General features: G+C 38.8%; 5 protein-coding genes, 2 long non-coding RNA genes and 2 pseudogenes across 8 annotated transcripts; 5 read left to right on the forward strand and 4 right to left on the reverse strand.

Annotated features, from left to right (window-relative positions):
* Window positions 1-4,686: 4,686 nt before the first annotated feature.
* On the forward strand, window positions 4,687-35,885 carry LOC127441858 (E3 ubiquitin-protein ligase TRIM39-like; annotated as a pseudogene).
* Window positions 35,886-37,549: 1,664 nt separating this feature from the next.
* Window positions 37,550-48,479, forward strand: LOC127441685 (E3 ubiquitin-protein ligase TRIM7-like). The gene is made up of 7 exons (XM_051699345.1): window positions 37,550-37,603; window positions 39,340-39,989; window positions 40,440-40,535; window positions 42,072-42,305; window positions 45,134-45,281; window positions 45,871-45,897; window positions 46,027-48,479. The coding sequence occupies exons 2-7, from the start codon at window positions 39,342-39,344 to the stop codon at window positions 46,578-46,580; spliced, it is 1,707 nt and encodes a 568-aa protein (XP_051555305.1). The 5' UTR covers window positions 37,550-37,603; window positions 39,340-39,341; the 3' UTR covers window positions 46,581-48,479.
* A 13,938-nt stretch (window positions 48,480-62,417) lies between these two features.
* Window positions 62,418-76,427, reverse strand: LOC127441811 (E3 ubiquitin-protein ligase TRIM39-like). Its single transcript, XM_051699366.1, has 7 exons — window positions 74,434-76,427; window positions 71,822-72,399; window positions 71,150-71,245; window positions 65,407-65,640; window positions 65,091-65,232; window positions 64,914-64,940; window positions 62,418-64,699 (listed from the first exon to the last, which is right to left on the reverse strand). The coding sequence occupies exons 2-7, from the start codon at window positions 72,374-72,376 to the stop codon at window positions 64,143-64,145; spliced, it is 1,611 nt and encodes a 536-aa protein (XP_051555326.1). The 5' UTR covers window positions 72,377-72,399; window positions 74,434-76,427; the 3' UTR covers window positions 62,418-64,142.
* A 274-nt stretch (window positions 76,428-76,701) lies between these two features.
* On the forward strand, window positions 76,702-99,640 carry LOC127442594 (uncharacterized). The gene is made up of 3 exons (XR_007897499.1): window positions 76,702-82,849; window positions 88,151-88,283; window positions 95,880-99,640. It is a non-coding gene; the product is annotated as an uncharacterized LOC127442594 (long non-coding RNA).
* An 11,471-nt stretch (window positions 99,641-111,111) lies between these two features.
* On the reverse strand, window positions 111,112-124,783 carry LOC127442121 (endonuclease domain-containing 1 protein-like). Its single transcript, XM_051699928.1, has 2 exons — window positions 122,781-124,783; window positions 111,112-112,293 (listed from the first exon to the last, which is right to left on the reverse strand). Exons 1-2 carry the CDS (start codon window positions 123,078-123,080, stop codon window positions 111,811-111,813), a joined length of 783 nt encoding a protein of 260 aa, XP_051555888.1. The 5' UTR covers window positions 123,081-124,783; the 3' UTR covers window positions 111,112-111,810.
* LOC127442607 (uncharacterized) lies at window positions 117,661-118,584 on the forward strand. The gene is made up of 4 exons (XR_007897503.1): window positions 117,661-117,788; window positions 117,891-117,935; window positions 118,279-118,419; window positions 118,521-118,584. It is a non-coding gene; the product is annotated as an uncharacterized LOC127442607 (long non-coding RNA).
* Window positions 124,784-131,105: 6,322 nt separating the features above from the next.
* LOC127443182 (nuclease-like) lies at window positions 131,106-134,239 on the reverse strand (annotated as a pseudogene).
* LOC127441949 (calsequestrin-1-like) lies at window positions 132,198-167,511 on the reverse strand. Of its 2 annotated transcripts, XM_051699549.1 has the most exons (12): window positions 167,096-167,511; window positions 150,113-150,145; window positions 146,070-146,163; window positions 143,727-143,827; window positions 143,536-143,647; window positions 143,354-143,427; window positions 142,815-142,945; window positions 141,448-141,493; window positions 140,033-140,087; window positions 139,840-139,940; window positions 137,777-137,851; window positions 132,198-134,617 (listed from the first exon to the last, which is right to left on the reverse strand). In XM_051699549.1, exons 1-12 carry the CDS (start codon window positions 167,330-167,332, stop codon window positions 134,405-134,407), a joined length of 1,272 nt encoding a protein of 423 aa, XP_051555509.1. In that variant the 5' UTR covers window positions 167,333-167,511; the 3' UTR covers window positions 132,198-134,404. The 2 variants fall into 2 exon arrangements, with proteins under 2 accessions (XP_051555509.1, XP_051555519.1); XM_051699559.1 differs by lacking the exon at window positions 150,113-150,145 and having other exon boundaries at window positions 132,200-134,617; window positions 167,096-167,508.
* Window positions 167,512-188,417: 20,906 nt separating this feature from the next.
* Window positions 188,418-234,287, forward strand: LOC127442336 (astrocytic phosphoprotein PEA-15-like). Its single transcript, XM_051700296.1, has 4 exons — window positions 188,418-188,579; window positions 231,489-231,663; window positions 232,522-232,677; window positions 234,092-234,287. The coding sequence occupies exons 2-4, from the start codon at window positions 231,492-231,494 to the stop codon at window positions 234,154-234,156; spliced, it is 393 nt and encodes a 130-aa protein (XP_051556256.1). The 5' UTR covers window positions 188,418-188,579; window positions 231,489-231,491; the 3' UTR covers window positions 234,157-234,287.
* Window positions 234,288-256,971: the final 22,684 nt, after the last annotated feature.

The raw sequence follows: 256,971 nt of genomic DNA on the forward strand, positions 1-256,971 counted from the left end.
GTGAACCTCAGGTAAACCTTTGGCAAAAATGGACAATTTGCGGCAAGCTCATTTGCATGTGAAAATTATCTGTGGTGAATTTGCGGAACGTTTGCGGCAAATTTGCAGTGAACTCTCGGGAAGGGTGAGTAAATAATGAGAGAATTATTATTTTTGAGTAAACTGTTCGTTTAACCCTGACCCTTTGGGTGCAGTAGATCAATGCCAGTTTTTAAAACAATGGACCGATCTGATGAATCTAGGGGTGGAATAAGCATATTTATATATGGACAAGATTATTGTGTTATTAGCAACAGTGTACCATACGGGAGTTAAAACACTTAAAAATGTGCCTTCAGGTTTATTCTGTAGCTGTTTTTAATGCTTGAACAACATCCTGTGAACGACCCTTTAGTTTACATGTCAGTGACTATCTTCTAGTGGAAGGATGGCACTTAATAAAATGTCATAACAAAATGATGAAAATGTGTGTCCTTAATTTTTATTGTAACCATTTTATAAAAGCAATAAGAAAGTGTTATATTGACAATAAGAGATTGGAGGAAGGACGTGCACCTTATTGCTAAGTTATAAAACTGTAGACTCCCCTTTTCTCTTTATCAATTATCTTCACTTGCAGGATTTCTGTACAGTTTGGAGCAGATGTGTGACTCAACATGATATCATGACAGATCTCGACTGTATGTTCTTTTCTGAGCAGATAGTGGGTGTAAGTGAAAACGAGAAAGAGAGATCGAGGGGAGAAATGAGGTGACATAATGGGTTGTGTGTGTAAGTGTACACCTAAGGAATACGTTGCACAGGATGTGAGGGGAAGAGAATGTGTGTGCGTTCGCAACAGCAGCGTAAAGTGCTGTAACATGGGGGTGGAGAGACAGAGGGAGAAAATAAAGAGAGAGAGAGAGATTGAGAGAGAGGAAGAGAACAGGGCTTCTATTAATAACTCTGAGAGGGAACACAATGATTGAGGTACACACTGTGAGAAGAGACTGAGAGAAACCAGAGTATGAAAGGCACACTGGCGTGAATAGCCAGAGAGAAAGACTTAATATTTAAAGCATATGGGGGAATAGTCATGACCAAAGGGGTGAAAACAGAGTTTGATGCGGAATGCTGTGTTTGAAACATCTAAAAAAGTTAATTTCTGACACTTATCCGCAATAATCAGTTTTCGTTTGTTTTCAGTTACCTAACATCATCCTTTTCCAAACTATGCGGTAATGGAGAGAGTTTTTGAAGCACTCTGTTTTTAGGTCAAGGATTGTGTGGATGAGAGGCATTAATGTAGCGAAACTAATGCGTTTTTAAATGAAAATGTATTAGTGTATGTGGACGTGGCCTTAGTTGTCTGTCATGTCACACGCAAACTGATCTCACTCTGAATTTGGCGACAGGAGATCGAAATTTCTGCCGCTCATATCAGTCTGTGCTGACTGAAATTTAAACCACTGCCCCCAGTGGCCGAAGCTGGAACTGTTGCTGACCAGTATTCAGGTGAAATGTCCACAGGGTGGCACCAAAAACGAGTTGTTTTTTTTAGTGGTATATGATGTAATTCAGTCAACAGCAATGAATATTTTATTAACTCTGCCTCCAAACCCCAACCCTAAACCTAACCGCAAGTGTAGTAAAAATGTCATTTTAGAGGAAAAATGCAACCTCCAAATCAATGCTCACCATTGTTTAAGTGAACATGATTATTTCCTGGTTCCCACGGCACCATAACCCATGTCTCAGAGCACCGCAGGGGAATGTAAACATGTTTGAATTGATGCAAAGATGTCTGATCGGGGATGGCACAATTTCAGAGTACATTAACAACTGAAAGCAACACACCCATACCCCATGTGATCATGTTGTCACACAAAAGACTGCCCTGCATACACACTTCTGCATACGCATTTTTGATGATGAGACTTTCTGGTATTATGGAAACTGATATTTACATAGTTATTGTCGCTATGGTTACACAAGCATAATCCATGGCTACCATTTGAATAGAAAAGCCTAACTTTGGTTATTTGTTCATGGGTCAAAGACATGATGACACAATTATTTTTTTTTGAAGTAATTAAGTTATATATATATATAAAAAATGTCCCGAACATCACGAGTGTTAAATAAGCTAGATGGAAAATGTTCAAGGGACAAAGATGTCACTTCTTTAAACTGAGGAATAGTCCTTGAAATGATCTATACCAGTGTTTTGTTTTTGTTTTTTATTTGTTTTTCCAACAGCATGTCCATGCCCCAGGGCCATAGCAAGATATTCTGGACCTCCTGAATGTATATTGCTCTGGGCCCTTTTCCTATTAAAAAATACAGTTTAGTTTTTGTTGTTGGGCCCCGCTGGAGCTGTGGGCCCCTAGAATAGGTACCACCTTTCGCCCCATTAGCTACGGCCTTGCCATGCTCACCTGTACAGTGTATGTGTGTTGATTAATACAGAAAAAAAAGATCTCAAGCAAATTCCAATGACTCAAGTCACGTTTGAAGTGGAATCGGGAGTAATCACGGACTCTCTGAATGTGAATGTCAGGGCAGTAATACATTCACAGGACTGCGGCAATACTGAGACAGGAAGGAAGATGGCCAAGTGCTGCCCTCCCGTGGTGTGATGAAGGAAAAATCACCCTCCTCTCCCTCTATAGATACCTGTCTGAACCACTAACATGATGATGGGTCATACTATTGACATTGACTAAGCAGATCATGTCAGCTACTATGTACTGTATGTGGAAAACTGAGTGAACAGATTAAAACGGAAGTACCTAGAAAAGAAACCTCTCTCGAAATTGTTTCACATGAATACATCTGCCTGCCACACGGTTAAATGGTAAAGTTTAACTTGAGTGTTGTTGAACTGAATATACTGTATGAAACTACTCTGTTAAAATCAGTTTCAATTGCCATTGAGTAGAGCTGCAGTTTTTAATGGTAAATAATACAAATAACAAAGTAACCACAAAAGTTAGAACACTTAAGGGGCTGTTTACAGGACAACGTTTTCAACTGAAAACTTTTTATGCGTTTTGGCTGTTCATTTACACGACAATGGCGTTTTGGGGCCTGAAAACGCAAACTTTTGAAAATGGGTTTCAAAGTACAAGTTTTGGAAAACGATGCCATTATCATCTCCATGTAAACATACAAAAGCTAATTTGTGTAAACAATGATGTCATGTGCACGCGTATTATGTGTATTATGTGCATGCTATAGGCATGCGCGTGAGTACTTTAAAAGAACGCGTAAGACATTCAAAACTACAATGGCGGACTACAGACTGTGTTTGTGCTGCTCAAGATTTTGAGTTTATTGACACTTCTCCAGCAAAGTAATTGTAGTAAAGCAACCTCATCGTCCGTCCAGACAAAATTACTCGATGCTTTCTCCATCTTCATTGTTTGTATTCACCGCTCTGTGGAAGAATGCCTATGTGCACAGGCACGTAGTGTTTCTTTACAAAGTGACATCGCCAGCTACTGGCCTGGCATGCATAATACAGCATTTTAGTCGTTTTCGCATATCCGTGTACACAAATCTTTTCAAAAACGCAAAGGAAAAACTTTTCCGTTTTTAGTACATTGTTGTCGTGTAAATGTACCCTCAGTCAGACAAGTTTGTGGATGTGTGAGATAGGCTAAACCTCCACAAAACCCATAGAAATCCCTGTAATAATTTTAAATATTTCAAATATTGGCGACACCGGGGCTTGTTGTCACACTTGTTTAACTCCAGTGAATATTTCTCAGGGTAGGTTTATTTTTGAAAGTCAATTTCTGATAGACACATACCAAGTCTAAGAAAAAAAGAAAGAAAGAAAGAAAAAAAATAATCCAAGGAAACAGTTACAACAGTATTTCCCAGGAAAAAACAGAGATGTATTTTTACACACATGACCTTGTGTGACTACATGGTGCAAGTTGTCACACAAGATACAAATGTGCTAAATTAAATCTTGACATATTATATGGGGTCAGTTGCTACTAGTCCGTAAAAGTAAACAGTAAAACAATGATAAAACACAAAATAATTCATGAAACTGTGAAAATGAACAAAGTAACATACAAATGATCAAATATTGTTTTTGCCAACAGAAAACAAATTAAATTAATGAAGTGTTTAAAATATATATGACAATCTGGAAGACTTCCTGAGTCTTTTTCCACCGCATTTTTATTTTATTCTGCTGTGTGTAACACATTTTTTTTTTTTTTTTAAATGCCAATTTATTTTTTCTGCATCATTTTCCATCAACAATGGGATTCCTGCCCAATCTGCACAACTGACCCCCTTTAACCATTGTGTAATACACACCCAGCATGAATCTCAACCTATTACAATAATAATAATAATAATAATAATAAAATCAATTTATTTCAAGAATCAAAATATAGGCTTAAAGTGATTTACGTAAACTGTTCTGTTCATCATGATTCAGGCTGATTACAGAACTAATGAGCTCTTTTCTCCTGTTTAAAAAATTTAAATTCAAACTATTTTAGAGTCATTTCAAGGTTCATTGTGGATTCTGCAAAACTCAGTTAATCTCCTATCTCAGGTGCATTAAAGACACGCTCACAGAGAGAGAGAGAGAGGACGGACAGGCTTTGTTCAGGTTTTATTCTCGCATACCCATCACAAACTAGGAAAGCATTAAAAGAAAGTACGACAGCATGCTTCATCATGCAGTGTAAGTCACAATCTCTGCTTATTCAACTTAAAAAAACTAGATTTTCTTATTGGTTTCTCTTTCTATAATACTGTAAAGAGAGAAATAAGATCGATATTTTACGAGGAATATTTACTCACTATAGAAGAACTTTAACCCAAGTAAATCGTTGTTATTCTGCTTTTGTTTTTACTTTGTTGAAGCCACATGCTCAGAACTATTTCTAAGTCTTTTAATGAAATTTATATTTTTTATATTTATTATTATTATTATTATTATTATTATTATTATTTACACATTTAAAGCTCAAAACTTGCATTAACAGTAAAAAATTAAATAAATAGGAATATAAAAAGAATGCACTGAACTTAAAGTTTAGGTTTGTGGATGGTGATTTGGACAAAAGTGTTTATAAAGTTTAGGTTGTTTGGATTTGAATGAGTAGCAGGTGTTGAAGAAAATCCTGTTTTATTACATTCCTGGGATAACACATTGATGTCTGCCTGGCTTTATATTTACACATCCTTCACATGTCTGATAAGAAACTGTGCTCAATTTGGGCTTAAATAAGCAGAAAACTCCCTTATCATTTGTTGCTGGTAGTGTACATGACTGTCGTGTTTAGATTTAAACAAACACGTATTAATTTTTATAAATAGTTTTGAAGGCGCATCTAATCAAAAGTGAACTTTAGCACACCAAATCAAGCGTAGACTTCGAGAATCCACCAGAAAACTGAATCCATTCAATATTGGCATACTATTTTCGATATACTATGATTTGTGACGCACTAATATTTGAAAAGTACCTTTATGGCAAGTTAGTTCACTCAGCATCCATCTTGGCAATGCATCCAGACAACTGCTCTCTATCAAGGCAAACGTTATGGAAACACAGTTCCTATCTACTTAAATGGAGTCAAAAACAAAATCACCACAAATGTTTGTCAAGATTAAATCTCAGTAACATATTTCAAATCTGCCATAAAATTCATAAACAACATCATAAATTTGGCTTCTTTAGCAATTTTTTTTTCTTTAGGCTTGTCTAGCTAATGCACATACTGTATGTGTTTTAGAATAATAAAATGGATGATGTGTCTATCAAAAAGTCTATTGACTCTTTTAACTATTCCTACTGCCACCATAATGAGCATGGCATTTTCTTCCATTAATTTTCTTTGAGTGGTTCGTTTGATCCTCCTTATTCTATCTCTGATATCACAGACTATTTTAGATGAATTGTAGGATGAATTGGGACACACAACCTGTGTTTACCCCAACTTTTCCCATCTTTGGTGTTTCCATGTCCCCCTTTTTTTTTCATATTCTATTTCCTATTACATACTATACAGCCAGAGGGGAACGTCTCGGTTACTATCGTAACCTCCGTTCCCTGATGGAGGGAACGAGACATTGTGTCGATGTAGTGACACTAGGGATCGCTCTTGAGAGCCCCGATCACCTCAGATCTTTAAGAAAAGGCCAATGAGAATTGGAAAGTGGAATTTGCATGCCACTCCCCCAGACATATGGTTATTAAAGGGAGCTGGAATGCAGGATTCATTCAGGTTTTGTGCTGAGGAGCCGAGACATGGTCCTGGCCATTTCAGCGGCCAGTACAGCGTTGTGGCAAGAGGGACACAACGTCTCATTCCCTCCATCAGGGAATGGAGTTTACAGCAGTAACCGAGATGTTCTCCTTCTGTCACTCACTCGACGTTGTGTCGATGTAGTGACACTAGGGGTCCCTATGGAAAAACGGCACAACAGCTGAACCGTGTTACGTGAACTGCCGATGCAGGTGCAAGCAAGCAGCTGCATGCATAATAGCAGGCGCATCAGACTGCGTCCGCTGTGGTGTTGAGGCTGCCCGGGATATGAGTGGCCCGCAGAGACCTCAGCCGCTGCTGACTCCAGAGGAGGAGATGGTGGGCGAGTTGCGACATGCGACAAGAGTGTATGCCGCCTTGGCGATTTATGTATGCTACTGTCACTGTGTTGTCGGACCGGACCAACACATGCTTGCCCTGGATCAACGGCAATAGCCTCCACAGGGCAAGTAGTACAGCCAGCAACTCTAGGCAGTAGATGTGCCAACCCAGTCACGGTCCTGACCAGGAACCAGTGACCGTGTGCTCGTTGCACACGGCGCCCCAGCCCAGTTTGGAGGCGTCTGTGGTGACCATGACACGTCTGGACACTTTCTTTAGGGGAACTCCTGCCTGTAGAAATGCAAGGTCTGTCCAAGGGCTGAATAAGTGGCAGCAGAGCGGCGTGATATCTACGCGATGTGTGCCGTGGCGCCATGCCCATCTCGGGACTCGAGTCTGAAGCCAGTGCTGACACGGTCTCATATGCATCAACCCGAGTGGTGTGACTGCCGCTGAGGAAGCCATATGCCCCAGGAGCCTCTGAAAGTGTTTCAGTGAAACCACTGTCCTCCACCTGAATGACTTCAGGCAGTTCAGCACCGACTGTGCATGCTTGCTTTTGAGGCGTGCTATCATTGAGACTGAGTCTAACTCCATTCCGAGAAAAGAGATGCTCTGAACCGGGGAGAACTTGCTCTTTTCCCAGTTGACCCGAAGCCCTAGATGGCTGAGGTGCCTGAGGTGTGCATGCACAGCATCTCTCGAGAGTGTGCTAGAATCAGCCAGTCATCGAGGTAGTTGAGTATGCAGACGCCCACTGCCTCTGCGGCTTTCGTGAAGATGCGAGGGGACAGGGACAGGCCGAAGGGGAGGAACTTGTACTGATATGCCTGGCCATCGAAAGAAAACCATAGGAAGAGTCTGTGTCGAGGTAGAACCGAGACATGAAAGTACGCATCCTTCAGGTCTACCGCCATGAAACAATCTTGATGCCGGACACAAGACAGAATGTGTTTCTGCGTAAGCATCTTGAATGGGAGTTTGTGTAAGGCCAGGTTCAGAACGCGCTGGTCCATGATTGGCCGCAACCCACCGCCTTTCTTTGGTACGATGAAGTAAGGGCTGTAGAACCCTTTCCCCATCTTGGCTGGAGGGACAGGCTCTATTGCGCCCTTGCGTAGAAGGGTCGCGATCTCCGCACACAGGGTGGCAGCATTCTCGCCCTGCACTGAAGTGAAGCGGATGCTGCTGAACCGGGCCGGGCGCCTGGCAAACTGAATCACGTAGCAGAGTTGGATGGTCCTGGCCAGCCACCACGAGGGGTTGGAAAGCGTTTGCCACGCGTCCAAGCTCCAGGCGAGGGGCACTAAGGGGACGATCGCGTCTGACGTACCTGGTGGTGGGGCCTCGTGGCTGGGGGAGCAGGCAACGCCACGTCGAGGAGCGTTGCTTTGACCCGAGGCGGCTGCGCTGAGGGGGACTTCAAAGCACTTACATTTCTCTGTGTACCCGGCATAGGGTGGGTTAGTGACTGAGGAGGAGGGCCTCTTGGGCCATCCTCAAGACTCGTCACAACCGGCTGGCCGTAGGTGTTGCGGCCATGACAACGGTGTCTGTGAACACCAATTATGTGACCAAAGGAGTGAGGAAACCGCTCTTTTTTTGACAATTTGTGTAGGGGTGCGACGAAAAAAAAAGGAAACAAAGGATTTACCTCCCGGGCCTCCAGCAGTGGATGGAGTGGTCTGGATACAAGCTCCGTAGCAGACGTCTCGCTCCCTGGGTCGTCCATCTCAGGGGCACTTAGGAGTCTTCCAGATACTCGTGCCGGCCCGAGAGACGGGGGCGTCAGCTTCCTGCGGGGGGCTCTACGCTGGGGCCGAGAGCTAGGCTCAGGCTGAGGCGGAGCCGCCTGGGCTTTCACCGCCACAGGGGGACACCCTTGGTGAGCAGGCGGGGTGCGGGATCTTGAGCCGCGCCGGGGCAAGAGGTGCTGGATGACCTCCGTCTGCTTCTTCACCACCAAGAACTGCTGGGCAAAGTATTCAACGGTGTTGCCGAAAAGTCCAATCTGGGAGATGGCCGCATTGAGAATGCATGCTTTGTCTGCGTCCCTCATCTCGATCAGATTCAGCCACAGGTGGTGCTCCTGGACCACCAAGATGGACATTGCCTGCCCGACTGCTCGCGCCGTGACCTTCATCGCACAGAGGGCGAGGTCGGTCACCAAACGCAGCTCCTGCAGCACATCGGGATCAGGACTACCCACGTGCAGTTCTTTTAGTGCCTTGGCCTGGTGTACCTGCAGGAGGGCCATGGCATGCAGGGCGGAGGCGGCCTGTTCAGCGGCACTGTTGGCTTTGGCCGCCAGAGATGACATAGTCCTACAGGCTCTGGAGGGGAGCGCCGGACGATCCCGCCAGGTGGCGGCGTTTTGTGGGCACAGGTGCATCGCAACCGCCTGATCCACCTGAGGGACCTCCGTGTACCCGTGGACCGCCCCACCGTCGAGGGTACTGAGAGCGGACGAACCTGGAAGTCTGTTTCGGGCAGCGAAAGGTGCCCTCCACAACCTCGTGAGTTCATCATGCACCTCTGGGAAGAAAGGAACGGGGGGGGGGGCGCGTGGCTGTTAGCGGTGCCCCGAACCCAGGAACCAATCATCAAGCCACGAGCTCTCAGGGGAGGCTGGAGGTTCCAGTCCAACCCGATACTCGCTGCAGCCCGGGCAAGCATGGTGGTCAACTCTGCATCGGCCTCAGACTGGGCAGGCAGACCCGAAGGTGGCAGCCCAGTCGAGTCCTCGGCATCCAACATCGGCAGTGCACTCTCCGATGCAGCAATCGAAGACTCATCCTGCTCACGGGCCCCGAAAGAGACGTCAAGCCGGCCATGAGGCAGGCTGGTCTCATTTCGGAACCGGATGGGAGCAAACGAGCGTGCTGGGGAATGGGAGGTCCACGGGGAATTACCCGGCGAGACCGTGCCCATTGAACTCCCCACCGGCCTCACACCCGTGGGTAGAAGGCACAGTGCGGGGTGCAGCTAGAGTGGTTTTCCCTCGGAAGAAGGAAAGCCGCGACCGCAACGTTGCCATGGTCATATCCTCGCAATAAGAACATGAACCATCCACAAACGCTGCCTCAGTGTGATCACTGCCCAGACACGTGAGGCAGCGCCCGTGGTCATCGGAGGCAGAGAGATAACGACCGCATCCAGGAATCACACAAAGACGGAAAGGCATCTTTAAAAAGACGCGTCTTTAAAAAGACATTCAACGTCAATGTGTGTGCTCTAATAGAGAAAATATACTCTTTAGCAGGAATATACATTCTTCTAGCGCTGTCGAAGCACCCAGGGGCAAAATCTGCACTCGTCGTGCAGAAGGAGAGAAAGCCACTGGAAATGCGCCGTATATCCAACAGCATACGCTTCTTAAGAGGTGAATGGAACAGCAGTAGTATTCAGCTCGCTGATAGTACAACCGCTCGGCTCCGAAGTAAAAATCTGAATGAATCTTGCATTCTAGCTCCCTTTTATACCCATATGTCCGGGGGAGTGACATGCAAATTCCACCTGCCAATTCTCATTGGCCTTTTCTCAAAGATCTGAGGTGATCGGGGCTCTCCAGAGTGACCCCTAGTGTCACTACATTGACACAATGTCGAGTGAGTGACAGAAGGGCATTTAAGGCATTAGAGACACTACAGTATGATTTTCTGCAAAGCTGCTTTGAAACAATGTGTGTTGTGAAAAGCGCTATCCAAATAAAAATTACTTCACTCTTTCTGTTTATTGTATTCCATCTAATTCCATCTCCTTCTCGCTCAACCTTTCACAGGCCCACAATCTCCAGGGCATATTCTGTCAGAGGAGCAGTTCTCCTGTTCCATCTGTCTAGAGGTATTCATGGAGCCTGTCTCCACTCTGTGTGGCCACACCTTCTGTAAGGCATGTCTTCAGGGCTTCTGGAACCATATCAAGAAGTTCCTTTGCCCCATGTGCAAGAAAACTTTCTCCAGAAAACCAGAGCTCAGCGTCAACTGTGTGCTAGCCGAAATCGCTGAACAGTTCCAGGGTCTGACAACTCTGTCTTTGGCTGGAGGTGATACGGTCAACACTGGGTTTGCAATCTCACCAGGGGCACTTCAGGAAGTCGATTTGGGAGAATTTGCTAAAGCAGGAGACATCCCTTGTGACGCCTGTATTAGGAGAAAGATGAAGGCCATGAAGTCGTGTTTGAACTGCCCAGGTTCTTTCTGTGTAACCCATCTGAGGCACCATAAGAAGGGGAAGACAATGAGCTTGCACAAGCTGGTGGACCCCATACCCCACCTGGAGGTTCATTTCGCCTACTGCCGAAATGAACATGTGCGTGTGCAAGGAATGTGCGAAGACAACACACAAAACACACAATGTTGTTTCCACCGAACAAGAGTGGAAGAAGATATCGGTATATTTTATGACTGAAACAATTTGGGTCGAATTCACTAAACAGTTGCACCACTTTGTGCATATTTTTGCACAAAAACATTAGTCTAATTCAATCTAGTTTAGGCACGCACAATCTAAACTGAAATAGCGTTGCATCTTGAGTATTTAAATGAAGACATTGTGATTCTATTCTGTGCAAACATGCCTCCTGTTATGTAAATTTAAGCTCATTATAGATTGCACTTCATTCACAAAAATCTGTGCTATTTATCCAGTCCAATAAACATTGCACTATTACTGCCCGAGGAAAACAGGCAGTAAAGTAAATTTTATTTAAAAGAGATGTTTGTTTACATTTTCTAACAATCATGGTTTTTGTAATTCATCAAATAATGATCAAATGATGCTGAAGAGTGTTATAACCTGCATTTATCCAGATGTAGTCAAGTGTAGTCAAGCGCACTTTTGGCATGTTAAAGAGAAGATTCAGATGTCTGGATCACAGTCCCGGCAGAGTGTGTCAGATCGTGGTGGATTGGTGTATCCTTTAAAAAGTGTGTGTGAAAATGAATGTAAAAAGCTGCTTGAAATATGATAGGACTGTTTAGACTGAGACACATTCCAAAAAAATTGCAGTTTAATCAGATTTCAAACCATATATGGATGTTTGAAAAAAAAAAAAAAAAAAATAAAAAAAATTATATATATATATATATATATATATATGTATATATATATATATATTTAATTTATTTATTTATTTATTTTTTTGCTTTTTGCTATTCAGTCTACAAACAGCTAAGCAGATATGAATCAGATACACCAAAAAAGACTGCTCTTGTTCTCTAATTTTCAGGGTCAGCTGGGCAAGAAAATGTCAGAACTGAAACATCTGATCAAGGAGTATGCCAAGAAACTTGAGGAGATCAAGCAGTCCATCAAAGTCATCAAAGTGAGTCCAGTTTCATGATGTCATCTACAGGAGTCCACTGAAAGCATACAGTACACTATATGGCCAAAAGTATGTAGATACCTAAACACCACATCCATATGTTCTTGGCACGAATAGTGAGTTGGTCCTCCTGAACAGCTTACACTCTTCTGAGAAGGTTTTCCACTGTATTGTTTGTAGTAACATGGCTGCAGGGATTTGCTCTTATTCAGACAAGAGCATCACTGAGGTCAGACACTGATGTTGTGCAATTGAAGTGGCTCATAGTTGGTGTACATTCACTCAAAAGATGTTCAGTGGGGTTAAGGTCTGGGCATTGTACAGGCCAATCAAGTTCTTCCACACCAGACACAGTAAACCATTTATTTATGGACCTTGATTGGTGCACAGGGGCATTGTCATGCTGGATCAGAAAAGGGCTATCCCCAAAATTGTGTTGGAAGCACACAGTTATCTAGAATGTCACTGAATGATACAGAATTAAGTTCTCTCTTCTCTGGAAATAATGAAATAGCCAAATCTGTTACTATAATTAGAAGGGGGTGTCCACATTATTTTGGCCATATTGTGTATTTCATGATGTTTCCTCATGAAAGGTTGATTGATTTAAGGCGTCTGTGATTTATCCTGAATTCCTCAAGAAGGACATTCCAGGGCAGTCTCACAATGAAGACGTCATTGTAGCGACTGTTTTCCTACATCATAAAAAATGTCCTTGTCATGCAGTTCTCACCTCAATTCAGTAGATATTGTCATAGGCTCAGTAAACTTTGGTGTGTTTAAATGCAATATGTTTTATTATACTTATAAATACATTTCAGCCATGACAACTCTCAGAAAGATTTAGCATGTTAATGTAGGTGTGACATATTGATAAGATTTCGGTCTCGGCGGACTGGATTTGCTATGCTGCTACTGCTGCAGGGCAAGTACTGAGACTTGCTACTGCTAGAACATACACAGACATGCTGAGTTAAGCATGTGGACATGGTGCTGCTGCAGCATAATTAGAAGAAACACAATACATGCAGTATTGAGCATGTAAGACATGCTGCTGCACAAATAGACATACAAACAATCACCATGTAGCAGATCTAGATAGGTGAAGCTGGGCTGGAGGTGGGTTTCACAGAAAAGTTCTTGCAGTGTGCTGCAGTGAGACTGGCTTATCTGCAAATCTGAGCAATTAAAATGTTAGACAAAGAGACGCAAGTTGATTGGCTACCCCATTACATGACCAACTAGCTGATTGGCTTAACATGTCACATGTGAACGAGCCAATTGGCTAACACAAAACAAGTTCAAAGAACCTAACACCACGCAGAGTTTCATGCCTGAACTTTGGTCATTTGTTTAGTTACATTCTGCTATCGCATCAAGATTTTAGATCTAGATTGTAGAATAATTTTATGATCATTTTATAATGCTTTTCTCATTTTGAAATGCAACTCGGACATTCTGAAAACTCCAATTTAAACAATTAAATTATAAAGCAGTAATTAAATAATGACTGAATCTTCAATTTATTCCTGTTTAAAATGCACGGTAGCCTTGGGTAAAGTGCTGGAATTACTGAGTACTGAGTTGAACACTGCATTGGAATGACATTTAAAAATACAGACCAAGGGCGACGTTTTGTGTGTGCAGGCAAAAGTCGCTGTAATGACATATCGTTATGAGATTGTGCTGGACACTCATACACAGTGGCCCCGAAAATATGTGGACACTTGTGTCATACTTAAAATCATTTGAATGCAGTAGTGTAGTCTAGGGCATAAGCAGGCATATGCCGTATGCCCACCTATCTTTCTTAGGATTTTGCGTACCTAAAACAAGTGATTATACGTATGGCCGCCAGAACAACGAGTAGGCTTTTGACTTGGAACATTTTCAGTCAAATAACATGATGCCACAGCACCTTTGTGTGAATTGTGTGTTAATTATTATTATTATTTTAAAAAGTGTACAGAGTTTCTCTCTGAACATGATGGAGCAGCTGAAGGCAGGAGCGCAACTGATGGCACAGGCAAGACAGACAGTCCAAAGTTGATCCACCAATAAGGACATTAATTTCAGACGCAACTGGATATTTGTTAACTAATCATACATACAGTATATATATATATATATATATATATATATATATATATATATATATATATATATATATATATCATATGTACAGTGTATATGCATACTGTATATAACAATTTTAATTTAACTTATGCAATTAAACTTTGTGAAAATACTGCATGTTATTGCACGCATGCTAGTTTTTTATGTTTTTGAAGGTGCTAGTTTATATATATAAAAAATATGATCGTGCCTGGTAAAATGTACATGTAAAATGGCTAGAAATAGCATTTTAGCTTAGCGTAAAACTGACAATTTACACAAGGTTTATTTATATTTCTTGTGCTCCAAACTTACTTTGTCTGCTCGTATGAATGTAACACATCATAAGAAAGTGTTTCACCGCTGTTCAAATGCACTTTGGATCGCATCATTTATATGTATAAATGTTTTCCATCTGAAAGGACTAAATATTAAATGAAAGAAATTACAATAAAATGCAAAGTAACCTCTTCAGTAATCAAAATAATTTTTTTAATGAAACTGTATTCTAATTACCAACGATTTAAGTTAAGTTAGTGGAATACAGTTACTTGTATTTTAAATACGTAATCCCGTTACATATATTCCGTTACTCCCCAACCCTGTATATATATATATATATATATATATATATATATATATACTGTATACAGCTCTGGAAAAAATTAAGAGACCACTGCAAAACTATCAGTTTTTATTTATAGGTATGTGTTTGAATAAAATAAAAAATGTTGTTTTATTCAATAAAGTACTGACAACATTTCTCCCAAATTCAAAATAAAAATATTGTAATTGAGAGATTTTATTTGCAGAAAATTACAATTAGTCAAAATGATGCAGTGTTTTCAGACCTCAAATAATGTAAAGAAAACAAGTTCATATTCATTTTTAAACAACACAATAATAATGATTTAACTTAGGAAGAGTTCAGAAATCAATATTTGGTGGAATAACCCTGATTTTAAATCAGAGCTTTCATGCGTCTTGGCATACAGGTGCATCTCAATAAATTAGAATGTCGTGGAAAAGTTCATTTATTTCAGTAATACAACTCAAATTGTGAAACTCGTGTATTAAATAAATTCAATGCACACAGACTGAAGTAGTTTAAGTCTTTGGTTCTTTTAATTGTGATGATTTTGGCTCACATTTAACAAAAACCCACCAATTCACTATCTCAAAAAATTAGAATATGGTGACATGCCAATCAGCTAATCAACTCAAAACACCTGCAAAGATTTCCTGAGCCTTCAAAATGGTCTCTCAGTTTGGTTCACTCTGCTGATCTGACAGTTGTCCAGAAGACAATCATTGACACCCTTCACAAGGAGGGAAAGCCACAAACATTAATTGCCAAAGAAGCTGGCTGTTTACAGAGTGCTGTATCCAAGCATGTTAACAGAAAGTTGAGTGGAAGGAAAAGGTGTGGAAGAAAAAGATGCACAACCAACCGAGAGAACCGCAGCCTTATGAGGATTGTCAAGCAAAATTGATTCAAGAATTTGGGTGAATTTCACAAGGAATGGACTGAGGCTGGGGTCAAGGCATCAAGAGCCACCACACACAGACGTGTCAAGGAATTTGGCTACAGTTGTCGTATTCCTCTTGTTAAGCCACTCCTGAACCACAGACAACGTCAGAGGCGTCTTACCTGGGCTAAGGAGAAGAAGAACTGGACTGTTGCCCAGTGGTCCAAAGTCCTCTTTTCAGATGAGAGCAAGTTTTGTATTTCATTTGGAAACCAAGGTCCTAGAGTCTGGAGGAAGATTGGAGAAGCTCATAGCCCATGTTGCTTGAAGTCCAGTGTTAAGTTTCCACAGTTTGTGATGATTTGGGGTGCAATGTCATCTGCTGGTGTTGGTCCATTGTGTTTTTTGAAAACCAAAGTCACTGCACCCATTTACCAAGAAATTCTGGAGCACTTCATGCTTCCTTCTGCTGACCAGCTTTTTAAAGATGCTGATTTCATTTTCCAGCAGGATTTGGCACCTGCCCACACTGCCAAAAGCGCCAAAAGTTGGTTAAATGACCATGGTGTTGGTGTGCTTGACTGGCCAGCAAACTCACCAGACCTGAACCCCATAGAGAATCTATGGGGTATTGTCAAGAGGAAAATGAGAAACGAGAGACCAAAAAATGCAGATGAGCTGAAGGCCACTGTCAAAGAAACCTGGGCTTCCATACCACCTCAGCAGTGCCACAAACTGATCACCTCCATGCCACACCAAATTGAGGCAGTAATTAAAGCAAAAGGAGCCCCTACCAAGTATTGAGTACATATACAGTAAATGAACATACTTTCCAAAAGGCCAACAATTCACTAAAAATGTTTTTTTATTGGTCTTATGATGTATTCTAATTTGTTGAGATAGTGAATTGGTGGGTTTTTGTTAAATGTGAGCCAAAATCATCACAATTAAAAGAACCAAAGACTTAAACTACTTCAGTCTGTGTGCATTGAATTTATTTAATACACGAGTTTCACAATTTGAGTTGAATTACTGAAATAAATGAACTTTTCCACGACATTCTAATTTATTGAGATGCACCTGTATTCTCTACCAGTGTTTCACATTGCTGTTGGGTGACTTTATGCCACTCCTGGTGCAAAAATTCAAGCAGCTTGGGTTTGTTTGATGGCTTGTGGTATCCGTCTTCCTCTTGATCACTTTCCAGAGGTTTCCAATCAGGTTCAGATCTGGAGATTGGGCTGGCCACGACAGGGTCTTGAGCCGGTGGTCCTCCATCCACACCTTGATTGACCTGGCTGTGTGGCATGGAGCATTGTCCTGCTGGAAAAAACAATCCTCAGAGTTGGGGAACATTGTCTGAGCAGAAGGAAGCAAGTTTTCGTCCAGGATATCCTTGTACGTGGCTTGATTCATGTGTCTTTCACAAAGACGAATCTGCTCGATTCCAGCCTTGCTGAAGCACCCCCAGATCATCGCCGATCCTCCACCAAATCTCACAGTGGGTGCGAGACACTGTGGCTTGAAGACCTCTCCAGGTCTCCGTCTAACCATTAAACAACCAGGTGGCGGATCGGTGATGATCTGGGGGTGCTTCAGAACACCTGGACTGATATCTGGCAGGAAGAACCCCAACCGATCAAGTTCATGGTCCAAGCTGTGTATGATGTCCTACCTAGCCCAGCAAATCTCCACGTCTGTGGCAAGAGTGATTCTCCAGCATGTCCTCTGTGCCCCAGAAAAGGTTCACTCGAGCACGTCCTCAGCAGCTGCCCAACAGCCTTGGGGGAGGGCCGCTACCGCTGGCAACATGACCAGGTGCTGAAGACAGTTGAAGAGGCCATCTCCAAAGCCGTAGCTAACAACAAGCATGTCTGCGGCCAGAGGAACATCACCTTTGTCAGGGGTGGTGCACAGCCCCAGATCAGTAGCCAGTCTGCTCACCTCTGTGTCGGACTGGGTGCTGCTAGTCGACTTGTGGAGGCAGCTCAAGTTCCTGGACTACGTTATGGCAACTTCGTTGAGGCCAGACAGTGTGCTATCATCAGCCTCTTCAAAGCAGGTGCTCCTGATAGAGCTGACAGTTCCCTGGGAGGACCGTATGGAAGAGGCAGATGAGCGGAAATGGTTCAAGTACCAGGAGCTGGTGGATCAGTGCCGGAAGAGAGGCTGGAAAGCGAGATGTGAGCCCATTGAAGTGGGGTGTAGAGGCTTTGCTGGCCTCTCACTGTGCAAGGTCTACACTCTAATTGGCATCACTGGAGCTGCAAAAAGGAAAGCCACAAAGTCTACCATGGAGGCTGTGGAGAGGGCCTCCAGATGGCTTTGGATCAGTGAGTGATCACGGAGTGATCCGTGAGCCAATACTGCTGGGACACAAGCCAGGGTCTGATCAAGCCTGGCTGGGTCACCTGAGAGGGTGTATGATGTTGAAAGACCCAAAACACCCGATGACCCTTCATAAATTCACAGTATCCCACCTCTTCAGACAATACTACATGAATCAATGACAATTTGACAATAAATCATATTAAATTATTGATATGGCCAAGTGTGATCATTAAACAACAGATGGATGTCATTTAATTAAACACACACATAGCACATGATGTGCATAATGTGGTGTGTTTAGTGAAAGTCTTTTTAGTCTCTGGTTTAGAGTATTAGCAGCTGTGAACACTTACACAAACTCCTCCAGTGCTGTTCTAAGATCTCAGCTCACAAGTATTTCTGCATTTCCGTCAAATGCAAGTGTACTGAAAATAAGCACTCTGTGATTCAGCAGTAGAAGCCTAGTGCCAGAGGTAATCAGATTTTTTCATTAATGTTTTCATTTACAGTATACTGTGACACTCTTTTGTGCTGCATTTTATTTCATAAAACAAATTGCTATTTTATGTTGAAAATTAATTACTATATTTTACTTGATTAAAGCTGTATATATTCATTTGATTAAACACTGTTTTGATGATAACATTTAATTAAAACTTAAAACATGGAATACAGAAAAATACAAATGGAAAATGCAGAATTTGCAACTGCAGGACTGCAAGAATTTGCAACTGCAAGACAACTGCAGTTTTTTTAATCAAGTCCTTTTCTGTGCGATTTCAACAGTAATTTGAAGCTATTTATTTGTTGCCGAAGTATCGATTTAGTATTGGTACCGAGGTACCAGGGCTGGTATCACACTGATGCCAAAAACCCCTATGTGCTCATGCTTTCATTCTTTTTTTTTTTCTTTTGGAAAGATATTGAAAACATAATAGTGGGCTTTTGCTGTAGGAGCAAATGGAAGTGCAATAAATAAATCAATAAATTATTCAAATAAAATATCTGTGATCTCCCATTTACCATTATGGAAGTTTAGGTTGTTGCCTCTCTAGATCTAGAGGTTCATGATGAGGCAGATTTTCAACAGTAAAACATCAGGGAAGTTTAAAATTGTGATTTTCAGGCCAAGGAAAATAATGGAAATTAACACATCTGAAAAAGTCATAAAAAATTATAACATGAATTTTTTTTGTTATGCTTAGCTCTAAAAATGTTTTATTTGCAACAGTTTTCTCTTTTTGAGTGCAGTCTCTCTAAATTGAAGTTTAAAAATCCTAAGCAATCACAAACAAGGCAAAATCATTGAAAGGACCTGGAAATTCTGCCTCTACCCTACACTGTATTGTTGAGAATATCTGTTTACCATCCATTTGATGTAACACAACAGGTAAGAGCACTGCAAATATTTGCCCATGTTGTCACACCCCATTTTAACTCAGGAAAGTTCCCATCAAATGCTGCGTACCAAACAACAAAAGCACTCCAGTTTATAGAGAAACACAAAAGGTGGGAAATAATGAATTGTTCATATTAATACATGATCAGTTACAGTAAGTGCTTTTGCCTTACAATGGAAATAGGACCATGTTTAGTAAGCTGAAGTCTGTGACTGTGTTGGGGTGTGGCTAAGTGCCGGTTTGAAACAGCAAAAATGAAATTCATTACTTTCTTGACCTGAGAGCAAAACTCCACACATTGGGGCAACTATCACAGGACAATTTGCTACAGGCTCAAGAATGTTAGATCCGGCTGTACAACAGGGGAGCTCGGCTATGGGATTTTACACAGGGATATAAAGTGCTTGTATTACTACCCACATCAAGCTCTAAATTGCTCACAAAGTGGCAAGGGCCCTTTAAGGTCACACGGCGAGTTGGGGAAGTTTAATATGAGTTTAAATGCACGGATTAGGGCAGAGCATGTCTGATTTACCACATCAACCTCTTAAAACCGTGGAGGGATGTGGACCCCGTGGCTTTGGCGATGGTGGTACTGAAGAGGGAGGAGCTCGGGCCACAGGTGAACTTAAAAGCCAATCGCGGCACAACTTGCCTCACCACCTCTCACAGTCGCAAATCACGGACGTGGCCCGGTTGCAAATAGAATTCTCTGACATATTCTCACCCCTTCCTGGTCATATGAACCTCATAAAACACCATATCGAAACAACCTTGGGGTAGTGCTACGCAGTCATCCTTACTGATTACCCAAGCACAAAAAAAAAGTGGTTTGAGAAGAACTAAAGGCCATGCTAGATATGGGGGTTATAGAAGAATCTTACAGTGACTGGACCAGCCCAGTGGTGCTGGTTCCGAAGAGTGACGGCTCAGTGCGGTTCTGTGTGGATTATAGAAAGGTCAATGCAGTGTCTAAATTTGATCCGTACCCAATGCCTCGTATTGACGAACTGCTCGATCAGTTGGGTGTGGCTCGCTTTTATTCGCCACTGGATTTAACGAAGGGTTACTGGCAGATCCCCTTAACGCCAATGTCCCGTGAGAAAACGGCCTTCTCCACACCATTTGGCTTACACCAATTTGTGACCCTTCCATTCGGTTTGTTTGGGGCCCCGGCTATGTTTCAGCACCTTATGGACCGAGTCCTCAGACCGCACTCTGCGTACACCGCTGCCTATCTGGATGACATCATTATATACAGTAATGAGGTCGCTGTGACAGGTGGGACTTATGGCAATCCCCAAGAAGTGTGCAATTGGACTGGTGGAGGTACGGTATCTGGGGTTCCACTTGGGTCACGGGCAGGTGCGCCCCCAAATTGATAAGACCGCAGCAGTTGAGGCCTGCCCGAGACCTAAGACCAAATTGGAAGTGAGACAGTTCATGGGGCTGGCTGGCTATTGTAGGATGTTTGTGCCTAATTATTCGGACGTCACCAGCCTGCTGACTGATCTCACTAAAAAGGGATTCCCAGACCCAGTCCAGTGATCACAGCCATGCCAACAAGCTTTTATGCAAATGAAAGCTGCGCTTTGTGGTGGGCCGTTGTTACATGCTCCTGATTGTTCTCTTCTTTTTGTTGTACAGACTGAGGCATTGGACAGGGGGTTGGGAGCAGTGTTGTCCCAGGTGGTGGAGGGGGAGGAGCACCCGGTATTGTACATTAGCTGGACGTTTTTGGCGAGAGAGTCGAGGTACAGCACCGTGGAGAAGGAGTGTCTGACAATCAAGTGGGCAGTTCTCATCCTTCGTTACTACCTCTTGGGACGGGCTTTCACCCTCTGTTCAGACCACGCCCTGCTCCAGTGGCTCCACTGCATGAAGGATACCAATGCGCAGATCACCCACTGGTATCTGGCTCATCAGCCTTTTAAGTTCGAGGTGGTCCACAGCCCGGGGGCGCAGATGGCTGTTGCGGACTTTCTCTCCAGAAATGGGGGGGGAGGGGAGTACTGGGCAGGCCAGATGGCTCCCCGGCCTGAGTTGGGCAATGGGGGTATGTGGTGGTGGGGGCGTGGTTGAGTGCCGGTTTGTGAATGGAGAGCAAGATCAGGAGATGAGAACGGTAAGGATCATCACCTGGCAATGATTTGTGGAGTGGAGCCGGGCTTTTAAAGCGAGCCAGACGCCAGTCCTGGGAGAGAGCTGAGCTTACAGCGTGTTTGAAACAGAAACATTGAGTGTGCTAAATACTGAAAAGTATAAAAAATAAAAGTACCTTTTGAGTTGGATTTCGCCATCTCCCGCTTTCTCCTTGCCCCATCCTAAGAACTTTGTTACAGTGACAAATATGATATTGCTTTGGTAGGTCACTCAAAAAAGATGACTATTTCTGTCAGTGAAATTCTATACCTGCTCTGAAAATGGAGGCAGTTTGGTGTCAAATGCATGCCGTAACAGTGCAAGGTTAATGTGGTAGTTTTATGCTCGATTAATAACTGAAAATAGAGCACAGGGGCAGTGTTAGTTGCTTTTAAAAATACAAAGAGGATTGAATTACACAGGGGGCAGGAAGAGAGAGAATACAGTATCTGCACACTGAAATAACCCATCTTAACCTGTTGATGCTCATTGATCCCACCCATGGGTTTGACATTACTTTGCTTAAATGAGTTCACATTTACTATATCAGAATCAGAATCAGCTTTATTGCCAAGTATGCTTACGCATACAAGGAATTTGTCTTGGTGAGTGGCGCTTCCAGTGTACAACAATACAAAAAAAAAAAAAAAAAAATACAAAAACAGCAGCAAGACACAGATAATAATAAAAAAATACAAAATAGTTATACACATACGTACATACACACACACAGACACACACATACATACATACACACACACATACGTAGTGCAATCTAATACAAATCTGTTATCTGTTATGTACAGTGCAAATACAAATCTGTTATGTACAGTGGAATTTTTTTTTTTTTTTTTTTTTTTTTCAGAGAATGAAATGGCAGAAGAGGTTGGATGTGTTGGATAAATATAAAAAAGACTAAGCTGTGTATTGCACATAGTTATTGCTCAATGGGGCAATTTAAGTGTTCATGAGATGGATAGCCTGAGGGAAAATGTTCCTGTGCCTGACGGTTCTGGTGCTCAGAGCTCTGAAGCGTCGGCCAGAAGGCAACAGTTCAAAAAGGTAGTGGGCAGGGTGAGTGGTGTCCAGAGTGATTTTTCCAGCCTTTTTCCTCAATCTGGAAGTGTATAGTTCTTGAAGGGAGGGCAGGGGGCAACCAATAATCCTCTCAGCAGTCTGAAATGTCCTTTGTAGTCTTCTGATGTCTGATTTCGTAGCTGAACCAAACCAGACTGTTATTGAAGTGCAGAGGACAGACTCCATGACTGCTGAGTAGAACTATATCAACTCAATTGGTGAGGGAAGTACAACCTCTGCTGTATATAGTGTGCTGTTCAAAATTGTTCATAATGTTGACAAATTATACATCTTTATATTATGCTAACATTATTAACTATTTTTGACTAGACTATATAGTATATGTGAACTAATTTAAGCAAAGTGACATCAGTTCTGTCGGGGGGGTGGGGGAGGGGGGGGGCATGCATATCAACAGGTTAACCTCATTTATTCTTATGAAAGCTTTAATGATTATGGTAACGACTTTAGACAGATATAAAGATGTCCAGTCAGGTATTAGAGACAGCATGATGGCGGATGAGTTGAACTGCCTCTGATGCAAGGGCATAGCCAGGAAATTACTTTTTGGTGGGCCTCAGTAAAAATGGATGGTCCACCCCAGCCCTCCCTTGGCTGCACCACTGCTCTGAAGTATCAAATTTAAAGGAGTATGTTGACGATGCAATTCAACTGGTCTGTCCAAAACAATGATGGTTTGCATTACATAGTAAACTGTAAAAAATCATTTATTTTAAAGGAAGATAGTACAAGCACACTTTTGTAGGGCTTTACTGGTTGTTTAGATCAGTGTTACTATTAGAAATAATTAATAATTATTTCTTTAGTTATTAATTAATATTTAAATTAATTAATTGAATCTAACTCATTAAAACCTCATATGGGGCTCCAGTAAATGTAGTGCGCTACGTTTAGGAGCGGGTTTGGTCATTAGCAATAATTAATAATTATCAAAGATAATTATTAATTATTAAAATTAATAGAACATTGATGAGAATCAATGTTAGCTTTTTTAATCCTTTAAATCAACAATTATCAAAGATAATCATTAATTGTTAACATCGATGAAACATTAATTAAAATTAACACTAGCTTAATGATCCTTCAAATTGCCTGCTTTTGTCTTCTATCTGAATACATGAGGCCCAACACTTTTCAAACAAAACATTTAACTAAAAGAAGTTTGTTAGGCTTAAATGATATACTAAAAGTTTATAGAGAGTTCAATCATCAAAGATAATTATCAATTATCAAAAATCAATAGAATATTAATAAGGATTAATATTGCCGGGGCACCACCCTGGAATCAGGGACTAATAACCAGATAGTATAACAGTCTCAATATTAGATTGTTTTCTTAGGAAAATCGACATCCGAAGAATATCGATTTTCGGAAAAAAAAAAATGAATCAAGTCTTGAATCCGAGCACTGACATCCCGTCGCATGACACAGGTGTATGCAAAACAAACCAAAACACTTCTCTTTGAAATATAACAAAGTTTATTTATGCAGTAATATCAATTAATAATTAATACAGTGCAGTCAATAAACTTCCGACTTACAACTACAAACTAAACAGTGATATGATTAGATATGGAAACCAAAATAATCCTATAACACATGAGGGTGTGTATGTGTGAGAGAGAGTGTGTGTGTGTGTGTGTGTAAGGAGGGACGCGCATAAAATGGCAGACGTGACTCTCGTGGAGAGTATGTCACGCGAGACTTCCGGCCAAAGGATATGGCCGCGAATATGGGCGGAGAGAAACCAGTCAATGGCGTCTACCAGTTTACCTTGTGTATCCACTTGTATGATAGCTTAGGGACAAAGCTGAGCTTTATCACGAAGCTATCTACTAGCCAAAAATGTGTGCGAGAATGTTTGTGAGGGGTCACGCGCATGTGTGTGTGTGGTTAGTACGAAAGAGAGAGAGAGAGAATTAAGTGACGGCCCCAAAGCCAGTTTAGCGATCGTGGGAGAGAAAGCAGCTGTTAGTTTATCACTCAGAGACGCAGTGGACGGCTCGTAAACCATCCCGTGGTCTTTGGTTCTTTAATGGATAAACCCAGTGTGCCAGTCTCACCCGCGATGGCGGAAATGCACAACAGTCCAATGTGGTTGGACTACAATACAGCAGATCTCATTCGTGATAATTAATACCTTGAGTATTAGCCGCAATGAGCAGACTCGGTGGTCCGTAAAATGTACAAGCAATAACCTTGATACACAAGAATAACACACTATAATATTCTATCTCTGCCAAGACGTAAACCTCTTACTTGAATCGCATGAGGATGCAGAATGTGTGTTCATCCGTCTTTTAACTCTGACTCGGTTCCTCGAGGCTCGGGTGATGACGGGAGGCCATTTCCTCGCTCTGTCGGCGGGCGGTACGGCTGCTGATTCTCGGCGGGCTGGTGGAGAAATCAGCGACGTCGACTTGATTGAAGATGGAAGATAAATCTTTTCTCTCTTCACTTCTGCAGGCAAACGGATGAAGATGCGGATTGCTCAGCGGTCTCCTTCGGATCCGTTAGAGTGTTCAGTGGAACACAGAGTAATCTCAACTCGTCCAGCGAGATGGAGATTGTATGGCCACAGTTTCAAGTCGTACGTTACTGCCTTGTGCCATGAGGATACACCTGAGAGCAGTGATGAGTTGCTGGAAGCAAATCCCGGAAACATCTCAGAGTTATTTCTACTCCCGATGACGTCATGGTTGAGGACCGTTCTGTTGTATGCCTCATCCAATAGGAGTAGAGATTTCGATCCTTTAGTGAGCAAAGCTTCATGGGATTTGTAGTCTGTTTTGGACTCCCTTTGTTTGATTTTGGTGCGGTTTTTATCAGTAAGATTTATGATTGTGGACTTCAGTCAAGTTTTGCGACTGTTAGGCCTGCCTTTGTCTTCTATCTGAATACATGAGGCCCAACACTTTTCAAACAAAACATTTAAGTAAAAGAAGTTTGTTAGGCTTAAATGATATACTAAAAGTTTATAGAGAGTTACTTAGTGTAACTTTTTCAACACAAAATGGCCAGTGGTATTTCTACAAATTTCCTGATAGAAATACTACTGCTTGCAAGACAGAACAAGTTTAAGTTTAGATTTTATGCTTTTTGTGTAAATTAAAAGCTGCATCAGATCCCCATTTGCCATTGTAATGACACTCAACACACATCTTGTTTTGTGTCAGTTACACACACGAAGCAACACATACAGTAATTTTAAAAATAAATATGGCTAAATGGTAACATAAAAGCAAAAAAGACAAGACCAATCACCATTTAGAATATAAATAAATGGAAGAAGGAAGATCAGTCGGAATTCCATATGCAAATATTGTGATGACATCATTGTTGTTGGTTCCTTTTTGAATGCTGAGACTATCAATGCCAATGGATTGCAACACTTTTTCAGCCATCTTGGTTCGAGAAGTAATTTTACCAATCATTATATCCATAGGGATTTCATAAAACCCTAAGAGATGAAACAAACCAACCAGCTCCGAGTTGAATCACAACATTACAAAGTTTGATTCGAAGCAAAAACGTACTTGAAAATCAGGCAAAAAGACAAAGTTACAAGACTGTGTTCTTACCATGTTTCATGAAGGAATGAACTACAATGGCATGAAAACTGGGAATGATGCAATCAAGGGCCAGCAAACTCAGAGGCCAGAAGTCACACCGAAAATTCCTTAAAGTCATAAATTAAAGACTCTTCTCTGCTGGTGCCAAGGAGTCTAGCTAAAACCCGCATCTGGCTAACCTTAACCATCTTGAGAACAAAGGCTATGTTCACACTGCAAGCCTTAATGCTCAATTCCGATTTATTGATCAGATCCGATTTTTTGGGGGGCTGTTCACATTATTTTTTAAATGTGGCCAATATCAGATTCCAGTGTGAACTGGTCGCGGTCCTGAACTGACCCGCATGCGCAAAAGAACAATAACAAAGATGCCACACGCAGCACACTGTCATATCGAAGGAAACATGGAGGTCAGTGAAATCAGCGTTTACGCGTTTTTTTTATAAGGTCATGTTCTGCGGAATCCAGCGAATACGTGAGCAGGTAATACGGAGGATGATGAGGAGAAAGAGAACAAAATGTTTAATTATGGCTTTTTGTGGAGCAATGGCTGCTAGTTCTATACAGAGGTGTGTGTAGATGTGGAGTCGGAGCCAGAAGTGGTGGCATCGTGATGTGAATGGCTTCACTGAAACCGAATTCATCCAAAATTTCAGGATGCCAAGAGCTACTTTTATTTACATCTGTGAGCGCCTCTCCACAACACTCTCGTGGCAAAACACTCAGCTCAGACAACCCATCTCCCTGAGAAAGAGCGTAGGAGTTGGGTTGTATTAGCTGGCAACAGGGGTGGGTTACTGCACGTTGTCTAACTTGTTTGGCATTGCAAAGTCCCTCGTTTGCCACGATTTTTGCATGGCCGTGAGCCATGTCCTCATGCCTGACTACATTAAGCTACCTCAAGGAGATAACCTCCGGGAGGTCCTACAAGGCTTCCGAACAAGGTGGGTTTCCCACAGTGTGCTGGAGCAATCAGCGGGAGTCATATTCCCGTCATTGCCCCTGAAGACAATCACACTGACTACTTAAACTGCAAAGGATGGCATTCGGTTCTTCTGCAGGGGCTTGTAGATCATCAGTTCTGGTAAGCCTATTATGAAATAAACTCACTTCTATACCTTTTCTTTAGCCTACTAGTGCTACCCATCATTATTTGAGTAATAAGTGTGATCTAGAGTGACGTACATGAATTCCGATTTGACTGTTCAGACTGAGGTCGCATTGCAAAAAATCAGACCTGTATCTGATTTAGGACCACATATGGAAGTGGCACAGATCAGATTTGAAAATGTCAGATTCAATACGCTTTGGGCCATTCACACTGTCATCCAAGTAACAGACCTGTGTCACATGTGAGAGAAAAAATCAGATTTGGGCCACATTCAGCTGCAGTTTGAAAGTAGCCAAAGAGAGTTCTGTGGTTGCACCATGATTCCTTCTTGTCCAGAACAGCACATACCAGAAAACCCTCATGTAATAATCATTCACATGACTTAAAGGCCATCTTCTGAAGAAACCCCCATGGAGAGCTAAGACTCTCTTTTATCCTTTAATTTAACCAATTTGACACACTTAATGTGAGACATTTCCTGTGTCATATGCTAAAACTCTGTACGAGACGAGAGAGCTTGAAAACTGTCTTATTGTCTTTGGAAGGATCCCTAGTGATTGTTATCACTAAACACCTGTGTCTTATTTCAGTGAAGATGGAGACAGGCTTTAAAAGGCCACCGAAGTGACAGATGGGGAGAGAGAATCAGGGACAAAGAGACCTGAAATGTGAAGCTAAAGTGTATATTCTGTTGTGAAGTTAAAGTGTATATTCTGTTGTGAAGCTGAAAAGCCAATGCTCTCTTGTGAAGCTGAAAAGCCAAAGACTGTGTTTGTTAGACTGAAAAACCATTAAAACTTGACTTACCTTGACTGCCACCCTGCTTCCCACTCCCTTCCTTATTCCTGGAACCTTTTACAGTAGGACATCTCATCTTAAATCCAGGTACTTTGACACAATCGCAATACCAAGTTTTCTTGGGTTTTAGCAATGCATATACATATATTATGAGCTATAACACTATCGAAAGACTCCATTTGTCTCATAATTCTACACTTCTGAATGCACATAACCTAATTTTAATATGCTAAGTTCCTCACATGATGCCTGTCTATGGTTAGAATCATAGAATGCATTATGCAGACCTTGTGCATACATGATGCTCAATTATACAATGTATAATAATGTATATTCAAATGTTAATGTGTAATGCAGTAACCATAAAGGGAAAATATGTCATGTTTCATATGTAAATGCTTGCCCATTTATGTAGAGAATGTTGATATTAACAGATGTCATGTCTCTTACACCGATTTCATTATATAAATGAAAAGTAGTAGTATTTACTTTTTCGAGCGGGAAATGGGAGTCTTCACAGACAAAGACTCATCAATCACCTTCATAATGAGGGACAGAGATATGATCACATGGTATCAGAAAAGACACTGCTGATTGTCTCAAGACACCTTTGAGGTACAGCCAACCTCAACAGTACAAAGCCTCCCCACCTCGGACAAACCCTCTTTCTTCTTCTGCTGCTTCTTCAGCACTCTTCATCCTCCATGCTCTTGCCCTCATGGCTCTTAGCCTTCTCCAGTGCCCCTCTGTCTTTGCATGATGTAGAGTCCAGGAAAGCTTGGAACGCAAAGTTCCGAGGAAGCTTTTCTCTCTTTCTGCTCTTCGACTCACGCACGTGATGGGAGTAGCGAGTCTTCCTTGCGGAAGGCCTCGCTTCAAATCTGCCTCATCATCCCAGCAACAAACTATCCACGATCTTAACAGAGGCCCAAAACATCGACGGAACAACCAGAACTTTCTACAAAGAGCCAAAGAACCAAAGCAATGCAAGGAAACGCAAGTACATTTCCAGACTTTTGCTGAAAGTGCTGGTGTCTCTTTAATATAATTTGAGTTACCCGATTGCAAATCGAGTTAGACTAAAATAAGTATCGAATGGTTGTCAAGGCATTGTCTATAGACTTTATGAAGTTCAGTTTTCTCTGTACTGATCATTTCCATTCACCTTCTGTTACAACTCACTTACCAACATGTTGTCATGTTTATGTATGTATGTTTGTTTATGTAAGTTAGTTTTATGTTAGATTAGCAATAAAGCCGTGTTTGTATTCAAAGCTAATTTTGACTGTGGTATATTTTGATTAATAATCTCGTCACATGATTTTTCAAAGATCTGCACTCTGAAGCTCGAACCATATCTAAACATACTTGTGATATTATTTTCAATAAGCTATGAGAATAGTATTACTCCAATAAGTGAATTAATCAGATTTCCCTTATTAAAGCTAATTCCTTACATAGAAATTGTGAGTGGATACAACAGGTCGTTGTATTACATTTTAATGATAGAGAATTTATTCAGATTTCTAATATGATCATTTGTCATTTATCCTACATACACTATATTGCCAAAAGTATTCGCTCATCTGCCTTTAGATGCATATGAACTTAAGTGACATCCCATTCTTAATCCATAGGGTTTAATATGACGTCGGCCCACCCTTTGCAGCTATAACAGCTTCAACGCTTCTGGGAAGGCTTTCCACAAGGTTTAGGAGTGTGTTTATGGGAATTTTTGACCATTCTTCCAGAAGCGCATTTGTGAGGTCAGACACTGATGTTGGACGAGAAGGCCTGGCTCGCAGTCTTCGCTCTAATTCATCCCAAAGGTGCTCTATCGGGTTGAGGTCAGGACTCTGTGCAGGCCAGTCAAGTTCTTCCACACCAAACTCGCTCATCCATGTCTTTATGGACCTTGCTTTGTGCACTGGTGTGCAGTCATGTTGGAACAGGAAGGGGCCATCCCCAAACTGTTCCCACAAAGTTGGGAGCATGGAATTGTCCAAAATCTCTTGGTATGCTGAAGCATTCAGAGTTCCTTTCACTGGACCTAAGGGGCCAAGCCCAGCTCCTGAAAAACAACCCCACACCATAATCCCTCCTCCACCAAACTTCACAGTTGGAACAATGCAGTCAGACAAGTACCGTTCTCCTGGCAACCGCCAAACCCAGACTCATCCATCAGATTGCCAGATGGAGAAGTGTGATTCGTCACTCCAGAGAACACGTCTCCACTGCTCTAGAGTCCAGTGGCAGCGTGCTTTACACCACTGTATCCGACGCTTTGCATTGCACTTGGTGATGTATGGCTTGGATGCAGCTGCTCGGCCATGGAAACCCATTCCATGAAGCTCTCTACGCACTGTTCTTGAGCTAATCTGAAGGCCACATGAACTTTGGAGGTCTGTAGCGATTGACTCTGCAGAAAGTTGGCAACCTCTGCGCACTATGCGCCTCAGCATCCGCTGACCCCGCTCTGTCATTTTACGTGGCCTACCACTTCGTGGCTGAGTTGCTGTCATTCCCAATCGCTTCCACTTTGTTATAATACCACTGACAGTTGACTGTGGAATATTTAGTAGCGAGGAAATTTCATGACTGGACTTGTTGCACAGGTGGCATCCTATCACAGTACCACGCTGGAATTCACTTAGCTCCTGAGAGTGGCCCATTCTTTCACAAATGTTTGTAGAAGCAGTCTGCATGCCTAGGTACTTCATTTTATACACCTGTGGCAATGGAAGTGATTGGAACACCTGAATTCAATTATTTGGATGGGTGAGCGAATACTTTTGGCAATATAGTGTATTATGGTGGAGGTACATGGGCACTTTAATCCATACTGTGTGCATTTATACTACCAAAATTCCTACATGGTACTCGGACTACTTATTTTCATGTCTGTAATTGGCGTAACATGGCGTAATTGTTAAGATAATATGTCCATAACCCCTAATCATTGCAAGCTTAAGTTATTCTGTCGTTCATTCATTCACTCAATAAGGAATGTTCTTGTGCAGTTGGCAAGGTGTTCTAGAAAAGTGAGTGCAGCTACCGGTGTCTGCCTATGTAGTCTATTCAAAAACACATCATTAGTTATTCATTTTCATTATCAACAATAAATCCATTCATTGACCGCATTTACTGTAAATCCACACCATTCTTCAACCAGTGTCCATATTCTTGCTAAACCTTAATTTCAAAAAGAGGTTTACATGCTCTTTTACATATAATGAAACTTGCATAGTCTACATGGAAATCATGTTCTGTATTCTACATGCGCACTCTTTTCCTGCTATTCTCTTGCCATTACGCTGCATTATAGTCTCGTGTCCTCAACAACAGGATGCAGACAAGAGGCTGAGAGATGAATTGATAAAAAATATAGGCGAGTTTTAAATATTAGACTGTTGTTGTGCTTTGTAACCATCTGAATATTGATTTAGCCATATTTAACTATAATCTCTCCTCCTCGCTCCAAAAATGTGCTTGACATATTTCATACCTACAGTATACAGTATTGCACCTGCCTCTTAATTTGTAGGTCGCAAATTTAATTTCAAATGTAAATGTGCAGACAGGGCTATAAATAAATATTCTGTTAAAGAGGATATCCAAAAATAAAACATTTATATCATACTTATTCTAAATAAGACCACTTCTGACTTATATCGGAATATTTTTGTACATAATATTTTTCGCTCATTTATTAACAAATTCAGTCAGTCACTGACCATTTGCATCACAAAAAAAAAAAAAAAAAAAAAGAGGTCTGCGCGCACTGGCACACTGACGCGTAAACACAAAAAGCGGTTGTACGCACGCTTGTCAGTTAATTTACGCAAAATAACTTTTTCATGTCCGTTTCTGACTTTATAAATCTTAATTTGTTCCTCACTTTTGACTTAGGATCAAATCCATGTAATTTAGAATCAAAACTGATCATACAGCATGATTGTTTTATTAATGTGGCCCCAGGTCCAGTATTTCACGAACATCCACAGGAGCTGAGATGGAGGGAGATATTTGATGAGCATGAAGAGGGGGAATGTGGTATATTAACAGAAGCCACATGGTCACTGCTAGAGATCCTACCCGTCTTCTTTATGGTCAGTAAAAACCTATGCATTGCACAAAATATTTCTTATTACCGTTCTTGCTCGTGTGACATCTCTGACTCACTTGTTGCAGCAGCCGCTCCTTGAGTGTGACATTGCTTTTGGCCAGTGACAAAAAAAGAAAAATACTACAAATTTCTGGTGCTTTTTTTGGTTGGTTGGGGCGGTCTACAGCCCACCCTCAATGTTTGCAACACACAGCCCGCCCCCAAATTGCTTTTAACCAATACACAAATCGTAAAAAAAAAAAACAAAAAAAAAACATTATTTCATACTGTGTTTGCCAAATGTTTGATTGGGTGGGCAATCAGCCCACCCCTGCCCATGCCTACATCAAGCCCTGATGTGTAAGTAGTTTGAGAGTGTAAGGAGAGCAACCTGACTGCATCATTCACAGAGCATCACAGGAGTGGGCGGTCGCTGCAGAGCTCTTTTGGCGTGCTTTTTTTTTGCATCGACTCTCTGATTGGTGAATCGTTTCTCTTCAGGATTATGGGTCATGTAGTGTAATGTATGTGTAACTAAACATGTGTTCAGGAGAACAGTCAGAAGGAGACGGAGGAAAGCTGGGTGATGTATGCGGAGCTGCAGAAGTTGTTGGAGCAGTCGCAGGCGGAGCTGCTGGAGCTCATTGCAGCGCAACAGAAACAGGCGGAGCAGCATGCCAGAGAACTCGCCAGCAACCTGGAGCAAGAGCTCAACACACTGAGGAAGAGAAGCAGTGAGCTTGACACACTGGCTCAGACACAGGACAAAGTGCTGCTCTTACAGGTCACTATACTCATATACAACGCATATACAGGTCTGAGTGTGCAGTGCATACAAACCAATACTCTTTTGGGTCACATAAGATGAATAGATAGCAAATAATTCACCCAAAAATAAACATTCTGTCATAATTTTCTCTCAATTACTTCCTTAGAATGTTTTTAATATCATTTTAATTTAAATAATAATTTGTTTTTCATTAATAACAAACCTGAAACCCAAATTTACACTTGAAAAACTGACCCAAACTCAGGGTTGTGTTGGGGAGAAGTACGCCTGTCAAGCTCCAAAAAAAAAAAAAAAAAGAATCCACCATAACAGTAGTCCATTCGACTTGCGTGCTATGTTCCAAGTCTTCTCAAGCTATATGATAAATCCGCCATAAGCTCTGAAATCCTATTCAGGTTTGCATTCAGTTTCAATAATGCTGTGCCAGGTTTGACATAATTGATTCCAAACGTAATTTGTTCTTGTGTGTGTCGCAACTAAATGTGGTGGGCAAGTTTACTTATCAGTTGAAGAATATATTTCAAGGTCTACAGTGTGTTTGTGTGTGTGTGTGTGTGTGTGTGTGTGTATGTGTGTGTTCAGATCAATGGGTCATATGTGCATTTGTGTGTATCTCGGCTAAATTAACTTTGAATTAATATGAAAAATATTTCATCTCTTGAAGTTCCTTCCGACTCTTTCTCCTGTGCTGGAGCCGTCTGATTGGTCAGCAGTGTCTGTGAACACAGATCTATATGTCAGCACCATCAGGAAGTCTGTTTGCTCTCTGATGGACAAATTCCAACACGAAGTCAAGCGGCTTTATGAGAAAGATAAATAATTATCAAACCCAAGTCAAACCCTTTCCAGCACTGTCAAATTAAAAGCTGTCCTAAATCATCATACCAGCATATTTCATAGAAGCAGCTGTACAAACATTTCACATTTTTACACTTACTTTGTTTACATGATGTTTGTGATCATTTAAAATGTTTTTTTTTTTTTTCCTTGCAGAACTCAGAAAGATGCAGAACTATTCCAGTAAGTGCTATTTCTATTGAACAGAATCTAGAGATCATTTGATTACTTTAATTATAGGGATGGAATTATCAAACCTTGAGTGATGTATGCTTTATCTAATTGATAAGTAGATCGATATGAGAGGCAAAAGTGTTCATCATACTTGATGTCCACATTCTCTTAAGACTTTAGTATAGCCGCCGTGTCCACACAAGTGAAGAAGTGTGCATGTTTTCATAATGCTCACTAGAGGGCATGCTTGAGCTCACTAACACTGCATTATTCACATGTTTTATGAAAGTGGCAGCACTATTTAGTAGGTGCGTAAAGTGCCCGATTAATTGCATGCCATTTCACATCTACTTTACTCAAGCTATTGGTTATAATTAAGAGGTATTTGAAATTATGCAAATGTAATTGGCCTAAGGTCATTTCACTTTATGAAGAGTCTTGGATGTAGCTAATGCATCTGAATTATAACTATTGTTGAAGACTCCAATATAAGTCTGTGTCAGTGTGAACTACACTACCCATCATTTTGAAGAGAGATCCACCAATCAGGGGTGTGTTTCCCAAAAGTATTGTTAGCCAACTATGGCCACAAGTTCCAATGTTACCAAAATAGATCAACGATTTGGTGCTTCCTGAAACCGTAGTTCCAACGAACATTCGCAAACAGCGTTGCACAGTTGTGTGGTTGGAACTACAGCTCTTTACCTGTGATAAGAAGCATAGTTCCTTGTTAGTTTGCTGTGTGGACATAATTTCACTTCACTGAGGCTTCTGTCTTTCATTCCATATATATCTTTCATTCTGTCAACACTTTGATCACATTTACATGCATTTAAGTGCAGTTCTGAAATGTCATGTAAACACAAATGCAGCCATTTAAGGGATTAAAGGCTGTTAAGAGAAAGTGCTTTCTCACACAAGTTTTCTCTCAGAGAACACAGATTTTATGTTTTTATGTTAACACAAAAGTGGTGTTTATATGTTTTTGAAGAGTACGCATGTGCGTATGTGCTCAAGTACATCAGCGGATCACCGAAGTCTGATGTAGAGGGAAACGGCACTATTGCAGCATATGTATTGTATCTGTTGCATTACACAGTGCATGCACCTTTCCTGTCTTCAGCAGCTTTTTCGCATTAAATGGCTGTCTGGTGTACATGTAAATGAGCATATATAATTTAATATTCGCTGAAGTTATTACTCCACCCCTTGTGTAACGTCATTAACGACAGCTCTATGTTGTTGAACCAACAAGTTCGAATGATTGATTTTCAACATAGTTATTAGGGTTTCAGGAAACAGTCATGACTAGCTAGTCAATTTCTCCAATGATGCACAGTACTTCGGTGTTTAAGCAGTGTTACATCGTTGTACGGGAACACACCCCAGAGTAGGTGCTGGTAGCATGGAAATGCAAAATAGGCCACAAGAGCACAAGTGTAAAGTGCTTCCTCTCTTTTCTTTAGGTGAAGTGATCTTGGATCCTGTGACAGCGCAGCGTGATCTGTGTCTTTCTGAGGATGGACGGCAGGTGCGCTATGAGTTGCAGCACAAGAGCTCAACGAATTCAGACACACCACGGCACTTCAGCCCTGCGCTGTTCGTCTTGGCTCGTGAGGGCCTCTCCTCCGGCAGACACTATTGGGAAGTGGAGGTGGGACACAAGTCTGCCTGGACCCTGGGAGTGGCCCGAGGCTCAGTTCAATGCAAAGGAGAGGTGCGTCTTAGTCCAGAGGGTGGTTTCTGGTGTTTGTGGCTGAAGAACGGAGACGTGAAAGCCCTTACCGACAACAGGTTTCCTCTGCATCTTGCAGCAATGCCTCAGAAGGTGGGTATCCACCTGGACTATGAAGCTGGCCAGGTGTCCTTCTATGATGTGAAGGGGCACTCTCATCTCTACACCTTTACTGATGCTTTTACTGAGAGTATCTACCCCATCTTCAGCCCCTGCGTCAACCAGGACACGAAGAACCCTGGAGCTCTGATCATCACCGCTGTCAAACACAGCTGAGACTGAAAAAACACTCATCGATCTTTCCTCTGGGTTTCTGGGGTGTCTCTATTGTTTTCTGGATCATTGGAAGATTGTTGCATTACAAAAACTTTAGTTACAAGACTTTCCCTAATGGATTCTGGACAAATTTAACAAGCCTGATCTTGTGAAAATTGCATGAATGTGGTGACATTTTTGCTAAATGAAAAACGTGGTTCATTACATGTATTGCGGCAATGTCTACTGTGAGATGCTAAAAGCAAGTTCAATTTTCTACTAAACAGATTAGGTTGCTAGTTTTTTTACCACATAATTTTGTGGTGCTTCTACAACACTTTCGGCTCACGTGCTCTTCAGGACTCGTACCACAGTCCTTTGCATCACAAGTGCAACGCTCTTCAGTTGAGCTACCATGCAATTTGATCACATTTGAACAAGCTTGTAAATGTAGTTGAACTGATAATATGCCATGATTTGTGTGAAAGTGAATCAAAGTCATTGTTGTTGTAGTGCCTCTAGTGTCTCTCTAAACTGCTACATTATGTGGAACGGGCCACATAAAAATTATTTTGCAAAAATGTAGGTATAGTAACATGATTCTGTAAGACCAGGCTTAATATACATTTTTTTTTTTTAAAGTTGTGAGTTCACTCTATAACTAAATGGCAAGGAGTGCCATCTTAAAACAGGACAGGAACACGTATGTATTTACAGTAGGGTGAAAAAGACAAAAGTTACTTTAAAAGATCCAGAGAGTTGGATCAGCGTGACATCCTGTACTGTAATGGAATATTGTGAGAGTTTTTCAGACTTTTGTGTATAGTTGTTAGCTATAATAACTTTCAAATATCCACACTATTTTGTTTTATATTATTAAATGACAATATGCATAAGCTAAATGGAGAATATATCATCTGTACACAGTGGGGTTCAAAGTCTGTGACCACTAGTGACAATTTCAACCTGATCTCATATAAAGTCGTAATTATAGTATGAGATGGGGAAATCATGTGATATCGTAAAAGTTGTCTTGTACAAAATCACATGACTTTTACTCCCATAGAGAAAAATATACAAACCAACAAATTATGTTTGACCGTTAACCCAAAACTAACCCTGACCATAAATTGTAACCCCTTACCCAAACCCTAATCCTAACCATGATTTTAATAGGAAAATAGCTTTTGTGTACTCCTAGTGGAAAGATAAAAATCTGTGAATATGACCACTAACCTTTACTATAATAGAGTTAACATGGTCAATGTCCCAAATTTGCTGATTCTCAGACGTTTGCACCCCACTGTATATCAGATCAATTGTATATTTGATGTGTTGATTAGGATAATATTTTTGCTCAGGGTGTCATAATATGTTTTCTAAAGGTTTTCTATGAACTTGTTGTAACTTTAATAAAATGAATTAATAATATAAGACATAGAATGAAAAGACAGACGGACGGACGGACGGACGGACGGACGGACGGACAGACAGACAGACAGACAGACAGATAGATCACAAAACAAAAGAGGAAATAGGGCCAGTGAATGGTTTACATTTCCTCTGAGGCTGGAACAGTTCCTACATATGTTGTCTGAGGTGTAAAACTGAAACTGGACTAGGGGAGGGTGAGGGGAGATATTTCAGGGTAACGGCGGTGTCAGCTGTGCCGCATGTCACTGCTATCCAGTGCAGAGCGGTCACTGTGTTCAGTGACATTCAGCTACAGCACACTGCTGGTGAGTCTGCATTTAAAAACACTCTTTAATAACACTGTGAAAAACAGTAAAAAATGCTTGGCTGAATGAAAAAACTGCATATTAAGCAAGTAATTTCAGCAAATGTTAATGTAAGCATGTCCAAAAGCATGTCTTCAAGACTTTCTTTACTAAATAACAAAAACAACAATTGCTAACTCTGCACTTGCTAATGTGTTTACTAATCACCCAGAAACTTTGGATTAAAATGGTGATATGGATCAAAACATTTCATGCATGTGTTGTTTATGAAGCTGGAGTCTGGGTAGCCTAGTATTTTTGGAGAGATGATAATCTTGGTTTCTATGAATAGCCAGGCTTTACATACTCCTCAAGTCTCTCTCTGTCTGAAAAGCCACTGCACATTGCTAAGAATACATGCCAACAGCAGGATTGCTAATCAAATTCAAATGACGCTCTGTATATTTAGCACACAGCATGTCTGACAATAATGCCACCAGGTTTGTTCAAAAAATGGTTGGTTTGAGAGATTACTTCAGGTGTTCGAAGAATAGAGTTTCAGCTATAATGTGTTTCACGAGTTCGCCTGCCCATATAATCTTTGAGTAATGTAGGTAAACGTATGTGGCTTGCTGTCCGCATAGGAGGGCCTCGAGGGTGAGGCTCAGCTCGAATACTAATTTACCCCCTCCTTGGGACTTGTGAAAGGATTAGGATAGCTACAAGGCAGGATCTCTTAGAAAAGGGGAGGAGATGGGGAGGTGTATGGACGCCGGAATGTTTGTTGCCAGGGAAAGGTATGCAGCAGCTAATATATTCTATAGTTAATCGGTTGATTAGATGGGCAGGTTCCTCCTGAACCTTTCTTTGTTAACTCCATTTAGTGAGGTTTGCTCATAAAACTTGATAAAACATAGTTTGCTCTGGGCATAATTAGCACAAATCACTTGTTTGCCCAACGTTATCACATGGGAAGTCGACATGTTGCACCAAATGTTCCAGTACCCGCAAATCGACCCCATTCTGACGAGTTACTAATGAGTGCCATCTCCCATTAGACATTTCTGCATCAATTCAGATGTGTTTATCTTTGGTGCTACTAATAGAGTGTTGCATGAGCAGTCTCAGAGACATGGTTCTGATCCTACATGGAAACCAGGAAGTAATCATGTTCACATAATCAATAATGAAAGTGATTCAGAGGTTGCATTTTCCCTCAAAGATTATATTTACTCCACTGACGGTTAGGTTTAGTGTTCAGTTTTGGGATGGGATGTATGGTTAGTAAAATCTGCTTTCCTGTTAACTGTAGGACTACTACAGTACTACCTACTATATTGGGTTTGTTTTCTTGTTGTTTGGATATATTAGAGATTTTTAATGTAAAATAAGGCAAAAATACTCAGTAAGCAAGTGATTTGTTTTTTGCAGTGTACTCTTTAAGTTGCAAGGGAAGTCACTGGGATAGTACTCTGTACATCTCATTAAAATTTACAACTCTTTTGGGTACATAATTGTACCCTAAGGACCTATTGTGACTTATTGATAAAGGTACATTACATGTTCCTCTGAGAGCAATATATATATATATAATTTTGGCTAGTTAAGGGTACACATATGTACCTAAAACAAGGGTACCACCAGTCTCTTAAACATTTTATTTTTTCTGAGAGAGTAGATTTTAAAATATAAATTTCTCCAAAGTTGGAAGTTCACAGCTGTTTGGAGGATACATGGTTCTTATTCTGTTCGTATAGGAATGGCAACTCCCACCAGCATGTTAGCAGAAGAGCAGGTGCACTGCTCCATCTGTCTGGATGTGTTTACCAACCCTGTCTCCATCCCCTGTGGACACAATTTCTGCATGGCCTGCATTGGCAGTTACTGGAAGTCCAGCGCCCTCTTCATGTGCCCCATGTGCAAAAAGTCCTTCTTAAAGCAGCCTGATATCAGCATCAACACAGTTCTGAGGGAGATCGCTGAGAAGGTCAAGGAGATTAAAGCCATCCCAGTCAAGAGCCTTCAGAAGACAATGCAAATGGACCCAGTACAGAGCCCTGAGGAACTCCCAGCAGAAATGCCTGAACAGATTCCTCCCAGCGGCCCATGGGCCCAGGAAGTGTCCTGTGACGTGTGCACTGGCACTCGCCAACAGGCTGTGAAGTCTTGCTTGGTTTGCTTGACCTCTTACTGTGAGGAGCACCTGAAGTCCCACACCGCTCGCTTCACCAAACACAAGCTGATCAAGCCTGTGCAGAACCTGGAGGACCGGATGTGTAAGAAGCATGAGAGGCTGCTGGAACTGTTCTGTAAGAAGGATCAGACCATTGTGTGTGTGCTGTGTACAGAGATGGACCACAGGGCACATTACACTGTACCCGTTGAACGAGAGTGGACTGAGAAAAAGGTGAACTGGTTAATAAAGACTGATTAAAGACAGCAGAGAACTGACTTACTCAATCAGTAGAAAAAAAAACAGACCAGTGATACCAGGTTTTAAATTTAGTGATACCGTATTACTATCATTACAGTATCAGTCATTATTACTAATTATTAACATCATTTGCAATACTATATGGTAATTACAAGTTTATTAATTCAATCAGTATTGTACCTTTGTCCCTTTTTCCAATTTTTTAAATCGTTGTTGATTTAAATGAAAAGATGTCCACTGTTGTGTTCTATTTGGTGACCATTTTGAAATTGTGCAGCTTTGAATTACACTTGCTTAGCATACTGGTAACAGAACTTTTGTACATTTGAAGAAACAAGGTGTAAAATGAGAACATTCAGAAGTTGCTAAGCAGAGTATATTTCTGGTGTCTCATTGCTGAAGACAACACATTGTGATTGACAGGCTTTGCTGAGGAAAACTGAAGCTGAAGTTCAGCAGATGATTCAGGAGCGACTGAAGAAAGTTGATGATATCAAACACTCCATAGATCTACACAAAGTAAGTTTCAGATGTGTTATGTCTGTTTACAGGCTAATGGTGTCACATTTGCAGTGAACTGCTTCAGGTGAGTTGACATGGACTGATGCTTGACTTTGGCTGAGTTCAGAATTGCATACTACTATACTACTCTTACTATTTCAGCCACAGAGAGATATGGCAGACATAGTATGAGTAATATGGGTAGTATGCAATTCCAAACTACTGAATTAACCTAGGGAGGCTCTATTATAAGTTTTGTGCTCGTCACCCAAAGGTTTGGCCGGGTTTAAAGCCCCACCTTTAAACTTGGCCATGCCTTGCACAGGGGAAATTGTCCTTGTAAAAATATACTTTAGAAAAGAATGTGCCGGCTAGGGCTTAAACGGCAGCTCATCGTTACAATTCAACTATTCATCCAGAAATGTGGTCAACTAGTTGTTGGGTTTACCTTATGAAAATGGTTGACCATATGCCATACAGCATCAGTCATCTTTGCACTTTCTGTGAGAAAACATGCATATCTCAATCAACAGATTCATGCAGCTTGCATGGTCATAAAAGGTGCATTAACTATGTCCCAATCACTTACAGTTTCTGTTAGCCTTTTGGCAACACATGATTAGTTTAAGGGTGCTTTGCAAGAATTGTGGCTTTTATGTGAACACTCCAAATAAACACAGACCATATTCACTTTATCTTCACTTTCAAGCCCAGAACTGTAATGACTAGTGCATACTTTTTATGTCTAGCTAAAACAGAACAAATAAGATGAATAAACAACTGACAATAAACAATGAGGTGTCATTGCCCAGTCCTTTAAATAAGACTTTAAAGCAACAACTTTTCTCAAAGGACATCAAACGTTTACCTGAAGTGACTTATCCAGATATGTACCATTATCATGTATATTACTGTATATTCGATCGCTCCTTATAATCAAAGGAGCTGTTAACACTGCAAGCGTTGGACTTGCCCAGCTTCATATTATAATTGGAGCGATCTATAAGGTCACCTTTAGAGCCCGCAAAGAAATATTTTGACTTAACCAATCTACTGTAGTCCAAATTTTAATGTTTACATTTTATGATGATCCTGGTAATGTTACCGCTACAAATGAAGCAGCTCCCGCTGTTGTTTTGAATGTGTTTGACAACTATCCATTTATATTCTAGCAACGTCACTTCCTTTGAAATGGCCTATTATTGCATAATAATATATTCTTATTATTATTCAACACAAACCACACACGTCGACTAGTTGCAGAACTAGATCGAACACAAGTCGATGTTTGTGGAGTCTAGTGTCTGATAAATGAAGTTAAAGCTAGATTCATTTAATTAATTATTCATTATTATTATAATTATTAGTTATTAATTAAATATTATGATTATTATTTTGAAAAAACAAACAAACAAAAAAACAAACAAAAAAACAAAGAGGTTAAGAACCCATAGCACAGCAATCACTGTCATACACATGCTAAACCTTTAACAAGAAACCACATACAGTAGGTTTTTTTGACACTGATTAGTGTGCATCTCTTCCTGAATACAGATCAGTGCTCAGAGAGAGATTGAGGACAGCATGCAGGTGTTCTCCGATTTGATCCGAGCCATTCAAAAGGCTCAGGCTGAGCTGGTGATGGACATTGAGGAAAAACAGAGGAAGACGGAGACCTGGGCCAGCGGACAAATAGAAGAACTGCAGCGGGAGATTGATATGCTGAAAATGAGGAACACAGAGTTAGAGTATCTCTCACACACTGAAGATCACATCCACTTCCTGCAGGTCCACAGCATTATGACATCATAGATGCTTTTCATGTGAAGCTTGAGCATGATGATTCCATGATGGTCTACAGCACTTTAGATCTTATATTTAGATATTAGCTACATGCATATGGGTAGATGACATGACAAAAAAATGATTCACCAGTTAATTTACATCATCACGAAATGACGTCACTGTACATAATGCTAATTCGCCGGCGTCATAGAATACATGCTCAAACACATTCAATAAAGCCATATGTAAGCGCATATTGCCGATTATTACACTTAATTTAATTAAGTTATAATAATAAGGATGTTTATTGTCATCAGTGTTTCATTCAGTGATCTTACAATACATCCAACACTAAAGTTCTGCATCTAAAGCACCCAATACTGACACTGATATACAAATGTGGATGTTCTACATTTCTAAAGCATATAAAGTGGTTAAAATAGTCTTAATCAACTCACCCTTTTTCCTAGAAACCATGATCCAGCTCATAACAACTTCAGATATAATCTGCATGCACAATACTCAATAGTAAAATTCATTTACATCTCTCGAATGAAACGTTTCGTCCCCTCATTCAAGTCCTCGGTTCACGCATGCTCATCAGCAGCTCAGTGATCAGCCGTTCTCAGTTCAATGTACTGGTGACTCGCGAACTGCTGTGATCGACTCGACGTACTGTTGACTCGAGAACTATTGTGATGTCCCCGGATCAGTGTACTGTTGACTCGAGAACTGTACGGATCATCTTCATACGTTGATATAATGGTAATACAATCAAGTCATAAACATATTTCCGGTATGTTTTATTTTTTATACTTTGTGCTGTTCAGCAAAATACACCAGAAACAAACATTTTTCCTCTTAATCACAGACATGCTCAGTGTCAGCAGCTCATCCGTTCTCAGTATATCGGACACCTCCGAAAGAGACGATTCTCAGTTCAGTGTACCGTTGACTCGAGAACTGTTACGAGCGACTCATTGTACTGTTGAATTGAGAACTGTTGCGACCAGATCATCATCATACGTTGATAAAATGGTTATACAATCAAGTCATAAACATATTTCCAGTATGTTTTATTTGTTATACTTTCTGCTGTTCAGCAAAATACACATGAAACATAAATTTTGCCCCTTAATCACATGCATGCTCAATGTCAGCAACTCATCGGTTCTCAGTATGTTGGACACCTCCGAAAGAGGCGATTCTCAGTTCAGTGTACCGTTGACTCGAGAACTGTTAGAAGTGGAACATTTAGTCCAGTTTGTGAACTAGTTTGAGTGGTTCATTGCAAAGACAATTTAGGAAAAACAGACATCACCAGTTCTAGGATCATATTACTCCCGGTTATCGGCTAATTTAGAGTTGGAGTGTCATGCACATCTGAGAGACAGGTTAAGACAGAGTAACTTGTGGATCCGTGTTGACTTGAGACGCAAACTGTTTCAAACGATTCAGTCTGATCTGGTGAACTGGTTCAACTCGTTCACTAAAAAGAACAAGTTCAAAAGAAGGATTCGTTCACGAACTGGACATCACTAATTTTAACATGTTAAACTTTGTTGATTTTACTTCATTCAGGTTTTCTCTAGTTGAAATATTTAAGTTGAAATTACATGGTAATTTTAATTTAATAAAACTAATTGAATCAAGTTCAGCCAAAGTATTTTTTTTTTGAGGGACGTCAACTACCCATATGCCTATCAGCACATTAAATGCAGTTTTTAAACCTTGTGATTTGCCTTTTTTTTAAAGCTTTTTTATGCTTCAAGCTTATTTTCTGGTAAAACTATCTAAACATCCTTGAAACAAGAAAAAATTAATTGAGAAGTAAAATGGCATGATATATTAAGTCTTGTTTTCAGAGAAATCTAACAAAATGTATTGAGTATTTTTGCTTAAAACGAGACTATCTGCCAGTGGGTACGAACTTGTTGTCCTTTGAATTAAGTTAACTTTTCTCACCCTATTGGCAAATAGTTTTGTCTTGTTTTAAGCGTAAACCCCACAAAGTGTTGATGGATTTCTCAGAAAACAAACTTAAAGGGACAGTTCACCCAAAAATGAAAATTCGAATTATTTATTCACCCTCATGATATTCAAGGTGTGTATGACTTTCTTTCTTCATTAGAAAGAAAGTCATACACATCTGGGATGGCATGAGGGTGAGTAAATAATGAGAGAATTTTCATTTTTGTGTGAACTATCCCTTTAAAGCCATTTTTCTTTTGAAGTAAATGTATTGAAGGTCGATGCTATAGTAAACACTGTCTACAATTTGCCATTGTAATTTCTGCTAACTAGACATGGCAGTGTAAATCTACTGGTCATATACTGTGTTGTTTAATGGAAATGTCAAAAAAGCAAAATTTTAGGGAATTCAGACAAAAAGCAAGCAGTTCAGCAGTAGAGATAGGAAGGACTATAATGAGCCTGGTTCTGAATCTGTTTCCACTTAACAATTTCGGTACCTTAATGATTCTATTAACAAATATTTTAGTACTTTTGAGGAAACAGCTCATTTTTAAGTTGGACAAGACAAAAGTAATGATGATTCAGTAAGTCAAGAACCTCTCTGACTGATTCAATGAGTGAGTACTCACTAGTGTTGACATTAAAAAGAACTAGCTCATAAGAGTCATTTTTCATGACTACACTTAGGACTGCACTGGTGCAACCTCCAAGCATAATGCAACAGAAGGTGTATTGCATATTTAATGTCTTTGTTTTAGTGATGCTCAGTCTCTCTCATTGCATCCAATTCAGACTGAGTGATGACAGAATTTTCAGTTTTGGGTAACTTTTCCATTAACATCTATCATCTTCTCCAGAACTTTGCATCGTTAATGTCTCATCCACACACTAAGGACTGGTCTGAGACCTGTGTGCATGCAGATCAGTGTGTGGGCACCATCAGAAGATCTGTACTTAAACTAGAGGAGACGCTTACAGAAGAAATGGAGAAACTGGCAGAAATGGGTAAGAACCCATGTAATCAATATCACCTTAAGTGCACTTTGTATGTTCTTCTGTTGTAAATCTCGCATTAGCTGTTCTAAGTTTTTAGATTCAGCACAACTAGTGATACAGTTGTGATCAGGGTCCAAAATGTACATTTTGCCACACTTGCCAATGACTTGTGAATTGAGAAATGTATCATACTGTAAATACTATTTGTTTCAGTCTCTTAGTGAAACGGCACCTGACATAAAAACACGAAGACACATTGTGATTTTGTTTCTAGCTCTGCTTTAAGCATCCTAGATAAACTTACATTATGAAAATGGCAAACTTTCTTGCGTTGCTTGCATCAGCAAGGGTCCATCAATCATTCTTACAATTAGATTTAAACCATGTTTTATGTTTAGGTTTTATATAAAGTTACCAGCCATTTGGCAAATACTGTAACTCAAGTATTGTAACTCTAAGCCAATTTGTATTCCATTTATGCGCTTGACGAGTGTCGATTTTGGACCATTATTGTAACATCAATGGACAATCAGTGTTAATATCTTTTTGCTGTTTTAATTGTTTTCATTATTTATTTATTTTTGTTTGTTTTAAACAGAGCTAAGAAGGGTTCAAAAATACTCAGGTAATGTTTCATTGTTCATGATGAGAAATTTCACCATTATTTGTACATTGTGCATTTAACAAACATCTATACAGTATCTCTTCTTGGTCTACTTGGTTTTCAATGTATGTCTCTTTCTACCCTTCAAAGTGGACATAACTTTTGACCCGGACACAGCGAACCCCTGGCTGCAGCTATCTGAGGACGGGCATCAGTTACGTCACCTTGGGACATGGCAGGACCTGCCTGACACACCTGAGCGTTTTGATACTGTGGTCATCTCACTCGGGCGTGAGGGGTTTACCTCTGGGCGCCGATACTGGGAGGTGCAGGTGGGCGAGAAGGACGACTGGTACCTGGGTGTGGCCCGCACATCTGTCAACAGAAAGGGGCGGATTTCAGTGAGCACGGCTCATGGTTACTGGGCCCTAGCGATGAAGAAAGGCCAGGAGTATCGGGTGTCTTCCTCTCCACCCCTCCTGATTTCTGTCGAGCCCAAGCTGAAGAGGGTGGGTGTGTTTGTAGATTATGAAGAAGGACAGGTGTCATTCTACGACGTCCAAAGCAAAGGTCACATCTACACGTTTATGGACTCATTTAAAGATAAGCTCTTCCCATTTTTCTACCTGTACTGCTCTGATAAGGCCTCTGACACCATGATGATCTGTCCCGTACAGGAGCAATCTCTTGTTAAACAGTGCTGAATCATGAGTTACACAATGACGCTGTGTGACTTCATTTCAGATACTGCTTTCAGTTTCCATGCACCCATGTCGTGCTTTACAATCATAAACTACCTGTTAAATCCAGTTAAGTGGGAGTTCCCTATCTGTCACTCACTCGACGTTGGTGTCGATGTAGTGACACTAGGGGTCACTCTTGGGAGCCCGAGACACCTCTGGTCTTTGATAAAAGGCCAATGAAAATTGGCGAGTGGTATTTGCATGCCACTCCCCCGGACATACGGGTATAAAAGGAGCTGGTATGCAACCACTCATTCAGATTTTCTCTTCGGAGCTGAACGGTCATGCTCATTGAGCTGAATACTACTGTTCATTCACCTCTGCTGGATCTGACGGCGCATTTCAGCGGCTCCTCCCTCCTCTGCACTGGTGCATTGCAGAAAATGCCCCTGGGCGCTTCGGCAGAAAAACTAGAGAGTATATTTTCTGAAAGAGCATTTTTCCCCTCTAAAAGAGTATATATTTCTCTAAAAGAGAGCACACACGGAACGTCTTTTTAAAGACGCGTCTTTTTAAAGATGCTTTTCCGATTGTGTGTTATTCCTGGTTGTGCTCGTTATCTCTCGCCTTCTAACGGTCACGATCACTGTCTTTCGTGTTTGGGCACTGCTCACGCGGAGACAGCGTTCGTGGATGGTCATGTTCTCATTGCGAGAATATGTCCATGGCAACGTTGCGGTCGCGGCTCGCCTTTGTAAGAAAGTGAGCCACCCCAGAGGCTCCCACCTCGGTCCTTTTACCCACGGGTTTGAGGCCAGCGCGGCTAGCACTGGGGGTGATTTGGGGACCCCAATGGGACCGCCTCCGCCGGGTATCCCCCCGCGGACCTCCCATTCCCCAGCACGCTCGTCTGCCCCGAGCGGGCTTCCGGGTGAGTCCGCCGGCTCGTCTCACGGCGAGTTCGACCTCTTATTTGGAGCCCGCGAAAGTGATGAGCTCTCGAGCGCAGCATCGGAGAGCGGGCTCGTCCAGTCGGAAGCCTCAGCTGGGCTCCTCCCTTCGGGGTTGATCGCCCAGTCACAGGCTGACGCGGAGATGACGACATGCTTTCCCGGACAGCCGCGAGCGTCGGTTAGAGTGGATTTCACCGCTCTTCCCTGAACCCTCGCAGCTCGGTGATTGGTTCCTGGGCTCGCGGCGCCGCTCAAAGCCCCGCCCCGTTCCTTTCTTCCCGGAAGTGCATGAAGAGCTGACAAGGTCGCGGGAGGCACTTTTTACTGCCCGGTCCCGATCTTTTCAGCTTTCCCACTCTCACTACCCTCGATGGTGGGGCGGCCAAGGGTTATTCGGCAATCCCCCGGTGGATAAAGGCGCTCGCGGTGCACCTATGCCCGCAGAGCGCCGCCACCTGGCGCGGGTGCCCAAAGCCCCCGTCCAAGGCCTGTAGGTTTACGTCATCTCTGACAGTCGAAGCCTACGGTGCCGCTGGACAAGCCGTCTCCACCCTGCACGCCATGGCTCTCCTGCAAGTCCGCCAAGGCGCTAAAGGAACTGCACGAGGGTAGTTCCACCCCGGGATTGATGCAGGAACTGCGCTCGGTGACCGACCTCGCTCTCCGAGCGACGGAGGTCACGGCGCGGTCTCTCGGGCAGACGATGGCCACACTAGTGGTCCAGGAGCGCCACCTTTGGCTCAACCTGGTCGAGATGGGTGAGGCCGACAGGACACGATTCCTTGCTGCCCCCATATCCCAGGCGGGCCTATTCGGCGACACTGTCGAGGACTTTGCCCAGCAGTTCTCGATGGTAGAGCAGTAGATGGATGCTAGCCGGCTTATCCTGCCCCAGCACGTCTCAAGATCCTGCACCCCATCTACTCATCGCCGAGGGCGTCCCCCTGCGGTGACTGCACCGGCTCCGCCGCAGCCCGCCCCTCCGGCCCGGCCCCGGCGTGGAGCCCACCGCAGGAAGCCGACGCCACCCGTCTCACAGCCGGCACCGAAGAACCCACAGAGGTCTTCGAAGCGCCCCTGAGACGGGCGACCCAGGGACAACGAAACCCACTGCTCTGGAGCTGGTAAGCAGATCTTCGTCTTTTTGTTACCTTTTGCATTTAATTGCGCTGCATGCCCAAGTGGCTGCAGTACTCAAGAGCTCAGCAAGAGTGGTTTCCTTGTTCCCTGGGTCACATATCCGGTGTGTACGGCTGGCATCACGACCACCGTCCACCACTCCATTTGGCAGGTTGGTGCTCCAGCAGCGGTCTCCCGCCCTGAGCGCCCAGCTGTGGCACAAATCCGCCCCCGATGTGACAGTCTCCACGGGTCACGAGGACAGGCCTCTTCCTCCCCCGTCCCAGGCTGTTCCGGGGGTGGTCACAAGGAGCCTGGTAAGTGCTTCGATATCCTCGGACTCAGCACGGCCACGATGTGGTGTGGCACCTCGAGCTCCACCCCGCCGCGAGGCCCCACCTGCCTGTACATCCGATGACGTTGTCCCTTTGGTCCCCCTTGCGCGGAACTTGGACGCATGGCTTGCGCTTTCCAGTCAGTCACGAGGGCTGGTCCAGACCGTCCGACTCGGCTGCGCGATTCACTTCGCCGGGCATCCGCCCAGGTCCAGCGGTGTCCACTTCACCTTGGTGAAAGACGGAAATGCTGCAACCTTGCGCGGAGATCGCTACCCTCCTACGGAAGGACGCGATAGATCCTGTCCCTCCAGCCGAGATGAAGAAGGGGTTTTACAGCCCCTACTTCATTGTACCGGAAAAAGGCGGTGGGTTGCGGCCAATCTTGGACCTGCGAGTACTGAACCGGGCCTTACACAGACTCCCGTTCAAGATGCTGATGCAAAGACGCATTCTAGCGAGCGTCCAGCATCAAGATTGGTTTGCGGCGGTAGACCCGAAGGATGCGTACTTTCACGTCTCGATCCTTCCTCGACACAGACCCTTCCTGCGGTTCGCGTTCGAGGGTCAGGCGTATCAGTACAAAGTCCTCCCTTTCGGCCTGTCCCTGTCTCCTTGCGTCTTTACGAAGATCGCAGAGGCTGCCCTTGCCCCGTTAAGGGAGGTGGGCATTCGCATTCTCAACTATCTCGACGACTGGCTAATCTTAGCTCAGTCTCAAGACGGGTTATGCGCACACAGGGACCTGGTGCTCTCACACCTCAGCCGACTAGGGCTTTGGGTCAGCTGGGGAAAGAGCAAGCTCCTCCCGGTTCAGAGCATCTCTTTTCTTGGTTTGGAGTTGGACTCAGTCTCCTTGACGGCGCACCTTACGAACGAGCGCGCCCAGTCGGTGCTGGCCTGTTTGAAGGCATTCAATTAGAAAACAGCGGTTCCACTGAAACTTTTTCAGAGGATCCTGGGGCATATGGCATCCTCGGTGGTGGCCACCCCGCTCAGTTTGATGCATATGAGGCCGCTTCAGCACTGGCTCCAGACTCGAGTCCCGAGACGGGTATGGCACCACGGGACACACCGCGTGGCCATTACGTCGGTCTGTCACCGTCTTTTCAGCCCTTGGACCGACCTCTCGTTTCCACGAGCAGGTGTTCCACTAGAACTGGTCTCCAGGCGCGTCGTGGTCATGACAGACGCCTCCAAAACATGCTGGGGCGATGTTGGCAATGGGCACGCAGCCGCCGGCCTCTAGACGGGTCCGTGGCTGCGTTGGCACATCAACTGCCTCGAGTTACTGGCAATTCTGCTCGCCCTGCGGAGGTTCCGGCCGTTGATCCAGGGCAAGCACGTGCTAGTTCGGACAGACAGCATGGCAGCGGTAGCATATGTCAACCGCCAAGGCGGTCTGCGCTCCCGCTGTATGTTATAACTCGCCCGCCGTCTCTTCCAACGGAGTTAGCAGCACCAAGTCGCTGCAAGCCACTCACATCCCGGGCAACCTCAACACTTCGGCGGACGCGCCGTAACAACAGGTTACCCTCAAAGGAGAGTGGAGACTCCACCTTCAGGTGGTCCAGCTGATTTGGAGTCGATTCGGTCAGGCACAGGTGCACCTGTTCGCCTCCCAAGAATCCTCCCACTGCCCGCTCTGGTATGCCTTCACCGAGGCCTTCCTCGGCATAGACGCACTGGCACACAGCTGGTCCCCTGGCATTCGCAAATATGCGTTTCCCCCAGTGAGCCTGCTCGCACAGACCCTGTGCAAGGTCAGGGAGGACGAGGAGAAGGTCGTCCTGGTAAGCACCCTACTGGCCTGCCCAGATGTGGTGCTCGGACCTCACGCTCCTCGTGACAGCTCCCCCCGGGCAAATTCCCCTGAGGAAGGCCCTTCTTTCTCAGGGAAGGGGCACCATCCGGCACCCGCACCCAGACCTCTGGAATCTCCATGTCTGGCCCCTGGACGGGACGCGTTCACTCAGGCTAGGGCTCCCTCTATGAGGCACCTGTATGCCTTGAAGTGGCGTCTGTTCGCTAAGTGGTGTTTTTCCCATCAGGAAGACCCCCAGAGGTGTGCAGTCAGATCAGTGCTTTCCTTCCTGCAAGAGAGGTTGGAAGGGAGGCTGTCCCCTTCCACCTTGAAGGTGTACGTTGCTGTCATAGCAGCACACCATGACGCAGTCGACGGTAAGTCCTTAGGGAAGCATGATCTGATCATCAGGTTCCTAAGAGGCGCCAGGAGGCTGAATCCCTCCATGCCGCGCCTCGTTCCCTCATCGGACATCTGTAGTTTTTCAGGGTCTACAGAGAGCCCCCTTTGAGCTTTGCAGTCAGCCGGGCTTAAGGCACTCTCCTTGAAGACTGCCCTCCTGACTGCGCTCACTTCCATCAAGAGGGTAGGTGACCTGCAAGCGTTCTCTGTCTGAAAACGTGCCTGGAGTTCGGTCCGGGCTATTCTCACGTGATCCTGAGACCCCCGACCGGGCTATGTGCCCAAGGTTCCCACCACTCCTTTTAGGGACCAGGTGGTGAACCAGCAAGCGCTGCCCCAGGAGGAGGCAGACCCAGCCCTGTCGTTGCTGTGTCCGGTGCGCGCTTTACGCATCTATTTGGATTGCATGCAGAGCTTTAGAATCTCTGAGCAGCTCTTTGTCTGCTTTGGTGCACAGCGGAATGGAAGCGCTGTCTCCAAGCAGAGGATCGCCCACTGGCTCATTGACGCCATAACTATGGCATATCTCGCCCAAAACATGCTGCCCCCGGTAGGGCTACGAGCCCATTCTACCCGTGGTGTAGCGGCTTCTTGGGCCCTGGCCAGAGGTGCCTCTCTAACAGACATTTGCAGAGCAGCGGGCTGGGCAACACCCAACACCTTTGCAAGGTTCTACAACCTCCGGGTGGAACCGGTTTCATCCCAGGTAGTGGCACGCAACACAAGCGGATAAGCCCGGGATAGCTGGCCGGGTGTATCGCTTGCACATAGCGCCTTCCACCTCCTTTTGAGCTGAAGACGTGCGCTGTTAATTCCCAGTAGTGTTCACAAAAGTTGTTCACTGGTTGACTTCCTCCGAGCCCTGTGGCAGTCGAGTTTTCGGAGAGACTCGCTGCCAGCCCAGTACACACGCTAACTAAGAGCCCGGTTCTGGGGTAGGTGCTCTGCATGTGGCGGTTCCCTGTAAGGCTAACCCCATGCGATCTATATCTTCCGCTAGTTCGTTTCCCTGCTGGCAAACTGCGTCTTCCTTGGGCAGAGCCCCTCTGCCCCAGTCTTCATGTTGTAGTAACTCCTCCCCCATTGGGCAGGATCTACCTTGAAGGCTCTCCACATGGTTGGAAAGACCATGTGATGTAATTCTTCCACTTAAATATCCCCCCCCCCCTCTTGGGGCGAGGTGTGGTCTCCACGGTGTCCTCCCCTTGGGAGGGACACCCCCCGACTAGACCTGGCGGCCCAGTCGGATAATCCCCCTTCTTATTTAGGGAGTGGAAAAAGAGAAGGGGAAAGAGGCCACGACTGGGTTAAGCCTGTCTCTATCGCTGGGTAGTCGACTTGTCCCCAAAAAGGGCCGTTCGACACTCATAACTATGTTGGGGGAGGTTACGTGTCGACCTGGTGCGCTGGCTATGAGGCACACAGCAAGTCTGCCCACCACACACCGCCAGTTCACGTAACACAGTTCAGCCTTGTGGCGTTTTGTATAGGGACCCCTAGTGTCACTACATCGACACCAACGTCGAGTGAGTGACAGATAGGGAACGTCATGGTTACTGGTGTAACCTCCGTTCCCTGATGGAGGGAACGAGACGTTGGTCCCTCCTGCCACAACGCTGAACTACTCGCTGAAATGGCCGGACCTTATATCGGCTCCTCAGCGTAAAACCTGAATGAGTGGTTGCATACCAGCTCCTTTTATACCCGTATGTTCAGGGGAGTGGCATGCAAATACCACTCGCCAATTTTCATTGGCCTTTTATCAAAGACCAGAGGTGTCTCGGGCTCCCAAGAGTGACCCCTAGTGTCACTACATCGACACCAACGTCTCGTTCCCTCCATCAGGGAACGGAGGTTACACCAGTAACCATGACGTTTTCTGTTCTTTGTGTTTCGTCCCCCCAGTATATTGTACAAATATTTCTACAACAAAAATTAATCAATTTTAATGCATGGCTGAAAAGGAGTATTTATGAGAAACAACCTAAGCAAACAAAACAAATTTGTAAGAGATTTTATACAGTCAGCTGGTCAGTATCTCAAAAAAAGGGTGATTAGGACCCAGACATGAAGCAAACTGTACATTATCCCACCTATTACATGGCTTTTTACCTTACATCTAAATAAATGGACATGAAATATAGATTTGAAATATTGATAAGAAAAAAGTAAGAAAGTGTGGTGTGTTATGGGCAGTTTTGGGTAAATTGCTCAAAAAAGTAATCCATTACAATTTACTTCTCTAAATTTGTAATCCAATTACTTTACTGATTACTTCAGCAAAAATGTATAAATAATTACTGTAATTTAAATTAATTTCTAAAACTCTTTAGATAGAAACAAGTTAAAAAATGTTTTATGTATATTTCCTGCTCGTCCATTGCCACTCCCTTCAGCTGTCACAGAAACACAAACAGATGTATATGAACATAATTCATATTTAAATGTATTACACATAACTAATATATTTTAGAACTTATTGAGTCAGTAACTGTAATCTGACTGCAAAAATTTAAAATGTCATGCATCACACTACTTTTAACTAAAAGTAATTCGATTACAGTAATTACTTTGTAATCATAGATTACACCAAACACTGGTAATGAGAGCCATGAAACTAGCACAACTATGTTGGAAATAGGTTGCCTGGGACAACAGTCAATTCTACAGTTCCATTTTCGTCTTCTTCTGGCTGCTCCCGTTAGGGGTTCCCACAGACCATCCGTGATCCGCATATTTGACTTTTGCACAGGTTTTACGCCTTCCTGACACAACCCCCAGTGGCTGGGGGAGTCTCACTCACACCTACGGGGCAATTTAGAGTCTCCAATTCACTTAACCTGCATGTTTTTGGACTTGTGGGGGAAACCGGAGCACCTGGAGTAAACCAATGTGAACATGGGGAGAACATGCAATATCCATACAGAAAGGCCCAATTGAGCTGGGACTCAAACCTGGGACATTTTAATTGTGAGGCGACAGTACTAACCACTGAGCCACCACTAGTAAATTCTACAGTTTAGATAATAAGTTCAATAATAAAGCGTCTATTTGACCGCAAATTACATCGACTAATCAGAATCAAGTATTTCAGAAAGCCATGTGATAAATTTGTATAATGACCACTTACCCATTTGTGTAGGTGTATATCCTTAAAGATTGAAATAAATATGTAAATCAGTGTGTGAATTTATTTAGACTTCTCCAGAAATAAACTTTTTAATGACAAATTGCAAATTACGGTAAAGGGTTTGGAAATCAGTAGCACACAGACTGAGGCTGTAACGAGGCAGACGTGGAATGAGGATCTAAATGCAGCTTTTAATGGAAACCAAAAAAGTAGCTCAGAATAGAATAAAACAAAAACACGTGAAACCATGCACAGAACGTAACAACACGTGAAGACTGACAAAGAAACTAGGGGAAACAAGGGCTTGAATACACATGGGCAAACAAGGAAGCGAGGAACACCAGGGGAAAACCAATCATAAAATGAACTACAAAAGGACTACAAACTAACAGGAAACAGGAACTAAACAAGAATTTCAACATAAAAGTCAACACAAAAACAGGGAATATGTGACAGAGGCAGACAGGAGTAAAGACTCCTAACAGAATTTACATGTCTTTTTCATTACATTAAATGGGTCATGCCATGAGGAATCAAATTTTCCTCGATATTTTGACATATAAGAGGTCTTTCTACTATAAAAACCTACTGTAAATTTCAGAACTCAAAACTTAATCCCCAATGCAATAAAAGCATTTACTGAAACCAAGCTTCCAAAACACCTCATTCTCTACTTCTGAAATATTGTGATGTCACAAAGGGTACCCATTAATTCATGACCACCTCTACAGTAACAACATCAACACCTACTTTACATCATCGCACCCTTGGCCCCGCCCACTGGCCCTGGGGCTCAGTTCATAAACACAAAGAGAGAGAGAGAAAGGCAAACAGTGTGGCCTAGTGTGGTCTAACTATTCCTGAACACCAAATGGGACCCATCTGGACTATTTTGAATTATTTTTGTGTTTAAAACTTGACTAGACAGACGTCTTTGACTGTTGTCACGTCTCTGGTGCTGCTTTTAAAAGATGCAGTGTCAAATTACAACCAGAGCATGTGAGCAGAGCAGAGTGGTGATAATTCCACCTGAGCAGAGAGCGTGTTTTTGAAGATTCCACTCTGCTCGCTCAACCCAGAATGTGCTTCATGATATGCTGGTTTGGGAACCTGCTAAAAAAGCAATAGGCCTGAAGGAGTTCAAACATTGTTTTAGTGAAGTTGCAAACCTTATAGCCTACATAAATGCAAAGCATTAATCAAAGTTAAGAACGAGGAAATTGGAGTGTGGAGAGACCGTGAGAATTAGCAAATATTCCTTTTGGAATGCGTGACATTGACAGAAAGCACGAGGATGTGCTACGCGAACATGGTAGTGCAGTAAAAGGTGAGCTAGTAGGCTACACTACCATTTGATATTAAATTAATAGATAAGTAGATAGTAAGGTATCTTGTTGTTTTGCAATCATGTCAGTGCAGCTGCCAGCTAGATGCAGGCCCGGTTCTGCGGGTTGCGAACGTTAGAGCACCCTCAATTGAATATGTAAGCTTGATAATACTGTATATTGGCAAAGCACATTTCCTTGAGTCCTGGCGAACACACAAAAAATCCCTGCATCAAAATGAATAAACATGGATGATCTTGAAGATCAGTGTGTCTTAATTTGCAGGCGGAGCATTCTGCTTTCATGCCTTCATTGTAAAATTGAGCATTTGATTTGGTAAAGATTTCTGCTCTTGCATAGAGAATTTCATAGCGGAATTATCTCACTTAATCGACCGCCTGTTGCTTTTGATTTCTGCTTTGGGATAAAGTGGCACATAACTGCTGGTCAGTTTCCCAAAGCCAAATCCACACCTTAACAATAACTGAAACATAAAAAAACTGACTCTAGATTAGTGGTTGCGGATAACATCTTCGGCATCGCTTGCTGCATTCATGCGCAGAAAAAAAAATCTATAAATGTCTGTACATTAGAAAAGAGGTTTTCTTAAATGAAGGCAGTATAATTCGTGAATTAAATAATTTTTATTTGTTTTGAGATCATTAAACATGATTTCATCTAATATATACAGTATTGGACAAAATCTCACTTTATGCAGGAAGAATATTTTTTTATTTATTAAATCCATGGTTAAACTCTACTGTACATATAAAGAGTGCATGCACATCACATGATCGTTTGATGCATATAAAGTCCAGATTCATCTTTATAATACTTTAAATATATCAAGGAAAAACAAAGGGGGCACATGGTATCTACTAATATAATAATTATTATATAATTAACCACAGTTAATGTGGTTAGATTGCATATGATTCCTACATATAAAATTGTAGGGAATATTAATAAAGCAACAACACTGAAAAAGAGAAAAAACATTCACTGCTGAACTGAACACAAAATTAGGATGAGAAATTGTTCATTTTAATTTACAGACCCAAAGTCTGATCGCATTAAATCAGAAACATATTAATGTATCAAATCTATAGTATAATCATTCCATGGAGACAATTGAAAAACAATTATGAATTTCACTTTTACATGTAATATTTACCAGAAATAATGAAAACAAAAATGTACCAGTCCATGTTTTCATTATTACCATAAATGATTCGAACAAACTTTAAAGTTGAAAAGATTGTGTTTTTTTGGGTCGGTTGTGTCACTCAAATCCAGTTTAAACTGAAAAGCAAGAATTTGCGAGTATGCGAGTTTCCACGCCAATGCACAGAGAGTCACTTGTAGAGGCATGTTTGATGACTTCTTTAAAGTAAATAAAGGTCATTTAGAACTGAATTTTGTTTTTAAAACATTATTTGAAGATGTTCAATGACATATGTGCTAACAGAGAAATATTTGACTGATTTCAGATGATAATGAAGGTCTGGTAGACCTGATTATCTATCAGCCGTTGTAAAACATTACAAAATAAACACAACAATACAATCACATAATTTCAGATGTGTACGTTACTAAGTGTCTGATAATTTAATAAATGTCTGCATATAGCTTATAGTCTATATTTCTCCCAGAGGGGCACCTCAGCCCATGTGGGCAAAGGGGCAGTTGCTCTGGCCAATGTAGCTACCCCCTGTGTACGTGCCCGTAAACAAGTATACTACAGAGACATTTCGTGTTGGTGCGGGAATTAAGTTAACTTTTTTTACCAGTGAGTGTGAGCGGTTCTTGAGTGAAGTGTTCGCTTGGGCTGTGAGCGGTTGAGCAGAGCGCATGTAGCGGGTTATTGAGCGGAGTGTCACAACGCTCCGCTTCGCTCACATGCTCTGATTACAGCTTAGTTTTAAGCCATTCGGTTACATTCAGCTGCTGCCACTTGCTGTTGTGTGCACAAACTGCTCAACACACTGTTCTTTCGCCCATCTGCGCTATTTTTAATTGCTAGTGTATTTAAACACACACTAAATGGACGTCTTTAACCATTTTGATGCATTTCTGACGGTGTGCACTTCAGGACAGGATGATACTGGAAACTGGATGTGTGCATCTTCATTGTGCTTTTGACTATCAATGTGCGTCATGTGAATGTGTCTTCAGTGTATTACAGCTAGGATTGCTTGTGAACCAGTCATAAAACGATTCAAGCAAAGGAATTGTCATTGTAGGATGAGGCAGTTAAAAACACTACTGGACCTGATCAAAAACATAAGTAAACAGTTCCATTCATGAATGTTTTATACGTAATGACTGTTTGAAAGTTCTTGGTGCTGACACCTTGTCTACACCGGATGCGTCCGTTGACACGATGCAACACAATGACTCAAGGCTGTCTACACCGGGCGCGTCAACACAAACTTTCTAAACCATTTATTTGTGTTGTTATTGGCAGTAGTAGTGCTAGCGCGAGCAGTGCAGAATGGAATGGGAGATCTGTTTACTGTTTACTGCTACGGATGCTTCCACGGTAGACAGCATCATTGATTATAATGCGTTCCATTCCTTTTGATGCGACGCGCCTCCCGCTTTCAGTGTAGACAGGATGTGAGTGTTAATAGTTATGCATGAGATGAACAGTTTAAATATTCGGATGCAATTTGTTGGATGTGTGCTATGTGTAAACCGTGAAATGTTGTTTTATAATATTGTGGGTTTATTCATTCTCTGCCAACTGAATTTCTAATATGGCTGTATCTGAGGGGCTGCACAATGTTAGCAAATCAGAACAGTGGGCATTTACGTTTACGTTAAAGGAGGAGCTAAGGCCAAAACCAAGCATTTAGACAGAGGGCCAGAAACAGGGTGGAAAATTATCATATATCAGTAAATTATGACGTTGGTGAAAAAAAAATCACTAACATTATCAGTGGACCACAGGGAAGATAATAAACTGTATAAAAAAATAAAAAAGGGAGCATTTCATGACCCATTTAAAGAAAACATGTACAGGAGGGAGGAAATGAAAAACAAGAGACAGAGAAGAGAAAATTTGTATAATTTTTAATGTGAACTTCATCAAGACAAACAATCGTCCTGGTGAAAACAGACAAAAACTTCAGTAAGAAGCTTGTGCAGATGCATTTCTCTTGTTTTATGCTGCAAGTTATCATATTTTGCTCACTCAAATCAACAGTTGCTTAATGTGATTACCGCAATTCATGCAAGTCTGCAAATGCTTCTTGTGCAACTGTAGGCTAAATGAAAATACATTTAACCCTCCGTTACTGTTGGGGTCATTTTTGACTTTTCTTTTACAATTTAAATTTTTTTCCCTTCACCTTCATTGGAGCAGAGCAGTACAAGGCTTCGTAACTTCCTCCACTTGCCTTCTGAATGCACACACACACACACACACACACACACACACACACACACACACACACACACACACACACACACACATACATATACATACATACACATACACACACACAAAAACAATGGACTTGATCTGATGAGTAAAAAAAAAGAAAAAAAAAGTGACATTCTTACTGTTCAGGGTTAAATTTGATCCCCATATGAAATGAATGGGTGAGACTATAACACACAGTATTATTATAATTTTTTTATTTATTTATCAAATAAAATCAATCAATCAGCATCAATGTGGAACATACCCACACAGAAATGATGGGGTGAGACACTAGCACATCGACAACGCAATAAACACATGCACACTCAAACAGACATTATTTTTGTCAAAATAAATTAGCCACAATGCAGCACACACACACACACACATCGAATCAAAGTCTGACCCCACATTATTGCTGTTCACATCACTGATTTAAATTTTAATGTTTGCAAAAATAAATAAATAAATAATTGCACGTTTGCATTGCAAAAATCTTCCATTTGTTCACAAATTGTATTATCGCTGTTCATCTGTTTACTGATGTTTGTTTCATTGACATGTTATTTATTTACTCTATTACATTTTGATGTTTGATGTCTGAAATAAATAATAGGTTTTATGTCTTTGTCTTCTCTTCATAATATCTCTGATTTGACTATAAGCATAATATAGCATTATTGCAAGAACTGACACATCAAAACAAGTGTTTTTTTTTTAAAGCTAAAATGTACAAATAACAGTCTTTGATAATGTCTAAGTATATTTCCAAATTCAGAACTTGTGAAATATATCTTGAAACTAAATTTGTTTCCATATTGGATTACAGAGACTAGCCCCATCTGAATCAGTGGATCACTATACCTATTAATGTGTCAGATTAATAAAGTTGATGTTTTTACAGAAGTGAAGTAAATATCAAATTCTTATTAAAAAATGTAGAATTAAATGTTTTTAAAAAAACGAATTAAGTCTAAATACCATCAAATTCCAGAGTTTAATGTAATGAATTGATTGACTTTCCTTTTTAAAAAATAAATTCAATCTATGATTACAGGTCGGAGTCAAATCGACATGTTGCTTCCGAATGTTCATGTACACTGAAATCAACTCCATTCTGCTCAGTCTCTAACAAGGGCCATCCCCCATCAGACATATCAGTTCAAACATGATCAGTGCTCCCTTTAGTACTAATGGTAGTGTGTTGCGCAAGCACCCTCGGAGACACGGGTTCTGATCCTGTGGGAACCAGGGAGTAATTGTGTTGAAATAGACAATGGTGAGTGCAATTATGAAGTTGCATTTTCAGTCTAAAATGACATTTTACTCCACTGATTGCTAGGTTTATGGTTGGGGTTTGGGTTAGGAGGCAGAGTTAATAAAATATGTATTCCTGTTGACTGAATTACATCATTTACAACTAAAAATGTTACTTGCTTTTGGCACCATCCTGTGGACATTACACCTCAACAACACTACCAGCTTCAGCCACTTGGGGCAGTGGTTTGAATTTTGGTAAGCACAGACTGATTTCAGCAGCAGAACTTTCGACCTCCATTTGAAAACACATACATTGTCATGGTGCTGCACAGCTTCTATACTGGCGAACACTAGGTGAGTGGATCCACACCATCTTGTGTGGATGCCAAAAAAATCCCACAATACTGTATGTCTGTTAGGATTGTCAAGGAATCCCAATAGTCTTCAGAGTGTCTTTAGTAGCTCTCGAACACAAATTCTATAATTTTAAATACCTGTATGAGCTGCTGTTTTGATTTTCTGCTCAGCTGAGCAGCTGGGGTACGAGTCCTGAAAAGCATGCGAGTCAACATGTGAGCCGAAAGTGTGTGACATGGTTGTTTTTTTCATCTTACATTCACTTTTTATGACACTATCGGTTAGGTTTAAAGTTTAGGGTAGGGAGGTCAGTTTTGTTGATTTAAAATTTGATAGAGCATTAACCTTAATAATCTTATCTGTCTGAAAGACCAATTAACTCGCTTTTATTAGCACACAGCGGATATTTCACCTCTGAACTGCCGAGATACGTGTAATGAACCACGTTCGATTATTTTGCAAAAATTGTCACAGCAGTCACACAATTTTCATGAAATCAGGATGACATAAAGTAATGGCACAAACATGGACAGAAAAAAAAAAAAAATCTGCTGAATGTAACTTGCACAGTACAATTCCTCATCTTGCAGGTTGGTTATAAATGTTGTGGTGTGGATGATGTAGCTATCATGATCAATAACTACCACAATACTTTACTAGGATTGTACAGTATAGCTCCACCAGCAATACAGACATCTGAATCTGCTCTTTAAGTGCAGAAAAACTGCACTACTCACTTGAGTACACTGCATGTCTGAACATATGCCCAGTTCTTCATCATATGATGAGTTACTGCAGCCATGGCCGCCTGCTTTCCATGACACAACATGAATTGTGCCAAAATGACTTTTGTGAATAAAGTGAATCAATAATTAGATTAGATTAAAAACCTTATTTGCATAGAAATAAGCTTGTTTGGAGAAGGTTTGCTCTTACAAGAATGACAAAGATTTATTTTAAATATGTGTGGTGCTACACTTTACCCACGCAAGTGGTACTGGGTTAAACTGGATTGCAGGTGGTTTCGATGAAGTACTGTGCGCTAAAGTTGCACAAATGTGTAGTGAACTGTGAGTTCTCCCCTGTGACACACCTTCTGTCTCCATCTTATCTGTTTACGTTTGGTTTCTCATGACTTGGACACCTGCGCATTTGCACCAGCTCTGATCTCCCACGTACATGTTTTTCATTGAAAACAAAAAGTGTGTGAAACATATGAACGTGATGTGCTGGAATACATCTCTGATTATTATTAATCATGAACTGTGTTAAAATAGAGAAAGATGAGTAAGCGTTAATTGTTGGTACTAATTAATAATGGACAGAGATTGCTGATCTGAGAGTTTATAAGCTCCAGAAATTTATAAACTCTGCATGGAACAAAAGCTATATAAGCAGTTGCAGATTAGATCTGTCTGAATCCATACAGAATAATAATAATAATAATAATAATAATAATAATAATAATACAAGTTTCTGGAGGTTGATTATGCGAAACAATAATTTCAAGTCCAGGAGCATCAAATGGAATAATAATAAAAAAAGGTGTTTAACTGTTTCACATTTCAGGACATCCTTGATCAAGTGCATGAGTGTCTAGCTACACCTCTGATGTGGCTTTATTTTTCACATTTTTTATTTTATTAAAATCTTTGAATTGTAGATATCAGTAATTCTCTAGGACATACTTAGACATCCATAGACAATTGAGTTGGTTAGGCAAGTCGAGAATATTTCAGTTATCCATGCAGTGCAATAAATAAATAAATAAATAAATAAAGTCTAAATAAATAAACTGTGCAGGTATATAAGAAAATCCATGTGTATATGTTTGATGAATAAAGTAATTCTGATATTACTGATGTTGATGTAACAACATGTTGAACCCAGTGTTTTATTCCATTCAGAGTAAAAAGTACAAATATTGACTATAAACTAGAGTGCAATTTAATTATTTTGTTTCTCAATATATTAGATAACTTTTCTCTCACCGCGACTCATAATAAAATCTGGAAAAGTGATGATGAAGATTTTCTTTTTTGTCTATTTGTCTCCAGCCTCCCAGTAAAGGTAAATTTTAGGAATTTAAATTGACATTTAATTTAATTTCTTCAGCTCATTATTGTTAAAACATTATTAGTATATTGTACACACACACACACACACACACATAAATACTGCATATATGACATGTATGATTGAGTGATTCTCTGATTTAATCAGCATTTCTATAAAGAAAAGTAGGTCATTCAGTGTTCACATCCCTACCCCACTTAAATATATTAATATGTAAATAATACAAAAAATATAAGCAGAACACATTATATTCAATATGGTTGTTATAAAAAATAAATCTTTCTATAAAGATTTAGTAGACTAAAAATGTAAAGTGTTTTAGTAGAGATGAGGAAAGGGTACTCCATATAAAAATAGATTATGTGTAACTATATACTTTATGAGTGATACAATATTGTGTGAATACAATAAGGAGAGTACTCTTATCATTAAAATACAACATTAATTAATGCAAAAAGTGCTCATGGTACAGTGATGATATCAGATTGCAATACCACAGAATTTTGATGCCATGGTACTGCATAATAACCATATTCATGAACTATGGTATTTACCGTGAATGGTACTCCAAGGTACTTTTTTGGTACTTTAAGTGTGTTCCGTTAAAGAAAAAAAAAAAGAAAGGAAAGGAAAAATAAAATCAACGAAGCTGCCTTGGTTCCAGAAGTATTCTTCTCATTAATTTTTTTTCCATAGGGATTTAATAAAATTCTTCATTAAAGAGCTCCCGAACCAAACCAACCAGCTGAGAGATGAATCACAACATTACAAACTTTGATTTGAAGGAAAAAAAATAAAAATATTTGAAAATCTGACAAAAAGACAAAGGTACAAGTCTTTGTACATAACATCTTTCATGAGGGAATAAATTACTATCCCATGAAGCATTGCAAATGATGTAATCTAATTAAAAACGATAGAAAAATATAGAACTATTGATTTAAACTTGTTGTTTATAAGTATAGAAACAGTATATTTAAATTGTATTGCAAAATATTCAGATATACAGTATACAAACATATAAGTAGATTGAGAGTGTAAGGAGAGCGACTCGATTGGATCATTCACAATGCTTCATGGGAGTGGGTGGAGCTGCAGAGCTCTTTTGGTGCGCTTTGTTGGCTGCGATTCTCTGATTGGTGGATCTCTCTTTAGGATTATGGGTATTGTAGTTCTTCACCAGGAATTCTGCCACTAAATATGATTTTTTTTAAATGAAGTTGAAATAATACAGACTGATGGCTTCAACCAGAAGCATATACCCTCAATGAACCACCACAAAGCTCACAGTAGGTCTGTCTTTAAAGGTTTACAAGTTAACATTAAAATGAATTGGCCTATGGAAAAAATGGGATGAATATCATAAAATTAGCCCTTCTCTTTAGACCAAACCCCTCACATACATATGTCAGCTTGATTGACAGAGCAAATGACCATTGGAGCTGAATTATTCCCTTTGTTGTTGGGATGAGGGTTAAAATATGGACGGACCGCTTCATTAAAGCTGCACTTAGTGAACGTGTAAATATGTGCCAAAGCATCCATATCGTAGAAGGAGACCAGAGCCTCCTCACAGTCCACAAACACTCCAACCTTTTGGGGTTTGCTGGAAAGCTGCAGCTGCACTGGAGGATCTTCAAAAGCTCCATACATGCCTTCACCACAGAGCACGATGGCCCAGTAACCCTCGCTGGGTTTGTAGGAGATTTTACCCTTCCGTTTAGCACCTTCTCTCACCACGCCCAGTTCCCAGCCTGCCTTCTGCCCCACCTCCACGATCCAGAATGCTCTTCCAGACATGATCTGAGGAGTTCCCAGGATCCCCCCGACCAGATTAAACTGCTTGGGGCTTCCCGGGCTCTCCTGAGTTTTTCCAGAATCCCTCACGGTTTTGCCGTCTGGAGACACCTCTAAGCATGGATGTGCCGTTTCTGCATCCAGAAGCACGTCAACTGAGAAAAAAGAAGCATATCAGTTATGAGATGTTTGGGAACTTCAGAAACCATAAATAGAAATTAATATGTAGGCACAATTTATTTTTATCTGCATAACTAATTCCAAGAATTTAAGCATTAGCCTTTAGATCAAAATATTAAGATCATGAGGAACATCAATTCTGTCCAAACATTTGACTTTTGGTAGTGTATATGTTCTTCCTAAACTTACCTGAAAACTTCTGGATTCTTTGAATTTCTGTAAAGAAACAAATAGAAATTCATAAACAAATCATGGTGATAGTCCTTTACAATTTTAATTATGGTAATACCATGGTATTTCTCGTAAGAGTGGTCGATAAACGATTAAATACATCACAACTCGGAGACATCAAATATGATCTCTCACCAACAGAGCAAAGTTTCTCCAGCCTCGACTCAATCTGAGCCAACACAGCTGCCTTTAAATTTCTCATTGTGCCGAAGTTTAGCTCAGTGTCCATGGAAACTGTCCAGTCATCTTTGAATTCTGCTAGCACACACGGGTAAGACTGAGAGAGGAACAAAAGCATAGCAATGTTACATTTAAATGAATTCTTCAGAGGAATTTTCATTCCTTTAAAATGTCAAGATTTGGTTGTATAATTGTTTGTTACTTCTCACATTAATGATATAATATGTAACAACCCTAAATACTGTATTGCATTTATACTTTGTTTGCTGACCTGGAGGTAGAGGATGTCATCTTCCTCATTCTTAGTGTCATTAAAAAAAACGATGGCCTCTTTATACTTGAGGATCTCTTTTTTTATCTGCTGTGTCTTCTCCTCCATCTCCTTCTCCAAACACCTCCTTCCATCCTCCAGAGGAGCCAGCAACACCTCCTCTGCTCTCCTCACAGCTTCCGTCACTGCAGCAAACACCTCCTTTATCTCCTGCTGCTCTCTCTCTATCAGAGCCTGATGAAGGGATGATTTTCTGTTTATGTACAGTATGTCTTTTTGTATAACCTTGTCTCTTAACCAGGGCAGGATTTATGGGGGTTCCTAGGCTGGACTCATTGTTGGGGCCTTTACCGACACCATCAAATATTGTGCTACCATTTCAGTTTTTTTTTTTACTCTGCACCTTGCTATTTAATATGCATGCATACATCCATAAGATAATAGCATACCTCTATATAATTATTAGGGGGGAAAAGCAACTGTATTTTGAGTTGTGACATTGTCACTCAATCAACTGCCATTATGATGAATGTAACTCCTTGGGTCAGGGGTGGATCTATCAATGAGGCATAGGGTGGCAAATGCCACCCTAGAAAAAGCACTGCCACCCCATCATAAGTATCCAAATGTATTAAATATAAATATATTATAGTTGATGTTGACATTGTGTATGGGTTTATTCATGTCAAACCACCTAAACTCTCACCGAATGCACAAATGACTAGTAATTGACCAATCCTGTAATTGTTGACAGCAGCTGCAGCGGCCAATCGCCTACCTAGTATTGCAGCACGTTTACAGTGTTTGGGATCTCGCAGGTTGATGAGCTTATTTCCTCAACAACAATGACCACATGGACAAATATATGGAAAAAAGAGGTAAAAGAAGAATTTCTCAGTTATTTCCAAGTATTCACTGAATGATTATTAGCTACATCGCTGACAGTTATGGGTTGAGATGAGTGAGACATGTCCTCACCACTTTTTGAAATAGCTTTCGTCAGGTATGTGTATAATCCAGATGAAACATCTCCAGTTCTTGACTAGGAGTTTCTATTTCATCTGTGTGTGTTTTGACTGGCGATCCGGCACTGGAATTAGTTATTTAGAATGTTATAAAAAGTGTTCGTTGCGGCTGTTCAATTTTGTTTAGTGTCAGTAGTTTTTCTGCAGCTCGTGCTCTTTCTGTGCCCCCCACTGTGATGACCTTCTTGGCTGTATTGTTTGTATGTATGTGGAGAATGTGTGTGTGTTGTCTTTTTCTCTTTATCTCCCTCTCTCTTAATTGCTCTCAGGTGTGCGGTAACCAGGCGAGCTGATTGCTGATGGGATTCACCGGTGCGCCGTGTGTTTCCTCCCTATATAAACTCAGTATTTTATGGCTGGGTTGTGTGATGGGAAATGGTTGTTTGTGAGCTGTGTAATCTCGTTCATGGGCGCTGAGATGCATAATGAATTTTTTTCCGGGTTCCTGCTGCTGATGCGGAGAGTTTGTGGTTGTCGCTGTCTGAATTTTGGAGTTCGCTGTTTTTTCATATACATAACTGTCAATAAATGTGTCTGTGTTTCCACTACACTCGTCCCCCCGCATCTTTTATTGCATTTTATTTTTAAAGTGTGACACCCATCCACTGACGTACAGATGCAATCTAGTTTTAGTAAAATAAAAAGTTATATTTGGGCGAATTAGTATCCAAAACCTCTAAAAACAAAAGGCAAAAATGTACTACTAGATCAGTCAATCATGTTCTTAATCAAAGTGCTGATCTATGTGCTCATCTACTAACTAACAAAACCCCAAGACTGATAGTTGCAGATGTAGAGATGAAATTACCATATTATGTGAAATATTTGGGTGCTTGAATCGATCATTAAGAATGACTGTTTATCAAAATTGGTGATTTAAAATAATCTTTTATTGTGCACAGCATAATTAATAGTTATGAATTTTGCAGCACTGCCCCCCACAGTACAATTTTCTGTACAGTTTATTTTTATTTAGACCTAACTTTGTGTTAATCTTCACTTTCAAATAACTTATTCCAGCTGTTACAAAGGTGATAGGCCTACAGGACTTTATTAGCAGAATAACATGTGATATGCATGCATTTTCCATCCATGTGTACACTTAACAAAATAAAAAAAATTTGGTCTGCATAAAGTGGTGACGTTTAGTCCAGATTGCCGGTTCTATATGTGAAGCTTAGTAACATTTAGAATTTGTAGATGTGTTTAATAGACAATGTCTTGGTGCTCTGGAGATATACATTTTGTTACATATTTTTTATTATGCAAAAAGTTATTATATATATTTTTTAATGTTGCAAAATGGTTACTATGTGGTTCCTGTGGAAATACAGTTGTAAAGCAAATTCATGGACATTTATAATATGATAGTGACTCCAATTAATGAACTAGTACTTGTTGCAATGAATCTTGGTACCTTAATCCATAAGAACTACGCATGGGCACTTGCTTTGGTTTTGCCACCCCTCATAATCTGCATGCCACCCCATAAACAAATGTCTAGATCTGCCCCTGCCTTGGGTTAGTATCTAGGTGTGTCCTGTTTATTCATAAGTATAGTATTGTAAAATATTTACTCTGCTGTGTTTGCATCCTGTCTTTGCCTAGTGTTGTTTGCTGTATGCCACTGTACTATGTGAAAGTCAAACTTGTTATTGTTTGTATTATGAATATTAAATAATGGAAATATTAATCTGGATTATTAGACTTTGAAAACTATATTAAATGGGCACTTGTGTTCTCTTTATCCACTCACTTTACAAGCCTTTGTCTATTATGTTTGGAATGAAATAGAGCACAACAATGCCGGTTCACTTTTTTAGCCGTCTTAGTTCTGGTATACAACATTACAAACTTTGATTTAAAACAAAAAAGTTTTGGAAAATCTGACAAAAGACAAAGGTACAAGACTGTGTACTTAACGTCTTTCAAGAGGGAATTATCTACAATCACATTAAGGACTGTGAATGACGTAATCGAATTAAAAACAATGTAAAAATATAAAACTATTCATTTGAAGTTGTTGATTAGTTAATTAAGTTTATTATTAAGTATTAAGTTGAATGCAAACTACTCAGATACAAATATAAGTAGTTTGAGAGTGTAGGGAGAGCGACTCGGTTGCATCATTCACAGTGCTTCATGGGAGTGGGCGGAGCTGCAGAGCTCTGAACATGCCTTACGTCACACGCGACTGGAGTCTTATGGATAACTTTCATGCTGCTTTTATTTTTATTTTTGGACCTTAAGATTAGGGATGTGCCCAAAGCCGAATACCTTATATGGAAAGGCACGAATAATGACTTCAAAATAAATAACGGATTTGTCCGAATAATAAAAAAAAAAGTATTTGTATGACTGATTATCCAAAAAGCACAAGGATAAAGCAACATTTTAAATAAACATATACAAAATTACAACAAATGTATGTATCTGTGCAGCCAAAATTTCGAAAGCGTAAACCTTATGAATGAAAATGCGTACGGTGTGATTTCAGATCGGATGGGCGCGGTCTCGACTCTGTTTGCGGTCTCGGTTAATTGTGCGCTTCTGGAGCTTGTCAAGTGTAACATTAAGATACAACATTATGTACACTTTAACTTCTTGAAATGTCTATTTTAATGTTTCACATGATTCACACATGATTTCCATTTATTTATAGCCTAAACCTGAGTGCGAAGAGTATTGTAAGAGTATTACTTAAAAATGGGTGTTTCATACTCCTGTATTCCCTGTACACACATGACTGTGTGGCAACACACAGTTCCAATGGCATCATGAAGTTTGCTGATGATACGACGGTGGTAGGTCTGATCACTGACAATAATGAAACAGCCTACAGAGAGGAGATGCACACTCAGGAGCACAACATCTCCCTCAACGTCAGCAAGACAAAGGAGCTTGTGGTGGACTTCAGGAGAAAAGACAGAGAACACAATCCCATCACCATCAATGGAGCACCAGTGGAGAGAATACAAACAAGGCTTTATTGCTAATCTAAACATAAAAAACGTATCTAACACATACAAACATGAAACAGGTTTGTGAGTAAAGTGAACAGAAAGTTCAGAGAAAATTAACTTTATGGAGTCCATAGACAATGCTTTGAGAACCACTGATACTTAATTCAGTCTAACTCGGGTCCTCTCTAGAAGATTAGTCCTCCAGTCATGTGAACAATTTATTAACATGAGTGTTTTCAAGTATGTGCTATCTGGACAAGTCTCTATTGTTCATTTTATTGGCCAGATATGGTTCATCTCATTTAGCTGGGCCATGCCAGACTTTAGGGAGCCATTTTGTCAGCTTTTAGTTTTATGGCTCTGAGGAATTTCTGGTGTTCTAGGCAATCTTGGTGAAATTCTGTTTTAATTCTTCTTAATTTCCTTCTGCTGGGCTCCTCCGTACCTACACGTATTACTTACTATATTCTGCGCAGTGCAATATAAATGATTATTGTGCATTTTTAGTCTGATTTTGTGTAAAAAGTAGGTCTGTGAATCGATGAAAAAAATTAAATTAATCAATCACACAGTTTTCTGAAATTAATCGTGAATAGTTGCGATAAATCATGGTACAGGATACATTACTACAAACATAAAAAAAAATCATCATTAACATATTTAATTTATATATTGCTTTAAAAAAACTAGCAAGAAATTAGCTAGTCATCATTTATTTTAATTATTTAAATGTACATGTATAATTACAGTTTTGTTGTTGTTGTTTCGTTTTTTTGTTTTGTGGATAGAGTTAATTAGACACGTTTTTACAGGTATACATCTTTGATACAAGTATATACAGTATATACATATACATGCCATAAAATCCATAGACATGCTGTAATAAAATGTTGTGAAAATCTTCTGGCATTTTCCAGTGGACTTTTTTTAATAATACACGAATGCTTGGTCTCACTCGCACGGTTTTGCTTTTAAAACTGGTTCAGAGGAAAGTGAGTGAGCGTATGCGGGCGATGCAAAGAGATACAGCAGCTTGCCTGTATCTCTCGTCCACTTGCAGGTGAAGTCTTCATTCTCCATAGAGTAAATCTGTTCCCGTCTTTATTATGCCCAGGACATGCGATGTGTGTAATGAATAAGTGTGCACTGCTCCACAAAATTAATTTCTGTGCTAGGATGTGCAATTGAGTGGAGCGTGTACCTACTGATAATTTATGCCAATTTTAGCCACAGGAAGTGGGGAAAAAACATTAGTGAAAATTCGCCCATTGTACAAAGGTGCCTGGGTTTGTTTCTGATAGGCAGCAGAAGCCCTAACCTCGCTCCCACCCTAATCATACCCTAATTTAAGGCTGAATAGCCTGCCAGGAACAACTTGAGACAACTTTCTCCCATCGCATGAAGTTTCAGGAAGTTAAAAATGATGGATACTGCATTAACTGCATTATTTTATTTTTTTTACACGTTAAACAAAAACTATTAATTGCAGAAATTAACACGTTAAATTTCCCAGCCCTAGTAAAAAAATAATGTTTGGCATTCTAATCAAATAATGAGTCAAAACAAACTGTTAAAAACAAACATTGGTGTGATGAATGACATTTCCTCCGGTTCATTCATCACACTGTAAATAGAAGGTTAAATCAAACACTAATATATAATGCAGCAACACTAGAGCAGTATAGTAGTATGCTACTCTGAACATAGTTTATAATAAACAAACTTGCTTATATCTGAAAAAAAAAAAAGATGTACCTGACAGTTTGTGGCTGTTTCCTGAAGTTCCCCAAGTTTGTCTTGCCTGAGAATGATCATTTTTTCCAATTGTTCAATGGTATTTTGCTGTACTGCCTGTACAAACACACAAACACACAAACACACACATACAGTACACAATTACAAACACACATCATGAGAACAATGAATTCAAAACAATATCTAAACATCCTCCTCATGTCTCAAAACCTTTTGTTTTGGTAAAGTGTACAGTATATAAAAGGACTATGTGTTTTACATAGTTAGAAATGTCCTTATAAAGGTAAAAATGTCCCTCAAAATCCAATAATTCCAAGAATCACATACACTCAAAAAAAATAAAAAATAAAAAATAGATTTTAGCCTAATTTTCTGATTTATGCATTTCAATTTCATAACAAAATTCCATAAAAATCTAGATCTGTGTAATTTATAACAAAATTAAATTAATAAAACTTTGATATTTCATTTTTGGTTTTTTTTGGTTAAAGATTACTCAATCCAAATAGATGGAATTCTGTTATGAAGTTGAAATGCGTAAATCCTAAAATAATTTTTTGGAGTGTATAAACAATAAAAATAGTATGATAAAAGAGTTACTCTCTGACACTGCTGTGGCTCAGGTGAGTTGTTACATCTGTTTTATTCTGTCTGAAATCTTTCTGTTCGCACCTGTCTCCTCTCTCTCTCGGTCTCCACTGATGTCACGTCTCCGGCCTTCTTCACACATAAAGCACAGATGCAGCGCTCATCCTGTCGGGAGTAGAGCTCCAGCGGTCTGCCATGCACACTGCACGCCCGCTGATCCAGCTTCTTCAACGGACACACCAGTTTATGGCCCTTGAGTCTCGCTGTGGACTGGTGCTGCTTCAGATGGTGCTCGCAGTACGACATCAGACAGATCAAGCAGGACTTGACTGCTACGAACGTCAGTTGTTCGTCGCAGATGTCGCACGGAATCTCATCTCTTTCTCCGGTGAAGAGGCTCAGGTCAGATAACTGAGTCTGGTGAAACTCCCGCAGAAGCGCTTCGAGCATGGCATTCACGCTGGGTTTGGTGGACAGGGGCTCCTGGCACAGAGCGCACTGTGGGTCGGACATGCTGATGTACTGGTCCAGACAGCGCTTGCAGAAGGTGTGTCCACAGCTGGTCGAGACAGGTTCGGCTAACAGGTTTTTACAGATGGGGCAGTGCAGGTGGCGAGAGATATCTACGGCTGTAGCCATTGTGATTGTGTCAGCTGTTAAACCTGAGGGTAGACAGAACAACAATAATAATAATAATAGACATAATTAAATAAAATATAGACCATTGGCCTACATCTTTTTTAACCCATAGAAGCACATGAAGGCATAATAAAAGTAATACATACGACTCCAGTGTCTAAATCCATGTCTTCAGAAGTGATATGAAAAGTGTGGGTGAGAAACAGATCAATATTTCAGTCCCTTTTTACTATAAACCACTTTCACTTTTACATTCTTCTTTTGTTTTTGGTGAATCGCATTCTTCGTGCATATCGTCACCAACTGGGCAGGGAGAATTTATAGTAAAAAAAATATTTAAATATTGGAGTGTCCTTTTGCACCCTGGTGTAAATAGCATCTGCCACACAGTGTAGCTATTTGCACCTCAACAGTCTGGTGAAACCACTCACCCACACCTGTCATATTAGTTCTGAAGACATGGATTTAACCACTGCAGTCTTATGGTAGAGGTCATGCTCGTTGTTCCAGAATTACGTTGTTATACATGCACAGACTTAAACGAAAATTCTGTTCTAGTTTTCTAACCTAACCCTTTACGAGGAGAAACCACAGTTAACAACATATTCCACAGTTATGTATACTACATATTCAGCTTCATCTGGTAAGAAAAAAAATAAATATATAAAATATTAATTTAATAAAAAAATAATAAAAATAATAATTATTATTAGGCTGTTATTATTAATAGGCATATAACAGGTATATTTTATTATATAAACTATAAATGCAATAGAGTAACATTTAAAAATGGGCGTTTCATTTAGTTTTGATAGACTTCTGGTTTAAGCCCTGCCCACATCAGGTTTTATCCGAATACAAATACAGATATTTTTGCAATATATACAGATAGGGATTAATTTTTCGGAGCCACTCCCACAAAGAAATCAAAAAACCAAAATCATATTTTGTCCCGATGAGAGAATTTTCATCTTTGGGTGAACTATTCCTTTAAAGTGCTTTCCTGTGATGTGAAGGACAGTGTTTTCCTACACTGAAATCTGACCGTTTCACAACACTTTCAATTACCGCATACTTAGAAAACGATGATGGTAGGAAACTGAAACAGGAGTTTTAAAACTGAAACGCTATTGCAGTGTGGATAAGAGGTGTACAAATAATCTAAACTAGACACAAACAGTGCAAAAATGCAAATCAGTGGTGAATCTGTGGCAAGTTTGCAGCAAATGTACAGTGAACTCTCAATTTTTGTAAGGGCGCAGTAAAATCAATGCACTTTCCAATGAAAAACAAATTAGGCCACGTCCACACCAATGCATTTTCTTTTAAAAATTGAGGCAGCTGAGATTCATCCTCCGCCACCCGGATTGAGGGGCGTCACTACGCCACCACGAGGACTTAGAGCGCATTGGGAACTGGGCATTCCAAATTGGGGAGAAAAAACAAAAAAAACAACAACAAAAAAAAAATGCATACATTTTGCTACATTACTCATATGCACTACAGTGATGTGAATAAGTGGGTCATATTTATGAGAAAAATATTGAAAAGGGGATCCCTGCAAATACTGAGTAACTTATAAAAACCCTGGAATCAACTCAGCATCTTTATCTAAAAGTAACAAGGCAGCATTGTGAGGCGACAATGTTCCTGTGTAAATGTTCATATCGTTTACATAGGAAATACAAACTGGAAAGCAATATTTAATGAAATGGTATTATTTGAGTCCTAATGTGTTAGAAAATATTTTATGGCCCTGCCCTTTAAACGGCAAGATATGGTTCGGATCCCGCCAATGTAAATTTATGGGATTATTGTGCTTGTTTTATCGTCAACTTATTAAAATTACAAGTCGGGTAGCTTAGTAAAGTAATAGCACACCTCTCGTTCACAAGTAGCACGATTTGATGTATAATTCATGTCTGTAGCACAAACAGTGCAGAACAAATTAAAAACTGCAGTTTAATATGTACAGTAGGGTAAGGTGTTTGTTCAAATCCTTAATACTAAGTATAAGCAATAGTAAAAAATCTGAAATATGCAGAAATCAGTCTTACCTTGTCAAAGGCGTAAATATTTCTGTCTCTGTGATCTGTCTCTCTCTCCTTCTTTCCCCTTTACGATTCATTTAAGTTTCATTTCCTCGCAGTTACCCTCCCTCTTCTGTGTGAATAACTTTCATTTCCAATGAAAGAAGCCTTGACCTCTTTTAAACAAGTTTGCATTTACATACATTTGCAAACAGTTGCTCTGTTGTGTGCCATACAACAGCAGCACACTCTCTGACAGCTTTTGATACTCAGGTATGTAATACTGTACATCAAAGGCAACTGCACCTGGGATAACCAACATGTACGTCAATGACATTCTCTCACTTCACATTATTTTTCCATGACAGTATTGTATCATTAAATTACATTTTAAATGAAGTTTTCCATCACAAATATTAAACAAATGGAAAAGTAATGAAACTGAAAATGGTCTGTGTCTGTCAAACTCCAAAAAAAGAAAAAGAAAAGCACAATAAACATATCATAAACGTGGTCCATCTGGCTTGTGCGCTATATTGTAAGTCTTCTTCATGAGTCAGGTTTTACATCAGTGATGACTGGTCATGTTGCATTGATGTCAAACCTGATGCGACACATTTAAGGTGCCATATTTCAATGGATGTGAACAGTAGAGTGGAGGATTGTTCAACAACGCTTTGGTCTGTTCCTCACACAAAACTATTTGAAGGCTTCAGAAGACTTTGAAAATAGCGCACGAGTTGTCTGAACGTTTTTTTTTTATTCTTTCATGGTGTGTTTGGAATGACTACAATGTCAACAGTTTATATTTCCGTACTTCATATCTGCATCTTTTCATGAATTTGTTATACAGTGATAATCTGCCTGTGGAGTCAAAGTGAACATGTTGCATAACTCTTATTGAATAAAATTGAAACTGAAACCAAATGTGAATGTTATCATGAACGAGTAAGTGTTACTTTTCACTGAAGGTGAAATGAAACTTAAAGCAGTATGTGGATGAGACAGTACATGAAATCTTCAGATTCCCACAGAACTGGAGCATCTATCATTAATATAGTTTTAGACGTGCCCCAGCCCCTTGTATGCTTGTTTATTACATGTTTTGCCTACTTTGATTATGTGTTCAGCTAACAAAAAGTGTTCTCTCAGCTCTGTTTAACACATTTTATCCTTTTAAAATCCAATCCACAGAATTGAGCAGATTTTCCCCCAATTGCAAAGAAATTCTATAGATTGTGTCTAGGCCTGTTTATGAGGAAAACAGAAGAGAGAAAGAACACAAAGGTTGATCAAGGCTTCTGTCTTTTGGACTGTACATTTCTAAAGTGTTATTAGTAGTAAAAGCATGCATGTTAAAAACACTGAACCAAGAACCAACAATGCACCGAAAACAATCTCTTCCTTTAGTGACTGTATTAAGGATTTCTGAATGAAAAGCGAGACGAATGAAGATTAATGTCTCTCTTGATTTGTTGCCTTTTCTTGATCTCTGTCGTCAATATTAACCAAAATGTCAGGATCTGATGTCTTCCAATTACGCCAGCAGATGGAGACAGAGAGAGACAGAGTTTTTTTTTTTTTTTTTTTTTTTTTTTACATTTCAAACATACAAAGCAATTCCGACTTTTAAAGGTGGAGTAAAGCTGCCTTTTCAATGCATCCGACAGACGATAGATCGGAAGTCATTCATTTCCAATGGAGATTGCGACCCTATGGGAAAGAATCGGACTTCCAAACACTAGTCAGAGTCGCATTGGAGTGACGTCACCTCCCTTCGTCGAATGATTGGCTAGAGGAGGAGCTGTCGATCAAGAACTAGTGGACCAATTGGGACGCAAAACGCCCCCTCAGTTACGTGAAACTCTACTCACAAGTTTTGGAAAATCCAGCACAGAACTTGGAAACAAAAGCGAAGAAAAATACAGCGTAAGCTTACAAAAAAATGCAAATATAAGCAAAATTATCAGAGCCAAGCTAGCCAAATTACGTGACTATTACGTAACGGCAACGTAATCTCATTAGGAAACTTTCGTGGTGGCAACGTAAGTTTTTTTTTTTTTTTTTTTTTTTTTTTATTTTATAACTGATTGTGGAACGTCTAATGCAAGAGCTGTATAAACTAAGCGCGATAACCCTTCAGTTTTAGATAATAATATTCTACCTTTCAATGATAGATCTCTCATTAGCCATGAATTTAATTTTTGTTTAATTTTCCCAATAATTGGTGTAAAATTCAAATTATTTCTCTCCTTCTGATCTTTACAGATCTTGATACCCAAATAATCTACCACCTCCTTCACTGGTATACCATGTATGTTATCAAGGTTACAAGTTCTCAAAGGAAACAAAACACATTTTTTGATGTTTAAAAATAAACCAGATACAGATGAGAAAGTATGAAGACAATCAATAGCTTTTTTTTATTTCAATTTCATTTTGCAAAAAAAGGGTGGTATCGTCCGCTAATTGGGAGCATTTTATTTCTTTCTTCAAAAGTGTAATACCGCAAAATGTATCTCTTTTAATATGTATTGCCATAGTTTGTGTTACAAGTAAAAAAAGAAAGGGTGAGATTGGGCAGCCCTGTCGTATGCCTCTATTGATTTTAAACCTTGATGTTGTTCCATATGTCAACTTAATTGAACTGTTACAGTCATTATATAATGTTCAAATAGCTCGTTTAAAGAATTCTCCAAAACCAAAAAAATGTAAGGTCTCCAACATGAAATTATGATCAATAGTATCAAATGCTTTAAAAAATTAACAAACAAAATAAAACTATTATCTGTAATAAAATCGTTGTAATCAATTAAATCCAAAACGAGCCTTATATTATTACAAATGTGTCGACCTTTCATAAATCCGACTGACATTCATCAATAATGGGATCAATACAATCCTTTAGTCTTTCAGCAAATATACTTGCGAAAAACGTAAGTGGTTACGTAAGTGAAATTCATGGATTCATCGCCACAACGTAATTTTGTGACATGCCTTTTTTTTTTTTTTTTTTTTTTTTGAAAAGAATAACAAATTTACAGACAAAATAGGCATTAACAAACAATGTTAACCATTTACAGTTCTCAAAGGGCAGACATAGTTACAAATTATAATACGTAACGGCAATAAGTTTAAATTAAATATAAAAAAGCTATGGGGTACTTAATTCGTTGAAAAAATTGGCCACTGTAATAGCTTTTTCATTTGAAAGGGTACCAAGAGATGTGGCAACTGCTTTAAGTTCATTAACAAAGTAAGGAAAGGAAGGAGGGGTTTTCAAAAATCTGCATTTGTGAATAAAGTATTTAGCAAGTTCAAAAAGGTTATTCATCAAATAGTGTTGTGAACAGTCTTTCTTAAGTACACCAAACTTAATTTAATTTGTTTGTATTCAAGAGGATTTACACATGTAATAATACATGACATTTTACTATACAATTGGGACCAAAATCACTTTGAGTGGTTACAGTCAAAAAAGATATGCTTAGTGGTTTCAGTATCAGTTTCACAAAATTGACAAGTGTTTTCTCCAATATCAAACTTTGATTTAAGGAATTCGTTAGATGGGTATATGTCATTCATTATTTTGAAATGAAGTTCTTTCACTTTAGGAAGACATGGAAAAGTAAGAAAATTCAGTCTCATTTCCTTCATCTCTTTCGGGTTAATATCTTTGAAAATATAGTGACGTTTAATTCGATTTGGATTAAATCTACCAATGAAAATACTTCTAATGTATTTGTTGTTACACTTATGATCTCTAATAGACAAATTACCCAGACAAAGAGATGGGAGAGAGAATGTGACAGAATAGTGTGAAAGAATCCCTTTTATCAGTGGTATCATGTTTTTTGGTATGGCATTCATAACTGTATAAAATTCTTTAGGGTGACATAAAAATCCATGTTTTAAACAAAAATCATTGTAATTGAACACATTACCATAATTGTCCATCATATCCAATAGGAAATAAATATTATATTGAACCCAGTTTTCATAAAACAAAGACTTGTTATGGTGTACAATAAAACGATTGTTCCAAATACAAGTTTTATGTGGACTGAAGTTGTGAGAAAAAGCTAATTTCCAATACAGGAGAACCTGCTGATGGAATGCAGATAATTTAAGAAGCAATTTGGACAACTCAAAGTCACATTTAATCAAAAATTCCAAGCCACCTACTTTCCCAAATATTGAAGAGGAGACCGTAAACCATAGGCTGTTTGTATTACAAAGAAATGATCTTAACCATTGAGTTTTTAAACACTATTCATTATCTCTAAGTCAATAACATTTAATCCCTCTTCTTCGTAACTTCGTAAATCATTTTTGTTGATATAGTGATGCTTATTTTTCCAAATAAAGTTAAATATTGCAGCGTTACATTCTTTTACTAAGTGAGGTGGAATAGCTGAGGAGGAGGCTGGATAAACAAACCTAGAAAGTAATTCCATTTTAGTTAACAAGATTCTTCCATAAATTGAGATCTCTCTTTGTATCCAAAAATTAAGAATATTTTTTGCTTTTAAAAGATTGTTTGCAAAATTTTCTTGGATGTTTTGATTGCTATCTCTAGTAATAGTTATCCCCAAATATTTTACAGATTTCTTTATTGGTATATTACATAAAGAGTCTAATTCACTATCATGAATTGCAATTAACTCACATTTATTTATGTTTAAATATAGACCTGATGCCTTGGAGAATAGATTAATTAATTGGATAACTTTTTCAATATGATGTTGGTCCCTTAAAAAAAATCACCGTATCATCAGCTAATTGGCTAATACCAATCTGTCTTCCAAATACATTCAATTTATCAAAGTTGCTGTTTTTATCTATCAAGATAGCGAGCATTTCTAACGCTAAGATAAATAGGAGAGGGGAAATGGGACATCCTTGTCTTATTCCTTGAGAAATATTAAATCTTTGGGACGTCCCAAATGAAAGTGAGATAGAACTATTGATATCTTTATATAACATTTTTATAAAAGAAATACATTTACTGCCAAAGCCGAATTTTTCAAGAGTGTAAAATATGAAATTATGTTCAATTGTATCAAATGCTTTTCTAAAATCTAAAAAAAGAATATAGCCGTCATCCTCAATCCATTCATGGTAGTCTAAAATATCTAGAATTAATCTGATGTTATTATGTATTGATCTGCCTTTTAGGAAACCAGACTGCGATTCACTAATTACCTGGTTTAATTTATTCTTGAGTCTATCGGAAAATATATGAGCTAGAATTTTATAGTCACAGTTAAGTAGAGTGATGGGGCGAAGGTTATCTATATGACGTGCGTCTTTACCTGGTTTAGGGATAAGAATAATTAAACCTTGTTTCATAGTTGAAGATAGTGAATTATTTTGGATACACTCAGAAAAGGCTTTAAATAATAGTTCTCTCAAATCTTCCCTAAAGAATTTATAGAATTCGGAAGTGAGGGCATCGCGGCCTGGAGATTTCCCTGAATGTAATTTATTTATTGCTTTATCTACTTCCTCTATTTTGATATCAGCCTCACATAAGACTCTAGTTTCCTGGTCTAACTGTGGTATGCTAGTGTGTATACTGTCAAAGAAAATATTACAGTCTGATCCAGAGAAGGATGAGCTATATAAAGAACTATAGAATTGAGGAAATCATTTTAGGGCTGGTACTTATAACTCCATTTACGTAAAGAGAATTTATAGCATATTTTTCTTGTCGCTTCTTTTCAAGCCTACAAAAATAATTATTACTTTTTTCCCCTTTCTCTATCCATCTTGCTCTTGATCTCACATACGCTCCTTTAGCTTTTTGAGTATATAATTCATCAATTTTGGATTGTAAAGATAGAATTTGTAACTTAAGTTTCATTGTCCATTTCACTTTTATTACATAAAAAATGTAATTCTCTTGTTAATTCTAACTCCAATTTTGCTCTGGCCTTATTTAAATTTTTACTAAATTGTATAGAAAACTCTCGAATCTTGTGTTTTAAATATTCCCATTTACTTTTGAATGACATAAGGTCCTTACACGGTGCCACATTTTTAATTAGGGATTTAATTTGCAAGCAAAAGTCTTTATGTTTTAATAAATTAGCATTGAATTTCCAGTAACCCTTGTTACGTGATTCTCTTTTGCCCGAGTAGAATGATACAGAGATACAACAGTGATCTGTTAAAGGTGCTGCTGATATTGAGATATCTTCAATAAAATCAATTAGGTTAGATGAGGTTAACCAATAATCAATTCTTGATTTAGAAGAACCATTATGTTTGAACCAGGAAAATTGTTTAAGATTTGGATTCCTAGCCCTCCAAGCATCAACTACATTATTTTTCAAACAAAAGTTAAGAAGGTTAAGATTGGGGTGAGAGGCATCAAATTTAGGTGGAAAGCGATCTATCGCTTCATCCATAACCATGTTGAAATCTCCTCCTATGATAATATTATCAGTTGGATATACAAGTTTCAATTCAAATAGAGAGTCAGAAATTTCAGAAAGTCATTTGTTGTTTAGGGGAACATTATTGTAACCATACACACTGAACAAAATAAACAAAACATCATTAATGTTTAGAACAACTGAAGCCCAGTGTCTTTACCTTTCTAACTTTGCCAGGTAAGTTGTTAAACAGTATTGCCACTCCTGCAGAATGTGTAGAAGCATGACTGAAAATGATTTTGTCTCCCCATTGACTCGTCCAGAACTTCATATCATCAGGGTTGGAGTGTGTTTCTTGCAAAAATATACAATGTGAGTTTTTACCTTTGCAAAAAAGAAAGAAAGCTTTTCTTTTGATAGAGTTACTGAGACACCTTGCATTTAAAGAAATACATGAAAAAGATGATTTCACTGAAAACATTTAACAAGTAAGAGCAACAACAATAAAATAAAATAAATAAATGAATAAAAGTAAAATGTGAAACAAGAAAGGACGAACAGTCAAATTCGTTAAATGTAACTGTGCTCTATAGAACACAAAATAACGTTTCTCTCAAACAGAGCACTGTAACGAGATCTCGCTCAACAGCAAAAACATGGCAAGAAATCCCATTTACACCTCTTGACAACAAAGAAGGCAAAAGTGAACGGTTGTTGAAATCATCCGTTCTTGACAATCCGGGCGCCCTCTATGTAGCCATAGGGACCACGGTAGTATGCTTTCTTCCCTGCAGCTCTAGCTTCACTGATCCTCGGCCATAGTGCAGCACGGGCTTCTCTGTCTCCCTTAGATAAATCTTCGGTGAACCTTCCTCCCCTGAGTTTACAGACATCCGAAGCTTTGGTGGAGTGCCAGAACTCATCTCTGTGTTTCCGCATGCAGAACTGAATGATCACCTGCCTGGATTTATCCTTCGTTTTGGGACCAACGCGGTGGATTGTATCCACGATGTCTTCAAGCTTGTGCTGCAGGTGAGGAGCAATTTCCGCTAACAGTGAGACGACTTCTCTTCACCTGCTGTTTCCTTCATTCCGATTACTCTGAGGTTCCATCTTCTTTTATAGCGTTTGAGCTCCGACGTGCGGCTTATCAGATCTGCGTGTGTTGCGAGTTGTTTGTCGAACAAGTTTATTTTTGTTTTACAGTCCTTTATTTCCGTCGCGTTAAATTCCACAGATCTTGTCAGGTTAATGATCATTAAACTGTTCTCATTGATCTTGCGCTCAATGCTGCTTAATTTCCCATCTAGTAGATCAAATCTGGCAACTAAAGTTTCCAGGAGAGCTGCATTGGAAATCCCGGAGCTCTCGTCACCTTTCTGCTTCTTAGCTATGGTTTTGGTTGGGGTATTCTGCGAGGAAGAAGATTCTTTGCGTTTCTCTTTGTGGTCATTGTAGTCGATTTCCATGGCATATCAATGCTTGGCAAGAGTACCCGAAGTTTTTGTAGCCACCACTTTGTGTCCTGGAATAACTATTTTCGGATGATTAGAAGCTTTTTTTGCTGACGTTGTCCATATACTCACTGATACGCGATAAATGGGATTATAAAAGGCTAAATATTAAGATAAACTTAAAGGTTTGCTGGAGAGCTGAGAAAACTACAAGTGTTTAGCCCGCCATCTTGTTGCCTCTCATTTTTTTGTGACATGCCTGTTTGTCGTCGCAACGTCATGGATCAGTAGTTGTGTGTCGGTAACCAGTTGGTAATTTTAATTTTAATTTAATATTCTATGGGCAGACATGCAGCACCAATCTAATTTCTGTCCTCATTTGCCCAAAACTATTTTAGAGGCTTTTCAACAGCATATGGATGATACAGACTCAGAATTTGGTTCAGTTTATTTACTATGAATAAAAAACAATATAGTGCTCAAAACAGTATTACACAAACAGGTAAACATTCAAATAAACAATGAAGCTTAAACGTGGAATTGTGCAGTTGAAGCTACTCCTCCATATCTTCATTTAGTCGGCCCTGTTAACAAAATGAAAAGGAACAGGTGAGTGTTTTTCATTTTAACCTTTAAATGCACATTATTTAGCACTTCAGTGAAACAATTTATTATAATTGTTACATAGATTATAAATGTTACAGAGGCAAGTCGAATTACATGTGCTTTTTTAGAAAGTGGCGTGCATGTTGCCTAGTTTGTGTTCTTGTGTAATTGTTCGTAGTTGTATACATCTTTTGAAGCAAGTAAATTGTGTTTTCTTCTCAATTATATTTGTACATACACGAGAATGCCGTAAATGCACCTTGAGTGATGACCATTTGTGTACATTTTATACGCCATATAATCGATAGTTGTTTATTCTTTGTCTCTGCTTGTTTTAAAAATTGGCGTTGAATTAGAGAACATTCTAGTCATATTTTGCATCTACCATACCTGAACACTTTTTTTCAGTTGGGCAGGCACATGTTTGTCTTTCCAATGAAACATTCTACGTCCTTCTCTCCAAGACCAGTTTTACATTTTATGACAGCATCTGGAATTAAACAGAAGTCACAACAGTTACAGTATATAAGTACCGTTTATTTAATTATTCATGTTTATTTTATCAGTGCACTTGTCATACTCATAAGTTCAATTGTAAATTGTTAAAGATAGCGTATTCGTTAATAAAATGGTGTCACAATAATGACTTTTTGTCTCATAATAATGATTTAGTATCTCATAATACTGAGAAACTTTAGTATATTTTAACTTATAACAGTAACAGGACACCAAATCTGTTTCCTGAATGTGCTCTAGGACTATGTGAACCCGACCAAGTGAATGTATTGTATGCATGTGCAATACGCAGTGGCGGTTCTAGCTTGTATGGCGCCCTGGGCGAAATTTCTGAGAGCTCCCTTTCATGTATAAATATCAGCAGCTCAAGCAGGGTTATGGTCTTTGATAGCAAGTCAGGCAAGTTCTTCAGTTCTTGTGCAAGCTCTCTGCCATTCAAGTCTGAGTGTTCTTTATAGTGCAGTGTCATACTAAGGGCCTCACATTGTTCTGTCAGCTCCTCATTTGAGCGACTTTGGAAGGTTGACAGCACTCCAAACTTCTCTCCCACATTTTCCAATGTGGAAAATCTTTCCTGAAGGGCTGAGGTTGCAGCATCACCAAGACATTGAAAAATGTCACCTCCAGCTTCTTCAGGGCATCACTCAAAGGCTTATCAAATGATTTGTATGAAGAGTGCCGCTTTGTGGACCTTAGCCTTTTTTGTTGTAGAATGTCCTCTATATTCATACCCTCGCAAATATCCTTGGCTGATGTTTGTGCAGTCATAAAGCCTGTTGCCCTGTAGTTGCTGAGACCTCTCTCTGTCTGTCTGAGAAGACTGACTGCAACATCCACATGCATACTGGGAGACTGCATCATTGCTCACATGTTGAATCTGGCTCAAGATGTCATACCACACCACTGTACAGATGCTGAAGCGGTATGATCCCACCTCCTTTGACAAGGACTGGGCCACAATCTTTATCACAGGGTCTTTGGTTTGATCCCTCACCTCAATCAGTGCTTCTCTCACCACTGCTGCCTGATACCTCACTGGCTCGACACTCTTAACTTTACTCTCCCACCTTGTCTCAGTCCACATCTTCAAAGTGATGTCCACATGTTTTTTCAGGATGGCCTATCGCTGTGTGGAGGCTGAGAACAAGGTGTACAGTTTGTGTAAGATGCCAAAGTAACCTGTGGCATCGACAGAACTTTTAGCAGCATCAGCAACAACAAGGTTCAATGTGTGAGCCCCACATGGCACAAATAGAGCTCTTGGATTCATTTCCAGGAGTCTGGCTTGGACATCTTTGTTTTTGCCTCTCATGTTGGCCCCATTATCATAAGACTGTCCTCTGCAGTCCTCAAAAGTAATTTTTAGCTCCTCTAATCTTTTGAGAATCAGGGAAGCCAAATGTTGGCCCATGGACTCCTCTGCCTCCAAAAACCCCATAAAATGTTCCTTTATGTTGGGCTCCTCCTTCAGTGACACAATTCTAATCACAACTGACAACTGTTCAGGGTGGCTGACATCTGAGGTGCAATCTAGAATGATAGAGAAGAATTTTGCCAGCTTGATGTCACTCACCATTATTGAAATGACCTTGCTGCTCATCAAATCAATGAGTTAATTCTGTATTTGGTGGCCAAGGTAGCTGGTGGAGTGACTCAAGGTCCCTTTTTGGACACGGTTAAGGTGCTCTTTCATGACTGGATCAAATTGTGCCATCAGTTCAACCTCTTTGAGGAAATTTCCATTTGATGGAGAGTACAGTGTTTCTGTGTGTCCCCTCAGTGCCAGATTTCTAATGGCCAAAGACTGCACAATAGCAGTCAGACGTGTCAACACCTCTCTCCATCTTATCCTCTCAGCCTCCATAAGTGCCATCTCATGCTTTTCAATTGTTTCCCCTTTTTTGATACTCATTGCCAGTTCTTTCTATGTTTTCATGCAGTTTTGGTGTTCTGGACTGCTGTCGAGTGAAGTCAGCAAAGAACTTGCATGTTTCCAGTCTGTCAGTCCTGAGTTTGCTAAATTAATTTTCTTCTTAGAAAAGAGTTTGCAGCAGAAGAGGCTGTTGTTTCTTTCAGAATACACCAACCAACTTCTAGGGATTTTTTCACCACTCACCAAGGTCATCCTGAAATACTGGTGGTGGCAACTTCTTCCATCACGCTCAGTCCTTGGGAAAACAAAGTTAGGTGGTACCTCACTTGGTCCTCTGCAAACTAGTTGTGTCCGAATTCTGTCAGTCAGAACTGAATGCCAGTCAGCAGGGTCTGTAGACGGTGGTTCATCCTCAGCAGCAGGATTTGGTGGGGATGCTGCTACAGGCATTTCTAATGGAGAGCACATGGGCATTAGTTTACACACGTTATTCACAGCATTTATAGTGGTGGAACATCCCACATACATACCCAGTAATAATAAAATCATCATTGTTACCTACAATATGTAAACTTAAAACTGATTTATTTTATGTTATGCAAGGATGCACACAAACACGTGCTTGTACCCACACACACACACACACACACGTGCGTGTGCACACAAACACACCTGGAGAATCCTGCTGGGGAGAAGTGGAAGCAGATGGGTTGTCATCCTCATCCTCAGGCTCAGACAACATTTATGAAGACAGCTTTGTGGCTGAGGAGGTTGATGGCTTCTCATCCTGAGGCTCCGAGATAATTTCTGAAGAGGCCTTTGTGGCTGAGGAGGTAGATGGCTCCTTATGCTAGCCAGTGCCCCTGAATTTGCATTGAAATACAGTACATGAGTATGAAACCCTAAATACATTTGTTGCACAATTAAATATACATGTCATTATGCACAATTTATCAAACTTTCAGAAAAGGAACCAAATGAACCTTACAACCTCCTTGGCTAATTCTAGGCATAAGACACCCCGAAAGACTCAATATATCACAAAAGATACAAAATATCAGCATAATATAGATGTCTTAAGTTAGCCTACAGCATTGGAAATTCCTTACTGAGCTCAGGACCTAGTCAATACAATCACAGAAAATCTTTATGATGTCACCTCAATGAAAGTTAACCAAATCAATAATGTGCTAGTTAGGTTGTAATCATTTTGCTGCAAGCTACACACATTATCATGATGAAACTGTGTGAAATTATATCCAGTGTTATGTAAGCTAGTTGGACAGAAAACGGAATATTGTCGCTCTATGTGTAATAGCATAGCAAGCAACATAGCAACATAGGCTAACAAACATAAGTGTTATACTAGCCTATTTCATTACATGCATAATATTATACTCATAAAGGGATGACATAGCTGCATACCTTTATCTTTTGCACGTTTCTCCTCTTCTTCTTTCCTCTTTTTCCTAAACTGTGCACCTGATGGCTAAGACCTTTTCTTATCCATTTGTGTTGATTTGGCACTCGAGCATCAATAACCACTCTCAACCAATCAAGACTAAACCAATTCACCTTGGTGGTCTGCAGACTGGTTTTATATTATTCTTAATGATTTCGCACAAACCAGAAAAAATTGCAACAATATGTCTGTGAAACTACAGTTGTGCTCAAAAGTTTGCATACCCTTGGAGAGCCAAACAACTATGTGATAATAAATGGCTTCATATGATCACTATCCTTAAATAAAAGAATTTTTTTTTTTTGCATGATCAAACATATTTTCAAAATCAATGCCAAAATTTCAAAATTTCTGCCAGGGTATGCAAACTTTTGAGCACAACTGTATATATTCACAGTATTATGAATTAATTGTGGTTTATTTTGTAGCATTTCGTAGTGTGACTGATTTGCATTAGTACTGTAAAAAGTTAGATGTGTGCTATTTGATAGATTCCCCCACTCCCCCTACCTAGGGCTTCCAGTGGTTAGACCTGAGGTCAACCTACCCCGCCCCCCTCCCCATCTCATACTTCTGAGTGGGAGACCTTCCCAGGCAGTAGCCTGCCTAGCTCACAAACAAACTAGAATCAGGGCGCCCACTCCGATAAGGTTAACTTACCCACAGTCCCACACGGTGAACTGATATCATTGACGTGACGTGCAAATGAGCGATTGAAAACTGATCACACAATGTCACCATTCCGAATTTTTTTTGTGTGGGTGCCCCATGCCACCCCCAGCATTGCTGGCAAGATGCTGCCCTGGTCGCCTATACCTAAATCCGCTAGTGGCAATACGCCTACAGAATGTGACTTGAGGGGTTATTGACAGCTGTCATAGGTGGAGGTTTTCCCTTGAAGGGTGAGTTCAGTATAGACTAAAGACACAACCACATGTCAAGTCATATTTATTTTAGCACTTTTCACAATACACAATTTCAAAGCAGCTTTACAGAAAGTTATATGATTTTAGAAATATCTTAAAGGAATAGTTCACCCAAAAATGAAAATTGTCATCATTTAATCACCCTTATGTCGTTTTAATCCTCTATGACATTCTTTCTTTTGTAGAACACGAGAAGATATTTGGAAGAATTTTTTTGTTTTGTTTTGTCTATGCAATGAAAGTAAATGCGGTCCAAAATAACATGCTGTTTTGGACCCCACTGGCTTTCATTGTATGGACAAAATAAATTTGTCTAAATATAGTCTTTTGTTTTCCGCAGAAGAGGGAAAGTCATACAGGTTTAAAATGACATTAGGGCAGGTAAATGATGACTTAAAGCTAGCTATTTATTATTTCCACTGTTCAGTTTATCTGTTTATCTATACTGTTTAATTTGTCTATCTATCACTGTCTATCTCTTTTTCATAAACCGAAAACTGACTCACGTTTGATAATTTTGCACACAGTTGTTCCAATCAGAGGCAACTTTTCCCGCTTCCCCAGTAGGCTGTAATGGCTCCAGACAATATTGGTTGCTACAGCCCACATGACCCTCCTTACACACTCTCCTGGATTGGCCCCACCAATAAGGCTGAGATGGTGAGTCTGAGGAAATACCACAAGTTATGGCATGAAGGTAACCACAGTTAACAGTATCATTAAGCCATTTTAACATAATTTGGCTATAAAATATTTGCCTGCAATTTCATTATATGAAACATATTTGGTCAATTGCTAATTGAATTTTGGTTTTATGCTTTGCAGTGTTGCATTACTACTTTTATAAGCAAATTTACATTTTACCTTTGCACATTACACATTCAGTTCCCTATCTGTCACTCACTCGACGTTGTGTCGATATAGTGACACTAGGGGTCACTCTTGGGAGCCCGAGACACCTCTGGTCTTTGATAAAATTGGCGAGTGGTATTTGCATGCCACTCCCCCGGACATACGGGTATAAAAGGAGCTGGTATGCAACCACTCATTCAGATTTTCTCTTCAGAGCTGAACGGTCTTGCTCACTGAGCTGAATTCCCACGACTGTTCATTCACCTCTGTGGATCTGATGGCGCATTTCAGCAGCTTCTCCCTCCTCTGCACTGGTGCACTGCAGAGAATGCCCCTGGGTGCTTCGGCAGAAATAAGAGTATATTTCTCTAAAAGAGTATATTTCTCTAAAAGAGCGGCACACACGGAATGTTTTTTTAAAGACGCGTCTTTTTAAAGATGCCTTTCCTTTGTGTGTTATTCCTGGTTGCACTTGTTATCTCTCGCCTTCTGATGGCCATGATCACTGTCTTTCGTGTCTAGGCACTGCTCACGCGGAGACAGCGTTCGCAGATGGTTCATGTACTCATTGCGAGGACATGTCCATGGCAACAATGAGGTCGCGGCTTGCCTTCGTAAGAAAGCAAGCCACCCGCCTCGGTCCTTTTACCCATGGGTATGAGGCCAGTGCGGCTAGCACTGGGGGCGATTTGGGGACCCCAATGGGGCCGCCTCAGCTGGGAATCCCCCCGCGGACCTCCCATTCCCCAGCATGCTCGTCTGCCCCGATCGGGCTTCCAGATGAATCCGCCGGCTCGTCTCAAAGCGAGTTCGACATCTTATTCAGAGCCCGCAAAAGTGATGAGCTCTCGAGCGCAGCATCGGAGAGTGGGCTCGTTCAGTCGGACGTGGAAGCCTCAGCTGGGCTCCTCCCTTCGGGTGCCGTCGCCCGGTCACAGGCTGATGCGGAGATGACGACATGCTTTCCCGGGCAGCCGCAAGCATCAGGCTAGAGTGGAACCCTCCGCTCTTCCCTGAACCCTCGCGGCTCGATGATTGGTTCCTGGGCTCGTCCCCGTTCCTTTCTTCCCAGAAGTGCATGAAGAGCTGACAAGGTCGTGGGAGGCACTTTTTACTGCCCAGTCCAGATCTTTTCAGCTTCCCTGCCCTCACTACCCTCAATGGTGGGGCGGTCAAGGGCTATTCGTCAATCCCCCGGTGGATAAAGGCGCTCGCGGTGCACCTATGCCCGCAGAGTGGTGCCACCTGGCGCGGGTGCCCAAAGCCCCCATCCAAGGCCTGTGGGCTTATGCCGGCTCTGAAGGCCATCCTACGATGCCGCTGGACAAGCCGCCTCTGCCCTGCATGCCATGGCTCTCCTGCAAGTCCGCCAAGGTGCTAAATTAACTGCACGAGGGTAGTTCCGCCCCGGGATTGATGCAGGAACTGCGCTTGGTGACCGCCTCGCTCTCCGATCAATGAAGGTCACAGCGCGGTCTCTCGGGTGGACGATGTCCACATTAGTAGTCCAGGTGCGCCACCTTTGACTCAACCTGGTCGAGATGGGTGAGGCCGACAGGACACGGTTCCTTGCTGCCCCCATCTCCCAGGCTGGCCTATTCGGCGACACCATCAAGGACTTTGCCCAGCAGTTCTCGACGGTGGAGCAGCAGACAGAGGCTATCCGGCATATCCTGCCCCGGCGTGGCTCAAGATCCTGCACCCCATCTGCTCGTCGCCAAGGGTGTCCCCCTGCGGTGACTGCACCGGCTCTGCCGCAGCCCGCCCCTTCGGCCCGGCCCCAGTGTAGAGCCCACCGCAGGAAGCAGATGCCACCCATCTTGCGGCCGCCAAGAACCCGTGAAAGGCTTCAAAGCGCCCCTGAGATGGGCAACCTAGGGACGACGAAACCCGCTGCTCTGGAGCTGGTAAGCAGACCACTCCATCCCCCGGTCGAAGGCTGGGAGGAGAATCTTTTTGTTACCTTTGCATTTAATTGCGCTGCATGCCCAAGTGGCTGCATTACCCAAGAGTTCAGCAAGAGCGGTTACCTTGTTCCCTGGGTCACGTATCTGGTGTGCACGGCCATCATCATGACCACCGTCCACCACTCTATTTGGCAGGTTTGTCGCTCCAGCGGTGGTCTTCTGCCCCTGAGCACCCAGCTGTGGCACAAATCCGCCCCCAATGTGACAGTCTCCATGGGTCACGAGGACAGGCCTCTTCCTCCCCCATCCCAGGCTGTTCCAGGGGTGGTCACAAGGAGCCAGGTAAGTACCTCGATGTCCCTGAACTCAGCACGGCCACGACATGGTGTGGCACCTCGAGCTCCTCCCCACCGCGAGGCACCACCCACTGGTACGTCCAACGAGATTGTCCCTTTCGTCCCCCTTGCGTGGTTTATCCAGGGCAAGCACGTGTTAGTTCGGACAGACAACACGGCAACGGTAGCATATGTCAACCGCCAAGTGGTCTGCGCTCTCGCTGTATGTCACAACTCGCCTGCCGTCTCCTCCTCTGGAGTCAGCAGCACTTCAAGCCACTGCGAGCCACTCACATCCCGGGCAACCTCAACACTACAGTGGACGTGCTGTCACGGCAGTTTACCCTGAGGAGAGAGTGGAGACTCCACCCTCAGGTGGTCCAGCTGATTTGGAGTCGATTCGGACAGGAACAGGTGGACAGGTTCAGCCAGTTGTGGCGTTATGTATATAGGGACCACTAGTGTCACTACATCGATATAACGTCGAGTGAGTGACAGATAGGAAACGTCATGGTTACTTGTGTAACCTCCGTTCCCTGATGGAGGGAACGAGACATTGTGTCCCTCCTGCCACAACGCTGACCTACCCGCTGAAATGGCCGGACCTTGTCTCGGCTCCTCAGCATAAAATCTGAATGAGTGGTTGCATACCAGCTCCTTTTATACCCATATGTCCGGGGGAGTGGCATGCAAATACCACTCGACAATTTTCACTGGCCTTTTATCAAAGACCAGAGGTGTCTCGGGCTCCCAAGAGTGACCCCTAGTGTCACTACATCGACACAACATCTCGTTCCCTCCATCAGGGAATGGAGGTTACACAAGTAACCATGACGTTACTTCTCACAGTTGGCTGGCTGAGGCCCTCTCTCCGCAGCAACATGCATTTTCTGTTCCTGATTGTTAAGTGGTGCTATAACCATAGACGTTGTAGGAGGAAAGTCTCTTCAAGAGGCTTATTTTACTATTGATCTAGTTGAAATACTTCAAAGTTTTCCAAATGTGAGGTAAAGTGTAGTCCTCCGATTACCGTCAGCCTGTCACATGCTTTACGATCGCCAGCACACTCTGTTGCAAGTAGACCTGGCTGCAACCTGCAGAACAGGGCGGACTTGCATCTGGGGCGGAGCTACACGTGTCACTCCTCCCCTTAAAGACTCTCGTTGGCTTGGTCGTCTTCATAGGCATACATGATAGGAAATGTGTTCGTAGTTGGTGTAAAACAGAATACATGGACTATGTCTATCAATCAAATTTATGAACTGGAAAAGCTGTGCAGTTTCACAAAGCCTTTATAATGCACGGAAGGAAAAAAACATTAGCCTGCATCTCGCAATGGCCCTAAAAGTATTGTTTTGCTAAATTAAGATGATCTTTAACCTAACGCACAAACGGCCCCACAACATTTAAACAAGCAGGATTGAGGGTCAAATCTTAAGGTAGAGAAATTATGAATTACGAATTAAATGATGTATGAAATGTTGTTTCCTTCATATCACCATAGTATAAGAAGGGAAATGAAAAGGCGAATCAGTATCGTTTTAATATAAATATCGTGGTAATACACATTTATAGTTACAGAAGGTGTTATTGGTTTTTATAAGCCACATGTCGGGTGCAGTTGTATGAGTTGTATCAACTAAATGATGCTGCAATGTGTCTTGCCAGGTTATTTTCATTTTGGGAAACATTTAGCATACTTTTTCTTCACTACATTCCAAAAGAACAGCATCTGACATACCCCACTTAATTTCAGGAAAACATGCTGTTCGTTATTTTCAAGTCAAGAAATCAAGATCTTCTCCGAGACCCGATAGCGATGTCCGTTTCCTAAACAAATCATTCTTTTGAGACGATTCTTTTGAACTGGTTCATAAATCACATTGATTCATTTGTGAATTCTACTGATCCAGCAGATTCAACTTGTTGATTCAACTTGTAGCAGTTAACAACTCAGTGATTCAATGATATGGACGGAGTGAGTCAAGTTAACAATAAACAACTGAATTGATCTTGTCCGTCTCAAATGAGCCATAATCCAGGAGTAATATGATCCACAGCTCGAGTGTGCACCTAATAATTAATAATTATTGACCTATTTTAGCTCTGTCTGTGTGGAATTTGACCCCTCCCTTTTACTGGAGTAGTATTTTATTAAGGTATCTGTTCTTTAATTTAATTAAATACAGGATTTGTGTACTCCATTCACATTCCATTCAAAACATTTTATAATTAGTTTCTCTCGCCATTGTGAGATGTTTTCTCCATGCGTTATAATGAACACTTTGTGAAACCACAGTTTTTATAGTTCACAGATTTGAACAACATGAGTAACAATTCATTTGCTTATTAATCCATGCACTACTCAGTCCTCCACCAACTACAAAGTACAAACACATTTCCTATCATGTATGCCTATGAAAGACGACCGAGCCAATGAGAGTCTTTAAGGGGCAGAGCGACATGTGTAGCCCCACACCAGATGCAGCCGTGCACCGTTCTGCAGACTGCAGTCAGGACCATCTCCTCTGTTGTGCTGTGATAGTGCTAAGTAGCGCAGCAAAAATAGACTTGGCACCGAAACAAACGTGTCACTGCTGCCCACTCCCATGAAGCACTGCTAATGACGTAATAGAGCAATAGAGTTTCCCTACTCGCTCAAATTACTTAAATATATTTTTAAAATCCATATGGGAAAAATAAATGGGAAAAATACTTCTAGAATCAGGGCAGCTGGAAAAGTGGGTGGGCACTTTTGCACTCATAATATATCATAATTGGATTGTGTTTGAACTGTGCACGAGAGAAAGAGAAACTGGAATCTTAAACCTTTCTATGATAATTAGTCAAGATTAAATGTTATAATACTATATTTTTAATATTACCGGTAATTTATTTAATTATTAAATCTCCATTTACAAATGAAAACGTCACAATTCCAGCCTTATTGTGCAAAGGTGCAAATTGTCCCTTTGTGCTACCTGGCGGTGATTTCACGAACAAGTTTCACATATGACTGGTTTGTATTTACCGCTGCGGCTTTGGTTAAGTTGGTTTAAGCTGTTATTATTTACCTTTATAGTACATTGAACTCTTATTTTGAAAGATCAAGGAAATGACATGACCCTTTAAATATTAACACGGCACCCACCACTTTGCAGGAACTTATGCTTTGAGGTCAAATATGAATGCAAAAACCCTTTTCATAGGTAGTTTCTAGGGATGCTCCAAATGATTCGCCACTGATTGAAATAGGCTGATAATGACTTCCTATTATTCAATACGTGTCACTGCACTATTAGAAGCATTTGACGGATAGAAATGTGCGGAGGGTGTGGAGGGTGTGGATTCAAGCTTTCATTAAGCAAGTTGGATCACTAAAGACACAACTGGACCGTCTCTCTAAGATATCATTGATCAACGGATGCCAACCTCAGAGTGCATTGCAGCAAAAGTTGGAATGTTCCATTTTTGGTGGCACGGCGTAGCGCCACTTTCACAAACCTTCGCATTGTCCCTCTAAATCCTTCAGACGCACCATCCCCATTGAAATCAGTGTTCTCTGACGCAGCATAAACTCTGCTGTGTAGGCGCCCTAAAGATAATCCATATGACTCCAGTGGTTTAATCCATGTCTTCTGAGGCAATATGATCAATTTTGGGTGAGAACCGACAAAAATGTAACTACTTATTCACTGTATATCTTGCCATTGTAGTCTCATTAAGAATTATCATAATTTCAATTACACTTTCTAGCACTTTGTACATGCGTCACATGGAATTATGACCGTGCTTAGAGGCTGCAATGGCAAGATTTAGGAGTTACATTTTGGTATGTTTCTCACCCAAAATTGACCATATTGCCTCAGAAGACATGGATTAAACCACTGGAGACCTGTGGATTACCATTATGGTGCCTTTCTGTACTTTTCTGGAGCTTGAAAGTTTGGTCACCATTCACTTGCATTATAAAGATATATTCACATCATATCTCCAAAATATTAAAACATAAAATTTGTGTTCTGGGGGTAGAAAGAAAGTCATAAGTTTGAGACAACATTTAGGATGAGTTAATGATAAGAATGATAATTTTTGGGTGAACTATTTCTTTAACCTAAGGATAAGAGGTAAATACAGTGATGTACTTATTTTTGATTGCATTTCGATGAATTTGGTCTCTTGTTGTGTCTTTTACCTTTAAGCTCTTTTGGCATTGAGGCATCCCTGGAAGACCTTGCCCATTGTTCTGTTGTACAAGTAGATAGACTTAACTACATTTGAGTTTTTACAGTATATTTTCATATTACAACAACCTCAAAACCAGTAAAAAAGAGGGAGAAAGTTTTCTGTTTAAAGAAGATAATATGACCTTTTGAACATTAGAATGCAACACTGTTAATTTGTTGCATTGCAACACACCATTTGTGCTGGGACTAATATTTGCAGTTTTCTAAACTTGTAGGAGATAATCAGTTTCTTATCTTGGGAGTACACACACAAAAACAGCAGCTAGTTGGATGAGCCAAAAACAACACCCTTGGTCTAAGTATAACTTGAGTTATTTGAATTTAAAGTTGTGTGTGTATTATAGTAGCAAGCCTGTTTGTCTCATATCTGTAGTATACAAATAACTTGTAATACATAGGCCAAGGGTGTTTTTGTGTGTGTATGCTCAATTCAATAAACTTATTGATTGTCTCCTACGAGTTCGGTAAACTGCATTTATTTTTATTTTTTACCATTTGTGTCCTCTGTTGCTTCCATTGAGGAAGATCTGGGAGGTTCATCAACATCTGCAAGCAAGATGAATACACAGTTGTTAACTTTAACAGTTGAAGGCATCATACAGTACTATTCAGTTACATCATTGACTCAATTCTAGCTTCAGGCAAAAGGGAGAAATGATAGGTCACAGGATGAATGCGGTGAAGATTCTGTGAAGACTTTGGCTATTTGAGTTGTATTTGTTTATAAAAAAAAATACTTTGTTGCAGTTGGGGTGGAGTTAGAAGTTTTGCTTCAATTACTGTTAAACAATAAAGTGAACTGGTTTCAGTGGATGAAACTGAACATCAGCAATTCTTTATAATGACATTTTCCATAATAGTGGTGATTATTGAAAAACAATACTATCATACCTTTGTCTGGCTTTTTTCTTTCAGTGCCAACTGTTGCCTTGAGGCGAGGAAAGGATCCATCTAAATGAAATGCACAATATTAAATGATTAATACTTAAGCTGAATTTAGTAGTAAGTAGTAGGGAATTTACTGGTATACCTTGACGCTTTCTCTTTGTTGCAGGTGGAACCCACAGTGTGTTCTCATCTAAACAAAATAAGTCAGTATATCAACTTCCAACAGAGAATACCTTGTTACCTGAAAATGAATGTCTAAACTGTTTCATTTTCAGATGTTTCAAAAGGGCTCATAAGGTTAATACAGTATATCTCAGACCATCACTGCTGTCTTCAAATCTGCTGGGTTTGTTTGTTGGCCTCTTTAAGTTTTTACCAACATCGCTCTCTACAGCAGAAGTATATTCTGCTGTTTTGCTCCACTTGCGGGCCCTCTCAAAATCACCTAGTGATGAAATGTTAATAGAAATAGAAAATCAAAATTTAATCACATAATCTAGTTCAATCAGATGCTTAATCAATCCTGCCATAGATTGAACCTTACCAGTTCTGGCAAAAACACGTATTTTTCTTGAAATCCATTTTTCCTCATCAGGAAGTGATTGTTTTGCCCGTTTTGTCTGATTGGTAGGTGGCCAGTAACTGTATTGTTGCTAAAATGTGTACAAAAAAAAAAAGAAAAAAAAAAGTCAGAGGCTAATTGTATTAATTTAATAAAAATTTGTAAAAAGTAAATTTAAACTATTTTGAAGATTATATTGTTGGTGTGGGTTGGACTTGTGGATGGTTATACCCCTTCATCTTCATAGACCCAACACTGGGCTACAATGCCAACTGATGACGACTCTGTAAATTCCACAACATAGTACATGCTAAGGAAAAGAAAAGCAAAGCAATGTTATTGTTATTAAAATATCACATATTTTTCCTCCCAGAATATATGTATGTATACTGAATTAAACATTCTTATTCTTACATGAAACAATGTCATGAAAAATTCACTGTTGATATAAGATTGCCATGAACGTTACTGTGTCTCCATGATTAATCTTGATGGCTATCTTTTCAATTTGTTCTCTAGGGATCCATCTCATTGATGTTAGTTTTTTCCTGTAATTGTATACTCCCACAAGAAATGAGTGGCATGGCTCCATGAACAGTGGTGCAGGGTTATGATAAACCCTGCAAAGGACCTTTCCGTCTTTCTCCATTTCGTCTGTAATCTCACAGCCGTTCTCATCATGCAGCAAGAATGCTTTGTCCTTGGCACTCATTGTTTCTCTCTTTGTATTTTTTAAGAGGAGAAGACTGTCTTTCCTCTATTCTCTTGGCAATCTGCCTAAGAGGGTGTGTTCCACTTCGTGCCATCCTCTTCATGGTGTACAGGTATGCTTCAAATTTGAATGCACTGTAGTTGTCTAGGCCATTAAATTGTACAGCATCGTCAGTGATGTGGAGCATAGAGTGGATGTTGTACACCATAAACTCTCTCCCATAGAGCTCTCGCCCTCTACTGACAAAGTAGTGGAGCAGGTTTCTTGCATACTCTGAATGCCTCTTGACTAGTGTTGGGGATACTAACAAGCACATGGCCACGCTGAAGGTCAGGAAATGATGATACAGGTCATCCCCAAGGATTCCTTTCAGCACCAGCTTGCCCGTATAGAGCATGACTTGGCGGAATTCTGTTGCCTTCCTCCTCTCCAGCTCACCCAGGCTTCGAGGCATGCAAGTGAAGATGGATGGGATTTCACTTAGTAGTTGAAGAAGCCTATTGCTTACCTCTTGTTTTTGGGTGGTGGAAAGCCTGACTCCTCTTGCTCCACTGGTCCAACTAAGAAGAAGCCTTTTCATCACCCCCAGGCATGCCTGATGCATATAATCATTTGAGAAGCTTTTGATCATATCAATGGATAGCTGGACCAACGGTGTACTGATGTTTTGATGCTCGGGCTGAACCTGGCTTCCGAATGATGTATATGTGGGAAGAGTAAGGATTTCGGTGTCCTTATAGGTGACTTCATTAAACCATTCGCATTTTTGGTCACATTTATCGCAGCCATACTATCCAGAGCACAGCTTTGTGCCGTGGACAATGGCTTTTGCTAGAACATTTACGCTGCATTTTTTTTCTCCTTTGCATTGAATGCCACTAGACAGGAGGTTTTTGAGGTCTGCTACAACATCGTCCAAGAAATGCAGATCATTTGGCCGCTTGTTTCCACAAGTTAATGTTGTAGGGAAAACAAAAATGGGATTCAGGTGGATGGCACAGAGGACAGGCCACATAACTTTCCCTGAGCTCTTAAATAATGGTAGGCCATCAATGTTGAATGACAGATTAATTGTGTCATGGTCCTGTAGCTCTTCAACAGGGTACTTTTCCAGGCAATCCAGTAACTTTTGATGCAGTGGGTAGTGTAAATATTCCATTCCAGATTTCTGTATTGTCGCTACATGCCTAGGTGTTTTCAGCAGAGTACGAGCAGAGGATGGAAGATCTGTGTGGCCATGTTGCTGAAGAATCTTCAGCAACTGGTCAACAGCATTGCTTTTCACTTGGAATTGGGATACCCAGGTTGCTAGATCTGTTGCCAGTGATATTTTGTTTTCCTGGTCAGTGATGTCATTATTTTCCCTTAAGTCCATTGCTTCCACAAAGTCACCCTCCCAGTCACTATCTTCCCATGTGCATGATGCTTCAGTGGACAAGTGGTCCTCCATAGAACTTAAGGCATCATCAGAGTCACTCTGACACCCTGTGACTAGTTCTGTGTGATCACTCAGACTATCTAATTCTGTGTTACTTTTTGTTATAGTTTCAAGAACATGTTTGGCTGCTCTCCAGGATCTCAGATATTGGGCATGCGGCAAATCAAAGAAAAGGCAAAGGATTCTCCTCCTGGCCCTCCATCGGGGGATGGAGTGGTCTGCTTACCATCTCTAGGCCTGCAGCAGGTCTCCACATGCCTGGGTCGCCCGTCTCGGGGGCACTTCGAAGCCTTCCTCAGGTTCTTGGCGGCCGGCCGTGAGATGGGTGGTGTCTGCTTCCTGCGGGTGGCTCCATGCTGGGGCCGGGGCGCGGGTGCAGGCTGTGGCAGAGCCAGTGTTGTTGCGGCAGGAGGATGCCCTTGGCGATGAGCAGACGAGGTGCGAGGTCTTGAACCGCGCCGATGCAGGATGTGCTGAATAGCCTCCGTCTGCTGTTTCACTGCCGAGAACTGCTGGGCAAAGTCCTCGACGGTGTCACCAAACAGGCTGACCTGGGAGACGGGGGCGCCAAGGAACTGTACCTTGAGAGCTTCGCACATCTCGACCAAGTTGAGCCATAGGTGGTGCTCCTGGACCACCAGGGTGGACATCACCTGCAGAGAGTCCACGCCGTGACCTTCGTCACCCGGAGAGCGAAGTCGGTTGCCGAGCGCAGCTTCTGCATCAATCCTGGGTCAGAACTACCTTTGTGCAGTTCTCTTAGCACCTTGGCTTGGTGCACTTTCAGGAGATCCATGGCATGCAGGGTGGAGGCGGCCTGCCCAGCGGCACCTTAGGCCTTAGTCGCCAGAAACGACATAACCCTACAGGAGCTGGACGGGGGTCTCAGGCGGCCCCGCCAGGTGGCGGCATTTTGTGGGCACAGGTGAACCGCAACCGCCTTATCCACCTGGGGAATCGCCGAGTACCCCCTGGCAGCCCCACCATCGAGGGTAGTGAGAGCGGAGGAGCTCAGAGACCGGGTCCAGGCAGTGAAAGGTGCCCGCCACGACCTCGGGAGCTCCTCGTGCACCTCCGGGAAGAAAGGGGGCGGGGCGCGGCCGTGAGTGGCACTCCGAGCCCAGGAACCAATTGTCAGGCTGCGAGGGTTCGGGGGGGGGGGGTGGGGGTGGAGGGTTCCACTCCAGCCCGACACACACAGCCGCCCAGGCAAGCATGGCTGCCAGCTGTGACTGGGTGACCACACCCAAAGGTGGGAGCCCAGTTGAGTCCTCAGCGTCAGACTGGACAGCCCGCTCTCCAATGCTGCAATCGAAAGCTCATCCACTGAGAGCTCATCCACTTTGTGAGCGCCAAAATGAGATCGCAAACTCACCCTGAGACGAGCCGGTGGTCTCATCCCAGTGGGGCAAACGAGCGTACTGGGGAATGGGAGGTCCATGAGGAGTTATCCGGCGGAGTGGCTCCCATTGGGGACCTCAAATCGCCCCCAGTGCTAACCGACACGGCCTCAAACCCGTAGGTAGAAGGACCGAGGCGGGGAGCCACTCGGGTGGTCATTCCCTCTAACAAAGGAAAAACCGCGACCGCGACGTTGCCATGGTCACGCTCTCACAGTGAGAACATGACCCGTCCACGAATGCTGTCTCCGTGTGGGCAGCACCCAAGCACGTAAGACCGCGATTGTGGCCATCGGAAGTGGAGAGGTAACGACCGCAACCAGGAAATACACACAAACAGAGAGGCGTCTTTTAAAAAGGCACTCTCTTTTAATGCCACTCTTTTAGAAGGGAAAATATACTCTTTTAGTAGGAAGAATATACTCTTAGCTGCTGAAGCGCCAGGGGCGTTCTCTGCACTTCACCAGTGCAAGAGAGGGAGAAGCCGCTGTAATGCGCCGTAAATCCAACAGCTTTTCGAGGTGAATGGATCGGCAGAGTAATTCAGCTCGCTGAACAGAACCGCTCGGCTCCAAAGAGAAAATCTGAATGAGTGGTTGTGAGCCAGCTCCTTTTATACCCGTATGTCCAGGGTAGTGGCATGCAAATTCCACTTGCCAATTCCCATTGGCCTTTTTTCAAAATCAGAGGGTGTTTGGGGCTCCCAAGAGTGACCCCTAGTGTCACTACATCGACACAACATCGAGTGAGTGACAGATAGGGAACTATCAGCGCGAAGTGAGAAATATCAATTGATTTTGTCCTTTTTTCTAAATGCCTGCTACTTCTGTCTTTTGGACAGTTAATAATGTAGAAGTTAGAAATTAAGTTGCAAATATCACAAAAAGCTTTTGGAATTACAGTAAGTGTGTGATTTAAATGTGTCATTTATTTCTGCATGCAAACCCTACATATTTAAAATCAAAACTATGAATTTCTGATTCATATTTGCTGAATTAGGTTTGTTGTTGCTGTTGATTATCATAATATTAACAATAAAAACAGTAATAATGATAAATTATACTATTAATAATACTGAATGTCAGGTGTATTCTGTTGATTCATGTCTTTTATTTTGAAATTCTAGTTCCTGTTTCATGTCATGTGTTCCTGTTTCCCTAGTCATGTGATTTCTGTTTTCCCTCCATGTTCATGTGTCTTGTTTTCATTGGTTTATTGTTTAATTATCTTGTTATCAGTTTTGTTTGTTCATTGGTTTATGTTCTCCCATGTCTTGTATTTAAGCCCTCATGTTTGCATTGTCTATGGGTGGAGTATTGTATGTGATGGTATGTCCATGTTAGAGCACGTTTATGGTTAGGGTTTTTGGAGTTCACTTATAAAATAAACTGCACTTGGGTTCTTCATCTTCATCTTCATCTTCACGTCATCGGCATCATTGTCAGCAGTTCCAGCATATGTTACACTGAGTGAATATTAATCCTGAATTTTATTGGATTCATTCATCTGCTCAACAAAATCACACACAGTAATGTCGGTCCAATCCACTTTGTTTATTTTCCCATTTACAGAGCCAGGGCTGTGTACAAACACCGGAATTTTTATTCATTTATTTTCTCGAATAGGGTTTATAATTTATTTTTCTGGCTTTCTTAACTCAAAATAAATGTCAAGGGCTGTTTGGAAATGAGCAAAATTGGGTTTTAAATCACTCCACTTATTCTGATGAATATAGTATTTTCCTTATTTCGAAAACAAATCAATAACAAAAATGTTTCTTTTTGAAATGTCATTCATTTGAGTGAAGTAAAACTGTTGAGATATTTAAAACTAAAATAATTTTAATTTTCAAACTCGGGGACAAAAAAATAAATGGACAATGGTTTCTTTATCACCATTACCGTATATATATATATATATTATACATTCAGAAAAGGAGGACAAAACCTGTCATAATTACTAAAAAAGTTGATAAAAAGATCTAATGCAATATATTGTGATAATATATACAATATGAGAGATTTATAAACTATCTTAGTGGGCCGGTCATTTTTGACCGGGATCTCAAAATGTGTTATCACAAAACGAATACAACACAAGGGTTAAAAGTGTTATTCAGCGTTGTGAAATCCAAAACATTCAAACCACCCTGATCATGGGGATTGCATATAATATTTGTATTTATGTAATGAGGCTGACTTTTCCACACAAAATCAAATAATAATGTGTCAAACACTTTAGTACGAATAGAGCCTTGGACAGACCTCAACAAACCTTCAGATTTAGACAGTAAAACCCGACCATAAATGGATAAACCTCTCTGCATCGAATAATTAAACTTTTTTTTTGTGACCATCAAAATGGGGATCAAAATTGAGATGCACAAGATTTATCATCTTTACAAAGTTTTATGCCAAGGTATGTAACAACCTCCTTAACAGGGATCCCTTCAATTTCATTAAAGATAACAGGAGAGGAAACAACTCACACTTGCTAATATTTAGTTTGAGACCAGATACTTTGGAGAAATTATTTATGGTACAAATTGCTTTACTAACCTCTGCAACATTTATAAGGAACAATGTGGTTTCATCGGCCAACTGACACATTTTAAGTTTATTCCCAAAAATGTTAATGCCCTGGAAGAAATTAATATGTACATAACAAGAAAGAACCAGTGTGACGAGCAGAAAATTAAATGGTGAAATTGGACAGCCCTGTACAAACAAATATCTTGTGGGTTTTTTTTAATCAAAAATAAGTTCAAGCCACCTTTGTCTGGACCGGATGAAAGCGCCTTTTGCCTTTTCCTTGTAAAGTTTATTTAATTCCCCTTGTAATTTCAATAAAGTCTGAGCTTCTTCCATTGTTATCACTAAGCACACCAGTTTCTTGGATGATGGCTTCCTCTTTGGCTGTTTATTTTTGGCCATCACTTGACTCATTTTAATGGCCAAACTCCTAACTTTATATTTCATGAGTTCCCAATGCAGCCCATAGTGGTTAGTAAATGAACCCTGTATAAAGTATTTTTTAATTATCTCAAAAACTTCACTCTTAAAATCATCATTAACTAACAACAAATTGTTTAAAATCCAGTATCCATTTCTACTCATTTCTATTGTCATTAGTGTTAAAAGAAATGTGAATAGTCTTATGGTCTGTAAGAACTGCAGGATCAATACTAACACTTTCTACAAAGGGAACCATATCCTCTGATATCAACCACAAATCTATACGAGACTACACTGACAAGTCACCATTTTGCCATGTATACATGAGTTTTTGAGGGCTGAAGTTTCTCCAGACATCCACATGTCCTAAGTCATTGCATAACGCAGAAACCACCTTGTTACACACATCATCTTTCACTATTTTAGGAGACCATCAATCTCAGTTTCATCTGGTGCCATATTAAAATGACCCCCAAGAATAATTTAGGCATTCATATATTTAGTCGATAGGTAAACAACCCTTTTTTTTCTAATTCATCAAAAGTAACACGTTTGTGGATCTGCAATCTGCACCATAAATATTAGCTACAATATGTTGGTTATGTGAATCGTCTACGGCAAGTATTTGCCACTTTCTGTCATTATTACTCTCACTTTAAACAATTTTTCCCCCTGAAGTTTCCCTCCTTGAGAAAACCCCTAAAAGAACTAGAACTCTGTGTTTCTTGCAGTAAGTAAAAATCAGACCTTTTTTCTTTCAAAAACAAAAAATAGCCTTTCTTTTGCTTATATTACAGATGTCCCTAACATTAGGAGAAAGTAATGAAAAAGTCAGGATTAGAAAACTCTGTAAAACAACTATATGCCGTACCTTGGCTTACTTATACTGTATAATTAGACCATCAACCCCTGGCCAACCCTCCCAAAACATATAATCAGAAACATATTTTAAAACAAATCATACTAAACAGGTGGAAATAATCAGTTCATATGAAACGGATCCAAAACACCTTCACTTCAATGTAGCGCGCTGACTTTCCTGCTCTCCTGATGCGTCAATCTCTTAAAACAGCAACTTCATCAATGCTCTATTCTGTCTTCTTTCTATCAAATCTGGACTCCGTCCACAAATGCCTTTGCTCCAACATAGTACGCTGTCTTTTCCGCTCTCCTGGCATGCTCCACGTCTGGCCACAACTGCTATCGTTGCTCTGTCAGTAAGCGTCAGATCCTCCTTGAATTGCAACTTGTTAGTCTTCAGGTACTCGCTGTTTTTTGCCACCCTCCAAAGAATATCATTCTCAGAACGTGAAATGAACTGAATGATGACAGGTCTGGCTCGCTGGTTGTCAGTGTTGATCCTGCCCAGTCGATGAACCACATCAACAATGCCTGTGCTGAGTGTTGGGACGACAGCATGACACTCCTCAATAACTCTGGTCTTGACATCCTCTCTCTGGTTCTCTGACAGCCCATAAAGCTGCAAATTCTACCTCCTTCCGTAACGCTCTGCATCGGACAACCTCTCTTCCAAATTTGCAATTTTTTGCTCCCAGATTGTATTGTATTGATTTCATTAACTTGAAGTCCAGAGAGAGAGAGAGAGAGAGAGAGGCCCAGGGGAATATGATGTTATGTTGGGACCTAAATGCAAGGACAGGCTCAGAATCGGACATTATAGATACCCATGCAGTGCTCAATTTTTTTCTACTGGGCCAGTTGCTTCAGATTTTTACTGGCCCCACCAAAATTTTCACTGGCCCCAACACAAAAATGACAAATAGCTGTTTTTACCATCATGGCTTTAAAAAATATGTCCGAAGATAAATATTTTTTACATATCTTATGTTTTTAATACAATGTGCCCCAGGGGCCTGGGTAGCTTAGCGAGTAAAGATGCTGACTACCACCCCTGGAGTCGCGAGTTCGAATCCAGGGTGTGCTGAGTGACTCCAGCCAGGTCTCCTAAGCAACCAAATTGGCCCGGTTGCTAGGGAGGGGAGAGTCACATGGGGTAACCTCCTCGTGGTCGCTATAATGTGGTTCTTGCTCTCTGTGGGGCATGTGGTGAGTTGTGAGTGGATGCCGTGGATAATAACATGAAGCCTCCACACGCGCTACGTCTCCGCAGTAACGCACTCAAAAAGCCATGTGATAACATGCGCGGATTGATGGTCTCAGACGCGGAGGCAACTTAGATTCGTCCTCCACCACCCAGATTGAGGCGAGACACTACGCCACCACGAGGACTTAGAGCGCATTGGGAATTGGGCATTCCAAATTGGGGAGAAAAAGAGGAGAAAAAAAATCAAAAATACAATGTCCCCAAAATTGAATCACATTTATAATTTGCAAGATATGATTTATTCCTTATGGAATCCCATATAAACGGTTTACAGATATAAATTAATAAATACATCATATTAACCTCAGCTGTCCTGCCATTTACACATGAGTTTTTAAGCGAAGAGTTCGGTGGAGGAGATGATGGGTTTTCGGTCACCCGTTTAGTCATGCTGTCATTCAACTTTTGCCCATATGTAGTGTTTTTACAAGAAGGATCAAAGATTATACACAGAGTTAAAGATCTGATTATTGGCTGAGAGAATAGACTTGCTACTAAATCAGTTGTGATGTGTAATGTACAGTAGGTAGATATTAGGCCTAATCTGTGAATTAACAATGTGTATATAACATGAAATCAGACATCCCAAACAAGACCAACACTGACTGATATACAAAGAACAAAAACAAAAATACCTGTATGGTCCAGAAATGAGACATGTAACAGGTGTTTTATGAGGATGATATGAAGTAGACTGTTTCAAATATTCATCTTCAACCTGCAGCTGAACAGCTCTGATAATAATAGCTTAATACCCATAGTGATCTTGCTTCTTTTCATATCAAACGCCATTATAATGTCGAATTAATGTTTACGTTTTGAAACATTACCTAATTAAATGTATTCTAAGCAGCTTGTGATTTCCAGATACGTGTATAACTGGGGTTTAACAAAGTTTATTACGTCTCATTCGGCGCTTCATCTCTAAAGGTGAATTAATGAGAGAAAATGTGTTAGTTTTTTACAGTGGGAATAAAACTAGCGCTCTGTCCCTTTACGAGAGCACATGCATGTTAAACAGTCTACGCTGCACAGAGAGAGATGATGATGAGACATCGATTTTCAGTCCTATAGAAAGAAACTTTCTTGTGTTGCAATGTGTGGATTACTGCTTTTCATCAACATGTAAAAACAAAAAATTTGGGGATTTTGTGCACTGTGAACACTGAATGTGTGGGGATACTTAAAGTATTGCACAAGACATTAAATCCCACTATGAAATTCATTAAGTGGGTTTTTTTTTCCTGCTATTTTCTACACATTGGTAATAGCTGCTGCTAAGACACTTGGAAAAGAGCGAGGACAGTGCTAGGAGAGTGCGCTCGGTGTCTGCACGATCTTGTGCGTGCACACGACTGTGCCTTGGTGCGTCCAGTATATTATGCATTTGCGTGTCTTTGCGAGATAAATATATTCGCGCTCACTCCTCGGTTAGAATACTTTGTTCGCTCTGTGTAATTTTTGTGCTCTCTCGCTTGTTGTTTGCTTGCACTAATGTTATAAATGCAGCACTGGCCCGATCAGGCAAGTGACAGTTCTAGCAACTGGCCCGAATCTTTCTCACACTGGCCCCGGGCCATTGGGCAGTCCTTATTGTCGAGCCCTGCCATGGGAATAACCACATACTGAAAGCTAACACTCATCTAACCCCCACCACTACAACACAGAACAATCTGGACAGTACAGTCAACAAAAACGGTAAGGAGTTGGTGTGTCTCTGTCGAGGCCTGGGTCTGTATATGCTTAATGGTAGGATCCGAGGGGACTCTAGGTCGATTCACATGCTGCTCAGCTCTTGGGGCTAGTGTAGTCGACTATGCCATTACAGACATGGACCCCTTCTACATACGTGCATTCACTGTCAGACCACAGTCTTCCTTATCAGACCACTGTCAAATTAATGTGTTCCTAAAGAAAATCCAACACCATAGAACAGACCTAGGGCCCAGCAACCAGTTCAAACTAAACCCACCATACAAATGGTCCCCAAAACATGAGTCCGAATTCCTTAATGCAATTAGCTCCAAAGAAATGTCCAACCTAATCAATAGATTTCAAATAACACAGTTTAACAAGATTGACGTAAATTCCACAGTACAACAAATAAATGACATTTATCTAAGGTGCTCAAAGCAAACCTACTCTGTACAATCAAGAAAACTAAACTAAAAACTGGGGATGAAATTTGTTTTGATAAAGAATGTAAAATTAAAAGGAAACTACTCAGACAGCTCTCCAACCAAAAACACTGAGAGCCACACAAAGCTGAAACCAGACAAAATTATTGTGAAGCACTCAGGGACTATAAAAATACAATACGCCACACAAAGCAACAACACCTAAACCACACTCTTAATGAAACTGAAGACTCAATAATAATCAGTTCTGGGAAAAATGGTCTGTATATACAACACAGCATACAAATATAAACATAGCCATACAAAACGGAGAATTATGGAAAGGCTATTTTAAAAACTTATTCAAAGAAATTTCTCCAGAAAAAAATCTCACACCTGACCAGAAAAACATGCAAAATAAGATGTCAATTGGAATCTACAATAATAAAAAAAAAAAATAACCAAAACCCTTTAGCCTATCAGATTAGCAGAGAAGAACTGACAGATGCATCCAGAAAGTATTCACAGCGCTTCACTTTTTCCACATTTTGTTATGTTACAGCCTTATTCCAAAATGGATTAAATTCATTATTTTCCTCAAAATCCTACAAACAATACCCCATAATGACAACATGAAAGAAGTTTGTTTGAAATCTTTGCAAATTTATAAAAAAAAAACAAAACCAAAAAAAACACGTGTACATAAGTATTCACAGCCTTTGCTCAATACTTTGTTGAAGCACCTTTTGCACCAATTACAGCCTCAAGTCTTTGAGTATTGCCATTCAGGCCAAAGAGTTCAATCTTTGTTTCTCATGGTCTGAGAGTCCTTCAGGTGCCTTTTGGCAAACTCCAGGTGGGCTGTCATGTGCCTTTTACTGAGGAGTGGTTTCCGTCTGGCCACTCTACCATACAGGCCTGATTGGTGGAATGCTGCAGAGATGGTTGTTCTTCTGGAAGGTTCTCCTCTTTCCACAGAGAAATGCTGGAGCTCTGTCAGAGTGACCATCGGGTTCTTGGTCACCTCCCTAACTAAGGCCCTTCTCCCCCGATCGCTCAGTTTGGCCAGGTGGCCAGCTCTAGGAAGAGTCCTGGTGGTTCCAAACTTCTTCCATTTACGGATGATGGAAGCCACTGTGCTCATTGGGACCTTCAATGCTGCATAAATTTTTCTGTACCCTTCCCGAGATCTGTGCCTCGATACAATCCTGTCTCGGAGGTCTACAGACAATTCCTTGGACTTCATGGCTTGGTTTGTGCTCTGACATGCACTGTTAACTGTGGGACCTTATATAGACAGGTGTGTGCCTTTCCAAATCACGTCCAATCAACTGAATTTACCACAGGTGGACTCCAATCAAGTTGTAGAAACATCTCAAGGATGATCAGTGGAAACAGGATGCACCTGAGCTCAATTTTGAGTGTCATGGCAAAGGCTGTGAATACTTATGTACATGTGATTTTTTTCCGTTTTTTATTTTTAATAGATTTGTAAAGATTTCAAACAAACTTCTTTCATGTTGTCATTATGGGGTATTGTTTGTAGAATTTTGAGGAAAATAATGAATTTAATCCATTTTGGAATAAGGCTGTAACAGAAAAAGTGATGTGCTGTGAATACTTTCCAGATGCACTGTAAGAAACTAAAACCCAGAAAGGCATGTGGTTTAGACAACATTAGAACAGAAATGCTGAAGCACAGCCCTGCAGTAATGCAGGAGGCCTTGTTAAAACTTTTCAGTCTGGTTCTGCAAACTGGCTACTTCCCTGATACCTGGAGTATGGGCTTAATACACCCATTATATAAGAGTGGAGACAAATTCGACCCCAAGAACTACCAAGGCATTTGTGTGAACAGTAATCTGGGGAAGACTTTCTGTTGTATCCTGAATGCCTAGATACAGGCCTTCCTTACCAAGCACAATGTCTTGAGTATGAGTCAGATTGGATTCCTACCAAACCACCACACCACCGACCACATTCACACACTACACACAATAGTTAACCAGCACGTTCATCAAAAAAGCAAAGGCAAAATTTACGCATGTTTTGTTTATTTAAAAAAAGCATTTGATTCCATTTGGCATGATGGTCTATATTATAAAATTCTACAATCCGGCATTGGGGGTAAAATGTACGACACTATCAAATCTATGTATTCGCACAACAGGTGCAGAGTTAAAATTGGCAATAAAAGAACAGAATTCTTCACTCATGGGCGTGGAGTGAGACAGGGCTGCAGTTTGAGTCCAACTCCATTCAACTTTTACATTAATAAGTAGCAGTGCTACTGGAACAATCTGCAACACCCTGTCTTACTCTAAATAATTCAGAAGTTTCTTCTCTATGCAGATGATCTGGTGCTAAAGTCAGCTACTGCACAAGGGCTACAGCAGCACCTGCACCTGCTGGAGAACAACTGTCAGAACTGAGCCCTGACAGTTCATTAAAAAAAAAAATGATGATCTTCCAGAAAAAACCCAGATTACAGGAAACCAGATACACATTCACTCTGGGAAACACTGCAATAGAACACACCCTACACTACGATTACATCGGTCTTAAAATCAGTGCTTCAGGGGGTTTTGGTCTGGCAGTGAATGCACTAGAAGAGAAAGCTAGAAGAGCATTCAATGCTATTAAGGGCAAATTTATCCAAACAGACATTCCTGTAACAATCTGGAGTAAAATCTTTGATAGTATTATTATGCATATTGCTCTGTATGGATGTGAGGTTTGGGGTCCACTCTGTCTGGCAGATTACTCTAGATGGGACAAACACCCCATAGAATCCCTGCATGCAGAATTCTGTAGAAACATTCGAAGTGTTCAGAGAAGAACACCTACTAATGCATGCTGGGCCGAACTATGCAGATACCCCCTAATTATACATATTGCAAAACGACCCCTCAAATTTTGGACACACCTAAATTCAAGTTCCCCTAACATACTGCAACATGAAGCCCTTAAAACCCAAGAGTTGAAGCCTAAAACCAGTCCCCTTTGTCAGCAGGCTCTGAAACTCACAAACCCACTAACAACTAACAAACACCAGTTTCAGACCAGCACTGCTGAACAAAACCAAATCACAATAAACCAAATCATAAAAGAAAGCAAAAATTCATATTTGGACCATTGGGAAAATGAAAGTAAAAACCAAAGCAAATTGGAATGTTATCAGACCCTAAACAGAATGTATAATTTAGCAGAATATCTCCACACGGTAAGAGATCCAAAACAGAGACGGATCCTCACCAAATACAGACTCAGTGATCACAGTCTGGCCATAGAAAAACGCAGACACAGACAAACATGGTTTCCAAAGGAAGAACGAGTCTGTGCTCACTGTGACACTGGTGAGGTCGAGACAGAGACACACTTTCTCCTTCACTGTGAGAAATTGGTGAGAGAGAAATACTTTGACAAACTCTCAAACCTCATGCCACAGTTTTCCAGTTCAGCAGAAACAGATCAAATGCAGGTGTTACAGGGGGAGGACAATCATGCATCAGTTGCAGCTAAATTCATTTTTGAGCTGCACACCCTCAGAAACCAATCACTACCTTAATGTACTTCAGTCACAGTATTTTTATTTTCTTATGTTCATAATGTCTTGTTAAATGCTTATTTTATTTTATATTGTATAGTGTATATTGTTATTATAGTATTTATTTTATTTTATTCATTACCTGGCACCTTATTTTCATTCTATTTTTATTGTTATTTGTTACAGTTTTATTATGATTATTTGTCTTGTCATTATCTGTTTTGTGTTTTAATGCTTTGGCAATATTGTATGTATACACATTCATGCCAATAAAGTACTTTAAAATTGAATTGAAATTGAGAGAGAGAGAGAGAGCAGAGAGAGAGAAAAACACACTAAACATTTTAGACAATGCATTTATTTAGCAAATGCTTTTACTCAACTTGAATCACAAATCAGGAAAAATACAAAAGTGATTTATCTTAATGGAGCCAACAATGAAAGCAGTGCCACAATACCAAATATCAAGCGTAGATCTAAATATAGAACAGAAAGAGAAGAAAAACAAAAACCCCCATGTGAATTTCCAGCAAACTGCTTGAATAAAGATCTCACAGTAATGGAAATATAAAATTTGACAACACAATTGTGTAATTTGCATATTAAAATTGAAGTGATGCATTTACTTTATTGTTACGTAAAATTAACCACATAGGCAACTACTATTAAAACACTTAAATTTAAAAAATATGTCGGTCAATTATATTGCTTGCTTGTAGGATTATTCATTTATTCAGATTCCTTGTTATTTCTCATTTAATGATAATACTAATGTCAGCTCATGCATTATGTTACATGCAAAATCTCATTATTGTCACAATGTGTAATTCACAGTTGCTTCTGTTTTTATCAAAATGAAAGCAATACATAGTTTTGGTATATAAACTCAAAACTAATAATTTCAAAACATCTGATTTACATTTAATTTGTATCCCTAATTACACACGTCTTTCAGTTTAATTTTAACAGTGTGAAAGTATTCATTCATTACAGTATTATTAAATTACTCTGGTGAAATTTAATTTTTTATGTAAATGACTGTATTCTCATCAGGCGGAGAATTTGTAAGGCAAGCCAAAAATGCAACAAGCTGAATTTAATAATCAACATCTCCCACCAAATACTTGAAAATTATACTGATAGAGATCAGAGAGCTCATCCTCCAGGTCAAGCACAGTCATCTCCCTTGGTGTGATATTGCCAATATTCGCAACAATAAAACCCCTAGAAAGCTGTGCATTGTCTCGGTTATCAATACAACAGTAAGCACTCCATATGTGGGTTGGTATATTTAAATTATTTATGTCATCATTTTGATTGTTGTCTGGAACTGCTCCTACAACAACATATGCTCTGTAACCCCTGTTCAAACAGTAATTAGTTATAATGACGGAAAGACGACCTTCCAGAACATTCCACTGGCCTCTGTTGAGTCCTCGGTCCTGTGGTATTGCATTAGTGAGAGCAAATGTAGCATTACAATCTACTTGAGTAGCTGTGTGTTGAACAGGATACAGATGACCTCGGTCCCAATCTTCTCCTAATCGATTGTAATCTGCATAAGAAGCTTGATGGTCATGGTTGAGCTGTTGGATATGGATGGTAGAATGGAGTAAGGACATTTGTTCTTTTGTATTTTTCAGGCTCACAGGTGTGTGAGAGCTAATAAAACAGAAAACTAATTTTCTTCTTGGTTCATGTGTACCAAAAAATACATAAATAAATAAATAAATAAATAGCTACTGTATGTTTTAAACAGTGATGTAAGCTTGAAGTTTGACATTAGTGTGAAGTTTACAAAATGAGAGTGAGAGAGAGAGAGAGTTTAAAGTTTTAAAAGCTTTAAACAGATTAAAACAGCTTTGTTATCTTGACGTTATTGTGAAGTTTAAGGACAGACACACAGACAGACAGAGAGATAGATAGATAAGACAGAAAAGACAGACAGATAGATAGACAGTTGCTATGGTATTCTGGGTGGTCACCAGGGGTGTTGATAGGTGGCTGCTAGGGCATTCCATCTGGTTGCTAGGGAATGGATGCTTTAGCACTTAGCTAGGTGTTGCTAGCATGTTTTAGCACTTAGCTAGGTGTTGCTAGCATATGTGAGCATGTTACTAGCATGTTGCTTTACAGCATAAGTCAGAACAGCCTGAAGGTATGTGATGAATCTGGTGGATGTAGCTTGAATCATCTATAGGAGTTATTACAGGAAAAGTTTTCAGTCTTGAATGGAAGTCAATGGAAATTTAGGCCTACAGACATTTTGTACAGACATCATTCTTTCCATATGGTTCCAAAGTAATTAGCAAAATATAAATTATTCTACAGGAACATTCCTGTCAAAATGTTCTTTTAAAATTACTTTTACATAATATATATATTAACTTATTCACTAGATTAGGAAATATCTAATATTCTGGGCCTGTATACACAGATCTTTATTTTACCAGTAGGAGTTCTCCAAAGAGTTCCTAGCAAAGAGTTTCTGCTTAAAACCTATTTACAAAACTGCTAAGAGCAAGTTTTACTATGGAAATCCAGCACCAAAGAGAAGACAACAGAAAGCAAACTGGACGCAAAAGCAACTGAGCACATTTACATGCACGTTTTTACATTGATAATGCTGAATAAGCCGACAACACGTGTGGTCATGTAAATGCGATAAACGGTTTTCATTTACCGGTGTAAGGTCATAAACGGGATAAAAATAAACCAGTCGACATGGGTAGATTTTTGCCCATTATGCTGATTTTGCGTTGCAAGTAAACACCTTGACCATCGTTCTTACCGACTTATCCAATGTGCGCGTGTGTGCGCATGCCTCTTCAGGGTTTGATGTCAAAAGCAGAGAATAACTAGATTATTTCCAATATCATGTAGTAAACACAGATTTCTTGATTTATCAGATTTTTTGAATAAGCTGATTTTTGAGCGTAATCAGCGTATTGGTAAGGATGTAAACGCGCTCAGTGCTTCTTGCTGAACTTGTACACACAATTAAAGGGAAAATTGGTGATGGCATCACCATTAAGGTAACAAAGATACTGGATACTGGTTTGATCATTTGCAGCATGCATCAGCCTAGAGTCATCACACTGGTTTGATGATTTGTGTCAAAGGACTGAAAGATCATTCTGATAAAAAAAAAATAAAAAAAATCACTTTATGTAAATTTCCATTGTGATCTTGTTTAAAAAACACTTTCAATTCTGGGCCTGTATTCACAAAGATTATTTATCTTACCACTAGTAGTTCTTCAAAGTGTTCCTAGACAAGAGTTTTTGCTTAAAAGCTATTCACATATCTGTTAAGAGCAAGTTTCACTAAGGAAAAATTCAAAATTCTAAGAATGACATCATTTTAGACTAATTATTTTTAGACTTAAGATTAAGTGTGATTCATAAAGGTTCATTAGTGTTAAGATTTGCTCTCAGCGGGGGACCTGTGTAGCTCAACGAGTATTGATGCTGACTACCACCCCTGGAGTCGTGAGTTCAAATCCAGGGTGTGCTGAGTGACTCCAGCCAGGTCTCCTAAGCAACCAAATCGGCCCGGTTGCTAGGGAGTGCAGAGTCACATGGGGTAACCTCCTTACGGTCGCGATTAGTGGTTCTTGCTCTCAATAGGGTGCGTGGTAAGTTGTGCATGGCTCACGAAGAGTAGCATGAGCCTCCACATGCTGTGAGTCTCTGCGGTGTAAGATGTGCGGATTGATTGTCTCAGAAGCGGAGGCAACTGAGTCCTCCAAATTGGGGAGAAAAGGGGATAAAAAAAAAGTGGTATGGTGAAACCATGAACTTTAAAACAAGGACAGAGTGTGTTAGGCTTACATATAATTTTGGCAAATGTGATTAGACGTAGTCAAATCAGTCAACATAATTTTTAAATTGCATCATATTTTTTTATTTTTTTAATGAATATATTGAAAATCATTATTGTGGATGTACAAAAGATTTGACTAAATGGGCCGGCTAAATGTATAAGCTTTCAGAGGGCTGTAAGAACTAATAAATCAAATCAAAATATAAAAATGTAAAAAATCAACGATGAAAATGATCAACAACGAATTCTATTATGATTAGATGGATATCATCGCTGTAGTACAGATAACCTCCATCAGTGATGTCACTTTACAGTAGTGTGGAAAAGCACTTTATATAAAATGTTTGATAGAAGATCATAGTTTTGTGTGGGGTGTCAGCTTTGACAGATTTCTTCTGCTGATAAATTTTGATTAAAATATTGATTTTGATGAAATATTTCTGAAATGTTAAACATTAAATCTTTACCTCTAAATTGAACCGTGGTTAATTGAAACCTTACAGTACATATAATGCAAGTGGCCTAATAAAAATCCATGTTGATGCAATGAAAGGGTTTAGATAAAACCATATACTTTAGGCTAAATGTACTCTAAATGCTAACAGCAGGCTAACTGTAATGGTCCATAACAAAGAGTTTGTTTTAGTAGGATTTAGTGATTTAAATGGTCCTTCTGTATTACAGCTGTGGACAATATTTGTTTTTTTGTTTTTTGATAATGTGAAAGCATATTTTTGCACACAATGCATAGTGTACACTTACCTACTCTATAGACTGTATAGTATGCAAGTACTATACTTGAAACATTTTTGTAGCCTTCAATTTGCACATTCTTTGGAGGGGAATATCAGGCAAGATGTTGGGATAATGTTTTAAAATACCGGAAATTAAAACTGGCTTCCTTAATTGATTAATAAATAAATGTTCACACTTCACAGAGATGTACGGGAGCGAACATTTGTAGTTAAAAAGTATACAAGTATTGTTTTGTTTCTAAAAATAATCAATCATTTGGGTTCAGAAGGACTTTATTTGTCAACTGGAGTCGTGTGGATTATTTTGATGCACCCTAAATATGCATTTTGGACCATCAAAAAATGGAGTACATCCACTTGCATTGTTTAGAGGAGGAGGCCTGAAATGAAATCCTAAAAATCTTAAATTCTGTTTTGATGAAGAAAGAAAATCAGATACATCTTGGATGGCCTGAGGATGAGTAAATTATCAGCAAATTTTCATTTTTGGGTGAACTATTCCTTTAAATGTCCCCTCAGTCAGCACCTAAGAATCAGTCTAAGACTTTGCTGAAAGTTGCTTTTAGCATCTTTATAAGAAGCTCCTACTCTTAAACAAGTCCTACTTTTTGCTAAGAATTTTTTGATACTTAAGTGAACACTTAAGACTATTCTTAAGAGCATTTCTAAGACGTTTTATGCATACGGCCCCAGGCCGTATTCGGCTTGGACTGATTTTTATTAGGCTGCATTATGCTTTATGAACATCATATACCTCAATGTAGGATCATTTGTAAACCACACGCTTAATGTCGTGAATTCATAAAACATGAAATATGCCTATTTTATCAAACATATAAATAAATACTACAGTATGGGAAATTCTCAAATATCATAAATAGTAAGACGGACATGGCTATGTGACTGCACGAGGGTAATGCATTCTTTTCAGCAATTTGCTTTGTAAAAGCGCACTTTGTAAAATGTGTTTCATTATGTGCATTAATGTACATAAGAGTTTCATTCACAGCAGTGGGAGGAGTCTCATTGTACCAGTGATAGTTGGGGGGATGTGCAGCATGTTTGTGCTGTTTGGACAAGCAAAACAATGGATTATTTACGAAGTTTTATAAAAATTGACTAATTTAGAAGAAAACAGCTTGGGTAAGTATCCATGTGCATTTACATTTGGTGTATTTATTTAGCAGATTCTCTTTAAAGGACAAAGGGCGCTTTAACTTCACGTGCGAGACTGCCACGACCGATTAGCTTTGCTTAGTGACGAGTTTCTGTACTACTGTACCTACAACCAATAAACAATACATTTTTCATAGAATGAAAAGAAATTATGTCCAAGAGTGCATCTGGTACTCAAACAATGCCACAGGTGCTTTGGAAAGGGAGCTAGTTACATGAAAAAAAAATGGTGGAAACATAAATCCACATCCAGGTTTAATTTTAATATTAAAAGCCTTTATTATAGGGGCTACATCTTAAAAAAGCACCAATGCGGGGGACCTGGGTAGCTCGGCAAGTAAAGACGCTGACTACCACACTTGGAGTCGCAAGTTTGAATCCAGGGCATGCTGAGTGACTCCAATCAGGCTTCCTAAGCAACCAGTTGGCCCGGTTTCTAGGGTGGGTAGAGTCACGCTGGGTTAACCTCCTCGTGGTCTCTATAATGTGGTTCTTGCTCTCGGTAGGGCACGTGGTGGGTTGTGCGTGGATGCCGCGGAGATTAGCGTGAGCCTCCACACACGCTAGGTCTCCGCGGTAACACGCTCAACAAGCCACGTGATAAGATGCGTGGATTGACTGTCTCAGACGCGGAGGCAACTGAGATTCGTCCTCCGCCACCTGATTGAGGTGAGTCACTACACCACCACGAGGACTTAGAGCGCATTGGGAATGCCAAATTGGAGAGAAAATCAACAACAACAAAAAAAAGCACCAAATGCATATCGGCCCAAACAGGCCTTCATCAGGGTGTCACAAAATGGAGAAACAGGAAGTGACTTAATAGTCTCACCATAATGTTCTACTAAAGGTGCTAGCCATTAGATGCATGAAATTACTGTATTTAACACCAATAATCAAAAACCAATTAAACACTTAGACATGCTAACATTGCAATATAAAGAAAACAGTATACAAAGAGTGTAATGTATGTTCAAATATATAAGTATTTTTTGAACATACATCTCTTTGTATACTGTTTAATCTATGCATTGTTGAAAGTGGTGTGTTTTGAGCACTCTACACTGCACTGAAACTAACTTTGATGAGGAACATGTCGAAGAGGAGGATGAAGTCGATGGTGCAGAGTATCAGAAAAAACCCCATCAGGTTTGTTTATATTTACATATTTTTGTTTCTACAGTCTGTACCACAGTCATTCTTCTCATTTCATCAAGGCTTTTGTATATTGTTTTTAAAATAACCTCAAATTCTCTAACAGAACTCCAAAAAAGAAGCATCCAGTCAAATGAACAAGTTGGCAAGTTGTAAATGTGTATGTAAATGTAAGTTAAAAGCAGTAAATATTAGCATGTCTTAATCATGTGATACCATATTTTAAACCATGTATTTTTTACACCATGGTTTTTTTGTTTGTTTTTTTTTAGGCAATAAAAGGCCAGTGAGACAGAAGATGATTTGTCTTTGTACTGGTAAGTATTAGAAAAGAGTATTATATATATATATAGAACCTCAAATGTAACTAATTAAATGCTTTTTTCAATAGTTCCAGTATATTCTTATAAAAAATTATATCCATCAAATTAGTTTGTATCAGTACAGGAGTAATCCTTTACAATAGCTCTGATCTGCTTAAAAGAAGTGTAACTGACTCAGCCACAACACAAACAGTATCACATTTTGTCACTCTATTCTGTTGCTTTTCACTCTACGTGTAGAACACATACATTACTGCTACTATTTCTCTTAACATGCCACAAACTGATAAAGACTATATGCTCATGGCTGATGTTGTGTGCTTTTTATTTTCAATAGTCAAGAAATCATCGCTGAAGACCCTGAAGAAATGACAGATGTTAATCTTCAGACACCTGTGAAAACCAAACACTGCTTTTCTCCAAACCCTGAAGTAATAAGACTGAACTTCATCCTCCATCAATGACATTGACTGAACTAGTAAGTTGTGAACGTGTATGTAAATGTAACTTAGAGGTAGTACACGTCAGCATGACTTTCCCAGGTTGATACCATGTTTTATACTATGTTTTTGTTTCAAGAAGTATAATACAGTATAACCGGGGGAATCTCAACAGAGGAGGCTGTTTAGCGGATCATGGGAGGCTTTTGCAGCTCCTTGGCTAAAGACGAACTGGCCTGAAGGATTTTTGTACTCTGTAAGTTAATGCACTATATATTTACATGTTTGTGTAGTATATGAGACAGCAGTTAGTGTAATGCTAGTTTACTTACATTTTAACATTTACATTTATTCATTTAGCAGATGTTTTTATCCAAAGTGACTTACAAATGAGGAATACAGCGACAACAATTTGTCTTAAGGCAATAACATGAGCTGCAATACAAAGTTTCAAATTGCTCAGAGAAGTACAAGTAGAGATGAAGTTGAGAGACAGTGGTGAAAGAATGGACTGAGAATGGATAAATGTTTACTTGGATATTTGTTGAATGTGTATTTTTGCTGCTAAAACAAGCCTTGTTTTATTGTTTTGGTAACACTTTACGATAAGGTTCCATTTGTTAACATTAGTTAACATCATTAGTTAACATGAACTAACAATTAACAATGTAATGTTTACAGCATTTATTCATCTTTGTTAATGTTAGTTAATAAAAATACAATTGTTCAGTGTTAGTTCATAGTACATTAACTAATGTTTACAAATGTATTAGTGTATATTTTAATTTGCATTAACTAGTATTAATAAATGCTGTAAAAGTATTGCTCATTGTTTGTTCATGTTAACTAATGTTGTTAAGTAATGTTAACAAATGGAACCTTAGTGTAAAGTATTACTATAGTTTCACTGTTATTGTTTCTGAACCATGATGAGGGGGGAAAAGTGTATATACTAGTGTGGTTGTAGGGGCATTGTTGAGGGCCGGTTTGTGAATGGAGAGCAAGATCAGGAGATGAGAACGGTAAGAATCACACCTGGCAATGATTGTCTCTAACAGTTGTTTGTCATTGCAGTGAGAGTGGAGATGGGCTTTAAGAGCGAGCCAGATGCCAGTGAGGGGAGAGAGAGTTACAAGACACAAGCCGAAAGAGACTGTGTTGATTTGTGTCCGCTGAAAAGCGTGTTTTGGAGTATGTCAGCTGAAAAGCGTGAATTTTGAGATTAAAAATAAACAGACCATTTGAGTTGGATTCGCCGTCTCCCGCTTCCTCCTTTTCCCTAACGTGAAAATTGTTACACTGGTGCTGAAACCCAGGATTAAGAGTGGAAGAATGCTGCCATGGATCCTTCACTTCTGGAGGACATGGTCAAGACCCTCGCCAGCATCCACAAGACACAACATCAGGCCCTCCTTGAGCTGCGCTCCGAACAGGAGCAGTGATTCATTGTGCTCCTCCAGGCCCAAGCGGAGGACCAGCAGATGTTGTGTGTGCTACCGCTTCAACCCCGGACCCCGTGACCGCCCCGCCCCAGGTTCCGCTTGTCAAGATGGGCCCCCTAGACTATCCAGAGGCCTTCTTGGAGCTCTTTGAGCAGATGGCGGGGGCATGCGGATGGCCGAGCACCCAGTGGGTGGTCTGGTTAATTCCACTGCTGTCCGGGAAACCTCCTGGTGTACACTGACTTGAGAAAAGCCATCCTGCAACGGGTTAGCTGGACACTCAAGCATCAGTGCCAGCGCTTCTGCTCCATGACCACTGGTGAGCACGGCCGCCCGTTCGCCTTCTCCCAACAGCTCTGGGATGCCTGCTGAAGGTGGTTGCTGGCTGAGAAACGCGATGTCGGAGCTGTCATCGATCTGGTGGTACTGGAGCAGTTTATTGCTCGATTTCCGAGAGGGATGGAGAGTGGGTCCAGTGTCACCACCCTGTGTCGCTCCAAACGACCATCCAGCTGGCAGAGGACCACATGGTGGCGTATTCGGGAGCCGTCGAGCCCTGAGATCCTTCACTCTCTCTCTCATTCTCTTGTCTCCCCTCCTCCCCCTGCTTTCCGTCCTGTTCCTCCTCCCCAGAAATGGGGAGGAGCCCCTCCCATACGGCTCCTCGTCTCTGGGGATTGCACTACCCGACAGTTTCCCCTGCCCCCCTCCGCTCTCACTCCCAGGGTGGTGGACCCGCTGTCACGGGACCAATGCCCGGTGATGGAGGTGGGGACATTGGTTCGGGTCCCCGACACGCTGCAGGCCGCCCCCAATCGAGCTGGGATGTACCGCATACCTGTGAGTATTAAGGGGGTACATACCAGGCCTTGGTGGATTCAGGTTGCAAGGTGAAGGAAAGGTGTGTGCATGGTGATATCCACGATTATCCTGTAGTGACCGTGACGATTCAGTTTCGGGAACAAAAGCATAGTGTCAAGGCTGCGGTTAGTTCGCGCTAATTTCCACATTATTAAGGGAAATTTGTGCGGATGGGTCCTGTAACAGACATTTCTGTGTGGGATTTGTGATGCGCTGGCTGGGGAGGCGGAGCTGGGGCCATCTACGTCAGTTCCACATCATAACGTAAGGGAGGGGGAAGTCTCTGCTTCCCCAGCCCTTAGAGGATTTCCCACTGGGGACTTCCCTCTGGAGCAGATGCAAGATGAGACTCTTAGGCACGCCTTCGACCAAGTGAGAGTGATTGATGGTCACCGTCTTCAGCCAGACAGTGCACTTGCCTATCCATACTTTTCTATTATAAATGACCGGTTGTATCGAGTGACGCAGGATGCTCAGGCAAGGAAGATATGACCCAGTTATTGATACCGAAGAACCATCAGGAAATGTTATTCTAGATGGCTCATTATAATCTGGTGGCGTGTCACTTAGGGCAGGAAAAGAAGCATCTAATGGCCCTTTTCTATTGGCCGGGCATTCACGGAAATGTTCGCAGATGGTGTGAGGCATGCCGTGAATGTCAGCTGGTGAATCCGCCAGCCACCCCAAGTGCGCCTTTGCACCTGCTTCCAGCAGCCATCACTTCAACACCTTATTCTTGAGTAATCATGCTAAATTGCTAATTTGGAACTAGAAAATCACTTGGCATTATATCAAACACAGTTGAAAGCTATTTGGTTCATTAAATGAAGCTTATCATTGTCTTTGTGTTTGTTTTTGAGTTACCACATTATGCAATAGACTGGCATGTCTTAAGGTCAATATTAGGTCAAAAATGGCAAAAAAGAAACAGCTTTCTCTAGAGGCTCGTCAGTCAATCATTGTTTTGAGGCTATAATGCTTGAAATTGCCAAAAAATTGAAGATTTCATTCAAAGGTGTACACTATAGTCTTCAAAGACAAAGGACAACTGGATCTAACAAGGACAGAAAGAGATGTGGAAGGCCAGATCTACAACTTAACAAGAGGATAAGTACATCAGAGCCTCTAGTTTGAGAAATAGACGCCTCACATGTCCTCAGCTGACAGCTTCATTGAATTCTACCCACTCAACACCAGTTTCATGTACAACAGTAAAGAGAAGACTCAGGGGTGCAGGCCTTATTGGACAAATTGCAAAAAAAAAAAAAAAAAAAAAGGCCACTTTTGAAACAGAAAAAACAAAAAGAAAAGGTTAGAATGGGCAAAGAAACACCGACACTGGACAACAGATAATTGGAAAAGAGTGTTATGGATCTTAACCCCATTGAGCTTTTGTGGGATCAGCTAGACTGTAAGGTGTGTGAGAAGTGCCTGACAAGACAGCCACATCTCTGGCAAGTTCTACAGGAAGTGTGGGGTGAAATGTCACCTGAGTATCTGGACAAACTGACAGCTAGAATGCCAAGGATCTGCAAAGCTGTCATTGCTGCACGTGGGGGATTTTTAGATGAGAACTCTTTGAAGTAGTTTAATTTTTTTTCCAAATTGTAATAGTAATTTTTTACATAATTAATGTCCTGACTATACATTGTGATCAGTTGAATGTCACTTTGGTGAATAAAAGTAACAATTTCTTTCCATAAGAGCAAAATCTGAACATTATTCTAAACTTTTGGCTGCCAGTGTATGTCATAATAATATTCGAATATATTGTTTTTAATGTGGATTGACGACAGTAGGCATGCTTTGGATCATTTGTGAGTAACTCTTAGGGGTTAACAAGTCCTCACGAGGATTTTTAATCTGTCGTTTGTTTAGGAGCTACTTTTAGTGTTATAATGCTTCATGAATTACTCTTAGATGAAAGTCCTAAAATTATGAGTGACATGCCCCTAATTTTTAAGAGTTGCTTCTAAATTTCCATGTTAGGAGCTACTTTTAGCCTTAAGATGTTTTGTGAATATGGGCTCTGATAAACATTCAGACAATAAGCAACACAAGAAAGAACAAAAACACTGATTGATACTGAATCTCACCTCAGGTTCAATTCTCCATGGAATTCCAGCTCTATTGACTTCACCAGTTTCTCTGAATCTGTACGCTGACCAAACAGGAATATGCCAGTTGGTATCATAATATGTCGCAAATCTATCATCTCCCCTATAATCCTGGCAGATTCTTTTATAATTTTCCCCTGGCAGGTTAGTGGGTGTAACCCGACCATTTGGCATCTCCAGAAAGAATTCAGGACAATTTCCTAAAAGGTTCTGCACCAGCCTGCATGAAGCCAGCAGACTGAAGAACAGCAGGACGAGCAGAGACCACAGGAGTTTCATTGTAAACTGCACCAGACGACGATGAGAATGATAATAATGAAGTTTATAAATCTCTCTAAAAGATTATATAAATGTCAGTGAAGAATGAAGCTGATAGGTGACGACTGCACGAGTTACTGTACAGTAAAGGCATCAGAGCTGTAGGTTGGGTTTTAGAAGTGGCACGTGTTTCACATGTTTTAGGGTTTGGCCAACAGGGATTGAACAGGTTTAGCACATTCCACAAATAGTTTTGTGTGTCTGTGTGTGTGTGTGTGTGTGTGCGTGTGTGTGTGTGAGAGAGAGATGTAAGGTAAGGTAGGTAAGCTTTTATCTAGCATAACGTGAACCTAGCATGACAGTTGGTATGTTTTAAAGACATTACACGGCTGCATGATTTCCTCCTTACATGTGAAGACTTTAGGGTTTAGTACATTAGGGTTAGTAAATGGTGAAATAATGTGAGTGGCTCGCAGCGACTTGAAGTGCTGCTGACTCCAGAGGAGGAGACGGCGGGCGAGTTGTGACATACAACGAGAGCGCAGACCGCCTTGGTGGTTGACATATGCTACCGTTGCCGTGTTGTCTTTCCGAACTAACACGTGCTTGCCCTGGATCAACGGCCGAAACCTCCGCAGGGCGAGCAGAATTGCCAACAACTCGAGGCAGTTGATGTGCCAATGCAGTCGCAGGCCAGTCCACAAGCCGGCGGCTGCATGCCCGTTGCAAACAGCGCCCCAGCCCATTTTGGAGGCGTCTGTCGTGACCACGATGCACCTGGAGACCTGCTCTAGGGGAACACCTGCCCATAGAAACGAGAGATCGGTCTAAGGGCTGTAAAGACGGTGACAGACCGGCGTGATGACCATGCGATGTGTCCCGCGGCGCCATGCCCATCTCGGGACTCGAGTCTGAAGCCAGTGCTGAAGCGGTCTCATATGCATCAACCCAAGCGGGGTGGCCACCGCTGAGGATGCCATATGCCCCAGGAGCCTCTGAAAGAGTTTCAGTGGAACTGCTGTTTTCTGTTTGAACGCCTTCAAACAGGCCAGCACCGACTCTGTGCACTCGTTCGTGAGGCACGCTGTCAAAGAGACTGAGTCCAACTCCAAACCGAGGAAAGAGATGCTTTGAACTGGGAGGAGCTTATTCATCTTGGCCGGAGGGACAGGTTTTATCGCACCCTTCTGTAGGAGGGTAGCGATCTCCGCGTGCAAGGTATCAGCGTTTTCGTCCTTCACCTAGGTGAAGTGGATACCGCTGAACCTGGGCGGATGCCTGGTGAACTGAATCGCGTAGCCGAGTCCGACGGTCCGGACCAGCCATCGCGATGGATTGGAAAGTGCAAGCCACGCATCCAAGTTCCGTGCATGAGGGACCAAAGGGACAACCTTGTCGGATGTACCGGCAGGTGGGGCCTCATGGCGGGGCGGAGCTCGAGGTGCCACACCATGTCGTGGCCGTGCTGAGTCTAGGGACATCGAAGCACTTACCTGGCTCCTTGTGACCACCCCCGGAACAGCCTGGGACGGGGGAGGAAGAGGCCGGTCCTCGTAACCCATGGAGACTGTCACATCGGGGGCGGATGTGTGCCACAGCTGGGCGCGCAGGGGCGGGAAGACCGCCGCTGGAGCGCCAATCCTGCAAGGAAAAACCTGTGGACAGTGGTCGTGACGACGACCGTGCACACTGGGTATGTTACCCAGGGAAGGAGGAAACCACTCTTTTGCTGAACTGTTGGGTGCCGCAGCCACTTGAGCATGCGGTGAAATTAAACAAAAAGGCAACAAAAGTTTCTCCACCCGGCCTTCCACCGGGGGATGGAGTGGTCTTCCTACCAGCTCCAGTTGAGTGGGTTTCTCCAACCCTGGGTCGCCCGTCTCAGGGGCGCTTTGATGACCTTTGTGGGTTCTTAGCGGCTGACTGTGAGATGGGTGGCATCTGCTTCCTGTGGTGGGCTCCACGCCGGGGCCGGGCCGAAGGGGCGGGCTGCAGTGGAGCCAGTGCAGTCACCGCAGGGGGACGCCCTTGGTGACGAGCAGACGGGGTGCGGGATCTTGAGCCGTGCCGGTTCAGGATATGCCGGATAGCCTCTGTCTGCTGCTTCACCGTTGAGAACTGCTGGGCAAATCCTCGACGGTGTCGCCAAATAGGCCAGCCTGGGAGATGGGGCAGCTAGGAACCGTGTCTTGTCGGTCTCACCCATCTAGACCAGTTTGTGTCAAAGGTGGCACTCCTGGACCACTAATGTGGACATCGTCCGCCCGAGAGACTGCACCGTGACCTTTGTCACTCGGAGCGTGAGGTCGGTCGCCGAGCGCAGTTCCTGCATCAGATCTGGGGCGGAACTACCCTCATGCAGTTCTTTTAGCGCCTTGGCTTGGTGGACCTGCAGGAGAGCCATGGCGTGCAGGGCAGAGGCGGCTTGTCCAGCACCGCAGTAGGCCTTTGCCATCAGGGACGACGTGAACCTACAGGGCTTGGACGGGAGCTTTGGGCTTCCGCGCCAGGTGGTGGTGCTCTGCGGGCATAGGTGCACCGTGAGCGCCTTATCCATCTGGGGAATCACCGTATAGCTCCTGGCCGCCCCGCCATCGAGGGTAGTGAGGGTGGGGGAACTGAGGAATCGAGACTGGGCAGTAAAAGGTGCCTCCCACGATTTCATCAGCTCCTCGTGCACTTCCAGGAAGAAAGGCACTGGAGCAGGGCGTGGTTGCTTTGAGTGGCACCGCAAGCCCAGGAACCAATCATCAAGCCGCAAGGGTTCAGGGGAGAGCGCAGGGTTCCACTCTAGCCCGATGCTCGCGGCCACCTGGGAAAGCATGTCCGTCATCTCTGCATCAGCCTGTGACTGGGCAATCGTCCCCGAAGGGGGGAGCCCAGCTAAGGCTTCTGCGTCCGACTGGACAAGCCCGCTCTCCGATGCTGCGCTCGAGAGCTCATCAGCTTCGTGGGCTCCGAACAAGAGGCCAAACTCGCCGTGAGACGAGCCGGCGGACTCATCCGGAAGCCCGATCGGGGCAGACAAGAGTGCTGGGGAATGGGAGGTCTGCGGAGGGATACCAGGCAGAGACGATCCCATTGGGGTCCCCAAATCGCCCCCAATGCTAGCTGTGCTGGCCTCAAACCCGTAGGTAGAAGGACTGAGGTGGGGACCGAGGCTTTTCTTACGAAAGCAAGCCGCGACTGCAACGTTGCCATGGTCATGTTCTCGCAGTGAGAACATGAACCATCCACGAACGCTGCCTCCATGTGGGTCGCTCCCAGACACGAAAGACAGTGATCATGACCGTCTGAAGTTGAGAGGTAACGACCGCAACCAGGAATAACACACAATCGGAAAGGCATCTTTAAAAAGACACGTCTTTAAAAAGATGTTCCGTCTGTGCCGCTCTTTTAGAGAAATATACTCTTTCAGAAAATATACTCTCTTTTTTCTGCCAAAGCGCCCAGGGGTGTTCTCTGCAGTGCACCAGTGCAGAGGAGGGAGAAACCGCTGAAATGCACCGTCAGATCCAGCAGAGGTGAATGAACATTGAGAATTCAGCTTAATGAGCATGACCATTCAGCTCCGAAGAGAAAATCTGAATGAGTGGTTGAATACCAGCTCCTTTTATACCCGTATGTCCAGGGGGTTGGCATGCAAACACCACTCGCCAATTTTCATTGGCCTTTTATCAAAGACCAGAGGTGTCTCTGGCTCCCAAGAGTGGCTCCAAAGACATCGACACAACGTCGAGTGGGTGACAGATAGGGAACCTAAAGACACAGCTCTTTCATGAGCACTTGACCCTACCCTAATAATGCACAATCTGCTTCAAAAAAAAAAAAAAAAATAATAATAATAATTTTATATATATATATGTATATATTTTCCATGGCCATTCAAAATAACAGTAATAGTAAATGAAGGTACACTAATGGCATCAAATATTTTATTTTAGTACATGGACATTCAAAAGAATGTTGGAAATGTTTATTTATTTATATATATAAAGAACCAGTCTGGCCACTCTCTGTTGACCTCTCTAATCAACAAGGCATTTCTGTCCACAGAACTGTAGCTCACTGGATGTTTTTAGTTTTTGGCACCATTCTGAGTAAATTCTAGAGACTGTTGTGTGTGAAAATCCCAGGAGATCAGCAGTTACAGAAATATTCGAACCAGCCCATCTGGCACCAACAATCATGCCACGCTCCAAATCACTGAGATCACATTTATTCCCCATTCTGAAGGTTGATGTGAACATTAACTGAAGCTCCTGACACATATTTGCATAATTTTATGCACTGCACTGCTGCCACATGATTGGCTGATTAGATAATCATTTGGATGATTGCTGGTGCCAAATGGGCTGGTTTGAGTATATCTGTAACTGCTGATCTCATGGGATTTTCATGATCTTTCTAGAATTACAGTTGCGATGCACAGTGCAAGCAATTCTTTGCAAAAAATTGGATCTGGGATGTGACATCAAAAGCACAGCAATATCTGTGTGACTATGTTGAACTAACAGTGTTCATGCTGTCTTCATGTAATTTCCTTCAAGATGTTAGTTTTCTACCAATATACTGTATATTATTGACCATGACCCACAAGTGAAAACTAAAACACTTTTTGTAGCAACTCTGGATAAGACTGTCAGCCAAAAGCCTTACATGTAAAAGCAATAATAATAATAATGAATCTTGTCTGTCTGGTCCCTCTCTTTCTTTCCTCCTCTTTGATTCCTTTAGGTTTCATTTCTTTGTTAAAGGAATATTCCGGGTTCAGTACAAGTTCAGCTCAATCGACAGCATTTGTCGCTTAATACTGATTACCACAAAAATTTATTTTGACTTGCCACTCCTTTTCTTTAAAAAAGCAAAAATCGAGGTTATAGTGAGACACTTACAATGGAAGTCAATGGGGTCAATCTGTAAACATAAAATACTGTTTCAAAAGTATAGCCACAAGATATAAACAATATGTGTGTTAACATGATTTTAATGTGATAAAATCAATTACTAACCACATCTGTGTAAAGTTATAACCAATTTTACAACTCTGTTGCCATAACAACATAATGCAGTAAACTCTAAAACAAACAAAACCTTGGAAATTATGATTTAAACAAATTTAATGCTCAAATAATACATGTGTTTTAACTGAAGAATTAATGTAAGTGCTTTTATTAAATTATAAGCTTCACATTTCTGCCTTTAAACCCTCCAAAGATTGACCCCATTCACTTCCATTGTTACTGCCTCATTGTAACACAGATTTTTCCTTTTCTTTTTAAGAAAAGGAGGAATGAGTCGAAATGTATTTTTGTGGTAATCAATATTATATCACAAATGCTGTCAATTGAGCTTAGCTTGTTTTGAACCCAGGACATTCCTTTAACTTTCATTCCCAGAAAAGAAGCCACGCCCCCCTGATTAGCCACAATAATCTGCATTTAAATATACAGTACATGCAATCAATAGCCCTGGGTGTGTTTTTGTCACGTATATATATGAATTCAAAAGCAAAAGTACTTGATTAAAACCTTATCAAGGTATTACTTGATTGAAACTGAAATTTGGTTATATTCTCTGTCATTCCTGAACTCATCAGCTGTTAACTTGAGAACTGTTGCAACCAGATCACTGAGTCGATTTCAGTCAGACTAAAGCATTTATATGAGATTTTAAAAAGACAATGTATTGTTTTAGGCTGACTGAAATCGATCTTTAGACTCATGATGCACACTGTAAACAAAGAGACATCTCTGATGCAGTAAAAATGAGGACGGGTGTGCTGATCCCTGTAAGATAAACATTTAATAGACCTGCTGTCAGTGCGCAGAGTTACTGAAAACAGTAAGGAATTGGTATCTCTTTAAATGACATCTTAAAACTCACATAAATAAGAGGAGGATTGTTGTTTTTCTCTAAATGAAGAAATTAACCATTTTTGCTAAATAAAAACCTTGATGCAATGCAAAGGTTTGGAGGTAGTAATAATGAGAAATAATGGAAAATGTGCCTTTGTGTTTGTGTTATTGTTCTGAAGTGAGTTGGTCTAATGTCTCCTTTGACTTCCTTCTCATTACTGAACCCGAGACTACCTGAAGGAGGTGGTCTGAGTTCGGTTGCACTGGGACTGTGGCGTGCTTTGCATGAGTGAGAAAGCAACCTGTACTCGGGTCCGCTCTTGTTCAGGAAGTAAAATGACTTTTGCTGATTTAAGCATGATGACATCATCAGTTGCACAAAAACAAACACACGCACATGCATTATGAGTGGCAGGGAAACGCTGCGGGACACAGAAAAGGTGAGTTGCCTTTTATATATGTGAGTGAGTGTGCAACCAGCTGTGTCCTCAAAAAAAAGGTTTGTGAGCATCAGATATAGTCTCCTCCCCTGGACATGTACAACTGCTGAATTACAGCATGCGCAGCACAGAGGTGTGCATAATGACACAAAATGAATAACAAACACAAAAATATAGTTACCATGTTTTCTAGGTGTAAAGAAGACAAATAAATTAACCAGTCACCGGTGTTGCTGGTCAATCCACAATACAGATTTTAGTGAATAAAGTTTGAAATTACCAACCTCCTGGTGGAGAAGATTGTCGACAGGAAGAGACAGTTTCTCGTCTTCTTTTTGCTTGTGAATAAACATATAAATCGCATAAGACATTGAACTAGGACAATAAAGCATAAAATGAATAAAAGTACATAACAATTTATTACATTTATTTATTTCATATTAATTTATTTCTCGCACTTACCGGGGTAATGTTGTTCTCTCAGACTTTCAGCTTAACCGACTAGCCGTTGAAACAAAGTGCTTGACAGTTCAAATTTAAAATGGACGCTCGATAAGACGAAAATAACCAGTGTTTACATGCTCAAGTTGTTATGATAAACACAGTCTTATGCATCTGTTGTTGAATTATGAGTCAAGATTAGACTGTACCGTAGACTGTACTGATACAGTATTGATATCTTCAAGAGGAAGGACATAGGGTGCTTTTCTAATCAAAATCAAAATTAAATGTGAATTTTCCTGCCGTATGAAATATAAGTGCAACAGTACTGTAGCTTTCAAAACTACTTGAAAAAACTTTGAATAATCTATATACATAATGCAATTTTTCTTTGCAAAACAGAACCTTTTTGGAATAAAGTGTTCTTTGGAATTAAGTAACCAACTCTAGGTTTCTAACTAGAACTCCAATGAACCCTTTTCTTTCTAAAAGTATGAAAACATACACTACAGTAAATTGACATATTTGGTACATGTCAAAATATTGACATTCTGGACAGGAACGTGATAATAAACTGCATCAATACTCAAGCATTATATCAACACGAAGATCAATGTATCAGTTTCTGACCCGGTTTTCCACGCATCACTGTTTTACTATATCCATGTAAGTTGTTACAGAAACATGATATAGAACAGTGACAACAACAGTGAAAACAACAACTCCGTCTTTCCTGCACTCGTCTCCATGACGCGAGCTTCACTGTCTTTTTCTCATTGGCTGTCGCTGCGCGATATCACTCTGCATTTGCATAAAGTTAAACTAATCTCAACTTTGTCGCCTCTCTTAACACGGCCACATCCTGTCGTCAGTGGTAGCTTTCACTCTTGTCGCTGGAAGTCAGCAGCGTTCATTGAAAATCAATGGTCTCCTGTCGCATCCAGTGACAAAATCGCTGACGATGTGAACGGGGCTTAATTCACACAGACGGTGATATTTATCCGTTCTGTCAGAGATACAAACAGCACTGTGGGAATAATTCATCAGATATGTTTTCATGGATGAATAAGGGAAGAAAAGGAGCTGAAAAGCTATGAGAAAATAGTTTTAAGGCATTAGAGGCAGATGCTGTGAGATGCTTTAAATTAAAGAGAAGTTGTAGAATGGAAGGTTGTAAAATAATGGGTAACTAAGACTACAGCCAGTGACAGTGTGGCTGGACCCAGCAGCAGAGTCAGTGATGCTGCTGATGACTGACATCCTTCCTCATCCTTATTTGAGCTTAGTAAGAAGGTTGGCAATGAAACTCAACTGGCAAACTTATGTGAAATCAGCATTAACCTTAGCCATTGTTCATCTCGAAGTGGTATGATTGGAAATATCGTAATGGGTACATCATAAAAATATTTGAGCATTTTCTGAAGTTCTCAGATTGTTAATTCCTGCACTTTGATGTTGTTGTCAGGTCCATAGTAGCCTTTCCCTATACATATTTTATGAACATATTTTTCTTTTGACTGCAGGTGGCTCTCCAGTAATACTTTGACACAGTAACTATATTTTTAATCAGTTGAGTTGTGTCAGGAACTACACCGGTCACCACATAAGCCTCTTTACAGGATTCCATATCTTTAATAGCAGCTTTCTCGTGTTCCAGCCATGTATTCTGATTGAACTGTGATTCTGAGGAGCAACGCTGGTCAGAGTGGAGGTGGCCAACATAGAGACATGATTATCAATGTGGCTTACTGGATACAGGTGACCTTTGTTATAGCCAGAATTCTCATAGTCCCTATAAACAGCCTGATTTGTACCACTATTATTACTACTGTCACCTTTAGTTTGCATACATGGCTCAGAATCTCCATCCAGCTAAAAGGTGTGAGAAAATAGTAAAATACATTTATTGATATAATTATTTCAAATGCATTTAATAGTGAAGTATGTGATTTTTTTTTGCCTATTAATATATTACTATCTGCCGATTAATCGGCTATAGACCTTTCCCTCCACCTTAGTTATTGGTATCAGCAAAATCCACTATTCTTAAAAGTACAAATAAACTAGTCTCTCAATTACTATGAGGTCATAAAGACTGCATGCACAGTACAATAATTACACAAGAATTATTAATATATGGTTTAAAATAGAGGTCAGCTGATAGTGGATTTTGCCGATACCAATAACTAAGGTGGTAGGAAAGGCCGATAATCGATTATTCAGCCGATAGTTTTTAAAATCATTTTATATTTTGCCAATCCCAATAACTAAGGTTGTGGGAAAGGCTGATAACTGATTAATTGGGCGATAGTTTTTAAAATCGATTTATAGAATGTAAAAAAAAAAAAAAAAAACATATTCTTTCCTTGCTATGATGGTCACAGACAAAGAGTCCTAAATGAATAAACCCAGATGCAGTTTATTGTTCAACCAAAATCCTCAAAATAACCCCCAAAAAATTATTTGGTGCATAACGTGGGACTTCTAAGGATAAACAAGCCCAAAAACACTGGGGACTCTTATTTTGAAATGACGAAATGATGAAAAAACTATTGTCAACTATTGCCATTCATTTATGATTATAACGATAGTTCCAAAAAGCAACTATCGGATATATCGGTCTACCTCTAATATGTACTGTAAGTGAACTGCTTAAAGTTAAAAGGTGATTCAAAATGTGAAAAAATAAAAAGAGAAGGTGACTATTCACAGCTTAAAATATACATTTTTAAATGTAAGATTAAACAACATTAACATATTGCATTCACTCAAATTGCATCTTAACATAAGTTACCAAAGGAAACACTATTAAATGACATCCTCAGTAGTAAACAAAGAAAAACTGTATTTGTTTCTAATTCTGCTCTTTTAAAGCATTTGTAAGACCCAATAATGTTGTAATTTGGTTTAGTGATGTTACTGAAGTGTTTTTTCAATGTCATTTGGCTAAACACATGGAAACCACCAATATAAAGCACTACTCGCATACCAAAATGAAAAGCAGTTATGTGTTGTGTGTGTGTTTAGCAGGATTTGAACTGGATTTGGGAACAGGTTTTGGTATGTCATGTTTCATGTAGAAACAGTAGGTAAATGAAATACAGACAAAATAAACATAAATAAAATTGCAAATATTTAATGTGAAAACAAAGAGGGCATATAACTTCCTCTAGCTACTGTTGTTTGTCAGATGTGCCACGTATGTCCTGTGACCGTGGAGGATGTTGCACCCTATCGGGGAGACTGGGGCTAGTCGTCACATGCGGAAGGGCTGTATCTCAGTAATGGTAAGTTTGGTAAGACTTTACAATAAGGTTCCAGTTGTTAACATTAGTTAACTATATTAGTTGACACGAACTAACAATGAGCAATAATTTTACAGTACTAATTAATCTTGGTTAATGTTAATTTCAACATACTAATACATTTTTAAAATCCAAAGTTGCATTACTTAACATAAGTTAATGCACTAATGTATCTTTATTAACTAACATTAATAAAGATTTATAAATGCTGTAAACAATATATTGTTAAAATTGTTAGTTCATGATACCTAATACTTTAACTAATGTTAACGAATGGAACTTTATTGTAAAGTGTTCCCATAAGTGTTTGAGCCAAAAGTCCAATTGCACAAATGCTTGTTTTCTCTAGCAGTGGTTATTAATTTTGGTTTCAAACACCTGGTTCAAAACTGTTGTACATCTGAACAGTATTTATGCTCCCAACTATCCTTGCCAGTAGTAATCCTACGTCAGCTTTACTGTTTGTATCACTCTGCTTGACATTCTAAACCTGAGTACTGAGCGAGAATTTGATTCATACCTGTGAAATTACACATTTATGAAATCACTGTCTTTTGTGTTATGAGTGAGTTTCTGGTGAGAGAGAGTATGCTTTGTCAGTGAGCCTATTTACTCAGTCAGAACATTGCAATTAGCCACTTTCTTGTGTCCATGTAAATGTAGTCTGTATTGGAGTCTGTGGAGCTTATACAAAGCCAGTGAATGCATTATTTTGCTACTGAGAAAATCCTGAAACTGTAATAACACATTCTGTCACACTGCACATGCAGTCTTCAGTAATCCCAAACTCACAAAAAAGATGACTCATTGACAATTTGTTTCTCTGTCTTTTCTCGTTGTATTTTTTCCTTTACATTTTTCTTTAGACATTCCAGAGGGTGGAAGGTTAAGACTTTCCAGTGAGCATCATTTACTCTGCTCTCATAAATGCAAATAATAAAAATAAAAACTATTAACAAAACAGGTTATTGTAACAAGGTTGTATTGTTTAGCAAGCCCCTGCTTCTTTTGCTCACACACACACATTTATCACAATCAAGTAGTCCAAGTATAAGGACAGAAAAGTACAGTGTCTATCCCCGATATGATGTTTTGTTCCTGACGTATGAGTTGGCATACTGGTGTCCAATGACCATGCCGGTAAGTTAAATAATGAGACACTGTGTCAGACGAGTCAATGAGAGTTCAGTTCGTGATGATGACATGAAGAGATCGACGTGTTCTAAACGAAACTGACGCTGATGAATGTCGTGGATGTGTGCACATAACGATGAAGTAATGTCTGAGACTGAGACAAGAATTTACTCATCTTCATTGTCATCATTGTTGTCATCATCATCATCGTCGTCATCATCATCGTCGTCATCATCATCATTATTGTCTTCATCGTCATCATCATCATCATCATCATCAGGATCGATTTTTCCTTCTATTACATCTTCGATCCAGGTGTCGAGCTCTTCAGCAGTGGGCATATCCTCCTCATCATCCATCTCCATCCACACACTGTCAGCCTAAGATACGCACACATAACATGAATGAGAAACACACTTCTCTCGAATTCCAAGCATCAATTTTAGGGCTGTTGATTTAACGTGACAAATTATATTAAAACAAAAAAGGCTGTGGTGGTTGTGTATATAGACATAAAAAGAAGTAAAGCACAAATTCTCCAATTCAAAATTCTGCTATAATACACTATAACGCTATAAAACCACTATAAAAACATATCAGTCAAATATACAAATTTTAACCAATAATTTATACATTTCAAAAAATGTATAAACATTTATTGAAACATTTCTATAAACAGATTTAGATTTATGATCATAAAATACATATATGAAAGCTGTCCTTGTAAAGAAATTACTGCGCTCCTGAAATAATAACATACAAAAAGCTAGTAACGGGTGGATCTACCATCTACCACCCCAGTATAAGTATACAAATGTATACAATATAAATGTAAGATGTTGACATAGTGTAGGGGTTTATTCGTGTCGAACTGCCTCAACTCTCACCGGACACACAAATAACCACATAGACTGATCGTGTGATTGATTACAGTGGCAGCTAATCATGTGAAAGTATATCAGTGATCAATTGCTTGATAGGTCAAAGAAGCGGCCAGTAGCGTGATGGGTTACAGCAGCAGCCAATCGCGTACTTGCTGCTGCAGTGCATGTGCAGTGTTTACTTACTCGTGAGCTTACGTTTTTTTTTCTCCCTTTTTCTGCCCAATTTGGAATGCCCAATTCCCAATGCGCTCTAAGTCCTCACAGTGGCATGGTGACTCACCTCAATCCGCGCAATCTTATCACGTGGCTTGTTGAGCGCGTTTCCGCTGACACATACCGCAGCATTCACACACAGCTCACCACGTGCCCCACCAAGAGTGAACCACATTATAGTGACCACAAGGAGGTTACCCCATGGACTCTACCCTCCCTAGCAACTGGGCCAATTTGATTGCTTAGGAGACCTGGCTGGAGTCGCTCAGCACGCCCTGGATTCGAACTCATGACTCCAGGGGTGGTAGTCAGCGTCTTTACTCGCTGAGCTACCCAGACCCCCCCAAAGACTTATGTTTTTTGAGCTTATATCCTCAACCACAACAACAATATGACAATATGGACAAATACATGGAGAAAAAAGAGGTAAGAGTTTAATTTCTCAGTTTTTTTCAAGTCTTCACTGAATGATTATTTGATATATTGCCGTCAATTGAGACATGTCCTGAGCACTTTCTGAAATAGCTTTCGTCAGGTATATGTATAATCCAGATGAAACATCTCCAGTTCTTGAGTAGGAGTTTCTATTTCATCTGATCTGTGTATGTTTTGATTGGCGATCCAGTGCTGGAATGTGTTATTTTGAATTTTATAATAAATGTTTGTTGTGGCTGTTATCAGTGTCGTTTGGTGTCAGCAGTTTTTTCAACAGCTTGAGTTTTGTCTTTATCTCCCTCTCTCTTAATCACTCTCAGGATCTCGTCACGAGACTAATTTGCATAAACGCATGCGATTGGATAGGACGCAGCCCCGGGCTGGTGTTTCTTCACCACAGCTAGAGACAGAGACTGGCTGCGCTACACTAGGTAAATGGCGCCCAGTCGACCATGTTTGAAAACTGTCTGAAATTAATTTACTGACTTCGATATCGTTAAGTTTGGTGGTGTTCCGTCCGTATTGACCCTTTGCTGGGTCCAGACACGGACTACGGTCCGCCAATTGAGTATGACTGCACTAGACCAATCAGTCATGTTCTTGATTAAATTGCTGATCTATGTGCTCATACTGACTAAAAAAATCCCAAGAGATGAAGAGATGGCAGATGTAGAGATGAAATTACCATATTATGTGAAATATCTATTTGAGTGCTTGAATCGGTCATTAAGAATGACTGTTCATCAAAATAGGTGATTTAAAAGAATCTTTTGTTGTGCATAAAATAATTAATATTCATGAGTTTCATGAATATCGTCAGTAGCAAATCAGTAGCACAATGGTTACTGCTGTATGTGTGATTCCTGTGGAAATGCAGTTGTATTGCAAATTCATGGATATTTATAATTTGATAGTGAGTCCAGTTATGAACTTGTACTTGGTGCAATGAAGCTTGGTACCTTAATCCATAAGATGAAAAATTTTAGATCCGCTCCTGGCTAGTATTAGTATTATCTTTTAGTAGTTATGCTGTTGTTAATCGTTTTAGGGACTGTTATTCATTTTCCGTATTTTAGACAGGTGATCAGTGATCAGCTCAGTTCACACAGCTCAAGCGGGGAAATCCCCAAAATCCCTGAGTTATTTAATACATTCTTTCTTGATTATTCTTTTTGAAAACATTGTTAGTGCACTGTTAATTTCTTACAGTATTATTTTTTTTCTCACATTTTTGTAAAAAGTGTTTCAATTAAAATCATTTCATTATCATCATAATCTTTTTCTTGTCATCTTCATTATTGTTAATGAAATATAAATACCCCTAAAATGTTCAGCATTTTTTTGGATAACCATATAAACAAAGAACATGATGGTTTTAAAATAACATTCATGAATTGTCATTAATTTTTCATGCATGCACTATTTTGACAGCACTTCACAGGGTGGAGTGGTATGCAGACAGGGGGTGCTGCAGCACCCTCAGCACCCCTACTTCCCACGGTTATGAACGCAAGAGCAGGGCATATTTTTTCTGCACCCTTTTTTAAAGGTTAGAGTATTCACACTGGGCACGTCAACAGTGAAACAAGAGTTTCCGCTCCTCGGTTTCTGAGTCTTTTTTTGCCACGCGTAATGAGCTGAACTTTGCATTACAAACCACATTATCTTTTGCAATACAGGCTTTTATGAAGCATTGTGAAATACTGGAGTGAACTTCTCACACCTTGTGCGAAACAAGACATCTTTTGGGCTTGATGCAATTTCCACACGCAGTGACAAGTACACAAACACACATTCTGCTCAGTAAAACTGAATGAATGATTTAAGTTTGTGTTCCCTTTTGTTAAATTAATCACCATTTGCATGTAATGTGATACCTCTACTTGTGTAAATTAAATTTAACATCATGCTTGTATGTACGCACTGCAGGCAAAGCACTTGCATGATAACTGTACATGTTTACTGGCACTGGAGACATGAAATATAATTCAACAAAATGATGCTCACATCCTCCACATCCACTACGCCGATCTGAGGAGACGAGAGGTCAATGCCGAAGGTCTTCTCCCAGTATGGCACCAGCTGCAGGGGACACACAGCGGTCAAAGGTCAGCATGGTTCATGTATAACAAGTGATTCCTGACAAAGTCATATGGCATAGTTCACTGTGAAATGTTGTATTTGCAAACAGATGTTCAATATCAACTCTAACCAGTGGTGTTGCACTGATCAGAAGATACTGTGAAAGCTCTTTAATATTCACAGCATAAATGCTGCTTTTGAATAATAAGGAATAGGTACAAATAGTTTTATAGACATTTAATTAATAATAAATAAAAAAGCTATATAGGAGAGTAACCTATAATTACACACTTTTTGGAACTCATCAAACTAGTTAGTGGCTGCAAGTGTCCTGAAGAGAGCAGCAGAGGGCTGAATCGTGTGTTGAAGCACCTGCTCTCTGTGTCATCTTCAAGAGCTCAGTAGCTCCAGTAGAGCATTTTATGAGTAACTTTCTGCATTTACTGTGAGATATTCTATTAGTATGAATCTTTAACAGGAACTTTTAACATTTAGGTTTATTTTCCTGACAGATGCTCTCATCAAAGAACTTTTGAAAAGTGTATAATGTGTTGTTTACTCTTCATCAGGTTCAATTCATCTGTGAAGATGCATCATTTCTATTTAACACAGAAAGTACTCACTGTGTGCTACTCTAATAACCTTGTGCGACCCCGCGTCCACATGTGTGGATGTTGTATTTTGGCTTCGCTATACGCAACACATCATTTAAATGAATTAAAACCGACTGAATACTGTTCGCAAGACTCTACACTGTCATTTAAGAGTAAAACTTCTGGTGCATCGAGTCACGTGACACAACATCATGACATTGATTTCCGTGAAGTGCTTCTATGGGTGCAGCGCCAACAAAAGTGCCTCTGGCAAGAAACCTCTCTATGTTTTTTGATTGAAACCTGTTTGGTTGTAAAGGGTAGCATCTCTAGTTTCATTTGATATGCAGCTTTAAAAAATCTGTTCATTTTTTGCCCGTTAGTGCGCTAATAAACATGATGTCCACATATGTGGGTTTTGGGACATTATTTCCTCAAAAGTTGAAAAAGCATGTTGGTTATTTTGAATAACTTTCAACATTAACACATCTGTGGGTCATTTCACTTCATTTGAATATACATTTTGTTATATTTTATTTTGTTATCACTGCACAATATGATTCTATTCATTAACAGTAGTAAATGTATTTCTATATATTCACTGTGCATATTCACATTGAGAATCAGTGGGTTTATCCAAAAGCTAAAAAATGTTGCTTTCAGAGTCTTTATATGGAGTTAGGATGAAAATAAGGTGCATTCCGAACTGTTCTGAGACCAGTGCAGACAGACAGCACACTGGAGGTTAAGTCATTCACTAAATAGGGAGCAAGGGAGCATCCTATAGTTCTCTATGCAGTTAAGTGCATTCACACCTAAAATCTGATCAAAAGTTCAGTTTCAGGCTGCAGATGATGTTTGGATCACTCAACATGTGTGGCAGACATGGGACAATGATAATCAGTACATAGATTCAGAATTTATAATGTAACATTTTATTTTAACATGGTTGACAGTGATTTGACAATGCTGGACATTACTTTGAATAAGAATTGTCAGATTTATAGAAAATCAGCTGTGATATCTGTAACGTCTCAAAAACATGAATAACCAACACTCCTGGAAACATAATAAAAAAATTTTTTCATCAAATATCTGACTTTGTATAGCTTAGTGTTATTTAAAATTTCACAACTTTTTAGGAAAACTATTTGCTCTAGAAGTTTATTTATTTTATTTTGTTTTATGCTTGTTTATTAGGTGCTACTAGTTACAAATCAAATAGGATAAGTGGAAAGTGCACACAGCAGACACACTCGGGTCTCAGGAGGATAAAGTAGTAATAATCAAATGCATATCAAATTAAAAATATAGAGTGCACCTTTTTCAAGACTGTATTTTTAACATAGAAAAGTTACTACATATGGCGTTACAGTGATCTGTTGAGCGTCATACCAGTGGGAAGTCGTCGGGATCAATCCAGATGATGCTCAGGTTTGGGTTCTCAGTGTTTTCTTGAGCCACTTCCTTCAGAATCTCCAGGAACTCATAACCGTCTGCACAAAAATTAGAGGTCAATCACAAATATGTCTGACTTACAGCGTAACTATATCAAATCCATCACAGATAGGCTGTAGGCTGTATTTACCAGGGTCGGACTCCTCTGCAAAGGCAACAATGTGTTGTCCTTTAATATCATCTTCCTAAAAGGGACAGCAATCACTGAGCTAGTAACAGTCATGATAAGGATGATAATTACACAGAAGAAATGCCATAAGATATACCTGTAGCACTTTATTTTACAGTACTGTACTACATGTATGTAAAAAAGTAAAACTATAAATTATTTTTTATAATGAAAGTACACGTTATGTAAAATAAAGTGCAACCAATATACCTGTATGGGTCACAGCACATCAGGGTTGAACAGAAAGTGCAGGGACAAAGACAAATTATGAAGTAAAAAAAAAACAAAACAAAAAAAACACAGACTATAAAAACATGATATTTTAATTTCAGTAAAAGGAAAAAAAATAGAACCCACTTTTTTTTTTTTTTTTTAATTTACATAACACATTAAAAAGTTATATAAATTGGCTTATATTCAGATGAACAACAAAAATGTAAACGTCTAATTTATACACAGTACTGTGCAAAAGTCTTAGGCATATGTTTCACACAAACATTTGTCTTAAGATGGTTATTTATATCTTCAGCTTAAAGTGTGTCAATAGGAAAAACACATTTTAGACTCCCAAACATTACTTTTGCAAATTGAATAGAATAGAATAGAAGAACAGGGAGCCCTGCAACAGATGGCATTGCACCCACAGTGCCCCCCACTGAACAGCGTGTCAGTCTGAGATTACATGAAGAGACAGAAGCAATTGAGACAGCCGAAATAGATAGAAGAACTGTAGCAAATTCTCCAAGAAGCTTAGAAACTCCTATCTGCCAACAACCAAGAAAAACTGTATCCAGGTGTACCTAGGAGAATTGGTGCTGTTTTAAAGGCAAAGGTGGTCACACCGAATATTGATTTAGCTTTTTTTATGTTTACTGGACTTTGTATGATGTTAATTGATTAATGGGAACTATTTATGTCATTATTTTTGAAGACATCCTCTCTATGCAACATTTTCACAAGTGCATAAAACCTTTGCACAGTACTGTATATTTTTTACATTTTATATTTCTTGAAAAATTACACACTCAAAACAGTCAAATCTATCAAATAAGTGACACATGCTACACACAGATGGCACTGTGTCCTGAGAATGACCTTTATACCAACAACAAAATAAGATAAAAGCTTACAAAACACATTTTTCATAATTTCTTATCATTTATGTAGTTCTAATATATTTCATATACATGAATCGTTAGCACACCAGATACTGTGCACAACTATATACTGTATGTAATGCAACATATTTCTACAGAATTATGTTCCATGATTGCATAAAATAAACTCTCTTCAAACGGTCATAATATTTGAAATGCACTCACAGCAGCATTTACAGATTGGTTGATAATGGATTGAGTTTATAAAGGAAATCTTACCCAGATCTCATACATGCTGTGGGGCTCCATTTTCCTCAGAGTAGGTCTGAAACAAGTAAAGGAAATCAGCAACAATGGCCATTTTCAACTGCTGCTTCAAAGTAGATTTTATCCAAAAATCCTACTGAAAGGACTTATGTGAAAAAGTCATTTTATCATGTAGGCATGACAATGCCGAAATACTGCTATTCTACAAATGTATTTTTTATTTTTTTTTAATTATTTTTTTTATCCCTAATCTGAGACTAATATGTCTGATTCTAACTCCTCATAGAGCTTTAAGGTATATCCACCAAACTCGGCACAGACCTTCAGGCATTTCTGACTAAGGTTGGTATGTCTTTTCTAACTAATTGGACGTACTATTTTCCTATATCTGATCATCAAATAACCCAATGGGCTATGCCATTACTCAATTCAATTAAGGGAATGAGTTTATTCAGTCAAGTGAGTAAAGTCAGCTTAAGCAATATAAGTAACTACACATTGCATGTATGATGGTAGTTTTTATTTTTATATGCAACATTTCTCAGGCTTTAGAATTGTGTTAAACGTGTGAGGATGTGTGTTCATCAACCTGTTATATGTCCCACATAGTCATACTGTATCAAGTTAAAACTGGTTTTGTTGATAGTTCAGAAATAACCTACATACATTTGTCATGTTTGTGTTTTGTTTTTGTTTTCATGTCTTTTATTTTCAAGTTTAGTTCCTGTTCCTTTCATGTCTTGTGATTTCCTGTTCCCTCATGTGATCTTGTCATGTGTTTCCCCTGTTCATGTGTCTTGTTTTCATTGGTTCATTGTTTGATTACTTTATTAGTCTTGTCTTTTCATTGGTTTAAGTTCATTTAGTCTTGTTATCTTGTTTATAGTTTAGTCTTGTGATTGGTTGTCTTGTTTACCCATTACCCATGTCCTTGTATTTAGCCCTCATGTTTGCCATTGTCTGTTGTCATGTATTGTGAAGGTAACTTTGTTTTGCCCAGCCCAGCCCAGCCCAGCCCCAGCCCCAGCCCAGCCCAAGTTCCTAGTCTAGTCTAGTCTAGTCTAGTCAGATCACGTTTGTAAAATAAATGCACTTGGTTTCGTCACTTCACCATCTTCATCATTGTCTTTGCCAGCATTGTTACAATATTACATTATATAATGCTTAAAAGATTATTAAAACTGCAGTGCTGCTCATATCCACCATTGAAATATGTTGCTTACTGTAAAAGAACCCGGAAGCTGTTGACGGCATTGTGACACAATCATTAATCAATATACACTGACAGAATGTTAAAATTTTGGCTTGGAATGTTCATGAATTCAAACACCAGCTTCAAATGTAAACATATACAAGCCAGCCATCCATCTATCAATCACCTGTTGTGTTCCTCGATGTAGTTTATGAGGTCGTCTTCAGTGTAGGGTTTGCCGGGGATGGTGACTGGTTCACTCATGAAGGGCTCGTAGAAATCCACCTCATTCAACTTTAGGTTTAATTTCTTAGCAATCTAAACACAGTGAGAGATAATACCACAAATAATGAATGAATGAAAGGCTCTTAAACACCTCTAGTCTGCTTTTAAAGGTTTTTTCTTTTTCTACTATATACAAATGTTAATTTGTTTGTGCATTGTAAGCAAAGAATTGAATATTTGAAAGTGATTAAACAGTACATCTGTGGTGGTAACATTATTACTCCAACAATTCGAAAAGAACATGGTGAAATTATATGAAATTTAATGTGGTCAACAACACCTTAAAATGTTTGTCAGTGAATCAGAATGAAGAATTCAACAGTGTGGTGTATTAACTGTATATCTTCTGTATTTACTTGACAATTAATATATGAAATCTGCAGATACGCAGGCATCATAGTCACATATTCATTTCCCTATTTAAGTGAATGAATGAGGTACCTTTGGTTCAAATGTGGCAAAGAACTTGATGAAGGGGTGGAATTCCTCAGCTGCATCATCATACTCAATGAAGTCTTAGGTAACAACAAAAATATACAAGATAAAGTTGTTAAATCTGTTAAAACTGAATTTTGAAAATATCGTAATGATTGCGTATGGTACAAGTATAATGGCATACTAACGTGGAGATTTCTCGCTTTTGAAAAACCCCATCAGTTTAATATCCTCCTCGATGTTATGAAAGCCTTTGAGCTCTCTCTCATTATTGATGATCTCCACAGGTTCCTCAATCACCTGAGAGAAGACCTCAGTCAATAATCAATAAACTGTAAGTGTGTGATTTACAGTATAATCATGATTCATGATCACTCACGTCATAGAGAAATTCCACCAGTGTGTCAGCCGCCAGCTCTCCATCATACTCAATGATCTCGTTATCAGCAAAGATGTAGATGCTGTCCACCTCATTCAGACCTGCCCAAAAACAATGTCTACCTTTAGAAAAGTTCTGCTTCAATGTCTGGACATGTTGTTGGTTGTGTCATTCAACAGATCTTAGACTGGATACTATATAAAACATTTTCACAATGTGATTTACCCAAGTAGAACATTTCCTAGATTCATATCCTTTATTGTTCCTTGAACTATATTTCTTTTAACCAGTCATAGCCCAAACCTTATCCCAAAGCCAAGTCTTGTGTAGCCAGACCTTTGAATAAAATATATGGTCCACATTACACCTTATTCTGGTCAAGAACCCCCACTCATTCAGGAACGGCCATATATTTGGCATATAAAGTTTTGTTTATTTATGTGCCACTTAGTGGTAGTTTCATATAAAATAATTTATACCACAATAAAAAAATAATAAAAATTTAAAAAAACAAAATTTAAATAATGATGTGGCAGTTACTGTGAACAATTGTACAGAAAACACACATAAAATGTGTAGAGATTCTAAGTACAGTGCAGAGCAGAAAATAAATATAGACTATTTCACAGAGATAACTTTCTGTAGGCATTCCGTCTACCAGAGTTTTTGGAAAAATCTATTTTTTCAAAATGGGACCGTTGGTCCGATTCGCACAAATGTTTTTCATGTATCATTTAGAGACCCTTAAGACAAAAAGATTTTGATCTGTCAAATCATTTAGAAGATTACTTTTTTGGCCATGGCCCAATTCACTTATCAACCTATATCTATTTGACCATTCAAAATTCTTTTGACAACTTTTTGACATGAGGGTCTCTAGATAATACATGCAAAATTTCAGGAGAATTGGTGTAATGGTTTATGAGGAGTTGAAAAAGTATGTATTTCAGAAATGCCGAACTCAAAATGCCGGACCTTTATAGGTATTCTGTAAGATATTTTACATTTTTAGAAAAATCTACTTTTTCAAACTCTTTCTAGACCATTTGTCTGAAAAACATAACATGTTGCATATATATCAAAATAACTTACTTTTACCAATTAAGTTTTTGGCCATGGCCCAATTCACTTACCAACCTATATCTTTTGAATAATTTAACAAATCATAATTATTTTCATTACTTTTTGTTATAAGCGTCTCTAGAAAACAGATGCAAATTTTCAGGAAAATTGGACTTACGTTTTAAGAGGAATTTGAAAAAGTATGTTTTTGGGAAACTCAAAATGGCAGACCCTTGTAGGGATTCCATACACCATTTTATGTTTTCAGAAAAATCTACTTTTTGAACTCTTTCTAGACCATTTGTCTTATATACACACAATTTTGCATGTATCATATGGAGACCCTAATGACATAAGTTTATCAAAATAATTTTGGTTTGTCAATTAATTTATAAAAAACAAAAAGCCAATAACTTTTTTGGCCGTGGCCCAATTCACTTACCAACCATATCTTCTGAATGATTTGACAAATCAAAATTATTTTGATAACTTTTTAACATAAGGGTCTCTAGATCATACTTGCAAAATTTCACGAAAATTGGACTTATAGTTAAGGAGGAATTTAAAAAAATATATGTATTTTTTTAAACTCAAAATGGCGGACATTTGTAGGGATTACGTCCGCCATTTTAAGGTTTCAAAAAATTTACTTTCAAACTCCTAGACCGGGGTCGGCAAACTTTTTGACAAGGAGTGCCATTTTTTATTTCCCTGGTCAATGCACTCGCGCCATTAACCGAAAGGGGATTTTGGACCACTCTGCCAAATTTGATGTCTCCAGTACCTATGGTTTTTGCTGCTTTGTAGAGCAGAAAAAGAACAAAAAAGCATCAGCCACTCAGATAAGAGTTTACCAAATCGAGAAAGTGTTTCCACTTTTGTTTGCAATATCCAGGATGTTGTCCTACTTGTGTTCAAATCACATTAAGCACAAGCAAGCTTTTACATATTTTAAGTCCAAAACCACATTCACCTTAAGGAGTCTGTGTATGTACAGAATGTGTGAAGGAAACTGTCCTCTATGAAGTGATATCAGAGTGCAGGCTTTTGAAATACAATACTTTATGAAGCTTTGGCATGAAGACGAAGTTTGCTTGACTATAACATTATTATCTTTATCCAAAAGAACAATTTCTGTGATATGAAACATTTATTTTGATTTGTTGTTCAGAATAGTGGCCATTGGAAGCTGAAGAAGGGAATTGTTTTACACTAATATGATTGAAAATGAAAGATTATGGATTTTATATCCAGTTATCAGGTTATAGGGTAAGAGATTACCCAGATTCTTAGCAACAGCAATGTCTTTCTTTGAATCCACCAGGCCGAATCCAATGTCCTCATCCTCAAGATCATCCAGCACCTGAGCGGCGAGCTGCAGAAACAGGAAAGAGTTAATTTTACTTTGTCAGGGAGCGCTTAAACCAGAGTTAAACACAGACTAAAAACATCTTAATGCAGAATGTTCAATCCTTCAGAAAAAAAAAAAAAAAAAAAAAGGAAAATTAGTTCACGCAAAAATAACATTTACTTACCCTCCTGTTGTTCCATACCCATAACTTTCTTAATTCCGTAGTAAGACACAACATTTTATTTTTTGAAGACTATCACTCTTTTTTAAATAAGTGAATGAGGACTGGGGCTGTCAAGTTAAAAAAAAAAAAAAAAAAGCACCTAAAATGTAGCATAGAAGTTGTCAATTTCTTCTGAAGTCATATGAAAGCTTTGTGTGCAGAACAGATCAGAACTGAACTCATTATTAACAGTGTTGAGTATAACTTAGAGTTCTTAGAGACTTTAGATAGAAGGTAAAAAAGTAGTGTAATATGTTATTTTAAAACTCTTGTAATCAGATTACAGTCTTTCAATGAAAGTAACTACTTTTAAGTACATTACTTCTGTTAAGCATATTTCTAAAATAATATTATGTATATTACATTTAAAATATAAATGTGTTCATTTGTACATCTATTTGTGTTTCTTTGACAACTGAAGTGTGTGTGACAATGAACAAGGAGGAAATATATTGTAGACATTATTTTTAATTTGTTGAGTGGAAAAAAAAATTTTTTCCATGAAAAGTTTTTTTTTAATTCATTTAAAAGTAATTATAGTACTGTGATCACGTTTTCAATTAAGTAATCAGTAAAGCAATCTGATTACAATTTTAGAGAAGTAATTGGTCATTTGTAATGGATTACTTATTTTGACTAACTTACCCAACACTATTGGATGTTAATTGAATGTAAGAACCAAATCAGTCTAATTTGAGAACAAATCCATCAAGTTTTGTGAACTAAATCAACTTTTTCAACAGCATGATTTGTTTACGAATTGGACATCGCTACTTCTCTCATGTACTCAGAACATGCTGAAAGAGAGCTAGATCAAATGTCAAGATTTTCAGTGAATAACAAGTTCAATTTCTGACTGTTCCTCACATAGTTGCAACTATTTTGATTCAGAAGACTTGGAACATAGTGCACGAGTCATATATACCACTTTTAGGATACTTTTATGATGTCTTTTTTGTTTTGGAGCTTGCCAGCCCCAGTCCCCATTGACTTTTATTATATGGATAAGAGTGGCCAGGACATTCTTCAGTGTGTTTCTCCTATTGTGTTCCAAAGAAGAAATAAAGGTGTAAAAGTTTGGAAAACATGAGGGTGAGTAAACAATGACAGAATTTTCATTTTGGGGTGAACAATCCCTTTAATAATCATGCTGTCCCTTAAGAATAGGACATTCTATGCTGCAGCCGTTAAACACAGTGACCCACTGAAGTGTGTGTTTGTGTGTGTGTGTGTGTGTGTGTGTGTGTGTGTGTGTGCGTGCGTGCGTTTGTGTGTGCTCACAGCCCAAACAACAAGACTCAAGGTTTTTAAAAGCAAAAAGCCAGCAGCACTGCCCTGCAATTTCTACTTCTGTAAAAAACAAAATACACCTGAAGATGGACAGCTTATTTGACCAATGGGAGGCCAAGATCAGGGCAGGGGGTGTGTCAAAGGTTGGAGACAGGGTAACAGGTGCAAATGTACAGCATACATAAACATACACACATTGACACGCCAATACACGCTACGACACACTATCAACAGAAATGATGCACATTCCACACTGTCCTCCATATAACTGCATATGTTCAGTTTCACATGTATACAAACACATGCCTGAAATGACCACGAACAAAAACATCACATCTACTTATATACCTTCAGCTCAGCTTTAGCTTCAATCCATTTTACAATTTAGTTTCTCAGTCTGTCCGAGGTAGACTTGGGCCGTACATGATGCGTTCTTGCGTTCCGTCTGTACAAACGCATAAGAGAATGCTTTTGGAGCGTCTCACTGTGATTTCGTCATGTTTCACTGCTTTTCAGCGTCTCTAGCCATTAACACTGTGTTTTTAGGATGCTGTGTCAAGTTAAATGTAGTTTGAAATATAAAAAAAACACATCTCGAGACATCTGCACTCTGCTCCGACCAGCAGTTGGTTTGTTGTGTGTACAGCTGTGCATTGCCTGTACAGCTGGAGTTGCGCTTACTGCCCCCTGCTGACTGAGACTTGCAAAAACATGAAGGTGACACCTCCGCTCGTTGGAAAATTCTTTATTACAGAATTGACATAAGGTCACAGGGTATGATTAATTGCATTACTTTTTACTTATTTTTATATAATTAATTGAATTAATGCACTTTATCTACAGCATTTCTTCTAACCACAAGAAATGAGGCAAGTTTGACAATGCACAAGCGTGAATCAGATTTGACAAGCATGGTGGAAGGGGAGATTATCAGTGATTAAAGACTTAAATTTTGGTTTGTTCCTCACAGTAAGCTACCGTCTAACTTCAGGAACCTTGGAATATAGTGCCCTAATCATATGGACTATTTATATCAACCTGGTCTCATAGAATCAAGTTACTATACCTACATTTTGCAAAATAATTTTTACGTGGCTCGTTTTACGTATCGTGGTAGTTTCCTGGTGAAATGAACACAAGAGGCGCTACAACAAATCGCAAGTAAAATGGCAGATTATCAGTTCATTTCACTTACTTTTCACCGTGTTCCTCACACTATGCTATCTCATGACATCTAAACACTTACTATAGCGCATGACTCGTACAGCAAAACAGTTTAACGTTTGCATTACATAACCAACTACTGTACATTTACAAGCTTGTTCAAGTGCAAACAACCTGTACAGTAGCTCAACTGATAGAGCACTGTACTTGTGATGTAAAGGACTGGGATACGAGTCCTGAAGAGCACGCAAGTCGACACATGAGCCATAGAAGTGTCATAGAAGCACCACAAAATGACGTGGTTGCTTCAGCGAATTGCGTTTCTTATCTCACATTTACTTTTAATGACACTATGTGTTAGGTTTAAGGTTTAGGGTAGGGAGGGTTTTGTTGATTTGAAACTCAATAGGGCATTAACCTTAAAAACCTCATCTGTTTGGGAGAACGTTTCACTCGCTTTTAGCGCCACTCAGTGGACATTTCACCTCAGAACTGCAGTGATAATTCTAATGAACCGCATAATGTCATTTAAAAAAAAAATGTTGCCACAGTCACATAATTTTCGTGAGATCAGGCTCACTTTTATTATCATTTCTTGTCATTTTTGGAGCTTGACAGCCCTAGTCCCCATTAAATTGCATTGTATGGAAAATAACAGCCTGATGATGAGTACTTAATGAGTAAATAGTTCATTTTCAGGTGAACTATTCCTTTAACATCCCTGATTGCAATAAACCAGAACACAAATGCACAAAACACAGCAAGTTTATTTAAAGCCACATCAGTCACAACGAGTCATCTCAGCTTTAATCCCTCAATTCATCAGAGCTTGTCCCCGTCTTCCCGAATGACAGCAAAATGTCAGCATTTAATGCAACCTGCTCTTGTTGAAGACAGTAGGACAAGCTCTGCTCCTCTCGAGGGAAGGCAATGCGTTCATGAACAGATGAATAAGTGGACAGATTTGTTAATTGCAGTAGCCGGTCACTTGTATTTGGTCTACATCACAGGAAGCACTGTCCAGTAAAACTCACTGCGACAGCTCTCACCGGCCACATCCAACACGCCTGAAGGAGCATCATTCATTCTCTCCATGGATCTTACAAAGCGTTCATACTGTATGTTATAAAGGACTTAAGTATGGACAGTGAGCAGCCCTAGAGAAGGAGGAAGGATGCCGTTCAGATATTTTGGATGAAGCTTTAGTGAAAAGCCAGACTTGAAAAAAACAGAGAAAGAGAAAAAATCTAAAAACAAGAAAACAAAACCAAAAGTAATTTGAGGGCCTGAACATACCTGATAGGTCAGGGCGGCAGGGCTTGTTAGCAACTGTAGAGAGAGGTCAGGTGACTCTTTAGATTTCAGCCCAGAATTATTCATAAGTACTCTTAGTCATAATTAAATAATAGAAAGAGAGACGAGACATCCAACAGACGCTCCATTTAATCTGAAACACCTTTGAAGAAATATGTTTCTCTGCTTCTAGACTGGGTTCTCAAATCCATCAAAAGTAGGAATGTCCTGATACTATTTATTTATTTTTTAGAACAAGTACAAGTTTCGTTTATTTTTTTCTCTCTGAATTCCAAATAGTTTATTTCAATTTTATCATCAAAATAGTGTTTAAATAGATGATTTAATCAAATGAAAATAGAACAATTAATTTTTAATATAATATTGTATTATTTCTATACAGAACCTCACCGCACAATCCAAAATCAAACATTGGAGTTCTTTTTTATCAAATAAAGTGCTTTATAACAGAGCTTCACAGATGTGAGATATTGCTTAAATATAATACAATTACTATTTATTTATAATAATAGTTATTATTAGTTGTAGTAGTATTACAGTGAATTTTACATAACTATACAGTAGTGATATATTTCTGTCTGACTTTTTTTCCATTTAAATTGAGCTTTTATTTTGACAGAAGCTCTTATTTTGAAGCCCTTTCCATTTCGTGTTTTGACGTTAGCTTCTCACTTCCTGTAAAGCAGGTTACTGTGACACAATGTTGTTTATTAAACCACAAAAGGCTGCTATTTAATTAAATAAATATGTAGTCTGTATGTGCCTCACGCTACAAAGTGAATCAGCGCTCTGCTCACAGTCATCTGCTACAAACAGAGCGTGCAATGCTCATGATGGTGTTTTACATCTATGAGTCAAGGATCTCTAAAAGGTTTGAGCACTTTGTGTCTTTTTGTCTGCACAGCACCGGCTCCACACGTTCACAAACATTCCCATTTGAACCGAGCAGCAAATGCAAACTATATATTTATTATTCATTAAATCGCAGCCTTTGTGCTTAAATAACCTCACTAGGACATAATGTGATTTAAATTTGTCTGCTGAACCTTTATCTAATGACATTCGTACATCAGATGGTATGTGTTAGTTTTTTGAGCATTTTTACAATATATAAGCACATAAGTACATAAGCGTGGTATCGGAACCAATTCTGATACCAGTATTGGTATCCAGATGTCCCTAATTAAAAGTCTCCATGAAATCAAGTTAGTTTTGTGGCTTTTATCCATGTCTATTAGCTTTAAGACCAAAAATAAGACCAATTTTTTGTTTTGCATGATGAGGTGTGGATCTTTACTAAAGCACTTCAACTGATCAAAAAAAAAAAAACAACAACAACAACAAAAAAAAAAATATATATATATATATATATATTATGGTATGTTGAAAAGTAATTGTTCTATTTTCCTCTAATCAAAGTTTTATTCATTCATTTGCTTAAACACTATTTTGATGATGAAATTGATTAAACTTTTAAACAGAATAGAAATATATATATATATATATATATAATTTTTTTTTTTTTTTTTTTTTTTTTTTTTTTTGTGCTATCGAAATTGGTATGAAGAATCGTGACAACCCTGCTCTCTAGAATGACAATGCCACATGAAACCAGGGGTCCAAGTATTGGGTGGTCCAGTTAGCCCCTGCCGTAAGATGCCACCAGCTGGTTCTAAATAAATTTTTCTCCATTGACAGGCATTTAAAGAATCTGTGTATTTAGATGAAATAACTATATTTATTTCTATTATATTAAATGTGGTAGATATTAAGTGCTCAGTTTTTTTGAATAGCTTTTAAAAGTGAAAACGTTTTGTTACCCTGTCTGATACCTGTCACTAGTGAAGTGTGCATAAGCTAATCTGCTTTATAAAATGAATGTTGCTTTACAGATAGTTGATTTGCAGTGTGTTTAGCTGTGAAAAGATGACAGCTGAAATGACTCAGCTATGATTAATAATGGAGAGCATGTGTTCAGAAAGACAGACGCTTACAAACTCTCTGAAAAACATTTCGGTGAACTCATTTAACACCAAGAACACTTGGAACATTTTGACACAATCATAAAAGTTTTGTGTGAAAGGAGCGCAGAGATCAGCGAGAGGTCGAAATCAAGCGATATTATTTTATATGGTGATTTATATGTGAATAAGAGTCATCCCCGAGTCTAATTTTCCCATCAAGAATGTTCCCTTGTTTGTAAAATTGAACACAACTGCAGAGGTCTGACCTTCACTTCAAAAGCGAATGGGTTCGGGAAATCACAGAACTGTAAGGAATAATAGCTGATTTCCATTTCTAAGCTTCCACCGAAAAATGTCAATTAAATCTGTGACCTTTTGGTTCAGAGCTCAAATGATTTAATTATAGTTACACTAACAAAAAACACTAAAACGTGCCATGGTACTACCCAGAGGTTAAACCTGTTAGTGACATACAGTGACATCAAACAATAAAATCACTGCTGGTGTGAACGAAGCTTAAAGTCAACAGCTACCGTCTGACATATCTTCTGTTTTGAGTATGATAGACCATTTCTGCCACATTAAAAATATATAATCAAAAATTGTCAGAATTTGGAGATAGAAATTCATAATTTTGAAATAAAAGTCATTTTTTGACAACAAAGTCATAATAAATAAATAAAATAGATAATTTTGAGATAATAAGTCAAAGTTTTGAGGAAAAATGTCAAAATTATGAGATTAAATCAAAATTATGAGATGCTAAATCAAAGAACTTTTATCTCATAATTTAAAAAAAAAAAAAATTCTCTCATAAATTCCCCTTTTTAATCTCATAATTATGGGTTTTTAATCTCAAAATAATGCAATTTTTCTCTCATAATTATAACTTTTTATCTCACAATTCTGACTTTTATATCTCAATAACGACTTTTTTCTGAAAATTATTAATTTGTATATCAATTTTATTACTTTTTGATCTCATAATTTTGATTTATGTAATCTCATAATTATAACTTTTTTAATCTAAAAATAATGCAATTTTTATCCCATAATTTTTGACTTTTTATCTCATAATTATGACTTTGTTATCTAACAAATTGACCTTTTAATCTAATAATTATATTAATGATATATTTATCTCATAATGCAATTTTTATCTCATAATTTTGACTTTTATATCTCAAAATAATGAATTTGTATCTCATAGTTATTACTTTTTATCTCAAAAATGTGAATTTATATCTCATATTTATGACTTACCATAGCACTTTTTCATGTGTCGGAAATGGTCTTCCATAGGGGAGTTACTTCCTCCCTGCGTGTCTGGTGACCCTGCTTGTGTTTCAGTTTTTATCAGTCTGCTTGTTTGAGTTCTGATGACTCATGTACAGCAGCACCTCACTTCACATGTGACTCATTGCCACTGCACTCACAGGTGCTCTCGTTGCTCCAAACAGCAGCGCACATAAATTGATCCAGGCAAAGGACGGTGTGTTCCACCCTTCAAATGCTGCACAAACCGCAATGAGATATTACGACTGGAGTTTGCTATGTAATATCAATAAAATAAAAATCGAACCAAATAAAAGTTGAGTTATGGTGTAGATAGAAGCAAAAGGGCCATTCAAAAAGAAGGATGCTTTTAATTTCACGGTCACAAAATTTAGCATCAAAATTTCAGTAAGACGTAATGCACAATCCTGCCATTTGAACACAGTGTTGAACATCTAAACGTTCTAGGGTAATATGTAACAATTATTATTACGGAGCATGAATTACAGATTAAACTCATAAAAATAATCCTGAAAGCACTGCATCATTGCTGGGCTTCAGCATATGTTGTGTGGGTCGCTGGTGTGTTGGTACATCAGTTATATTTTGCACAAACGCAGCATGCCAATGATGAGTTTAATCTGTAATTCACTGTAACGGGGTAAGAGATGGGCAAGGAGGCAGGAACCGGCTGAACAGTCAATGTAAAGTTTAATGATATAAATTAACTTAAAACAACATAAAACATAAAGACACACAGACACACACAACACGGCCGCGTGTCTCTCTCTCTCTCTTGAACTGGCACCTCTGGCTCGTCTTTATCCCCCTCCCGACTGATTAGCCTAATTCTGGGACGGCTGTGTATCCTCACGGCCCAGCCCCGCCCTCTTCCTCATCACATTCATGCTCTGTATACTAATTGTTGTTGTTTTTTTTTTTTTTTTTTCAAAATCCCTAAACCAACACCAAAATTACTAACACTAACTCAAGCTACATTCATCAAACACAGTCAGCCTGTTCTGGAAATGTCTTTTCTAACTGACCTGACTTACGGTTTTTGCGACATCTTCTTGACTGAATTTACCACCAACAAGGAAAGGTTGCAGCTGTCCTGACATGAAATCTCTAAACCACTAAAGAGTCAAAAACCAAAGTGCAGATACGCAGTATGGCCAATTTCACTGACGTACAGTATGTCATTTCAAAACCTGTGATAAATGGTCCATTTCTAAGTATGACAAATACTAAACAATACTAATCTGGATAGCCGAGCACTGGTAGAGTAAATCTGTGTCACTTCCATGCATTATAACATATTCTATAACTGTCAGAAAAGTATCCTCAGTGAGTGGTTGCTCATGCAACATTTCTCTTCCTGTCTAAGCGGGCGGATCTTGGTCAGAATAAGTTGCTTTGTGGACCAGATTTTATGGTGATAGTCTAAATACTAACTGAGGACTGGCAGTAGATTGTAGACTTTCTGTGAGACCCCAAGCGTCTTTCCGCCCCAGATCCCAGCTGAGCTGTAGTGCAGTCTGTATGGTTATGAGATGCACGTGCTCTTAATGGTTTGATTCAGCTCAAAACTCAGAGTCCCTGCTGCTCATTTAACTGTTTCCGGCAGCAACAAGAGGCAGAAACAGAGAGAAAAAGCACATGAGGCTGTGTTTGTAGAGTCTGCCTGGAAGTGATTGCTCATTCAGAAAACCTCTATGGAGTCTGGATGCATCCAATTCATTCTGATTTGTAACTAAATTTTGGATGAAATGTGTGAATATGGTAATAATACAGTTTGATTACAAATTCAAATTATGAAGAGTCTTTCACTAGACAACCTAGATACTGTAGGCTATGACATGCAATACAGGAGCAATATGAACAGAAAATTAATTGCCTCCCTTTAAATTCTTTAATTCACAGGGTGTTGAATTTGAATTTGAATATGAGAGACAGGTAGAGAAAAAAAAAAAGAAAGGGAGACAGGTAGAGGAATTTACTGAATTGCAATTCAATTGCTAGTGTGTATGTATTCCCTGATGTGTAGAATACATTTATTCCTCATCTGATTAGGAATTCTTCTTTAAACTAAGTTCAATACTGTTAAAACAATGTAAAAATCCTGTTAATTTATTCATAGGCAAATTAATAAATAACAATAAATTATAAACCTAGATTAAATAAAATAGATAAAATAGATATGCTATATTAATATGCACATGTGCACACTGAATATGCAAGAGCAGTGTACCTGCATTATGATGTCTGTTTAAAAGGGTAAGCATCACATTCTAATCAACATCTGCTAAACATTTTGACCCTTGTGTTTTGTTTGTTTTGTGCTAACACATGTTGTGTTCCCCGTCAAAAATGACTGGCTCACTAAGACTGTTTATAAATCTTTCATATTGCATACAGTTGTGCTCAAAAGTTTGCATACTCTGGCAGAAATTGTGAAATTTTGCCATTGATTTTGAAAATATGACTGATCATGCATAGTTTTTTGGCTCCTTTTTAAATCATAATGATAACAGAAATCACCCAAATGGCTCTGATCAAAAGTTTACATACCCTTGAATGTTTGGCCTTGTTACAGACACACAAGGTGACACACAGGTTTAAATGGCAATTAAAGTTTAATTTCCCACACCTGTGGCTTTTTAAATTGCAGTTAGTGTCTGTGTATAAATAGTCAATGAGTTTGTTAGCTCTCATGTGGATGCACTGAGCAGGCTAGATACTGAGCCATGGGGAAATTAACCTTTAATTGCCATTTTAACCTGTGTGTGTCACCTTGTGTGTCTCTAACAAGGCCAAATATTCAAGGGTATGTAAACTTTTGATCAGGGCCATTTGGGTGATTTCTGTTATTATTATGATTTAAAAAGGAGCCAAACAACTATGTGATAATAAATGGCTTCATATGATCACTATCCTTAAATAAAAGACAGTTTTTTTGCATGATCAGTCATATTTTCAAAATGAATGCCAAAATTTCACAATTTCTGCCAGGGTATGCAAACTTTTGAGCACAACTGTATATTATCACAAGATATTTCATTAGATCTTTTTATTTTTTTTTTTTTTTTTTTTTTTTGATAGAAGGATTAATTGAACTGAGCTTATACTGGGCCAGTGGGGGACTCTCCCTTTGTTTTTTATACAATAATTTTGTAATAAATTAATAATCACTTTCTTGATCTGAAAAAAATAGGTGCCATTTTAAAACTTAGAATCTGGACTTTACAATGCATATAGCTGATCCCAAACTGCACTGACACACATACATATAATAAACAGGAGTGCCTTTTTGTCACGTTTTTCCTTATTACTTCCTGAAACATACATAACATAGACAATGACATATCATAACTTACAGCAGACTATCCTGATTCAAACGAGCCCAAACACAACATAATAAGATAAGTAGATCTTGAAATATTCTTCAAAGAGTGTACATGGAAAGTTGATGCACAAGAGGGCGCTCAACACACAATGTGTGTGTGTGTGTGTGTGTGTGTGTGTGTGTGTGTGTGTGTGTATGTGTGTGTGTGTGTATGTGTGTGTTATGTGTGTGCACATGTCCGAGAACTTTGTGTGTGCAAACACATCCACATATGCGCTCATCTAAAGGATTGGGAAGCTCCTGAACACTTAATATTCCTGTATTTTGTTGTCTAATCCATTCATTTCCAATGGCTGGTCATTTTTGGCTGGGAACACAAGTGTAACAAAGTGTAATAAAACCACATAAATGTAAAGTAAATTGCCAATTTTTTGTGTGTGTTTTCAGATATCATATGTGAGCAAAGTTAAGGAATTTTATTCCAATTGGATTAAGTAAAAAAAAAATAAAATAAAATAAATAAATAAATAAATAAAAGTGTAATAAAAAAAGTCATTCAGGTCAAAATGACCTGGGTTAAACATAAGGGTTAAAAAGATCAAATTTACAAACATTCTAATACATAAACTTCAGAAAGATATCTGCTGAATGACATCTGAGAGGAAACATCTGACATCTGAGAGGAAACATCTTATGCCACGTCCACACTAATATATTTTCATTTGAAAACACATATTTTTCTCTATATTTTGGCCATCCGTTCACACTGAGACTGCGTTTTTGTCAGCGAAAAAGGAGCTTTTCAAAAACGCTCTCCCAAGTAGATAAATCTGAAAACGCTGCCTTCACGTTGTAGTGTAGACAGGGAAAGCAGATATATCTGATGTCATGTGATGCAGTCATGTGATCCATTCAACCAAAACAATCAATATGGCGGCCCATGTTATAGCGGCGCTGTTGTGTCTGATATTCACTTGATACCATTGTTAAAGGTAAATGTTACTTTGTACATCCTTAACATTGCATTCCTTCAAAGGTGACTGAAGTTTACTTGGAATTACTGTCTAGTGACAGAACATGAAGACAATTGCTTTTCAGACCATACATGGAATGACGATTATTTGCATACGCAGTAACGGGATTTAAGCATTTTCATATGTTTCAGTGTGGATGAGCAGCTCATGGAAAACACTTAAAAAGCAATCAATGTAAAAAATACGTCTTCCAGATGTAAACACACACATCACATAGACCTCTGGGTGATGTACGCATGCTATCAGGGATCTTGGCAATGGTTTGGGATAGAAAGATAAACTATTACCTCAAAATGTGATTCTGGGTCAATGTGGCTTAAAATAATGGAGCAGTTCACAAATGTTTAGATTTTTCAATGGTTTTTCACATGATTACGTAATTATAATGATTATATAATATATTGAACTATAACCACACAAGTATTATAATACATTTGTGAATTCCATTTTTCCATTCCATTCCCGTTTTTTGTACTGCTGAGTGAATTTTTAAAACTGCACTTACAACACTTATAAATTTGAATTTCATTCAAGTATGTCCTCAAAGTATGCACCCTGTTTGCTACACAAATTCAAATTTCAAAAAACACTGAACTGGAATTTAAAAGGCATTCTCAATTCAATTCTGAATGGCGCTCTACCCTTGTTTTTGAAAGGAAATATATGACATAATTATCAGGGGAATTATGTAACAGTACTGATTGCAGCATCCACCTAATTTGCCAAAAAACATACTCTGAAAGATCCAAAGCATTGTGTATTGCACATCTACTGTATAATTCAAATACAAATATATTTAGCACCTCAATTATCTTCATATATCTGCAGAAAGGGTGACATGTGAGATTGGCTTGTTTTTCCCCATAAAACCTCTTGTGTCAACACCTCAACAAATGAGAGATGAAATTGTCATGATGGTCTGATCTTTGATATAGCTGTAAAAAGGCTCCATTTGTGTCTGTAAAAAACAGCCTGCGGTGTGAGACTGTAGGTCCAGCATTAATAAGAGATGTTTGCCTCAGTGCACACAAAGATTATGTAAGACTGCACTGAGTGAGCATGAAAAATTCAGACAGCGGGTCTTGAACTGCAAAACAACAACACAGCGATCTGAGACAATGACTGTTTACATGCATCCTTAAAATGCATTTAAGGCAGGACTGTAATTAAGGCTGAGCTCATGTAACAAAAGACCAAATTATCAAAACTGCTATACACATCATTAGATTAGTTGCTCTATACTTTTACTGTATGTAATTATTGTCTCATTTTTATTTCTCCTTATGAACTTTAGGAGCTTTGTTCCATATATCTTGCCATTTATCTTCTGTACATCCCGCTAATACACAACAGCACGATTGCACATGTGACATTGCTTTAACTGTAGTGATAGAACAGATCAACAATCAAGTAAATAATATTGATTTGTATTTCAGACAAAAATTGGCCAGTTCATTTGTACATTTCTTCTCTGCCAGTGAAAATAGTTCCAAAAGTAGTCAAAGCATCAAGCAAAACTTGCTGTCTGAACTGCACTCATTCTATGGTTTCCAACTAGTGGTGTTTTGTTTGTCACAAATCTGTGTTTTTGAACAAATTGTTCTCAATTACTGCCATTGTTTCAGTCGTGAGCAACTCTTGTTTTGTTTTTTTTAAAGAAGGAGTCAATGACACACTCATAACTTAAAAGACACAAATTTGTCGCCACCCACTGGAGTAAATATGCGATGTGCAGAAATGGTCACTGAACGAATCAAAATCCCTACCACTAAGGGCGTAGATTTGGCTTGATCATTGGGGGGGTAGCAGTGTGAAACATTTACATGTTTCCATTGATCAAGGTATAATGTATAAGTACTTGCTTGTTTTGATTATTGGGGGTTTACCTCCCCCCATCCCCCCTGGAATCTACACCCCTGCCTACCATTATTTGGAAATCTTTAACACAGATAGTCCTGTCATGATTAACTAATAACCGTCTGATCGTGGTTATTTGATCCATCCGTGGTTAAGATAACCGCGATTATTTGGCATTCTAATTCCAATCCCATTTTAATGCCCAAAAAGGGGAATTTTAATCGAATATACTGTATAAATGTCATGATCGGCATGTTTGTGTGTCATTCAGTTGAACACCGAGTCCGAGCATTACTGTGCCGCACCGCGGACATCAACCAGCTCCTCTCCAGAAGAGTGAAGAATGCTCTGATGTGCGCGCTGTCAGTAGAGGCTCCAAACTCCCGCGAAAATATAAACGATCAAGTATAAACTTAGATAGTAAATGCAAAGCACTTCGGTTTCACTTTTGATGATCGTGTAATGGCAAAAGTTCCTGGTTCATACACCCAGTGTTAATGACACGCAGTGACACAGAGGAGGAGACGCACGCTTATTCTGTGTCTGTGGAGTGATGAAATGATGAAAGGAAATCTCAAAGTTTGGTTCATGACAAATAAGGGCTCATGGGCTTAATTAAAGAGCATTGAAATAACATGTGAAAGTGAAGAAATTAGGGCAGAAATATTTTACTATTGCATAATAGTAATATTATATAAATATAATGAAATATATATAAAAATTATATTTTATCTTTTATAAAAATATATAATTCAGTAAAAAAAAACAAAAAAACAAATGTAAATGTAAAATTGACCAAAACTGAAGTTGACCAAAAAGAGAGACATATTTTTAGTTTAGAAATATTTTTATATTTAAAACATTATTTTTCATTTCATCCATAAGTTTTTAAAGCCTTAAAAGGAAACCATATATCCCTATTTTATCATTTGATTTATATATTTTAAGTTAAATAAAAATAACTTCTTAAGGTGTATGAAGCACACATGCAGAAATAAGCACACCTTTAAAAATCTGTGCATTTTTTGCCATTGCCTTCAGCTTCTTTTGCTACCGTTCAGCGCCATGTGTTGCTTGGTCGCCCAGGTCTACGACTGCCTTGGGGGTTCAATCAAGTGCAGTTCTGGCGATGTCTTTTAAAGGCCAACGGAGTGCATGACTAGTCTTGATTTCAATAGCCATTGCATTTTTACAGGTGAGCTAAACCAGATCTTGGTTTGAGATGCGGTTGGGCCAGAAGATATGTAGGGTATGCTGAAGGCATTTATTGACAAACACTTGCAAACGTTTGATGTTCTGCTGTGTGATAACCCACGTTTCACAGCCTTACAGGAGCACGCTCTCTACGCAAGAACCAAAAATGCAAAGCTTCAGGTTGTTGGATATGGTAGATGACCTCCACAGCTTGCTCAGCGTGAAATAGGCTTGGCGAGCTCTGTTGATGTGATTGCCAATGTCAACATCAGTTCCACCGTTTTTGGTCACTTTGCAGCTGAGATAAAAGAATTCCTCAACGTCTTCGATGACTACCCCATCTAGAAGCAACGGCTGGGTGTCAGTTGTGGCTATTCGCAACAGTTTGGTCTTCCAGATGTTAAACTTCAGTCCAACTTTGTAACTGTGTAACTTCTATGACAATTTATATAACAATTAATCGTGAAAACACTTAAAGAGACAATTAATCGTCACACCCTTAAAACTGACAATTAATCGCCATAATCGCAATTATTTGTTTGACAAATTTCATAATCGTGACAGCCCTAAACACAGGGAAGTGAAATGTTACAAATAGTGAAGTGTCCTAGTGCTGTTGGACTGTATATCAGCACTCTTGAAACACCGATCGCCCAGTCAGACTCAAGTGTTGGAACTAAATGTTGCATAATTCCAGGACTTAAAACCAGCATATTCAATATTCACAAATGTTGGGTGGAACTTGATTGTATCCATTGGGAAGTGATTGGATGCTTCTTTGCTTTATGTTCATCTCCAGTTATGAAGAGCACAACCAAAAGGTTAAAATGGAAAACTAATCACTCCTAAGGCAGTTCTAAAATATGGAATTAAATTTATTTAGCTGGGAATGTGTGTTTGACTGCACTCTTTAATAGCACATTGCATTCAAACTGCTGAAAGCTTGTAAGGAAATAATGCCAAAAAGGTACAAGTCCACATCTTTTTATTTTAGGTGAATATGCATCATCGCAGTGAGTTACCGGTAACCTTTAATACTTATGCTGAGTCATGGCTGAATTGACAATGAATGTAAGATGCATTAAGATGTCTAAAATGGCGAGTCCATCCCACACATGTAATCAGTGTAATGACTCAGATTTAGACTTTTTGTTTTGTCTGAACCCTCATACACCATCTCTCTGTGCTAATTCACTGATCCAGACCACCCATCTTTTGAATATTTCAGAAGGCACTTTGCTTTGCTAAACTTAAAAGTAATTTTCTTACATGAATAAGAGATATGACTATATCCCTCCATTACGCAGAGAGCAGATTAGTCATTAATAAAATTAGACTGGGGAAGATTGGGTTCTGTTGAACACTACAGTTCTCATTCAAAACCTCACATAAATCCAGTGCCTTACTGAACACAGTACAGTCTTAGACCACCGTTAACAGATGTTTGTGACGGGATCACTCAAACTAGTATCGTAATGATTATAATCACAAGGAAAGCTTTGTATTTTACAGTAAGGTTTATCGTGATAGGCTAGTTCTACTGTTAATGCATCTATTATGATAATTCAATGCCCATCAGATCCACTAGAGGGTGTACTTTTAACATGAACACAAACGCAGTTGTGCTAAAATTATTAGCATGAAGAACGATAATTAAAAGAAAGAAAAAATCTTTGGAAGTGAGGATAAGAGGGAAGAGACGAAACTTTCAAGGACAGAGTGAACCACAGAAGTGAGGGCAGCGTGGCTGAATGTCAGAAGGAAGTGAGTACATTGGTCATACTAGGCTAAAATTACTTACTAGCAGTCAGTCCCAAAGATAGCAGCAGCTATTCTGGCAGTGAATTTAGCTGGTTCGGACATTGCTGACACACAGCAGTTCTTATAACATAGGGGGGTTGTAATTGTCATGGAGGAAAGATATTGATATCTAAAGTTATAAAAAAGAAATCTCACTGCATTTTAGAATATTATCATTTAAATGCATCATCATGCACAAACATTTTCCAGTTTTACATAGAAACTATTTCTGAATGAATTAGTTATTTACAAGAATAGCTCACCCAAAACTGAAAATGATGCCATCATTTATTCATCCTCATGTCATTCCAAACTCATATCTTTCTTTCATCAGCAGAGCACAAAAGAAAATATGTCTCTAAGAATGTCACGATCACTGATTTCACACTATAGAAATTGATTGACTCACTTTAAAGCTTAAAAAAGCACCCAGTAAAAGTAGTCCATGCAACTTGTGCGTCATTTTCCAAGATTTCTGAAGACATATGATCACTTTGTATGATCAGCAGTCTGAAATGTAAGTTATTATTCACTCTTAAATCAAACCAAATCATTGAATAAATCATATAGATAAATATGTTGACACGTCAATAACATCAATCCTAGCTGGTTCTTGGGTGTGTTGTGACCAAATGTCATGGCATAAAAACCAATGAGGTGTGTCCCAGCAAACAGAATGTTCGCCTAACGTTAGTGAATGGTTCCCATTGGGTTATTTTTATTTATTTTCTTTTTTCTTTTTTAGAAACCAGCTCCTAATGTTCTAGGAACTTTCTTTTTTTTTTTAGGTTTTATTTATTTATAACAATAAATGTCTTATATATCAATCATGATTGCACAAGGAGACTGCAGATGTCAAGAGTAACATTTTGGTCTGTTTTCACCAGAAAACCAATCGTATTGCTTCAGAAGACATGGGGTAAACCACTCAAGTTTTATGGATTACCTTTATTCTGCCTTTATGACCTTTTTAGTGCTTGAAAGTTTGTGTCCTGCAGAAGAAAGAAAGTCATTTGAGTTTGAGACAGCATGAGCGCGAGCAAATGATGAGAGAATTATAATTTTGGGGTGAACTATTCCTTTAACTACATTTATCAGTAAAATTATCAGTACAATTATTATAGAAACCATAGCGTGGATAGCAGAATAGTGTGGGCCTCCACATGCACTACGTCTCCGCGGTAACGCGTTCAACAAGCCACGTTATAAGATTCGCAGATTGACGGTCTCAGACGCGGAGGCAACTGAGATTCGTCCACCGCCACCCAGATTGAGGCGAGTCACTACACCACCACAAGGACTTAGAGTGCATTGGGAATTGAGCATGCCAAATTAGGGAGAAAAGCTGTAACCATAACTGAGATACTCACTGTTTTTGTGCCATTTAAGTAGGCTACTGCTACATATGGAAAATGCTAATTTGCATAGTTCTATATTTAAAAAGCCATTACCCTTTCGATTAGCTTCTATCTAGTTATACTTATTGTTAGTAGCTTGTATTGTAGCTACTACTACAGTAGCTAACTCATTTTTCAGAATGGAAGCGTTACTGAAGTTTTAACTACTTTAAATTTAGAGTTGCTTGTAGCTTGGCTATCTACAGTGTGAATGTAGATTCCATCACACTGGACACACATGTTCCTACAGCCACAACACTGGAAAGAGCTTTATTTACCATGACATCTGTGGGCTATCCATTTTAAAGTTACATAATAGTGAGACAGCTGCTTGCGGTCAAAACATACTGAGAATCGATTTGAGACTCTCTAGGAACTTTAGTGTTGGAATTGATTTAGAACAGGACGGAAAGTCTCTTGCTTTTGTTTCAAAACCCTAGTGTGCATGACTGGTTTAAATTTGTTTGCGCAGTCAGATTTGGAAAGCACTTGCCCTGCTATGTGTATTACCCTGCTGTCTCATAGCGTGCCAGCTTATAAGAAAAATCCAGAAATCACGACACTAATGCCATTTCAGTTATTGCCTTATTAGCAGGGAGTTTCTATGGGGGTCTCTGATGACATTCTGGTAACCATGACAGAGCTGTGATAGCTTAAGGGTTTGACTGTGCAGTATTTTCAGATGTCACAGGCTGATGAAGAGGCAAATCAGGCAGAATAGACAATGATGCTTTCTGTCTCGCTGTTGAAGCCATGCCGAAGACAGGAGACACATTTAGCTGGCAGAAAAGGAACATGGGAGACTGTACATGAGTGCTCTTACACTGTTTCTTAAGGCTTTAACTATAGTGATGGGAAGTCTGATTCTTTTCTGTGAAGCGACTCGTCAATTGTGAAAATTAGCCGTAATCTGGGACCTTGATAGAACATATTGCACACAGACTTCCATCCCTCAAAGCCTTGTTTTCTTTCTTTTTCAGTTTAGAGACATACAAACTCTCATGAATCCTTTGACAGCTGGTCAGAAAACAAGTTCCCTGAACCTTTACAAGTATACCACTGTAGGTTATCAACTTCTATATTCAGACACAATCCCATAGTGGGACTTTCATTCATCAATGAATGAATAAGAAACTTTTTCAGAGAAAGACCTTTTTAATTAATGACCAAAGTGTAGGCATGAAAATCCTACTTGGCACAAGCTGATAGGTTCCTTGATCTTGTTATCTGTTAGCCAATCGGCTCGCTCACATGTGATCTGTTAAACCAATGGGCTCACATGGTGCAAGCTGATAGGTTCTTTGACTTGTAACCTGTTAGCCAATCAACTTGCATCACTCTTTAACATTGAAATTGCTCAGTTTTGCAGATAAGCCATTTTTACCCCTTTAAAACCCTCCACCTCTACGTCTAGATCTGGATGTTTTTAGCAGTAGCAAGTCTTCATACTTGATCTAGTCTGCCAAGACCAATATCCCTATCAATATGTCATACCCAAATTAACATGTTAAATCATTCCGAGAGTTGTCATGACTGAAATTTTATTTATGCATAAAATAACATCCAAATAAATTGTACTAATAAAAGTATAATTTCCCCTCTTTGTAAGGCCAAATTCATTTATCATCAAAGCCCAACAAGTATGACATATAAGTGAAACACAGTTTCACAGGATTCATGAACATTTGTACAGTTCTAACGCTGTTAAAATGTAAAAGGTAGATATAGTTTTTGTGTCTATGCAAATGTACAAATTTGAATGTTTGACAGAACAACACTGCATACAAATACCCATAAATAATAAAAAGATCAAAGGTAGAGTCTACCTACATAGTCAATATGTATATGTTTTACCACATATGAAGAGACATTTGTGCAAATTTTTTTGCAACACCATTTAGTATGCATTGGCCATTTCTTCATGTAATTTGCTCTCAGAAGGATCCATAGCTAGTTTTATTAAGCCCATCTTTATTTAAAAACTTGCACAACCATCAATGACAAGTATACAAGTAGTTTAACAAATCTCTAATTAGGAGCTCTATATACTAACTTCCAGGTGTGTTTGCTGAGGAGTTCTGGTTGTATTGCTAAGATTGTTGAGCTATACCCTATGACTCCCCCATGCCACCCCTGGACACCTTTTATTTTGCTGAGTGTCCTACAGCCCCACGAATAACTAACAGCAGCTCAGCTGTTCTGTAAGAAGACACTGCAATGCTCTGAAACATCAACACCTACAATGGCAGGGACGAGGAAGCTTGCTAGCTGACCTCCCGTTAACATTTTCACTTCTATTCCAAACTGTAGGAAAGAATACTTGTTAACATATGGCTACATGTCTAAACTGCTGTTTTTAAGAGATGTAGTTGGGTATTAGTCTGTCGGCTAACCCTAGCCTAACTCTAACCTTTTGACTAAACTTTTGTTGTTTTCACACTTGGCTTGACTGCTTGGTCCGAATTCAAGATTTATTTTACCCACTACCATGCTCCAGCTGGTGTCTTTTCAGATTGTACTTTTTAAACTGATCTGCGGTACAAATCATCAACATGTGTACCCCCTTGGGTACCAGCGGAAGCTGTTTACTAGTGTAGACCCGACTCTTATGTCAAATGGACTCAAGTCTGCAACAAATTTTTTAGTGTGAAAGCAACCTTATATTTTTCTTACCATAAGACTGTCACTCAAGGGTACAATGGTCATTGGGGATCTCAGTACCTCTCCAGTTCATGGGCCAACTTGTCTGGGATTTGTAACTATGGCATTTGTTGTAAAACATGCAAGTGAGCACGGTTGTCCCACATAGGAACTCACTGATCTTTTTCGGGGCATCTGTGACCCATGACTAAACTGGCATTTTGCCTCATGGTTCATTTGGCAAGTCAGAATTTAAGTACTCTTCTTTGACAATAGTCCACATCAGAGGAATATCAGATATACGGGGGTGCCTCCATCATTCCAAGACTGTGGTGTTGGACAGAGATCCGAACCCTACCTGCCTCCTTGGGATTCATCTCCCCGGACACCCAATCAATCCACACACACACACCCACTTGGATCTTTCCCAATTCCCATTTCATTCATTTCACACGTACCTCCAAAGCAAGTTTCTCCACCTCAAACTGCTTCCTGGATATGCGGTCCTCGCCAACAGGTTTGTGGAAGTAGATCACCATGACATCGTATTTCTTCATCACAGACTTGTAGTTCTTGTTGGTCATTTGATGGACACGGTCTTGCCCATCATATTCAGGGACCTCCAGGCCCTTCTCTCCCCAACACAGAGAACCAAGCGTCAGCAGAACCCCCATGAGCACCAAACACCAACTCATTTCACCTTGATGTCCCACTTGATAAAGTTAAAATATTTCTTGATTTTACTTTGTTCCCAACTAAGGTCAAACTATTAGGAACAAGGTCCAATTCATGTGCCCGCCACCCAGAGAAGAGCAAGACTTGCTCTTCACTCTCCCTTTTAAAAACACACATGCACAAGCTGACTAGCTGATGCCCTTGGGGGTGGGGTGTGAGGTGCAGAGTGGATATAACTTTGGACATGGCTATGCTATGGGTACAGTTAGGCATAATCAAGGCAATGGAGACAGTGTGATTGGCCACCTCTAGGGAGTGATGGAAATTCTTAAATTGGGTGGATTCAAAGATGACAAGTTATCACCTGCTGGAGGCGACAAACTCAAATTTAGTGAACCAAAAGTTAAAAATAAACAAAACTAAACAAAACAAAAAGAAACCTCACAAATCCATCTGAAAGTAAGTGAAAAGAAACAATTCTGGAAGAAACTATGACATTTAAACAAAACTACAGTAAATAAAACCAACAAATGTAAACAAAACTAAACTAACCTGAACCAAACCAAACAAGATGAAACTAAACAAAAGCAAACACAACTAGATAAAGCTAAGCAAAACCAAAATAAAGTAAACAAAACAAAGCTAAGCGAAATTAAATAAATTCAAACAAAGCTAAACGAAACTAGACAGACTAAACGGAACCAAGCAAAATTAAGCTAAATAGAATAGCAATCTCTTAACAGAGTGACACGTCTTCCTTTCAGTGACAGAGAGAGGCAGGTATTATGGAACCAGAAAGGGAGGGCAACAGAATTCCACTGCCATATTAAGTTTTGCTGAGGGCTTTGACCCTTACTAAAAATAAGGACTTGTTTGGATAGTGGCAACAAGATGGCTGCCCTGATGTATGTGTGCTTCATGGCAGAGCTGTAGTGAAGTGTCCAGTGTCACCCTGATTTAGTTGGCTAAGGCAAACACCAACAAAGTCTTGTACTGTACATGGTGGGATGACTCCATAGAGGGAAGTGAGAAGTACAGCCCAATGATACAAACAAATAATTCCCCAATTATGATAAGTTTGGCATAACGTGTATTCCAAAATACAGTTATTACACAGTTCTCAGGAATACTCTATTCTGATTGGTCAATTACGCTATCTAGCAGTCTAATATTTCAAAATAACAATCAAACATCTGTGGATTAAGTGATATTAGACAGGTTATCTGGGTATTGTGAGTCATATTTTCCTTCTTCTTGTACCACTCTGCAAAATCTATTAGTGAGCTAATAAAATAATTTCAACTCAAATATATATTTAATGGCCATTCATTTATTCATTTGGTAAGTAACCATGTTATAAGCGGGATGATGTACAGTCATCTGGTCCTTATCGCAAAAAAACAAAAAGGTCAGATTGCCTTGCTAACTAAAGCACACATGATGCTCTTTGGAACATAGAGACATAAATGTTCTATGTGTGTGTGTGTGTGTGTATATATATAAATATATATATATATATATATACAGGTGCATCTCAATAAATTAGAATGTCGTGGAAAAGTTCATTTATTTCAGTAATTCAACTCAAATTGTGAAACTCGTGTATTAAATAAATTCAATGCACACAGACTGAAGTAGTTTAAGTCTTTGGTTCTTTTAATTGTGATGATTTTGGCTCACATTTAACAAAAACCCACCAATTCACTATCTCAAAAAATTAGAATACATCATAAGACCAATAAAAAAAACATTTTTAGTGAATTGTTGGCCTTCTGGAAAGTATGTTCATTTACTGTATATGTACTCAATACTTGGTAGGGGCTCCTTTTGCTTTAATTACTGCCTCAATTCGGCGTGGCATGGAGGTGATCAGTTTGTGGCACTGCTGAGGTGGTATGGAAGCCCAGGTTTCTTTGACAGTGGCCTTCAGCTCATCTGCATTTTTTGGTCTCTTGTTTCTCATTTTCCTCTTGACAATACCCCATAGATTCTCTATGGGGTTCAGGTCTGGTGAGTTTGCTGGCCAGTCAAGCACACCAACACCATGGTCATTTAACCAACTTTTGGTGCTTTTGGCAGTGTGGGCAGGTGCCAAATCCTGCTGGAAAATGAAATCAGCATCTTTAAAAAGCTGGTCAGCAGAAGGAAGCCTGAAGTGCTCCAAAATTTCTTGGTAAACGTGTGCAGTGACTTTGGTTTTCAAAAAACACTATGGACCAACACCAGCAGATGACATTGCACCCCAAATCATCACAGACTGTGGAAACTTAACACTGGACTTCAAGCAACTTGGGCTATGAGCATCTCCACCCTTCCTCCAGACTCTAGGACCTTGGTTTCCAAATGAAATACAAAACTTGCTCTCATCTGAAAAGAGGACTTTGGAACACTGGGCAACAGTCCAGTAGTTCTTCTCCTTAGCCCAGGTAAGACACCTCTGATGTTGTCTGTGGTTCAGGAGTGGCTTAACAAGAGGAATACGACAACTGTAGCCAAATTCCTTGACATGTCTGTGTGTGGTGGCTCTTGATGCCTTGACCCCAGCCTCAGTCCATTCCTTGTGAAGTTCACCCAAATTCTTGAATCGATTTTGCTTGACAATCATAAGGCTGCGGTTCTCTCGGTTGGTTGTGCATCTTTTTCTTCCACACTTTTTCCTTCCACTCAACTTTCTGTTAACATGCTTGGATAGAGCACTCTGTGAACAGCCAGCTTCTTTGGCAATGAATGTTTGTGGCTTACCCTCCTTGTGAAGGGTGTCAATGAATGTCTTCTGGACAACTGTCAGATCAGCAGTCTTCCCCATGATTGTGTAGCCTAGTGAACCAAACTGATAGACCATTTTGAAGGCTCATGAAACTTTTGCAGGTGTTTTGAGTTGATTAGCTGATTGGCATGTCACCATATTCTAATTTTTTGAGATAGTGAATTGGTGGGTTTTTGTTAAATGTGAGCCAAAATCATCACAATTAAAAGAACCAAAGACTTAAACTACTTCAGTCTGTGTGCATTGAATTTATTTAATACACGAGTTTCACAATTTGAGTTGAATTACTGAAATAAATGAACTTTTCCACGACATTCTAATTTATTGAGATGCACCTGTATATATATGAGTAGGGGTGTAACGCTGGTCTCCTGGCCAAATCCCCCCCCCCCCCATGGTCCTTATCGATCATGGCCTCCTAATAATCCCCATCCATTAATTGGCTCTATAACTCTACTCTCTCCTCTCCACCAATAGCTGGAGTGTGATGAGCGTACTGGTGCACTATGGCTGCCGTCGCATCATCCAGGTGAATGCTGCACACTGGTGGAGGTTGAGGAGAGTCCCCTGTTTACCATGTAAAGCGCTTGGAGTGTAGTGTCAGAAAAGTGCTATATAAGTGTAACATATATATATATGCAGTATGTGAGAGTGTGTGTGTGTGTGTGTGTGTGTGTGTGTGTGTGTATCTATGCATATTGCTACATAACTTTTAACTTTCATGAACAAAGATTCAAAGCCAGAGGATGATGAGGATGATGAGGCAGTGAGACAGTACATGTCAAAGTGAGTTGGGATATTAATAAAGTTCGACACCTGATCTCTGCTCTTCTATTTCATGTGCTGCCAGCTAAAACTGTTTGTGGTATTTGTGGGGGCTCCTGTGTGGGCAGTTGAAGAGGAGTGTGAAAGGACTGTGACGTTTCTGCTTTTGGTTCATTCTCCCTTTTACTCTTGATTAGCAAAATTCCTTTTTACTTATCAGGAGTGATTTATTTGGATAGCAGCACAATTACAGTGCTTTCAATTTCACCATAGTATTGAAATTCCTTGTATTTATTTTTCTTTTCTGGAATGCAGACTTTGTTTTTTTTTTTGGATTTTGTTTAATACACTATGTTCAATTCAAAGAAGTTTGAAAATCTCCCACTGAATGATAGAATGTTCAGCATTCAAAATGTAACTGTCATTGATGATTTCATAATGGCCAGCCATCTGAAGATGTCAGCAGGGTCTCCTCTTGATCTCTAATTTCTCTAATGCTTTTTTTTTTCTGAATCATTTCAATTCAATACTTAAACAGTACTTCTTTTTTTAACTAGCAATCACTAATATTGCAAATAAAGATGATATACACAGCATGCCCTTTAGCTCCAAAACTTGTGAGAGTGCCCTCTTGTGGCAGTGTGTCTAATTCTGTTTTTTTTTTGTTTTTGTTTTTTTTCTAATTTATGCCCATATTATTATGTTGTTTTTTTCACAGTCTGACTGACCTGTAAAAATTCTCTAAATTTTTTAAAATGTATTATCAAAAATACGTCATCATACAAGTGAAGTGAACTCTGCAATCTCCTTTTTTTGAACAAGGAGTTGAACAAACCTTTTTAGGTGTGTTCGACTTGAACTGCATCTAGATTTACCATTCAGCGTGATTTGCGGATTGGAAAATAGAGCCGTCCAGCCGTACACTTTTGTGCTTCCCGTCTTGTGCTGAACCTACATCTGTCACGGCTAGGGGCGTAGATTCCAGGGGGGATGGGGGGAGGTAACCCCCCCAATAATCAAAACAAGCAAGTACAATCCCCCCAATATTTATACAATGATCAATGGAAATATGTAAATTCTTCACACTGTAACCCCCCCAATGTTCGAGCCAAATCTACGCCCTTGGTCACGGCAGATCACGTTGGTTTTCTTTATTGCAGACCAAGTGAAATTCAGATAGATAGGTTTGAATTTTACATATAACAAACAGAAACATTATTAATTTGAAAGGTTTATATGCTGCTTAATACAGTGCCTGCTGCATACAAGAAGAAAGTCCAATAAAATCCTTTCATTATTTTAATACCAATAAAGGTGTCAGGATTTTTTGATCTTTTTTTATGAATAAACATGATATTGCTATGATTAAAATAATATAACATGATATAAACATGATGTACTGTTATAAGAAGATTTTTGAATTTTTATTTTTTTTTTCTACGATCAGCGTAGGCTTACGATGCTTTTGGAAAACATAGCCATGCACTGCTTCAAGTCTGCATGAAGTCGACAAACCACCTTTTATCTTATACTGACAAAGTCAGTTCTGATACCATCATTTTGTATATTAAACCAAATTATAGAAAAGGGGTTATCAAGATTTAAGTTACCATTCATAATAATGTTTAAGGAAAAGTGTACATTTTAGGGGCAATAACTAACCACAGTTTCTTTCTTTGGCACTGTCAAATTTTTGTCGCAATACCGTGTACATACTAAGAGATACAAAAGGCCTGTAATGCCTCCATTCCTATTTGGTCAAAAATCTCTTTTGTGGCAAATCTTGTTGCTTGGCAACTACAAACCTGACAGACTGTTCACAGGAGTTGGTGTGTGAGCTGTTGCTGATTATTGGTTTGAATCTCTTTGAGTGTTTGTGCTTTCACATTTTTATTTATTCCTGCAAATCTGGATGCTAAGAGTTTAATAAAAGCCAAATATCATGAACCTCATTTCAACAATTCTTCAGGTATCTTTCCTTTATTTGTCTTGTCTCCAAAGTCCAGATTGTACAAATGAGAACCACTGGTGTAACCCTTTGCACTGTTATAAGCCATTTATAGGTCCAAATATTCCAGAATCCTTGTAAAATACTATGATTATCAATTTTTCATGGTTTAGCATACACCTTTCCGCCATTTTGAGCGTGTTTTCTGTTTTCTTGCTATTTCTCCTACACAATTTGTCCAATTTTTACCAAAATTGGCACATATCATCACAAGACCAAGCCTCACAATCATTACTATTTTTTTTTATATTTTTTTTTTTTATGTTTTTCGAAATCGTTTCATTGTAACATGGCAACCGATTTGATGGTGAGGATGCTAATTAGGCAGTGAGGCAGTATCTCGGCAACACTTTGGCGTACTGAAACTAAACTTGGCAATTTTCGGCACAACCATGACCTTAGGGTATGTGCAAAGTTTCAAGCTTCATGTTATTAGCAATAATATGTCTGCTTCTTAACTTTTAACCAATTGTCTTCAAAACATTGACTGCCAAGGAGTGCCATTACTACAAATCTTTGCAGCCCTACAAGGTATATCGCACAAACTGACAGGGCATATTGCACCAATGAGCTTGGCCCCATCATTGCTGTTTGCAGCTATATAATTTATTTTATATTTGCTCATTTGCTTTGAATGTTGTTACGCTGCATAGAAGTTGCATTATAGTGTCACATACACCATGATCACATGGGAATTCGGCATGCTTTTTCCGATACTTCCAGCTAGGATTGGCCACATTATGCCAACTCATGACAAACATTGACAAAGTTTGCATCAGCTCCAGTGTGTTTACCTTCCCTTGTGGCACGACCAGAAGACCCGGTTCAGCTCCCGCACTGAAACCAGGAAGTAATCGCACTTACATAATCAGTGACGAGCGTGATTCGGACATTGCATTTTCTCTCTAACATTAAATTTTTACTCCACTGATGGTTAGGTTTAGGTTTGGGGTTTGGGGTTGGCGGGTTCAGTTTATAAAACATGCATTCCTCTTTACTGTATTGCAGCATGTACAACTGAAAACAACTCGCTTCACAACACACTTTTGGCACCCCCCCGTGGACATTTCACCTGGAAAATAGAGCTTACACATGCCCATACATCCAACAACACTTGCCGTTTTACCCACTGGGGGCAGTGTTTTTAATTTCGGTAAGCACAGGCCTATTTATCTAAAAAAAAAAAAAAAAAAGTCAACCTACTATTTCTGATTTCACTGTGAGATCAATCTGGCAAATATGACATACAACTGTACAACTTAAAAACATAATTTTGAATCTGAATGGATGACAAATTATTTGACATTAGCAGCTATTTTGTCATGATGTTTCTGAGTGGCTGATGAGGTGATGGAGTTAACCTGTGTCACGGCTCTCAGCCTAATTAGGTGGCTTATTATGGTTTGACAAAGCTCAGAGCATAAGTAATTAACCACAGTCTGATAAATGGCATTGATAAGTATATTGGAAATTATGCATCCTTCAATTCATGTTGGAATGATTGTATTTATGAGATAAGAAAAAGTTAATGCCCCCTTGATCATTTCACAGACGGCCAGTCCATCTTTGCTTATAGCAGTTGTCTCTGCATAATACGTTTTTTTAAGTATTTTAACAAAAAAAAAAAAAAAAAAATTGATACACATTAAATGATCATTTAGACAGATAACGCACAACATTTGCTCTTCATTTGTTGTACTAGGGGCTAAAAATATTCCCTATTTTACCTTTGTCGGAAAGTAGAAGAAGAAATTGCCTGAAACACACACAAACACACCAGAAGAATATTTTTGCGGATGTTAGATAAGAGAATTCAACTCACATGTTTTTCACTGAGGACTACATGTAGAGAGATCAGGGTCAGAAATGGCCTTTTCCATTAAAGGGCATGTAACACTACTTAGTGGAAAGGAGGAGGCGAGAAGCAGATTTCCTGGTTCAGGTAGGAGTTTTAATCATGCACTCTGACGCTTACAGTTCCACACTCGTCGGTTTTACAGGCAAACATTTACTCAAACACTTCCAGTTCAATACACTAATAATACAACAGAATGCAGCGTCGTGGCCTTTCTTGCGCCAGTCTCTCTTTCACCGCGTCTACTGGCGGTGTGGCTCTTATATGCCGCTCTCCCCATGCTTACTGAAATTAGAGACAGAGATTAGACATAATTTAGCTCAGGTGTAAGCGCCCTTACCGCTTTCTCTCTCTCCGGAGAGTTGCTTGACCACGCCCCTGCTGCCACATATCCCCACCGCCCGACTCAGGCCGGGGCGGCATCCGGCCTGCCTACCACTCCCCCCCCATTCCTGGAGAGGAAGTCGGCAACAGCCATCTGCACTCCCGGTCTGTGGACCACCTTGAACTTAAACGGCTGAAGAGCTAGATACCAACGGGTGATCCACGCGTTTATATCTTTCATGCGGTGGAGCCACTGGAGCGGGGTGTGATCAGAACAGAGGGTGAAGGCCCACCCCAACAGGTAGTATCGGAGAGTGAGGACCGCCCACTTGATGGCGAGACACTCCTTTTCCACGGTGCTGTACTTAGTTTACCTCAACGAGAGCTTATGGCTAATGTACAGCACCGGGCACTCCTCCCCCTCCACCACCTGCGAGAGCATGGCCCCCAGCCCTCTTTCTGAAGCATCTGTCTGTAAAACAAAAGGGTGAGAGAAGTCAGGTGAATGTAAAAGCGGCCCCCCGCAAAGTGCGGCTTTAACTTGCGTGAACGCCTGCTGACACTGCTCCGTCCACTGGACCGGGTCTGGAGCTCCCTTTTTAGTGAGACCAGTCAGCGGGCTGGTGATAATCCGAATAATTAGGCACGAATCTTCTATAATAGCCAGCCAGCCCCAGGAACTGTCTCACCCCCTTTTTGGTCTTGGGCCTCGGGCAGGTCGCAATCGCCGCTGTCCCGTGGCCGTGGTTTGCTGTGAGTCCCGCTCGGCGCAGCGATCTCAGAACCGCCCTCAGATATTGCATGTGCCAATCATTGCTGTAAATGATGATGTCATCTAAATAGGCAGCGGCGAAAGCTGAATGCGGTCTGAGGATTCGGTCCATGAGACGCTGAAACGTAGCCGGGGCTCCAAACAAACCAAACGGAAGTGTCACAAACTGGTATAAACCAAACGGTGTGGAGAAGGCAGTTTTTTCACGGGAAATTGGTGTCAAGGGGATCTGCCAATAACCCTTCATCAAATCCAATGTCGAATAAATCGAGCGGTGCCCAACCGATCGAGCAACTCATCAACGCGAGGCATTGGATACGTATCAAATTTAAACACCGCGTTGACTTTCCTATAATCCACACAGAACCGTACAGACCCATCGCTCTTAGGCACTAGAACAACTGGGCTGGACCAATCGCTGTGGGATTCTTCTATTACCCCCATATCGAGCATTGCATCCAATTCTTCCCGAACGATTTTCTTCTTGTGTCCGGGTAATCGGTAGGGGCGGCTACGTACCACGACCCCCGGCTCGATCTTGATGTGGTGGTGAATGAGGTTTGTACGCCCCAGTAGAGGGGAAAACACATCCGCAAACTCCTGTTGCAACCTAGCAACCTCTGCGAGTTGACTCGGTGAGAGGTGGTCTCCGCAAGTGACCGGGGTGAACTGTTTATGTTTTGAACTCACCTCCGGTCCGAGCTCTGCCTTCTCTGGAACTACCGTAGCCAACGTCACAGGGACCGCCTCCCTCCACAATTTCAGGAGATTGAGGTGGTATATTTGATGTGCGCCCCATCTATCGGTTTGTTTAACCTCATAATCGAGATCTCCCACTCGTTGTGTGACCTCAAAGGGTCCTTGCCACTTGGCGAGTAATTTAGAGCTCGATGTGGGAAGCAATACAAGCACTTTATCTCCCGGTGCAAATTCCCTTAGCTGAGTTCCCCTGTCATACAGTCGGCGCTGTCGTTCTTGAGCTTGGAGCAAATTCTCCTGTGTTAGTTGCCCCAAAGTGTGGAGTTTTGCTCTAAGATCAAGAGCGTATTGAATTTCATTCTTACTATTTGAAGGTCCCTCCTCCCAGGCCTCTCGCAATACATCAAGCACACCACGTGGGCATCGCCTATACAGCAACTCGAATGGCGAGAAGCCAGTGGAGGCTTGCGGGACCTCTCGTACTGCAAATAACAGGGGGTCGAGCCATTTAGCCCAATTTCTAGCATTGTCGTGCACGAACTTACAAATCATGTTTTTGAGAGTTTTATTAAATCGTTTCACCAGGCCATCCGTTTGAGGATGGTACATGCTGGTGCGAATTGATTTAATTTTCAACAATTCGTACAGCTCGCGTAGTGTCCGTGACATAAACGTTGTGCCCTGATTGGTGAGGATTTCTTTCGGAATCCCCACCCGGGAGATTATTTTGAAGAGTGCCTCCACAACACTGCGTGCTGAGATGTTGCGAAGAGGCACTGCTTCCGGATATCGCGTTGCATAGTCCACTAGGACCAATACAAAGCGATGTCTGCATGCTGACCATTCTAATGGCCCGACGAGGTCCATTCCAATTCTCTCAAAGGGGACCTCGATCAACGGAAGAGGGCGCAATGGCGCTTTTGGGGTGGCCGGTGGGTTAACCAGCTGGCATTCGCGGCATGCCGCACACCACCTGCGGACATCGCCACCAATGCCCAGGCAACAGAAGTGGGCTATTAGACGGTTCAGTGTTTTCCTTTCTCCTAAGTGACCCACCATGAGATTATAATGAGCTGCCTGGAATACCATTTCCCGATGGCTCCGTGGTATCAAAAGTTGGATTGTATCTTCTTTAGTCTGAGCGTCCTGTGTCACTCTATACAACCGCTCATTTATAATCGCAAAATAGGGGTAAGAAAGGGCGATGTCAGGCTGGAGTCGTTGACCATCGATGACTCTCACTTGGTCGAAGGCATGTTTGAGGGTCTCATCTCGCGACTGCTCCAAAGAGAAATCCCCCTCAGGGAATTCCCTGAGAAGGGGACGAGCTGCAGCATCTCCCCCTCTCTCGTCATTATGACGTTGAGCTGTCGAGGACGGCCCCGGCTCCGCCTCCCCTAGCAGAGCATCGCACATTGCACATCTCCCTAATTTCATACAGGACCCATCCGCATGAATTCCCTTTAATAAAACTCTAAAGTCAGGCCAATCAGTCCCCAAAATCAGCGGATGGGTGAGGCTGGAACTAACCGCGGCCTCCACTCTATGCTTTTTCCCCCGGAATTTAATTGTCAGGGTCACCACCGGATACTTGTGAATATCCCCGTGCACACATTTCACCCTCACCGTTTTAGTTGTGCCCAAAGCCTCGGGTTGAACCAAGCGTTCGTGGATAGTGGTTTGATTACACCCGGTGTCCACCAACGCTTGGTGAGTACCCCCCTTGACACTTACCAGTATCCGGCACGCTCTGGCCCAGTCGGGGGCAGCCTGCGGGAGGTCAGAGACCTGCACCACCATCCCCAACTCCATCAGAGGGCACTGATCCCGGAAGTGGTCCGGGTCCCTGCACCTCCAGCTGGCTGGCCCAGGCGCTACGCCCGCACTTGCATCGGCGGGTGCCCCCCCCAACGGGGAGAGCAGCGGGGCATCAGGGTAGGGGAAGGTGTCGCCTCCCACGCCCAGGGAACTGGTCTCGGTGTCTGAAGTCCTCCTCGTCTGCGTGGGGCAGGAATGGGCCCTGGGGAGAAAGCAACGGTCCCTTTCGGCAGTCGATGTATTAATTGCTCCATTACCACCTGGTCGATGATCCCGTCGACGCCGCGGTCCCCCGCTACCAACCATCTTCGGCAGGCGTCGCAGAGCCATTGGGTGAAGCCAAACGGGCGGTCGGAGCTCTCCAGCTTCAGGTTCCAGAAGAGTTGACAACTTTCTTCTGGACTCTGATCAACCCGTTGCAGGATGGCTTTCTTTAAGTCTCCGTAAGCCAGGAGGCTTGTCGCCGGCAGTTGTTGAGCCGCGAGCTGGGCTTCCCCGGACAATAGCGGAATGAGTCGGGCCGCCCACTGGCTGAGCGGCCAGCCCCAGATCTCGGTGGTGTGTTCAAACAGGTCCAGGAATGCCTCGGGGTCGTCCGCCATCCCCATCTTCTGTAACGCAGGCGGGGGTAACGGCATGTGGGTGTCCGGGGTCGCGGCTGGGGATGCCTCCTGGCTGAGGAGGCTCCGGATCGCCTGTTGGTCCTCTGCTTGAGCGTGCGTGAGCTCCACAAACTGGCGGTCTTGATCCTGCCGGAGCTCAAGCAGGGTTTGCTGGTGGTTCCGATGTAAGCCAGCGAGGGCTTGGAGGATTTCAGCCAACTGGGAGGACTCTAAGTGGCGACTTCCGTCCATCTTCAAACCTTTTCCCGGGTTTCGGCACCAGTGTAACACTACTTAAGTAGTGTTACACTAGGAAGGAGGAGGCGAGAAGCAGATTTCCTGGTTCAGGTAGGAGTTTTAATCATGCACTCTGACGCTTACAGTTCCACACTCATCGGTTTTACAGGCAAACATTTACTCAAACACTTCCAGCTCAATACACTAATAATACAACAGAATGCAGCGTCGTGGCCTTTCTTGCGCCAGTCTCTCACCACGTCTACTGGCGGTGTGGCTCTTTTATGCCGCTCTCCCCGTGCTTACTGAAATTAGAGACAGGTGTTTGACATAATTTAGCTTAGGTGTAATTGCCCTTACTGCTTTCTCTCTCTCCGGAGAGATGCTTGACCACACCCCCGCTGCCACAGGGCAATATTTGCATTCATCAAGCACAAGGAAGTGTAAAGTGTAACCACCCAGCAACACCCCGGGAACCACCCAGAACACCCTAGCAACTGCCTAGCCACCACCTAGCAATGCCCTTGTAACCACACAAAACACCCTGTCAACCACCTAACAACGCCTTAGTGACCACCCAGAACACCCTAGCAACCGCCTGTAACCACCTAGCAACCACCCAGAACACCCTAGTAACTGCAGAGCTATCACCTAGCAATGCCCTAGCAACCACCCAGAACACACTAGCAACCGCCTAGCCACCATGGTCTTTTGCACTGTCTAAAATAATTCTGTATGCTCAAATTTTAGTGTGACCACCCTTTAAATCTGTTATATCTGTGCGTCTGTGGCTTTTGTTTGTTTAGAAAAGTCTAATCTGATAAATGATTCAGCACTTCTCAGACCACAGTTTGAGCTGCTTCTGTTTTATTGACAATGTTTTACTTAGAAACAAGAGAAAGGAGAGAGAGAGAGAGAGAGAGAGAGAGAGAGAGAGAGAGAGAGAGGAAGGGTGTAAAATGACTTTGCATTTTCTTTGTTTCACTCTGTTGACTCACTCACCCTTTCAGCGACATCACAGAATGAGTCCAGCAGAACAGAGCTTTCCAGAAACGTCACACATGTGCCAGAATGAGTAACAATGATTCAACTGCAGGGTTGCACATTTAGCCCAAATTAAGTTCAAAGCAGGTTGCTAGTTTGGGACCAAATGTTGCTTTAAAGTTATCAATAAATGAATTTTTCCCATAAATTAAAATAAAAATCATTTCTTTCAGTCATTATTCTTACATTAACTTAGCTACTGGGTTGAATGCATCCAATATGAGTATAGTTTTAATTTGTCTTGTAATAAATCAAGAAATAGATATCCTGTGATATTAAACTTATATAGATATGAAAACAGTCATAAAAATATGATTTATAGAAGCACAGATACATTGTGTATGTATGTATATATATATATATATATATATATATATATATATATATATATATATATATATATATATATATATATATACTGCATATTTTTAGTAACTAAATTAAGTAACTGTTATTACATTTGAAATCAAATCAACAGAGTTTGTCAACCACAACAAAGTGGATTAATAGTTTTCTAACATATCTACTAATTCACACACACACACACACACACACACACACACACACGAGACACACACACACACACACAGATACACACACACACACACACACACACACGTTGGTGCAGCTATCATTATGAGGACTCTCCATAGACATAATGATTTTTATACTGTACGAACTATAGATTCTATCCCTTAACCCCAACCCTACCCCTAAACCTAACCCTCACAAAAAGCTTTCTGCATTTTTACATTTTTAATAAAACATAATTTAGTATATTTTTTAAGTGATTTGAATTATGGGGACAATAGAAATGTCCTCATAAACCACATTTATAGCATAATACCCTTGTAATTACCAGTTTATAACCTAAAAAAGTCCACGTAAACTTGCCCACACACACACACACACACACACACACACACACACACACACACACACACTCACACAAACACACACTCACACAAACACACACTCACACACACACACACACACACAAAAGGATTTGTGACTAATGCTTTAAAAAAGTAATGGGACATGCTGAGACACAAAGGATACCCTCTTTCTGTGTGGAAAGTGCTTAATAACAAATCAACAAACTTCATGAACCCTCTCTTTCTCTCTTGTTCTTGTCCTGTTGCTCACTCACTCTCCCTCCTGCTCTAGTTTCTCTTTGTCAGTTTGTTTCCTCAGGATGTTTTTAGAAGTTCTTATGTGAGTCTCTTTCTTCTCTGTTCCCTCTGCGAGCCGGTCTTGTGACAGGGAGAGAAAACTTCCCCATTAGAGCGTTTACACACACACACACACACTCTCTCTCTCTCTCTCTCTCTCTCTCTCTCTCTCTCTCTCTCTCTCTCTCTCTCTCTCTCTCTCTCTCTCTCTCTCTCTCTCTCTCTCTCTCTCTCTCTCTGATATCAGGTTTATGAATGCATGTATGGGTGGATCTCACGAAAACATATTCAGGTCACATTTTACCCCAAATCAAAATAACCAAAAGTGAAAAGAGTTAAGATGTGAGTTAGAGTTTTTATTGTATTTATTAATTTATTTAAATTCACAGTTTTCTCAGTGGGGATTCTCGTTAAATTCTCATTACTGCAATGTATTACATTTTTAATACAATTATTTTTTATTTTATTTAAATTACCATTAATTAAAGACCAAATATTGTGTAATATTATAAGAATAAAAGTAATATATTTTAATTTACATAGTTCTTGTTGACATTGTGACATTACTTTATATTTTCATGACACATAGCAACCCCAATTCTAAATACCTTAAAGGGATAGATCACTCAAAAATGAAAATTCTCTCATCATTTACTCACCCTCATGCCATCCCAGATGTGTATGACTTTCTTTCATCTGCAGAACACAAATGAAGATTTTTAGATTAATATTTCAGCTCTGTTGGTCCATACAATTCAAGTCAACAGGGTTCAAATCTTTGGAGCTCCAAAAAGCACATAAAGGCATCATAAAAGTAATCCATATGACTCCAGTGGTTTAATCCATGTCTTCAGAAGTGATATGATAGGTGTGGGTGAGAAAAAGATCAATATTTAAGTCCTTTTTACTATAAATCTACTTTGAAACTGCACTCCTATGAATGTTCACGAGAGTTCTTCTTCTGTGTTTTGCCGATTCACATTCTGCGTGCATATCACCACCTACTGGGCTGTTGTGTAGATATGATTTATTTATTATTTTCCTTTGCTTTATGCTTCCCTTTTTTCTTTCTCCTCCCTGCCCAGTAGATGGCGATATGCACGGAGAATGTGAAATGGCAAAAACAAAAGAAAAAGAATGTGAAATTGAACATGGAGATTGATAGTAAAAAAGGACTTAAATATTGATCTGTTTCTCACCCACACCTATCATATGACTTCTGAAGACATGGATTATACCACTGGAATCTTATGGATTACTTTTATGATGCCTTTATGTGCTTTTTGGAGCTCCAAAGTTTTGGACCCTGTTGACTTGCATTGTATGGACCAAAAGAGCTGAACAATTTGTCTAAAAATCTTCATTTGTGTTCTGCAGATGAAAGAAAGTCATACACATCCTGGATGGCATGAGAGAACTTATCACATTTCACAGTGAACTATACCTTTAATATTGTCAAATTGTTTTTTATTTATTTTTTTGTAATCCCATTATTCTCAATGGTGATTCTTATTAGATTCTCATTACTGTAATTTATAACTTTTTTCATGTATTACTGTAAAATTACTGTAATACAATGATTTTTTGTACATTGTGACATTATTTTAAAAATGTCCTTACACAAGCACCCACCAGTTGTCATTATCATAATATATTAATTCCCGTTATTCTCAATGGTGATTCTCATTACAGTAATAGAGTGCTTTTTGCTTTATTACAAACACAATAATTGTTATTTTTTTCATTTAAATGCTGTATGAATAAATGACTAACAATACAACAAATCCTATCATGTATATTATCAAAATAATAATAAAAAATTTAAAATTTGTTTTACATTTTGACATTATTTCCATAATTTTATAACAAATAACATCCCCAATTTTCATTACCATTATATATTCTGATGTATTTGTTTTTGTAATTCTCATTATAATCAATTATGATTCTCATTAAATTATTACTCCTGTAATATATGACTGTAATACAATAATATTTTATATTTAAATTAGCATAAATTACAGACAGCACAACAAATGGTAATATCAAAAGAATAAAATAAATGTTGTTTTATATTTTTAATGTATTATATTCAAATAACATTCTGTGGTACTATAATACAATAATAAAAAATCTTTCTAAATCAGCATGCAGTATATTAAAGGAAGAACAACAATACTATACTGTCCTATACTGTATTTAAATACTTTGCAATTGAAATAATGTAGAATTGCTTTTTGTCTACATGTCACTAATGAAAAGAAGTTTCGTTTTTTTGCATCATATGGCAATTAGACTTTGGGGAAGGGAAATGCCCTTAATTGTCATGAAAATGATCATAATATAATTTCTTATTTCTTATTTGTTTATTATTATTTTGGGGTGAAATATGACAGTTTTGTGAGATTCTTGACATGCATACATGTTTTTTTTGTTTCTAAGTGCTTGCATATATTTTTGTGCATGAACAGCCTGAGGCAAAAGCAAACATACCACACACAAACTAAAAATAGGCAAAAAGACACAGTAAATAAATAATGTACGTCACAACTGCACATGATAAACACATGACAACAACAGCTACTGTCTGCGTCCTGATGATATGATACAGAAATCTCATCTGTGCATCAGCTGCAGGCGAGATCGCTGGCTTTCCATTTTCAGCCGCACACGCGTGATGTGAGTCGACGCAAACTGGGTCACGGCAGCATGGCAGAGCAATAAATCCTCCATTCCACTTATAAATCCCTTCCAAAGAGCAAATTAAAAGCTAACTTTGTTGAAGCAAGTGTGTTAATACTACAGTAATACTAATGAACTTTAGTCTCTGCAACAGTGAGAATTTGCATTTCCAAGCAGAGCCAATGAAATTTCCATAAACCAGCCATACTGCTGAAATATATTCAGATATGCAAATATCACAGTCCTGGTGCACTGTACTGTGTTTAACTGTGTTTCTCTCTCTCTCTCTCTCTTTCAATTAAGGCCTGACATCCTTTTCTGTTTTAAACTTCTTAATGCTCAGACACGCTTTGGATTTTCAGTGTATTAAACTTTCATGACTTTGCAGTCAATATAAGGATGTGTATTTAGTGGTAGATCAAGAGTCTCAAGAGAGCTGTGAGATTTAATGATGACCATAAAACATCACCAGCATTTCAAGGTTTACTGTGTTTGTATGTCTGATGCCAACAGAGCAATACTGATTCAATGGAAAACAGATCAGACAGAAGAATGAATGAATGAATGAATGAATGAATACTGCAACCCCCCCAACACACATGCGCACTCTTCAAACCTACAAGAATGAAGCTTTTGCATGGAGCAGAGTTAAATAAAAACTGATGACATCACTGCAAACTAATAAAAAACTATAGCTGCTTTCCACCATCGGGCAGAACAGTTCTGAGCACATTGAGGAATGGTTCCAGTTGCATTTCCAGTTGAGCACAATTCAGCACAGCATGATTACAGATCATTCTCAGTCATTCTCAGCATGGTTAGCTAACAGTGCTTAACCGTGCTCAAACATGCTGTCACGTTATTTAACCAATCATGTCAGAGTAAACTGGTCAACGGAAACCTCAACTGATTGGTTACAAGAAGCAGGTAGACCCGCCTTTCTTCCTCACGCTTGCAAAACTCTTTTGAGAAAGAGTCGTGCCAAAAGTGTGAGCACAACAAAAGGGAAGATGGAACAATGTATATCGAATTATTTCTGGAAAATATTTTTTCCACAAAAACAAGACATTTACACTTTTGCAATAGTTTATTTTTACACAAACAGGGCTCTATTTTCATGAGCACAAAGCGCTGCACTATGCGCAATGACCAATGTGCATCGTCTTGTGGGCATGGTTGGGAGTGTTTGCACTATTGTGGGTGTACAGTATGTGCACAAACTGTGTGAGTATTGTATGTTAATGAAGTGGAGTAAAGCGCAATTTGCTATTTTCCTGAGAAATAGGTCATTCAAACGTCTTAGCGCAATGACCTGTTTCTCAGGAAAATAGCAAATTGCGCTTTGCTCCACTTCATTGATGTTTAAACACAGTTCCTACATTTGCAGTTTGGAGATTCCACCAGCAGGTGGTAATAAAGTTCATGTCCAAACTCTGAAAATATAGTGGAGCATGAAATGATGGCTGTGTCTCGTTTGGAAGGCTGCATGCTAGGTAGGACGCATCCTTTGAAGGCTGCAGTATACCGAGTGTCCTCCCTTAAACAAATCTCGTTTAAACAAGACGGTCTTCGTAGGACAAACAGAAACGGAATGTAACATGGTTGCTATGACAGCACGCCACTCTTTAACAAGCACGAGCGCTTCGAGTGAGAAGGGAACAAAGTCCCTTTGGAAGAGAATGTATGAGGTACATTTTAGGAGAGTTATAATGATGTAAAGAGAAAAGAAAATAGATTTTACAGTTGTACTTTTAGTCAAACTTTATTTTTAATTATATATTAATATAATTATACATATTATATACTCTGCGCCCATCTACGGAGGTACTTCAATTTGGGAATTAACATTCCTTGCGTTTGAACGTCATATTTACGGGCAAATTGGCATCATTTTTTTAGACATTTCCATTGAAGCAAAGAATTGTGGGTTGTGAATGCCCACGAAGAATACACCTCATGCATCCTCCGAATTCCCGTGAAAGAAAGTCGCATTCGAAGGCTGCATTCGAAGTGTCCTACTCACTTTTCTGAAACGAGACAGCCTCGATGACATATGCGGCCGACAAATGCGACCTCCAGAGAACGCATCCTTCCAAATGAGACACAGCCTTCGAGTTGTAGCTGTTTGTTATGAAACAAAGATTTATGAGATTTGTGTTTAACTATCTATGTCATGGTTTATTTTTAAATTATTATTATTATGTTTACATTTACAATTGTTTTTATGGTCTAATTTTTTGTCTAAACAAAGGTATTTTTCCACCTGTTGTCGTAGGGTGATTTTTAAGTCTGGTGGAAGAAGTTGGAGAGAGTAAAATGTTTTTGAATTGGTATGACCACTTTATTATTTGGACTATATTTTCATTTCGTTTAAAGTGTTATTTCAATTTAGAAATATTTTTGGTTGAATTTTTACGTGTTTTAATTAATGAATACAATTTTTCAAAATCAAAACCGACCAGTAGAAGTGAAGTGCGTGCCGATTCAATCACTGTTAATACTAGCCATGATTTGTGTGTCATTAGATGAAAATTATTAATAATATTTACATTCTCTGTAATTTAATGGAACGTAAATTCAAATTCTGACGAGAATCACATTTTCCATGCATACAATATAAAAGAAGCGTGTCACTGTCATAGAAATATGCCCAACAATAATCAAGGAAGCAGTTTATGCACAAAAGAATGTCATTTTCAATTCTTCGTATTCATTGCATACAGTCCATTTACACTACCAACTTCTTGTGAATGTGCTGTCTTGGTTTGTATCACTGGTGCTTGAGGGAATGGACTATATAATAGGACACAGATGCTGCAATAACCCAAACTCAGAATTAAATTGCACTTGATCCAGCCCATTAGCACTTTGCATGTACGGTTTCGCCAAACCTACTTGTGCCTAGACTTAGCACATGCTTGCATGAAAATACCAAAACTTCATGGCCATGCCCACTGACTTTGCACTTACAACTTATGGCATTTCCCTGTGCTTAACGCAAGAGCTCTTCAAATATGTCCCACTGACTGATTCTACGCGGTCAATCCATTTAGCTGTATGAACCACTCTCTTTGCTTACATATCGCTGATTGCAGGTTTGCAATGTTTTTGGCCGTGTTTAGGCGCAAAAGCAGTGCCAAAAATGTTAGTGCGAAAAAAAGGAAGTCAGAAGAATACAGATCAAATTTACTTTGTGTTGATATGAAGTTACAGGTTCACAACACATGAATTACACTTACATATACAAAGCATTAAAATACTGCAAATATTTTTTTCTTACGTTTGCAACTTGATTGAAACCTTTACAAAACATTCTGTGTGCATGCAAATAATTTAGGCACTATTTTATCTTTATGAAGCACTTCTCAGCCAGTAAAACAGTACGTTCTTTTAGGTATGCATGCAAGTAGTATGAATGGATTCCAGACATATTTCATCCGAGGATGTGGGCATTGTCCCGTGAATATATGGAATAACTACTGCAAAAATAATCGCCTCAGCTCCCGAGGGATTATGGAACTGTTATGTGTCCAGTCAATCCGCACTTCAGAATCTCGCTGGAAACAGTAGGTCATCCTGGTATTTCTCGCATACTGCTTCATGAATACTGAGGATTGGAACATTCTACTCCATTGGGTATCCTGTTTTTTGTCATACATTTTAAGTAGGGAAGTACAGATATTCGGACGCAGTTAGAGATTTACTTAAGGCGGGGTTTGGTGGTGGTATTTCAATGAAAAGTGCTTGATTTTCAATAGTCCTTATTGGGTGAAATATAAACTGGATTCGTGATATTTTCCATAACACTGTGCTATGTCATTCCTCCCCAACAGAAGAAGTTAGTCTACTGCCCCTGTGGACAAATGAGGTACTGCAGGACACACATTCCGTTGCCCTCACGAATCTCAACCGCTGGCCTGGATTCCACATCATACTGTTTAATGCGCATGTTTTATTGTCATTGCATTATTAAAAAAAGAATGAAGATAGGTAAGGTCGCTCAGTTCAGCTCTGCCAGCTGCAAATGTGATTTAAAGCAACGAGTGAGAGAGAGAGAGAGATAGAGAGATAGATATACGAGGATGAGGAGGATGTGGGATTGTGTGAAATAGAAAGAGGAGGGATTATCTGACCGGATAGCAAAGTGACATCAGGCCCGAAAAATGTGTGTGTGTGTGTGTGTGTGGCTGCAGATTCAGACAGTGTGACTGGGAAAAGAGAGAGAGAGAGAGAGAGAGAGAGAGAGAGAGAGAGAGAGAGAGAGAGAGAGAGAGAGAGAGAGGAAAGGAGGGGGTTATAGGGAGGAAAAGGCGTTTCCATTCTCAAACCGGCGAGACAGTCAGTAACGCGCGGTCACGAGAGAGAGAAAGGACGCACAAAGTTTCCGAACACACACTACATTTGATGGTTTGCTGATGTTTTGACTCTGTGCTGAAGTGGACTTTGTGTTTGGACGACTGAAGCACGAAGCGGATCACAGTCATCACCACACCGGGAGCATCACCATCCCACATCATCACCAGTAAGTCACGGATCGAGCTAACAAAAATGCACCATGACATATATCGCTATTAAAGACTGGTTTCATTGTGTTGTACATAATTCATGTACTTACAGTTATTGTGCTTCCTTTTCGTTTTGATTTTTCCTTTAAATCGTGGCACCCAATCTCTCCAAGCTCGCGTTGGGTTCACGGAATCGGGGCTCTGTGTCCTGCGCACTGCTGTCAAGGGTTCGAGCTCCTGTTCGGAATGTGCGCGCGTAATCCTTTTTTATTCGAGCCGCGGCCCGCGCCACAACTATGGCGAAATCGAGCTTCTATTGTTTGACGTCATAGATCAGTCGTTTTTAGAATGTTTACACAGGGTTGAGTTGAATAAAGGAGGTGGAATTTTAATTCCTGACTGAAATCTGTTAACGTGAACAAGAAGTGAACTTTTACATTAATGGGTATTTATTATTATTATTATTATTATTATTATTATTATTTTTAATTTTGCCCCTGGATTTGATTTTTGAGGAGCATTTTTAAAACTGTATGTTTTTTGTAATTTTAATTAATTTATTTATTTATTGCCCCTGGATTTGATTTTTGAGGAGCATTTTTAAAAATGTATGTTTTTTTTTTTTTTTTTACCATTTAAAAATAAACTGTCATATATGTTTATGTCAAATACGTTAATTCGGTCAATTTATTAATGCAAATTCTCTAGATTAATAATCGACTTCATTTTACCCTAAGAATTAAATCAACGTCAACTCATATTTTATGCCATAACATGTCTAAGACTGTAATAGAATATTAAGAACTATATTAGTTTTTACAAAAACAAAAAACAGAATCATTTATTACAAAGGCATATTTAGGCATCACATTTTTGGTGACTTAATTTCCTTTAATTTCTGGCACCGACTGAAACATTGCGTTGTTTTTCGGGTCTCTGTCAGACTTTTTATTTACACTTTCATTCTGCTTGCATACACGTTTCAGAATGCAACCAAATGTTCAAGATAAGGTGGCACCAAATGTAAATGTTTAGTATGGACCCTTGACAGTGACAGTAAATTTACCATCTTCTCTCTTTTGACAGTCGTAATGCAAACATTATATTTGCCATGGTCTCCCATTCATTCCCATTCACTGTTGTTAAAGTTTACCCTGCAATAGTTGACTACTGCGTTCCAAAACCTGGGAGTGTGAAAAGGGTCCATTGAATATTAAGAACTGTATTAGATGTCACAAATAAAAATCAGAATAATTCATAGGAGGGGATTTTTGGTGGCATTTTTGCCCCAGGCCCCTCTTAATTTCTGACGCTGACTGACTGTCAGACTTACTTTTATATTCAGATTTAATCCCGCTTGCATATGTTCAAGAATGTAGCCAAATATTCAAGATTACATGGCACCAAATATATATGTTTCAGAATAACCAGAAAAAGCCATGCTGATTGGCCACTACAGTGTATTCTGAATATTAGGTGGGACACGTGCCCTGGTGGTTACGGCCCATATAGTGCGAATCAAAACCGTTGTCTGGGGAAGATCTGGGCATAGACGTGTGTAACTTTCTTTGAAATTCCTCTACACTAATGAAGTCTGTTTTCAGCTTTAGTTTCACAAACAAAATGTGACAGTAATCCAGCAGTCTTTGTTTTATTAGCTAAATGAGTTTGGGCCTGGACTAACTCATTATAATGGCTCATCCTATTGGACTCTAGTGCTTCCCTGTTCCTCTCACGACACATGTTCTTCTCCCTTGAAGGATGTTAAACCAATCAGATCTGGAGTGTGTATGTGGAAAATGCAGAGGCATTATTTGGCAGTCACACATGTGCGTGTTAGTTTCTTGCACCTGGTGCACGGTTTCTCTGCCCTCCTGTCTTACATACTGATTTGTATTTTGCCTGTGGTGAAGAAAGGGGGCAGCTCAGCAGAAATACACTTCCCTCATGCCCTTTTCCTCTGTGTGTGAGTGTGTGGAGTGTTTCAGGAATTGTTTGCTGGCAGAAAGTAAAGTAGTTGCTGGAATCCTTGTTTAGCAGAAACTTTAGACCAACAACAAGTCAAACCTCCAGCCACTGTTTTCCAGTGAGGTCCTAGAGATCTTCATTCTGCTGTTTCTGGGTTTGTTCGAGAAAGTTTACTGTGAATTCTTGGATATCTGACAGGAGTGACTGAGGCGCTTGTATGTTCTTCACCTCTCTTTTAGGTTATTACACTGCAGTTTTTAAAAAAGGCCATTGCTGTTGTTTGTCATATCGTGTTATTTACAGTGGGCCCAAAAAGTATTTGGATACTTAAGTCACACTTAAAAATGTATGAATGTCATTGCATTAGATAACACATATCAAATCAAGTGTTTTTTTAAGCAAAATAGGTAACACTTTAAATTAATGTTCTATTTAGTGGTTCATCAATGACTAATAATTCATTTATAAATTACTGATATGCTGTAATAAAAACATGAATAAAAGGGGAGACTTTCATACAGCACTAGCCAAACAGTGGGCCATTTTATCTCATATATGTTATAAATGCTTAATAACTTAGTAACTGATATTGTTATAATAATGTTATTCAACGTTAGTAACCTGTGAAAATGTACCTTAATGTAAAGTGGAGAAATGTGAAGCATATATTAAGGAGATTTCAATATTAGAAACCTACAGTATGTACATAAAGTTCAGTGTTGTTTAATGGTCATCAGGTTTATTATATGATATAAGCAGTGAATGACAATGAAGATCTGAAAAGTGATTTTGCAGAGGACTTTAGGTAACTAGGACTAGATAAAACTGTTCTTTTGACATCAGCATGACAAGGAAAGCGACAACAGAAGTTAGTCAAGACATTTCAGTCACAAATTTAAACATAAAGTGGCATAATCCCTCCTTTTAAGCTACTACAATAGTCTATAAGTGTATTTATTAAGCATTTATAACATGTTAGAGGTAGACATACATCGATTTTACAGATTAATCTGTGCCGATAATTGCTGATAGTTTATCTTTTTTGTCATTTCAAAATAAGAGTCCCTGTGAAGTGCAGTGAAGTCACTTTTCAGCCCAGTGAAAATGTGTTGCATGATGAAACTCGTTTGAAAAATGATGGAGACAAATTGAAGCGGAAAAAAATGTGACCCAAAATGTCCAGCGCACGAGAACACTTTATAAACACTTCAAAGAAGATCATAATAAGCATAGAGTTTAATGTGGAGCAGTTGCTGCATCAGGTGTGTTGAAAGAGGGCGTGTGCTGTTTGATGTGCTTAAGAGTTGTTTCTCTCCAGCACACAACTTACATTTTACTGCTATTTTCTCTGTTTTATATACATGTTATGAATTCAAAATCAGGCGCGCATTTCCAGGTATTTCGCAAAACTGTTTGTTTTTACCACTTGCGAGTCTCCGTTAAACTTCACTGAGCAAACAAGCATGTGCATCAGTCTCAATCAAACCGATCTCAATGGAGAAAGGGAGCGTGATCATTAAACTCGTGCAACATCATACCGCGCTTTCAGTTTCAAAACCTGAATGATGTCATGGTCATGTGTGCCGGTTTTTGGGTGCTGAAGGGGGGGTGCCCATGTCGCCCATGCCTAAATCCGCCACTGGTCAGTGAGAACACTGAGGCAAAAAGGCATATCATATCACAACTTAACGTGCTAGTGGACGTGTGTCATATATATGGCATATATGGACACTTCGCACAGCCTTATAATAGAAAACTGATAAATACACAACAAATACAAAGGTATCTAATAAGAGATGCTTCAATATGCAGAATGATGCACTTTAACGTAACCAGAGTGCTTGGAGTCGCAGGGTGATACTCGCTGCGCTTTCATGACATCCAACTGTTTTTTTGTTTTGTTTGTTTTTTCTTTTCTGCAACAATTTATTAAAGCAATCTGTTGACTATCAGACACCTCACCATAAAGAATCGACAAAAGACTCCATAAAAATCTTTAATCTATTCACAACACCTCAAAATTTTACCTGTGGACTATGAATAATAACGGGAACATTGCTCACAGCAGGCAGTATAAATGGTCATGAAACAGCCCTCTTTCAGCTCAAGTCCACCTCACAACCATTTTGAATGCAATCCAGCTGGGCGTGGACAGCTGTGAGAACAAGGGCCCCTCCCTCCCCTAGTGGGAGGGGTGGGGTGGGGCAGGGGCAAATAAAGTAGACACTGTTTTGTAAGCTTACAATACAGTACACAGAATCACACTGGTCATTTTATATCTGTAATTTAACACGCAAATAAATGCCAAGCCATGTACTCTGTATTGAAAATACAGTAGGGGAAATAAGTATTGAACATGTCAACATTTTTCTCAGTAAATATATTTTTAATGAGACTATTCACATTACATTTTCACCAGACATCAGTATTAACTCAAGAAATCTGCAAATGTAAAGAATTCACAACATTAAAGTCCATAAATAAAGTTATGTGTAATAAAGTGGAATGTCACAGGAAAAAAAGCATTGAACATGCTAACTGAAATTTATTTAATACTTAGTGGAGAAGCCCTTGTTTGTAATGACAGCTTCAAGACGCTTCCTGTATGAAGAAATTAATCGACCGCAGTATTCAGGTGTGATTTTGGCCCATTCTTCTAAACATATTGTCTTTAAATCTTGAAGATTCCGGGGGGCCCACTTGTGAACCTTGATCTTTAGCTCTTTCCACAAATGTTCAATTGGATTCAAATCAGGTGATTGACTGGACCGTTCTAACACCTTGATTTTTTTCTCTGAAACCAACTGAGAGTTTCCTTTGCTGTATGCTTTGGATCGTTGTCCTGCTGGAAGGTCCACCCACATCTCATCTTCATCATCCTGGTGGATGGCAGCAGATTCTTCTCAAGAATCTCCCGGTAAAGGGCTCCATTCACCGTTCCTTCAATTATATGAAGTCTGCCAGCGATGAAAAACAGCCCCACACCATGATGCTTCCACCTCCAAACTTCGCTGTTAGTTTAGTGGTTTTAGGGTGATGTGCAGTGCCATTTCTTCACCAAACATGGTGCGTAGTTTGACAGCCAAAAAGTTCAATTTTGCTCTCATCTGACCAGACTACACAGACTACAGTCTTGCAAGTCTTGCAAGGTGAGCATACATAGAGGCCATGGCGGTGGAGTGCATTACCTATTGTTTTCTCTGTGACGATGGTACCTGCTGCCTCCAAGTGTTTCTGGAGCTCTTTCCGAGTGGTCCTTGGCTCTTGGGCTACTCTCTGACTAGTCTTCTGACTCCTCTTGCGAGGAGCTCCTTTGCGTGGCCGGTTGATGACGGATTGATGTTGCTTCCACTTGCAGATAATGGCCCCAATGGTGCTTACTGGAAGCTTCAGAAGTTTTGAAATACGTCTGTATCCGATTCCATCAATATGTTTCGCAACAATAAGGTTGCGAAGGTCTTGGGAGAGCTCTTTGCTTTTACCCATCATGAGATGTTTCTTGTGTGACACCTTGGTAACGAAAAGCCTTTTTATAGACCATCAATTTACTAACCCAGCTGATATTAATTTGCACAGATAGGAGGTATAATTACTTTCTAACTACTTACGGATTTCAGCTGGTTCCTTGCCTTACCTTGCCTTGGAGAACTGCTTTTTCTTAGCGTATTCAATACTTTTTTCCTGTGTCATTCCACTTTATTACACATAACTTTATTTATGGATTATAATATTGTAAATTCTTTACATTTATGGATTTCTTGAGTTAATACTGATGTCTGGTGAAAATTTCATGTGAATAGCCTCATTAAAAATATATTTACTGAATTTTTTTTTGATGCATTCAATACTTATTTCCCCCACTGTATGTGAATGGTTTTTACACTTTAAGAACTTTTGAGACTTATTCCAAATATAAGTGCTTAGATCGGGGAACACACTTACATTAAGGATGGATGGATGGATCGACAGGGTTTGTGTCTGGGACAGTCAATGTAAACCGTGTCTCAGTCAGAGACAGTCCACCTCACGCATATCTCAAAATACTCACGTTAATAAATACATGCTGCACGAACATTTAAAAGGTTTTGGCAATGATTGAAAGACTATCCTGTCCCTCTGTCAGCAGTGCACGGTGGGGGGACTCGCATTGGGACTATCAACTCTCGCATTGGGACTATCAACTCTCTCAACTGACACTGAGGTGTTTATGAGTTTGAAGCGCTGGTCATGTTGTTTAATGAATAATCATGAGATAGCCTGTTCTCATTGGATAAGGCCAAGCAGTCTCATTAATATTTATGAGACACTGATGACACGACAATGCACTATAGTACAGGGATACATCACATCGTGTGATGTTGACTCAACATTGATTTTAAACCCGGAAGATGAAAATAGAGCAACTCTCCCCAAATATACCACTTTTGTCTAAAATTATAATTAATGGATACTTTGTCTTCTATCATGTGTAACACATAATCTTGTGGTATCTTACAGATATAATCTTACAGATATCTTGTGGGCAGAACAAGATAACTGCTAACATCTCAGAAAATGTAGTTTAGTGTTTCATAACCCTTTAAAGTCCGATAATGAGTAAGATTGAAATTTATTGTTGAATGCTGTGAATTTGTACGCAAACACTGTTTTTAATAATGAGCATTATTTAAGACACAACCTCTCAAAGTTTACTACGCTGATAGTAACTACACGCAAATGCACCTGTAACGATGCTGGCAGTGCTGGCAATGATGATGACGAAGTGTAGAGAACCCAAGTGCAGTTTATTTACAAGTGCAGTAATCCAATCGTGATGACTAAACAAAACAAACATAAACGACTTGACTAGACTTGACTTAACTTGACTAAACTTGACTTGACTACGTAGCACAAAACACATCCACATACATTCACATTCAATACTTGACAAAAGACAATGGTGAACATGAGGGCTTAAATACAAGACATGGGAGAACATAAACCAATGAACAAACAGAACTGATAACAAGCTAATTAAACAATCAACCAATGAAAAGACAAGACACATGAACATGGAGGGAAAACATGAAATCACATGACAAGGGAACAGGAACTAAACTTTTCAAAATAAAAGACATGAATCAACAAAATACACATAACAGCACCATGCGCTGTCAGCTTTAACATTACAAAGCGTTGCATCTCTCAATTCATCCTTTTAAAAACACCACAGCTAAAAATATTACACTCACCAGTTGGTTGTTGGATGAATACTAGAGGAACCAGAGGTAGACTGATATATCAGTTTTACCGATTAATCGGTGCCGATAGTTGCTTTTTGGAACTATCGGTTATCTGCACAAATCTATGCTGATAGTTGCCAGTAGCTTTAATCTAGTGAATGTAGGCTATAAAGAGCTTAATTTGGTAAATCCTTAAATATATAGGATTGTAATGGAGCCAAGTCTCCATCATTTCAAAATAAGTGAGTGTATTCCAGGGTCTTCTTTATAGTTAAAAGTCCCATGTTATGCACCAAATCTTCATTTTTATGGTTATTATTGCACAGTAAACTGCATCTGGGATTTTATTCATTCTGGACTCTTGTAGCCTCTATGTCTGTGCCTATCATAGTAAGGAAAGACTTAGAATTGTTTTAACATTCTATACATTCTATAAATCCATTTTAAAAACTATCGGCCGATTAATCGGTTATTGGCCTTTCCATCTACCTTAGTTACCGGTATCGGCAAAATCCACTATCGGTCAAGTGGAACATCCTGTCCTCTGTGTAGGATGTGTACCTTTATATGACTGCTGTCTGCATGTTTTACATCTGTCGTTTTCAGTAACTCTCGGTAATTCAAATGCTCCCAAACAGTTCATTGAAGTCTTTTTTTTGTTTTGTTGGTGTGGATATGAGTAAATTAAACATTTTAAGTTTTTTACCCATAGATTCAAAATTCTTATGGTTAAATTAACCGTGACATTTCTCATCGTGGTTAATAGTGAAACTGTATAAGTGCGACATCACTAGCTAGGACACCTGTGTGAACTTGAGGTGAACTCACTTCACACATCCATTAAAAATCACCAGTTTATTCAAAGTCATTTAGAAAAGCTCTAGAATCATTTGTTTTCAGATGCCCCTTGATTTAATATTTTGTTTAATGCAATGAAATTCACATTTTTAGGAGTGATTTAAGTGTCCAAACACTTGTTCAGTGTGAGGTCACTGTACTGTATATTTTGGTGTAACATGGCGTAACACTGCATGAAAGTGGATGGCAAACCAAAGCTGGAGTTCCTTCTTTTTTTTCTCTCCCCTTTTCTCCCCAATTTGGAATGCTCAATTCCCAATGTGCTCTAAGTCCTCGTGGTGGTGTAGTGACTCGCCTCAATCTGGGTGGCGGAGGACGAATCTCAGTTGCCTCTGCGTCTGAGACCGTCAATCCGCGCATCTTATCACGTGGCTTGTTGAGCGCATTACCGCGGAGACCTAGTGCGTGTAGAGGCTTCACGCTATTCTCCACGGCATCCACACACAACTCACCACGCACCCCACTGAGAGCGAGAACCATACAGGAGGTTAACCCAACGTGATTCTACCCACCCTAGCAACCGGGCCAATTGGTTGCTTAGGAAGCCTGACTGGAGTCACTCAGCATGCCCTGGATTCAAACTTGTGACTCTGGGTGTGGTAGTCAGTGTCTTTACTTGCTGAGCTACCCAGGCTCCCACTGGAGTCCCTTCTTGAGTGCTGTTACATAAGATCCATTTGGGGTTTCAGGTTTGCTGTGAATATATGCTCTGCACAATCTAATTCGTGCTGTTCTGTGATCCCCTGAATGACATAATGACCATGCAATTTGAAGTCTGGTTCAGTTTCACAAACAAGGTCGAGCTCAATCTATCTTCTGTCCTCTGCTATGTCTCTGTCCTACAGCTCTGTTTCTAACAGAACAACATTCACTGAAGATCTGACCACATTGTAGCACGTCACTATAAATGATCTTTAGTGGAATGACATCAACACTGACCCTTGTATTTCATCAAAAATTTAAGGGTTAAAAGAGACATTATTCAATGACAAATGGATTGCGTGGATCTCGTCTTTGGAATGAGTCAAACCAAACTTTTACTCCCAACACGCAGTGAAAGGATCTCGGTGCAGAGATTCAAGAACAAGCTTTCATGAGACGGCCCTTAGAATTATTTGCAGTGATGTCAGTCATTGTGTGTTTTAACACATGCACAATGTTGAATATCTTTAGGATGATGTTTGCTGCAAACAAAGGATTATGAACGAGATTTTTGGTGTAAAAGCTTTTGAGTGGCCAAGCAATCTGACCTCTGGGATCCCCCTCACACTCACACTGTAAGCATACACTCAGATACACACTCACAAACACATCCACACAGGACCCGTCATAATTCACCTGCTCTTCAGCCAAATGAAATGTCTCGCTGGGAGTAATTGAATTTGATAAGACCTAATTCAGTTCAGACTTCTGCACTCAAACTGTTTTGTTACTGAGAGCATCAGCCAAGGACTGCAGCACAGTGTGTGGATGTGTGTGTGTGTGTGTGTAAAGGTGGGTGTTGAAGTGGGAGTTGTTAAGTAAAGACAGCATAATGCAACTCCTTCTGTTTAATTTGGAAACAAATAAATATCTTTATCTTTACTGTGAGCTGATCTTTCAGTTAGATTACAGCAGTGCTACTCAACAAGTGGGCCATCTTTTGTGGCCTGCATTATCAAATATATCATCAAATATATCAATTGTCTATCAAATTCATATAAATTGAGCTGTGCATTCTCAAGAGGATTCACAGTAGTTCTCTGTTTTGCTGCGAATGAAATAAACAACAAAGGGTATCTGAGTATAGCTGATGTTACATGAGAGCAGAGGTCAGTCTGAGCATTCGTTCATAGAAACAGTATCTGCTCAACGGAGATAAATTCTCGTCATGATATCAGTCATATCAGGAAAAAATAATAGTTTATCCTGCAATAACAGTGCTGAGACACCTTCAATTGCTTATTAGTGATCTGCGGATAATCCACGGCTAAGTGTGCCTTAAACAATTTTAAATGCACAAGGTGGAGGCAAAGAACCACCCGATGCGAAGTGCATTTAAAATCGTTTAACGCACACCTAGCCGTGGATTATCCTGCTTATACCATGGTCACTTGCCAGAACTGATTAGTTACAGCTGTCATCGATTTTTTGCAGGGTAAATTTTGACTGGAATAACAAAAAATAATGGAGAGATCTGCAGCTCCGCCTGTTCCGACATAGAGACAAAGTAGTGTGACCACACACTTGGTCAAAACTGTGAATTTAATTGCACGGCACTTCAGCACAGCAACGTAATATACACACACATTACAGTTTTAAATAGCATTGCTCTGCCGGACAGCGAAAGACGCATTTAATAGGTCCTGATTTCAATCTCTCACCCTCCTGAATGCAACTAATTCAAGCTGAATTCCATTATATTAGCTATGTTGATGAAAGTGGTTAGGAAAGGTTTTCAATTGCTTTAGCTCACTCTGCTTTCTCTGTAATGTTATGTTGCTATGGTTACATACAGCTCATTAATATCGAATGGTGATTTAAACTGACTGGAACTACTGCACTTGTTATTCTGCACTAGTTGTTCTGGGATTGATTTGCACTTTTTGCACCAAACTACGTTCATCTCTAGGAGACAGAATGCGTCTCCTTCCTGAGCGGTATGATGGCTGCGTGGTCCCATGGTGTTTAAATTTGCGTACTATTGTTTGTACAGATGAACGTGGTACCCTCAGGCATTTGGAAATTGCTCCCAAGGATGAACCAGACTTGTGGAGGTCCACAATTGTTTTTTTTGTTGTTGTTTTTTCTGAGGTCTTGGCTGATTTCTTTTGATTTTCTCATGATGTCAAGCATAGAGGCACTGAGTTTGAAGGTAGGCCTTAAAATACATCTACAGGTACACCTCCAATTGACTCCACTTAGCCAATTAGTCTGTCAGAAGCTAACTGGCTAATTGCTTAAAGGCTTGAGATAATTTTCTGAAAATGTCCAAGCTGCTTAAAGGCACAGTTAACTTAGTGTATGTAAATTCTGACCCACTGGAATTGTGATGTAGTCAATAAAAAGTTAAATAATCTGTCTATAAACAATTGTTGGAAAAATTACTCATGTCATGCACAACGTAGATGTCCTAAACAACTTGCCAAAACTATAGTTTGCTAATATTAAATCTGTGGAGTTGTTAAAATATTAGTTTTAATGACTTCAACCTAAGTGTATGTAAACTTTTGACTTATATATATATATATGTATATATATACACAGGGTTGGGGAGTAACAGAATACATGTAACGGGATTACGTATTTAAAATACAAAATATAAGTAACTGTATTCCACTACAGTTACAATTTAAATCGTTGGTAATTAGAATACAGTTACATTCAAAAAGTATTTTGATTACTGAAGAGATTACTTTGCATTTTATTGTCATTTGTTTCATTTAATATTTAGTCCTTTCAGATGGAAAACATTTATACATATAAATGATGCAAAGAGCATTTGAACAGCGGTGAAACACTTTCTTATGATGTGTTACATTCATACAAGCAGACAGAGAAGTAAGTTTGAAGTAAGTTTGGAGCAGAAGAAATAGGAATAAACCTTGTGTAAATTGTCAGCTTTTTGCTAAGTTAAAATGCTATTTCTATCCATTTTACATGCACACATAACCAGGTACGATCATATTTGTTTATCAAGAAAATTCACGTTGGATCATAATTTCTTTTTTCTAGTAAGACCTTTGATATTAGGGCAAAAATCGTATTCTTGATGATAATTTTTGTACTGTTTTCCTGTAAAAATATATACATTTAAAAAAAAAAACAACAAAAAAAAACAAGATTAATTTGATTTATCTTGTTTTAGAAACAACACTGTATAAGATATTTAGGTTTTTCAGAGAATGTATTTTTAACATGTGTATTTTGTCTTACTGTACTGACAGAGTATTTATAGTCAAAACAAGTGAAAAAATCTACCAGTGCTGAAGTTATCCAAAGTATTTAGAATACGTTACTGACCTTGAGTAATCTAACGGAATACATTACAAATGACATTTACAGCATGTATTCTGTAATCTGCAGTGGAATACATTTCAAAAGTAACCCTCCCAACACTGTGTATATATATATATAATGTTTGATTGAATGATGATTTTTGCCTTATTTTACAGGAATACTGTGAGCTGATCTTTCTTTCTGTTAGTTTACAGAATACTGTGAGCTGATCTTTCTGTTAGTTTACATAATACTGTGAGCTGATCTTTCAGTTTGTTAGTTTACATAATACTGTGAGCTGATCTTTCAGTTTGTTAGTTTACAGAATACTGTGAGCTGATCTTTCTTTCTGTTAGTTTACAGAATACTGTGAGCTGATCTTTCAGTTTGTTAGTTTACATAATACTGTGAGCTGATCTTTCAGTTTGTTAGTTTACAGAATACTGTGAGCTGATCTTTCAGTTTGTTAGTTTACATAATACTGTGAGCTGATCTTTCTGCCTGTTAGTTTACAGAATACTGTGAGCTGATCTTTCTGTCTGTTAGTTTACAGAATACTGTGAGCTGATCTTTCTGTCTGTTAGTTTACAGAATACTGTGAGCTGATCTTTCTGTCTGTTAGTTTACAGAATACTGTGAGCTGATCTTTCTGTTTGTTAGGTTAAAGGATACTGTGAGCTGATCTTTCTGTTTGTTAGGTTAAAGGATACTGTGAGCTGATCTTTCTGTTTGTTAGGTTAAAGGATACTGTGAGCTGATCTTTCTGTTTGTTAGGTTAAAGGATACTGTGAGCTGATCTTTCTGTTTGTTAGGTTAAAGGATACTGTGAGCTGATCTTTTTGTCTGGTATTTTACAGGAATACTGCAAGCAGATCTATCTGTATGTTATTTACAGAATAACAGAATACAGCTGATCATTCTGTCTTTTATAGAATGCTGTGAGCTGATCTTTATATTGATTAGTTCATAAGAATAATATGAGCTGGTTTTGTGTTGTTGTTTGTGTACAGAATACTGTGAGCTGATCTTTTTTGTTAGTTTACAGAATACTGTGAGATGATCTTTCTGTTTGTTAGTTTACAGGATACTAAAATGATAGTTCTGTCTGTTTGTTTACAGAATACTGTATGTTGATCTTTCTGATTGATAGTTCACAGTGTACTTTATGTTGTTTTTTTCTGTAAATTCTGTTATTGATTTATCTCCCAATTTAGATAAGAGTAACATCAAAGAGTCAGAAGTTCAGAGGTCATTCTCTGTTCTCAAATCCAACAGCGGGTTCTCGGGAATGTTAAGGTAAAATGAGGAATAAATAAATGTATAAAGGAACAGGTTTATGGTGGTCTGGATATTTCTGATGAACAATTCACTCTGAGCAACAGAAGAAGATGAATTTTTAACCTTGGCCAAATGATGAAGTGTAATCTGTTTCTGGTCTCATGCTATAGATCAGAGGCGTTAACTGAACTCATGGCAGTTATAAAGCTTTCATTTTCACACCCGGCTGCGTTCAGCTAAAGTGGATGGTAGTTGTCATGGTAACAGCTTCCCTATACCCTCAATGATGTCATGTTCTGATGATGTGTACATGATTTGATCTTTAGTCTGAAGGAATAGCATCTCTCTTAAAGGGACAGAACCTCAATAATGCTATAACTGATGCAAAAGGTACTATTCTGGCACAGCTGATGTATTCCTATCTTCTGTTTTTGTTTTCCTTTTGTCATTATATGATCATACCAAAAGGATTGAAACTAGAGGTGTAAAAATGCATTGTCTTCAGCATATTTTTTAAAGTAACAGTGTACTAACCAGACACACTGAAATGAGATTCGTGTCTCCACACTGAACGTGAAACTGCTGAATAAAGTGGCACAATCACAGCCAATCAGAAGATGTATAGTTATAAAGAGCGTGAGTATGGACTAATGAGATTTCACAGTGGGCGGGGCTACCCGGTGCAATGCGCAGAAATACAAACAAAGCGATGAGAAAATGTCCTGTCGCTTGTTGTTTTTCACAGTCACAGCTGGTCAGGTGACAAGAAAACAGCTATCTTTAATCGCTTGTTGCATTTTGATGTGTTGCATTTGGTTAGGACAAGGTGCTCAATCATGCTGGGCTAGCCTATAAGTTGAATATTCACAATATATTCACAGTGGCATTTATGGAAAAATAAACTGGCATTTTTCATACATGAAAGTGTTTTAGTCAAAAATGTAGGTAAAAATGGCTGTTTATTGCTGTATATTATATTGGTGTAGAAAATGAAAATGATTTAATATTGTTTATTAGTGTTCATTTAATGAAAAACAGTGTGTAAAAGATTACTTAATTATTTTAGCTAGATTTTTACAGCATTTTAGTTCCTATATAAACATACAATGGCAGTTTGGTTGAAATGATGGCTCCTCTGACTGACAAAAAAATCAAACATTTTAAAGGGATAGTTCACCCAAAAATGAAAATTCTCTCATTATTTACCCACCCTCATGATATCCCATATTTGAAGAAAAATATCTCTACTTAGTAGGTCCTTAAAATGCAAGTGAATGGAGATTTCTCTTTTGAAACTCCAAAAAAAAATCACAAACAGTCAGCATAAATTTTATCCATACAACTCCAGCAGTTAAATTAAAGTCTTCTAAAGCGACATGATCACTTTTGGAGCAAAAAATATCAATATTTAAATACTTTTTAACTATAAATCATCGCTTCCTGTCAGCAGCAATATGCACATGTGACGTAATTGCGTTGGCGTGTTTACACGAGAACTGAGGCATGTGCGTCACAGCTGGAAGAGCAGCGCTGTTTACAAGTGAGAAGGAGGAACGCTGTACAGTAGCTTGGTTGATTTTGGTTTAGATTTTTTATTTTTATCTGTTTCTTTACTCACAATGGTGCATTTGTGTGCTTATCCTGGATGTCTCAACTGAGAGAAAAACAAGAGATTACATCCGTAAATGCCAAGGCAAATAAGTCACACAAGAGACCGCGTTAAGTCAGCGCTCTTGTGAAGCTTACAGGAAGTGATGGATTATAATTAAAAAAGTACTTAAACATTGATCATTTTTTCACACCAAAAGTGATCGTATCGCTTTAGAAGACATTAATTTAACTGCTGGATCTTCAAAAGTCCGATCACCATCCACTTGAATTTTAAGGACCTACTGAGCTAAGATATTTTTCTAATTTTCTTCAAATGTATTCTGGTGAAGAAAGAAAGTCATACACACCTGGGATATCATGAGGGTGAATAAATGATGAGACAATTTTTATTTTCCAGTGAACTATCCCTTTAAGCCACTGAAAGCAAATACATAAATATTGATATATTTTGAGTATTATGAATATTGTCAAAAGGCTGAGAAATAGCAAGATATGTTTTAGCTATAATGCCCAGCCATAGATTTGTACCAAACCAAATTGTTACCAAAAATAAAAAGTTGTAATCAAATCAAATCTTATCTTATAGAAAATAGTTATATCCCTAATTGAAAGGAAACTTTGACTGAGGTACGCTGACTATCCCACATTCACCATAAAGACTCTGATATCTCACTGACAACCCTCCTGTGAACTCTGAGGTGTGTGAAACCACCAGCCTACAAACCATCTGACCGAACACCACACAAACGATATAACCCACAATCCCTGTGTGTGGAGCTGACTCAGAGGAGACCATCAGGACCAACAGTTGTATCCTCTAGAGGATCTGATCTGACCTGAACTAATTCATATTTTACACTTCAATTTGGCAGAATTACTATTAAATACTATTAATAGTTCATCCAAAAATACAAATTTTGTCATTATTTACTCAGGTGGCAAACATGTGATTTTTCCCTCCTCTTTTTTCCGGTCTGTTTCTCTCACAAAGTCATCATATGACTTCAGAAAACTTGAAATATAAAGCATGAGTCATTTGGACTACTTTTACGATACTTTTATGGGGTTTCTGTGTCATTTTGTAACATTTGCTGAATGCATACATGCAGTAGTAGTAGTCCATTCCAAACATAGCAAGACTGAATGCACATTAGTAGTGGTCGACCGATATATCGCAGAGGCCAATAAATCTTAAAAAAAAAGATTTGTAAAAGTTAAAAGTTACAGGGAACTGCTGAGGATAGGCTGATAGAATACAGAGGTAAATAAATGAGAACTCCACAGGATGCTGAATTTGTGTGAGGTTGGTTTATTACACCTGTTTAAACGAGATATGTGCATATTTTCAGACGGTATATGATATTAGTTTTATTTATTTATTTATTTCCGTTTGAGCTCTTAATGTTAAAGTGCTCACATGTTTCATTCTTCCTCTCTCTACTCAACAGTTCCCTGTAACTTTTAACTGTCTTGTCTGATGATAAAAAGGCAAATATCAATAAAACTAATATCATATATCTCGTTTCACCCTCTGGGGTCTGAGGGTGTTTTGGGTCCTGGAGAAGTTTTGACATGTCTTGACATTTGTGCTTTTTTCAGTTGCTTAAAAACATATTAATGGCTAAAGTCTGATAACACTGTATTCAGCACAAACTGGGCTACAATAATATGTGAACAACATGTATATACATGTTTGTATTTTTGAGAAAATAACATTTATATGTGGTTTTTGAAAAAATTAAAATTTTAAGTCACTGAAATAAGGCCATATAACACATACTAAACATTTGTTCACGAGACTTTTGAGAACTGGATCTTGTAGCCTAGAGTTTTTGCTACAAAAATGATGTGAAAACCATCCTGATCACTCATTCATACAAAACAATATAGTCATTTAACTTTTGTAAGACACTTTTAGTGTTAGAAAGGCCACATGCGAGGAGGCGTGGATGATCATGAATATTGATGTGATTCACACCTGAGGAGACAAAGACCCCAACCCTGAGAGAGAATGAATTAATGATTGAATGTATTGTTTGTAGTTGAAGTTAAAAGAAGTAATCTGACTATACATTTTCTTTACATAAATATTTACTTAAAAACTTTAGACCTACACTACCGTTTAAATGTTTTAGATCTGTACGATTGTTTTATGTTTTTAAAAGAAGTCTCTTCTGCTCACCAAAGGCTGAATTTATTTGATCCAAAATACAGCAAAAACAGTGATATTGTGAAATATTTTACAAATTTAAAATAACTGTTTTCTATTTGAATATATTGTAAAATGCAATTTATTCCTGCGATCAAAGCTGAATTTTCAGCATCATTACTGCAGTCTTGAGTGTCACATGATCCTTCAGAATCATTCTAATATGCTGATTTTCTAATATGGGCATATTTACAGCACATCTGACACATTTACACCTGAACAGATATTTGCAAGCACAAGCTTCATTGATGATAATGAGGCAGCATAAACACTAGTTAAAATATAATCTAAACATTCATATTATTTTTATATCATATTACATATCATATTTATATCATACAGCATTCAATTTAAATACCTGCTTTAGCCGAAACAACATTTAAATGTAACTAAAACTTGCCTATTAGGACATATTTCAAATTTCAATACTCTGAATCCTGACTGGCAAGTCCGGAAATAGTCCAACTAGTAAAATATGTCCATGTTTATATAAAAGAGCATGTCAACTAATATAAGTAAAACTAAATGACTCACTCATCCGAAATTGTATCCTCGGCTGGATCAAGTCGCTCTTCAAAATGTAAACGTTCCTCGTCGGATTTCCGCTCTTCTTCTGAGGAAAATGTGAACTCTTCGTCACTATCCTGGACCATCTGTAGAGCTTCCTCACCAGTGTAGCGTGCCATCTTCCAAACGTTCGTTAAATTGAATGAACTTGATGCTTTTTAAGGCACTGTTGGGGGTGTTTACCATTTGCATTGATCGCCTCAGCACACTGCTGTATGAATAGCGTTCTCTGCTGGTGGGTGTGATCACATTAGCGATAATTAGCTGAGCCAGGAGAAACTGCACATCTCTTTAGTTTCATACAGATTACGTTGCAGGAGAATATTTGTTTTAAATTTGAATTGTTTTATTTAAAAGTAGACATTTTAAGCTTTCTTTAGACATATGTTTCATGTTTGTGTGATAAGTATTCACGGAGTTTCACTTCGTTTTTGTGACGTGTTTCAGAAAGATGCTCGTGGAGACAGAGACGGCTGAAAGCGCACCCTGTTTATTTTCTTTATTTTACAAAAGCACAAGGTTTTGTTGTTATTGTGAGTGTACACAAATAAAAGTAGACCCTTTATAGTCTCTAATGATGTCTTACACTTATCTGTATGCCCAAAAATGACAGAGTATTTTAAGTTGTTTCCGCTGTTATGAGGAAAAAATCCAGCAGGATGCGCCGGCACGTCCGTCAACCCCAGAGGGTTAAACAGATGTAATACACAAACCTTACAAAACTTGAGCTGATCTTCCAGCATCTTGGGGAGCACTCATTTATTTACCTCTAAATCACGTATTCTATCAGCCTCTCCTCAGCAGTTCCCTGTAAATTTTAACTTTATTTTCTAATGATAAAAGGCAAATATCAATAAAACTAATATCATATACTGTCAGCAAATATGCGCATATCTTGTTTAAACAGGAGTAATAAACCAACCTCACACAACTTCAGCATCCTGTGGAACGCTCATTTATTTACCTCTAAAGCATGTATTCTATCAGCCTCTCCTCAGCAGTTCCCTGTAACTTTTAACTTTCTTTTCTAATGATAAAAGGTAAATATCAATAAAACTTCTATTATATACCATTCGCAAATATGCAGATATCTCGTTTAAACAGATGTAATTCACGAACCTCACAAAAATCCAGCCATTTCCTTCTGTCGAGTGCTCATCTAATATCTTCCTCTGAAGTGCGTATTCTATTCAGATCATGACGGTCACTCCATGGCTGCATCTGAAAACGTAGGTGACTTGCTACCTTGCTGCCTAATCAGTTAATGGCTTAACTGACTGCTGTTTTGAATTAATGGAACTCTTAAGGAAACTGATCTCCAAACAGTTTGAAAAGCACCTTATTTTCATCCTGCCTCCATATGCAGCCTCCATAAGCAGCATTTTCCTGGTTTCGAACGCAGCCCATGACAATCCAAGCAGGCGATCCAGGTTGTTTATACTGTCAGGAGATTGCTGCTTGTGCTGGATCCGCACGAGCGCATGAGTGCAATTTCAAAGTAAAAGCGATTCATGTGCACTATAAGTAAATGTCTTATTCACTATGCACTGCATGTACAATTGGTTTGATTCTGTTATTTCCTTCTTCCTAATATATTAACAATTACTAAAATTTTATGACTAAACTTAGAAAAATCTGAATCAAAAAAATCTCCCATTTAAAATACAATATTCTTTTTTACAAGGTTAAAGTTTAGTGTAATGGAGTAAATATAGTGCTAAATAAACGTTTATTCATTTTTTTTTTTTTTTTTTTTAATGTTATTTTTTACATTATTTTTATGTTATTTACTACATTAAATTGTGTGATATATCAGCATTGTATCGGCCTATCGGCCACCCTGCTCTCTGGATATCGTCATCGGCCATTAAAAAACCCATATCAGTGGACCACTACACATAATGAGGTAAAATCAATCAAAAAACTGACTTCTGGTTGTGTGTGGGTGTTTGTGGGAGTGGGAAACTCTGAAACACAGCCTGTACAATATCTGCTGCCAGTGTGGAGGAGGAACTGAGAGGGAAAGGGAGAAATGTAGAGGAGATGAGAAACATGTGAGACAAGGAAAAAACAGGGAAGTTTGGCTTTGAAGTTTCAAACATTATGACTGTGTTTGGAATGGAATACTTGCATACTCCATTCAGTTTTAGAAACAGTATGTGAAACAGTTAGGCTTGCCGCCTGTCCAGGATTTTCCAGGATCGTTCTGGTGAGAAATGTGCCCCGAAATGTTCCTATTAGGCTACTCAGCCTTTAAGGAACATTTAAAGGCACCTTTGTATCATGGACACATTTGCACGTCGCGTTCAGAGTCAGACATATGAACCCTTGTTTATTAGCACACTATGCAAGGAGGAGAATCAAACACATTCTTAAGAAAGTCTGATTCATTTTAGTGAACCGGTTTGTTCGGGTTTGAACAATCTTTTCAACTTTTCCCTACTTGCTATAATGCTTTAATGTTCTGGAAAACATGTCCAAAAGACAAATTTGCTTCCTTTTACTGTAGGAATTCTTAAGTTAATGGCCAACACTTAAAAAATAAAATACAATAAAATAAATAAATAAATAAGAAGTACACTTTCCATTTTCATAACACATTTTGGAATTGAATTGTGTGATCTTTAACAAAATTTAATTAGTAAAGCTTAAAATATAAAAAAAATAAAAAATACATTTTTAATAAAGATTACTCAATTAATTTTAATGTCAATCTGAATAGTACTCTTAAACCAAAGCAAATCAAATAAATGTACATAGCAATTTACTAAAAATATATTTTCAACATTAATTTATGCGTTCAATTTCATAACAAAAATTCAACCAAAATGAGTAATCTTTAACAAAATAAAATAAATGTTTGAAGTTTTATTATTTTAATTTTGTAAAAAATTACAGTTCATTTTAATGGAATTGTGCTGTGAAATTTAAATGTGTATCTTAAAAATAGGCTAATATATATATATATATATTGAACCTATATGTATATCTATTTTATTTTTTTATGTTAATGTTTGATTGAATTATTTGCTATATGTATGCAATCATTTCCATATCAAACAAGGAGTAATCAATCATAAATAATATGTTTTATTGCTTATACGATTGCCAGCAATATGTTTTTCGGTCATTGATCAGGTGTCCAGTAATTTTCCAGTGCCAAGGTGGAAACCGTAACAGGACGCAGTATGCAGTAATACATGTTTCAAGCAGAACGCTACATTGCTGTCATGTGATGACTTCACTATGTTGAATTTAGAGAGTGGCTTCCGGTTATCATATTGCAAATATATATATTTTTTATTATTATTATTTATTTTCAATCCAATTTTATGTAAAAATGCCTCCTAAAAATGTCTGTCACTACTAGCGCCATCAAACAGAGTTGCAATAATACACGGAGATTCTAGAAAACACCCTCTATCTTCCACTGGTTATACAAACACATAGTCACGGCCCCAAACTCATGCTATTGTTTGAGCCAGTGTTGCTGTGTCAGGCTTGGCAGGTTGCTCGAACAAGGAATGTTCTTATAATGCCACAGTTATACACCCCATGTCTGAATATGCATACTTCCCTACTACTGTATATAGTAGGGATGGGCACAGGTACTCAAGTGCTCGGGTTCTCGGACGTGGCAACAATGATCGATCATGAAAACGATGATCGATAGTGATCACGCATGATGTGACTTTTTACTTAATTCGAAATCCAGTGACAATTACCTGACAACTAAACACAAACGTGTCAATGAGGGAGCATATTTTTAATTTTGAGACTGATTACGTTGTGATTTTGAGGGGTACATTGATTGTCAGAGATGTCTCATAGCAACCAAACTGATATATGACGCTGCAATGCTATCATTACGTGAATCAAAAGAGAGTGTAATTAAACGTGCTAAACACGTTTTATTATAATTTTATGTAACAACTTTGACTCGTTAATGGATGTTATTTAATAAAAGTGAATGTTTGTTACTGACTGTAAACCCTCCTGCCCTGCGTGATGTAACACACCTGCATCTCGACGAAACGAATGAAGATTTCCACACGAGTTTCCAAGTTAGATGTCCGACATAAAGTGTCATTCCGTTGCACTTTCCCTAGTTGAAAGGTTGACATTCTGACTCTCCGGGTTGAATGGAATGCTTCATGAATCACAGCAACAACAATACAGAGCATCGCGGCTTTCCTCACAAGAGCCAACATTTGGACACACACACACACACACCAGGGGTGTGTGACAGTGGACTCAAGCATATACAGCAGGTGAATGTTTCAAACAGCTAGACAGAGCGCAGCTAAATGGAACAGAATGCAGCATCTTCAAAACTGAACTTCAACTTAACAGGCATATGGTTATGGCATCTCCTGTTATTTGAAAATAGATGGTTCAGACAGTCACTAAAAAAACTGGTGCGCACTTACTACGGTAACCTGATGGAAGAACAGACAGACGTGCGTTGTGCCCAATCTTTCATTGAGATGGGCAGCAAATCTTCACATAATGAAGTATAAGGTCAGGTGCTTCCACCAAAATGTCTTCCACATAGGATGCTCCACTGCATATGATACATTATATTTTAATTATGCAATCTTTTGTACATTTTGTTACAGATTATTTTATAACAGCCTATAAAAATGAATAGAGGAAACACTGGAACAACAAGAGCCAAAGACGTTTGTCAGACATGTTATTATATATACAGTTATGTACATGTCATTACCCCTCGAGTACTCGATTAGACAAAATGACCAAAATGCCCATCACTAGAATATGGTATGCCAAAAACAGTATGCCAATGGAGTAGAATGTCCGAATCCTCTGTGTTCGTAAAATTATCAAATAATGAGTGATGGAGGAAACATATTGACGGCAGTTTGTGATTGGTGGATTTTCCTGGTGCCCCCGGGAAACTCCCAATCTAATTAATGACAAGAACTTGCCCAACCTAAAGAACAAAATGTTAAGCTTTAAACCAAGTGAGTCACTATCATCAGTGAGATGGAAAAGTGCTGTCTGTTGGCAGGAAACAGGAAGACAGATTCCATGAGGCTCTGAGAGAGACGGCTGAGGTGTCTAATTAGTGTACACACACACACACACACACATTGACCACACTCTTGTTTATTTCTTTGTCTTTTGATCTCTCTCTCTCTCTCATGTCTGTCTCGTTCTCCCTAAGGCTCTGTGATATTTTCGGCACTAATGAAGTCAAAGCTTTCTCTGAAAATACAACACATATCTCTGTGTCATCCAGACCGAAATGGCTTGATGAATTCAAACGTTAATACTCTGCAAAATATCATAAGACATCAGAGATGACATTCATAAAACAACTGCAGATGGGGATGATACCGTAAACTTACTTCATTCAGCTTTATGAAGCCAGCAAAAAGTGGCGAACCGAGTGTCTGTCTCACTGACTCATCACAATCAGAGCTTTGAATGAACCGTGAGTGTGTTTGGACAGAGAATGACAGCATGCAGTGACATTTTGATTGTGGAAAAAGTTTAAAATGTTTGAATTTGATCAATATTTCTCTATTACGTCTTAGAACTGCACAGTTAATTAAACAGATACTCGAAATACTGCCACAAGTACAGTAAAAACTAAAAATGATTTGTTTTTTGCAGCGGTTGAGCATTGTAATCAATCACAGACTTGTCTGTTGCCTGCATTCTGTGTGTACTTTATTCAAAATGTGAATATTGTTTCATGTTAAGAGGGCCAGTGTGAGTTCGCTGTTTAGTCTATAGCTTAATGATTTTTTAAAAAAAAAAAATATATATATAATTTTTGTTTCTTTATTTTTTCTTTAATCTTTAGAATCCAAAACCATTCTTAATGCATCTCAATTTATTTCCTTTAAATATAGTTCTTGATGCCATGCATGTTTTCTGAATTCTCTTTTTGCAGTGGGGGAACCACTTTATTTTTATTTATTTGGTTCATTAAAATGTATTTATAGTGTAATATTAAATTTTTCTAATGTAAATTCAGTATTTATTACAAAAGGGTAGCTTTGTTTGTATCTTGATCTACACATTGTCATATGCACAACCAGTAAGTTTGAAATTGATTTGTGTTGCATAATCCTTAAGTACACAAAGCATCTCTTACCTCATTATGAATCAAACGTGACTAAAAGACTCAGTGAGTCGGATGTTAAAGGAATATTCCGGGTTCAGTACAAGTTAAGCTCAATCGACAGTATTTGTGGTATAATATTGATTACCACAAAAATTCATTTCGACTTGTCCCTCCTTTTTAAAAAAAGAAATAAATAAAAACATCTGAGTTACAGTGAGACACTTACAATGGAAGTGAATGGGCCCAATCATCACTTTCAATTCAGGGTCAAACATTTATTTTGCCGTGGAGATTCAGAATTTGAAATTGTAATGAGATCTTGTAAATCAGAAGTGGATCAAATTGGGAAAACTGTTTGAATACCCAGTCGTACATATGACACAAAGGGAGTTATGTTTGCATAACACTAAATTACAAATAATAAATTTGAATTAATAAAAAAGTATTTACACTATACTGTACATTGAGAAATGCGTAACATTACATCATGTAATTACTATTCATGAGCAGAGTTTATAAGGTTTATAATGCTGCCATTTTTGTTTTTACTAGACGGAGACAGATATATCGGTTTTACCGATTAATCGGTGCCGATAGTTGCTTTTTGGAACTATCGTTATTGGCAAAAAATCTGTGGTGATAGTTTTATCATCATTTCGTCATTTCTAAATAAGAGTCCCCGGTGTGTTTTGGGCTTGTTTATACTTAAAAGTTTTGCGTTATGCACCAAATCTTAATTTTTATGGTTATTTTTGGGATTTTGGTAGAACAATAAACTGCATCTGGGACTCTGTCTATGCCCATCAAAGCAAGGAAAGAATGAGAATAATTTTTTTGTCATTCTATAAATTGATTTGATAAACTATCGTCTAATTAATCAGTTATGTGCGTTTCCCACCACCTCGGTATTGGCGAAATCCACTATCGGTTGACCCCTAGTTTTTACATGACGTCACCGGGGTCAAGTTTAAAAAGGAGCTTTCATAAAAATAAGTTTCAACCTTTAATTACGAGTTCTTGATGTGAAGGTTTTTTTAGTCGGACAGTCATAATTTCTGACATGATGTGAACACAGCATGTTTCTAACCTTATAAAACCTGCAAGTAATTGTTTGCTTTTTGTCTCTCTCTCTCTCTCTCTCACACACACACACACACACATTTATACTGTATATATATATATATACTGTATATGCTCGCTGTCTATCCTCTTATAAGAGCCTGTCACGGCCATCTCTCTCTCACACATAGGCCTGCTTTTGTCTGCTGTTCATTATTGTGTCTGTGTGTGAAACAGAGGCTGTCTATGTGAGAAGTGTCAGGAGTCTGGGCAGTTTCTGCACATTTCTTGTGATCGTGTGTGTGTGTGTGTGTGTGTGTGTGTGTGTGTGTGTGTGCGCGTGTGTGTGTGTGTGTGTGTGCTCATCTGCCCGTGACTAAACTCTTAACACCCCTCCCCCTAATGCAGTGGCTCAGGGCCCACCATACACAAACACACACACACACACACACACACACACATTTATCTATTTAGATGGAAACATAACATAGACTTGTATTGTTTTTTTGTTTGTTTGTTTTTTTGTATGTATAAAAAAGAATAATAATAAAAAAAAAATTAAAAAAAACATTATTTATTTATAAATCATTTTACTTATTGAGGACACACTCATATGTCACTAAAGGGAGGTTTAGTCAGATTTAGCTCACTTCTAGAGATATTTTAAATAATTAAATTAAATTATAATATATTATATTTTATTATATTGTATTATAATGTAATATATAACATTCTATTCTATAATATTGTAATATATTATATTTTGTTTTATTTTTTAAGCAATATCACTCTTGCAATCTTGTGATTGTGATCAACCAACCATTCTCATTGACTTCCATTGTTTCGAGTTTTTTTAAACAAACTAATTTAGTCAGTGATTGAATGACTCACTAATGACATAAAACAAACGCTCATTTGTCGCCACCTGCTGGAGTAAATATGCAATCTCCAGAAATGATCACTGAACAAATCTGTGAATGAAATCAAAATGAAAGTTTATGCAAAATCCCCACCACTATTTGGAAAGTCACAAACACATAGAAGCTGAGTGATACAAATAGTGAAGTGCTCTTGGGACACAGTTCGTCCAATCAGATTCAAGGACTAGAACTTCTGTTTTATATTATATTATATTATATTAGACCTGTCCTATAGCACTAAACCTGACTCTCTCTCTCACACACACATGACTTTGCTGAGCTATTCATTCTTAAAACAACAACGGAGGCTTCTGTCTGCTCACTAGCATCCCTCATGCACCCTGTCTGTCCTTATCAAGCACTTTCATTCATGTATGTGTGTGTGTGTGTGTGTGTGTGTGTGTGTGTATGTCAAACACGGCCTCATTCCCTGCCATCCAAACTTCATTCAGCCTTCACATGGCTGATGTCACCATAACAACCAGTCATGCTTGCCTTTCAGCCTGGAGACTGTAACCCAGCAACAGGCAGGAGTGTTACCCCCCAACCCCTGCCCCGTGCCCCCTAACACCCCAATCCTCACCAACACCCACTTTGGGAACACAAGCTCATAGTGTGAATGAGACGCTGAGAAAAGAGAAAGCTAGAGATGAGAACTGAAAATAAGATTGAGATTGGACTACACAAACTCGCATATTACAGTAAGTCATAGGAATAGAAAAAGGAATAGTTCTGTTATCTTAAATTCTGCAGGCTGATATCATGAAAAGTTTGTGAATGTGGTGACATTTTTGCTAAATGACATTACGTGGTTCATTACACGCATCACGGCACATCTGACGTGAAATGTCCACCGGGTGGCGTTAAAAGTGAGTTAAATATTCTCCCAAACAGATGAGGTTTTAAAGTTAATGCCCTACCCTAAACCTTAAATCTAACCCATAGTGTCATGAAATTTAAATGTGAGATAAAACAACACAACTGCTGAAGCAACCATGTCCTTTTGTGACACTTTGGGCTCACATGTCAGCTCGCATGCTCTTCAGGACAAGTGCAACGCTCTATCAGTTGAGCCACCACACAAGTTGTTTGCACTCAAACAAGCTTGTAAATGTAGTTGAAAGTGGACTAGAATGATTCGTTCACCTAAGAGATTCGCTCAAAAACACTGGTGTGTTTAGTGATCATTTCTGGAGATTGCATATTTACACCAGTAGATGGCGACAAATGCCGTTAATTTTCAGACGAAATATAATTGGCCATTTTTTGGTGCCATTTCGTCACACCCGAACAAGCTTATAAATGTAGTTGGTTATGAAATGCAAACGTTACAATGTAGTCACAAACCACGGATCACTTGTGATTTGTGTGAAAGTGAACAAATGTTGTTGTTGTAATATAATTGGATGATAACATTAAATGGAACATTAATTCATACTTGTCATACACTAACAAAGTAGAAAGCACCCTATTTTATCAAACTGAATGGAAATATAGTGGTAAACAACAGGAATTCACTAATCATTTCACTTCGAAAAAGAAAAAGTCAGTTTATGGCTACTTGTGGCTAAAGTTAATCAGTGAATCATTTTCAGAAAGAATCGATTTACATGAATGATTCAGTTTTCCCAGGACTACATGAGAGAGAGAGTCAGCAGTTCAGTAGTTTGGAACTGGATAAGCTACACTATTGTGAGCATAACTAAACTACTCTCACAAGCTACTTGAAAAACATAGTTAAGTTAGTAGTGTTGCTACTTTTTTGTTAACTACTCCCTAAAACTGTTGAGTCTTTTAAGCAAATGAATCATTCTAATTCACTTCCATTGTTTCGGTCGTGAAAGACTCTGTGTTTCACAACGAATCAGTTATGTCAACGACTCAAAATTGTAGAGACTCACGCATAATATGAAAGATGCACATTTGTCAACACCTACTGGCGTAAAGATGTAATCTGCAGAAATGATCACTTAACTAATCAGTGTAAGGAATCAAAATGAACGATGAATCAGAATCACCGCCACTATTTGGGAAGCCACGGACACTGAGAAGCTTCCTTATAGTTGTCTCTCTGTATTAAACATACAAACAAATACAAAGCACATTAAGGCAGGATTCATTCCAACCTGACATTGTAAATCATCAGCAGTGTAATGGTGATAATAACACAAAGCTCCTGATGTGTAATAACAGAACTGGTTTGTGGATGAAGCCAAAATGGAGTTAGAAGGTGACCATAGCAACCCTGTGACCATGGTAACCTAGTGACTGAGTATCTGTGATGTAATGTATAATGCACAGTTACACACATGCAGTATACTCAGTTACATTTCTCAAGTTTAGACAGCCAACACACATTCATAAGCCCCCCCACCCATCCCCCGAAAGGTAAACAGATCACTTCCTGTTAGCATCAACCTAAACGCTCCATTAGACAATAACCAGACAAAATATGTCCAAACACAAACACACATACACGTAACACAAATCCCTGCTAGAGTGCTCCAGAGCGCTATACTATAAATACACACGCCAGAGCTCATTAGTGTACATTTGTTCATCTGTATGTGAGTTTTGCCTGCAGAGAAACTACAGTTAGACTGTATGTGTGAGATACAGGACCTGTGTTTGTGTAATGTTTTGAGAGTGTCCAATTTTTCATTTTTTTTTTAAGTGTGAAATCGACTTTCCGGAAGTATTTTCCCCATTCATCTCTTCCTTAGGGATTTCATGAAATCCTTCATAAATAGTTGCAAGCCATGAACAAAACCAACCAGCTCCGAGGCATTACAAACATTGTTTTGAAGTGAAAAATCATTTGAAAATTGACAAAAAGACAAAAGGTACAAAACTGTGTACTTACCGTCTTTAATGAGGGAATGAACTACAATCCCATGAAGCATTGCGAATTATGTAATCTAATTAAAAACAATGGAAAAACATAAAACTATTGATTTAAACTTGTTGATATATACAACATAAATTTGTTTGAGTGTAGGGAGTGCGACTCGATTGCATCATTCACAGTTCGTCATGCAGCGGGCAGTCGCTGCAGAGCTCTTTTGCCGCACTTTGTAAGCTGCGATTCTCTGATTGGTGGATCTCTCTTCAGGATTATGGGTACTGTAGTTCTACCCCAGGATTTCTTCTCAGGGTAGGTCTGTCTTTAAAGGTTAATAAGTTAGCGTTAAAAATCTACTCGTCAAAGGAAAATTGAATGGGATTTTTACTTCTGGAACCCGGCTGTTGCGCTCTGTTAGTCACATGGCAATTACGGCTCAAGTAATTAGCTTACAAAAGTTCTGTACGCAAAGATGACAGCATGGGCCATCCAAGCAACTGCCATTGAAATGAATGGGAATGCTAACGGATAGCTCTCTCCAGGTATTATAGACCTCCCTGATATCTTGCACATGTTATTTTCCATTTGATATCTATGTTGTATTTTGATTTACAACGCCACACCCATTGTGTTTGTATTCGCTCACCTTGCAACAGCTTTTGTTTCATACTGTTTTTAATCAAAGATCCTGAGTCATGATTCAAACACACACTCACATCCACGTAGCTCATTTCTCCTTGCATTTCTGCAGCACGCTGAGGAATGTTTGTGTGTGCATTGCACATCTGGCATCCACTGCATTCCTCTGCATCAGCACAAGGCCAGAAACACACACACACACACACACACACGGACAAAGACAAACTGCAGGAAGAAACACAGTCCAAATTTATTCACTCTAGGTTGCGTCCAAACACAATCAGATGCACATCTTTGGCACTGTTTTTACATACAGCAGAATGCATTACACAAGGAGGTCAAAGGTCAAACGACAGTGCAGACGAGTGTGTTTTTTGATGAGCCCTGCAGATACACACGCTGCTGCTTGAAAAGAAGCCCGCACATCTTCCCGTCCCTCGCCTTGCTGGCTTTTTCCTTCTGTGTTCGTTTATTCACTTAAACTGGAGGAAAGTGTGGTTGCCATGGACACCCAGCTGTGAGTGGTCGGCCTCACTTCCTGCTGTTACTGTGGTTTCACTTCCTGGCTTGGCTCAAAAGGCGATGGAAAAAAACAAACAGCTGCTGGACACACCAGCAAGACATAGTTTGATTCTTACCTTTACCAACAATTGCTACAGTAGGAAACATCTGATATAAAATACAGAGCCAGTAAAAAGCACGCACTGTACATCATTGGAGTGTCAATCTTGTCAATGAAATTACTAATGAAATTAGTTAATGAAGGTTTTTTTGAATTTTTTTTAATGTATTTTGACTAGAACAAAAATGTGAAACATTTTAATTAAAAAAGAAAAATGAAATTGCAAGATATTCACTTACACTGTTTTATATTTATTTATTTTTTAAATAAAGAAAAATCTAGAAAGAATTGATGTAAATAATCCAGTCAAAGTTTGTTGAGTATTTCCCCACTGAACACCTGTACAATGAACTTCACTAACGGGTTAATTACCTCACTCAGACTCAGTGACATTAATCACTATGTCCACAACATAAACGTAATATTACAAATTAGTCTGTGCAGACAATGAACCAAATGAACCGGTGAACTTGAACTAAGTGATGCATTAGTCAGAATGCGTAACTTGCGTCTTGAATACGACGTTTCCTGTAAAACGTGTACATGTAACCCAATATCCTAAACTGTCTAAACATGAGGAATTCAAAACAGTCACTTGTAAAAAGTAGCTAATACTTCAGTACATTATAAATGCATTTATTTCAGGAGAGTTTTCTCATGTTGTTTAATCTTACATATTAAACATTATTTTACACATACATTTTTTATATGTTTGATAAATGTAATTTTACATATTAAACATTGATTTTTACATTGACACATTAGTTTTAAATATAAATACAAATATTAAAAATAATTTTTAATATGTTTCATAAATGTTTAAATCATTGTAACAAGATTTGAGAACTACAGCAGATTTGTTTTGGGGTGTGAACCATTCCTTTAAGATAGATATGTATGTATGTTGTGTATATTTGGTAGTATTTGTCTGTCTTACTCGTGATCATTATTGAATCGTGTTTGTGTTGAAATTTTTGCACATTTTCCTCTCTGTAAATGGCAAATGGCTTCCATCAGCCTCAGGAACACAGCAGATGGCTAGACTGTGTGTGTGTGAGAGAGAGAGATAGAGAGAATTTTATGTAAAATGATGTTAACATTGGAAAGAGGCAGAGTGCTCGCTAGTTAACTTTCTTCTCCATGTCTTTTATTTTCTCTTGTCCTCCTTTTCCTCCTCTCCATTTCTCTGTCAGTTTAACTCATCCTCTTGAGCTTGATGGAGCTATTTCTGGGGAAACATCACATTCACTTTAAACACGTCGATAAACACACACACACACAAACAAATCTGATTGGTCACCTCTTGAGTCGTCTCTGGAGCTGGGTGATATAGCTATAAAATATATCTTAGTATTCAGAAAATAGTTAAGTAAATTTAAATGTTTCCCACATTATTTTTCACTAAATGAATACCAGGAAGAACAATATTTAAGCAGTCTTAATTATATGCACCAATATAAAAACATAAATAGAAATGTTCATTTATGTAAACTGTATGTTGCACCAAAATAATGTGAGGCAGAGATTTACGTGAACATTTTTGCTGCCTGATCTCATGAAAAATGTGTTACCGTGGCAACTTTTTTGCAACAAAAAAAAATGGTGCTTCTTTATAGATTTGGCTGCAGTTTCCCAGTGAAATGTCCAACGGGGGGCGCCAAAAGCGAGTGCAATGTTGTTGTAATCAGACGAGGTTTTAAAGGTGATTGTTGGATGGATGTTTTAATGAGTAAAATGTTCCTCCCTAACCTAAAACTTTAGCCGAAACCTAACCAATAGTGTCCTAAAGCAAATAAGAGATTAACAAAACAGACATCCTTTTCCTAAACCAATACATAAACCTAACTAACCGATAGTGTCCTAAAAGCAAATGAGACATAAAAAGCACATTTTCTGAAGCAACCACATCATTTCATGTTGCTTCTATGACACTTTCATCTCATGTGTCAGATTGCGTGTTTGACTGGGCTTGAACCATGGTCTGTTGAATTTGAAGTCAGGTGAGCTACCACGCAAGCTAATCACTAATAAGTAAATGTAGGTGAGTCTGTAATACAAGCGTTAAAATGTATCATTTTTGAAATGATGCATTACAGTAAAAGTGTTCTGATATCATAACAAGCAGTGTGTGAGTATTAGTGTGGAAAAATTGTTTATAAACTCGTAATCAGCCGTTGTAGTCATGATTTGTGTGAAAGTGAATAAAACGCACAGTTGTTATAGCGCCTCTAGTGTTCATTTCACCAGGAAACTGCGGCAAAACGCAGAACGTGGCACTTAAAAATCAGTTTGCAAAAATGTTGTTATAGTAACGTTCATTCTATGAGACTATGTTGCATTTTTGAGTTATGTCACAAATGAATCTTTTCATCAGAGTTTTGAATTGATTCACTGAAACAGACACTTTGAACTGATTCACGGATATTAATCAAACTAACCAACTCTGACGCCATTTTTAATGCTGTTAAAATATCTCAACACTCCTAGTGGACTGACTTGCCTTAAAGGGACATATCATATCTTATAAAAATAATCACTATATTCATGATAAAGTGTCATTTTATATCGCTAGCAAATATATTGTGAATATTCGATATATCACACAGCCCTAGTTATTCCGCCGCATGAATTTTCTTTATACCCTGTACACGCACACACACAGAGCTCTCTCTTACGCATGGTTAGAAGGGAAACGTTTCACTGGCACAGAACTAACACCATAAGATGAGGAGAAAAACACTTACGGCTGAATTCTCACACACACACACACACACACACACACACACACATCTGACCAAACAACACTCTACCTCCTGACTGCATACGGTATATCCTGCCAAACGATTTATAACAGCAAATAAACAGTACTGTTTCTGTGTGAACAAGATATGTAACGAGGTCATATTAATGAGTTCCCGTGTTAGTTGGATTTGTGAGTGATGGATGCCAGAAGAATTGTCGGATATTAGCGGCTATAGCAGCAGCTGTTTATGTAGCCATAAGCCCCGTTCATGCACACAGCGACTGTATTGCTCGAAGTTGCTAGTGGGCGTTCCTACTGCTGTCGCTATAACATTACTGGTAGACTGCACGTCTGGCCATGTCTTCTGAAAATCTGATCACCGATGAGACATATTGCCGGTAAAACTAAGATATTGTTATAATTTGTTGAGATTTGTGCAGTTAAACATAGTTTTATTCTGAACCCTTGCGTAAAACTTTCAGCAAATGATTCCCTCCTTCCCTGAAAGAACGAATTAAGAAAAGTTAACATGACTCAACAGCTATCTTATGTAATAATCGATGGGCATGAGCATCACATTGTGCTGCATCAAAAATAAATCACTCATATCATAATCAATAATGTTGTCTACACATTACAGAGCGTGATTGTTTGTTTGTTTTTTGATGTGCTGCAGATCTACCCCAGCCAATTTATTATATTATTATAGAGTGTTTTTTGACATGAATTTTATTTGTTATATATTTCAATATATTAACTTTGGAGTATCACATCAAAGAAAGCTAGTGATGTTTCTGAGCTTTGATCGAATTATAATCTATTTTGTTGCTAATCACATGTGTATACAGTTTAGCAATAATAACACTATAATAATAATAATAATAATAAAGTAAACATTTTATACTAAGGGATTTTCCTTGAAATTCAAGTGTGATACACATTTGACCTGACCTCATGAAAATCACATGACTGTGGCGACATTTTTTATTTAATGACATTACGTATCGCAGCAGTTTCGAGGTAAAATGTCCACTGGGTGGCGCTAAATGCGAGTTCTCCCAAACAGATGAGGTTTTTAAGGTTAATGTCCTATCCAGTTTTAAATCAACAAAACTGACCTCCCTACCATAAACCTTAAACCTAAACCTAACACATAGTGTCAGAAATAGCAAACGTGAAATGAAAAACACAATTAAAATAAAGTGTTCTCCAGGACTCGCACCCCAGTCCTTTGCATCACAAGTTCAACGCTTTATCAGTTGAGCTACCACACAATGTGACTGCACTCGAACAAGCTTGGAATGTAAAATGTAGTTGGTTATGTAATGCAAACTTTAAAATGTATCACCTTACAATTCATGCACTATAGTAAGTGTTTAGATGTCATAAGATAGCATTGTATGAGGACCAGAGTGAAAAGTAACTGTTTATGAACTGATAATCTTCCGTGTCACTCGTGATTTATGTGAAAGTGAATAAAAGTCATTGTTATTATAGCACCTCTAGTGTTCATTTCACCAGGAAACTGCTGCAGTACGCTCTGCCGTGACAGTAGTTGACCTGAAAGAGACAAGTTCTTTCAAGAAGAGATAGAGAATGAAGATGAGCTATTAGTACTCTTAGAGTGCTCACCTGGAAAATATCCTCTATTAACAGTGTGCTACGACACCATTGAAAGCAATTACTGGCTCTCAGCATGGAGGAACACAGTGTTTTCACTGCATTAGAATCAGCTATCACTACGCATTACCCTCCAAACCTTTAGTGCAATACAGATGAACTTCTAAACTGCTAATGACAGCTAAAGACCGAACAAAACTGAGGGTGTCCAAACTTCAAACAAAGAAAATGTTTTGACAATGTATAATTTATGATAAAGATTTTAATGAATTGCTAGTTGAAGTGTTTTTGATTTCTGTTTTGTGATTGCTTTAACTGAAAGGTGCCAATATTACAGAAACTGGAAATGCCACAAAACGCTTTTATGTCTGATTTATGTAAGACTTTAGTAAAAGTTACAGGATTTCTTTTTTTTTTTTTTTTTTTTTAAATAACTTCAATAACATTTTTAATATTTGGACAACGATTAGCTTCACTCTCTCAAGAAATTTGAATGTTTGTGGTATGATTCAATCCAATCTGGTCAACAGTCTCCAAGGCAACTAGAAAGTACTTAATTTCTTGTAGTGTTAAATAATTACACAGTAAGCCAAGAATAAGCCACGGGAGCAAATGCATAAATACGAATCACAAAATAAAACATGTTTTGTACAGCAGTGGTTCAGTGTTATTTTGGCCATACTTCACTGTTAGTCACTTTCAATCATTTACAATGTCCAATCACAAAGTGGTTCAATCACATTTATGGGTGTTTCTTGAACTTTGGGCAATTTCATGTCCCAGGGGTGGTTTTTTATTCAAATAAACAGATTTTAAATAGTTTCTTTTTGTTATATGTCACATTAAAACTCACTTGGAAACCTTTTATCAGACCATCACCATTATTTAATAATAATATTTTTGTTACTTTTTAAAAATGCCTTTATGAACAGATTTGACAGTTTTACGCTTGTCCCAGACTTTCAATATTAAACTTTGAAAATCCATAATGAAAAATACAAATTATAACATGTTTAAAGCTATGTCAATCTAAACAAAGAGTAAAACAAACATAAATTGTTTCAATATTTAATGTGTGAGAAGGATTTCTATCATTTATTTATTGTCAAAAATGACGACTGTTCCACATTTGTGGTGTCATTTCCACTACACAAAACAATTTTTCCTTAAAAAAGTTTTCAAAAGTTAGTGAACTTGTTAACCAAGTGGACAAAAGTGTCAGTGAAGATCGTGCTTGAGATGAATTATGAAACAAAACAGAAAAATCAAGGGAAATATCACTTGTTAGCAGAAGATTTTTATGGGGCGTAATTTCCAAATTATGCAAAAAGTGTGAAAATACTATTTAATTGTGTGTATTTAGGATACATAAAATGTTAGCTATGAAATTAACATTATCAAGACAAAGAAGTTGGCCATTTTATTTGAAAAACATTAAAAATGTCATTTCCATCAGCATCATTTCCAGCATAGAATTCTATTAAACACAATACAAAATTTGATATGTGCTGGAAATGACACTGTGGTGGGAAAATGTGACAAAAATGACATAAATCTCCTGTGATTCATGTACACACACTGTTGGACATTGTTAGTAGAGAAATGTACTAACACTAACATTGTTAGTGAAAATTTTACTTTCTAGAAATCCACAGTGAAAAAAGTGCCCGAAGTTGAAGAAACGCCCATATGCGCATGGCCAATTAAAACAGATATGAGGGAGACAGGATGTTTTCTGCAAGTAAGGCTGTGCATATACAAACATATATTGCTATATATGTTCTCACAATATTGCATCAATACTTAAGATCATTGTCTATGATATAAAATGTAATTGTATTTTTTTGTTTTATTTATATATGCAATTATATATTTATTTTTTTATAGATTAATTGTCATCTGAATAAGTGGAAATTATTATCTTTTATCATTTTTATCGATTATTTTTTGCATGTCTACCTAAAACTTTATAATTATGTTGCTTGCAAGTACTGCTATTTCCTTCACATGTTTAGACAAACACTTGTGGCTGTTTTACATGAGAAGTGTCATAAGTGTCACTTTCATTGCTTCATTTTCCATACAATAAAAGTCAATATTATTGATATATATTGGTATTCAGAATTGTTATTTTTGGGTGAACTGTCCCTTTAACGTTTTCTTGTCTCCCCCTGCTGGTGGTTTTGTGTAACTGCAGCGCTTGTATTTAGGTCAGCAACAGATCAGTGCGATTTACAGACGCTATGATTGACAGACAGTAACAGATAAACAGCAGCATGTCAACAGTCTTTGTGCGGATGTGAAATCTGTATGAGTATATGTGTGTATGTGTATGAGGGATGATACAGTGGACACATTATCATATAATCTGCCACTGTGTGAATGTAGAATATTTGCACTGTTAGAGCGCCTGCTACTCTGCACAAACAATACATTGTAAAATAACAGAGGCGTTCATCTTGGCTCTAAATCCAGCACAGTTTCCTTTGACCTCTGTCCTTTGCGTGGGCTGCTAACTGCAAAAGCGTTCAGATTCATTTGTTTGCCATCACAGCAAATGTGTCACTGTAGACAGGCTGTTTAGAGCTAGCGTTATATCGTACCATGTCTTTGTATTTTGACAACAGGATGGTATGGACAATACCAAAACAAAGCCACCATAGACCTCTGAAGATGTGCTAAGATCCCACTTGAGCTAGTTGTGATGGCCAAGAGCTCCACTAGAGGGAGATAGAGAGTATATTTTGACCCACAATTCTCAATGTATCTTGAGATTGTATGTTTTCCCATTTTCTTTTACTTTTTTAACCTTTCTTTGAGCTTTAGTTTATATGTTTACACTAAAGGTACCATGATACAAACATTCTCAATGCCAATTTCGATATTACAGGAAAAATAATTATTTATATAAATATTAATACCAAATAGACTTAAAACAATGGCATGCAGTTTTCAAGTGTTCTCACTCAAGTAAACATTGCCTTTGTATTTCAATATAACATTGTTTTTCACTGTGTTTGGGAGCAGCTAGTAAAAGTAGCTACACTACTAGCTTAAAGGGATAGTTCAGTCACCCTCATGCCATCCCAGATGTGTGTGACTTTCTTTCTTCTGCGGAACACAAATGAAGATTTTTAGAAGAATATTTCAGCTCTGTGGGTCCATATAATGCAAAACTTTGAAGCTTCAATGAAGGCAGCATAAAATTAAACCATAAGACTCTGGTGGTTATGTTAATGCAAACGGCATACATTTTGCAAAAGGTGTGTTTTTTGGAGGGGAATTTTTATATTTCAACCTCAGTTCCTATAATACATCTATAATACACTGTGCACACAAAATAGTTAACTGAAAAATGTTCCAGTTGAAACCAATTAAAACGGCAATATTTGATCCCAGTGCCATTAAAGCATAAAATCATGAATTATATGATATTATGCTTTCATTCTGGAGCCCTGGCTTAAAAATGTAAATGATTTTTTTCCCCACCAGATGGCGCCATTTTTCTCATGTTTAGCCTATGGAGCAAATGCATGCTTTTTTCCTATTTTCTGTTTGCTGTATTATAGAGCACTGCAGGCCAATTGAATAAATGATGCAGCTAAAATTGTGTGGTTGAGTTGCATGGATGTCAGAGTGTGTTTTGTATGTGTGTGTGTGTAAAAAACAACAGTGGCATTATGTAAACAAACTGGCATTTAAAGGGTTAAAATCCTGAAAATGAATGAATATTCGGTAGTTATAATCAGAACTAATGTTGGGTAAAAAAATTAACTCACTGAAAGTGGAAAATAATATTCATATATTATATTATTATGGCAGTTTTTTGACGCTGACATTTCTGTCCTCTAAGGACCTCTGAGTAACTTTTTGTTTTTAAATTGACACAATTTAAACTAAGGGTTAAGTCATTTTTACTATACATCTCCACTTTCAATTTTACATTCTTCTTTTGTTTTAGGCAATTTTGCATTCTTTGTGAATATCACCACATACTGGGCAGGGAGGAGAATTTATAGTAAAATGGATATAAATATTGATCTGTTTCTCACCCACACCTATCATATCTTCTGAAGACATGGATTAAACCTTTAAATCTTAATATGGATTACTTTTATGCTGACATTATGTGCTTTTTGGAGCTTCAAAGTTTTAAACCATGCACACCGGTGATCCAATTAGGGTCAGTAAATAAAAAGAAAATGTTAAGTAATATTTTCAGCAGCCTGTCAGTAGTTTAGTCATGTTCACAATAGTGTAGCATTTCCAGTAACAAACTACATTTTCCAATGAGTATCACCGTTACGTCACAAAACTCTTCATTTGTCACATTGTGTTGTAAGCGCAAAAATGGAGCCGAGTGAATCAAACACACTCACCTGAACCATCGACTCTCTCTCACATAGTCCTGAAAAAACTGAATCATTCATGCGAATCTATTCTTCCGGACAGTTCATGTAAATGAACTCGTTGAAATAAACCCTTCCATTTTATTTAGCATTGGGAATGATTTAAGTGAGCTAATACTTTTGGACGGTTCATGTAAATAAACTTGTTCACATAAAAGATTCACTGATTCACTGTAGATCTGCACTGCTTTAAAGTGACTTTACCTTCATTTTTGAAGCAAAATATTTAGTGTATTGCTGCTGTTTATCACTATATTTCCATTCAGTTACATAGAATAGAGTGTTTTTGTAGTTTGGGTATATTTGTAATGAATGCAGGAAGAAGTCAAGAGAGCAGGACCTAAGTGCAGCTTTGATTTAATAAGAAAATGAGTCCAGATATAAAACTTGGAAAACACAGGAACAAAACAAAACTAAAACTCAGGAACAGGACAAATGTCACAAGGACATTAAATACATTGGGGCAAACAAGGTAAACGAGAAACAGCTGGGAATAATCAGGGCAGGAACCAGGAACAGAGACACAAGAAGGTAAACAAAACTTCAAACTAAAAGTCTCTTAAACACCTAGCGACATCTGGTGGCCACTAGGGCAAAAGTCTCAGGTTTGACAATATTAAGTGTACATTTATTTTCGATGTAATGTTGTCACCCTATTTGTTTAACACTTATGAAAATGATGGTTTTACTATAGTAATATTTAAGGAATTATGACCGTAGTAACCATGTTTTACTACAGATTTATTGTAGTAAAATCATGGTTAATTTTCATAAGGGAATTTCAATCCTGTCAGATTGTATTATTTAATTAATTACATTTTTAGAACTGATTGCAGAATTAAATAACATCTGACTGTAATATCTCAAATATTTTCTTCTTTAAATAGCTTCAATGTAGTTACAACTTTTTCAGCAAATTGATTTATTTAAAGAACACCTTGACTTTAGTTTAATTACTTACGAGTAGCTTGTAGCTTGTTTTTAAAATAATTATTCAAGGCAACATTATAAACATTATTTATAATAATTATTGTAAACATTAAGGGTATTTAAATACCCTTACAAAAATCGAGAGTGCAAATAAGCTTCATGGAAACAATTTTAACGAGTTTGCAGCTATTTTACCAGAACACAAGATTTTTTGTAAGGGTAAAGAACAGAGAAACAAATTAATAACAATAGATGAAATGAGAAGCATGAACTATGTGTTCAAAAAAATAAATAGAAATAAAAATGTGACATGCATTTATTTGGTTATCATCATCTATACTGTAAACCCTATGTTATCATCACTGGAAAAATCAAGTTCTCTTAAACAGTACTTGTAATGTTAAGTGTTAATAACTTGCACTTGAATCATTTAATTATGTTTCCTTGGTCAAAGGGAACCTATGGGGCATTTAAATAGTTGTAATTAAGAATTCATAGAGGTTTTAGCTCTTTTGTGGTAGTATTCATGTTGTTTTGTTGCTAATAGTTTTTTCATGTGGTGTCACTGTTAGGGCGATCTGTGTCACCTTTGGTCAAGTTGGACCCTTTAATTTTATCAATATCATTTCTCCTTGTGCATGTGCAACTGAAGTACAGGTGTCTATGCATTGAAGTGGAGAATTAAGTTTGTTTAATGACTTGTAATTGGTTATAATCTTCATTATTTCCGCTGTGTTATTATATGACCTAAATTTAAGTCTGTTCAATTAAAATTATTAAGAAGAAACAACAACATTTAATAGCAAAGTTGAGTGAAGTCTACTTGCATCAGCTACCTTAACTTAAATCGATCACTGAGTTGAGTGAACCTAATTGCACAAGTTTTGGAGACGCATTTACTCAATTATTTAACTGAGGGAACGAGCAGCGGTGTAGCAGTCTTTTTAAAAGTGGTGGGACACAGCTGTCAGTAGGTGGCTCGCACAGACCCAACACTTACAGTGCAGTATTTATATATTGCAGTATATATTAATATATAAGTATAAGTATTATATTTGTAGTATTTGAAAGATTCAAGTATTGTAAATTAAGTGCAAAATTTTGCTAATTTAGTTGGAAAAAATAAAGGTCATCTTGTGGAGCTCTTGCTTCTGTTTCACACATGACAATAAAAGAGTGAGCTCAAATATGTCCTGAATAAATTATTTTATCAATTACAATAATGCACATTTTTATTTTATACTCTGTGCTTGTGCATTGTGAGATTTACGTTTATCCAAGTGGCTTGAGTGTTTTGAACTCATTCACCAAAATGAGTTCAGATCAATTGATGATGAACTAATGTAATGTTCAGATCCAATGATTCGTTCATTGACCATTTCTGGTGATGTCTTGTGTGAAATGAGTTAGTCACTGAATCAACGATCAAAATAACATTTTATTCCTTTAAAATTTTTATGTCTACAGACCTGCAAAGAGACTTCAGTAGAAAACAGGAGCTGATATTTAAAATAGCTTTACATATTTAACACAGATCTAGTAATCTGCTTAAATTGGCAAAAACAACCGATCAAACTATTACCTCACAAACATAATGTAAAAAGCATAACTTCATGAAGACTCATGCGCTGATATAACTCCACTTACAATGTGTGCTTAAATGGATTGTCCTTTTTTTATAATGCTGCCAATCAAGAACGGTATGCCGATAAATAACTCTTGTTTGTGTGTTCCTCATCTCAAGATTATTCATTTAGATCAACAGCAATGCCGATAAAAACATGGATAAATGAGCACTGTTGAAGGCAACTTTGTAGAAATGAACAGAGCCTTGTTGATTAGACTGTCTGACAGATGGCCTATTACGTAAGGGTTGTTTCCCTCATGAAACTCACATGTGATTGGCTGGATGGTCGCTCAGTCAGCCCAAAGTTAAAAACAAACACAAAGAATACTATATACAAATTAGGGTGGGGCGGTTTTTCTGATTCAATTGAATTTGCGTTGACACAATTATTATTATTTATTTTAATCTAGAAATCGTGATTTTTGCACACAAAAAAAATATTGCAAACGCTATAGTTAGATACGTTGTAAATCCACCAAAGGATGAATAAAGAAGAGAAAAAGAATTCACAGCGCTCGTCTTAATGCCGCTCCCGATCTGATCAGCTTCACGTGTGTTCCAAATGAACGTGACAGGTTAACAACACGGAGACTGATATAAAAGTACGATTGTACACTGTGTGATTGTAGCTCAGCTTCGTCCTTCATGCATTTATACATCGGCATAAGACCATAACTGGCCTCAGCGTGCGCATGTTGATGAACGCTCTCCTTTCTTTTCTTTTTACCCATAAAAAAGCGTTAGTTACGTGACAGTTATGGGCACTTCATTTCAAATCCGCTCATTTTGCCATGATGATTGAGAGAGATCGCTAATTAATGCTTTGTTCTGTTACGTATTTCAAGTGTACTGCATCTATAGCCGACATCTGGCAAGCGATCATTTTGTCAAACTTTGCTAGTTGAATTGAAATGATAAATTATTTCATACTGCTGCGCTGCTCAGCATGAACCACTAGAGGGCGCGTCTCTATCTGCAGGGGTTTATGAATATACACACAAATTGTCTAATATACAATGAGAACTTTCTAGATAGACTTGGTTTAGATTAAATGAATACCTAAACTGGCTAAGAATTATTTATCAGTTTTCTTCTTCTATTATTTCTGAACATCTGGGTTTATTAGATTTTCATTTATTTTACATTTACACTCTGTTGACAACTTCCCCCTGTGGTGCATTTGTACATTTTTCTTGCTTCCTTTTTTTCCTATAATGAAAAGAACTTGGATTTCTCCAACCAGATTGCCTTGCATTCTAATAAAGAACATACAGTTTGAATTATGTTGGAGTACATTTAAAAGTTGATATAATTGAATCGTGAATCGTCCATAAGTTTGATGAAAATTGAGATTACATTTTTTTTGCCATATCGCCAAGCCCGAATCCAAATGTACCATTTGGACTCAGTATGTCCCCCATGTCCCCCCTGGCTTCTGTGCCCTTGGGAATGAGTTTACTCAAACAACTGAGTAAAGTCAACTTATTAGGTTTTTCATTGTACCATAGTCAACATTTACGACCATTGAAAAGCCTAGCGATGTCATTTGCCCGTGACTGTTGTTGTTCAAAATATACTGGTTATGCACAACTAATTAACAACGTGTGTGGGAACTTGGCACCAATGTAACCATACTTTCAACATCCCTACCTCACACAATGCTAATATAGTATGAGGCATAGTTTCCATATATATGTTTGAACTCACCGTTTGTATTTGTTTCTCAGATTATGTCGGAATTCAGCTTACTGTTGAGTGATCTGTCTGAGAACATCACTAATGAAGACCTGGAGCAGCTGAAATCAGCCTGTAAGGAGGACATCCCTGAAGAGCAGAGTAACTCCATCACCTCCTCCAAAGACTGGTTCAGCTACCTGGAGAAGAATGACAAACTGGCACCAGGTGGGAGAGAGAGAGCTTCATGTGTGTTTGAAGAACACGTCAATCACCCAAAAATGAAAATTCTGTCCACATTTACTCACTCTTATGTCGTTCAAGCTCTATGACTTTCTATGACTATGACAGGGGCTGTCAAGCTCCTAAAATGGCAAAAAAAGCACTATAAAATATTTTAAAAGGATGATAATAGTGGTTCATGTGACTCATGCACTTAAAGTTATTTGAAGCCATACGATAGCTTTGTGTGAGAAACAGACCAAAATTTAAGTAAATAAACATTCAAAACATGCAAACACATTGTGTCCCAATATCGGTCATTATCAGTGTCAGAAATTAACTTTTACATTAAGGGGCCACTGGATCTGATTTTCAGGGGCATTTTTTTATCTTAAAAAGGGCAAATGTATTTTTTCGAACAATTTACACATACACATACATCAGTCAATTTATTAATACAAAGTTTCAAGAATAAGAAATTATTACCTCTCACCCTAAGAATGAAATCAACATTACTATATATTCAATTTTAAGAACTGTATTAGATGTTATAAGTAAAAAAATAAAACAATAATTTCGGGAACATTTTTGGTGGCAGTTTTTGCCTACGCCACCCTTAATTTCTGCTCACTATACATGCGAGAATCTCAATTCTCGAGAAACATCAAACCTGGCGTGACACATCTTGAGGTGATCCACAAGCACTCCCAGAAAAAGAGAAAATCAAACTGGGCTGTAACAACATGAGTAACTGATGACAGAATTATAATTTTTGGGTTTCATTTATAGTACTGTCATGTTTTCGAGCTAAAACAAGTTTGGTCTGTTCTATCTGACGTTTCTCTGATTGTCTCTTTCGTTCAGATAACCTCTACTACATAGAGCACATCTTTGAGATCTCGCGGCGGCCTGACCTCTTGACCCGGGTCATCGAGTACCGCACAACCGTGCTAAAGATCTCCGAAGACGATGAGATAGACACCAAACTCACACGCATCCCCTCTGCGAAGAAATACAAGGGTACAAATCTCTCACCTTTAACATTCTCAACAGTGCTTTCGAACAGCATTTCTCAACTGGTGTTTCTTCACATTGGACATCAATTGGTGACCCAACGCAATACAAAAAAAATTTTAACGTGCAAAAAATAAACAAAAATGTCTTTAAAATGAAACATTGAATTTTACTAATATTACTATGAAGCGCATAGGCAGTATGCTAAATTATTTACATGACACTATAGGTGGAATAGGACAGCTGACAGTAATATTAACGGACATACAGTAAAAATCTATACATAAGACGAATTTGAAAAGTACCAAAAATATATGATGAAGGCCTGTTGAAAAGTTTCCAAGTCAGTTTTAATGAGACCTTCATATGAGCTTGACCGATAGTGGATTTTGCCGATACTGATAACTAAGGTGGTGGGAAAGACCAATAACCAATTAATCGGCCGATAGTTTTTAAAATCGATTTCGATTTTACAGATACCGATAAATAAGGTGGTGGGGAAAGGCCGATAACCTATTAATCGGCCGATAGTTATTAAAACAATGATCAGTTTATTTTATTAAACACGGCAAGGCTGGTAAAGCTTTGAGAAAGGAACCCAGCACCGACTGCAGTGTGGAGAAGGACGGTGTGTTCGTAGGCTTGTGTGAGTAGTGGTCGTGTGCAGAGCAGTTCAAGTGCAGAGAGGTATTGCTGAGAAGAATCTCAGAAGCATCAATGTACAGAACACGATACAGAATATACTAGGGCAGAGGGAGAGAGTGGTAAGCAACAGGACTCAAACAATCAAGCAATGAACATGAAACAGAGGGAGGTAGATATAGCCAGGGAACTAATGGCGATCAGGTGCCGCTCGTTCGCAGCAAGCTGGCATGATCAGAGTTGCCATGGAAACAATCAAGGCTTCCTTGGCAATGCTGATTATGCAAGTCAGCGACACCTGAACCCAACAGAGAGAACGTGATGACAAACAAGATCAAACCAGCTGACTCACCGAGACCGTGACAGATACCGATAACTAAGGTGGTGAGAAAGGCCGATAACTGATTAATTGGCCAATTGCTTTTAAAATCAATTAAAAATTTTCCAAAAATTATAACTAAGGTGATGGGAAAGACTGATAACCAATTAATCAGCCAATAGTTATTCAAATCGATTTATATTTTGCGGATACTGATAGCAAAGGTGGTGGAAAGACCGATAACCGATTAATCAGCTGATATTTTTTCTATAAAACTGTTTCTTAATATTCTATAAAATGTTTCTTATATAATTTAGTTTTTTCTTATTTTTTTCCTTAGTATAAAGGGCAAACAAAGAGTCCAAACTGAATAAAATCCAATCCTGAAACCTAAAATTTCCTGAAACACCACCACCCCGCCCAATATATTTTCATAACTGTCTCTCCTCTGCATTTCAGATATCATTCGTCAGCCATCAGAAGATGAGATCATCAAACTCGCTCCTCCACCGAAAAAAGCATGAGGTCAAAGTTCATGACCTCTGCTTCTCATCCCTGGCACTTCATCTTGCCCACCATCTTCACCAAACCATGCCCACTGCCCCTCCAACTGAACCGAAGCCATGCAGCCAGTCAGATCACCAAGATGCTCTTCAGCCACGCCAACGCCACGGAGGCACAGAATGTATGGAAAATAAGAACGAAACGGACAAAAAGACTTAAACGGGGTATTGGTAAAGTTGTGTGTTGGAATGAAAAGCAATCATTCTGTGTTTGTTGATGCTTGTGCGGTATTGTGTGTGTATGTGAGAAAGAGAGAACGTTTATTTGGATGCTGATCATATTTAGCGACATTGCCAGAAACCTAATGGGTAGTTTCTAGTTTCTCTATGTGCCACTGGGCTAACTAGTGTGAAACTACTTGTGAAATCAAGTTCAGCCACTGGATAGCTGTTCCTTTGGTCACATTTATTCCATAGTTTGTAATGTGGGTAGACTTGAGGTCGGTACATTTCCTTTAAACAGAAAGAAAAAAAAAGACTCTATAACACAGTATATTAATTTGTATGATTGCCACTTAGAACGCCAATATTTGCCTTCTTTAGAAATATAATGCATTATTCCAGGGTATGCAATGACCTAAGTAGGGAATTGTTATTGCTTTTTTTTTTTATATTTCTGTATATCGTAATTCTAGGAATGATAGTTTATTACGTTATCAGTTATATAATCATCATTTCTTATCCAACAACAACAACAACAACAGTCTTATAGTAAAATATATATAATAAAATAGTCTATAATGAGTTTATAATACAATAGTATATAATAGTATATATATATATATATATATATATATATATATATATATATATATATATATATATATATATATATATATATATAATACAATAAAATAGTGTTCTAGTACATATGGGAGGCAAAATTAAAAGTTTACCTTTTTCTACATTATAAACACAGTCTACGAAAGAGCCAATCACAAAATTAGAACATGATAGAATGCAAAATCGAATGCTTCTTAACAGTTCCATTCTACAGTATTTGCGTTAGAAAATAGAAGGCATATATTTTTCTTAAAACTTAAAATTGTTACATTTGACTACTTCTACTGTGAATTATTTATTCGAATGCCTCAGTATACCGTTACGTTAATGTTAAAATTATATTGCGACAAAAATAGGAATATTTATTTAATGGTAAAGTAGAAAATACATACACTTAAAAAAATATTTTAGCCTATTTTTGAGATTTACACATTTCAATTTCATAACAAAGTTCCATCAAAATGAATTGAGTAATCTTTATTCAAATTAAATTAAAACATATATATATATATATATATATATATATATATATATATATATACAGTGGCCTCCACTAATATCGGCAACCTTGGTAAATATGAAGCAAAGAAGGCTGTAAAAAATATGTCTTTATTTTTTTGATCTTTCATTCAAAATATTAACAAAAATATATCCTCTAATGGATATCAAACTATTGCAAACACAACACCAGTTTATTAAAAAATATTGATATTTTTGTCAAATATATGTGTGGCACAATTATTGGAACCCTTTTATTCAATACTTTGTGCAACCTCCCTTTGCCAAAATTACAACTGTGAGGTTGGAGAACACATGGCAAGGGATCTGAGACCATTCCTCCATATACAATCTTTCCAGATCCTTCAAATTCCGAGGTCCACATGGTGGACTCTCCTCTTCAGTTCACCCCACAGGTTTTCTATGGGGTTCAGGTCAGGGGACTGGGATGGCCATGGCAGGACCTTGATTTTGTGGTCAGTGAACCATTTATGTGTTGATTTTGATGTTTGTTTTGGATCATTGTCCTGCTGGAAGATCCAGCCAGGGCCCATTATAAGCTTTCTGGCAGAGGCAGTCAGGTTTAGATTTTTTTTATCTGTTGGTATATGATAGAGTCCATGATGCCATATATCCGAACAAGATGTCCAGGACCTCTGACATAAAAACAACCCCACTACGTTAAAGATCCACCACCATATTAAACCGTGGGCATGGGGTACTTTTCCTTATGGCTACCTCTCTGTGTGCTCCAAACCCATCTCTGGTGTTTGCTGCCAAAAAGCTCTATTTTTGTTTTATCTGACCATAGAACCCAGTCCCATTTGAAGTTCCATTAGTGCCTGACAAACTGACAATGCTTGAGTTTGTTGTTGGATGAGAGCAGAGGCTTTTTTTTTTTCTTGAAACCCTCCCAAAATACTTGTGGTGATGTAGGTAATGTCTGATAGATACATACATATATATATATATATATATATATATATATATATATATATATATATATATATATATATATATATAATTAGATATTCCCTTCCTTTCAATTATTTTACTTCAATTAAAGGATAGATTTTTGTGAATATTTTGAATGAAAGATCATAAGGATAAACAATAAAGACATATTTTTTTACAGCCTTCTTTGATCATGTTTACCAAGGGTGCCAATATTAGTGGAGGCCACTGTATATATATGGTGTGTGGCCAAAAATCTGTATGGATTTCTGATCATAAACTTGTATCAGTCATTATTGATAGTATACAGTTACTATCAGCAGTATACTATTACTTTGCATTTATTTCATAATAGTATGTTTTGATAAGCAAGTAATGACATTTCCCACCCATTCTAACACAGCATACTCTACCAGTCAAAAGTCTGGACAGTTTACTCATTCTTTATTGTCACTATTTTTATATATTAACTATTTTAGATTTTTCTTCACTATCCATTCCAAAAATTATTATTATTATTATATATTAGTTTGTTTGTTTTTATTTTTATTAAAATTGTAGTTTTCTTATTTAGGCTCAATTGTCTACAAAACTAATTAATTAATTTAAGCATAAGCCTTTAGATCAAAATGTTTTTAGAAACATAAATGCAGTCAGAAGCGTCCAGAGTTTTGACTGGTAGAGTTTGTGACAAGATTATGCTGCGTTTATCATGATATTCTTTCAGATTTCACCTTTTTATTCGCACCATCTGCTGAAAGACTGTTTCAACATGACTTTGAATTCGCTTGATCACTGTGTGTAATTCTCTCAGCACACTGTTGTTTTGGTTTCATAAAGACGCAGCGGGTATTGAGGACTTGCCACATGTGTTTTCATGCATCTGCATGTCCACCCACGCATGAGGGCCGCATGCATCTTTAACTACAGGATGTTTCAGTGATTACGTTATTATGTTGTGTGATTTCGTTAAATCTGCGCAAACAAGCTCCAACACCTCGGCAAACCTTCAATAAAATCTGGAGACTCTATTTCTTTATAAAAGTCTGTAATGTTTTGTAAACAATGGTCTCACTTGGTTACTGAATTACTTAAGAGGTTTCAGATCGGTAAAATCAATTAAATAGCAAACTGTACTTCTATCGCCGTTATCTTAAAGGAAAAGTTTAAGTAATTGTAACAAGTATAGAACAGTAAAATGAAAATTCTGCTATCATTTACTCACTCTCATGCTGTTCCAAACCCATGACTTTGTTTTTATCTCACATTTGCTTTTTCTGACACTATCCATTATGTTTAGGTTTAGGGTATGGCGGTCAGTTTTGTTTATTTAAAACTCAATATTGCATTCATCTTAAAAAACCTCATCTGTTTGGTAGAAAATTTAGCTTGCTTTTAGCACCACCCAGTGGACATTTCACCTTGGAACTGCGTGATTCGTGTTATGAAGCATGTAAAATCATTTTGCAAAAATGTCAGCATAGTCACACTTTTTTTTTCTCATGATATCGGGCTCTGTATGAACTAATGTTACAGTACTTTCTTGTCATTTTTGGAGCTTAAAAGATCTGGTCACCATCCACCTATATTGTATGAAAAAGTGCAGCTTGAACAGTCTGCAAAGCTTCTCCTTTTGTGTTCCACATAAGAAAGAAAGGTAAATGAGTTTGGAACAACATGATAACACACTTTTAATTCATTTTTTGATGAACGATTCCATTAACAAATACACTTATTGTAACAGATGAAACATTGCATTTTTCAAAAATTATAGTGTTTAAATCCATGAATCCAGATGTATACAAGGAGTCAAAAATGATCCCTCCACTACACAGATATACATTATATTTATTGGATTTTTTTTATTATTTTATATATATATATATATATATATATCTTGTTGTTGTATTGATGTTTCTCAATTGTGTACAAATATCATCTTGTGAATTTTGCTGTGTGACATTGTGACTGTGGTGATGTTCCCTAACTAGTGTCACATACGCCAAACACATTCAAATCAGTCTCATCAAACAATCAGTCTTCTTTATTTATTTTTCCTCTCTGTGGGTTTGGTTTGTTTGTTCAGTGGCATTGGCGTTGGTTATGTTTATTTTCTGACAATACATGGACTGAATTCTCTGTGATATCTGATTGTTGTTGCCAATGCTAGTTTTACCAACCAAACCTGGCATTGTCCAAACGTGAAACACGGTGGTTTTCAAAACACTTCTATCTGGTTTAATGTGGTACTGTTGCTCACGTGTTATGTGCATGTCTACCAGCACCTGTCCGGTTATTTGAGCAGGTGCTGATTGCTAGATTTGTCTATATCAAGGGCCTCATTTTGCTCTTTTTTTTTTTGCAATCTAATACCACGTGTCTTTCTCTAGTTGAACGGCACTTTCTTTCCTCTATGCAGAGAATATTCGGCACTGTGCACGCTTGTGTCGCCTCTTGCACTCGGAGACACATTTTCATCATTGTTAATAACCACAACATGCAGTTCTCTGGCATCTATTCTGTGTTTGGCCAAATGTGCGAAACTCTACGAGAACTACCAGACCACTGAAGCCAAAGGCACATAGTCCGTCATTTGATCGTCAAATTGGATGTCACAGTATTCAAAACATATCAGCCTTGACAATGCTGTAAACACAAGCAAACACAAGGCGTTTGATCCTACGTTTAGTTCTAGTGTCACAAATCACTTCTTACAAGAATCACACTGAAATTTACTAAATAATGTATTTTTGGTTGAATCTCACGAAAAGTAAACAAACAAACAAAAAAAGTGTATGGGTCATGTTTTACCCCAAAATAAAAAAAAATTAAAAAAAATACAAAATAAAATAAAAACATTATATTTTGCATACTTTTAGCTTACTTTTAGAATCATTATTTTTTTATTTATTTTTTTGCATTGTGACATTATATTCATTACATTTAAGCACATTTAAACTTGTCGATTCTCATTACTGTAACTTTTGCCATAAAATGTTGTAACACCATGTATTTTTGTGCTTTTAATTTATTTAGCATAATAACAATAAAGCCTATTTTTAGAATCGTTAGGATTTTTTTTATTGTGAAATTAAATTCAGCACATTAAAACCAATTAATTCGCATTACCGTAATATGTGTCGTAAAATATTGTATTGCTGTGTATTTGTTTTACTTTTAAATGATGATTTGTATGTGTGTGTCCAGACAGGATGATTTTCTTTATTGTATTACTGAAAATTAAATTTTTTTTTTTTTTTTTTTTTTTTTTTGTTGTTGTTGTTTTTTCTCAAGTATTTAAGTAGGTAATGAGAATTTAAAGGGGAAATGTGCATCAAGACAGGATGAATTTTATTATTGTATTGCTGAAGAGATCTTTTTTATTATTGTTATTATTTTATTTATTTTTGTCTTTCTTTTTATTATTATTATTTTTTTTATTTTTTTTATCACAGTAATGGATTTTTCTTTTCTTTTTTTTTCTTTTTTAAATATCATTTTTCTTTTCTTTTTTTGATTGGGGTAATGATAATTTGGGAGGTATATTTTTGTTATTGAATTACTGAAATAAGAATGATTTTGTTGGTTTTTTTTTTTTTTTTTTCATTATGATAATAAGAATTTAGAGGGTAATAAAATGTGCAGTCTGAAGTCTCATGGAAATATTGTCACAATGTAAAAACAAGTTTTGCTTTTTTTGTTTTTTTTTTCTGTTGGGGTCAAGTATGACTTGGATATTTCTTCCTAAGATACACCCAACAGTTAAAACATAAACAGATTTTTCTTTTTTTTCTTTTTTATTCTTACTGATATTTTGTCCTTAAGTTGTACATATACAATATATTGTGGATTTATGTAAGTGTGTTTGATTATTAATTAATTTATTTAATGTAATTGGATCTTCTTTTGGTGTACTGAAGTATGTTTACTAACTGGAAAAATGGTGGATGTTTATTAATAATTGTAACTGTAAGTGTGATGGTCTGATGAGATGAGTTGGGCAGAGGGCGCAAGATCCTTTTTTTTTTCTTTTTTTTTTTTTTACGATATTCTGTTTTGATAACTTTACACCATAATTGACATCAATTTGTCATTTTATTCTTTCTTTATTCTGTATTCTTTTTGTAGTGTTGCTTCAAATGCTTGTTCTTTCTTAGTACTGCTTGTACTGTTTCATGTTGTGAAATGTTTGTATCAGAGGCCACTGGCTGTAAATGCAAGGAAACCTTTAAGAACCACTATTTTACACATGTGTTAAATTCCCTGTCAGATTGTGAGGCTGAACTCTTGAGAAGTGTAGAATCGGTTTGCAAGATAGTGCAACATTGGTTGATGTAGTGTGATGCTGTTACTAAGATAGCACAAAGATTGTAAGAGTGATTTTGATGGTGTTGAAGTATGGGCAGGTATGAAGGAGGAATGGATTGTAATACATTAGTAAATACATCGTACACGGATCACAGAGGTGAAACAGTGAGATAATCTCAAAAGGGGATGCGAGCCATATTTCACCCCAAAATCTATATATCTAATATATATATATATATATATATATATATATATATATATATATATATATATATATATATATATATATATAATTTTTTTGCAGCCTTTTTTTTTTCCGTTATTTTCACGACTAAGCACATTATCTCCCCAAATTTGTGTTATCTTATTACCTCATTTAAATCAACAATGACTAAGTTTATTCATGAAAGCCTAAATGGCCCAAACTGATAGGTTCTCAACGTGTGATCTGTTAGCCAATCAACTTGCATACTCTCTTTTTTGCTGATAAACAAATGTACACATTTTTTTTTTTTTTCAAAACATTCCTCCTCCCAAGCACCACTTGTCTAGAGCTGCGCAAAGTGATTGCAGATTCTAGCAGTAGCAAGTCTTCAACTTTGTCCCAAATGAGACACTATACACTTGCATTCAACCATCTAGTGTATACATTTTCAAAGTGTATTATCATCCAAAACGGGACACTGAAGTTTTTTTTACTAGCATTCGCTGTATTTCAGCTGACGAAAGTGACGTTTCAAACGCATGCGATGTGTTGCCGCTAGCTTTAGCACATAAGCCAAACTCAGTCCAACACTTATATCTCAAATAACGTACATATTCACTCAGTGTGGGGTGATGCTGAAGCATTCAACTCACATTTGAAAGTTGCTGCCTTCACAGACATTTCAGAAGTTGCCACATTCACCATTAGTTACGATCGTTTTGTCAGGCCAGGTAACTCCGCCCCTTTGATTTTGGCATGAAATATGGCCCAGACATTTCTTGATAGTTTACTTGTAAAAGGGATGCAGATTGATATGCCATTGAAGTGCAACTTTCTTTTTTCACATTCCTAGGATTATCTGGTGGAAAAGTACTTGAATGTTTGATTTGAGGAAATATAGAGGGAAAACCGACAATAAATTTGACATGTCAGGTTGATGTTCCTGCATAAATGGGAATGAGAATTACGATATGTAGAGAGTCATTAGAGACACGTATCATATAATGATAGTTTAATGCATATTTGTAGCAAGAAAATATGTTGGAGTCAAAAATATAGAGCATATACAACATTATTGTGCCCATCAAAGCTGTTAGAGTTATTAAAGTTTACAGTAAGGACTACAGCATGCTCTCATGCCATGACAAAGTGCCAAGCTAAAAAGCAGCTTTAATAATCAGCATTATTTATGATTCCAGTGGCATACAACTGTTGCCTTTAGCTGAACTGAAGTTTTGCAGTGTGTGTGCTGTTGTGCAGTAGAGGTTAGCAGCATAGTGACGTGTTTTTGGCATTTGGTTTGATTCTTCTGAGGTGGGGTTGCAGTGCCGTGCTGGAGAATAGCTGTTTAAACATTAAAATAATGGACACTTTAGAAAGTGAATTGGTTTAGACAGATTCTTGCTGAAGGACTGATTTTGTTTTGCACTTTTGTCATATAAATACTTACATAAACAGTTTTGGGCAAGTGAGTTCACCACCACACTTATTTATTGACTTGATGGAGTTGTGTTCTTTTTTCTTTCTCTAAGTCAGCACAGCCGATTATTGCTTCATGAGACACTTTGACTTGCTCTGCTTTGGGGATTGCAGATGTTGTCGTTGATCTGAGTTTTGTCTTCATTTGAGTCGCATTTCTCTCTTCTCACATTGAACTTTAATTCTCCATGGGCGGTATGCTGTTAGCATTTCTTCTGCATTGTTTTTCCTTTCTTTTTTGTCTTATGTTGCAATTAAAGCAACAAAGTGATGAGAACTCAGTACGGAAATATGTTTGTTAAATATACCTACAGATGTGGCTTTTCTCTTGGAGTAAATTAAGCTGAACCGAAATGATGCCATTTTGTCATTGTGCTTCAATGAATATATAAATATTATATTATATATTAAAATATATTTGCTAACCTACAGATCTGTTTGAGAGCCAGTTGATTGACACACTCCCAGATAAACATTGCTCCTGACACCCATTTTTGCCACAGCAGAATGTTTGTGGCGGTTGTTACAAAGACATCGGTTTTCGTAACAAAGATATTTATCTTTTGCACCAGAGATTTGTTTTAGCTCTTATAATGTATCATAGTACATTTATTTGAATCCATTTATGTATAGGAACATACCTTGAGGTGTTGGCTACATAAAAAAAGCTACTCAATATTTCCACCTGATATTGCCTAGTAATAAAATAATACAGTTCAACTGGACACATGTTGACCTTTTGTGACAACATGCCCCAGTTGCAAGCCATAGCATTCCATTCATCTCAATGACATTTTTTCTTAATGATAAAAGAGCAAGCAAGAATACAACATAGAAAAGAGATATACAGGAGAGGTTAGAAAACCTTGTGGGCTTATTTGAATACCTCACCTTTACAATAAAAAAACATGTAACTGAATAATTATTATTATTTTTTTGTCAAATCTGTATTTGCTTCATGGATTAAACAATCAAAAATTGTATGTGATATGAACAAGTTGGTATCATCAGCAAAAAGAAAAGAAAAACAAAGCTGAGGACATAAAGGCTAAATCATTAATATGAATGGGAAACAGAAGCGGACCAAAAATGGAGCCTTGTGGTACGCCACGCAATGACTTGCTCCTTATTGATGTACAACAACCATTAACACACACAAATTGTTCATGACTTCAAACATAATTATTCAGCCATTTACAGGTGCAGTCATGGAATTCATAAAAATATAACTTCTTTAATAATATAGCATGATCTACAGAATCAAAAGCTTTTGATAATTAAAAAAAAAAAAAAATTCCAAGAGCATATACATTTTTATTAATAGCTTTTATCGACTGTAATGTCAGTTGAATGTTTTTTTTTTTCTCTTTCTAAAACCATATTGTTGTTCGTATAGATTACAATGCTTCTTTAGATTATTTTCCATTCTGTTATGAACTATTTTTTCAGGCATTTTTGAAAAACATGGCAAAACAGAAATTGGCCGATGATTACTAAAACAGGTTGGATCAAACAGATATATGTAAAGGTATAATTTTGGCAAGTTTGAGATCATTTGGAACAACCCCAGTTTGGAGTGAAATATTAATAATATATGTTAAGGGTTCCGCAATAATAGAAGATACTGATTTTATCAATGAAGCACCAATATCATCAAGACCTGCTGCAGTTACTTTTAAATCACTAATTACTTTATATCCTTTACTTCCGTAATTAAGTCGAAATTATATTTTGTGGTAATCAATATTATACCACAAATGCTGTCAATTGAGCTTAAATTGTATTGAACCCGGAATATTCCTGTAAATTGATATGGTAGAGTTGAGAAAGACTTTGTTTACGAAATGTGAACTTAATGTGTGTGGAAGTCATCTTTCTAAAGTCATTCTGTCAAACAGCGACACCTAGTGTATAAAGTTTCAGTGGGAGGCAGCATCTCTAACGCCTCCGTTCAGCTCATTGCGATCTCACTCAGCACCTATATTGTGGTGTGACTGTGAGGGGGGGTTACTGCCGAATACAGCGAAAAGTCATGTGAGGGAACCGGTGAACCCTGGATGTCTTTCCTCCCTCAGCACCCTGCAGCAGGTGAATTCGATGCCAGGCCCAGTACTCCTGTTAGTATGCCCTTTCAGGTCAGCTCCTGTACTGGGATAGGTGCTCCATATGTGGTGGTTCCCTGTCGGTAACCCCATATGATGTATTTTTCCACAGTACGGTTTCCCTGACGGTAAATCCGTGTCTTCCCTTGGGCAGAGCCTGCTCTGCCACCAGTCACTGCGTTTTTAGTGTCCCTCCCTTCCGGGTAGGACCTACCGTGGGGGCTTCTTTCCATATGTGATATTTCCCGCTTGGTAAGTCCATGTGACGTATTCTTTACATGTTAACCTCCCCTTCGGGAAGGATGTGGTCTCCGTGGTGTCTTTTCCCCATGGGGAAAAAGAATATCTTCCCCAACGTGAATACATCTGGCCCCAGGTGAGTGAATTTTCATTTTTTGGTGAGAAAAAGAAGAGAAAAGGCCGAAGCGGATGGTGCAGCCTGTTCCCATTGTAAGCGTGACCCCTAGTGTCACTACATCGACACAATGTCACGTTCCCTCCATCAGGGAACGGAGATTACAATAATAACCAAGATGGTATGTATATAAACTCAGCAAAAAAAGAAACGTCCCTTTTTCAGGACACTGTATTATAAAGATAATTTTGTAAAAATCCAAATAACTTTACAGATCTTTATTGTAAAGGGTTTAAACAATGTTTTCCATGCTTGTTCAGTGAACCATAAACAATTAATGAACATGCACCTGTGGAACGGTCATTAAGACACTAACAGCTTACAGACGGTAGGCAATTAAGGTCACAGTTATAAAAACTTAGGACACTAAAGAGACCTTTCTACTGACTCTGAAAAACACCAAAAGAAAGATGCCCAGGGTCCCTGCTCATCTGCGTGAACGTGCCTTAGGCATGCTGCATGGAGGCATGAGGACTGCAGATGTGGCCAGGGCAATAAATTGAAATGTCCGCACTGTGAAACGCCTAAGAAAGCGCTACAGGGAGACAGGAAGGACAGCTGATCGTCCTCGCAGTGGAAGACCACGTGTAACAACACCAACACAGGATCGGTACATCCGAATATCACACCTGTGGGACAGGTAAAGGATGTTACACCAGGAACGCACAATCCCTCCATCAGTGCTCAGACTGTCCGCAATAGGCTGAGAGAGGCTGGACTGAGGGCTTGTAGGCCTGTTGTAAGGCAGGTCCTTACCAGACATCACTGGCAACAACGTCGCCTATGGGCACAAGCACACCTTCACTTGACCAGACAGGACTGGCAAAAAAGTTCTCTTCACTGACAAGTCGCGGTTTTGTCTCACCAGGGGGACTCGCGTTTATTGTTGAAGGAATGAGTGGGGTCTGTACTCTGGAGCAGGATCGATTTGGAGGTGGAGGGTCTGTCATGGTCTGGTGCAGTGTGTCACAGCATCATCGGACTGAGCTTGTTGTCATTGCGGCAATCTCAATGCTGTGCGTTACAGGGAAGACATCCTCCACCCTCATGTGGTACCCTTCCTGCAGGCTCATCCTGACATGACCCTCCAGCATGACAATGCCACCAGCCATACTGCAGGTTCTGTGCATGATTTCCTGCAAGACAGGAATGTCAGTGTTCTGCCATGGCCTGCGAAAAGCCCGGATCTCAATCCCATTGAGCACGTCTGGGACCTGTTGGATCGGAGGGTGAGGGCTAGGGCCATTTCCCCCAGAAATGTCCGGGTACTTGCAAGTGCCTTGGTGGAAGAATGGGGTAACATCTCACAGCAAGAACTGGCAAATATGGTGCAGTCCATGAGGAGAAGATGCACTGCAGTACTTAATGCAGCTGGTGGCCACACCAGATATTGACTGTTACTTTTGATTTTGATGTTAAAGAAATGATTAACATTTCTGTTTGTCACATGTCTGTGAAACTTGTTCAGTTTATGTCTTAGTTGTTGAATCTTTTTATGTTCATACAAATATTTACACATTCAGTTTGCTGAAAATATAAGCAGTTGAAAGTGAGAGGAAGTTTTTTTTTTTTTTTTTTTTTTTCAAAATATATATATATATATATTAGTCTTATTGTGTAATATATATATATATATACTTTATTTTCTATTAAATTTTTATTTTATTATATTTGTATTTATTTTTTAATTATTTTTTATTATTATCTCTGTCTTGTTGCTGTATTGTATTGTTGTGCAAATTCCTGGTATGTGTAAACATACTTGGCAATAAAGCTCATTCTGATTCTGTACAGTGTATGTTATTATTTGTATATTGTTGTGTGTAATTATGTGTATATTAGACTTTAAATTGTGTTGTGTTAATTTGATGTTTATTGTAAATTGGTATATGTCTCATCACTGTCACGACTGCTATGTTGATCGGAACTGCACCCAAGAATTTCACACACTATTGCACTTGTGTATATGGCTGTGTGACAATAAAGTGATTTGATTTGATTTGATTTGATATGATTTGAAAGATGATTTTTACATTGTGTAGTTATGTAATCTACCAGCAGGGACCGCCAAAGCTAACCTGCAAAACTATGGCAACAAAACCATTTAAAAAGGTACGTATGTTCTGAATTTACCAACCAAAGGGGCATTTGTTTACCTCTGTTAGCACTCAGTGTGTATTGATCTATCTGATCTCTATATAATAGTATACAGTATAATAGGCTTGTTTGTTTAAGCTTATAACTTGTAGTATACTGTAGTTTTAAATGATAAAACCATAAACGTTCTGCGTAAACTATATAATTAAAATGATTTCATTTTGTTTTTGTATCATTTTACATGCTTATAATGGATGTGTTCATGCCCCGGGACCATTAAGAAGTCTTAATCCGGCCCATACTGACACATAATCTTGACAGTTTTGGAAATTTCCCCATTTGAAATTAAATACAGAAATTGCTGGAGAATGACCTGACTTGCCTTCAGAGAATTTTGACAGAACCGAGTTTGCTATTCTTTGACATTACCATAATATTCATCATCCACTTAAAAAAAAAGTCACATTTAAAAATATAAAGTCCTTTTCAAAACATCCTTTTTTACCTTCACTGGCAGAAACAGTGAAACATTCCCTGTGGGGCTTCAAATATGTGGCGTGTAAAAATGACTTGAGTGTGTCACACAGAGAAACACACATGACTGAAAGGGGTGGAGCAAAAACATTTTACTTTAATTTACAATACTTCCTGTACTTACATATGGAAGTGTCAGATGTTCCATTCACTTGAAAGTTATCTCACAACACCTAGTTTTGTTTATTCACAAGGTAAGTGTGTTTTGTGACTGAAAAGGCAGATGAATAAGAGCAGTGTCAAACTCATTTTAGGTCTCTTAACTCATTTATGTATCCATTTTAATTCATTTTACGTATCTTGTGCAGGCCTAGCATCTATCTTATTCAACTCAACATACACTGAACTTCATAATGTTGTAACTAATAATTTATAAGCTGCTCTAACATTGACGTTAAACAAAATGGAGCACGTGGAATGTACATACTGTACACAAAAGGCTTTTAGAAAACATACTCATATGAAATTGGGCATAAGGACGTGTTTGATTATTATTAGTGTTATGATTATGATTATTGATTATTGTAAATAGAAAAATCACTGACTTTTATGCTGTTAATATAAATTAAACAAGAGAAAAACACTCACTGCTCTTGGCTGGATAAAGTAAGTAGCTTTAAACATTAGCATGCTGTTTGAGCTAAAGAAAGAACCAAAAAACAAAACATCTGTATAGGCTACAGCTAATTAATATCTCAAATCTTACAATTATAGGAATAATAAAAGTAATGAATAAAGAAAAAAATCTGTCATTATATATAATTTATTTACCCTCATGGCGTTTATTCACATGATGTTAATGATGTAGTCGCCATATTAGATTTTGGGAGTTGATCAATAATTTGATTTGAGTGAAAAAAAAATGTAATTTTGTTCATCACACAAAGTGATCGTATGACTTCAGAAGACTTGGAATATAATGCTTGAGTTATACTGATTACTTTTACTATGCTTATATGGTGTTTTTTGTCCTTTTTGGAACTTCACTAGGGAAGTATATTGATGACCAATGTCTTTCATACAAAAAAAAAAAAAAAAAAAGCATGGCAAATTGTACTAATTGAAAAATAAACGCATTGCTTTACCAGTGCTTGCATTTTGGGGAGGCTTCAATTTAACATGGTATATTTAAGCTGTGAATATTTTAAAGAGCACCTATTATGGTTTTTCAAATATTACCTTTCATGTAGTGTGTTATAGCTGTTTGTGAATGTAAAAAATCTGCAAAGTTTCAAAAATCATAGTGTACGACAAATGGAGTTATTGACTCTCAAAAGAAAGAACCGATTCTGAACACCAGAAACGAGTCGTTAGTAATTCCAGACTTACTTCCTGTACTAACCTATGTAATTTGGTAACAAAACACCCGCCTCTGGTCTTCATTGGCTGCTCGTGAACAGCTTTGACCCGCCCTCAAACACTACACTAAGCAGTAGACCAATCACAACAGACTGGGACATCTGACCAATCAGAGCAGAGTAGGATCTCTGAAAGGAGGAGTTTAGAATGAATCCTTTAGAACGGATCATTGAACGAGCCGTTTTTGACACACACAAAATAGTGTCTATTTTAGGTAATTAGGTAATGCTGCAGTTTAAATTATGAGCAAATTAAAGTGTTTTTTGACCTTGGATGCATGTAAATCTATTGTATGAGACCTTTAAAACAAAATTAGGCACGTTTAAAAACCATAATAGGTGCTCTTTTACTAAATATTATTTCACAAAAATTCATCATTCAAAATTCAATAATAAATATTCACCTTCTAAAGTTCAGTTCCAAAATATTAAGTTTTTTAAAATGTCATCTTTATTTTTTGACAGGTAATATTCAGTCCATTATACAGTATGTCTCTTTCAGTTTCACCTCTACAATTTCAGTGGTTCAGTTGGAAATTCAACCTTGCATATGCTGAAATTGCAGGAAAACCAGTAAAGTGCCGATGCACAGTCTTCACTTGATGGTATTAACCTTCTCCTATTGATTAAGGATACTCATTGAAAGCAATACGCTTGATGTCTGTGACACATTACACACACTCGAAGGTGCTTTTGGAGTCTATTGAGTGGCGCGCAGGGCTCTTGCAGTAAGCGGCAGTATTTGACGCCTTGGGAGTGAGAACCCATTTAATTCTAAAGAGTGTATGTATTATCAGTATGCTAGCTTGGTTTTTACGTTTATGTGTTGGAGGACAAAATAATCAAACAACATCATTTGCGGTGATCCAGCATGGATGTACACAAAATTCTCCTTGGGCACTTGGACGAATTGGAATCTGAGAAGATGAAAACTTTTACATGGCATTTGACTCAAGGTGTAAAAGACTTCAAAATCGCTAAAAGTCGACTGGAGAAGAAATCAAGGTGTGAAGTTTTGGAGTGCTTGATTGAATATTATCATCCAGATGGTGCTGCTCAATTCACTCAGATCATCTTGGAAAAAATGAAAAAGAACAATCTTGCAAAACAACTGCAGGAGAAGCTTCATGTCAATGGTATATTTGATATAATAGGTATTTCCATAATGTCTTTAGGCACATACATACAACAGCTTTCAACTGATCATATGTAGAGTTTAAAATGTTATATTACATTGGTTTGCAGTTACTGTAGATATAAAATATACTTTATCACTGACAAAAATTACTGCACTTTAGTCAGTCTATATTCTTAACTTTTAATATCCTCAGTGAATAATCATATGAATTAGGAATCACCTTTTAATGCCTTCCTTATTATGTTCATACAAAGCCTTGATGGTCAAAATATGTTGCCATTAAAAAGCATTCCTCCTTTTTTTCATCCACCCAGGTCATCTGTGTACGGAGGCCTTGCAGTCCAAATGTACTAATGAGATTTATTCAACTCAGAAACGAGAGATGCAAACATGGTAAAACATTGGCTAAAATATTGGTATTCACACTTAGACACTTAATCCATTTTTTTTTTATTGATTTATTTTTCTTTAGTGATCTGGAAGCTATCTGATCATGAAAAGACCAAGACAAGACACATTCGAGATTGCAATCTAATCACACACAATAGATTGAACTTGGCAAAGTTTAAAAAAATAATAATAATTCTGGTTGTTTAAGCCACATTCACAAACTTAAGCCAGTAACTATGGAAGAATATTAATGACAAATGTCTTTGATACAAAAAATAAATACATAAATAAAATAAAATAAAAAATATGCTTATTTGCAACATGGTTGTTTATTTAAGCTGTAAATATTTTAATTTAAATGATTTTGCACAAAACTTCATCATTAAAAAATAAAATAAATAAACATTCACCTTCCTAAGATATTTTTTTTTTTTTTTTTCATATTTATTATTAGACAGGTCATAAAGTCTAATTTCTCTTTCAAAATCACCTTTAACTTTTCAGAGATTTAAATTTAGTTGGAAATTCAATCTTGCACATCTTGGCTTTGCAGGAAAAGCAGTAGAGTGCCGATGCACAATCTTGCTGCTACTAGGCTTCACCGCTACGTGTTGCAATTGGGTTTTGATGAAAATCAAGAGCAACAGGGAAAGATCCTCACCAAATAAACCTTTATCACAGTCTGTGCGCCATCACATTTAACTTCATTTAGTAACATTTTTGAAGTTTCACCTGCATTGTAGTCCATTGTTTTTAAATTAGTGCTATTCAGCGTGCTTTTTTATCATTTGTCATGAAGATACTTCCATAAAGAAACACACTTTTCACAAGTATGTGGATGCAGACCTGAGCATGTTGCCAATGCATTGACCATGCATGGTCCGTAGTGTGGTGGTAACAAACATCCATACTCAAGAGAGCGATAGAATTACCTTCAAAAGTTTGTGTCATAAACTTGATGTTATTTATTTTTTTAGGAGCCGCATGAAGTGCCTAAGTGTAAAATGTCCCATAATCAGGCAGCTTTTGTGTGGTTTTGGCCCAATGTTGTTTACAGTGTCTTTTCATCTCCATGCAGGTGCTGCGTTTGTGGAGAAGCACAGAACAGACTTGATCAACAGAGTTTCTCTGGTGGAGCCCATTGCAGATGACCTGAAAGCTCTGATTGGTGATGAGAAATATGCAGTCATTTTACAACCCCAAGAAACATCCCAAGAGAAAATGAGAAAGCTTCTGTCTTTCCTGACAACACCTACACTGAAAGCGAAACTTTACCAAAGCCTTTTAAAAAATGAGCGCTACCTTGTAGATGATTTGGAAAATTCTGGGTAAGAGAGTCAATTTACTAGGGGCAGTGGTAGCTCAGCGGTTAAGGCTCTGGGTTACTGATCAGAAGGTTGGGGGTTCAAGCCCCAGCACCGCCAAAATGCCACTGTTAGGCCCTTGAGCGAGGCCCTTGACCCTATCTGCTCCAGGGGCACTGTATCATGGCTGACCCTGCACTCTGACCCCAGCCTAGCTGGGATATGTGAGAAAAAAAAGAATTTCACTGTATATGTGCAAATGTGTGATAAATAAAGAAGTTAATTATTATAAACGCATTTAACAAATAAGAACTCACTTAATTTGTTTTTTTAACATTTCATCAAATGCACTTATTGTGAACATGCTGTATGTGTTCTGTGAAATTCTCACTTAGATTCTGAGATTCACATGTTTGTTGTTACCAAGGTTGGGGTAGGGTAAGAGTTAGGGGTCAACAATGTAATTACAGATGTTATTACATGCAGGTACTTTAAATATAATTAAAATGACATTTAGGTTTTTTGGAAATTACTCAAATCAACTTGTTCAAAACTTTACATATTATTGGTGCTTAATACCGTGTGTTGCCTCCTCGAGCATCAGTGGCTGTGAACTTTTGAACACAACCTCATTGTCGAATTAAATCTTTACCATGTAAATGACCATCTGACCAATGCATTCAGTGTTTTTGTATCTTGTTCTTTTTTCTCTCTCCCCTCTGCTGTAGCTGACTGGAATACATAATCTTCATCTGTAAGAGCACCTGAGACTGGATGGCAGAAATCATGTTCAGTGAACATGTGAAGATTCTTGTGCCTCTAAAGTTTGAATAGACCAGACCAGCTGGCATCTCCAGTCAAGAACAATTCGCCATGAGCTTTTAAAAACCATCATGGGTGTGAAATGAACTATGTATGGTGCTCCATTATTTACACATTCACAAATTTCTATAATTTCAGAAGTACATTTTAACCCTTCACACATGAAAGGCCTGTGATAAAGTCAGCCCAAATAAAAATATTCAATATAATAAACATTCATAAACATTAAGGTATGTGGTTAAGACTTACAGTAAAGAAACGTTTGTTACACACCATTACCAGTGATGAATAAATGAGTATGGCTTATTTACCAAAGAACGTATTTAAATGTTAAACCTGGGCCATAACCACTACAGACAGTCAGATTAGTGGTTGAACGATATTGGTTCCTGTTGTTGATGCTTAAATTAAAACATTTGATCTTCCCAATACTGAAAACTGTATGTGGTTGCATTCTTGCACTGAACAGACCAATCAGTGAATTAACAAAATATTCTATCAATCATTTGATAAATGATAACATTTTCATTTGTAAATGATGCACTAATGAATAATTATGACCATATAGAATCACCTTTACTATGATCATAGAATGACAGTTGACACCAGACTGATATCTCTGTAAATTCAGCAACAGGAGGTCGAAAGTTCTGCTGCTAAAATCAGTCTGTAGTTATAGAAATTCAAACCACTGCCCCCAGTGGCTGAAGCTGGTAGTGTTGTTGAGGTGAAATGTCCACAGGGTGGTGCCAAAAACAAGTTATATTTTTCGGTGTAAATGATGTGACAGTCAAAAATTAATGCATATTTTATTAATTATAAACCTTAACCATAAACCTAACCATCAGTGAAGCAAAAAATGCATTTTCAGAATTAAAATGCAACCTCAGAAAAACATTTACCATTGTTTATGTAAACACAATTACTTCCTGGTCTCCATGGGACCAGAACCTGTGTCTCTGAGAATGCGCTAAAGGGTGAAAGTGTGTTCACACTTGAATTGATGTGAAAAAAAAAATGTCTGATGGGAGATGACACTTGTCAGTAATTCAGATGAATTAGGTTGATTAGGTACATGAACATTCAGAAGCTACATATCAATTTCCTGTGTGATCATGTTATTTGTGCGAGCTGTCTTCAGTGGTTTACTGCCCTATTCGTTAAAGTAATTATGCAGATCAGGCAGCAGCGCAAACACTTCCACAAAATCTGTGCTGAACACAATTTGCACACGTAAAAAAGCAGACCACCGTTATCTGACACACTTTCAGGGTTGGGAGGGTTACTTTTAAAATGTAATCAGTTACAAATACAGATTACTTTATTCAGTAACTTAATCCAGTTACCTCAATAATAAATAATGCAATCAGATTACTTTGTTACTTTGATTACCTCAAGATCGCATATGTGAATAAAATCAAGAGAAAAGCAATATTTTCTGAAAGACTTTCAATCATGCCTTCTGAATGAAAACAAACTGTATTTAAATAATGTTATGAGTGATGTAAATATTATTATATACAGTATAAGAAAAAAAAACATGAACAACAGGGACACTGCCTCCTTAATAGGAAAACAGTATATGTTCAAATGAAGAACAACTCTGCATTTTTAACCAAATCAGGTGATCTGTTACAGAAAACAGTTTATTTTCTCATCAAGCAAAAACAGTTTGAACAGTTGTGCTGAATTGTCTTGGTTAATATTAAATATGTCAGGATATACCTCAGATTCAAAAACACTACCATGTTAAATTCTGTCATGTATTGCAGTTAACATGTAGACTATTTGGCACTGATAATTCATTAACTTCTGACTGCAATAGGTATATCACAGGCAATCTTCTTCATCATAATTCTTCTTATTATTAATGCAGTGCCTCCAGTGTCTGTCCTCTGCTTACTCATGATCCACAGTCAAACATCACCAGCTAATGTTTGCATTATAATAATTGCACTTTTCCCCTAAAAACTTAATAACGTTTTCATTAATTTGTTATTCATGTGAACAATTTGGATTTATTTTTATTATCAACAAAAAAAGAAAAGAAATGCTGTCCCACTTACAGTTGTCATTACAACATGAACATTACAGAGAACAATTTTAGAGTTTCAGCTGAAGTTAGGATGGAATTGAGAAGTCACACTAAAGTTTCGACAGTAGGCGGAATACGGGCCGTTCGCCGGGGGGAGTGGTCGTTTCTCTGCTTCTATTCCTGCTTCCACAAAAACAAATGAAAGACGGTCTGATGACAAAATTAGGGAACACTTATAACTGCACAATTTAGAGTGGCCTTTTATTGTGGCCAGCCTAAGGCACACCTGTGCAATAATCATGCTGTCTAATCAACATCTTGATATGCCACACCTGTGAGGTGGATGGAGTATCTCGGCAAAGGAGAAGTGCTCACTAACACAGATTTAGACAGATTTGTGAACAATATTTGAGAGAAATAGGCCTTTTGTGTAGATGGAAAAAGTCTTAGATCTTTGAGTTCAGCTCATGAAAAATGGGGGCAAAAACAAAAGTGTTGCATTTATAATTTTGTTCAGTGTAATTTAACTATCCTTGCTAACATGATTTTTGTATGGGTCTTACCGTTAAATGCTTCATTAAATTATATGTCAATTCCTTGTAAAATCGCTGCATCTTCACAGCTGGAAGGTAAATTGCACTGAACTGTAATGTTGTTTCCCTTTTCTCCATTGAAGTGACAAGAATGTTGGAATTTCCACAAAGATTATAATATTTCTCCAGTGGCCATTGCGATGAAACTTTTAATGGTTTGACCTCGTTTGGAGATCACAGTGTTGACGTGAAACATATTTTATTTGCGCATGCATAAGTGACGCCAGATTCACGTGAGTCACGAGAGAGAACCAGAAGAGATCTTAAGCACACATCTGAAACATACTGTATCTGTATTCTGCACTAAAGCAAGCAGCGGTCTTTATCATTTTATGTCAGGAGGATCTTTTGTTTATTTTTTTATATATTGAAATTGTATCCTGCTAGTAATCCCAATTTTGATCAAATGTAACTGTAATCTGAATACGTTGAGTTTTTATGTAACTGTAACGGATTACTTTTGCTGCATCGGAATACGTAGGCAGCTGCCTTATCAGTTAATGGGTTACACAACAGTGTTTTTCGATGAACGGAACTATCTGAACAGTTTAAAAAGCACCTTATTTCATCCTACCTTCATCCATCCTTATCCAGCCTCTGAAGGCAGCATTTTCCAGTTTTCGGACACAGCTTGTGTCTTCAGGTTACAGGTTAAACTGGGCTCGTGAGGTGTGCGTGTGGTGCTTCATGCAGCAGCCGGTGTGAGAGATGAGATGAGGTGGTGAAAAGCGCTCTTTAACCATGCTGAACTCAGTGGACAACATGTTGAAAATGCAATATAAAACTTTTTATCAATAAAATATTTTACAATAAAGACTTTTATTACTCAACATAAATTAATGTACTGAAATACTAACTCATAGACTTAAAAAAGTCATCTTGATGAAAGTTAACTAACCAGTATCAGGCACACACAGATATTCACAGATATATCAGTATCGGCGTATATGTTTTCCGACATGCGCAGATATGAAAAAAAACAAAAACAATTCAGATCATATAATGCAGAAAAAAAATGCTTTGGGTGATTTAGAATTGGTGTCATAACGTAGTTTGTCCAGCAAAGCGTGCTCCGACTACATTGTTTACAGAGCTGAGCTGACGTGATTCTGCTGACGGTGCGAAGTTAAGTGGTGTAGAGTTAAGCGGTGTCTCCATGGTAAGTTGCTAACTAGTTTGTGAAATACATACTGGAAAGTTAATAAACAATGACCCCATCATTTTCCCTTTTCAATATAACCAATATAACGTTAACCCTGTCCCTGACAACTATGTCACTCATGTTTATCACATCTGTTTGCTGTCTTAGCCAGCTATAGTTTGTCAGTGCAGTCAGTAATGTAGCAGATTGAAAGTTAAACATCAGAGCATCATTTTGCAGCTCAACAGACAACGGTGTGGTGGTGGATTGTGTCTGTTGAGTGTTGATTTCATGCTATGTTGTTACCTAGTTGGTGAGACGCAATGCTGGAAAAAAAACTAAGTCCATTGTTTACTCTCCGTGACAATGAGCTTATAGCTAACTAGCTAACCACGTAGATACTTTCATACCTTGTCAGCTGAGTGGAAGTTAATGTGTAAACATGTATTCACCAAACTGTTTTGTTCAGGATTCGCAGTTTGGTACCCCCTTCAACTGAACAATTCCAGTCGTTGCATTTATAAAATGTAATATTTACAAGTTTTTTAACTTGTATAGCAGAATACGGTGTTTCACCTCTGCCGCTGTTTATCTCTTGACTCGGCAGGTATAAATGCTTC

Source organism: Myxocyprinus asiaticus, chromosome 1, assembly GCF_019703515.2.
Source record: "Myxocyprinus asiaticus isolate MX2 ecotype Aquarium Trade chromosome 1, UBuf_Myxa_2, whole genome shotgun sequence".
In the NCBI taxonomy this organism is placed as follows: Eukaryota; Metazoa; Chordata; class Actinopteri; order Cypriniformes; family Catostomidae; genus Myxocyprinus; species Myxocyprinus asiaticus.

What these genes read in the sequence shown, in the direction of transcription:
- LOC127441949 (XM_051699549.1), bottom strand. Translation starts at nt 167,332, where the DNA reads ATGAGTTGGTGTTTGGTGCTCATGGGGGTTCTGCTGACGCTTGGTTCT. An exon ending in TGCTGTTGCTAAGAATCTGG is followed by an intron (nt 143,828 to 146,069) that starts GTAATCTCTTAC and finishes GTTTTTGGGCAG; the next exon opens with GTCTGAATGAGGTGGACAGC. An exon ending in CAAAAGCGAGAAATCTCCAC is followed by an intron (nt 143,428 to 143,535) that starts GTTAGTATGCCA and finishes TTGTTACCTAAG; the next exon opens with ACTTCATTGAGTATGATGAT.
- LOC127441811 (XM_051699366.1), bottom strand. Translation starts at nt 72,376, where the DNA reads ATGGCTACAGCCGTAGATATCTCTCGCCACCTGCACTGCCCCATCTGT. An exon ending in AAACAGCCACAAACTGTCAG is followed by an intron (nt 65,641 to 71,149) that starts GTACATCTTTTT and finishes TCCCTTCATCAG; the next exon opens with GCTCTGATAGAGAGAGAGCA. An exon ending in GGAGAAACTTTGCTCTGTTG is followed by an intron (nt 64,941 to 65,090) that starts GTGAGAGATCAT and finishes GTTTCTTTACAG; the next exon opens with AAATTCAAAGAATCCAGAAG.
- LOC127442336 (XM_051700296.1), top strand. Translation starts at nt 231,492, where the DNA reads ATGTCGGAATTCAGCTTACTGTTGAGTGATCTGTCTGAGAACATCACT. An exon ending in GAATGACAAACTGGCACCAG is followed by an intron (nt 231,664 to 232,521) that starts GTGGGAGAGAGA and finishes TCTTTCGTTCAG; the next exon opens with ATAACCTCTACTACATAGAG. An exon ending in CTCTGCGAAGAAATACAAGG is followed by an intron (nt 232,678 to 234,091) that starts GTACAAATCTCT and finishes TCTGCATTTCAG; the next exon opens with ATATCATTCGTCAGCCATCA.
- LOC127441685 (XM_051699345.1), top strand. Translation starts at nt 39,342, where the DNA reads ATGGCAACTCCCACCAGCATGTTAGCAGAAGAGCAGGTGCACTGCTCC. An exon ending in ACTCCATAGATCTACACAAA is followed by an intron (nt 40,536 to 42,071) that starts GTAAGTTTCAGA and finishes TCCTGAATACAG; the next exon opens with ATCAGTGCTCAGAGAGAGAT. An exon ending in AAGGGTTCAAAAATACTCAG is followed by an intron (nt 45,898 to 46,026) that starts GTAATGTTTCAT and finishes TACCCTTCAAAG; the next exon opens with TGGACATAACTTTTGACCCG.
- LOC127442121 (XM_051699928.1), bottom strand. Translation starts at nt 123,080, where the DNA reads ATGAAACTCCTGTGGTCTCTGCTCGTCCTGCTGTTCTTCAGTCTGCTG. An exon ending in CATGGAGAATTGAACCTGAG is followed by an intron (nt 112,294 to 122,780) that starts GTGAGATTCAGT and finishes CATATCCAACAG; the next exon opens with CTCAACCATGACCATCAAGC.